This window comes from Cupressus sempervirens, chromosome 2 (assembly GCF_028749045.1).
Source record: "Cupressus sempervirens isolate cs-2001-9-10 chromosome 2, ASM2874904v1, whole genome shotgun sequence".
In the NCBI taxonomy this organism is placed as follows: domain Eukaryota; kingdom Viridiplantae; phylum Streptophyta; class Pinopsida; order Cupressales; family Cupressaceae; genus Cupressus; species Cupressus sempervirens.
Window position 1 is genome coordinate 697,467,918 of NC_143119.1, and position 288,358 is coordinate 697,756,275.

Below are 288,358 nucleotides of genomic sequence, written 5' to 3' on the forward strand. Positions count from 1 at the left end.
CTGCCCACACTGGAAAGTTGATAGTCATCCATCAAAATATTTGTTGCAAGTATGACAGTATCCGACAATAGTGTTGTGGATGTGACAACTATCCATCAAAATTATCTATCACAAGTGTGATGGATATATGATAGAAAAGATGTTGGTCCAACAACATTCTGTTAATCTAGGCCATTGCAATTGTGATGGTCTGCTAAAATATTTTTTTTAAATGTTCTTCTTTTCTAGAAATACATTTTACTATGTTGATCAGACGTGTACGCTTTTTAGTGGAGGTCATGAAATTTCCTTTTTGGCTCCTATCACAGAGATTTTTTTTGAAATTCTTCTATGTTTTGTGATTGATAGCACTTTTGCTCAAGTGTTTCATAGATAGTGTTGCATTTCCATTTCCTTTTTATATTATTATAGATATGAAGCCCAACATCGTGACTATTTTTCCATGTAGGAATATGTGGATTCAACATAGATTTTGTGTGCACCATTAGTTTATTGAGGACTTGATATGAAAATAGGCATACCACTACCAAATGTTTCCAAGTGGCCTTTTGGCAGTGGTCCACATGTTTTCATGTCCACTCTAAACTAATACTACACACAAAATGTATGTTGAATCCACAACTTCCTGCATGGATAAATAATCATGATGTTGGGATTCTTATCTATAGTAATATAAAAAGGAAATGGAAATGCAACACTATCTATGAAATGCTTGAGCAAAATTAGTATCAATCATATAACTTAGAAGAATGTCAAACACACTCTCTATGAGAGGGGCCAAAGAGGAAAGTGCATGACCTATGCTAAATAGCATATGTGTGTGATCAACATAGTAAAATGTATTTCTATCAAAGAAGTACAATTTTTTTTAACACGTTCTTCAGATGTTTTCCTTGTGGTATCATTTAATGTTTTTAATATCTCATGTCTTGACAAATGATGAGATATTGTATTGTATTTACTTATCTACACATCTCCCAAGGGATTTACCACACCTTTTTATTGCTTAACATTACTTTTATAAGGTCCTTTCAACATGGTGTAGGTTCATTCATGTAGCACAAATTTCCTCCTTTTGAAGCACACTCCATTTGGTCTCCTATAGGTCTACCTATTATTGCAAACATCCTCAATTGCACAAGGTCTAATTTAACTATTTTCTTATCTATTTGTCTTTTATTATCTTTTCATAATAGTTGATTTCAATAGAAAATATTTAATATATAGCATTATATAAGTATCCCCTAAAATCAATGAGCAATGAATGTGATTTTGTGGGGTGTTTGCCAAGAATCACTTGCCACTAAATAATGTATATTAACATATTGCAAGTACAATCTTAAAATAATGCTTAATAACTCACAACATTATGTAGCAGATTGTGTCATTCAAGAACCCATTGTGATGGTTCTAGTTGCTTCTATCATGGTTTGAGTTCCTATTATTATTGATGGCATTGCTAGATCTCATTTCCTTGGTTCTTGTGAGGTCATGATGTAATCTACATGTTGGGGTTTCAATGGGGGATGTGTCTTCCTTGCTCATCTCTCGCTTGGAGGTTCCTCTTTCTCGTATAGTTTTGGTCACAATTTATGTTGGTGTGGTTGTCCCTATGGTTGCTAAGATTTGAAATCTACAAGCATGTATATTCTAAATTAGTATGTTGTGATAAGGCTCATTGAATAGAACATCACAAAAATTAATCAGAATGTAGTACTCTTATTTTAGTACTTAGCCAATGGAGAAAGTGGTATTCTAAGGGCTGAAAATGTCTAAACTATCATATGGAAAGGGTATAAGTACAATTTTGTGCATCTCTTCTTCAAGCTTATAAATATATGTTGTATTGAAGTTAAATATTTGCTAGATATATTTATTATTGATTTTTTAATTATTAGTTGTAACTAACTAATATAGACATGCATGTGGTTAAGAATGTTACTTAGAACTCCACAAAAATTGTTAGAAAGGGAATGATTGCTAATGCTCTAATCCTAAATTTCTTAGATACTATTGTTATCTAAATTCTACACACTTTACCACCTTTTTTTTCTATTTTCCATACCATTCTACTTAGTTGCTAACTAAAAGTATTTGAGTGGACAACAAGATAGATTTCATACTATACACAACTTGGTCTAAGTTCCATTATTTTATTTTCTATATGAAGTCATGACACGAGAAGAATCTTGGAAAACTTGACCAATATATTTCAAAACTACAACAACATTGGGTCTACAAAAGATGGTTCTATAGTAGTAGAAACTGTATATGAGCAATGTTAGTATGCTAATAGAAACCAAATTTAAATAAAGCTTCTACAAACTAAACAAAATTCATAAACTTCAAGATAGACTAAGATGAGCTCTCAATTGAGAATATGAGCCATTAATGGGCTCTCTCAATGAGAAGCTCTCTTTTTGAGTGGCTTTGTCTAAATAGATAGGAGGTATGCTCAAGCTTATGCTTCAAAAATGGCTTCAAATGGAGTTGGAATTTGGGTGTGAGTGTATGGTTTTGATGTAAAATGGCTTCTTAAAATGGCATTATGACTTTACTTCATGGATTGTGTTATTTTGCAAAGGGGAAGGACCCAATTTATAGGCAAGAGGCTTGAGGGATTGAGGGCTAAGATGCAAGGATGGGAAAAAGCTCATGGAGGGCTTAGATTGCATGAGAGGAGAGCACATGGATTGTGCTTCCTTACATCTAATCAGGGAGTGACACATGTCACAAGGTGAGAGTGATGGGGACACAACCCAAGAACAGAATGGACACAACAGAAAAGGGAAATTATATTAACTGAGAAAATAAGCTGGTACAAATAGTATAGAGAAAATAAACTTCAGAACATGCCCTAAGGGCTTACAATAGCATAAATCTGGAGAATATTTCTCCTTTTAGCACCTCCTCTCAAAATCCACTCCGAACTGCCTCTTGATGGGGACACAACCCAAGAACAGAATGGACACAACAGAAAAGGGAAATTATATTAACTAAGAAAATAAGCTAGTACAAATAGTACAAAAAAAATAAACTTCAGAACATGCCCTAAGGGCTTACAATAGCATAAATCTAGAAAATATTTCTCCTATTAGCACCTCCTCTCAAACTCCACTCCGAACTACCTTTTACAATGCTAGAAATCTCCTTAAATAGACCCCGGAGGGTTAAGGACTAGGAGTACATTCTAGAAAGTGCTAGTAGGCATCCACCAACCAAATAGAAGGTTCTGAAAGCTGCGTTAGAAGTTGGTGCAAATCTAGAAGAATCTAGAAACGGTAATCGAACTTCCGGGAGGCATAACTTTTGAACCGTAGCTCCGATTGATGAACTGTTTTCATTTTCTGAAAGCTCTTGAAGTGCTCTATAGCCCTATGGACAAGTTGTGCTTGTCCCCCATTTTTTGACCCTTTTCGAGGTCATTTAATGCCCCTAACCTGACTTTGAAGCATTCTTAGGGGGTCTCCAAAACTCAAAAAACTGCAATAACTTTCAAATCGTGGGGCCTTTTGACCTGATTCTTTTTCTGGAATGCTCTAAATCACAATTATATTCATCTGGCCAATTCACACCTTCTGGGTTACCAAAATGATGGCCAAATTGCATGCTCCTATTTTTTCAAGATTTTCAAACACACTGATAGTGGAACTGTGAGAGTTGGAACCTTTATTTGACCCAAATGGGTATCCAAAAATGTAAAGACATGAAACAGAAACTAAGTCTAAGTGTAGACACTTAAAAAACCCTTTAGAAAATAAAGTATTTTTATTTTCTAAAAAATTCCTGATGACATCATCATTTATTAATTAATTAATTATTTAATTTATTTATTTATTTTTATGCCATTAAATCCCTTTATCTTAATTAAAAATATTTAATTAAGGAATCCCTCCCAAAAATGTTTAAATCTTATTTAAACATTATTTCCTTATTTATTAATTATTTAATTAATAAATTGACCAAAAAACCAAAATAAATAAAAAATTTATTTTTTGCCCAAAACTTGGCCAATTTCCTTAAGACCACTAACCTCTTCCAAAATCTTCTAATCCTTCTTTAATTTTAATTAAAGGCTAATCCCATCATTTCCTACCCCTAATCCCAACTCAAAATATTTAATTAAGATTAAATATTAATCCTCATGTTTATTAAAAAAGTTTTAATAAATATCTCCTCAACCCAAACCCTTGAAATAAATAAAACTTTATTTATTTCTTAAAAATCTAATTTATCCTCATCCTAAGAAGTTCTAGACTCTTCTAGAAACTCTTCATCCTCATCTTAGGAAATTCTAGACTATTCTAGAAAGTCTTTATCCTCATCCAAAGTCTAGACTCTTCTAGAAGATGTCTTTAAACCTAATCCTAATCCCCTCCTAACCTTGTCACATTCCCTAAAAATGGGTTAAGACTTACTAACCCAAGCCAAAGTTAACAAATATCTCCTCCTTCACCCACCCTCATTAATTGCAATCCACTTGCCATCCACTTGCCTAGTCCTAAGCCATCTCTAATCCATCCTCTAATCATTTGCACAAGCCTAAGCAAGCTTAAAACCTTCCTAATCAAGTCCAAGTCAAAATTTCTCTCATCACCCTCAAAATATCTCAACCATAAAACTTTATGAAGTCCACTAGGCCATAAATGACTCTTCCAAGCCCTTTTATTGCTCTTACAAGTCATTATGAGGGTCTTTATGAAGATTTTATCCCTTGAGCCTCCTTTGTTGACTCATCATTCCCCTTTTCTCCATCCTCTCACCATGTGACATGTGTCAGTCCTTGATTGGTTGTAAGGAAGCACAATCCATGTGCTCTCCTCTCATGCAATCTAAACCCTCCATGAGCTTTTTCCCATCCTTGCATCTTAGCCCTCAATCCCTCAAGCCTCTTGCCTATAAATTGGATCCTTCCCCTTTGCAAAATAACACAATCCATGAAGTAAATTTATAATGCTATTTTGAGAGCCAAATCCATACTAAAGCCATCTATCCATACCAAAAATCCACACTCATCCATTGAAGCCTTTGGAAGCATATTGAGCATACATCCTATCCATTTAGATAAAGCTACTCAACAAGAGAGCTTCTTATTGAGAGAGTCCATTAATGGCTCATATTCTCAATTGAGAGCTCATCTTAGTCTATCTTGAAGTTTATGAATTTTGTTTAGTTTGTAGAAGCTTTATTTAAATTTGGTTTCTATTAGCATACTAACATTGCTCATATACACTAAGTACATTTTTTTTGGGTGACACAGGATTGCCCTTATACCTCTGGTTGCCCCTACATCAGACACCAAGGGTAGATTAAAAAGTGACCCTGTCACTTTATGGATGGTAGAGGAAATCCCAAATGGAAAATCTTAGCTGCTGAAATCCAAGTTGAGTCCTCCATCCGTCGTCCTTTCCATTTGACCAAATACTCTTCATACTGCCTATTTCTGGTACTCCTACCCACATGATGATCTAGAATGTCTTCTATCTCCTCCTTCTTAGAAGCAGGAATTGGACATGGCTCTAAAACCAGCTCCTCATCTGCACCATCATCATGATACTCTGTTAAATCTGTAATGTTGAAAATGAGAGAAATGTGAATACCATCTGGCAGCTCCACCTCATATGCATTTCCTGAGCCATGTTTCTTCAAAACTTTGCAGGGGCCAAATTTTTTCATTTTCAGCTTGTTGTAAGTACCAACTGGAAATTTTTCTTTTCATAAGTGCACCATGACTAGATCCCCTACTTGGAATTCCTTATGTCTTCTCCTTTGATCAGCCCTAGCTTTATACTCTTGATTCATCTTGATAATGTGTGCTTGAACCTCCTCATGTAGACACTTGATGTGTTCAGCAAATTCCTCAGCTTCAGCACTTGTCCTCTCCCCTTGCTCTATCTTCCTCAATTCTGGTGTAGTCCTTGGGTTGTTCCCATATACAATTTGAAATGGTGATTTTCCAGTACTCCTATTTACAGAGTTATTATAAGCAAACTCTGCCTATGGTAGAATCAAATCCCATCCCTTGGGCTTATCTCCAACTAAACATCTCAGCAAATTGCCCAAACTTCTATTTACCACTTATGTTTGGCCATTAGTCTGTGGGTGATGCGTGGAACTGAATTTCAAGTCTGTTCTCAACTTATTCCACAATGTCCTCCAGAAATACCCCACAAATTTAGTATCTCTGTTAGAAACTATACTCCTTGGAAGACCATGTAGTCTTACCACCTCTTTGAAAAACAAGTCTGCAATATGGACAACATCATGAGTTTTGTGGCATGGAATGAAATGTGCCATTTTGGAGAACTATTAACCACCACAAATACTGAGTCATTACCCCTTTGTGTCCTTGGAAATCCAAGAAAAAAATCCATACTTATGTCTTCCCATGGCCTTGATGGAACAGGCAATGGCTGATATAGGCTAGTATTTTGACTAAACCCCTTGGCAAGTTGACAAACCTGACAACTCTGTACAAACTTCTTCACATCCTGTGTAATTTGAGGCCAAAAATAATGTTCTCTAAGAATGGAAATGGTCTTATCCCGACCAAAATGTCCTACCATCCCTCCACTATGTTTCTCCTTAATCAGATTTTCCCTCATGGAACTCCTTGGAATGCATAATTGACTACCTTTGAACAACATGCCATCCTGAATCAAATAGTCTAACCACTTGGTTCTATCTACAGCAACAGGTTCTTTACAAGCTTTCCATGCTTCAGCAAAATCAGGATCCTCGAGGTACAAATTCTTGAGTTCATCAAACCCAACTACTTCAACCTGCATTGTTGTAAGCAACAACCGTCTCCTACTTAGTGCATCTGCAACCCTGTTAGATTTTCCACTTCTATGCTTCAACACAAATGTATAACTCTGCAAGAATTCTACCCACTTCATATGCCTCTGATTCAATTTACCTTGGCTATTTAGGTACTATAATGCCTGATGATCAGTATACAAAACAAATTCCTTTGGCAATAAATAATGCCTCCATTTCTTTAAGGCCTGAACTATTGCATAGAACTCTTGATCATAAACAGAATACTTCTTCTTTGCATCATTCAATTTTTCAATAAAATATGCAATAGGCTTACATTCTTGGCTTAATACAGCCCCAATAGCGCTACCACTAGCATCACAATCCACCTGGAATACTTTTCTAAAATCTAGAAGTGCCAACACAGGCTGTTCAGTCACCTTCTTCTTCAGCAATTCAAAACTTCTCATAGCTACTGTAGTCCATTTGAACTCTTTTCTATCCCCTCTTATTGTATCAGTTAGGGGTGCACATATGCCACTGAAATTCTTAATAAACTTCCTGTAAAACCTAACCAGACCATGAAATGATCTTACCTCAGTAGCAGACCTTGGAGTAGGCCATTCCAAGATGGTTTTTACCTTCTCTGGATCCATTTTGAGACCTTCAAGTTATATAACAAATCCCAAATAGACTAACTCCCTTTTTGCAAAGACACACTTCTTTAGATTAATTAACAGTTTCTCTTCCCTTATCCTTTCAAGGACACTACGAATATGCAGTAAATGTTCTTCCAAAGTCTTGCTAAAAATTAAAATATCATCCAAATAGACAATAACAAATTTTCCCAAGAACTTCTTAAGTACCTCATTCATGAGCCGCATGAAGGTGCTTGGGGCGTTCGTCAATCCAAAGGGAATGACTAACCACTCATAAAGACCCTCCTTGGTCTTGAAGGCTATTTTCCACTCATCTCCTTCTCAAATCTGTATCTGATGATAGCCACTCTTCAGATCTATCTTTGTGAAGTACTGAGCTCCACTCAAGCAGTCCATAAGATCATGCATCCTTGGTAAAGGAAACTGATACTTGATGGTTATCCTATTTATAGCTCGAGAATCTATACACATCCTCCACTCTCCATCCTTCTTTGGTGCAAGTACTGCAGGTACTGCACATGGACTCAGGCTCTCTCGAATCAAGCCCTTCCTCAACAACTCCTGAACCTATCTATTTAGCTCCTCTTTTTTAGTAGGAGTCATCCTGTGAGCAGCCTTGTTAGGCAAACTAGCTCCTGGAATCAGATCTATCTGATGACTGATTTGCCTTACTGGTGGCAATCCATCTGGAACATTATCAGAGATAATATCTCCAAATTCTCCTAGTAAATCTGAAACTTCAAATGGTATTTCACTACTACCTTCTTTATCTTTCCTAGGAATCAAAGCATAGCACATATGCTGATGTTTCATGCCATCTAAAAACTTCCTTCCATCAACAAGACAAATCCTAGCACTGCTACATACCTTTTCACCTTCCTTTTTCATGGGCTTCAATTTGTGGCAAACTCCATCCTTTGTCAGAGAGTATGTGTTTGCATGTCCATCATGTATTGCATGTCTATCAAACTGCCATGGTCTACCCAACAATAGATGGCAAACATCCATCAAAATAACATCACAGAGAACTTCATCATGGTAACTCCCAATTTTGAATTTTACTAAACACTGTTCACTTACCAAGACCTTATGATCATCTTTTACCCAAGAAATCCCATAGGTTTGGGGATGTTTCTCCCTCTTGAGCTTTAGCTTAGAGACCATCTCTTCTGATACCAGGTTATCAGTGCTACCACCATCAATGATCACGTCACAATATTCATCCTCACACTTGCATCTGGTACGAAACATACTCCTTCGTTGTCCTGGTTCATTCTCACCACTTAGTAGGACTCTTTCATTTACCAAGGTCTCTCCTCTTTCTACATCCTCTGAATGTGATGATTCTGCATCCTCATCCACATGAGCAACCCTAGCTTGGCCCTCAGCTCTCCTATCTGTCCTTCCTTGTCATTGAGGGCATTCAAAGGCACGATGACCTTCTTCATTGCAATGGAAATAGGTACCATGAAAGCCTCCTCTTCCTTGTCCATGTCCTCTACCTCTTCCTCTTTGATTTCCAAAGTCTTGATCATGGGAGCGGTTGAAACCCTCATTCCTCTGGTTTCTGCTAGTACCCACATCTTCATTTTTCTTTTGGGTTTCATTGCAGCCTCCAGATGATCTACCGCTTCCCCTTCCTCCTTAACCGTGCCCTCTTTGTATCCTTCAAACCTTTTATTCAGCTTCTCTTCAACTCGTAGGGCAAACTAGTATGCCTCTTCAACACTGGTCATTCTTACCAGACTTAATTCCTCCTGGATGCTAGGTCGCAACCCACTGATATAATGAGCAACCTTCTCCTTATTTTCTTCTGCATGCCCCGCTCTAATCAAGAGTCGGTAAAACTCCTCTGTATATTCTTGGACTGATCTTCCTGCTTGCTTTAACCCATGCATCTTCTTAAACAGATCAAGCTCGTAGTCCACAGGAATGAACTGCTTCTTCAATTTGTCCACCATGTGATCCCATCTTGTGATCTTCTCCTTTCCTCTTCTAAGTCTTTCCAGTTGAACCTCTTGCCACCAGATTTTGGCATGGCCTTTCAGTTTGGCCTTTGCAAACTTAACCCTATCTGGGTCCCTTATATCCTCATACTCAAAGTATTCTTCCAGTTCATTGATCCAATCGATCAACTCATCTGGTTTCAGATTTCCTGAAAATATACCCACTTCAATTGTAGGTCTTTTCCCAAACTTAGTAATGGCCCTAAAAAGCCTTTCCTCTACAGGATTCAGAACTTCCCCATCAACTTCCTCTTCATTATCATCCTCGTTGTTGTCACCTGTGGCAACATTTGCTCCTCTACGAAGCTCCTCTTGCAATGCTTGTACCTGCCTCTGGAGGGCTCTAACCTCCTCAGGATTAATAGCTCTGGCCCTTCTGCCACACTCTCTTCGTGGAGGCATCTTCTAACTCGAACCCACAACCACACAGTCCTGGTACAAACTGCCTCATAGTCGGCGCTCTATCTACACACTCAAGAAAATCAGCTCTGATACCACTTGATGGGGACACAACCCAAGAACAGAATGGACACAATAGAAAAGGGAAATTATATTAACTGAGAAAATAAACTTCAGAACATGCCCTAAGGGCTTACAATAGCATAAATCTGGAGAATATTTCTCCTTTTAGCACCTCCTCTCAAACTCCACTCCGAAATGCCTCTTGATGGGGACACAACCCAAGAACAGAATGGACACAACAGAAAAGAGAAATTATATTAACTAAGAAAATAAGCTGGTACAAATAGTACAGAGAAAATAAACTTCAGAACATGCCCTAAGGGCTTACAATAGCATAAATCTGGAGAATATTTCTCCTTTTAGCACCTCCTCTCAAACTCCACTCCAAACTGCCTTTTACAATGCCAGAAATCTCCTTAAATAGACCTCGAAGGGTTAAGGACTAGGAGTACATTCTAGAAAGTGCTAGTAGGCATCCACTGACCAAATAGAAGGTTCCGGAAGCTGCGTTAGAAGTCGGTGCAAATCTAGAAGAATCCAGAAATGGTAACTGAACTTCCGGGAGGCATAACTTTTGAACCGTATCTCCGATTGACGAACCGTTTACATTTTCGAAAAGCTCTCAAATCTCTCTATAGCCCTATGGAAAAGCTTCACTCATCCCCCATTTTTTGACCCTTTTCAAGGTCATTTAATGCCCCTAACCTGACTTTGAAGCATTCTTAGGGGGTCTCCAAAACTCAAAAAACTGCAATAACTTTCAAACCGTGGGGCCTTTTGACCTGATTCTTTTTCTGGAATACTCTAAATCAGAATTATATTCATCTGGCCAATTCACACCTTTTGGGTTACCAAAATGATGGCCAAATTGCATGCTCCTATTTTTTCAGGATTTTCAAACACACTGATAGTGGAACTGTGAGAGTTGGAATCTTTATTTGACGCAAATGGGTATCCAAAAATGTAAAGACATGAAACAGAAACTAAGTCTAAGTACATTTTTTTTGGGTGACACAAGATTGCCCTTATACCTCTGGTTGCCCCTGCATCAGAGAGGATGGAGGAAAGAGGAAGGATGAGTCAAAAAAAGAGGCTCAAGGGATAAAATCTTCATAAAGACCCTCATAATGGCTTGTAAGAGCAATAAAAGGGCTTGGAAGAGTCATTTATGGCCTAGTGGGCTTCATAAAGTTTTATGGTTGAGATATTTTGAGGGAGATGAGAGAAATTTTGACTTGGGCTTGATTAGGAGGGTTTTAAGCTTGCTTAGGATTGTGCAAATGTTTAGAGGATGGATTAGGATGGTTTAGGATTAGCTTAGGGATAGGCAAGTGGATGGCATTTAATGAGGGTGGGTGAAGGAGGAGATATTTGTTAACTTTGGCTTGGGTTAGTAAGTTTTAACCAATATTGAGGGAATGTGACAAGGTTAGGAGGGGATTAGGATTAGGTTTAAAGACATCTTCTAGAAGAGTCTAGACTTTGGATGAGGATAAAGACTTTCTAGAATAGTCTAGAACTTCCTAGGATGAGGATGAAGACTTTCTAGAAGAGTCTAGAACTTCTTAGGATGAGGATAAATTAGATTTTTAAGAAATAAATAAAGTTTTATTTATTTCAAGGGTTTGGGTTGAGGAGATATTTATTAAAAAAAATTTAATAAACATGAGGATTAATATTTAAATCTTAATTAAATATTTTGAGTTGGGATTAGGGGTAGGAAATGATGGGATTAGCCTTTAATCAAAATTAAAGAAGGATTAGAAGATTTTGGAAGAGGTTAGTGGTCTTAAGAAAATTGGCCAAGTTTTGGGCAAAAATAATTTATTTTTTTATTTTGGATTTTTTGGTCAATTTATTAATTAAATAATTAATAAATAAGGAAATAATGTTTAAATAAGATTTAAACATTTTTGGGAGGGATTCCTTAATTAAATATTTTTAATTAAGATAAAGGGATTTAATGGCATAAAAATAAATTAATTAATTAATAAATGATGATGTCATCAGACATTTTTCAAAAAATAAAAATACTTTGTTTTCTAAAGGTTTTAGGTGTCTACATTTTTCCCTTCTTTGATGTGATGCCGCAAGTGGCATGGCATCAAAGATAAGAAAAAAAGATGCCCAAGGCTAGAGCAGAAGAGGAGAGAATGGACTACAAGATGCCCCCTCAAGAAGGCAGCAAGGAGAGAAAGCGAGGCTCGACGACTTCTTGAAAAGTACAAGAATCCAAGATGAGAAAGAAGACTCAGTTTGGCTTAAGAGAAGAGGTTTAGTTAGCTCAAACTCTCACTAGGGAGAATGATAAAGGGAGAATCAGAGGCACAAGAGGAAGCAAGCTTAAGATCTTAGGGATTGCAGAGGATGAAGGAGCAGAGTGCTATAAAAGGAATCTAGGATGGGGAGATGGATGAGGGGATTAAAAAGCTAATGCAACAGGATTTCAAAGAGTCAGATTGGTGGAAGATGGGTTTCAGAGAACCCAAGGACTAGGATTGTGGATCTCGAAAGATGAGGCTTGGTGGATTGATTTGGATTGGTGGATCCCTAAGACTAGGATTGTGGATCCCTAAAGCTAAAGGTGAGGAGTGATTCAAAGAGATACTGATGCATAAGCTTCGTTGATTGGGTGATGGAGGAGAAGCTAGGATATAAGATGGCATGACTAGATAGTTTGGAAGAATGCATGGATTTTGTGGGATGCTTGGGGGAATGTTTCTAAGACTTTCAATATACCCATTATAGTGAACAAGATTTTCATCATCATTGGAATAGGAGGTGGCGGGAGTAAGGACAATATGACCAAACACATCATGATAGGTTTGGGATTTCATGTTTTGATGATGAGTCGGATGGGGATGGGGTCTTGCATATGGATGAACATGGAAGCTCATGGTTGGATTTTGGATTAAGCGCAGATTTTGGATTGACTGATGAAGGATTTCCTAGGGAGAGTCAAAGCTGTATGATAGACCTAAGGAGGATTGGATGGAGATTTTTGGCTTTCCTGTGGATGGAAGACTTCAAGGACATGCTATCAAAAAGTGAGATTTTTGCTTTCCTATGCGCTGGATTGGTGGAGATTGTGTCAACTTAAGGATAGACTAATGATCCTATGGGCATGACACGAGATTGACCACTTGTGGATCCTAACCTTTAGCTCAAGGTGATGAGGGATAACAAGTGACAAAGCTAGATTACCCTAGACAAAGCTCTATCAAAGGGATAACCTTGGTGAGGTTGGTGGATTGGTCGGATTGATTAGATAGCAAATTCTAGCAGAATGACAACAACTCTCTAAAGGCTTGGGTGTGATTTTGGATTGGGTTGCTAGCTGGCTGGGGGGGATGATTTGGAGAGGCTTTGGATTTGGGATTGTTCTAAAGAAAGGAACTAGATATATTTGGTTACGGTGGGGGAGCTTGGATGATTTTTTGATGAGGCAGTGACTATGCTAAGTATGCCTTGAGCTGGGAGATTTCTGTTTTTTTAGAATTTTGACCAAAGGTAGCAAACATTCATTCAAAAGCTATGAACAAACAAGCAGACAAAATTTTGGAGCAAGCACGTCAAACACACCAACATCCTAGGAAGCTTTCTACAAGGATGAAATTTGTTATAGCTAGGGAGTTCTTGATATACGCAAGGTACATGAGGCCCAAATCTGTAGATGAAACCAAAAAGATGTCACACAGCCAAGAGGAGAGGTAACCCACTTCTCCTCTTTCACTTCTCAAGGGTATAAAGTTCCTTGAGGCTTAGCCCGAGTGACAAAATCTTGATCCCAAGGGAGCTGTCTTTCGATTCACCTCCCAATCTTTATACTCCGTCAGAACGCTGGAGTTGAGGTCGTCCTAAGGGGTGATGGAATCCCCAAGAAGGCCTCCTAAAAAGAAACAAAGTTTTGGATCCTAATCTTATGCACCCAAGATGGCCTCGAAAGATGACAAGGGGAGAGAAGACTTGGATGACCTTGGACTAAAAAATACGCTTGTTCTTTTTACCAACTGACTCTTATGTGTGCTGATCTAGACTTTGCAAGCACTCATGTTTAAGAGACAATGCTCAATTCCAACTTTGAAATGTGTCAACAAAACAAAATCGAGTGAAGAATGAATATAAGAAGAAGAGTTAGGGTCAACAACAAAGTAAACCCGCGTGCTCAGAGGCCCTCCACATCAAGTATCGATTAATTTTCTTTAAGGCATTCAAGAGTTGGTGTGATTGTTTTTTTAAGCCCAAAACAAAGATGTGTGAGATTCGATTTCAAGTGCGCACCCGGAGGCTCTCCACATCAATAGTTGTTCAATTTTAGTGCCCAAACTTGAAGTGTGATCGATTTAGTCTAGAGTTTTGGTCATTTAAGAATTTTGATAAAGTTAAAGCAAACGTTCAAAGACCAAGTGAGTGAGTTAGATTGTGGAACATTTAACACCTTTTTCAAGTAGACCCATCCCCATAGATGGCGGTAAGATTGCAACCAATGGTTGAATTGATGGGTGATTAAAAAAGAGGTGAGTCCAAGGAACTACTCAAATTGATTTTTGCAAAAAATTTTTTAACTTAACGAAGTTTCTTAAATGTCCAAAAATCAAACTTTGCCTAAATTGCATGTGGAAAAGAGATTTGTTTTGTTCAATTTTAAAAGCTCCAAATGAAGTGTTTGATATTGCAATGGTTAATTGATCCTTGGCATTCAAGATTGGATTTGTTGTTTTAATCATGAATTCAAGGAAAATTTGATTTTAATCCATGGCATTCAAGAGTGTGTTTAGCAACATGCATTCAAAGACAAGTGATTAAACATTCAAGTTTTTTTTTTTCTTTGAGCATTCAAGATTGAGATTTTGTGTGTTGTTTTAAGAACTTTGAAGTGCTTTGTTTTAACCTTAGATCATTCAAGATTGTTTTTGGACTCAAAACTGAAAATGACTCTTTGGACTTTGCTTTTCATTCAAAATTTTGTGTTCTAGTTTGCATGTTTTAAGCCCAAAAACGATATTCCTAGATTGTTTTGATGCATGAAAAACCTAAGAAACATTCAAGATTTTGCAACAAGACATTTTTTTGGAACAAATAACAAAGATTTTAGGACAATTTTGGAAACCATTTAGGACTCTTAGTTTTCATGAGATTTTTAAAAGAACTTTAAAATATTTGCAAATGAGGTTCATTTTATCCTTGATTGATGCTTTGAGTTTGATATAAATTTTAGTGTGCACTTAGTGTTGATTTTGAACCTTTTGAAATAGAAACTTGAAGTTCTTTTTAAATTCCCAAAAATGAAGTGTTCCTAACTTTGCATGAATGCATCTAAAACCTTGATGTTGCAAGGATGCAAATGATTGGATTGGTTTAGTTTCACTTGTTAAAAGATTTTTTCTTTTATGCAAATTTTTAATTTTTTAATGGATTTAAGTATGATTTGGGGGTTCATTTTAAGCACTAAAAAGAAGTGTGTATAATTTTTATTTCTTAAAAAAAAATGGCCAAGATCTCCCACAAGAAGAAGAAGAAGAAGTAGATGGAATAAGAAGAATATAGACAAAAAGAGGAAGAAGAATTTCAAGTTCGTTGTCCACCTATAAGCTTGAAAAATCTGCAAACACTATGAGATAGACTATGAGTTCCTTTGTCTTCTTCATGCTCATGTGGACTTACAAAACCAATTTATACAATCCTACCAATCAAAAAAACAAGAAAAATTAGCCAAAATTAGCAAATGACATACAAAACTTGACTAAAAAAGCTAATGAAGATGACCCATGCGGGGTCTCACTGGGCATGCCAAAATGTATATGAGCAATGTTAGTATGCTAATAGAAACCAAATTTAAATAAAGCTTCTACAAACTAAACAAAATTCATAAACTTCAAGATAGACTAAGATGAGCTCTCAATTGAGAATATGAGCCATTAATGGGCTCTCTCAATGAGAAGCTCTCTTGTTGAGTGGCTCTGTCTAAATAGATAGGATGTATGCTCAAGCTTATGCTTCAAAAATGGCTTCAAATGGAGTTGGAATTTGGGTGTGAGTGTATGGTTTTGATGTAAAATGACTTCTTAAAATGTCATTATGACTTTACTTCATGGATTGTGTTATTTTTCAAAGGGGAAGGACCCAATTTATAGGCAAGAGGCTTGAGGGATTGAGGGCTAAGATGCAAGGATGGAAAAAAGCTCATGGAGGGCTCAGATTGCATGAGAGGAGAGCACATGGATTGTGCTTCCTTACAGCCAATCAGGGAGTGACACATGTTACAGGGTGAGAGGATGGAGGAAAGGGAAAGGATGAGTCAACAAAGGAGGCTCAAGGGATAAAATCTTCATAAAGACCCTCATAATGGCTTGTAAGAGCAATAAAAGGGCTTGGAAGAGTCATTTATGGCCTAGTGGGCTTCATAAAGTTTTATGGTTGAAATATTTTGAGGGAGATGAGAGCAATTTTTACTTGGGCTTGATTAGGAGGGTTTTAAGCTTGCTTAGGATTGTGCAAATGATTAGAGGATGGATTAGGATGGTTTAGGATTAGCTTAGGGATAGGAAAGTGGATGGCATTTAATGAGGGTGGGTGAAGGAGGAGATATTTGTTAACTTTGGCTTGGGTTAGTAAGTTTTAACCAATATTGAGGGAATGTGACAAGGTTAGGAGGGGATTAGGATTAGGTTTAAAGACATCTTCTAGAAGAGTCTAGACTTTGGATGAGGATAAAGACTTTCTAGAATAGTCTAGAACTTCCTAGGATGAGGATGAAGACTTTCTAGAAGAGTCTAGAACTTCTTAGGATGAGGATAAATTAGATTTTTAAGAAATAAATAAAGTTTTATTTATTTCAAGGGTTTGGGTTGAGGAGATATTTATTAAAACTTTTTTAATAAACATGAGGATTAATATTTAATCTTAATTAAATATTTTGAGTTGGGATTAGGGGTAGGAAATGATGGGATTGGCCTTTAATCAAAATTAAAGAAGGATTAGAAGATTTTGGAAGAGGTTAGTGGTCTTAAGGAAATTGGCCAAGTTTTGGGCAAAAAATAAATTTTTTATTTATTTTGGATTTTTTGGTCAATTTATTAATTAAATAATTAATAAATAAGGAAATAATGTTTAAATAAGATTTAAACATTTTTGGGAGGGATTCCTTAATTAAATATTTTTAATTAAGATAAAGGGATTTAATGGCATAAAAATAAATTAATTAATTAATAAATGATGATGTCATCAGGAATTTTTCAGAAAATAAAAATACTTTATTTTGTAAAAGTTTTAGGTGTCTACAGAAACAAATGCAATGCTCCAAAGTTTTCAAATCTGCATATGCCATGCTATCTAAGAATAGAGCTTCAACCACATTTATTTTTAGACAAGTCCCATAAATTTAGTTTGGGAGGGAATCAAAATATTACTAATTATTCTAAATATATAAGTACACCAAAATATGCTATGACAATAAGAAGTTCAATTCCATTAAGAAATTTTTAAGATTCAACAATCAAGAAGAAAACTCTAGGTCCCACGAGGCATTTGTAGTTTTGAAGGTTTAGTTGTATGCTCAATTTTTAGAGGCACAAATACTGCTCCGAATTTTCTATTAATGTCAAGTTTATCCTCCATTTGGGTCATTTATTGTTTTTTTTTTTCACATTTTTCATTTCTTATACATTGTGATCAAATTACATGCATTTTGGTTATGGTGAGTTAATGGGCAGCTTTCTCCAATTGCTATATATAGCTAGCAAAATGTGAATTCCACAGATAGAGTGTCCTCATCCAAGGCTATATGGTCATCATAGTTTTAGCTTAATTAGCAATCATGCCTCTCACAAATGTGATTGACCTATCTCTAGCATACATTTTTAGGAAAATATGACTTTAAAAGTCCTTTGTTTCAAATTCTCTTCATTTTTTTGCTACTACATCATTATAATATTGTTACATAGATTGTAGTAGGGAAATATATTAATAATAGTGAATATTATTTAATTTTATATTTTTGAAGTACAAAATGTTGCTACTCTATTGAATACAGGAAATGATAATCAACTGTTTGAAATATTTCTTCCTTCTCTTATTCTTTGAAGGATAATCACTTATTGAGTTTGTGCACAATTTTTCTAGATAAGACTAGATAAGTATTCTCCAGAGATTCTTAAAACAATGTTCTACTCATATAGACTGTATTTCATCCTTGTAATTATCATTTTTTTCTAGTTATATAATATAAACACCAATTATAGCTTTTTATTGATTTTAAAAAAAATGCATTCTTTCATGAAGGTGTCAAGATATAAAAGAGATTGTGATTTTGACAAGAGCATGGGTTGTGAATAAGGAAGCACATAAGGTTAATGTGGATCTATTAGCAAAGATAAAGTGTAGATTTATGAAGGATTCCATGGACAAATTTATGAGTATATAGAGGACTGTGCAAATTTACAAAGCATTTAGAGAAGAATATTGTGAGAAGTTTCTTTGGAAGTTTTATGAGACTTGAAATAAGTTTGGTGGAAAATTTGTTGTCATAATAATAAGAATTTGAGGAAGAGGGATTGTGAAGAACAAATTATCCATCATTTATAGGAGAAGCAAAATTTCAGAAAAATTCTTGGTACCTCTTTAGGATTGTATCTAAACAAGTTGAACTTTGCATTATATTGACCAACTCTACATATTAGTGGATATTTAATACTAATTTCATATGTGTCATCTAATAGCATGTATATTCAAGAAAGGAAAAGAACTATTAAATTTATCACCATTTTTAAAATTGCACGAGACACTCTTCAATTGCAACTAAAAAGACTTGTTCTAGTTGTTTATTTTATCACTAAGATTGGAAGCCTTGCAAGTAAATGCATGCTCTTGCACAAATGCCTTGCTAGATCATACATGGCACCAACCATTGCTATAGAATTTGTGATTTTGACTGTAGTGCAAGGATAGCAAAAATTTCAATGATATTAATCTACATTTGAGAGTGACCTACAAATTGACCAACAAAAAAGCATGGAATATCATAAAATATTAAAATGAAAAGGTGAACTTGGCATTTGGAAATAGTAACTAAAATATTCGTGTATAGATTATAATTTAACCAAAGTATTCTGAAAGTAAAATGAAAAATTCAAATTAGTAGATATCATATATAAACCTAGCTAGAGACGTGGCTAATGAAGTTTTATTTTTTCATATTGTAATTTGCAACAAGGATTATAAATTATGGAATTATAAATGTTATCTGCTTTCTCCATTGAGCATTTTATGTCATATGCACTTTATGATCCTCTGATTCCTCCCTATAATATTATTCAACATATCACCACACTCAAAATAAATAATGAGAATAGTTCATGAGTCAATATATACTCTAGAATGATCTAATATCATTTGTTTTCACTATTCAAATTCTTCTTCATGTCTCCCAATTTACAAAAAAAGATATCAAATGCAATCAAACATGATTGTAGATAAATAGAAACAATAGAATACCTTAGAGAGAAATAATTTGAGTCAATCCCATAGATATTAATTCTTTCGAATAATTTATACGCTGCAACTAAATTTCATAAATAAATGAGTTTGACTATGGCGTCCTTTTGCATTACCTAAAACCAAGAGATTCACACAATTAGTTGTCATGCAATCATAGGTTAATGTTGAGGTTCACTTGGTTCCAAGAATAGTTTAATATTCTCTACTAATCAAGACCAACCATGTGAAGGTGGAAGCTCATTTGGCCCCAGCCCCCCAATATTAGTGTTCCATATTAACATCTAAAATTCATTCATTCTATTATAAAATGTAACGTTCATGAATTATCACATGATAACATTCATTAACACATTAGTTTTATTAGAACATTCACATGAACATTCAATAGAACATAAATAAAACATCTATACATAAACATCATTCATTATCAAATAAGTTACATAAGTTCATATAAATCATTTCTTTTTTCTTTCTCTCTTTTTTATCCTTCCCTATATTGTTGCAGAGGCATATCCATGTTGTCATTGATATTTCTTCTCGCTCATGGATGTGCACTCACTATCCTTTTCAAAGGTTAGTCCTTTGCAATAACAAATAAAAGTGTTAAATTTTTAAAAATGAGACTTCAAAGATTTTAAAGAACATTGTAGTGCTCTTTACCTTGTCCAACCACATCATTTTACCTGTTGGCTTGGACCTCATCACGCTCATCATATGCATCCCCTACAACTGTAATACAAGATGTTTTCTTAATCCCAACACATATTATAATTAAATAAGTATTACTACACCAAATTTAATTTAAAATGTTTACTTGTATATACAATGATATTGTTCTTCATCCATCTCATCATCTAGATCACCATCATTGTTGTCATCATCATCATCATCATAATCATCATTATCATCATCATCTTCATCATCATCATCATCATCATCACCATTGTGATCAGTAGAAGCATTATTATCATGATTAGTAGCAAAATCATTTTCTTCAGGAGCATCATTGACTAACTCTTGATCATGATCCACTTCTTCCTCTTCCTCAATATCTTCTTCCTCCATCACAATATAATTTATCATCCTTCCCCTTGGATCATGTACAGAAAAAAATGACCAAGCTAATTTATGTGGAACCTCTGAGTAAAATGCCTACTCACATTGGCTTGGAAGATCATAGGGCTCGTCCCCAACTAGCTCAAAAATTTGTATTAATCATTGGAAATCCATTCTCATGCTCAATAAGAGTTCTATCAGGATGATTTTGATTGATTCATAGTCTATAACATTTGATGATGAAGAGAAATAATTTAAAGGAATTAAATTCACAGTCAAGTATATCAACAAAAATTCTATAGTATTGATTTTGAGATATTTGAGGATGTAAGTCATTTCTAGATGAAATATTGGTCATCTAAAAGACTGCATTTATCCTAGAATCACAAGTTCTCTTCATGTCATAAATAGTTGATGCAAAATTTATAACCATTGCAGAACATAGTCTTGTGGTGTTTCATCTACAATAATTTCAAACATGTATAAATTTCTCCTCATGAGTTCAAAAACATACGGTTGATTAACAAACTTATAAGTACCTGGAGATCACTTAAACCATATGCTAAATCTATTTCCTTTTATGTAACATTACAATCTCCATTAAAATGATATTTTTTAACCAATGAAATCATGTATTCCCATTTTAATCCATGACCAGAATGTTGGCATTTTTCAGCCCATACCATCATCCAATCTTGATTGTTTGCAATAAACAAATGTATTGCATCCCACTCTTTAGTAGCTATACAAAAGTAAATAGATGACTTAGAATAGATTTATTTTGAAGATTAAGAATTAATTAACTAAAATAACATCTCATAATTTGTTACCTTTCACTTTCCCAAATCTACCTTTCACCACCAAGTACTCCTCTTCAATTTTTTTAATGGATTTGAGATCCCAAATTCTATCTATGTGGGTCTTTGTTGGAAGAATAGGAAGATATTGAGAAACATACACCATCATTTGGTATTCCATATTTCCCTCAATCGTATAACCCTTGGGATGTGCTCTTTGTAGAACCAAACCCTTCAAAAATTCAATCTCCTCAACTTGGTGTATGAGGTAGTGTTCTTGTGCATTGAAAAAAGTTCAAGGTAAACACTTTTACATTTCACACATTAGTAGAAAAATTCTTTTCTTCCAATATTTTATATCTTCTTTATGGAGTTCTTTAGATGATAACCACCTACAAGGGATTCAAGACACAAAAATATATAAATATGAGACTTTACAATATATTACTTATTTGATATATTTGACAAATATCACTACTTACCTCATGTATTTTCCAAGATCATATATCACATAGTTGATATTATTGTCGAAGTTGTTTGGGAGTGATAGGGGTAGAACATACTACAACAATTGTCAACTGATCATTTAATTCTTTTCTAATGTAATACAATGAAAATTTAATGTAGTTTTACAAATATATTGTAAATACAAAAGATCATGACTTACCTTGATGAAGGTATGCCAATCTTGCATTTTCAGCTTTGTTCCAAATTCATTTTTCTTTGATATGAGATTGCTTAAAATTGCATCAAATACTATAGGAAATCTCATTTTGCATATGGCTTCTTTTATGGCATTACTTTTTTGCTCCATTAATAACCAAGGAGGGACACTTGCATTAAACTGGTCTCCATTTCTATTTGATTCAATGATAATTTTCATTGAATGATTAGAATCACAAATGTCACTAAAAATTTTGGCAATTTTTTCTTCGTCACACCTTCCATCCAATATTTTCCATAGTGTTTGTGTTGCATTCTTTCCAATATGCATGGTATCAAACAAACACACAATTTTTAGCTACTTGTAGTAGGGCAGCCTACTAAATTCTCTGAGATAACATTTTAGTCCCTTTGGAAGTTGGTCAATAATGATGGCTTAATGACCTAAAATTCTATTATATTCCAACTACCATAGATGAGATTTCATTCTTCATGGCTTTGATGTAGTCTCTCCTTTCCCATTGAAAATATATTTTTCGGCACTTTGAAACTTATGTTTTTTGTAGAGGAAGTGCCCATAGTCATCAAACACCTTCTTTCCTAAACTTTTGGAATGAAAATATTTCATCTTTAGACCACACATTGGACATGAAAATTTTCCCTTCATTTGAAAACCTACAAGATAATGATACAATTGGATTAGATATGTTTTTTTTTGGAACTAGTATTATTGCGTACAACTAGATTTCAACATAACATACCACAAAAATGTGTCAACCTTGAGGCATCATGAATTGTCCACACAAGCATTGCATGGAATTGAATTTTTTTTTTTCCAATTGGTCTAGAGATATCATACATATTTAAACCATTCCATAATACCAAAAAATAATTGATAAGAGGAGCAATATATACATTCATATCTTTCACTTGGTACTTACCTAGTTGAATAAACAACATCAGGTAATTATTGTGCTCAATTCACTCTAAGACTTATAATTACATGTAGGTAACAATAAAATAATTAAATACCTAGAACAATCATTGACAACATAATTTTCTCCCTCTTTATTGACATCCATGGAGGAAGGTTATTGTTGATAACAAAAAAAGGCTAGACCGAGTAAACAAATCTCATCTCTGCATATAGATTGACACCATCAGTTGCCAGAGAAAGCCTAAAATTTCAAGGTTGTTGTTTAAATTATGCCCACTTTTCCTCCATGTCCTTAAATACTAAACCATCTATAGGCATTCAAATAATGTCATCTTGACTTCTATTGTGTAAATGGTAATCCATAAATTGTGCCAAGCTACTACACCTGAATAATTGGTTAAGATGCATAATAATGGGGATGTAACAAAGAAACTTGTGAGGCACCTTTTCTATCACTTGATCATCTTGATATTCATTCATATGGCATTTGGTGATTTAGTTTCATTTTTGTGTTCTTTATGATAAATTACATGATCTTGAGGACAAACATCTATTGATTAATACTCCATTCCAATATGTTTCATAGTTGCACATAATTCTCAGTATGAGCAAGGGAGAACATTTGGTGGTGGTAACAAATAGACACCTATAAATCTACATAAAAAAATATTAGTCATTAGTATAAACAATCTTAATGGTACATATTTCACCTTTTATAGACTATAATGATGTATATCAAAAACCTTAGCCTACGTGACATTGTTATGTTGGATAAACCATTCATAACCTTCAAATTCACCAACAAAAATAAAATAGAGAGAAGAGTTGATTGGGATTCTTCGTAAAAGGTCATGTTTGCCTTCTCAAGTAGAGGTATATCATGTATGGCCTCAATTTCATCCTCATCATCACCAACATCATCATCATCAGTAGCAACAGCAACAACAACAACACTAGTACCAAATGTGTCATGGATCAATGCATTCATACCATCATCTTCAAATGTGTTTTCTGGTCCATGATTGTCATCTTCCATGGGATCATGATTTTCTCCTTCAATACTCACACCTTTATGTTCCTCCATGTTCCTCCATATTCACACCTCCATATTCCTTCGAGATATGTTGGTCCCTATCACATTCTGTGGTTTATAATTATTAATTGTGAAAATAATATAACAAAGAACTTGCCAATTGATGATAATCAATCCCCCCTTAGTGTGACCATTCTCCCAAAAATGTCTCTTAGTTGTTTTGATTTTGATTCTTCTTGTCTTTTAGTCTTTGCAATGCTTGTAAGGGCAATAACATTTGTCATTGCATGCTCTTTGAATGTTAGACAACAATCTACTGACTATCTCCCTATTTTGATCAAGCTCCCTTGTATTATCTAACATGATCCTTGTTAATAGGAATAACTTATTCATGTACCCTTATTGAGTGGATTGTAGTTAATCCTCATATCTGCACATATGGTTTTGAAAGAAATATTTGGTGTAATTAATGTGTATATCTATAAAAATATTGGACATGTACTTAATATTTAGATCTACACATATGGTTCTGAAAGAAAAAATTGGTGTAATTAATGTGTATATCTACAAAAAATATTGGACATGTTGTAGTTAATATTTATATCTGCACATATGATATTGAAAGAAACATTTGGTATAATTAATGTGTATATATGAAAAACTATTGGCATGTATTTAATTTGTATATCTACACATATGGTTTTGAAAGAAGGAATTGGCATAATTAATCTATATATTTAAAAATATATTGGACGTGTTGTACTTAATGTTTATATCTGCATATGTGGTTTTAAAAGAAAAAATTGTGTAATTAATGTGTATATTTAAAAATATATTGGACACATTGTACTTAATATTTATATCTTCGCATATGATTTTGAAGGAAATATTTTTTGTAATTAATGTGTATGTTTGCAAAAATATTGGACATGCTTTACTTAATGTTCAGATCTGCACATATGGTTTTGAAAGAAACATTTGGTGCTAAAAAAGTACAAAAAGTTTCACAAAATTAATGTTTTACAAGAAAATGCACTTGAAGAACTGTTAAGTCAGAAGCAAGAACATGGTGTTGAAATAGTACCAAAAGTGCTTGAATGAGAGGTCCACAAGTGAGGGTGTTCACCAATATTGAAAACTTGAATGTTGAAATAAAATCTATTGAGCATCAAACACCTATGCCAAAGTTACAACAAAAATGTGAAGTTAAAATCTATCAAGGATCAAACACATATGCTCCTTCTCCTCTTTCCCCTTCCTCTTCATTCCTCTGGATTGTGACTCCTCATCACTCCCTCCATTCTTCTTCTTGTTCTGGCCTTCTTGTTTTCTTGAACATTTAGGGAGTTGTTTACATGATTCCTCATTAGTTCATATTTCATTTGAATTCTTTTTTCCTTCAACTTAGTCATCTATTGGTTTATCCATGTGCAATTGCATGGTGTTAAACATGAGTCATTATTGTGTCAAAACTTCATCTTTGCTAGACCAAACTATAGGAATTACATTCTTTCTTGCTTTATCATGATCACCTTGGAAATAGCATCTGCATTTGCTTAAATTGGCATATCCTAATATCTTAAATGTTAGTTTCTCAAATTTGTTCATTTGAACTATTTTTCTAGTTTTTGTGTTCATTATTTATTTTCTTTTTCCTTTAAAAGTTTGAGGATGGGATCTTTAAAGAAAAAAAACTTCTCACAAGATTCTTACCCTCCAATTTATTGCATTTAATATATTAAGATTTTTTATGATCACCTTGGAATTTGTCATGTATTGCATTTACATTATTATTGCCATTTCTTATAAGTGTTTTTCAAGGTTGGCAACCATTTCAACATCCTTTGCATGGCTTAGAGGTAATGTCATTGTCGTAGAGGCTTCTACAAGGGTGTTGGAGTTCTTTTAAGTAAGGAACATGTCAGTTATATTTAAACCTAATACCAGGAAGCATAAGAGAAGGACAATCCTAAGGATTAGCTAAATCCTATATTTAGCAGGGTAAAATCATAGGTCTACGCCAACTTCAACAAAGTCATTAGAACTCCCTTCACTTTAGGCTCTGCAGAGCCAAGGTGGGAAAACCTTATGGATTGATATGACAAACTTTATGATATTATCCTCTTCAAGACTTCCCCTATAGTATAAAATGGTCAATGTTCTTCTATAATTTGCTTATAAATTTCCTGATCACATTAGCTAACTATAACCAAAAGGTAGATGAAAATAAGTAACAACCAACTGTTTTAGTTCTTTATATATATATATATATATATATTGCAACTATATAAACCATCAACTTGCTACTAAGATTAATTGATTAGTGCCTTATCCACTGTTATATAGAGTCAAAACCATCAATCTATAAACTTATTCAATTGACTTGCAATTAAATTTGTCAATAGTGGACTCTGAATCTCATTCTTATCATATCCTCCTTATATACCCAAAACCCTACCACTTAATGAAAGAAATTACTTAATTCTTTGAACCAAAAGAAATCAATAAAAGATAAACAACTTATCTGAATTGTATTAAACTAAAAGAACATTGTTCATTTCAATCTCAAGATAATAGATATGTAAAGAAGGAGGAAAAATTTAGATACACATATATATAAAATTTCCTTTTATATTATTTTCTTTGGAAATGAACACAATACTGATATAGACTCACAATATAACTCAAAACTTGGTAGTTTGATCATTCATATTCATTGCATTCTGAAGTATACAAGACTACAAACATTCATACAATCACAAAAATGGGATGGACTATAAAAATTACATAAGACTAAAAATTAAACAGACTTCCAACCTCAACTCCACATCTTGGAAATCCTTATAAAGGATTGCAACAAGCTACAAATGGAAGGAGGACACATTTCATCACCTTAGTGGAGAAGGAAAAGGCAAGACATAAACAAAAAGATATTCAAAAATAGTCTTCTGCACTTGATCCAAAATCAAGAAGGTAGTTTGAAAATTAGTAGGTGGCACCTTATTGCAACAACTTTTACATTAATCCATTTTGTCTTCTTTTGCCATCTGCTTCCTCAAATGTTTCAAAATTTGACATGAATATTTATGAGAGTTTTATCCTTCTAATGAAGTGCTCAGTGTATGTGATCTTATCTTTTAATCTCTTATTTCCTTTAACCTTAATTATTTCTTAGCTAATTCCTAATGGTAAGGCCTTTATTTCTCCCATTGCTTCTCAAACATAAATCTCTTTCTTGGTGGGTCACTCTGTGGTTTTGACCTCTTCTAGGTCCTTCATGGGTTTTTCCCGCTTGGAATATATTATGGCTTTAGAGTCCACTATGAATTTGTTCAAGTCTATTTGTACTCTAAACAAGGAGTCAATCAAATTATGGAAAGAAGCATCACTAATGTCTTAAAAAATTGCCACTTTGGCCTCTTGAGTCAATATTGCACTTAATGCATCAGACCATTCATGCCAATCTCTCAATATGTTGTTGTTATCCAAATTTGGTGGTATGCAAGGCTCGATTCCCTAAGATAAAACTTTCACCTTTCATTGAATAATTTACAATTTCCTAGTGAAGATACCAATTAAATCTTTAACTACTTCTAGGTTCTCCTTCATTGTGGTTATCTTATTAGGAAAATCTAGATTTTTAGCCATCATCATAATAAGACTCTCTAAAAATTGAGTATATGGCCCCCACAAATTGAATGTAGGTGATAGCCATGAAAGTGCCTCATTGCAAAATTTCTTAGCACCTTGTAAAGAAACATAGATTGTATGGACCTGTTGTGATATACTCTTTAGAGTTTCAACCCTATGGCCAACCATAGACTTAAGGATAGATATCCTTATATCATCTCCTTGCTGATTTGGTGAAGCATTAATGCCCATTCTATTGGGCTCTGTTGTATCCTTTGCCTCTAGCTCATCTATTTGTGTTGGGGTTTTAGTTGTGTGCTTAGATGGCTACTCTTGATTGTCATGTTCTTTGCTCTATTCTATAGTAACCACTTTCTCTGCATTTTCAAGTTGATCTCTAAGAGATGCAACCTCATCCTCTAGCACTTGGAATTGGCATCAAGCTCTTTAATCTTCCACTTGTAGATATAGCTTTTGTTTATCTCATCTTCATAGAGCTTTCTTACATCAATGTAGTCATGTATTGATTTTGATAACCTTGTCTCTATCTCCTCTATCTTGTCCTAATTCATGAATGAGAAATGTCTCAAGGCCTTTGAGATCTCTATATTTGAAGTTCCTTACATGTACACACAACCATGTTACCTTATTGTGTTCTTAGCACATCCATCAGCTTAGGTTACCAATTGTAGCTTTTGTTCATTTGATTCTCTTGGTTTCATCTTGAGCATCAACTCACTCTATTTTATTTTATACAAAAAAAAATTGAACTTTGCTGATTTGATGAATTCATCATCTTTTATAAACTATTGGGCTTGGACGATCCTATCATCTAGCCTTGTTGAAGCTAGTTCTAGGTCAATGAGTATCCTCTTAGTTGCATTGATCCTATCTTGTGGATAGCTTTTCCTTAAGTTAGCAAAGTACTAACTCTTTCCTGGTAGAATTTGCAGTTTCCTCTATTTAACCTCTATAGGGCTATGGACAACTTTTTGTCTCTTGTTTCCCTTGGTGACCCATGATTCCTTAGCATGCACATCTTCCTCTTTTTCATCATTCAGAGCCACATCAGGTTAAGGGCTATTAGTACATACCCTCTCTTCTTCTCCTATGAGTTCCTCTAGCATTTGGTCCATAATTTCAACATGGTCAATGACCATATTCCTAATCCTATGAGGATAGGGGATATCCATAAAATCCTATGAAATAGGGATCTACTCTCTTCATTTCCCTCTCTACCCTTAACACATCATGAAGCTTGTCCAACTTATTTGTTGCCTCTCCCTCTGTAACAGTATTAGTAATAACATCCTCATGGGGTAGCTCCTTGGCGTTAGGCAACCCATAGTTCCTTATTTCCTTAAGAATGTTCTTCATCCAATTATTAGGATCATATATCCTATAGGGACTAGTTAATAGGTTGAAGTGGTGGAGGAAAGAATAAATTTGATCTAAGGCCTCTTTTCCAATTGAAAAGTCCCCCACCCTAAAATATCTATGTAAAAATGTGCCCCTATGAACCTTAGGGCCTAATTATTCCCTATTAATCATAAACAATTTCCACATAAATTCAATGATGGCTAGTTTGGGAGGGATGAATTTTGACAATATGTGGGGTAGCTGGGGACAACCATATACTCTTATCAAAGAAAATGTTGGAAATAGGAAAATATCTCCCCAATTATGGTCTAATCTCTTGCTCTCTAGGAGAAGGGCTGGTCTCTAAAGACTCTTTAGGATTTTAGGTGCCCTAAAGTAACCTACGTCTAGCATTTTCATAATAAAAACACTAAAATTATTGAAGAAAGATTTTGAATTAGAAAATGGTATGAACTATCCCATACCCATGCCCACAGATGAACTACCAACTCTCTATTTGCATTAGTAGTATGATCAATGAAATCAAGGCTTATGTACCCCACATTCTTGTATAAGATTAGGTGCATCAGCAATGAGTAGTGATGGAACTTGAAATTTTTAATTTCTTCACTTTGAGCCAGTGCAATGTTTTCCTTCATCACCTCTAGGATATATTCACCATAATCATATTCTCCTCTGTGGTATGAGTCTTAGAAATCTCTAGCTATGATAAACTCTACTCCATACACCATATACTATTTTTACAAACTAATTCTAAAATTTATCCAAGGGCATCATTTTATCCACTTCTTAGGGTAATCACCCACACTCTTTAAGTCCATGGGAATATGTTGTAGCATAGACTTCCCTGTATAATCTTTTTTATTTCTCTCAAATTTCCTTTGTAGATCCTCCAAGTCTACAAGTTGGCCCATGGCACCATCCAATCCAGAGGCTTCAATGAATGAAGCACAATCCAATGTACAAAGAATGGTTCCATCTCTCCTATGGAATGATTTGGTGGCCAAATTGTACAACTTGAATAGGTATTTTACCAAATCATCATCAACAAAAACCTCTAGAAAAAATAATTTTTCCAAGTACTTCTTCCATGGATTACACACTAGGATCTTCTTCTCCCTATTATGGTAAAAATACTTGAAAAGCTTAGAAGCTATGACCCCAGGGTATGTAGCATCTCTGCATAGAGCATATGAATCCATGAAAGCATGGTCATCTACAACATTATCATTTGAGGATCCTAGGAAAATTTGAATCCATTCTTCAACTAACCAATTAGGTTTCTTCTATCTTTTTTTCCTCCCTTAGAAGTGGAGGTCTCTATGACTTCCATGTCTGCCGCATGAATCTCTTCAACCTCCTTGTTAGATATTCTGAAAATAGCTTTAAAGCACCAAGAAAAATTATATCTGGGCACTAAAAGTAATAATTTGCACATAACTGAGACTCTCCAACTACTTAGATATTCTTCTCTTTGTGTGCAATAAACTATAACTAATCAACAAAATGTCTTTATAACTCAATATACATCATCATTTTCCCTTTGCATTGATTTTTAGCATGCTCGAGCATTAAAAATCATCTTATTATATCACCTTAGGGGAGTGTCATCATTACTATCCAATGTTATACTTTTTGTATATTGTTTGAATCTCATTAGTTGAGAGCCCTTTTTCATTTCTAGCTCAAAAAATGGAAAACATATTTTCATGTCAACTTAGGGTTTACAATCTTACGATCGACCCAAGAGTCAAACCCTTCATAATATCTTAGGCGATGAATTTTTTTCTATGATCTTGTGATCTCATGAAATCAAAACCCTTATTTCACTATCACAAACCTTGAAAAAGGTCTCTACAATCTTATGATACACAAGTTACTGCGGCATCAGAGCCTTCCTTTAAATTCCTTACGATCTTACGATAGGAAGCTTACACCCACTATCATAGCATCTTATCTCATTTTTCTTTGGCTTATGATCCTATGATCATGGTTTTAGCTGACCGTTTCCTAACTTTGAAAATCATCTTTCTCACCCCTATGATGTTATGAGAAACAACTACTATTCTTTATTATAGCATCACTAGCATCTATTTCCACTTTTACAATCTCCCAATACATTGCTTGTTTGTTTAGCATCGTAACAAATTTTCATTGCCTTTATGATTGTCCTCCATGTAGCATCATGAGCATCAAATTCTTCTTCCTTGATCTTATGACTAGGCCCTTAGTGTAACATTGGAAGACCTTACACAGACCATTATGATGCCTCAATCACACCCTTATCATAGGATTTACACCTTTAACTTCTTCCTTTCATTTTCACACTTCTACAATCCTATGACAAACCACTTATCTTATGGTCATGATCCTTCCTTTCTACATCTACAATCCCATGACTTCCTATATGTCATAACATCGCACACCATGATTTCAAATCTTCCATTAGATCTTACAATGACATGACACAAAGGGAATTTGTAAGATTGGGAACCTTTTCTTTTTCATTTATGATACTACAACCATATCATATCTTAAGATCAAGGAACTTAAAGAACCACTCTACGATCCTTCACTAACCCTTATGTCATAACACTAGGAGAAAGAATAAATGAGCTCATAACTAGATGCCAAAACTATGATCATAAGATCGGGGTTCCATGATTTGAGAGATATATAATCTCTCGCTTGAAAATACTTAGGATAAGGGCAAAAAGGTTGCAGTCTAAACAAAAAAAAATTAAATGGAAATATAAACACAACCTTAGGGTACCAAATAATCCCCTAGTGCAAGATTTTCACTATTTGAATTGAGGTAAAATGATTTGGCTAGGGTTCCTTTGAAAATTGAAAATAAATGAGACACAAAACCCTAACAGTGCAAAACAATTTCAAATCATTTTCACAATGAAAATCAAAATTTTAGTATAGTGAAAATGAGGCTATTAGTGGCTCTATTTGGGGATGATGGATACTTGTATCCATGAAAGATTTTAGATTCTCTAGGTAAAGTAGACCACATACATGATAGCTTGACACAATATTCTTGAGACTATACAAAAATATACACATACATACAGAGGCTATTTCCATATGTATAGGCAATTATACAAATGTACAAAGATATACAAAACTAACTACTATTCATGGAAAATAAATACCATTAACAAAAATATCTCTTCAAGAATTGTCCATGAATTGGTAATTCAAGAAAGTTTCCTGATAATTCCTTGATAAAGTATGAATCCTCACCCTATGTAGAGTCAACTAGATAAGGGCCAAGCCATATAGGATCAAATTTTTAATGCTTGCCTTTATCCTCAATCTTTGCATTCCACATTAGGACAAGGTCATCTAGTTGAAACTTTCTAGCAACTTCCTTCTTATCATACAAATTTTTTGTCTCCAACTACAATTTTACATTTCTAACAGAGGTTTCTTTCTTGACTTCAGTCAATCCAACCAATTCATCCATCCTTTCTTGTGTATAATCAATAGTTTCCTCATCATACATTGTGATGTAGTTATACAAACCTATTAGGTTGTCCTAAGTCATTCTAGCTTGGATTCCATATATTAGATCAAAAGGTGCAACACCAATTGCCTTTTTTATTGTCACCCTATTAGCCTAGACTACCAACTATAACTTAGAGTCCCATGCCTTGTTATTATCATCCAGAGTGCTCTTTATAATTTTTAACAAGCTCTTTTTTTTGGAATTATCCTTTCCATTCCCTTGTGGATGATAAGGTGATGAAGTTGATCTGGTAATGCCATATTTGTCACAAAATTTGATAAATTCATTAGACCCAAAGCACATAGCATTATTAGTTACTATTCTCTTAGGACATCCAAACCTTGTAATGATATTATTTAGAAGGAAACCATTTACCACATTACTAGTAGCTTTTCTTGTAGGGATAGTTTCCACCCATTTGGTGAAGTAATCAGTTGCAACCGATATTCGTGAGTAGCCACTATTGGACTTGGGTGATATTTCTCCTATGAAATCCATTCCCCATTGTTGAAAGGGTTCCTAGACCTCCACTAATTTCAAAGGTGTGTTTCAAAAGAATTTTAATTTTCTAGAAAATCTCTGGTAGGAGTCACAATTTCTAACCAAGATTTGGGAATCCTTAAATAGGATAGACCACCAAGAAGTAGTCTTTTCCATTTAATGCCCACCACATACCCCTAAGTGCATCTCATTCAATACTCTTTTTGTTTCTTCATGATCAATGCATTTCAAAAGTATGCGTTCAAAATTTCTCCACCATAGATTTCCCTTAACAATAATGTATCTAATTGAATGTAACTTAACTATCCTTTTTTCATTGTCATTCAAATGGGGTGGAGCTTGCATATGCTATAGATAATAAATCATAACTTTATACTAGTCACATTGATCCATATTACATGTATCAAAACTAAGGTCCTCATTTATAGTATTTATTTGATTGGCATCTAAATTTGATTGAGCCATAAGATTTTCCAATCCTTGACCTCTTACTAACTTAGTGATCTAGATATCTATATGGAATTCTTGGATCCTGTTGATCCATTTGCACCTTCTACCAAACACCTCTTGTTGAGATAAAATGTCCTTAATTGCTACACTAGGTACAAAAACAATAACAATAGCACCCAATAGGTAACACCTAAAAGCTTTGATAGCTTTAACAAGTGCATATAATTGTTTCTCATTTATTTCATACTTAATTTATGTTGGCTAAAGAGATTTTTCTAAATAATGCAATAGGTTTCTCATTTCCATCTTCTTTCTTTTGTAATAGGACTATAACTATAGTATAGAAAGATGCAAAGGAAAAAATATGCATGGGCTTTCCATACTTTGCGGTTCTAAGGACTAGTGTATTCTTGATAGTAGTTTTAATTTCTTGGAAAGTAATAGCAAGTTCACCTTCCCAAATTATGGTTTCTCCCTTCTTGAGCATTTTTGAGATTGGTCTGCTAATTTTAGAAAAATTTGTCACGAATTGTTGAGATAATGGGTGTTGCACACATTGCATAGTATTATTATGTGTTATTATTTTATTGTATTATGTAATGTTGTACCTAGATGGACGTGCAACATGTAAAGATTCCCATGGAATATTTTTGATGAGTTTTATTGTAACATTGTGAAAATATTTCATGTAATTATTTAATATTGGGGAAAAGAATTAAATGCTCAATATTAAATGTGGGGTCAGTGAGTTAGGTATCACATGGTTTTAGCACATGGTTTATGTAATACCACTTAGTGGTTTTGTGGAACTTGCTACTATATAAGCAACCACAAGGGTACTTGTTGGAGAGTAAAAGAGTGAGAAAGACAAGAGTCGAGCAGGACAAGGCTTGACAGGTTAGCCAAGGGAGCATTTGTGAAGGTTGAAAGCATGGCATGGGATGTGTGGATTCATGCTTATTCACATAGTTTGCTCGGTTGTGGCTATGGCCATGAAGGCTTCCATAGTTGTATTGCAATGGTATTTTTTGCTAAATAATACATGGTGATGGATGCTTTTAGAGGCTGGGTTTTTCCCCTCAATGAGGGTTTCCCAGGGTATATCTTGTGTCACAATTTTGTGGGTATGTTGTCTATTCTCTTGTGTGTGGATTTTAATTCTATATTTATTTAAAATCTATTATGGGTTATGTGGAAATAGTTAAATTTTTTATTGCCAAGTTTTCTTACAAGTGGTATCAGAGCTATGGTTTTATTATTTGTAACCCTAGATTGAATCTATGGGAATGCATGAGAGGATAAAAGAAAGGGCAAGATATATGAGTTTTATTGTAGATCTGAGCATTTTGGATTTGTTGTTATGATGAGATGTTAAAAGATTTGGGCATGTGAAATTGTTGGAAAAAAGGGTTTTTTAGATCTTTTATTTAAATGAGGTTTTTGGAGGGGAGCTTGCAGAAATGACCTCCTGGGTAAAAACTGACTTCACCATTGGATCCAGGTTGACGTTTCCATAAATTTTGATATATAATATGCCCTAGTTTGGCCATGTTCAAAGAAAATGAAAGAGTATTTCAGTTTCAGCCCGTGATGGCCGTCAAATTTAATCTCGTCGAAATTTTCATCACAAAAAAAATAAAAAATAAAAAATCGCAGTGAAAATGGTAAAAAGACTATCTTAATAAAATAGCCATAACTTTCTCTGAAAATATCAAATTTCAGAGTTCTTATAGGCATTGGAAAGCTAATTCAGAGCACTATAACATGGTGTAGGTTTAGTGCTATGATTTTGACATTTTGTCAGGTTTTAAGATCCCTAAAGTTAGATGTTATTAATTTTAAGCATGAATTAGGGCATAACTTGGGCATACAGAGTCAGATTTTGGACTTCGAATAGTCAATAGAAAATTCTTGGAGAGCTCTACACACTAGTTCAAATTTGGTGTAGGTTTGGCATGGTTTATTTTTTGATATATTGATTTGAATATTTTATGGTATATTTTGACTATGGTAACATTGTGAGTTTATGGCATTGGAGATTTAAGATTTGATGTCATTGTATTCTCAGTTCATATATTAGATTGGTCTCATGATGATATGGTTATCACTATTTGGTTTGGATATGTATGATGAGTTGTTGGGTCTACAAGTTGTGTAGTGTTGTAAGCGGTATATACTTATAGGTTGCATTTATAGCTTGGTTATGGGTTGTCTTTGCCCATTGATCTTTCATTATTGATGCATATTTAGATTGGTGTCTTGGATTTGGGTTGTCTATGCCCTAAGTCACATGATTTATAATTTTTCTTCATGTAGAAGGGATGAGATGTTGTTACTAGGTATAGTGATGGTGGACGATTTTGGTTGACTATTTTATGCTGACAGGTTAGACATATTGAGAGCCAGATGATTAGTTCATGGATGTGATCATGGTGCCATGGATTTTTTTTGGCATAACATGATTGGTTATATAGGTACATCCTTGATGTTCATTAACTTGAATTTCTGATTTGGTTATGGTGGTATATCTTCTTGGTTGAGGATCATGGTTATTTGGTTTCTTTTGAAGAGCTCATGATGTGCACTTTGATTCCTTTGATGGTTTAATGCCTTGGTTTATTCTCATGGTTAGAGGATGTTTTCTTCATCATTATGTCATGGATAGCTTGGATACATGGTTTAGTGAGAGCTTGTGACAGTGATGAGGTGACAGTGCAGGATTAGTTCCTAGTTTGGTTTGGATCTTCATGAAGGATATGGACTTTATGATGCCATAGGTGACTTGGTACCATATTTGAGTGGGATTTTTTTGGCATTGATATATTTATTAAGTGTTTGCAGATGTTGGAGGTTTGTCTTAGATCCTATTGCTGTAGAAGCATCTTTGACATTTGCATGGTGCACTTGTTATCTTTATGGTGTGTGAAGATGGATAGATCTTGAGGACTCATGGAGTTCTTGGTTATCTTCATGGTATGTGGAGATGGTTCTTCATGGTGTGTGGAGATGGTTTTTCTTCATGGTGTGTGGAGATGGTTACATTTTGAGGACTCACAGGATTCTTGGTAAAGGTATGGTTTATGCTTTTATTTGGCATGTTATCCTTGGTGTGAGGATGGTTTCATTATTATGTCATAATATACTCTTGATACATGTTTAGAGTTGTGAGATGTTATAGTATTTTCATGTGGTGCATGTTATCTCTTTGGTTGAGATGGTTAGATCATATTGTCATGTTTATGTTCTTGAGGCCATGGTTGGAACTTTGACATTGATCTTAGTTTAGTTTCTTGGTATTGAGTACACTAATCATAAGCTGAATACTTCATGATATTGCTATGTTGCATTTGGAGTTGGCATGGATTGATTGGTTACAGATGCTCATGGGTACTTAGAGATGGTGGTGATGTTAATTTCTCTTGGATTAGAGAAGTATTTGTTGGGACGGTTGATGGTTTCAATAGGAAGTCCGAGGGGCAGTCACCTGATATGGACTTGAGAGGAGATTGTTCTTAGATGAGTCTTGGTTGGGGACCTGAGTATCTTGATGATCATTCTCATTCCCCACTCTTGGTCTACTCGGTGGTTTGCTACTTGAGAGGTATAACCCATTATTTCTCTCAGTTGCATTATATTTATGCTTTTCTTTCATGGATATGGATCTTGAGCTATGGTACATGAGTTAGTTCTAGAGGGTTCATTTGAGAGATGGTTTAGCATTGGTTATCTCCATTTACATATGTTGTTATGCTAGTTGGGTTTGGGAGATGGTTTTATATTAGGTATATTCCTTGGATTAGGAATGGTTTATGAGTTTGATCTTCTTGTGAGAGGCTTACATCCATGATTAGTTATATGGTATGGTTTGGGTTTTGTTGAGGCTTCTTGTTGGGGTTTTATAGAGGAGATCATACTTGCGCAGTTCACATCTAGAGGTGTGTGTAGAAGGACATGATACAGGTTATGATTTTCTTGGTTTCTCTGGTCTTGGTTATCTTCCTAGATGTTCAGTTTTCCTTACATTGGATTTGAGATTGGTTAGAGATTATGATCACTATTTTTTGCTCATGTATGTAATGTGAGAGATGACATGGCTTTTCCTTTATCTCTTTCCTCTGTTGGTTGTAGAAAATTTGGGAGACTATTGGAGACTTGTTACAAGAGTTGTTCTTGTAGGATATCAGTTTATGTATTGTGAATGTCCTTGATAGTACATGGCTTCACTTCTTTGAGATGTGTTGAGTGGATTGGTTATAGATTTGACATTATCTTTTGGAGTGGGAGCTTCTTGGTATATATGTGGTAGGTATTGCTCTTGAGGCTTGTGATTGCAAGTTACAGATTAGATATGTTGATGATGTGAGATTCACTTGGCATACCTTTGGAGGTATGGATAGTTGGATGGGTTTGGCACTTGCTATGGGTGCTATTTCAGCTATGGATATTTTGACAACTACAGATACATGTGATTACCTTTGGATAAGGTTATTTGTGCTTGGAATTTTAGTTGGTACAAAATTTTATAATCTTCTAATGAGACAGGTTGGGTGGTTTCCTCTTTGAATGGCTTCTATGTATGTCTAGTGGCAGTGGCATAATAGGAGGTGAGATCATTCATGTTTGAAATGCTGGATACTTTGATTTTGTTGCGAGTACTAGGATGGAGCACTTGGTGTATTTTGATCCATGATGGTGGATGTGCTGGGAGGGATTGTTCTCTTGTTCATTTATGTGGATATGGATTGACCCTATGCAATGTATACAACAAGTGGGAGATTGTTGAGATAATGGGTGTTGCACACATTGCATAATATTATTATATTTTATTATTTTATTTTATTATTTAATGTTGTACCTAGATGGATGTGCAACATGTAAAGATTTCCATGGAATATTCTTGATGAGTTGTATTGTAATATTGTGAAATATTTCATGTAATTATTTAATATTGGAGAAAAGAATTAAATGCTCAATATTAAATGTGGGGTCAGTGGTTTAGGTAGCACATGGTTTTAGCACATGGTTTATGTAATACCACTTAGTGGTTTTGTGGGACTTGCTACTATATAAGCAACCACAAGGGTAGTTGTTAGAGAGTAAAAGAGTGAGAAAGGCAAGAGTCGAGAGGGACAAGGCTTGACAGGTTAGCCAAGGGAGCATTTGTGAAGGTTGAAAGCATGGCATGGGATGTGTGGATTCATGCTTGTTCACATAGTTTGCTAGGTTGTGGCTATGGCCATGAAGGCTTCCATGGTTGTATTGCAATGGTATTTTTTGCTAAATAATACATGGTGATGGATGCTTTTTGAGGCTAGGTTTTTTCTCTCAATGAGGGTTTCCCAGGGTATATCTTGTGTCACAATTTTGTGGGTATGTTGTCTATTCTCTTGTATGTGGATTTTAATTCTGTATTTATTTCAGATCTATTATGAGTTATGTGGAAATGGTTATATTCTTTATTGCCAAGTTTCCTTACACAAATCTCCTTAAAAATTTTACTTGTACAAAGAAGGACTATATACCTTTAACATTTTTGGGCCTTGGGATTTTTTAAATTGCTACTACTCTCTCAAGGTCAATCTTAACCCCTTGTTTTGATACTACATGATTTAGTAGTTTTCCCTCTGTCATCACAAAGGTACATTTCTTTGGGTTTAAAGAGACTCCATATTCTAAAGCTTTGATAAAAATATTTTCTATATGTTTGCAATGATCTTAAGCCTTCTCTAAATATGCAGTTAAGTCATCCTGATATACAACCATAAACTTATCAATATACTCATCAAAAGATACATCCATGGCCCTATAAAATGATGCCCCTACATTGATTAGACCAAAATGCATTCTTACATACACATATGTCCCCCATGGTGTAGTGAAGGTTGTTTTAAATTGTTCTTTTTCATCCATGAGGACCTAATTATATCCTAAGAAACCATCCATCATAGACACTAGCTCTAAACCAATAACTTGTTGCAACATTGCCTCCATATTAGGCAATCTATAATTATCCTTCAAGGAAGCAATATTCAAGTTTCTAAAATCAACACAAAGCCTAATATCACTGTTCTTTTTTCTAACATGTACCAAGTTAAACATCCATGAAGAATGCCTAATTTTCTTTATTATCCCCCCATCCCTAAGCTTCATAAGTTTCTCTTGCATCTTAGGTGCTAAAGTGGGATTCATAGGTCTCTACTTTTGTCTAAAAGTTTTAACATTTTCCTTGAGGGGTATTACATGCTGGAACATATCTTTCCTATAAGCTTTAATTTTATCATATGGCCATGTCTAAATCTTCTTAACAGATTTATCAAAGATTTCCTAATTGTGGAAGACAAGGTCTTGCCAATGTATACCTTTTTGGGAGGTTCAACTATGCCCAAATTTATTTCTTCAAGCTCATGTGGCTTGTTATCTTTGACATCTGTATGCACTCTATCCTAATTATCAAAAGTACTCTCAAGTACTACTAAACCCTTAGGGACCTTGTTGGTTTTTAGTTGCAAGATTTCTTGACCAAAGATGGTCTATTATCCATCTACCGTTCCCACAAAAGTACTACAATCCAATTCTTGACCATGATATTTATCCTCATTAAGCATAAAATTTAAGATATCTTTATCATCTTCAAAAACTTGCCAATTCTCTACACTCTCAGGAATAGAAGGCCAATTCTGCACTTCAATTCTAGATATACCAACAAATTAGATATCATTTGGCTTGATTATCACATTAGCTAGATAATTAGTCATCTTATTATTACTCCTATACATCCAAGAAATGCCAAAAGCATCAAATGATTCTATTTGATCCCAAACAACATTCCTATACTATTTCAATCTTTTGTTCTTGGAGGCATATGTTTCCTTAATTTGAGATACCACTAATTCATAATCCCTTATAACGTGCAACTTCTTTATTCCATGACTAGCTATAACCTTTAATCCTAGCAGCAATGCTTCATATTCTACAACATTATTGGCATATGTGAAGTTCAAGGTAAATGAGTATCTAAAAGTTTTTTTCTTTGGGATATAAATACTATTCGAACTCTTGAGCCTTCCCTGGAACTTGCCCATCAAAATACATGGTCCATATCTTCTATGAGTCCAAACATTTAGTCACCTCTTATGTAATCATGGGGGGTGGTTTTTCAATTTCTTGGATGATAAGTTCAGCCCTAAAATCTTTGACCTCAATGTCTAGAAAATAAGTAGCATCCTTATCAATACTATCTTCAAAGATATGAGTAACCCTTGATTCCCTATCAACCTTGATAGCCTTTTCCTCTATATGGAAAGTAGCATATGATAAGTCACATTGCAAGATACCTCCCATCGCAAAACTCCACTTCCTAGAGAGAAATATTCCATAATGGGGAGGAATGTCAACTACAAGGATAGTCATAAACAACTCTACATTAGGGTGAGCAATAAGTTTGAAAGGTAAGGCATTGATAGTACCTATGATAAGTACTTCTGTAGCATCCATTGCTATACATCTACCTTGTTTGGTGTCAACCTCCAAACCAAGGGCCTCCATAACCTTAAAAGGAATAATATTGTTAGATGCACCAAAGTCAATCATACAATTCCTTAGAGTTCTACCATTTATAACTAGACTAGGTAAAAAAGGATCAATATCTTGTAGATAGTCTATAGATGAATTGTCCAAATATGTTTATGGTATTTGGGATACTATTCCTTTTTCCTCCTTTTATTTTACTATAATTGATGTATCAAATGATAAGAATGTTGGTTCTTGTGTGATAACATTATTATTTCCTATCCCCTCCAACCAAGGCAAAGCCTTTTTTTTATTTTCCTATATCCTAAACATTCTTGATAAAGGGACCTTGACAGTAATTGTTGATAACATTAAAATCATGTCAGTAGGTTCATAATTGTTAGGCTAAATAGAAATACATGTGGTTGCAAGCATTTGAAAAACATGAACCTCCTTTGGCCTGTAGATATCAAAATTTGATCTCTTTTCTTGTACACTTGCCTTGGCAGTTTCAACTCCTTGAAACTGCACCTTTTTCTTTGGTGCCCACTTCTTTCTTTTGTTATACTTGAGCTTAGAAATCTTAGGAGTATCCTTCTTGTTTTCATTGCTAATCTTTTTAGTAGTGTCTTTGATAAAGATACTAGTTGGCTTAGTTAGAATAATATTAATAGTCCTATTTCTCAAATTATAGATACTTTGGATTTTAACCACCATTTCTACAATAATTTTATGAATCTCTTCATTGGAAGGTCTTCTCAAATTTATATGATCTACATGTGTCAATGTGTTGCAAATTTTGCTTTCATCCTGGTCTTCATTGTCTACAAAACACCTATTGATGATGCATCTGATATAAATTCCTCTAATCTACAACATCAATCTTAGATTCCTCTATGTAAGACTCCTCATTATTTTCATAAAGATTGATCATATTGCATGTAACATCCTAATGATTTTCTTCTTCCTCATCCTCCCCATTTTGTGCCTACTGATTTGCTACAAATGATTGAGCAACATCACAATAGTTAGGGGAGCGAGGGGAATGACATACAATACACCATGGAATATCACCAAACATGTTCACAGTGTTCCTCTATAGAGGATCTAGCATTCCCTTTTCTTTGTTTCCTTGAATGGAATTGGAGATTGGTTTACCATCCTTATATTGGGTGGTATAAGGATAGTTTTGCATCCTAGGATGCCTATTTAAATTCTTGTTCAAAGGGGCCTTCTCAATAGTATTTGGATTGTTTGCTTGGTAAGTTTGTGGATTCATTTTCTTTAAAAAAATTAAAACTTTCCCCATTGTATCTTCCTTGGGATTATTACCTACAGTAGGCTTTTCACCTTCTTTCTTGTTTCTAGGATTGAACAACTTAGGGTTATCCCTTCTTCCCACCTTACTAGAGGTCTTCCTATTATTTTCTAAGTTTACTACTATCTTATAAGCTTCCCTCAATATTTTACGATCCTTACCCCTAAGACTATAGGTCATTTTACAATCAAAAGCAGTGAAATAGGTTGTGAGATGCACATCCTCATTTAGCCTCATTACTTGGAAAAGTTTATAAATTCCCTTCTGAAATCTAACATTAAATTCAAAAGTGGACTTATTTGCACCCTTCTTTATGTTATTGAACTCATTCAATAAAAAGATGGCATTGGTGTTATCACCATATTTCTCTTTGAAGAGCTTTTCTAAGTCACTCTAAGAGGCTACACTGCCATATGGTAATCTTTGAAATTAGTCTCTAGACTCCTTTTTCAATGAACAAACAAAAAGCTTCATCACCACATCCTCATGTTTAAGCTCATAATCATTGAGCATGTCAATGAACTTCTTGAGGTGTTCCTTACTAGTAATGGCAATATTTTTAGAGAATTTTATGACCGTGTCTCTAAGGTCATTAGAGATGGGATGTGGGAGACCAAGGATACCTAAGAAGGATATCTATTTGTATTTTTCCATATAAATTGATTTCCTTTGGAAACCTACAATATTTGAGGTACTTGCTCCAGTAGCTTGGCTTTGAATAGGTGTTTGAGTTTGTTGGATTTGTTGAATAATAGGGATTTGGCTAGTAGTACTAGAGGCTAAGGTAGGGGATGACTGTGAAGAGCCTTGGCCTATTATTAGAGGTCTAATAGTAGGGATATAAGGGGTAACTTGTGAGGATTGGCATGGCTAGAAAACTAGGGTAAAGTTAGAATTAATAGATTGGATCTTTCTCCTAATCTCACCTGCTTGAGGTTTATTCTCTACTTTCTCAAGTTCTTTTCCTTTTTGGCCTTCTCCAAGTCTAGATCAAGCTTTGACATGATAAGGCTAATGGGCTTATTAAGAAGAACTAGGGGCTCATTGATTTGTACTCCCCTAATATTTTGTTTTCCTTTGTCAAGGTCTTTCACAGTTAGATCTACAATTTTAGGTTCAATGGGTTTATAAGGTTGAACTTGTGAAATAAAAAGCCCCTCCTTCTCTTTAAGAAGGTGCTCCTACTCTTGGACTTCAGATTTTAAGCATTCCATATCTCCAAAAATATCAGAATGTAGCTTAGAATATTTCTCCTTTGATCTCTTATTTTTCTCTTGTAGGGAAGTCATTCTCCTAAACAAATTATCTCTCTTAATGAGAGTATTCAAAGTGATTTATTCTTTCTCCTTTTCCAAATGAATGTGTTTGAATTCCTCTTCAGCAACCCTCCTTCTAAGAAGGACTAGTTTTGGAAATAAGTCCTCATGGTCTACAATAGTGGCTTCAAAATCCATTAGATCATCTAGTTCTATAAGGTTAGCCACATATGGTCCTTGTCTAGGACTAAACATTGCACCCATACTTTCCCTAAATACCCAATTGTGGTTCTTTTCATTCACAAAATTTTACCTACAAGGCACATCCCCTATAGGAGACACCTTTTTATCCTAATAAGCTCTCTCCTCTTGAAAAGGGGTGGTGAAAGCCTCTCCGAGTAGCATATCATCTTCTAATTTAGAATTTTTGTAGGATGATTCCCTTTCTACCACAAGGTGTAATGAGATTGGACAAACATACTTCCCCTAGGGATCCATGTAGGATTAGACTCATCTTTATTTTTCTTTTGGTTTTTTCTACCCTAGGAGGTAATTAGGTGTATGATGGTATTTTTGGGTGGTCCTTTGTAAAAGAACATGTATTTTTCTTCCTATCAGCCATTGGTTAGGATTTATTGAAATATTTATAGCACTAGGCTACAAAACCATAGACTTTATTTGCCACCGTATAGAGGAAAAGTACTTAAATAATGACTTTTGAGATAAAAGTAACACTGGAAAGCTTTCAACAACAAAAGGTGACACAAAGGGTCAAACCTGAGAAACCTTCAACACTACACACTGGGCAAAAGAAAACTTATTATGTAGACAAGGTGTTGGTATATATGACAATATTCTTTACACAACTCCCCAATAGAGTTACCATTTTGTTGGAGGTCTTTTTGGTAAGGAACATATCAGGTAGATTTAAACCTAATACCAGGAAGCATAATATAGGGAAAAGCCTAAGAATTAGCTAAATCCTATATTTAGCAAGGTTAAATCTTAGTTCTGGGCCAACTTCAATAGAGTCATTAGAAATCCCTTCACTTTAGGCTCTATCGGCCCAAGGTAGGCAAACCTTAGGGATTGATGTGACAAAATTTATGATATTCTTCTCTTCAAGACTATTCCCTATATAAAAACATGGCCAATGTTCTTCTATAATTTTCTTATAAACTTCATGATAAACCATCAACTTACAATTGAGATTAATTGATCTGTGCATTATCCGTTGTTATATAGAGTCAAAAACAACAATCTTTAGACCCATTTGATTGACTTGAAATTAAATTTACAATAATGGACTCTGAATCTCATTCATATCATATCCTCCTTATATACCCAAAACCCTACCACTTACTGAAGGTAATTAGTTAATTCTTTGAACCAAAAGTAATCAATAGGAGATATATAACTTATCTAAATTGTATTAGACTGAAAGAACATTTCTCATTTCAATCTCAAGATAATAGATATGTAAGGGAGTAGACCAAATTAAGATATAGAGGTATACATAATATCTTTTTGTATTATTTTCTTTGAAAATGAACACAATACTAATATAGACTCACAATATAACTCAAAACTTGGTAGTTTGATCATTCATATTCATTGTATTCTCAAGTATACAAGACTAAAAACATTCATACAATCACAAAAATGGGATAGACTATAAAAATAACATAAAACTGTAAATTATATAGACTTTCAATCTCAACTCCACATCTTGGAAATCCTTATAAAGGATTGCAAAAAGCTATAGATGGGAGTAGGATACATGTCATCACCTTAGTTGAAAAGAAAAAGGTAAGACATAAACAAAAAGATATTCAAAAACATTCATCTACACTTGATGCAAAATCAGGAAGGTAGTTGAAAAGTCAGGAGGTGGCACTTTACTGCAGCAACTTTTACTTTAATCCATTTTGTCTTCTTCTATCATCCACTTCCTCAAATGTTTCAAAATTTGATATAAATATTTATGAGATTTTTATCCTTCTGATGAAGTGCTCAGTGTATCTAATCTTATCTTTTAATCTCTTATTGGCTTTAACCTTAATTATTTCTCAGCTGCTTCATGCTGGTAAAGCCTTTATTTATCCCACTGCTTCGTAAACATAATTCTCTGACTTGGTGGGCCACTCTATGGTTTTGACCTCTTTTAGGTCCTTCATGGATTTTTCCCACCTGGCATCCATTATGGCTTTATACTCCACTGTGAATTTTTTCAAGTTTATTTCTTCTCTAAATGGGAAGTCAATCAAATTATGGAAAGGGGCATCATTGATGTCCTCAAAAATTGCCACTGTGGCCTCTTCAGTCAATATTACACTAAATGAATCAGACCATTCATGCCAATCTCTCAATATGTTTCTATTATTCAAAATTGGTGGTATGTAGGGCTCAATTCCCTGAGATAAAAATTTCATCTTTCCTTGAATAATTTACAATTTCCTACTAAAGATAACAATTAAATCTTTAACTACTTCCAGGCTCTCCTTCACTATGATTATCTTATCTGGAAAATCTACATTTATAGCCATCATCATAATAACCCTCTCTAAAAAATAAGTATATGCTTCCTACAAATTGAATGTAGGTGATGCAAAATTTCTTAGCACCTTGTAAAGAAATATAGAATGCATGGGCTTGTTGTGATATATTCTTTAGAGTTTTAACCCTATTGGCTATTGTGATATACTTTTTCTCTCTTGTTTCCTTTGAAGACCCATGATGCCTAAACATGCTTATCCTCCTCTTCTTCATCCTTTGGAGTCACATTAGGTTCAAGGCTATCAGGACATACTCTCTCTTCTTCTCCTATAGGTCCCTCTAGCATTTGAGCCATAATTTCAGCATGGTTTGTGACCATCTTCTTAATCCTATAAGGATAGGGGATATCCATATAAAATCCCATGAAATTGGGATCTACTCTCTTCATTTCCCTCTCTACGCTTAACACATCATCAAGCTTGGCCAACTTATCTACTACCTCCCACTCTGCAACAATATTAGGAATAACATCCTCATGGGGTAGCTCCTTGGTGTTAGGTAGTACATAGTTCCTTATTTCTTTAAGGGTGTTCTTCACCCAATTATCAGGATCACACATCTTGTAGGGACTAATTGATAGGTTGAAGTGGTGGAGGAAAGAATGAATTTGATTTAGGGCCTCTTTTCCAATTGATAAAATCTCCCACCTTGAAACATATACATAAAAAGTGCCCCTATGAACCTTAGGGCCTGAGTCCTCCCTATTAACCATAAATAATTGCTACATAAATTCAATGATGGCCAGTCTGGGAGGGATGGGTTTTGAAAATATGTGGGGTGGCTTGGGACAACCATATACTCTCATCACAAAAAAGGCTAGAAACGTGAAGATATCTCCCCAATTATGGTCTAATCTCTTACTCTTTAGGAGCAATGCTAGTCTCAAAAGACTCTTCAGGATTTTAGGTGTCCTAAAGTAACTTAGGTCTAGCATTTTCATAATAATAGAACTGAAATTATTGAAGAAATAAATAGAATTAGAAAAATGGTATGAACTATCCAATACTCATGTCCATAGCTAAATTGGTAGCTCTATATTTGCATTAGTGGTATGATCAATAAAATCATGGCTTATGTACCTCGCATTCTTGTATAAGATCAAGTGCATTAGTAGTGAATAGTGATGGAACTTTAAATATTTCATTTCTCCACTCTGAGCTAGTGCAATATTTTCCTTCATCACCTCTAGGATATATTTGAGATAATCATATTCCCCTCCATGGTATGAGTCTTGCACATCTCTAGTCATGATAAACTCTACTCCATACACCATATTTGTTCCATCTTTTCCAAACACCTTGTGGACACCATATACTATTTTTACAAAGTAATTCTGAAATTTTTCCAAGGGCATCATTTTATCCACTTTCTTAGGGTAATCACCCACACTCTTTAAGTCCATGGGAATATGTTTTAGCATAGACTTCCCTGTATAAGATTTTGTATTTCTCTCAAATTTCCTTTGCAAATCCTCCAAGTCTGTAGGTTGTCCCATGGCACCATCTAATCCATAGGCTTCAATAAATGAAGCATGATCTAGTGTACAAAGAATGATTCCATATCTCCCATGGAATGATTTGGTGGCTGAATTATATGACTTGATACTTCTTCCATCCTTCTTTAATTTTCACTTTTATTCATCATATTCCCTTTTTCATACTTACATTTAGCAATCCAAATCATAACTTATTGGAGTTGGCTACAATACTAATTTCATCACAATTTACAAAGTCGGCCCCATTATTGTAACTCAAGTTCTGAAGACAAACTCATGATGTTCTTGATATAGGGTAAACACTATCAAGGCTTAGAAATATTTGGCACATGGTTGAACTTGAAGCTTGGTCCATACTAATCACCTCCAAGTAGCTTGAACTTGGTCAACACTATCTAACTCGATGAACTCTAAGAAACACGATAGCAACAGGATCACTAGGTGGACAATGCATGACTCGATCAACACTAGATCCACTTTGTTAACCTTGCAAGCATGATAGACACTACTCAACTTGGTTAACACTATAGAGCTCGATTCACACTATGATCTTCTTTACTTCCATTGACTAGTTCGGTAGCCTCTACTACACTTTGTTTGCACTAAACTTTTTCTTTGAAGCTTAGTAAAAACTATGTAGCTCAAAAAAAACTACAAACTAACTCAAGTTCTCTGTAGACACTATATTCTGACTACTTAGCTTGAGAACAACTGAATCACTTGGTTAACACTGCAAACTAAATGATAAGCTTGGTAGAAATGTAACCAATTGACTAAGTGTTGAGTCAATGATAAAAAAATTGACCTTAATGTTAGCAATCTCCCCCTTTGGCATTAGTGACAAAAACACTTATCAAAACAAAATTCTTATCATTCAAAATTATAAGACAAAAATTTCTTTACCATCATTCTATGTCTTCAACTCAGTTTTGACTTCCATCTATTGTGTCTTAGTAACATACTCTCTTTTTTCTGATTTTTCAAAATTGCTTTTGTAAAGGGATTTTCTGCTTATCCATACTATACTATACTACTCCCCCATACATATATCTCTCCTATATACATACAAATGGAGTATAGTATACTTCTCCTCCTTTAGATATTTCTTCTCCTATATTCTTATTTATATAATATACACTTTTCCCCCTTTTTGACATAAATACCAAAGGTTTATAATATCTATATGTTAATACCAACATGTGACAAGAATTTAGAATGTACTTTTAGAATGAGTACCATTGTCTTGTCCCAATTTTCCTATAGTACATTGCTTGCATGTAATGCAATCAAAACTTCTGCTAATAGTTTCATCATGTGATCTGCTATGGAGAAGTTGTTATCATAGATGAGTATCTTTGCATATGCAATGTGTTTCTTCAATGCATCCATGTTTGGAAGAATCAAGCCTTGGATTTTTGCAAGTGTGGCCCTAATCTTGGCTTCTTCCTTTACTAATTTTTCCTGTAGATTTTTTAGGTATCTGATCTTTGAATAATGTGCAAAACTATGGCTTGGGTCAAGTTACAGCTGTTGTGCACTTGTATTCATGTCTTCATCGATCTTGGACAATTTATCCTTAATCTCATCTGTAAAGATAGATATGTCACTTAACTTGAAAAATAGAAACATTATTAACAGAGGTTTCCAGTGTACCAAGAATTGTAGCTAACTCTACTTGATCTATTGCAATTCATTGTGCAACTTGTTCTAACACTCTATTCTCAAATTTCCTTTCTGGTCTTTGAAGTAGCTTCTCCTATCCATTCAAGTCGTCATTGAATTTGTGGACAATTTTTAATAATTGATCAAGGCTAGGTTGAGTACCATCAACATCAATACTCAAAGCATCAAAAAATATGCTCTTTATGTCTTCAAAAGTTTGATTGTCTTTCTTCTTCTCTTCTTCAAGATTTTGTTACTTAGCTCTCTTCTTCAGTAGTTGACTCATGGTATTTTTTTTATCACAGATGAGGGTAGAGATATTTTAGTCTAGAATAACTATATCCTCATCCATATCAATAGCTTTAGATTCTTTACCCTTTTCCTTTAAAATGGTGGAAACAATTTTCTTTCTCCTGTTTAGGACTTTAGTACTTGATTGAGACTCTTTCTCAACTGGTATTATACTAGATATGGATGCACGTGGAATAGAAACAATTGTGGAAATTTATGGACTAGCAAATTTTTTTGAAACAACACTAACAAAAGAAATACCTCATTGCTACTCAATCAATCTTGATGATGGAGGACCATGCTTCTTAGTAGATGAAGTGTTGGGCACTTCTATCAATGTAACATTTGGTTGAATAGATTTAGACCTTGGTTGGGTGTTTTTTGTAGTAGTGGTATCCACAACCTACTCAACAAAAGCTATCTCTAACCTAGATTGTACTAGGGTTGTGCTCAGAGAGTGAGGAAATGAGGCCATGACTGCTACTACAATTTTCTCTACATCAATTTCCTCAATACCTTGTATCTCTAGAAGACTTCCTCTAGTATCTTCACATTCTCCCTCCTCATCATCTAGGTTGATATCATCTAGTTCATCATTTTTTATTTCTATATCCTCTTCCTTATCATCATCACCTTTCTCATCAACATGAACAAAAAGGTCACTAGGTTTATGCAACTTGTAAATGTTTTTCCCTATTGTTGTAGTTTCCTTCACTAAATATTCAATGTCTTTAAGTAGTATCATACAAGTGTTCAACTTGAGCATGAATTTATTTTCATTCTTCTTTAAGGATTATTTTACTTCCTTGCTACTAAGATTAGGTATGAGTTGCTTCAAGGTTTACTCAAAGATGTCCTTGGTAGTTTTCTTTGCATGCTCCTATCTAGGCTTTATTAGTTCATTACGAATTTTTTGTGCAAGCTCGTCAGGTGAGTACTTCCATTTACCTAGCTTGGTCATAACAACATCCCCAATTTGTCTTTTCTCATCCTCATTTCTTGTCTGATATTTGATAAATTTGAAATTTTCCATGCCAACTCCTTCCATCTTCTTCAATATTTCCAGAAGTGTAGGTGCAGATCTCTTTAAGATTATTTTCTTAGCTTCATCTTCACCTAACATCAATTTCTTCCTTGGCTTGGCTTCCCTTCTAGTGAATATAGCAGGGGATGACTTGGCAAGTCTGGTTATGATAAACTTCCCTTTCTTCCTTAGAGGTTCCTCTTCCTCATGTTTGGCTTCTTCTTCTTCATTCTTTGCATTATCATCTTCTATATCATCACCTTTTCCCTTGTTAAGAATTAGAGGAGAGCTTTCTTGCCTATTGTCTTTTAGTAGCTTCTATACTCTTTTCCTTCCTTTATTCACTACTTGAGGTAGCTTAATCTCAAAATCTATTCTTGTCTTAGCTTCATCATATGTTCTAAATTATGTGGCTTTGGGATCCACATGCTCATTTAGTAGAGCCTCTATGATATCCTTGGTGTCATCAATGCTAACCTCATAGTCTAGAGGCTTAACCCATGCCACTCTAGGTTTGACTACTTGAATCTATACCTTTTTATAGTCCACCATGAAACAAATATCATCCTTGTAATAATTTGCAAGTTTCTTATGGATCCTATATCTATTATTCATCTTCTCCTTAAATGTTTCAAAATAGTTATCCATGATGCTATCAAAATTTTTACCCATCTCTGCTATATACTCATTAATCTGATATCAAATAGGAACATCTTTCCTCCATACTATTGTACCTTTTGAAGGGAAGAATTTTTAAATAAAAAAGAATAAACATGTTAAAATAGATCCAAATTTACATGGATTATTCTTTGATCCTTTAATTCTCTCCATGTTTTTGTTGAATTGGTTCAACAATAACTCAACAAGGTCGAAGGATAGGTTATTCTTCACAACCTTGTATGAAATATCAACAACTTCACATGACACATTGTTTAATCTATTAGAACTATAAATCTTGTGTGCAATAATATGAATTCCAAACTTCAGCTCCATGTCTATTACACCACTAATTTTCATTCCTCTTCCTTCCCACTTAGCAAGAATTCACTTTTTCAATTTGACCCAACCTAGGGTTTTGGTTGTCTTTGCTTTATTTATCATTGGGGGCCTAGTGATTCAATGAATCATTTTCTTTATTATTTGAATGGGTTATTCCAACCATAACTATCCATTGTTTATATGGCTTAGAATACATCTCATCCTCTTGACCTAGAAGTCTCTTGGCATATGAGAGATATGTGTCAAGCCCTTGGTTTCCAAATGTTGATGTTTAGGTTTCAATGCACCATTCACACACAATTCTTTGAATACTTCATTCAGCTCTAAGGTTCTAATTTCTTAGATAGAATGATGATAAAAGGAATAAATGTCATGCATGAGTAATACCTTAGGCAGAATTTGTGACTATGCACCAACTGGGTCAAGTGCCTCTTTCAATCGCTAGACTCAATTTGAAATTTCGTGCCTTGCAGTCGACTCCACAAATCAAAATTTTAGAACCTTTCTTTTCTTTTTTGCTTGAAGATGCCACGCTCAATAGGGTTTCTAAAAAATCAAGAATCCTTTAATAAAAAATACTCTAATCACTCAAGGGCTCTAAAATGTCTCTTTACAAACAGCTCTAGAAATTCATAGTGAAACAATGCCTTCAATTTCTTCCTTTAAAAAAATTTCCTCCTTTTAATCTCCATTAATGTTTTGTACTTCATACTTGCTCAGTGATAGGTTGTCTTCCACTCAGTTTAGTTTTTAATGCTCAGTAGGGTCACCAATACTTGGTAGGAACTACCAATTTGAGTTTGGAAAAATATGTAACCCAACGTTGCTTAGTAATGTCTCCTTCTTTCTATTATGCTCATTGATCCCTGTTCATCTTAAATGATGATGTGGATCTTTCTTCTTGTTGGATGGAATTGATGTTAGATTTCTTCTTTCAAATCACAACTCCAATGATCTCCATAAGGAACTAAGTTGAAGTGATTGAACTACCCAATTCATTGACTTGGGTGTCATTCACTTCATGATCTTGGTTTTCATTCTATGGATATTTTTGTACCCATTTTTGGCTCATTTTCTTTCTTATATTGTTAGCTTTGGCTTTCTTTTCATCTTCAATTCTACTTATCTTCATATAGTTCTTGGTAAGTTGTCCTAGTTCTATACAAATAAAACACCTTTTTGTAGTATCTCTTTTCCTCATATCAAGTTTCACACAATTTTCTCCAATGTGCCCAAATTCACCAGAGTAGTGACATCTACACCATGTATTGTAATCTCATCCAAATATTGCTTTCACAATTTTTCCTTTTGGGTTCCACTACTTGGTTTTTCACTCTGAAGATTTGTGTCCTTGTTTCTTGAAATTGTGACATTTATCTTCAAACTTAGGTTACATTCATTTTCTCTATGACCATGCTTATTGGAAATGTAAGACTTTCCATTGAATTTTGCTTTACCATTACTCCAACATTTGTTTCATGTATGACCTATCTTACTACAATGATCGCAAGTAGGTCTTTGAGTCTTCTGAGCTCCTTACTAAGATGATTCATCTTCTTCTATATCCTATTCTAGTTTTTCCTATGTCTATATTAACTTTGTTAATTCAATTGATTCATGTTTTATTGAGATTTCATCATTCTTTCATAGGTTTTCTTTTCAATGTTGAGATCATTCTATAGTCTTTCATTCTCTGATCTTAGTTCTTCATTTTCATTGGTGATCTGATCAATGAAGTATACTTGCTAAAGGGATAGTTGTTGGATCTCATTGTTCTTTTCTTCTATCTCTGCTTTGGCTTTGTTCTTTTCTTCCATGACTTCACATAATCTGACTGATTGAATTTTTTGTTCTCTTTTAGCTTTCTAACTTCTTCTTGAAGATTGGAATTCTTTTCTAATAGGTCTTTGATTGCTTCATCAGCTTCATCTAAATTTCTTTCAAGATAAATATCTTCACTTCTTTCTTTAGTGTAGAGATTGTCATTCATTTTTACTACAAGATCTTTCCTTCTTTTCAATGATTGGGAGAGTTTCTCCTTTTCTTTCTTTAGTTGCTCAATAGCCAATTCAAGATCCAACTTTTCATTTTCAATAGCCTTATCTAGCCTATGTACCTCCATTTCCTTTGATCTTTTCTCAAGTTGTTAAACTTCTGATATGAGAACCAAATGGGATGTAAAACCAATTGTTGGAAATATAAGTTAGGGAAGGTTAATGAGAGGGGAGGGGTGAATCAAGAACCAATAAAAATTTATCTTACTTCACCAATTAATCCTTTATATAATATTATGATCTAATTGTATGCATGAAAAGAATGAAACCAAATAAACATTCATAAAAATTTGACACAAGATATGGTGACCCATAAACCTTCCAATTACAAAGTAAAACTAGGGTGGGGATGGTACTACCCACAAGCTTTAGTACTGTAGTATAAATTTAACCTATGAAGGCTTATAATTGATCACTTCTAGTGTTAGGAGCAATAAGGACTGTGAGGTCCACCTTATTAAAGGATTTACAAACATACAATGAAGTATGCAATTGGTTAGGAGATTTAACAAAGACTATTAACTCTACCCTATCAAATGATTTGACTGATGCACCTGTTAGGATGAACAAGTGGTTGATCTTTAATCTACAACTATGATTTTCTAGTTGAGATTCCTTGTATTATAATGATCACCTGACTATAATAGATAAATCTCTATTGTCCCTTATCCTTTTTGTAGCCTTCTTTAATTCCCACTTCTACTAATCATATTGTCTTTTTCATACTTGGATATGATATAATGCATTACATAAATACCAATTCAAATCATAACTTACTGGAGTCAACTATAATAAGAATTTCATCATAATTTGCAAAGTCGGCCCAATTGTTGTAACTGAAAAACTCTGTGATGTTCTTGATACACAAAAAATATTGTTAAAGCTCGACAATATTTGGCACTCGGTTGAAATTGAAGCTCTATCCATACTAATTACTTCCAAGTAGCTTGAACTTGGTCGACACTGTGTGACTTGGTGAACTTTGAGAACCTTGGTAGCAAGTGGAACACTAGGTTGACACTGCATGACTTGGTCAACACTATATCCACTTTGTTAACCCTACAAGCTCAATAGACAATGTTGGACTTGGTTAACACTAAAGAGCTTGGTTAACACTGTGATCTTCTTCACTTCCACTAACTAGCTCGATAGCCTCTACTATGCTCATATTACATTGAACTTTGTATTTGAAGCTTGGTAAACACTATGTAGCTCAAAAAACACTACAAACTAACTCAACTACTTGGTAGACACTCTATTTTAACTACTTGTCTTGGGAATAACTAAATCACTTGGTTAACTCTACAAACTAAATCATAAGCTTGGTAGCAACTGTAGAGATAGGTAGAAATGTAACCAATTGACTAAGTGTTGAGCCACTGATAGACAAATTGACCTTAATGTCAATAGTTACATCCTTGGCTTCCATTGTTGGGCCAGCATATGGAGCCTTTATATAACCATTCATTATAAGTTGGGGAGTACACTTCATGCCTAACATGCAAGTGATGCATCTGCATATGCAATTTTATAACCTTGAAAAACTGTATTTGATCCTGTTAGCTGGGAATAGCTGATTTTTTTGATTATTTTCAATTGAAAATTTATTTCTACATCTTCAAGTAACCTAAATCCTTGCTTCTCATAGATGTATTATTTCTCTATTGTTATATATTCTATAATAAAATTTCAATTTATTTCTTCATGTTTTTATGATGCATAGAAAAACCCATATCATCTTATAAGGATAACACTAAGGAAATTGGTCACAAATATATGAATAAAGAACTCAAAAAGGTGTTCAATTAAATAAATAATTTGTGTATCTTATGCTATTTAATGAAATACTAAACCAGCTAATCATCATATACTTATAACTATCAAAGTGTACACAGAGTAAGATCTTGGTACATAAAATTTTAACAAAAGATAGAGGGAACAAAATTCAAATAGGGAGTCATATTGTATCTAACTATAACTATGAATTAAACCTAATATCAAATACAACCATGTTTACAATGTAATATCATTCTATGTATTTTGTTAGTCCACACCAAAATCAATAACCTTGTTTTTACTATACAAAGTTTCTTTTAGTCAATAACCTTTTTCTTTTCTTAATTTTTGAAGTAATCCCCTTGAATTGAGTATACCACATTTTCTATCCAAGTAGTATCAAAACAAGCTCAAACAAATCCTTGAATTATTTTCCATAGACCCAGTGGATATTCATGCACACCCAATTCAAAAGTTTCTACCATTAGATCTATTTGTTTTAGATAATCATATAAGAATTTGGGTTATGGTTCTCAACCCATGAGCACTCTAGGCCTTATCTTATCTCGGATGTCATCCAAGTACATTTTATTTCTCCTTTGATTAAATTGGCAAAAAGACTTAATCCCCACATGCCTTTCAAGAATCAATTACATTCAACGTTGATATCATTGCAATTCTTTTTATTAATAGTGGAATTTATTTTTTATGATTACAAAGGAAACTATTGGAGTGAATGTGTTTCTTGATTGACATAAATAGGCTAGAGATTAAAAACTCATCCATACCCTAGAATGGTCAAGGAAATCAAAGGCTTTAGAAAACAAAAAATGGAGTATATCTTAGAAGTAGAAGATCACCTAGAATTTAGTGGAGCTAAGAAAAGAGTCTAGGGTTGATAAAATTGAACTAATATTGCATAGCTTAGCTTTCAACTCTATGTTTTTTTCTATTCAAAAAAATAGGAAGAGTTTGTACAATAAAAAATCATTCTATGTATTCTACATATTTCATAATATCTACTATGATATGTTTTTGTAAAATTTCTTCCGAACTCTGCCCATTTTTCATGGTCTACATTTTTTTGTGCAGATCTTGAGCTAAGTCACTTTACATGGGTTGAGTGAGTTTTATTGTTTTATCATTTGGATTTTGGAACATATATGCAGCTGGATCATTTTTCTATTGTGTAGATAATATGTAATAAGAACCTTAAAAAAGATCTCTCTAAATATATAAAGAGATGCATGTTTAGAAGGAAATATAAAGACATACATGTTTAGAAGGAAAGGAAAAGAACATTTACATATGTACCTCTTCTTTCCCTAGAAGAAAATCATAGAGAAAGGACATGTAGATCACAAGAGCATGACGTGAAAATGAAATTGTAGAGAAAAGGCACAAAATGATAATGAAATCAAAGAGAAAAGGCATGGCACGGTATTGAAATCATAGAGGTAGGGCACATAAATGAAATGCAGAGATCACAAGGGAACAACAACTAAATGCACTGATCACAAGGGCCACAACAAAGTTCACAATACTACACCTCTTTTGCATGCAACTCACTCCAACTCTCACGCGTAGCTCTCCACAATCAAATCAAATGGACAATTATTGTTGTGTTTTCTTTGTCTTTTTAATTCTTATGAGGACATCACAATTATAATGCCAACATCAGTATTGTGATGATGTCAGGGAAAATTGCAAAAGAAAAAAAAAATCACCATAAATTAAACTGTCATTGCAATTTGACCCCAAATGTTGTAGTGGTTCAAAGGAGTTGTTCTAGGAGTCTGTGGAAATTTTAAGTGTGGGAAAAGGGTGTCTTAGAGACCCTTGACAAGGTACAAGTTTTCCTTGAAGGATTGAGTGTTGGAATCATTCACACTTTTGTTGAAGACCTCTGCATCAAGTGGTATCAAAGCCACTCAGATCTAATAGAAGGAAAAAATGGCAGAGGAGGATGTTCCCCTGAGGATCACTAAAATAGAGTTGGAAAAATTTGTCAAAGAGAAGATGGCTAAGAGTAGAGCCATGTGAGAATAAAATAGGACTATGAGAAGAAAGATTGAGAAATTGAAAGGGCAAGTACACAAGGGAGACCAAGGAGTGTTTGAAGGAGAAGAAGAGGAGGAAGATGACTTGTTCCATGTGCCTAAAGATTAGAGAATGATTATGGAAGCCCTGCAGAGGGTAGGAAAGAAGGACAAGGGAGACTTAACCATGTTTTATGGGAAAATGGAGCTAGAAACATGCATGGAATGGCTAGAAGCCCTTGAAAACTATTTTGAGTATGAGGAGATCCCTACAAGTTAGAAGGTGAATACAACTAAATCTAAAATGAAGGGACCAACTTTGAGTTAGTTGAAATTCCTTCAAAATAAAAGGATAGAAGAGGAAAATAAAACCATACCCACATGGAAGAGGATGATGGTAGAGATGATGAAGCAATTTTTTCCTGGTGACTATGAGGTAACGACCCACAAGAAATTGCAAAACCTTAAACAGAGGGACATGGATGTAAGTACCTATACCCAATATTTTCATACATTAACTCTTAGGACTAAGGTATATAAAAATGAGAAGAAAAAACTTGCTAGGTATATAAATGGCCTCAAGTACAGCATACAAGATGAACTGACTTTAGCATGAGTAGAATCAATACACAAATGTTATCAACTTGCTCTTAAGATTGAAGACAAAATCAAGAGGAAGAATGGTCAGAATAAAGGGAGAGGGACTAATTTCAAAGGTAGAGGAAGGTTCCAAGGAAGGGGGTTAACATTAAGACATAAAGGAGAGTCAAGCCATTAAGAAAATGAAAAAGAGACAAGTTCTAGAGAAAACTTTAGAGGAGGGAGAGGATACAATAGGGGGAGATCAAAGGGAAGAGACAATCGTGTGTTTATTGGAAGATGTTTTTCCTAAAACCAAGTAGGTCATCAATCCTTCAAATGTCCAAGCAAGAATGGAGCAAGCCCAAGCTACCAAAGAAATGATAGAAGAGTACAACTTTCCTAAGAGAAGGACTATTAAAGTGTGATCTCTTACCATTCAAGAATTTCCAAACCTACTAAATCAGAGCAAGGAGAATGCATCATATTCAATAGAACACTCTTGAAGATGTCACTGTTGAAGGAACCTCCCCAAAGAAAAACATTATTCAACACACACTTCAAGGTAAATGGTAAGCTTTGTAAGGTTATTATTGATTCTAGTTCAATACAGAACTTAGAATCAATAGAGATGATTAATAAGCTTGGTTTGAAGAAATTTCCACAACCAAACCCTTACAAGGTGTCTTGGCTAAATAAGGACCAACAAACCACAGTAAATGAACAATTTTGGGTAAAATTATAGATAGGGGAATAAAATGACAAGATCTTGTGTCAAGTAAGCAACATGGATACATGCCATCTCCTTTTAGGGAGGTCATGGTAGTATGATGTTGATGCCCAACTTGAAGGGAAAAGGAATGTGTATACTCTAAGGGTGAGGTAAGTTATAATATGACACCCTTGCCTTAGAGTGAAGGGGGAAGAGCCTTGAGTAATAGTGTGACCCTAGTTGGGGAGAAAGAAATCTTGAAATCCCTAAAGGAGGAGAATGTCCCATGTTTTGTCATAATTGTGAAGTAAAAAACAATAGAAAATCCAGTTAGGAGAGTAGGTCCAAAAGAAGTTGGAGACCTACTAGACCAATACAAAGGAATAATTGTTGATGAAAGCATAGATACCTTACCACCTATGAGGGAGATTAGTCATTGTATTAACCTTATCCCTAGTTCCATATTTCCTAATAAGGCTTCCTATAAATAGACACCAGAGAAAAATGCATAAGTGGCAAGGCAAATACAAGGTCTCTTAGAGAAGGGTTTCATAAGGAAAAGTATCAGCCATTGTGTTGTTCTAGTAGTACTTTCTTTGAAAAAGGAAGGTACATGGATACTATGCATTGACTCTAGAGAAATCAATCAGATAACTATCATATATAGGTCCCCAATGCCTAGAATGGAAGATCTTATGGATTGTTTAGGGAGTGCAAATTATTTTTCCAAAATTGGCTTAAATACTAGCTACCACCAAATAGGATCAAAGAAGGGGATGAATGGAAAACTGCCTTCAAAACTAATGAAGGATTGTTTGATTGGGTTGTGATGCCATTTTTCCTATCTAATGCTCCAAGCACCTTTATGAAGTTAATGAATGAGGTCCTCAAAGCTTTTGGAAATAATTTTATTATTGTTTACTTGGATGGTATCTTAATTTTTAGTAAAGATAAAGAAGAACATCTAATGCATCTTGATATGGTATTGAAGAGGTTAGATGAGGAATAGTTGAAGATTAATCTAGACAAGTGTGTGTTCTTGTAGGAGGAGCTTGTATTTCTTGGTTTTATCATCTCAAAGGGAAACCTATAGATGGATCCCTCAAAAGTAGAAGCCATACTGAATTGGCCTACTCCAAAATCAGCTAGTGAGGTAAAAATCTTCTATGGCCTTACTAGTTTCTATAGAAAATTTGTTTAAAACTTCAATGGAATAAGTGCACCTATGATTGATACTATTAATGGAGAAATAAAATGTCAATTTAAATGGACTAAGGATGTAGACCAATCATTTGAATAATTGAAAATGAGTGTAGCACAACAACCTATACTAGTCTTACCTGATTTAAATAAGGTCTTCACTATAGAGTCTAATGCTAGCAAAAGGGAAATTGGTGGTGTCTTCAGTTAGGAGAGCAATCTTGTGGCCTTTTTTAGTGATAAAATTATTGAAGAAAAGGAAAAATACTCCACCTATGATCTAGATATGCATGCAATGGTTCAATCCCTTAGGAAATGGAGACGTTAAATTTACTACCTAAGGAATTTATTATTTACACTGATAATCAAGCATTGAGTTTTCTGAATAGGTAGGAGAAGTTGAAGCATAGGCACATCAAATGATGGAGTACTTGCAGCTATAAACCTTCTCAATAAAACACAAGAAAGGGGTGGCTAAAAAAGTTTCTGATGCTTTAAGTAGTAGGAACCTAGCCATTAGAGAAGTGCAGTTGGAAAGTGTTGGTATCCCTTCTCTAAAAGACATGTACCTCCATGATGAAGATTTTAAGGAAGCCTACCAAGTTAGTGTGGAATTGGGGGATAGGTATCACACTAATTTTGTAGACTAAATCATCCAAGAAGGTCTCCTATTAAAACATATTCAATTGTGTATACCTTAGTGCTCTATGAGGGAAAATATAATTAGGGAAAAACATTATGGGAGTCTAGCTGGCCACTTTGTCCTTGACAAAACCTTGGAGTTAGTAAGGAGATTCTACTTTTGGCCTAGAATTTAGACTAACATTAGAAAGTCTATAGAGATTTTCTTGATATGTCAGAGGGCTAAAGAAACAAGTTCAAATTGAGTGTTATATACACCATTACCTATACCTACAAAACCTTGGGATTCAGTTAGCATGGACTTTGTCTTAGGTCTTCCTAGGAGAAAATTTGGATATGATAGTATATATGTTGTTGTAGATAGATTCTCCAAGATGGTACACTTTCTGCCTTGTAAGAAAGCACATGATGCTTCCAGCATTGTAGGCCTATTCTTCAAAGGGATAGTAAGACTTCATGGGCTACCTCTAATGATTTTTTTAGATAGGGACCCTAAGTTTGTAGGGAATTTTTGGCATACCCTATGGAAGAGATTAGGAACTAACCTTACTATGCCATTTTCCTATCACCCACAATCTGATGGGAAAACTGAGGTCACAAACAAATCCCTAGGTAACCTTCTTAGTGTTTGACAAAAAAATGTGGTGTTGTATAGGATACTATCTTACCTCAAGTTAAATTCTCCTATAGTGATTTTGTAAATAGAAGTGCATGCCTCAGTCCTTTCCAAATCATCTATGGTTCTCATCTAAGGGGTGGCTTTGAACTAAAATCTGCAGAAAACATTGATCAGAGGAGTGCGTTGGCAATGATTTTTCTAAAGTGATGAAAGATATTCACCAATAGGTTAGATAGAGATTGTAGAAAAGTTCTCAAAAATACAATTAGCCAATAGATATGAAGAGGAGAGAAATACATTTTAAGGTTGGGGACATGGTCATGGTCCACCTTAAGAAAGAAAGACTACCTAAAGGAAAGTATACCAAACTACATATGGAAAAGATTGGGTCATTCCAAATTCTCAAAAAATGTGGTCCTAATGAGTATAAGATTGATTTACATCATGATATAGGCCTTTCACTAATATTTCATGTATCTATTATTTATGCATATAAGACTTCTAGTCTTGTTGACATTGATGATATGGGTTCTAATGATGTGCTTCAAGATATACGAAGATAAAATTCTCCAAGTATTGAATTTATCTTAGAAAAGAGGATCAACAAGAAGACTAGAAAGCATACATATTATGAATATTTGATCAAATGGTCAGATAAACTATTGGAGCAAGCAACTTGGGAGTCTTTGAAATATATTGAGAAGACTTGTGTCAAAATTTTAGACATTCCCACTCGACAGACTTGAGTGTTTGTTTTTTGGCCAAGGGAATATGGTGCAGGGCACCAAGGTGATACAAAGTAGATCAAGGCATAAGGTGATCTTATAGAAGACATGTGGTGATATTTTATTTATGTGTAATAAGAAATGATCCTATGTTTGGTCAAGGAACTTCAGGTGTGTTTATAAGCCTAAGTTCACTTAGTCCAAATGGATCATAAAATTGCATATATTTTAAGTAAGAAGGAGCATTTTATATGGTTTTTATGTCATTATGCCTTAATAAGGTTTTTAGAAAGACAAATGATCAAGAAAAAAGGTCTTGAGCAAAAAGTTGTAAAAGTTGTTGATTAGCAATTTTTGTTGTTGACAACTTTTTGTCAAAAAATGCAACTTTTCACCCAAGGGTCCCAACCTTTCAAATTTTAGTTGTAACCATTGGGGATAATATATTTAGGCATATACACCTTGGAAACACTTAGAGGTGTGAATTACTATACAGACAAACCTTTTTAAGGAGAAATAAACATATTTTTTGAGCATTTATTGTATGTATAGAATTATATATATATATATATATATATAGATTGGGTGGTTGGTTTTGATGTCATGATTGGGTAGAGTTCTGCATCTCAATTCCATATAATTTTATTTTATTCATTTTTGTTAATTTTGAAGGGAGATATCACTATTTTTTTGAGACTGGTTCAACATACCCTAAAATTGAGGGTTTCAATGTATTTTGGATCCTAACTTGTAACTCCATGGTTGGAATTTAGTGGCCTCTTAGATTTTACAAGGTTAGTAAATGTACTAATAGATTCCTAAGTTGTAGAAATTTATCAAAATATCTAAATGTCCTATGATCGAGCCCTAGGTTGGATATCCCTATTTATTTAACTAGTTTGGCGAGGGTTTGTAGGGTAAACAAAGAGATGGAAGCCTATAACTTGGGGAATGATTGATTCATGGTGAGATAAGTAAGAGAAGACCTTCTAAGTCAATTCTTGTGCCTAGGAACCCATTCTTTCTACTTTCCAGGTGTTCCAAGCCTCTTTTGGCCAATTAGGTCTGAGAAGCCTGTGTGTGTTTAGGGGTGTTGGAGTAGGTTACAGAGTTGAAAATTGGAGGATGGATAGTAGTCCCAAAAGGGTATTTGACATTGTAATTTATTTTACAAGTTCTTTGAGAAAGTCCCAATTTTTTCCCTATGCATTTGATAGTTGTGATAGTTGGGGAATCAAAATATAGTGGAAACTTGGTCCTTGTGTATCCCTTGAAGTGTTCCAAGCATTGGTTGGATTGAGGGAGTGGTTTAGTGACCATTTCCAAGTTTGTTCCCTAAGATACAAGATTGGCTTTAGAGTCATTTTGTGAAGTTGTGGAGAAGTTCAAAGGAGTTGTTCTAGGAGTCTGTGAAAAGTTGAAGTGTGGGAAAATGGTGTCTTCGAGACCCTTGAGAAGGTACAAGGTTTCCTTGAAGGATTGATTGTTGGACTCATTCGCACTTTTGTTGAAGACCTTTTCACCAAAGTTTGCTAATGGTGAAGTGTGCATCACTAAAATCACCAACAATATCTTACACATGTTCTTAGCTTTCTAACAATATAATTTTTTCTATTTTTAGACAACATTAACATGTTAAGCTTTAATTACTTTTACCAATGCCTTGACATTCCTCATAGACATTTGTCTACCATTTTTTAATAACTTTTGATATTCTTAAAATAATTCAAAATAAACTTTATATTATTGTTCTAGACTTGATTCTATACACTTCTTCTTTTTTTAAATCCATTTTCAATTGTTTTGGTCTAAATTATGCTCAACACACGAATAGGTACCAAAATTGCATAATGTAGTAAGTTCAATAATTCATAAAAAATAAAATAATCACTAGAAAATTACAAAAAAAAATATACAACATCTGGATATGACTCTTAACTATCATCCTACCAAAGGGATGTCCAAAATATTGATAATAACTATGTCTTTTGTACTGCACATGAAAAAAGCTATGTTATATTTTATAAAAAAATTAAGAATTATTTTCTGTTTGTGCAGAGTTTGACCTACCTAATCTTATCCATTTAAAAAAAAACTCTAGTAGTTTAAAAAGTAGATTCAGAGTGCTACAATTTATATGTTTTACACATCTTGTCATTTTGAGTGGATGACCCTCAAACGTCTCATCCAATTTCAGGTTTACCCACTTTTCGTGCACCATCTTGGTAAATTACATAGGTTGAGTCATGTACATAAGCAAGTATGTATTGAGCTCTATTGAGGCAAAGTAATTTTTGGTCATAGGGTATTTTATATACGAGCTGAGCAAGTCATGAGCAACCAAGGAAATTCCAAGTATACTAGTACCGAGTTATATAGTACATGCTGAGAACAATACATTCCAACCATCAAAAGGGTAATATAGGCTGAGAAAAAGTAATGTCAAGCATCAAAAAATGGTAAAGACTGAGCAATGTAGAGTCTACGTAAATGTCAAGAATGAAATAGAGTTTAAGTCAAAATGATTATCAAGCTGACATGGAAGGAATATTTAAGTTTCGAAGAGGTTGTTATATAAAATTTAATATTGGAAGAGGTTGTTACAAAACATTTACATGACATGGATCATAGATCCCTATGTTATGTGTTCAACAATCATGATGAAGAGGAAAAGCATGGAATGATTTAGAAAATACTTTACACATCACTTTAAATAGTGATGATCTTAATCTAGATCATGTGCCACTAGAGAATAATACAAAAGGAATATATGTGCGAACATGGAGCAATATACAATGAAGGATTGAGAACAAATCAAAAGTAAGTGAAGATTTATGACCTATTCATAGTAGTGTAGTGAAAGGGAAAGACAAGGAATCTTAGATCAAATGAAGAGGATTAATTAGCAAGGAGGAGACTCGAAATCAACTTGCATAGAAAATTGAGAGTCGGGTGCTAAATCAGTTTTAATAGACTTGAAGCATGGTAAATCTCTTAACATAGTGATCTTAATAGATCTTTGTGAACCTCCTAATAGATTCCTTACTTTGTCATAAGTGTTAAATCCTCTAACAAGGTGAGATCTAGTAGTCTTGCAAGAATTTAATAGGGCAGACTCCCCATAGGGTAGATCATATCTTATGATCAAATGTTGTAACCTTAATTGGTTAACTTTATTATTACAATTATGAAGATATGTAGGTGTCATCCCCACCCTAGCTTTACCTTCACCTAGGAGAGTTTTTGGGTAATCAATATTGTGTTATGTGTTTTATTTGCATGCATGTGTTTGATCAAATTTATATGTTTATCTCAGATTGGTTTTGACAATTGAGTGTCAACACACTTAAGACATTCACTAAGTTCATATTGAACTAGTAATGTATGCTAAGTATGATATGTAAATGCAAACTATGTCGAGTTGCAAAGAGTGTCGAATCACTCATGTGCCAAATCACTAAAGTGCCAAGTAGACAATACATGCTGAGTGATTCAAGTGCCAAGAAAATAGTAGATGTTGAGTAGTTCAAGTGCCAACTCAGAGACAAAATTATAGTATGTGTTGAGCATCAGTAACTTCAAGTGCTGAGCTACAAAGATTTGACATATTTGTTTGTGATTGCTCAAACAACTATGTAAACCATTTTTTAGCTGACCTAAGGATAGAATATGATCTTTTGAAGATAAGGACAAATTTGTAAGCAGATTCCCTATGTAATTACATGTAGCCAATCAAAAAAAGGGAAGGATTAAGTGACAAAAAGGATGAATCTCAGTTGTAGATTCATACCTAACCCTAAGACTTCTAGTCTTCTTAAGGATGACAAAACCCTAAACTTTATAACAAGCATGTGATGAATTGAAGGAGAAAAAGTGAAGTTTGTATGCAAAAAGCAGAGCATTCATGGATGCTTAGAAGTTATTGAGAGTGAATTGGAGAATTGGTTTGAGAAGAATAAAGGATAGAGGATATAGAATTGACATAGTAGACCAAACAGGATCAAGAAGGAAACAGTAAGGATTTGATCTTTAATCAGGCTACTAGAGCTAATCACAATATCTATGCCAAAACATCCTAACAAGTGATTTTAGTTAAATCTCCTAAGTGGAGTATTCCTAACAGACTGTTCTAAATCCTCTATCAGGGTGACATTCCAAGTGGATGTTTTGAAAGTCCTTTAGCTAGGCACATTTCTAATAGGGTGTTGAAATCATCTAACAAGGTGGGACTTAACAGTCATTGTAAGCCTTTAACAGGGCTGGCCTTTCACAAGGAAAATCATGTATCATGGTCAACACTTTTTAACCTTAATTATTGACACTTTATTTTTGTAGTAGTGAAGAATTGTGGATGTCATCCCCACCCCAATTTTACCTTCTCCTTTGGAGGGTTTCTAGGTAATCATATCAAGTGTAAAGTGTTTGTGTGTGTGTGTGTGTGTGTGTGTGTGTACATGTTTGATGCATTTACTTTACATGTTATTTATAGTTTAGATATTATATGAATCCAATGAAATGGTCAAAGTTTTAGTCGCTAAAGTGTGAACTTCTGATTCAACCCCCCCCCCCCCCCCCCCCCCCCCCCTGCCCCCCTCTCAAAAGTGTATGTTCCCATTTTTAATTCTATCAGTTGGTATCAAAGCCAAGTTCGAAGAAGAAGAAGCTTTGTAGTTTAGAGAAAAAATCTTGAAATGGAAGTCTACAAGTTGGGAAAGACCATTGAGAAATAGGAAATTGAGATACACCTCATACTGCATCAACTAAATGAAGCCAGAGATGCTTTGAAGAGTTCCTTGAAGAGAAGGAAAGACATTTCTATAGCATAAAATGACACACAATACAAAGAGATTGACACCACAAAGCTATTTGTAGTTGGTAACTCTAGTGAATTGATGTAGCAATTGTAGATCTAATGGAAAAGAATAAAGCACAAGCTGAAGAGATCAGAAATCTCAAGTTGGAGCAAGAATCACAAGGTATACTATTGTGTGAGGTAACTAAATAAAAGAAGAAAGCTATAGAAGACAAGGCCATGATTGAAGAAGACAAAATAATTTTGGAAAATAGAATGAAAGAAAAGTCAATAAAGCTATCCAAGATCTCAAACATGCAATTGGATACATTAAGCCAAATGATGAATGCTCATCATGAATTGAATGTCAATGACATTGAGATAACCATTTTGAAGCTACAGAATGAACAACTACAGAATGAATTGAAAAGAGAAAAGGAATTTGTTGAAAGTTTCAACAAGCCAAATAAAGCCATAAAGTACTTTGAGCAACTACTAAATCCCCTAAATCTAGTAGAGATACATCAGGATTGGGCTACACAAGCACTGAAGAAGGAGAATCCTCTAAAGCTACTGAGGAAAGGAACAATAAAGGTAAGAATTCAAAACCTACTTGCCATAATTGTGGAAAGAAAGGGCATACAACTAATGTGTTCAGGAGCAAGAATGAAAATCAAAATGCCAAGCCTAAGAACATGACTTATTGTCACAAGTGCAACAAATAAGATCATCAAGAACATGAATGCAGAACCAAAAATAGGCATGTACCAAAATTTGAAGGACACTACTACAATTTTCAAAAATATGGACATAGAGCCTTTTAATGCAGATCAAAATCCAAATGGTCATCAAGCAAGCCAACAAAGGTAAGAAGCTATGAAAACTCCTATAACTAGGATTACAATACAAGATATAGCTATCACTATTGTCAAGAATATGGACATGTACCTAAAAACTACATTAGGACTCACTTCAGTGGTAACTACAAGAGATGGTTGAGTCAAACCACATGTTTCAACTGTCACAAGACTAGTCACATCAACAAGCATTGTCCAACTAGGTCCAAGGAACCAAGTTGTGAATTTGATAAAGGTAAAGGCAAGGCAGATGTTGAACACATCAAGAATGTGATGAACAAGAGATGGAAGAAGAAAGTTTCTGGTAGTAAATCAAATGGAGAAGTGATTACTTCACCCAATGGGTCAAGTGGTCACACTTCATCAAACTAAGCAAACAAGAGGTATGTGGGATTGATACTCAAAGTGTGTTGCATTATACATCAATTCCAAAAGAAATTAGCACTGAAATGATTACATTAGCATGAATTAAGATACAAGAAGTTGTTGAAAATTCAAGATCAAAACTTCAAATTTTCATGTTATTATTGAGCATGAAAAGTCCTCAATAGATACTAAGTAAATATTAGTTAATGCCAAGCTACTTGTCAAAGATAGTTAGAGTTGAGTTTTTAGTAGCTACCAAGTGAAGGAAGTCTCCATAGATGTTGAATGAAACAGTAATTGTGTTGATGTCGAGTTTTACAATTGTACATGTACCAAGCATTAAATGCAAAGTTTTGAAGGGTATAAGGTCAATTTTCACCTATTTTTCATCATTACAAATTCAAAGCAAGAACGAGTGGAGCAAAGAGGTGATTCACAAACTAGTTCGAAGCATTTGCAAGGATTCTAGTGATGATCAAGCACTAGTTAATTGAATTTTAAAGGTATTCTTCATAAGTCGAGTTACACAGTTTAAATTTGGTAAACCTCGATTTGACAAAATGGCCTCTAGTTCAAAGAATACAAAGGAGAAAGAAGCTTTTGAGGTTCAATTAGTTAGCAATGAGGTCAAACAACCAAATTTCAAGGCCATCCTAGATATTGCCTATAAAAATGACCCATCAAGTGCATTATCCATGATTCTACCTAAAGTCATAATGGTACAAGATGTGAGAAAATGCTACAACTACAAAGTAGGAGGCATAGGTAACATGGAAATAAGAAAAGCATATGATAAATTGTGCAAAAATGGAGTCTTGAAGGAAGAATTTAAGATTGTGGAGAGAAAGGGTTTGACCATTGCCCTAGATTTTCTCACAAATTTCAAAACTAAATGGATAAAAATAGTTTTGAATAGAATTCGTGATGGATGTTTGTGGTTAGAGGGTGGACCTATCAAGATTTCAAAAAGAATTGTTCAAAGGTTGATAGGTTTTCCAACCCTAGATTGGCCAAAGACCCTACATAGTGACTCCAAAGAGCTAATTGAGAAAAATATAGGTGTTAAATGGAATGAGCATGGAATGACCATAGATACCATTATAGATCCTTTACTTGACTTTGAAAAAAGGGTTATTTGCCACAAATTTTATCAGTCAAGCAAGTTAAATAGTGTACCCTACATAGTAGTTGATGTTGGTTACAAAATTGTCAAGAAATTTCATACCTATGATCTTACAAAACTTCAATTACGGTAGATAAATGAGAATCTAGGTGCCATCAGGAAGACAAAATATGCACAATGTAAATTTGGATCAATACTTGTGTGCATATTCTTCTATGTGAAAAATGAATTCCCATCTTTTGGCAAAGTTGGATGGAAGACCAACAAATCAGTGGTTGTCCAAATTAATGAATATATTGAGCAAATGGGAGAGAACTTTGAGTTTGTTATGACAAGCTACTTTGAAGATTTCAAAAAGTCCATGAAGTAGAGATTGAGGACACCTGTTTCACTAGTCAAACAACACTATAATGACATGTGTGTGTGTGTGTGTGTGTGTGTGTGTGTGTGTGTGTGTGTGCGCGTGCGTACAGCAGCACCCAAGGTTAGATGGTTGAGACCCCTAGGCTATGAGATCAATGTTGATGAAGCCTTAGCTGCCATTACTACACTCCTAGTAGAGGAGATTGAAAAAATAGCCAGGATATTTGGCAACTATGATGTAATGAAGTCTAAAGTTGAAATGGAATTGAAGATAGCTTCTACATTGAAGAAGAAAGACAAATTAGTAAAGAAATTGAAGGCAAAATTTGGTGAGGAAGTAGGTGATGAGGAAGAAGAAGATGATGAAGAAAATGAAGAAGAAGAAGAGGTACAAGCTTAAGGACCTCTAGCTTTGACCCAAGGCATGGGTGAAGACCAATAAAAAGAATGTGTTGAGGAAGAGGAAATCAAAGAGACACAAATGCCATCAACACTAAAGAAGAGAAAGGCCAAGGCTTAGCCTATGGCTAAACCAAAAGAAAAGAAGATTATGAAGCCCAACCCAAAAAAGCCAACAACACCAACAACCAGGGCAAGTGCAAAGGCTACTACTCAAAAGGCCTAAGAGCAACCAAAAGAAAAACAAAGGCTACTAAATAGAAGGGCCTAATGGAAAAGAAATAGAGGAGAAAATACATTGCAAAACTAGAAACAAATGATGAAAAGACAAAGTCTGAAGATACAAATCAATTTAGAGTGGTAAGTCATACACCTAAATCTAATCTTGAAAAGATATGTGATAATATTAAGGATAATGCAGATATGATAGGCCTAAAGAATATTGATTTTTGAAAACTTGGTAGAATAGAGAAAAATCTAATTGAAGAGTCAATTTATGCAATGATGTATAAGTTCAAGAATACTCCACTTGAACTAGACAATACAATGCCAAAGGAGTTGTATTCAATTATTGAAAATAAGTGGCATTACTACTTAAACCTAGAGAAACAAATAAGGGAATCAACACTAGCATAGGTAATGCTAGATTTGACAAAAGGTCAAATTGTCAAGGCAAATAAGAAGTATGGTAGTAGATCTACACCCAAATATAGGGTATTCAACATACTCCAAAATAATATTTAGGATGTTGTGAAGAAATCCACTCAAATGTGGAAGTTAATATATGGGTTGACAACTATTAAAGTAGGAGAAGAGGATCCCTTTGAGGGAAGAAAAAATGAAGATGAAGGAAGACAAGGAAGATGAAACAACAAAAGGAAAAGATGACACTACTATAGAGGAGACACAAAAGAAGACAAATGAGACAACTACAATTGAAGAGTGGCAAGAAGAACAAAGTGTGCAAGACACACAAATGTCGAGCATGAGCCCTCCACATGACACAAGTATACCTGCAGAAATTGTAACTATTAAGGATATTCCTAACAATGAGTGGCATTACTGCTTAAACCTGGAGAAACAAATAAGGGAATCAACACTAGCATAGGTAATGCTAGATTTGACAAAAGGTCAAATATTCAAGGCAAATAAGAAGTATGGTAGTAGATCTACACCCAAATATAGGGTATTCAACATACTCCAGAATAATATTTAGGGTGTTGTGAAGAAATCCACTCAAATGTGGAAGTTAATATATGGGTTGACAACTGTTAAAGTAGGAGAAGAGGATCCCTTTGAGGGAAGAAACAATGGAGATGAAGATGAAGACAAGGAAGATGAAACAACAAAAGGAAAAGATGACACTACTATAGAGGAGACACAAAAGAAGACAAATGAGACAACTTCAACTGAAGAGCGGCAAGAAGAACAAAGTGTGCAAGACACACAAATGTTGAGCATGAGCCCTCCACATGACACAAGTATACCTGTAGAAATTCTAACTATTAAGGATTATCCTGAAAATTTAGCTCAAAACATCAACCCCTTAACTACAGAAGATATAAAGAAGATCCTTGACCAATCCACATTGCAAGCTAGATTGTGTGAGAATCCAGTATTGGTCAGTGTTGATGAACTTCAAAAGGTAGTGGTTGACATTACAAGGGATAAGGTAAACATACAAGAACCATCTTCTACTATCCCTTCAGCTACCAATACTCAACCTTTAGTACAAACATCAGAAGACACATCTGCAAAGGATGACACTATTGTTAGAGACTAACAAACACAGGTTGCAACAAAACAAAAAGAAGAAGAAACAACCAATGTTCAACTTGATGCATAGACACAAGGTACAAGTCAGATAATAGTAATTGATCAAGGTAGATCTAAAGAAAAGGACATACCAAAGGAAAAGGAGTAAGAAGCCATACAAGCATTGGTAAATCTACCAACATTTGGCTCTCCTACAAAAGAGTTGAGCACTGAAGCTGTACCACTACAAATTTCAGCACCAAGCTCTAGTTCATCCAAGGTTGCAAAGGTAATTAACTATGGAGATGTAACTCTAGATGAAGAAATAGTGACACCTAAATATGATTATGCAACCATTACTTTGGAACAAATAGGCTTAATGCAACAAGCCTTGGAAAAGAAGAAAAATCAAGAAATACTCAGAAAAGAGTATAAAAAACATTAGAATAGTTATCAGATATTGTAGAACAAGTGAATAATGAAGACCAAGATATGAATGTAAAACTTATGGAATGGTCAAAAACCAAATTTCAAGGGAAAGTCAATGAGAAAATATCTGGTGATATAGCACTGACACAAGTACAATTGGCTACAAAAATTGAGAAAGTGAGGAGTTACTTGAGAACATATTTTTATTGTACACAAAACTGTGTGATTCCACAATATTCACACAAGAAACAAGCCATAAAATTCTGAGTCTAGAGAGAAATTCAAAAGTATCAGGTATACAATTACCTTAGAACCCAGCTCAAAGTGAGAAGCATTTCCATTCATTGCTTCAATCACAAAATCAACTAGCTATGCTAATAGTAGAAGAGGCTAATATAAGAGCCATGTTGATTAACATTCAAGCCTCCCTAACCCCTCATATGAAGATACTCCACAAGGAACTAGGATATGCAGAGACATTATTGAAGAAATATCCTAATCTTTCTACATCTGACGAACTAGTTCACCTTGCAACAAAGATAGCCATCCAAATAAAGTCATTAGATGTTGCATGTGACAATTGGGATGCTACTCTGAAAATCATAATAGAAGTCCATAAAATCTTTTTGGATAAATACACAATCAGTGCATAGACCCTTTGGCATAAGTGTCAAAAGGGGGGATATGAATAAGCAAGGGGGAGATGAGATAAATGAGCAAAAAGAGGGAGATACATAAGCAAGGGGACAATAAAGGTAAACCACAAAGAGAAAACACAAAGGGGGAAAATTGAAAAGCAAAAATAGAGAATATTAGCTAGAGTGTCAGCATGATTTTTGGATACAATATAGGCACATTAATTCAGAGGGAGTTATAAATTTTGAGGTATATAGTTTATATTGCAGAATTTTGAAATTTTTGAAATTTTTTACATAAGCAAAGTCGTGAATATATTATACTCGAGAAGGTTAGGTTGATTATGTAAAGTTAAGTATTTTTGACACTCATGTCAAAGGGAGAGATTTTTGATCTCATATTTGTTTTGATAATTGAGTGTCAACACACTTAAGACATTCGCTAAGTTCATACTGAACTAGTAATGTGTGCCGAGTATGATATGTACATATAGACTATGATGAGTTGTAATGAGTTTTGAATCACTCATGTGTTGAATCACTCAAGTGTTGAGTAGACAATACATGTCAAGTGATTCAAGTGTCGAGCAAACAGTAGATGCCAAGCAGTCCAAGTGTTGAGTTAGAGACAAAATTATAGTATGTGTCGAGCATCAGTAACTTCAAGTGCCAAGTAACATAGATTTGACATATTTGTTTTTTATTGCACAAACAACTATGTAAACTATTTTTCAGCCAACCTAAGGATAGAATATGATCTTTTGAAGATCAAGATGAATTTGTATGCAGATTCCCTATGCCATTACATGTAGCCAATCAGAAAAAGGGAAGGATTAAGTGGCAAAAAGGATGAACCTTAGCCGTAGATTCATACCTAACCCTAAGTCCTCTAGTTTTCTTAGGAAGGATGAAACCATAAACTTCATAAAAATTGTGTGAGGAATTGAAGGAGAAAAAGTGAAGTTTGTATGTGAAAAGTAGAGCATTCTTGGAGGCTTAGAAGTTGTAAAGAGCGAATTGCAGAATTACTTTGAGAAGAACAAAGGATAGAGGATATAGCATTGACATATCACATTAGAGAGGATCAAGAAGGACACAGTAAGGATTTGATCTTTAATTAGGATACCAAAGCTAATCATAAGATCTATGTTGAAACATGTTAACAAGTGATTTTAGTTAAATCTCCTAAGTGGAGTAGTCCTAATAGACTGTTGTAAATCCTTTAATAGGGTGACATTCCAAGTGGATGTTTTAAAAGTCCTTTAGCTAGGCACACTTCTAATAGGGTGTTGAAATCCTCTAACAAGGTGGGACTTAATAGTCATTGTAAGCCTTTAACAAGGCCTTTTTGTAACCTTAATTGGTGGCATTTTATCGCTGCAATAGTGAAGAATTTTGGGTGTCATCCCCACCCCAATTTTACCTTCTCCTTTGGAGGGTTTTTGGGTAATCATATTAGGTGTAAAGTGTGTGTGTGTGTGTGTGTGTGTGTTTGTTTTTACATGTTTTATGTATTTACTTTACATTTTATTTATAGTTTAGATATTGTATGCATCTAATGACACGGTGAAAGTTTTAGTTGTTAAAGTGTGAACTTCTGATTGACCGCCTCTCAGAAGTGTATGTTCCCATTTGTAATTCCATCATTATATGTTAAAGAAAGTTTACATTAGAAGTTTTACATGCATAAGTTATTGATGGATGTGGTGAAAAGTTTATAGTGTAAAAGATTCTAATTCACCCCCCCCCCCCCCCCCCTCCACTATCAGTATCTTGTTTATCATGTTTACACCTCCATAAATCAACACAGTCTATTGATTTGAACATAGTTCAACTGAGTGATGAAGAGAAGAAAGAAAAAGAAACTACACCTTCACCGAGTGCAAGTAAGGAAGAAACAAAAGAAGAGGAGAAATAAAATCCTTCATCCAACCTATTAATAGCCAAAAAATAGGCTATAACTACTCTTTGGGCAAGCCTAACTAAGCAACCTATCAAGGATGAGGACACAGTTGAAAAAGAAGATAGAGAAGACAAGATTAAACTGAGCAATGAAGAAAATTGTGACAAAGAAAAAGGAAAAGAAATCATAACTTCATCAATTGTCAAGATCAAACGAAAATAAAATAATATTGATGATATTGACCTAGATGAAGAGATTGTGTTTCTAAATTGGGACCAATCTAATCTTTCTACTGAACAAATGGATATAATGTGTGAACTTTAGAAGAAAAGAGCCAAGCAACAGAAGCTGAGAGTAGAAAGGGATAGAAGCAAAGTCCGTGAGGATATTAAATATATATTTCTGGATGCATTTTCTATAGAGGTAAATGTAAAAATCTCCATCATTGAATAATTAGTCGAAATTGTATATAAGTTCAATGCAGATATAGGTGGTCAAGACAAACTTCTTGTAAAGGTAGAAATGAAGTTTGAAAGTAAAGTTCTAGACATAAAAAATTGCCATTGGCCAAGTATAGTTATCCACTCTTATTGCTACATTGGAGAATGTTGTAAATAATGTTCTATCATTATTTATAAAATTTAGTGAGAAAATAAATTTTACTAAGGAAATCAAGGATAAACTAGCTAAGATTGATATAGACTTCAAGGCTAATGCTAGTTAGTCGGCACTTAGCCTGAGTTCCAACTCAACTCATTTTGAAAAAGTTAGATTTTTGATAGATCTACAAGAAGAACTATTATGGGAAGAGGCAAAAATAAGGAAAAACCTCACAAACATCCATAATATAACGCTTCCCCATATGGATATTATGCAAAAGAGAATTGAACATGAAAAGATACTAGTCAAAGATACAAACCTTTTAGTGGCAACGCATATCATGGAGTTATCACCTAAGCTTTAGATAGAACTGCACATCTTAAAGGTATTACAAGTTAATTGGGATAAGACTATGTCTTTAGTTTTGAAGGTACATAATGGTTTCCTCTCTCATTTTGACATTACCTTGTAAGTTTTGGCATTTGTAACAAAAATAAGGGGGAAATGTATATAGAGGAGGAAACATGCTTATACTGTATAGAAAGGAGGAAATATGTATAAAATAAGAATTGTATAGAAGATATGTAAAAAGAAGATAGACAAAAATAATTTTAAAAAATAAAAAAATGGACAGTTGTAATGGAGTTGAAGAGTTTTCAGTTCAAATCTAGCTACATAATAGAGCACATGCAAAAGGGGAGTTTGACTAAAAGATTTAGATTGAAGATTTTGTGCATCATAAGTGTTTTTGTCACTAATACCAAAGAGGGAGATTTTTGACTCTATGGAAAAACATATTGTCAATTAGTTCCAAAATGCTTAGTCATCATGGGAAATAGGTTAGTACTACAACCAGGCTTTCCCTCAGGCAGCAAGCATCAGTATAGCTTGAGCTACCATATAGTGTTAACCAAATTAACAATGTCAATTGAGCTCTAGTGTAAACCAAGTCAGCCAAGCATTCCAATTTTAGAATGAGAACCAAGTAGGAAGAGTAATGTGAATCAAGCCAACCAAGTTTGTTGAGTGATTAATGTGAATTGAGCATCCAAAGTCAATCGAGTGCCAAAGTTAGACGAGTTAAAAATATTGTGTGAGCATCAACATATCACCTGAGTAAGCTATGTTGGAAATATAAGAGTAACTAAGAGGGGAGGGGTGAATTAGTTACCACTAAAATAAATCCCAGGTTCCTTAGATGTCAATATAAATCAAAACAATACTCTTAGTAAATTGTATTTTGTTGTAACTTAGTAAACACACATGCACTTGGTTTACACTAGAAAATGTTGTAACTCAATAAACACTTAAATAACTTGGTAACTACTTAACATGAAAATATTTAAGATATTATCTATGATGAATCTTAACTTAGTTGTATACAAATAAAATAAATAGCATGAACACAAGTGACATCAAGATTTAACGTGTAAACCCAATTTGGGAAAAACCACCAATTGCAACTAATTATTGATTTTTACTCTTCTAAAGTGAGCCCTATTAGGAGCCAACCCTATTAAAAGTTGCATAACACAATGTAAGGTGTGACCTTGTTTGATGATTTAATCACCTTGTTAGGAGTGACCTTGTTAGAGGTCTTTAAACAATTCGATTATAGATGCCACCTTGTTAGAGGATTTACAAATATATGTTAAGCCAACTTAGTTAAGAGATTTAGATCACTACTAGCTTGGTTAGAGATTAACAATGAGATGATTTGATTTTTAATGCAACTAAATTTTTTATTACAGATCTCAATTCTAGATTGTATACTTGATCCTTCCTGAACAAATGTATCTTTGTAGCTCAACAAGGATATTATGCTTATCCTTCTAATTCACTTCCTCTAAGCATCATCAAATCTTCTAAATTTATTTCTCTACTTCTTCTAATCCTCAACTTGAACTAAATTTTTTATCTTACATATTGTCAAGTTTGCTTGAATACAAATTAGAATACTTAATATTCAACTTCTCGATTGGCTAGAACCAATAAACAAATCAATTGAACTTAATATGCCAAAGCAAGAAAATCCTTCGTTAGCCGACCATTCTCAGTAGACACTAACTCTAAAAAAAAAATTGGGTTAACCAAGTGAACTCAATTAACACTGCATATTCACAAAGTTCCTTTGGTAACCAAGTGAGCTCGATTAATACTGGTTCCATCCAACATTTTCTTTATTAACTGAGTGAGCTTGGTTAACACTCAACTTCTACAAAGCTTCCTTTGATGACCAAGTCAACTTAGTAGACATTATCTTTTGAACTAGGAAAGCTCTGGAATGCGTGACAAAAATAGGAAATTGTCTTCATCGCCCAAGTGAGCTCAGCATACACTGACTAACAATGATATGTCATTTTGTGTAACATCAGAGACAATACAAAATTAATCAATTATTTTCAACAATATCTCTCTTTGGAATTGATGGCAACACAACATGTCATAATACAATAAAAAATTTAGAGCAAGCATAAAATAAAGTAAGGAACATATCCTTAGATTCATTTTGATTCTCATCCATGACAACTCAACTCCCTCTATCAGTGTGAACTCCCTCTGCCTTTAGTTTCACCCTCTGTCATCAAAACTCTGCCTACAACATCTTCTTTTGATAGAAAACCCTCCCTCTTTGATATCAAACCAAGTTCTTCCTCTTTGACATCACCAAACAAAATTTCTTTTGATATGACAACCAAACTCTCCCTCTTTGACATCTCATGGAAAAGACAATATTTAGTGAATATCAATGTACCTCATGTACTGATTCATTTACAATGTACCTTTGTCAATAGTGCATCAATTGTCTGATCTTCAATATGCTCTAGTTGATGCAACACTAAACCACATTTAGTGAGCTTCAGATATGGTTCATTACCCCTAACTTACCTCTTAGATGCAAAAATGCATCCTTAGGAAATGGTTTAGTGAATATATCTGTAATTTTCTCTTTTTTATTCACATATTCCAATCTTACCTCTTTATCTTCTACCAATTCTCTCAAAAAATGATATTTTATAGCAATGTGCTTTGTTTTGGTATGCATCGCAGGATTCTTTGATATATTATGACTCTTTGATATATTAATTACACTAGTGTTGTCACAGAAGATAACCATTGGATCCTTGATCTCTATCTTCATACCTGCCAATAATTGCTTGAACCAAACAATATTAGAACAATTAACTATTGTTGCCACATATTTTGCCTCTGTTGTGGATTGAGAAATACAATTATGCTTCTTCCTTGTCAAAGACACTAGTCTTTTACCAAAACAAAATGATCCACCACTTGTGCTTTTTCTATCATCAACAATTCCTAATCAATCAGCATCTATGAATGCTTTCAAATCCAAGTTTCCTTCTTTTTTGTACCATAGTCCATATTCTTTAGTACCTTTCAAATATCTCATGATTCTCTTGATTTCCATCATGTGATTTTCTTTAAGATTTGCTGAGAATATTGCCACCATACCAACTACTAATGCAATATTAGGCCTTGTGTGTACTATGTATTACAATTTTCTAATCATTGATCTATATGTGGTTCAATCTACCTCTTTTGAATCATCATTTTTGGAAAGTTTATGTCCAATAGACATAGGTGTTCCAATAGTTTTTGATTCTTCCATCCCAAACTTCTTTAGTATCTCCTTGATATATTTGGATTGAGTAATATAGATACCATCTTTCTTTTGTTGGATTTGCAATCCAACAATTTTTTATCTCTCCAAACATGGACATCTCAAATTCTTTACTCATCTCTACTAAAAATGTCTTGCATAAGTCATCATTTTCTGTAAATAAACTGTCATCCACAAATATTTCTAACAAAACAATCTTCTTTTATGGTCCTTCTTTGATATACAGATTGTTGTTATCATTTGTTCTTTGAAAACCAATCTTTATCAAGTAGTTATGAAGTCTTTCATACCAAGCTCTAGGAGCTTGCTTGAGACCATACAAAGCTTTGTGTAATTTATAGACCATATCTCTCTTGCTAGGATCTACAAAATCTTTAGGTTGTTCAATGTAGACTTCCTCATCAAGAATTCTATTCAAGAATGTAGATTTTACATCCATTTGATAAACTTTAAATCCTCTATATGTTGCATATGCTAGTAAAGTCCTAACACCTTCTAATCTTGCAAAAGGAGAAATTTTTTCACCGTAATCAATACCTTCTTCTTGACAATAACCTTTACAAACTAACCTTTCTTTGTTTCTTGAAATTTCTCCATCTTCTTGTTTATGTTTCTGGTAAGATTGTGTATAAATTTTTCAGCATCAACGTTTCGAATCATATTCCATGATCCATCACCAGGATGAGAGAGCTAACAAAACAAAATAAGAAAACTTGCAGACCCAAACTGAATAAAAAGAGAAAGAGAGGGGACCAAGGAGGACAGCATGCAAGTCAAGGAGACAAAAAAATTGAAAAGAAAGTTACTGAGGAGGTCAAAAAAGAGAAGAAAAGACACGATAGAAAAACACTCAAACTACCTAAAAGAACTAAAAATAAATGAATGCACAAAAGGCTAATACTAACTAAATAAGATAAAAAGAAAACATCTAAATAAGAATGCAAAGAAAACTAAGAAAAAATAAACACAAACATCATAGAAATGAATAAACAGAAAAGGCAAGATAATGAGAAATCGATGCAAAAGGATCCAAGGATGGGAAAAGGGCCCAAGGGAGAGGTAGTGGTTTCTAATTAAAGAATAAAAAATGCGAAGATTGGGGGAGAGGTCAAGGGACAAAAATTTAAAAATGAAGGAGAATCTAAAACAAAAAGAGCACGAATAACAAAAAAGTTGACAATAATAACAAAAATAAGAAAAATGAAAAAAGAAAGTACTAAGAAATTTTTTAAAAAACCAAAAACAAGAGAGAGATTTACTAAAATAAATAAAATTAAAACTAATATAAAAGCAAAAATGCCAAAAATTTGAGTGTGTGTGTGTGTGTGTGTGTGTGTGTGTGTGTATATACCTACTAAAACCTATCAATAAAAATAAAATTATAATACTACAAAAATGAAAAAATAAGAAAGTTATGAAAAAATAGAATTAATAACACTAAAAGCGAAGAATAAAAGGAGGTCAAAAAAAAAGAAAAAAGGAGAGAACAAAGAAATAAATAAATGAATAAATGAAAAAAGCAAAGATTAACTAAATTAAAAAGGAAAAAGATAAATAAGAGTAAATGTAAATAAAAGTGAGACCACCTATAAAATTAAAGGTAAAAAACTAAAACTTAATAAATGAAAAATAAGTATACACACACACACACACACACACCTACTAAAACAAAACAAATAAAACAAAACAAAATAAAAAAATAAAGAGAATAAAAATAAAAGAATAAATATTGAAAAGAAAAATAATAAAAGTGGAAATAAAGACAATAAAAAGAATTAGGGAAAACACAAGCAAAAAAGAATAAAAGAAAATAAGGCAAAGATAAACAAAAGAAGAAAAAAAGGAAAAAGAAATATATACTCTTACAAGCAAACCTATATAAATATAGGTAAAAATACAAAAAATGAATAGTCGAACTAAAGAAAGTTTTTAAAAGAATATAATAATAAATAAACAAGGTTAGTAAAACTAACAATGAAAGTGAAATAATAATAATAATAATAAAATCAAGGGAAAGCAAAAAACATAACAATTGAAAGGAAGAAGGATTGAAGAGATTGACTAAATTGAAAAAATAATTTGATGATATATATGCAAGTATGTATTTGTAAGTATGTGTGTGAATGTATACATACACACATGCATACGTATAAATACATACAGGCATATATATATATATATATATATATATATATATATATATATATATATATATATATATATATATATATATATATATATATATATATATATATATATATATATATATATATATATATATATATATATATATATATATATATATATATATATATATATATAAAAGAATTGAGGTTTTTTCTTTTTTATATATATGGTTGTATGTATTTATATGTATGCATGTGTGTATGTATACATTCACACACATACCTACAAATACATACTTGCATATATATATCATCAAATTATTTTTTCAATTTAGTCACTCTCTTCAGTCCTTCTTCCTTTCGATTGTTATGTTTTTTGCTTTCCCTTTATTGTATTATTATTATTATTTCACTTTCATTGTTAGTTTTACTAACCTTGTTTATTTATTATTATATTCTTTTTCAAACTTTTATTAGGTTCTTGCAATTAGTTTATTTATATTCTTATAGATTTAGTTGTAGATTTAGGTTCGCATTTTCACTTTAACCTTTTTTAGTCTCATTTTTCCACTTATATATACTTGTGTGTGTGTGTGTGTGTGCGCGCGCGCATGTGCGTGTGTGTGTGTGTGTGCGTGTGTGTTTAAGTTTATATAAGTTTTATCATTTCCCATGTATTTATATAGATATTCGTGTAAGTTCGACTATTCTTTTTTTGTTCTTTTACCTATATTTATATAGGTTTGCTTGTAAGAGTATATATTTATTTCTTTCTTCTTTTTTTCTTCTTATGTTTATCTTTGCCTTATTTTCTTTTATTCTTTTTTGTTTGTGTTTTCCCTAATTCTTTTTATTGTCTTTATTTCCACTTTTATTATTTTTATTTTCAATCTTTATTCTTTTATTTTTATTATTTTTTATTCTCTTTATTTTTTGTATTTGGTTTTGTTTTAGTAGGTGTGTGTGTGTGTGTGTGTGTGTGTGTGTGTGTGTCTGTGTGTGTCTGTGTGTGTCTGTGTGTGTATACTTATTTTGTTTTACTTTTTTACCTTTATTTTTATAGGTGGTCTCACTTTTATTTATCTTTTTCCTTTTTAATTTAGTTAATCTTTTCTTTTTTCATTTATTCATTTATTTATTTCTTTGTTCTCTCCTTATTTAATTTTAGTACCTCCTTTTCTTCTTCGCTTTTAGTGTTATTAATTCTATTTTTTCATGACTTTCTTATTTTTTCATTTTTGTAGTACTATAATTTTATTTTTATTGATAGGTTTTACTCGGTACACACACACACACACACACACACACACAAAGTTTTTTGGCATTTTTGCTTTTATATTAGTTTTAGTTTTATTTAATTTAGTAAATCTCTCTCTTGTTTTTGGTTTTTTTTTAAATTTCTTTGTACTATTTTTTTTCATTTTTCTTGTTCTTGTTATTATTGTCAACTTTTTTGTTATTTGTGCTCTTTTTGTTTTAGATTCTCCTTCAATTTTTAATTTTTGTCCCTTGACCTCTCCCCCCAACATTCGCATTTTTTATTCTCTAATTAGAAACCACTCCCTCTCCCTTGGCCCCTTTCCCATCCTCGGATCCTTTTGCATCGGTTTCTCATTATCTTTCCTTTTATGTTTACTCATTTCTATGATGTTTTTGTTCTTTTTTTTTTCTTTTTTTTCTTTGCATTCTTATTTAGATGTTTTCTTTTTATCTTATTTAGTAGTATTAGCCTTTTGTGCATTCACTTATTTTTAGTTCTTTTAGGTGGTTTGAGTGTTTTTCTATCTTGTCTTTTCTTCTCTTTTTTGACCTCCTCAGTAACTTTCTTTTCAATTTTTTTGCCTCCTTGACTTGCATGTTGTCCTCCTTGGCCCCCTCTCTTTCTCTTTTTATTTAGTCTAGGTCTACAACTTTTCTTATTTTTTTTTCTTAGCTCTCTCATCCTGATGATGGATCATGGAGTATGATCCAAAATGTTGATGCTGAAAAAATTTATACATGATCTTACCAAAAACATAAACAAAAATAGCATGGATTGTGGAAATCTATTACAATTAATTCTCCATCTTCATTTAGCTTATTTCTAAATACCCACTTTGTACCAATTACATTTTTATCCTTGGGTCTAGCAACAAAAGTCCAAGTGTTATTCTTCTCCATTCATTCCATTTCTTCATTCATAGCTTCAATCCAACTTTCATTATCCAAAGCATCTTTAACATTTTTACGTTCAAATTCAGCAAGAAAACATGTAACTTTCAATTTTTTTCTTGTCATTGTTCCATCTGACTTGTCTCCAATGATCTAATTAGGTACATGGTGCAATCTAACATATCTTGCTAACACAAGTACTTTGGATTTAGAATGTGCTCCATTAACCTCCTCATGATCTTCCATGTCAAGCTTGGGTCCCACTATCTATGACTCGGGTCCATCTAACTCGGTTTGCTCAGGCGCTAGCTCAGTAGTGTCTGACTATGACTCAGGTCCTTTAGATTGTGACTCGGGTTGCACTGGATGTAACACGGTAGCTTTTGGCAATTTTGGGGACTTGAAAGGTGAAACCCCCTAACTTCCAAATAGATTTGACATAGTATTAGGTTCATAATGAACAAGCTTTCTGTAATCCTTAGGTTATTCGTTGCTTTCCTCTTCACTCTTTTTTACAAATTCATCAATTCTCACAAGTGCACTTCCTATGATCTTAGTAGTTAGATTTAAACACTTGTATGTTTTACTTCAGTAGGAGTATCCTTGGAATATGCCTTCATCACCTTTGACATCAAATTTACCTTTCCTAGATTCTTTCAAGATATAACATTTGCTACCAAATACTCTCAAGTAACTTACATTGGGTTTGTAGCCATACCATATTCTATAAGGAGTTTGATTTGAGTCTTTCTTCAACTGTACTCTATTCAAGGTATGCAGTGCAATATTGATTGTTTCTTTCTAGTATGTAATTGCAACACTCTTTTCTATCATCAAGGTTCTTGCACAATCCATGATAGATTTGTTTTTTCTTGCAGCTATACCATTCTTTCAAGGTGTGCCAAGGGTTGATACTTGTCTCTTAATTCCTTTTTCAATTTAGAATTCATTAAACTCATTGAAAATGAATTCACCACCTCTGTCTAATCTAAGACATTTCAACTTCTTTCCAATTTCTTTGTCTACTCTTGCCAAATACCACTTAAACTTTTGAAAAACTTTAGATTTTTCTTTTAGATACATTACAGTCATCATTCTAGAATAATCATCAACAAATAGAATAAAATACTTATCTCCACTGTAGCTCTCTATTCCAATAGGTCCACATAAGTCTTTATGTACTAGCTCCAAGACTTCTTCTGAATGATAGTCTTTTCTTCTGAAACTTGTCTTAACCATTTTAGCAATTTGACAATTTTTTATTAAACCCATATCTGGTTTCCTTAAACTAGGAATACCTCTTACACTTTTTTTTTTCTTATCTTGACAAGATTATCAAAGTTCACATAACACAACCTTTTATGCCATAACCAACTTTCTTCTAATTAAGCAATAAAATATGAACTTTCACTAAGATCTAGGTAGAATAGGTTACCTTTTGTTTGTTTGCCAAACCCAACCAGATTTCCTTTACCATCTAGCAGTTTGGCCTTCCCATTCATGAATTCTACCTTGAATCCAATGTTATTCAACTGTGCCACACTTAGTAGATTATGCTTTAGTCCCTCAACCCAGTAAGCATTATTACATCTAAGTTTATTGGTTAGTGAAATACAACCTTTTCTCTTTATGCAACAAGGTTCATTGTTTCCAAATATCATACTACCACCATCATAATGTTCCATATGTTCAAATTTTGTTTTATCACTAGTCATATGATGTGAGAAGCCACTATCAATAATCCATGTATCATTTTTGCTAACATGAGAGACAAGTTCCATCTTACCTCCTTCATCATTAGATTCATCTTTTACAACAATGTAAACCAATTCATCATCTTCACTATTATCTGAATCTTTAGCAATAAAACAAGATTTCTTACCTTTATCATTGTAGTCCTTGAAGTTCTTAAAATACTTATTGCCATTGAACTTACTGTGCTTCTTTTCATCTTTGTCTTCTATATTTGGGCATCTTGCAACAATGTGTCAAACTTCTTCATGAGAGAAACAGGTTAGAGGAATTTTACCTTTATACTTTACTTTGTCTTTGGCATACTTTCTTGCAAGCAATGTTTTAATGGCTTCAAGATCACTGTCAAAACTATTTTCCTCTTCACTTTCAGATTGATTTCCTTTAGACCTTTTAGATTTCTTCTTGAGTATTACCTTAGCTTCAAATGTAGACTCAAGATTGCTAGAACTAGGAGTATAATTATCCTAGTTGTCTAGTTCAAATGCTATCAATCTTCTAACTAGAGCATCTAAAGTTATAGAGTGATTTGGATTACATCTCATTTCTTGAATAGAAGACACTCTGATTGCATAGATAGGAAGAAGGGTTATGAGAACCTTTCTTACCATTGTTACATCATCCATTGTTCCACCAAAGGCTTTGATAGCATTGACATCGGCTTTCATTCTATGAATATATTTTGCAATTTTCGTCCTCTCATTTTCATCAGATCAAACTATCCTCTAAGACATTTAGCTTTGGCTCTCCTTACATTGTCATCTCCTCCATAGATATCCTTCAATTTGATCCACATTTCATGAGAAGTTTCACAATTTTTTACTTCATCAAATTCAGCATAGGTGAGAGATGAAGCAATATCAATCATCATGATATTATGACCTTTCTTCTTTGCAATTTCTTCAACAATCATAGTTCTAGTAGGAGCCTTGTATTTGTTGTCTAGATTCTTTAGTCATGTATCTCCAATGGTTGTCAATTATAGCCTCATGAGTTCTTGCCATGCCTTGAAGTTATCTTTTTTCAACTTTGAAAACTCCCTTTTGTAAGACATCCTGATCTTTAGCTTAGGTCCTTGAAACCTTTTTTGTAAGCACCAAAAGCTCTGATACCAATTGTTGGAAATGTAAGAGGAGTAACTAAGAGGGGAGGGGTGAATTAATTACCAATAAAATAAATCCTAAATCCCTTAGATATCAATATAAATCAAAATAATACTTTGAGTAAATTGTATTCTGTTGTAACTCAGTAAACACGCGTGCACTCAATTTACACTGGAAAATGTTGTAACTCGGTAAACATTGAAATAACTTGGTAACTGCTTAACATGAAAATCTTTAAGATATTTTTGTGATGAATCATACTTAACTTAGTTGCATACACATAATATAAATAGCATGAACACAAGTGACACCAAAATTTAACGTGGAAACCCAGTTTGAGAAATACCACCAATTTTAACTAGTTACTAATTTTCACTCTTCTAAAGTGAGCCCTATTAGGAGCCAACCCTGTTAAAGGTTAGAAAACACACTATTATGTGTGACCTTGTTAGAGGATTTACTCACCCTATTAGGAGTGTCCTTGTTAGAGGTCTTTAGAAAATTCAATTAGAAATGCCACATTGTTAGAGGGTTTACAAATAGTTGTTAAGCCAACTCGGTTAAGAGATTTAGATCACTACTACAATGGTTAGAGAGTAACAATGAGATGACCTAATTTATGATGCAATTGAATTGCTGATTACAAATCTCAATTCTAGCTTGTATACTTGATCCTTCTAGATCGAATATATCTTTGCAACTCAGCAAGGATATTTCGTTTATCCTTCTAATTTTCTTCCTCTAAGCATCATCAAATCTTCTAATCACTTTCTCTACTTATAATCCTCAACTTGACCTTATATTTATATCTTACATATTTTCAAGTTGGCTTGAATGCAAATAAGAATACTTAACATTCAACTTCTCCCTCGGCTAGAACCAACAACTAAGTCAATTGAACTTAATATGCTTAAACAAGAAAGTCCTTTATTAGCCGACCATGCTCGGTAGACACTAAATCAGAAACAATTTTTCTATGTTAACCAACTAAACTTAGTTAACACTGCATTTTCACAAAGTTCCTTTGGTAACCAAGTGAACTCGGTTAACACTAGTTCCATCAAAAAATTTCTTCATTAATTGAGTGAGCTCAATTAACACTCAACTTTTGCAAACCTTCCTTTGACAACTGAGTGAACTTGGTAGAAACTGTCTTCTGAACTAAGCAAACTCTAGAATGCTCAGCAGACATAGGAAACTATCTTCATCGCCCAAGTGAGCTCAAGATACACTGACTAAAAATTATATGACATTTTGTGTAACATCAAAGACAATACACAATTAATCAATTATTTCCAACAAGCTATTGGACACGAGTATCAACACTGAGCCGACTTGGTAATTGTTTTTGAAACTATTGAATTGCTATTGTAACTGACCTAATGCAAAGTTACTATTTGGATTAGTATATATGGAAGATATTTTTTTTCATCTAAATCATCATGAAAAACACATTCATTATCATAAGAAAATATGGATAATAGAAGAGAAGATTGGTTATGAGGCTACCGAATAGTACAAAGGCAAAGTAGAGACTCATCTATCATAGTTAGGTGATCATTATATTATTCAAAGGATCTTCATTAGAAAACAAAGTTGCAAAGCAAAGATCAACCTGTTGATTCACTCTAATGGGTGTATCAGTCTCAAATCCTCTAACCAAGAGGACCTAACGGCCCTTGCATAATCTCTTAACCAAGTGCATACTTCATTTTATTGTATAAATTATTTCACAATGTGGACCCAACCGTCCTACTTACTCTTAACAGAGTAGATTACCAGAAGTGATCAATTGTAACCCCTAACAGGCCAACTTTATTACTGCAGTAGTGAAGCATTGTGGGTATCATTCCCACCCAGTTTTACCTTCTCCTTGGAGGGTTTTTTGGTTACCAAATATTGTGTCAAAGTGCTATGGTATTGTTTCTTTTATTACTTTATTTTCCATGCATGCAAATAGATTAGATAATTGAATAAAGTGGAATTAAGAGAAATGAGTTTTTAGTAGTTCCTGATTCACCTCACCCTCTCAACCACCCGGTCATCATTACATTCCAATAGAGTGTTACTCTCCAAAAGTTCAAATATTTGAAAAGGATAAAGCTTCACTAGGTCAAAGGTCATAGTAATTATGCATTGACCATAAAAATACCCAGAGTCAAATTCACTAAAGATTTTATAGATATAACAGATTGAAGGAACACCTTTAGATAAAATATAATAGAAGGAACCAAATGCAATTTTTCTTAGAGTAGTTACCGATAATAGGTGAATAGGATCATATGCACAAATTGGTTAGAACAAAGATAAAATGAGGCACATCAAAAGATGGTGCTGACACTTAGTACATCTCGTTCTCTAAATCCTATCCATCCTTATTTAGTCTAATCTATCAATACATTATTAGATTTCAATATCATAATTCTTTATAGACATATCTCACACACTCTCTTACTTTCATATACGTATTCTTGATATTGATATCTACCATGTTATATCCAAGATCAAACCCATAACAAGCAAGAGAGATCCTATATAGTATACAACTAGCCCCAAAATTTAAATTAATAAGACTTTCCCTTTCCTCTTGGTAAAAAAAATTGGATTGATAGAGATATATGTGAATATCTATTACCTTAGTATTTCAATACATTCAATTGAACATTAATTTGTAGCCTAGTTGATTCGACTATCTTGTGCAATATAGAACTGTCTTAGCAACATGTAGATTTGGAGAGTTAAAATGATCATTTTTTTCATCTACTAGGCCATTACATGCTTGTTGGTCTATCAACAAGTGTCCAAGGCTACAAACTCATTCTTTCAAGGGTTTTGACTATAGAAAACACAACTCTTGCAACTCAACAACTTCCCCAGATTATTGTTCAATACCATTTATCTTAAACATCAATACACAAGAATGACATGACAAAGTTGGATTACAAAAGTACATAGTCAACTAATTCAAATCGATACACAACAAATAAAATGTTCATAAGGTCATATTGTCGCCCTTATGACCAAAACAATGATGACGCATGAAAATAATCTACAAAATTTAAAGAAAAACTAATTTTAAATAATGTCTTACCTCAAAGACGCATACCAAACTGAATTTTCAACTAACGATTCATAAGCTACAATTGAAATAACAAACATTTATTGACTATCAAAAATCAATCAAATGCTTCATTTTCACTACTTCAAAATTTCAGAATTCGCTTACATAATATATCTAATTAAATTAATTGAGATTAAATGATTTTCAACTAAAACAATAGTCACTAAATCTAAAAGGAAAAAAAAACTTTAAAAAAATCACTAACTTCTCATATCTACAAATAAAAAACAAAGTATCTTTTTTCCTTTTATCCTCATCTCCTTCATCGTGATATACTATCGAACATAACGATACAAAAATCTTATACACAATCAAATCTAAAAATAACATCACTTAAAAATTGCTTTATCAATAAAATTATATATATAATTTCTAGGAGGTCAATTCATTGAGAACTTTGTTCTCTGTCTCAACGTCCAAAGACTACAAGATGACATGAAGGGGAACCTAGTTTTCTTCGTGACATTGCTAATCTTGACATCCCCGAGTAACTTGGGCCTTCACTTTTGTTCTCTGTGAATAATTCAAAGAGTTTGTCGAAGATATCCAGAGATTACACGTGGGCATTCCTTTGCAAAATAAGAGAACAAGGAGCTTTTACATACAAGCGACAAATCAAAGTATGTTTCTCAGAGATTTTACATAGCCATCACCGTAGAGATTGGACTTAGTGCAGGGACAGTTATTCGGAAAAACAATAATCTATCACAAGATCTCGTGCAGGGACAGTTATTCGGAAAAACAATAATCTATCACAAGATCTCGCCTATATTTGGCAGCAAAGAAGGAGAAAAACATCAACAGCAATAATAATAATGGGTAAGAAGAAGCGCTTGGAATTGAAGCTTCCAATCTCAATTCCTCTGAGACATGACATAAGCATGCCAATGCCTCTGCCTCTGCCTCTTCCTCTTCCTCCACAGCCAAATCAAGGGCTCTCTGATTTAGAAAAAGTGGGAGTTTTGGGACATGGCAGTGAAGGCATCGTGTATAAAGTTTTTCACATGAGATCTTCCTCTTATTATGCTCTCAAAGTTGTCCCTCCCTCCTCCACAAGACAAATTATGAGGGAGGTGGAGATAGTCAAAAAGATCGACTCCCCCTTCATTGTGAAATGTGAGGGTGTTTTTGAGCATGGTGGAAACATAAACTTTGTGTTGGAATACATGGATGGAGGCTCTCTGGCCAGTTTGTTGAAGCACAAGAGAAGAATGACAGAGTCTTTTATTGCTAAGGTTGCTAGACAAGTGTTGGAGGGCTTGAAATACCTTCACAGTGAGAGGATTGTTCACAGGGACATCAAGCCTTCAAACTTGCTGATTGATAGAAGTTCAGGAGTAGTCAAAATTGCTGATTTTGGAGTGAGTGGGATTGTGTCACAGAGAATGGATGTCAGCTGTAATTCTTATGTGGGTACTTGTGCTTATATGAGCCCGGAGAGATTCGACCCTGACACCTATCAAGGATGTTGTAATGGGTATGCAGGGGATATCTGGAGTTTGCGATTGACATTGTTGGAATGTTATTTGGGACATTTTCCCTTTCTTGCACCTGCACAACAGCCGGATTGGGTCACTCTCATGTGTGCCATTTGTTTTGGGGATCCGCCATTAGCACCGCCCACTGCATCTAAAGAATTCCAGAGTTTTATCAAATGCTGTCTTAAGAAAAACCCAAGCACTAGATGGACGGCTTCTGAGCTTCTCCATCATCCTTTTCTCAACCCAATTCTTGTATAGATTTTCCCACCTTTACACATGGTGATTCATTGCTCTTGTAATTATAGGAGGTTAATGTAAAAGTCATCGTCCCCATCTTTTCCTCACAATGAGTTTAGTTATTGTTGTCAAAGGTTGAAGAAACATTGAAAATGATGGGACTGAAATAAATTCACTTCTAAAAGCAAAGCTTTCTAATTAACACAAATCTATATAACTCTTACAAACAAGTTATCTCTATTTTTAATAGTTTGGAAAGTGATTATAAATAATGTTTTTACAATGCATTGATGTTTTGTTTTGTTTATCAAAGTAAGGGGAGAAGGGTCGAGCAACCTCTTATTAATCAGACTTAAACCATTGGGAGAAGGGTCATTTCAGCTTTGTGGTTACCTCTAGATGACCAAAACACAAAACTACAAAGCTGAAATGACCTAAATACACTAACTAATAAATCATAGTTAAGATCAAGGTGTTGGTCCAACCAATTGTTGGGTTGAGTAGGGATGACCCTTTCTCTCTCTTGACATACAATTGTCCAAGAAGAAACATCATTCTTCAAATAAACAAGGAGAGTTGTGCTGGTAGATCTGTCATAAGAAACAAACAAGTTTGAAAAGCAAGTTGTTATATCCAAAAGGAGGACCTAATAGTCTAGAGAGAGGGAGCCGAGAACCATGGATGAGATAAGGTCAATGCTCTGAAGAGCACTAGAAAACCGTGCATGAAAATAATCTTGTACTTAACTCTCTCTTTTGGAACTCTGTGTTCCTTATAGGCCAAATGTCTACCATCTGAAAGATGAAAGCTAAACAAAAGCCAAGAACCTTGCAAATGAAACAAGTAATGGTTCTTTGAATTCACAATACCCATGCTTAACAATTTGTATAGTCTGATAAGCTAAAACCAAAAGGTTCTAACATCAATAGTAATAGAACTAGCACAAAAAAATAGATATGCACATGGTTGAAAAGTATTAGAAAAGCTAGTAAGGAGTTAAAAATACCCCTCATAGGGATGCTCCATGCTGTATCATTTTTTTCCTAATGTCGAGAGATTCATGATATGATCAATTGGTAAATTTAACAAAATTAGGTGAGTTTTAATTCAATATGACATTCAGGTCTCCTTGTTAGTATGATTTCAAATAATTAAGATAGGTAATTGACTGTGTGTGTGTGTGTGTGTGTGTGTGTGTGTGTGTGTGTGTGTGTGTGTGTGTGTGTGTGTGTGTGTGTGTGTGTGTGTGTGTGTGTCTATACTTTTACTTATAAGTTGTAGCTTGTTGACCTAAAAAATTCTTTGCACGCTTTGTTCTTGTCTCCAGAGTAGGAGAAGCTCGATGCTTATGAATTCCTTCTCCATAATTAGTATGATCAAGGATAGGTAATGTGAAACAACATTTTAGTATGTCTTCAATTACTAAAAAGATAAGTTGCATGATGTGGAAGTTTGTAAATTATTCCCCTATTTATGATTTAATTTATAATGAGAATATAAAATAAAATTAATGCTTGTTGTAAATGTCCTTTGGACCTGGCCAAGTGTCCAGCTCATGGGTTACTTTAGAATTCACAAATTTACTAGAATAATTATTTTTCATTATGGAGCTAATTTAAAAAAATGGTAAGAAATAAAGCTTTTTTTAAGTTTGCCTATACGAGCTAGGGACCTCTCTCAAACCTATCACTCACTTTAGAATTCACAAAGTTATCACTCTCTTTAGAATTCACAAGAAGCACGCCCCCAATTGAGGTTTGAACTTAAGTACCTTGAGGAGATATGTTAGCCTCACCAGGCTCAACATTAAAACCAAGAACTAAGAACACTAAAGCCCTCATATATCCTTATCATATTTATTGTGTCAGTTTATTTGCAACTTAAAAAAGTACTCACTATTTCTAAATGGAAAATACATATATTGTATTCCTATGCACTCGTTTTAAATGTGATTCATATCCTAAATCATCGAGAAATTGAGGACCATGTTATAAGGTTTGATATACCCACGTCTCCAATTTGCTATTGACTAGCACTTGCACCCGAAGGAGCAAGGGGTACGCCAATAGTGACTAAAGGTGTAAGTCTATATAAAATGATTGCTCACATTTGTTTATTTGTTAGACATCTAATATAATATAAATGGAAACTTAAAGATTTAAACAATAAATTAATTATTCTTAATTTCAAATAGTTAAATTTAATTTTTTTTAAATTCATATATATGTATTATAAAATGAAACGAATTAAATTGGTATGTATTTTGTTCACAAAATAATCTATTTTTCGAGGAAAATAGTAGAATCTTTTAGACACATTTTTGGTTGCAAGTTTAATTCATTATATGTATTACATGGTAATGAGTAGTTTTTTTTTGGAATAAGAAAAAATCGATTTCTAAAAAAAAATGATTTCCATCACCATAAGGGACATCTTCTCATAATGCCTGTAACACAACAACTTTATTCATTGGGGAAAAAGGATATTCAAATGCATGAACATAGCTAATAAAAAGTTGATAAAGTATCACACATAGACTCATATATATTAAGGGAGCACTAGTGAGAGTTATTGCAATCAAGATTCTTCTTTTCTCCTAATAATTGTAATGGATTATTTTTCATTCTTGTTCATATCGATGAAAGGAGAATGTTGGTTATATTTGAGTGTTGTGTAGTGATTTAACTCTTGATATAGTTGTAAAAGTCAAATCCTGTCATTTTGCATTACCAATTTATCAATTGTTATTATTTGAAGCATCAATCCTATGACCACAAAAAGTCTCTTAAAAGATTTTCTAGCACATTGAACTAATAACTGGCAAACATCCAAGTAGAGAACTAATACATTTCGTGAGATGCCAAAACTTTTTACACAATTTGAACCCTTCCAACACAATTTGAACCCTTACAACAAGATATAACCATTGGATTTTCCATTTTTTTAATGTTTGTCTTCAATCTTAGAAAAGATTGACAACCATATATCCTTAATAGAAGGTTGGACTAAGAAAGGAATGCCCAAATATCTAACAATGTGAAGTTGCAAGAAAAGTTAATTTAAGAACAAACTATGTACGTGGTCCAAGCTTTTATTATTCAACTATTTTTATTTTGTGCTTCTACTGCCCTGCCTCTATGGCTTTCATTTTGTTGCTTCGATGCAATTGCAGTGAGTATTTCAAGAGCAATAGCTCCAGTAGCTCTTCATTCAACTCACTATTTCAAGCCTTTCTTTGACACTGAGTGTAAGAGAAAGGTGGAATATGAAATGTCCCTTTTCTGATTTTACATGATATTTCAAGCCTCAAATCAGATCTTTAAAATCAAACAGCTAATATCCCAAAGATCCACCAAATTCCTCAAGAAACCCCAAATCGGGTATGTTGAAAATAGTGCTAAAAGCTTCACAACTTCACAAATTATTAATGAATCTGAAAATGGAAATTTTTACAGAACTTTCAGCAGCATAACAGCCTACAAATTGATATTTCCAGATCCGTATAGCCTTTACACAACAGCTCGAAAATGTAGGACCAAAACTATGCTCATCGGGCTCCCGAAATAGCACAAAATATGCTCGGAAACACCACAAGAACACTAATAATCTATCTCAGAAGTTTAATCACGTCCCAATATATATATTCAGCTCTATTTTAACAGCTTAAAGTATAAAATACAGCAGCAACCAAAACTGATATGAAATACTCAACCGGAAACACCAAACTCTTACAAAAATACACCCGGAAACTCACAAATCTGCACTGTTCAGCACAAAGGCAAACTCTGTATGAGCATGCACATGGAATGGCTTCAAACTCCCGTCCTTAGCCTTCCTGGAAACCTGCAAACTCCCGTTCTTGGGTCTCCCTGGAAACCTGCAAACTCCCGTTCTTGGGTCTCCTTCTCCACAGGTTTGGCAGCCTCTGAAGAATAACAAAGAATGAGTGAAAATCAAGTCTGGAATCCCCCCAAAATGCCTCCAAACCTCTTTAAAAAGGGCATAACTGTAACTCACGTCCAAGAGAGGTTAATGAAACATATTTTAATAATAATTATCATTTATTAGTCCAACGGTTTCCAAAGATTAACTCCCTTTTTCCGAAACTTCACTTTCTTGGGCCTGCCTGTCTTAGCAAAGATTATTATTTTTTAATTATTTGAAAAGGGGACATGACAAGTCCTCCCCTCCCAAACATTGCTTGTCCTCAAGCAATGGCTGAACAATAAACCAATCAATCCTCCTGGATCCCAAATGTAGTCATGAACTATACTACTACCAATTAACACAGACTCCTGCAAGATCCTCTGCAATATGACCAAGAGGAATCCATAATCAAACTGGCAATTATAGCTCAACCAAACTCCAAAATCACCATTACCACAGTCAAAAACCCATGAGACACAAACTCTTAGAATATCAAAACCCAAGTAAAGTGGACTACCAACATAGTAAATACCATCAATGCATTCCACTGGCCTATATGGAATGTACAATCCAACTCTGCAACAATGGTGAATGCTCTCAAATGAAACTATACCAAGTATGGAGAATCCACACACTATACAACTCCTGCAGTCAACACAACTCTGTAGATCATTGGCCACTGTCTCATAACCATAACTCCCATGCACCCCTGATGGTGAAAAGCCATCACAAGATAAACAACAAGAAATGGAACCCAAACCAAATTTTCCTGCCATCAACTCCTCAGCATAAGGATCAATTGTTAACTGATGTACATACCTTGCAATATAATGTTGATTAAAAAAACCAACCTCAGTCAACAACTCACCATGAACAAGTGATACAACCCACTGTGACTGATCACTAGCTAAGTCAGGAGATGTCATAGCCAAAGGAGTAGAATCAATAACAACACTTGCTGAAGCATCACTCCAAAACTCCTGCTCTAAGTCATGTATTATCAAGCTATCAACTACAAAACCTGTCGCCATGTCGTGCCCATCACAACTCTCATCTCGAGGCATCAAACTATTCCATAATTGATGATAAACACTAGGAACCAAAGTACATCTCTGTATCATAATCTCATCAACATGGTCATCAAAGGTAAATTGATGAGCGTACCTCACAGTGTAATGCCGATAGAATGCGCCAATCTCAGTCAGTGGCTCAGACTGTAATCCAGATGAAACTAACTGCAATTGATCATCAACCATGTTGGAACTGACTACTACCTCCAAAGATATCACCAAGGGAGTAGTATTACTATCAGGAACCATGCCAACTGTCGACTCACCAACATCACACATGACCTTTGATACATCTCTAGTCTCTGTGCCTTCAGTACTAGAGGCCACCACCCTGTCAGGCATACAATAATCTGCTACAATACCCAACTCAACTAAACCTGACTCTAGTGGGAATGAACCTGATATGCCAATGTTAGTATCAAGGATGGATGCATCCCCATCTCCATTGTCTCTGACAATCTCAGTCATGGACATCCTCGAATCACCAAACACCATAGCTTGTGACTGTATAGAATCAGATAAAGACTGTAGTCGCTCTAACTCCATGGTCACCTTAGCCAAATGAAACTGTGACTCCTTGAAAGCCAACTGTGTACTCTCAAGAATCTCAAAAGTCACCTCAAGCTGCTCAGTAAGCTCACTCACCTCATCTTCCTTGGCCAACAATGCATCATATGTTGTACTACCCCACTCCATAAGATAATCTCTATCAGCTACCAACTGCATATAATTCTGTCTCAAAATCTGAATAGCCTCCCATAAAGAGTGGATCTCTGTCAAGGAAAGATAACTTCCTTCCTGCTCATCACTAGTAGGAGAACCCCATCCATAAACTGCTAATAATTGACGAGCAGCATCAAAATGTTGGCAAGTGATAGCAATGTCTCGGTCACTAACTCTCAACTGATTAGACACATGATGGCATTGGCTTGACTGTCTCCTACAAACCTCCTTTGATGCACTGTCTAAAGGAGTATCCTCAAAGTTACTAGTCTCTAGAGTATTACCATCCATGTCCTGTGAATCAACTCTAAAGCTCATATCAACATACAGAGTATCAAAATTTGTAGCACTGCTGTCCAACTCCTCTGTACCCAAAGAAACTAAGTCTTCAAAATTGCCCACTACATCCTCCTGGATGTCATCGATGCCAATATGATCCTGGGACTCATCTGTACACACTGCCAAATATGAAAGATCATCAACACATTCTAGCAAGTATGGTCGACTGGATATATGAACAAAGCCCAACACCGGTGTATAAAAACTAATACCAACATCAGACAAGATACTGGCACAAGAAAAGACAACACCGTGTAATCCGCTAATCAAATCCATGATAGCACCCAAACAAACACTGCGACCAAAAAGTGTTAAAGATCTCCAGTCAACTGAATCCCAAACACCAATATAACAATCTCGTGTCCATATCCGTAAACTAGAATCAACTGGTAACTCAAGCAAACTCCTCACCTGAGTAATATGACCAATACCAACTAACTCCACATACCTGTCATGATAAGGTAATGAAGTCACAATACTATCTTCACTCACCTTCAGCTGGCGGGATAAATCATGTGAAGTACTACCTGCCTCAACCTCATGTGATGAAGCATCTAACTGCGCCTGGTACTCTTTCTCAGCAAATTCATGAATGCTCAATGTCTGCTCATCTCTACTAGGTATCTCACCATCCTGCACAACAACATCCTCATAATCATCATCTGAACCCACTACACTGTAGTCACTGCCTGTTGTAACTATACCATCCTGAATACCTGTGGCATCACCCTTTGACAACCTGTAAACAATTGTCTCAATTTGAGTATCAAGTTGACTGTTACTATCAATCTGTGTAATATCCTTTCCCACCACCTCCTGTGGCAAAGTAGAATCTGAGACCACTACCTGGCTATCAGCTAGTTTCTCAAACTCCTCATGCAAGTTCTTGGGAATTGTGTCATCTGTCCTGTGAGAAAATCTGCCAAATAGAAATCCAGTCAACTTATCCACCTTAGCTGGGTCAGATAACATGTCATTTATACGGTGGTGCTCAACCAACTGTTTAGACATGTCATGGCTTATTTTCATAAGTTTATCTCGAATGTCTAAATAACCATCCTTTCTACTATTTTGACTCTGGCTATCAATTGTCCAAGATCGTTCCCTCTGAGACTCTGTACTATACCTGTCCATTCTGGATAAAGTAGAGTGTAACCCCAATAGGATATAACTTCTTCAAGCACCAAGAACTAACATGCAAATGATTAGAAGTAGCATGCAACCATAGATTTGGACATGCAACTGATTAGAAGCAACATGCAACCACCAAATTATGACATGCAAGATCTGGGTAGTTGTCAAAACTGACATGCAAACTTCTACAACCGCCAAATTCACCAAGAACTAATAGGCAAATGATTAGAAGTAGCATGAAACCATAGATTTGGACATGCAACTGATTAGAAGCAACATGCAACCACCAAATTATGACATGCAAGATCTGGGTAGTTGTCAAAACTGACATGGAAGATCTGGGTACTTGTCAAAACTGAAATGCAAACTTCTACAACCACCAAATTCACCAAGAACTAACATGAAAATGATTAGAAGTAGCATGCAACCATAAATTTTTACATGCAGCTGATTAGAAGCAACATGCAATCATAAATTATGACATGCAAGATTTGGGTAGTTCTCAAAACTGAAATGCAATATCTGGGTAGTTGTCAAAACTGACCTGCAACTTCTACAAACCCTCAGGCTGGCAAGATCATGGCTCTGATACCACTGAAATGTCCCTTTTCTGATTTTACATGATATTTCAAGCCTCAAATCAGATCTTTAAAATCAAACAGCTAATATCCCAAAGATCCACCAAATTCCTCAAGAAACCCCAAATCGGGTATGTTGAAAATAGTGCTAAAAGCTTCACAACTTCACAAATTATTAATGAATCTGAAAATGGAAATTTTTACAGAACTTTCAGCAGCATAACAGCCTACAAATTGATATTTCCAGATCCGTATAGCCTTTACACAACAGCTCGAAAATGTAGGACCAAAACTATGCTCATCGGGCTCCCGAAATAGCACAAAATATGCTCGAAAACACCACAAGAACACTAATAATCTATCTCAGAAGTTTAATCACGTCCCAATATATATATTCAGCTCTATTTTAACAGCTTAAAGTATAAAATACAGCAGCAACCAAAACTGATATGAAATACTCAACCGGAAACACCAAACTCTTACAAAAATACACCCGGAAACTCACAAATCTGCACTGTTTAGCACAAAGGCAAACTCTGTATGAGCATGCACATGGAATGGCTTCAAAATCCCGTCCTTAGCCTTCCTGGAAACCTGCAAACTCCCGTTCTTGGGTCTCCCTGGAAACCTGCAAACTCCCGTTCTTGGGTCTCCTTCTCCACAGGTTTGGCAGCCTCTGAAGAATAACAAAGAATGAGTGAAAATCAAGTCTGGAATCCCCCCAAAATGCCTCCAAACCTCTTTAAAAAGGGCATAACTGTAACTCACGTCCAAGAGAGGTTAATGAAACATATTTTAATAATAATTATCATTTATTAGTCCAACGGTTTCCAAAGATTAACTCCCTTTTTCCGAAACTTCACTTTCTTGGGCCTGCCTGTCTTAGCAAAGATTATTATTTTTTAATTATTTGAAAAGGGGACATGACAGAATAGAAGAGTGCGTTGGAGGTGCCTCTCTTAAGAATCGCAGCTAGGGAGGCCAGGCACTTCCCTGTGGCAATGGAATCAAGTGTTTCAATTTATGTTGGCTTCAGCTTTATTTTTCCATTTCAATTCATGATTAATAAACAAACATTGTACAATGTTTTGCAAGTGAAAGCTCTAGATTGTACAAATAATGAATGAGTACCCAATTAATCCTTGCAATAATCTTTACTCCCATGTCTGGTTCCTTTACATGTTTGTTAATCATATGGGTTGCGCCCAATTTTGATTGTTGCCTTCGCTACCTGCTACCAATTCCATCGCAAATGGGAGAGATGAGTTGTTACATGAAATCTTGGGTTGACTCCTAGAGTATATATTTTGGCAATATAAATCAGTCAATATTGTATTTTTAAATAATTGTACCAATATATTGAAAATAATTTATTTTATATAAATTGAATAATGTGTTTTAATATCTAACAATATAAGAAAAGATTTATAAGTTTTATACAAATCTATTAATGTGCAGTTGTTTTAGACATTAGCAGAATTGATTAAGAGTCCAAGAGTGAGAGAATCTCAACCTCCGCGTGAACATTGTTGGAAAGTGGTGCATCATGAAAATACTTGTACCTTGAAATAATTCCCACTTGCCTTGCCCGAGGCAAATTGCCTGCACTTCTTATCAAAGGCTCGAGGCACTCAAAAACCCTTTCATCTCTCACAGATTTTCTCCTCAGAACCTCTTTCTTCTACGTAGAAATCTTCGGCAAGGAGATTTTTGGCCTCCGCTTGAATTCCTCCCATTTTTAACTTAGGCAAATCACACAAAACCAAAATTTGCTATCCATATCTAGTCTGCAATGGGCATTGCCATTGGCTTCTTCTGACTATCAGAACTCGGAAAACATTAAATTTATTCCAGTTTAGATCACTAGAACTTGAGAAATGAATATCTTCCTATCTTTAGAAAAAGTGCGAAGAAATTGCATATTCATCAGTGGGGACCTGAGGCTTGTATGGGCCAAGGAAAAATTCCAAAGTGCTGCTTCAATCAAAAGAGAAGTAATGAAACAATGAAAGTGCCGCCAACAAAAGTCATATTCAGTGAAATTGTTACTTTTGGCGGGAAAAAATTATAAGTTATCCAATAATCTTAATTCTAATCATTACATTTTGATCAAGCTCTTTAAAGCTCATACTCAAATTTCAAAAAAAATCTTATTATTTAATTGAATTATGAAGTGAGTGAAAATCAACTGAAATGTTTGATATTAAAATCTATTATCAAATTTTTTAATAAATTTAAATTTAAATATATTTATGTATATCTATTTTATATAATAATTTTAGTAAATATCTATATAGATATATTTCTAATATTACTTTATTTTTAATTTATTAATATACAATATTTAAAAAGTACTATCATATAATTTAACAAATTTAAACTCAAATTTAATTATATAATAAAGGGTGTCTATCTCTTAATGCCTTTTACAATTGGTTAGTCAGCCCCCTATAACACTATTGGACTTACCAAATATAAATATATAATTAAAAAATATGTAGATAAAAGATCAAATTAAAGTTCTATAATGAAAGTATATTGACTCTGAAAATAAATATAGAATTCTTAAAGTTTGACAATAGGTCCATGTACCAAACTCTGTACATGGACTCCAATCTCTCTTGAATGAATATGCACCTCATATTATCCAGTTATTTGGAATTTAGTGCTTTTTCCTAAGAAATCACTTCACACTGTCAGCAGATATTTTGGGCAGCAATACTGATCTTTCTGTAAAATTAATTTCAAATTTACTTGGCAGGGGACCTCCTTACATTGCTCCAAAGTTACTTCATTGCTTTTATAGATGAATTCGTCCTGTAAATTATATGGCTGGCCCATGGATTCGAACACGCCACGTCCTTCCTCTTTATTTGGGAAAACGAATTGCTGCAAACCGTGATTTTGTTGTTCGAGCTCAGCAACACAGAGCTTTAATTCCTTCAGATAGCTCGTGGTGTTTGCCAGTATTGAATGCTTATCTTTCTGTAAACAGGACATTTAAAAGTCAGAGGCAGCAACAGAATCGCAACATGGAAACAGAGCTTTTGGGGAAAATTTGTAAATGTTAATGAATAAACTCTAAAATTCAATGACAAATTTGTTCGGATTGAATTTCAATTACTACGTATCCTCTGCTTGAAAAAATTCCATTCATTTGAGATATTTTCACATTCTTTTTATTCAATATTGTAAAAGTATTTTAACAGAGTCTAATTTTCAAGGATAATTTATTTGGATTTGTTTTAGAACTAACTCGTTCGGCTGCTTAAATTTACTCCATTTCTTTTAAAGACTTCTCAACAGTTCTTTTAATTAAAAAATGCTCTATATTGTGTGTTAAATCCCTACTTCTTAGTTTACAAAAGCCGAAACAAAAGAACAATCTAATGACTGCAAATTTTTGTAGATCGCTTATTTGCAGGGAAAAAAAAATCGTGATAACACCGTTTTAATGTAATACCTTTGAAATTTAAGGCAAGGAAGAACAAAGATTTAAGAAGTGCTGTCTCAATTTGATACTTCTGTTCCGCTCGGCTATCATGTGATCAAATGTCGCTTTGTTCTGAAACCCCGATTTTTCTTGCTGTTGTTGATGAGGATGAGCAGGAGCAGTTTGCATTGACATTCGCGACCTCGAATTCCTCTTCTCTTCAATTTCTCTGAGAAAACCTAAACATCTCTTGAGCAAAATCTGGCCCGAAAATGATGTTCCAATCGAATCACATATCTAGTTTGTAATAAAAGATATCCCAGTTACTGAAATATACACAATCAATGCAAACCATTAACAAAAACAACTAGTTGTTTTACGCGACGGACAGGTTTAGATGAAAGTCTCACCTATAATAGCCGATCGGCTAATTACATGAATATTTGAGCAAAATCATGTCATAACCCACATTTTTTTATTTGAACATATAGATTATTGGAATTTTGGCCATGAAGGTCTACTTTTCCACGACCTGTGTTCAACAGGTAAGTCGGTCCCTGCATTATTGTATTCGGCTTTTCATTTGAACTGAATTTATGGGCCCAAAATGCTTATTTTCCATTCAGTGATCACTGGTTCGATTCCCATCAAGTGCTTAGTTTAGCGGCATATTGTTGCATGAATTGTAGGCATGGGATGTAACAAAGGGTAGAGGGGTTAGGATGGCGATTGAAGTGAGATTTTAGCATATTAGATCATTGTGGATTACGAGTCATAGTGAGATTGCGATCAAATGCATTAGAATCCTTATGGAACGTGTTGAGAGAGGATATGAAATGTCCTGTGTGGGTTTGATGCAAATAGCAATAAGTTCTAGAAGCACTTCAGAGTCACCTTTTGAAATTCTGTTAAATTAATACTTCTAATCTTGAATTCTATTCTCATTACATGGCAAGCCTAATATTGAATAAGTTAAATGTCATCACTCCATTCATGTCGGACCTATTGGAAGTTATTCAAAGTTCTGTTCAATTGAATAATATTTCATCTTATGCCTCCAACCAAAACTAATAGAATGCCTATGCTACGGATATTGCAGTAATATTGTTGTTGTTTTTTAAATTCACAATAGAGATTCTTCAACATTGTGTCATCTTTATTATTTAAGTGGAAGATACAAAATTTTAAAGCTACTAGGAGAATAAAAGCTTGCGTGGTCTTTGAGTGGAGAGAAGATTCTATTGTATGTCTTTGCTACATGCACGACAATAATATTGTTGTATTCTTATTCATGTTTGAGATCCTTCAACATTGTGCTATCTTCATCTAAGTAGAGGGTAAAGAATTTAAAGCTACAGTGGAAATCAAAATTGGTGTGGTCTTTGAGTGGTGAGAATATTATTTTGAGTAGAACCTTTAGAGCCACTGTAGATCAGTCCATATCTTTGGTCACAAATCTATGCAGTGAATGCAGATTCTGCATACCAAACTTTCATCTTAGTGTTGATTACCTTACATTCTGAAATTTAAACTCTAAAATTAGAAAACCATCAACCAATGCAAGGAGTGCAGCTAAAATTTGGAGAACTAATCAGATGGACACAACTTGGAAATCATGAATTTGGTTTAATATTTAGATAAAGTGATTCTTACTAGGGGCAACTGATGTTTCTATCTTATTTAGCCAAAAGAACCCATTACCAAATAGGATTAACTTCTTTTTCAACTAATTGTTGAACAATATACCATATCAATAGTGAACCCTAACAAACTAGCCTTATAACTGTAAATTGAGATTGTTTGGTTTATTCTTTTCTAACTAGAGGCATTGATGCATAGCATAGTGGATATGAATTTTTCTTTGTCTATTGAAATTTTACTTTCATGGTTCAAAAAGTAATGATGTCTCCTTGTTATTTATAGTTCAAGAATATCATGAGAGCCTTGAGAATTATTGTTAAATTCTATCCCAAAAAATGTTGTTCAATTTAAACATTCTCACATAATATGAATGTTGCATTATGATAATTCCTTTTATGAAATGAATATTTTATTGGAATAACTTATGAAAATGTCTATGTGTAGATAGTGCATATTGCGTAATTGTAAATTGTGCATTTGATTTTTCATTGCATGAGTACATTGTATTACCTTAGTGGGATGGCGGTATATTTTTATTAAGTCGTACACAATGTGTTATACAATTCCATTACTTCTCTTGGTTCTACTTGGTTAGTCTTTCTCGTTGTTGAGATGGGTATCTTTCATGTCGGGAAAGATTCTTGGGAAGCTTAACAGCTTCATGGTAGGGCGGTAAAGTACTCCTACAATATTCTCGCCTTTGTTTTCTTAGACAAGTTCTCGAGCTTCTATCAAAACGATCAACATAATCGATACATCTCAGTATTCTAGTAATGAAATTATGGTTTCTTTTAGCTTTGAGCATATATGTATATGTATCATTTTTGTTAAAGTTAATGATAGTTAATCAACTAATGTTGACTAGTTAATCTTCAAATGACTTTGACTCTCATTTAATTTTTCTATATTTTATGGAGATTACTGATTTGGCATTGGCTTTGCAAGGGTAGTCTTTACATATGGTATCAGAGCTCTTGGTTCCACACTTGGGACTTGAGTTCACTATGCTAGACACACAATTGTAAGTGAACTCGTTTACTTTATGTTGTATGAGTTGATTGCATGAGTTACATGTTGTGTCTCTTAGTTATGATTACTTTTAACATAGAAGGATATGATGCTCCTTATGCATGTCATGATTTTGAGTTAAAATTGCATTCCTTTAAAGACTGTCAAAATGAAGAGTTTATGGAATGATTGGTAAATTGCATACCTCATATGTTTATGATTATATTTAATTTAAATTATGTGATGGTATAATATGTGTATTTTTGTATTAAAAGAAAAGAAAAATACCTTTAATTGTGTAAATAGCATGTGGTGCAAGAATTATGTTTACGCCCAATTTATGCGGTTCATTGAGTAACCTAGTATGATGAATAGAAAGAACATGGATTTCATTTTTTTTAAAGTATTGTATTTTCCATTGTGCATTTAGAAATATGATTATCATAATAAATTGCATGTGATGCATGTGAAGTTTGTTTATGTTCTTAGCAGTCCTTGGATGCAAGGTGTCGTTAAACATCTACTCCCTCTTGGTGACTAGTGAGGGTCACTGTGCTTTATGTGAATTGGGTTTTCATTTTATTATGTTCAGTTTTATGAACTTGGATGTGATGAAGGACTAGCTTGAAATTTTATGTTCTTTGTGACCACCGAGCCACCAATTTCTTATGTAATCTATTACTGTGACTCTTGTTCACTTTTATTTTTGGTTTTGCACCTCCTTTTTGGATTTTGACTTGAGAATTGTGAATCTTGTTTTCAATATTTCTTGGATCTTGAGGTGGCTAGGGTGTGAGTGTATTTTTTATGATGCTAGTCCTGTGATTTGAAGGTGATGTCATCTATCATGTTTAGTGTGGAACATTGATAGGATGTTGAAAGGAGTAGATTGTGAAGAACATGTCATTTTCCTTTTTAATTTTTTATATAAATTATGCTTTATTTTGGAAATATTACCTTCCGGTGTGGGTGCTAAATGTGGACAATAAGGAGGGGTAGAAGTGATGATTTCATTTTCTACTCTACCTACTAGTGTAATCCCAGCACTACAAAATACTTTGGCCAAAGCTATGTTTCACTTGTTTCATCTCCTTGCCACATCCATGATTATGGCTATATGGGCATATGTGAGCTTAGACATATGTGTGAGGTAGTATGTTTCATGGCTGCACTATATACCTCTTGTCTTTGGTACTGTATGGGCATTCCATAATTGGAAATTCTACGTGTTAAGTAGGATTCCAAGAAAGTACCTTTTGTATTACTAGGGCATTTTCAGGTTGGGTAATCCTATGAGTTAGGTAGGATCCCAAGGAAATTCTTATTGATAATATTTGGTCATTACAGGTTTGGGTATTCTACAACTTAGGTAGGATCCCAAGGAAGTGTAAGGCTTCATGGTTGGACAGGAAAGCACCTCAACCCTATTTTATGTGATGATTGAATGGTGTGAAGGCCATACATCACAACTTGCATTTATATGATTGGCTAAGCACACTATGGTGATGAGATGGGCTTGAGGGCCTAAGGTCACCGAATTGATAAAAATTGGATTTACTAATCCCTACAGGTGATTGGTGAGCATACCTAGATGATTTACTTAAAGGTGTAGATCACATGGTATATGGCATTGCACTTGTATGATGTGCTTATTGTTCCATGTCTAATGTGCAGGTCGACATTTTCTATGATGCCATTGAGTTATGATGCTTTAAATTATACTTCATGTATTTATTGAATCATGCATTTTGATGGATGGATGATGTGTAGATCAACATCTTTGGATAATGTCATATGTTACATTCTTAAATGCATAGTTAAATATTCTAACCTTTGATTATGCTGAATGAAATAGTTGCTGACTATTCAAACTAAGGTTTTGTTTGATTATTTTCATGTTTCTTGCAATTGATAATGTAGAAATTGTTTAGTAGGATATGGTTCTTACATATGATGAAATAAAGTTTGACATGTAGGTCAACTTCTTCAGTATATTCATGTATGGAATATTCACGTGATGATATATTGTGCTTAACAATTTGGTCAATAATTTGTTTATGAAATGTAATTATTATTGCACCTATCATTTCAATATGTAAGTTGGAAACTAGAATGAAGTTTCATAATTAATTGGAAGATATTTTATCTACTTGTTGATTCAACTATATGTAGTCAACTTTTGACTAACTAGACTTGATTTTTTTGGCCTATGTGGCAAGTGTATGGAAATGCAGTCTTCCTATGAGAATGCAAAAGGGTATGTATAGATCCTTCTTTGATTTATTTTTAGAAATATATTGCAATGGTGTTATGTATATGTGATGATCCACCATATATGTGACTTCAACTTAATAGAAATTTGTTGACTCATTTTATTTATTCAACTTGTTCAATGAACAATGATCAACGATTTGGTCATCTTGAGTTATCTATTTCAGAATCCTAGTTGATATATTATTCAACATAGACTTGGTCATTATGTATTCAACTTAGACCTTTGGTCAATATGTCTGGTTGGGATTTGGTTTTATTACCTATCTATGCAAAACTTTTGGTCAATGTTGCTTGATACATTTGACTGTGGGGTAAGTGCACCAAGTTGTGGTGCCAAAAAGATGACACCTCTATAGTGTGTATGCATTAAAGCACGTGAGCACTTTTCAAAAAAAAACAATTTTACAAAGCGCGTACATGCTATTTAAAAGGCTTTAAATAGTGCATGCACGCTATAGCGCATACACACTATAGGGTGCACGCGCTATTTAAAGCTTTACATTCTACCAAGCCTAATGTTTGTCTTTACTGTGGGGATCCAACCCAAAGCTTTGGAGTTTATAAACTGGTCTGAGACGTGTTTTTCTGCAAACATACAAAAAATGATTGATTTTTCTTATGTGCTCTCCTTCTAGTTTCCTTGTGGTTGAACATCGATAAAATTAGGTTACATGAAATTGTAGGTCTCTGTGTTAGCTACACAACCATATAATTTATTTTTTATTTGAACTATTTCAAGCCTTTCATCTATAATTTCTTTTGAATGTATGTCCATTTTTTGTCAAAAACCAACATGTACTAATTGGACTGTAGATTTTAGCTCATTCATCAAATTTTGCAACAACTTAATTTTTTAGAAACTAGACTCCATTCTACACACTTTGAAAAAAAGAAGTTTTGATTTTAGATTAGTTTTCAATCATTTCTAGGGGGAGCACATAGATATTTCACGTTTTTGGGATATGTCTAATTAAAAAATTCATTAAAATAAATACACATTATAAAATTACCCAAAAAATTTGGGATAAACTACATAGTGTTAGGTAACTTTTGACTGGAGCGATTAAAGATTTTCAAAAAAAAAAGTTAAAATTTTTGGGGGGCCACACTTTGTACTATGTTATCTTTTTCTGGAATAAATAGTACCACTTTTTGTGGCCCCCTTTTTTGAGGACCTAAAACTAAACCATTTTGAAAAAAAATTAGTAGTTTAGAAACTAGATTCAGAGGACTATGACTTTTATTTTTGTCATATCTTAAAATTTTGACCGTAACTATCTTCAAATTCTTGTTGAAGTCTAGAAATTGCTGATTTCAGGAAAAAGGTGTCCACTTATACCCCCCTTTTGGCATCACAACTTGGTGCACTTACCCTGTGTGACCTTCATATCATCCATTTACTTATCTTATTGATTATATTTATATCATTAATTCTGAGCTATATGATGCATTATGATGTAATTACATTGTATGTCAACTTTTGCAAGAATTTGTATGCATAATGATGATCAAATATTGATGAGTACATTGATGAATTTTGTTGGCATTAAGTTATTATTTCCATTAGTGACAACACTTATCTATATCAGTATAGCTATCGAGCTCATCACTCAGTCTACAATGTATACCGAGCATTCAGTGGTTACCTTGTACATTCATCACTTAAGCAGTTTACACCGAGCCTTGCAGTTCACACCGAGCATTCTAGTGTTAACTAAGTTGAGTATAACTACCGAGTGAATGTGCAATCTAGCAGTGTCTAACAAGTTTACAGTGTTCACCTAGCTTCGCAGTGTTTACCGAGTGATTAAAGCACAGTGCCTATCGAGTGATGAAAGCACAATGCCTACCAAGTGATGGGAGCACAGTGTCTATCGAGTGATACAAGTGCAGTGTTTACCAAGAAATGAAAGTATAATGTTTACTGAGTGAAAGCAAGGTAAATGGATTCATTTTTTACCGAGTGATACTATATCTAACAAGTCTCTAATGGTTACTGAGTTCAGAACTACGTCAGGTGATTAGTATGGACCGAGCCTTCACTTCTACCGAGTGCATGATGATGCCGAGTAATGCAGTGGATGCCAAGTATCAGAAGGTCACCGAGTCAGTTCAGTGAACCTGAGTTATTTACTATTGGGCCGACTCAGTAATATTTTGTTCACTTGTGTTTTGGCCGACCTTGCAATTATAGTTATTGAGATGGTATATATGTAACGTATTATATCATTTACAATATGAGGGTGTATCCAAAAAAAGGGATATGTAATGTTTAGAGAAGTGTAAATGCGAATCAGTAGAAGAGAAGAATATTCAGCAAGGTCTACAAGGAGCAGTAATAATTCATCAGTCACAAGAGGTGATATATACTTCAAGGATCCAATCAGAAAATCAAGTTTGTCAGTAGATCCACTATTTCATCCTAACAGGTGAATCAATTTTGTAAATCCTTTAACAGGGTAAACTTAACAGTCTTTGTATAAATCTCCTAACAGAGTGCATACTTCAGTATATGTTTGTAAATCCTCTAACAAGGTGGACCTAGTAGTCCTTTGTGCTCCTAATAGGGCAGATCACCAGAAGGGGTCAATGTAAGCCTTAACAGGCCAACTTTATACTGTAGTAACAAAGTTTTGTGGGTATCATCCCCACCCCAGTTTTACTTTCTATTTGGAAGGTTTCTGGGTCACCAAATCATTGTGTACATGTGTTATGGATGTTTGATTTCTCATATATGCAGTAGATTAGATGAATGAATGGTGAATAGTTAAATTGTTGAATTGTTCACAGTTTTAAAGTTATTGATTCACCCCTCCCCTCTCAGTAACCTATCATATCTTGAATATTTTCAGCAATTGGTATCAGAGCATTTTGGTTCTCAGGACAAAGCTTGACAACTTGAGCAAAGATCAAGGACAATGGAGATATTCAGACTTGACAAATCCATTGAAAATGAAAAGCTAGATTTAGAAATGGCCATGACTCGGCTCAAAGAAGCAAAGGAGCATCTTTCTCAATCCTTGAAGAGAAGGAAGGAACTTGCAAGACAAATGAATGATCATCAGTATATTGAAGAAAAGATTGAAGACATTTTACCATCAAGCAATTTAGATGAAGCTAATGAGGCTATTAAGGAACTCCTAGCAAAGAATGGTTCTCTGCAGGAATAAGTAAGAAAGTTCAAAAGAGAACAAGAAATTCAATCAATCAGGCTATGTGAAATCTTGGAAAAGAGACACAAGGCAAATGAAGACTTAGAGGAAAGAAATAATCAATCCCTTCAGCATGAAGATCTTGTAAATCAACTATCTAATGCAAATGAAGATATTATGAATCTAAGATCTGAAAATGAAAGCCTAAGGAATGATCTGATCACTGAAAAACAAATCAATGAAAGCTTAAAAAATGCCTTGAGATCTGAAAGACAAATCAATGGAAGTTTGGAAAATGACTTGATCACTGAAAAGCAAATCAATGAGAGAATGATGAAATCTCAAGCAGACATGACTCAATTAAATCAACAAAGTGAGTAGAATCTTCATAGAAAAAAAGGCAAAGATGGAGTTGGTTACAAGGAAGAACGTGAAACCTCCAAACAAGGTGCTCAAAGGAATCAAAGACCTACTTGCAATCACTGTGGTAAGCTAGGTCACACATCAAAAAAGTGTTGGAGCAATGGAAAAGGCAAATTCAATGGTAAATGCTACAATTGTAGTCAGCATGGTCATAAAGCTAATGAATGCAAGGAAAAACCAAAATTTGAAAGCAATTATCACAAGTGCAAGAAGCATGGTCAAAAGGCATTCCAATGCAGATCCAAATCATTCAACCCAGCTGAACAACTTGTTAAAGCAATCTTTGGATGGGATTACAATACCTAATGCAGATGTCATTATTGTGGAGAATATGGACACATTAGCAAAGACTTCTCAAGGCATCACTTGAGGAAAAGAGACACAATAGTAAGATGTTATACATGCACTGAACTCGATCATATAGCTAAAAATTACATGAATATAGGAAGAGTTGAAGATGAAAAGAAAGCTAAAGCTGAAAACATTCGAAAGCAAATGAGGCATTAGTGGATTCCAAAATCTACCGAGAAAGATAGTTCAAGTGATGGCAATGTCACTCAAGAAGTGGATGACTCCATCATTTCCAATTAGATTCATAAAGGATCTGGAACTGTATCATCAAGCTATATCTAGAACAGTTCCAAATGCAAGAAAGAAAAATGATCAAATCAGTATTCTAGATACACATTTTTCTCCTAGTTGCATCTACCGAGGAAAGTGGGTTGAAAACCTTAGCGAACTAGGTCAAGAGTAACTAAAAGTTTTTGTTCGACCACCGAGTTGCAAGCTTCTACTAAGAAAATGAATGGCATCTTGTCAAACACTATGTTATCTTAGCTACCTTTGTACCAAACATTTATGGAAAAAATTTGTCAAAAAGGGTAGAATTTGATTTCATTCTTCATCGTGATTTCAGAGCTAAGAAATTTCCAGTGATTCTAAAGAAAATTCCAAGCGACTCCAAGCAATTTCAAGTGATTTTTTTTTAAAAGGCAAAAAATCTGTTCAAAATTTGCTTACACTTACTGAGCAGCAATGGCATCCGGGAGTAGCAGCGGCACCAAGGCAAAAAGAGGTTCAGAAATGCTAGTCAAAGGTGTGGAGTGGAAGGTGCTAAATTTCAAGCTAGCTCCAGCAATCACAAAATCACTCGACCCGAATGGAGCTCAATCGCAAATTCCAACTAAGGTACTTCTTATCAATGATATTCGTACTCATTTTAGATGTTCTATTCAAGAAATTGGAAACCTAGAAATGGACAATGCCCTAGGAGATATGAGTGTAGATGGCTCTCTGAAACCCAAATACAAGCATCTTGAAACCAAAGGCTTGACTCATATCTCACATATGCGAAGAAATTTCCAAACCAAGTGGATTAGGTATATTTTGAGTTGGGTACATAATGGGCAACTATGGTTAGAGCAGCCAGTGTTAATCACAAAGAAGATGATTCACAAAAGCATGGGTCTCCCTATGCCAAACAAAGTGAAGGTTACCAAAACCCTAGGATGGGATGAGTTGCAAAAGGTAACCCTAGTCGAGTGGGATGGTAGAGGTTTGAAGGTTAACACTATATTAGATGTCGAACTAAGATTTGGTATTCATGTCATTGCCCACAAAATCTATAGCTCTAGTCGACTGAACAGTGTACCTTGTGAGGCTGTGGATTTGGTCTTCAAAATTGTAAAGAAGAACCTTGAATTTGACCTATCTGAATTACTGTTGAAACAATTAAACAAGAATATGGAGAGTATAAGGACTTCAAAGAATAATCCTTGCAAATTTGGCTCTCTATTGATCTGTTTATTTTTCTATATTCAAAAATTCTTTCCATCAAAAGGAACAGTTGTATGGAGAAAAGACATTCCAATTTTGTATCAGATAAATGAGTTTGTAGCAGAAATGGGTGAAAATTTTGATAGCATCATGGATAATTATTTTGAATATTTCAAGGAAAGGATGAACAATAGGTTCTGGATTCCACCAAAATTGGTTGAAGATTATAGAGATGATGTATGCTTTATGGTTGACTGTGATAAGGTATACATTCAGGTAGTCAAACCCTGAGTTGCATGGGTGAAACCTCTTCCTTATAAGGTAAATATTGATGAAGCCAGGGACATTATAGAAGCACTGGTGAATGAGCCAGTAGACCCTAAGCAACCAATTTTTGGAACATATGATGAGGCAAAGGCCAAAATTGAACTTGAAATCAAGCTACCCCAGGCCATAAGCAAAGGCAAGAGGAAGATAGCCAAATTGAAAACTACAATAGGTCCTCTTATGCTTACCGAGGGAAAAGGTGAGGATGAAGAAGGTGATGAAGAAGAAGAAGAAGGAGAAGAAGAAAAAGAAGAACATGAATCTGAAGAGGAATAGCCAAAGAAGAAAGCAGTAGTACATCTAAGACCATTTTTCAACCATTATTGGTCAAAATTTCAACCCACTCTTCGACCAAAATTCGACCAAAGTCAACCAACCCATTGGTCAGAAATTTTTCGCTCAAAATTTTGACCAACCTTCTGGTTGGTCAAAATTTTGACCAATACTTTGGTTGAAAAACTTCCATAGCCATTGTGCAAGTTTGTCAAGAATTGGTCAAAATTTTGACCAAACAAGGAAGAAATTTTCGACCAATAAAGGTAGAAATTTCGACCAAAGAAGGTAGAAAATCTTGCCCAAGAAAGGTAGAAATTTTGACCAATGAAGGTCAAAAATTTTGACCATTGAAGGTGGAAATTTTGACCAATGAAGGTTAAAAATTTTGACCATTGAAGGTATAAATTTCGACCAATGAAGGTCAAAAATTTTGACCATTGAAGGTAGAAATTTCAACCAATGAAGGTCAAAAATTTTGACCATTGAATGTAGAAATTTCTACCAATGCTTGGGTGTAAAAAAAATTTTAGGCATTCTATAAAACAGTTCACATGCCTTGTGTATGATATGAGATTTTGCATGCATCCTGCACTCTCTCATCCGGCTGATGATGGATTACGGAGAGTGATCTAAAACGATGACGCTAAAAAACACACAATCAAATCCAAAATGAAATTGCATTACAAATGGATTGTGGAAATATGATATTGTTGATTTTGCATGCATGTCTACCAGGACAATCACAACTTGAACATATATGTTATATATGTTCAAGTTGTGATTGTCCTGGTAGACATGCATGCAAAATCAACAATATCATATTTCCACAATCCATTTGTAATGCAAGTTCATTTTGGATTTGATTGTGTGTTTTTTAGCGTCATCGTTTCAGATCACTCTCTATAATCCATCAATCCATCATCAGCCGGATGAGAGAGTGCAGGATGCATGTAAAATCTCATATCATACGCAAGGCATGTGAACTATTTTATAGAATGCTTGAAAAATATCGACAGTAACTAATATGCTTCTTCATTAATATGCCCGATACAATAAGAAAACTTGACAACTATGCATGTAGCAAGTTATATGCTAAAAGGAAATCATTTAGGAGATACAAAATTTGAACAACCATATGTTAGGATTCTACAATTTGTATCACTTGCCTGAGTCTGACAGTTGAGAATAAGTTCATCATCCTCCCTACACTATGTTCCAATTGCCTACACATCCACAAAAGTTCCAGCGTCTTGAATTTGTAGAATATGAATTGTTTGGTAGCGAATGGACATGATTGACAATAAATCATCATATAAAAACACTCCCATGTGAAGCATGAATAGCAAAGGAAATGAATATGGGTGATAGGGAAGAGAATTCAATAATAGAGGCTCTTAACTTTAGTCACTCTCTAGGTCAGCTCGCCAAGTCACTCCCACCCAATCACCTCAGTGAGTTGACTCTTTCAGTCAGCTCACCAAGTCTATTGTTTAAGTACGCAAGCCAGGTCGGCTCCCCAAGCCAGCCCACCAAGTCATGTCACCAAGTTGACTGTTCGAGTACGCTCACAAAGTTGACTCTTTAAGTTCGCTCATCAAGTCACGCCACCAAAGTGCCTCATCAAGGTCAGTCTTTAAGTCCGCTCACCAAGTCATCTCGCCAAGTCGCTGCACCAAGTCGAGTCACCATCTCGCCTCACCAAGTGGGCTCGCTAAGTTGGCTCGCCAACTTGCCCCACCAAGTCAACTGTTCAAGTATACTTGCCAAGTTGACTCTTTGAGTTCGATCATCAAGTCACCCCACCAAAGTGCCTCATCAAGGTTAGTCTTTAGGTCCACTCATCGAGCTTGCTCACCAAGTTAGCTTGCCATGTCACGTCTCTAAGTGGCCGCGCTAAGTCAGCTTGCCAACTTGCCCCACCAAGTTGCCACTTTAAGCCCACTCACCATGTTAGATCGTCAGGTCGGCTCCCCAAGTCAGCTCGCCAAGTTGACAATTGAAGTACGCTTACCAAGTCAACTCTCTAAGTTTGCTCACCAAGTCTGCCCCCTAGGCCAACTCTCTAGGTCAAGTCACCAAGTCACCCCCACTTGCCCCACCAACTCACCACTTTAAGTCGACTCGCCATGTCAGCTCACCAGGCTGACTCCCCTAGTTAGCTTACCAAGCCAACAATTCAAGTACGCTCACCAAGTCAACTCTTTATGTTTGCTCACCAAGTTTTCCCCCTAGGTCAACTCACCAAGTCACCCCCACCCAATCACCTCAATGAGTTGACTCTTTAAGTCAACTCACCAAGTCGGCTCACCCAGTGGTTTTACCACCTTGCCTCAACAAGTTGGCTCGTTATGTGTGCTTACCTAGTTTCCCCATTGAGTTGCTTCTCTAAGCCCTCTCAACATGTCAGCTCACTTGGTTGGCTCACCAAGTCGACTATTCAATTTGACTTTTAGCCATAAAATGTGCCAAATCTTTCAGTAAATCATGTTCTGGATGTGAAGCTTCTTGTTTCTCTTATCCATTCTGCACAAGCTCTTCCTCGTGTACTTTCTTTTCAAAAAGCTCTGAAAGCAGTTCTATCACCATTCTTTCTTCCTATGTAGGTTTTTTATCATTATCTTGCAAACTTTCTTAACAACCTACAAGACAAACAACAATTTAGGATACCCATTTGGACTTTGCAAAGGGTTTTGGTGGTTTGGACCTTTGATACTGCTTGTACAACACATTTCCCAAAAATAAGGGTTTTGTGGCTTTACAAAGATCTTTGATGTATCCTGCAATGCTTTTGACCACTAATGTCAATAAGTCATAATATAAGTAACAATTATGAAGCTATCTATTACTGATACTAGCTCAAATAAAAACCAATGCACCAGAGAAGACCTATGAAGTATACTTAAGAGTGCCCTCAGCTATTTTTAATACATTTGAGGACACAAAGGAACATAAAAGAAGCATAAAATAGATATCTTCGCTGCTACTCATAATAAACATAAGACATACTCAACCATGGCTACATGATATAATCACAATGTTACACCCATTAATAAATAGTTAAAATGCTTGCTATAACAATAATCAATATAGTCTTAATAAAAAATAATAATTAATGTTAGATAATTATATGAGAGCTTCTAAAAGCAGAATGATTTTTCACCACCCACATCGCCCAATTGCAGACAATACATCGTTTGTTCTATCTTTATAAAATAATCCTTTAGCAAAAGGAAATTCAATGTAATAATGTGATCAAATGTATATTGAATGGAAATATCTCCAGACTAAAGGCAGGCTTACGGGTTACAACAAAAAGAACCTAATGCCCACACTTATTCTCAATATGGTAGAATGAGTTGCAATCAACTTTGTTGCTCTGATAATAAAACTTCCTAGAACAGACTAAATTACTCAGAAGTTTCACAGACATCAGATTCGGTAGCTTTATAACTATTATTTACAAGGAAAAGCTTATAATGCTCCAACAACAAAATTTACAATATCTTCCTATTGATTGGTATCCATGTACATTTAAATGAAGCACAAAAAATGAAATTGGTATATATAAGAACTTCTGAAGCTGAAATGTATACATTGAGCAACAATATAATTCTAACAGCCAATTCCAATGGCACACCTCCAACATCACTTGAGGAAAGGCAACAAACAATTAAGTACACATACATCACAGACTTAGGAATTAAATTGCAATACAATAGTTCCATAGAAGAACAACCATGCACTGAGTCGTGTCAACAAACCTAGAAATTCCTTGTGGCAGTAGAAACGCAACAAATACAACATTCGATTGATTTGAGAATCCATTTGCTGAAGGGTTCACTGGCTAGCCTCGACTCTAATTTGTCTGATATTGTGGTACACGTTGTGACCTTTTCTACTGCTGATTCTTGGGCTTGTCACTTGAAGGTGAAATTCCTAGCAGTCTTTGAGAAGCACTAGGTGAAGGCTGAGCCTTTTTTGCTTGATGATAATAATTGTTTTGCCTGTGCTGAGGATATTTGTTTGGGTAGGAACCATTTGTCACTATTGCCCACTGCTGAAGTTTCTGGAAAACTTCTTCTACAGGAGGAGGTGGACGAGGCATCTTTTGGTGCCTATATCAACAATCAGCTCCATTCGAATAGATACCATGTTTATACCTATTAAACAGTAAAATTAAACATTCATTTAGTACTATTACCATTTAAGTTCCAAATATATGATAGAAAAATCTTAATCACTAGCATGAATGTAAGAAATATTCTTGATCAATGATTGGAATCATAGCACAATCAAAGACCAAAATGGTAATTCAATATATTGTACACAATTATTTCTTAATCAGTCCTTTCTGGTAATTATCTCTGAGAAAATAGGATAAGCCATATTCTTCAACAAGAGACTAGCAGAAAACTGATATAAAATTTAACGAAATACTCAAAATAAATTATCAGCACATTTAATGATCTACTGCTAAAAGCTATGAATGCTAATTAGAAAACGTGCTACCACACAGCCAGTTTATTGAGTACAGAACAAAAGTTTAGATTAGAAGCTAAGATTGTTTGAACAGAGCTATATCAATTTAGGTCCATAGTTTACAAACACATAAAGTTCTTGCTGGAGGTGTGATTTTTCCTCCCAAAGACTCATGGATCAAATTAGTGGAAGAAATTCATAGTTTTCTCAGTGGGAATCAACAAATTTTGCCAACTTATCTCATGGTAAATAGCACCACAAATCTGCAAAAAAAACAATTTTTTGGTTCTTTTCATATTTACCAGATGTAAACGGAACAGATTGAATTCATTGATGACTGCTTGGAGATGTAGTTTGAAAACTTAATCAATGGTTGGTGTACATTTGTATTTAAACTTCCTCTCATTTACATTGTTTTGATACCAGACCCTAAAAATTGAAAATGGTGCTGTTAAACCGCTAAAAAAATCTTTTTTTTCCAACCATCTTATATTGTTGAGCATTTTTTTAACTTTATTGTGCAAGCTTTTCTCAAATGTTCAATATTCAAATGAATGAAAAATGTGCTTGTGTGCTTCTGGGGAAAAAGGTAATGTCTACATTCTACAGCATAGCAATCCAAGATGGTGCAGAAAGGACTCTCTACGGAAACCTACCATACCAAGTGCAATCCAGGGCATAGTAACCTATAGTTAAATCAAGATTCTTATGAGAGAAGGTATCATTGATTCAAATATAACCTTGACCAAATTATTGGTGAGATCTAATGTATCCAAGTGTATGGTTATAGATGCTAAAAAATTACCAAATTTATCTACAAAAATAATTGGATCCTTATTTAATATTAGAAAACACATCTTGCAAATAGTGTGTGCAATAAAATGTGATGGAATCATAGATGAGAGGAAACTCCATCTACTGTACCTACAATTTCTAATGATTTCATTTACAAATAAAATAGTTGCCTCCTTAATCATTTAATTACAAACCCTAATTTGGTTTACACTTCAATCTTCATATCAATACCAGTATCCTTATGTCTCCTAGTAATTATGGAAAATATTTACTACAAACTTTCTCTTTAGAAAACATCTTAGGGATAAAGGAATTGTGTATGGGCCTCCATTTTTTTCTCTTTCATCTCCAAAAGAAACCATTTCACAATCTTCCTTCCTATGCATTTAGCAGGCTTATTTTGCTATTCATTTCTAGCTGGATTCACTGTCAACCCGCCTAGGGCTTGTTGGTAAAATTCACAAACTGAATTTTTTTAGCTTCAACCTTTTACATTGTAAATTACAACGAGTCTACTTCTTTTCCCCAAGGTTTCATCAATTTTCAGCCCTCGAAAACAAAGATAGACTATATTTTGTAAAAACTGCCAAGTTATGAAGGAAAACTAGTAGCATTCAATGACTTTGAAGAAAATACATATGAGGCTCAATAAAATGAAATAAAAACCTATGCAAAACAAATCTAACACATATTACTAACCCCTATTTACAAAGAAATTTCAGAACTAATGACTGTTCACATGATTGAAGGTTACAAATAGCATGAAATCTGTCAAAAACTCAGCTTTGGCATTCAATCTTGTGCAATAACTTGCTTCCAACCTGTACAACTACCTTTTGAAAAGGCTTATATATGTTTTAGTGATCATTCCAAATTTTAGAAGGGAAAAGATAACTTTTATATGAAAGCCCACCAAGTTGCACAAAGTTGCAACATTGCAATTTTTCAATTTTTGCAAAGTTGACATCTTCATGACAATTTTTGGCTTCCTTGCCACAAATGGATGTAAAATGCATGTTTAAGACTTCTCCAATCATATTCTAACTATCTTTATGTTGTTTTCCATGTTTTGGCTTTTTCACCACCTTTGACCGCCTAGGAAGATCTTTGAGGTTTTGACAAGGAAAATGCTTCCAAGATGCAACATAAACCAAAATAGGAAATCAATACAAAATCATACTCTTATTTGTTCCATCTTTATTGTAGAATATATACCACGACTACATCTACTACTTCTAGTACTAAAACATATACATCATATCTTTCCATGTTTCTCCACCTATAGTCTCAACCTTTTAATCATATTTTTGAAATACTTCATAGCATCACTGGCCATTGAAACTTGAAGATTTAATAATAGAAAATCTCTTTGGTCTCATATATTCACATCTCTGACATATTTGAGTATTATTTCTATATTCCATTATTCCTTTAAGTTTCTTTGCTGACTGAAGATATTATATCATATTATTCCTACCATGGAAACAAGGGAGATGAATGAAATTTTCTATTTTTATTGGTCATCCTTATGTGTTTTCCTCTATTTCTACTATTACTTTATAAACACTTCCAATATATTCTTCTTATCTTTTAATACTTAAGGAACCACACATATACCTATGGAGCATTGAATCCTGTAATATTAGTTTTGTCAACTTTTCAAGGAATCTAGTCAAAGGTAGGCAATCTAAGAAATAATATTTTTGTCAGAATATCTATTGCAATTCTTCTACTAGTGCAAGTAAAGTGAGTTTTATGCTCTCACCTGTAATAATTGTCTGGTTGTGACTAATGCTCTTATTGGAATATACAATATTATCAAGCATTATCTAATAATGTTAAAGGGACTCAATCCTTATTATATTGTATATTTCTTCCAAAAAAAATAAGGTGGTTGTGGTTGGGTGCTCTTTGGAGGTAGTGTCTTGTGTATAATAGGTGTTGAGGTAATGTTTTCTAATTTGGGCCACTTTCATAAGAGATACATTTAAAATGATTTCACTTCTTTGGTATACCCTTCTGTGATTATTACTTACACTGGACAAGCAACTTACTTGATCAAGAATCCTAGATATATGAAAAATACATTTTGTGCTACAATCTCAAGTGTAGTGTACTGGCCCAGGTTCATTATTGCAAAATTATCAGTAATTATATCCAGCCAACCATTGATCCCAGCAAGTTTCTCAATCATCAAAAAATCAATGGCTCTTGGTTGTTTCCCTCTAGTGTTAAAATGGTACATAAATAAAAGAAACATGAGGGCCAAATTTCTCTCTAGAAGATAGTTATGTCCTCATGGTTATTTGTCTTGCTATTGTGGTCAGAATTCAAGGGCAGTCCAAAATCAGAAATGCCTATGGATTCACTGTCACTAGAGTCATGTTAATTACAACATGTCTAGTGATCTTGGTGACGCTAGTAGTTTAGAACTTTCATGTTCTATACATTTTTCCTTTCTTTATTGTATTTGGTTTTAGAGGGAATCTATCTATCAGCAATGTCGAACAAAGTGTCAAAGGATGGTTGGGTACCATTTGCAATCTCAAGCAATCTTCTGAAGATATTGCACTCTTGGAAGTAGGAAGGTAGATCAAGTAATAGCGTACAACATAGAGAAAATTAAGTATAGAGGATCTTCATACTCTTGTAGCCAATGTAGGTTGCGCACTCCAAGAGTGTATTTCTTGTGTACTGATCTGATTTACAGATTGTTGTTAATTCTGAGGCATTACACAAATGATGTGGGTTCTCTTCATGAAATTATTACTATCTTGACTACAAGAATTATTCCAGTAACAATAGAATTTCTAGAGGAGAGCTTTTTTGTGGAAAAACTTGAGCCTAGGGGTGTATATAGATGCCTAGCACATTATAGTTACAATGATGTGGCTCCAAGCATGGAAGGGGAGAAGTTAAACTGAGCACAATGAGACTTATGGTCAAGTTTAATATATTTTCTAGTCTGTTACTATTGCTAGTTCACCCAAGTAGGTCAATAATGTAGGTGTATTGAAGTTGCACACTTGTTAGGATGACTCAATTCTTGCTGATCTGGACCATGACCACTAGTAGGTAATTTGGAGTATCTTGATGCCCTCCCTGCAAGATCTGAGAGTGAGTGTTCTGCTGGATGGCTCTTGTAATGCTACAGACCTGCCATCTCCTTAATTTTTCTGTAAAGAAGGTTTGATGATGATAGGGCACAGGTGATGTGGTTGGAATCTGTTATGATCACCCAGGTAATATATTGGCTGCTATAAGTTCTCAGAGTATGATGTGATTTCTGCCAATTTAATTAAGCTTTCCACCTGACTGTTGATGGAAACTCTCACACACTGGGTCTAATAAAATATAGTCAAATCTTTGATCCCCCTGATTTACATGGAATTAGTGTAGATGGAGATTCTAGGATAAGTAATTTGACCATTAAGATTCTACTAGTAGGATAGACATTAGCCCTTCAAGATGCTAATTCTAAATTGCAATTTGAAATAGGTGAGTTCTATAGTGCTGATTTACTAGCCCCCTACAAACAAAGAGTTATCAAGATACTTACCAGTTGCCATGAAGCTAGTTAAGTTTGAGTCCAAAGATGTGAACATCTCTTTCTCTTCCCTTAGATTAGAGTTGAAGAGGAAATTTTTTAATTTCCTTTAACTGATATGTTGTCTTGAAGCTAGGTAATCTTTTTTGAGGGCTGCCTTTATTACCTTTGCTTCTCCTTTACTTGCAAACCTACATAATATTGCATTGTTAGTGAATTGCTCAAGTGGGTTTGCATTGACATTGACTAATAAATTGCAACCCTAATTGAAATTGTATTGTCAGTGAATTGCTAATGTGTGTGACTGCATTATGTCATGAAGCAATGAAGTTTTATGTCATAGGCTTTGCAAACAAAAAGAGGTACAACATACAGCTAACTTATGAAAAAATATAAAATTATGATAGATAAATCAAAAAATTCTAGTTTCTGATTACGATGAAACAAACAAGATAGGTTTCAAGAACTCCTCTGGGAGCATGTGCTTTGGGTTATACAACTAGAATTAAATCAGGCCAAAAGAAAAATTGAAAAAATTAAATTAGACATTATGAACTCTTCCACATTATTCTCTACTCTGATTGCAAATAAAAAGGAAAAAAACTTCAATTATTTTAGAAGCTCAATCTAACCTTTCAAAAAAAGATATATGGACCAAAAACAATAAGAAAATTGCTAAGAACCAAATTTAATTCAGGACATGTAGACCAAAACCACTAACTAATACTAATCAACAAGAAGCAAGGTGAACACAGATGTTAAATCAACCATCCATATAAGTTGATCAACAAAGCACCTTTCTTACGAACCCCACTCCAACTAATTTCTCAATTGAAATCTAGAAATCAGATGTTAAATCAACCATCCATATAAGTTGATCAGCAAAACATTCAAGATCTTGCTCATATCAGGCATTCCACCTAGCATTCCACCAGAGAAGCCACCAAGCATTCCACCTAGGAAGCCCCCAGGCATTCCACCTGATTTCCTACCTATTGAAGATTGTTCTTGTTTCTTGGCTTGTTCATAGGAAGCCTTAAAATGAATTAGGGCCATTATTAGCATTATGAAAGTTACAAAAAAGGATAATAGTGCAGACTTTATATTACCTGAGCTTCAACTTGCCTACGTTACCTCCCACATTCTTTCTTTCTATCATCCCTTTCCTTGCATAGTCACTCATATTTCCTATGATGGTCTTCAATTTTATGTGCATTTGGTTCAACCTGTGTGTACATATCAAATGATCATCACCCACCATCTCTAAATGTTTGTTACTATGAGTATAGTTTGTTCATTACCTTAACTAAAACAATTGCAAATGCCTTGTTACCTTCTTTAAAACAATTGCAATTTCCTCATCATAATCAAGACTTGATGCTAGATGCATATCCTTGGCAACTTCTTCCCAATTACCAAGCATTGCTCTTGTCATTCCTCATGCTTTTATGGCCTTTGGCAGAGTCTGGGTTAATCTATACTTGATAATTTCAAACAATAGTCATTTATTTTTTTTTAAAGTAATTAAAACTAGACTAGTACAAAAAGAAATCGAACCATATATTAAGAATATGGAGTATGTAACCTGGACATACCAAAATAGAAAATGTATCATATTGTAATAAACAGAACTCTACTATTATAAACATTGGATTAGATTGTTTGAAGTAATAAAAGCACATTCCCCTAGACTTTAATATGGTTTGGAGGCAAAACCAAGGAATGGTGAAGTGCAATAATGCCTTAAAAAAGTGATAGGATGAAAAACAAATCTCATAAGCCTTATTAAAAAGTTGTACAAACATTAATAGTAGCATTAGCATCCTGAATGGTTGCATTGAGCTTCCTCATCTTAACATATACACCAGCTACAAAATCATTATGTTGTCTCATATCAGTAACTCGTTCTCGTACGATCTCTCATGTAGCCTAAGAATTATGCCAATATAGTAGACTAAATAATTGTTAAATTAGTAGCTATGCCTTCACCTCGGTTAGCATAGAGGATTGCAGATGTGGGATTGCACATAATGGCTTCTGTAAGATAGTTTATAGCCTCTTCCAAATCACCTGAGAAATTCTGAGATTAGAACAAATGCAAAAGGAAATCTATGTGATACTCTTCTAGAAATAATATATGAAAGCCACTCTAGGGATTCTATTAGCAAAGAGTTTATACCGTTTGACATTGCCTCCATTGTTTTGCCCTTGGCTACTTGGGCAGAATCTCATTGCTCTTTAGTTACTTCGACAGAGGGATCTCCCATCTATCAGTAACTACATATGTTAATTAAGGAGTTGATGTTAACAACATCAATCATGTAGAAGCTCCAAAAGAAATACTAACTCGGACTCAAAATGTACTATGACATACATATTTTAGTTTTCAATAAAAAATACTATAAATCCAAGCCTTAATTTTTGTGGGGGGTCATTGCCTGGTTCAACAACTCCTTCATTATCAAGTTCAATGTCTAATTCAACAATCTCAACAATCTCATTACCAATATTATAATGTAAGCCCTACAACATTGATAAACATAGGTTATTTTATTAGATTTTGAAAAAGCATAGGATAGGGTGGAGTGCACTTTCTTGATGATGGTTTAGAGGCATTTGGCTTTCCTAAGCAAAGTTGCAGGATGGTTAGTATCTTACTTAAAGGTGCTTCTGCTCAAGTGGATGCTAATGAGGTCTTATCAGAGGCTTTTCCCTTGGAAAGATCTATTAGATAGGCTGAGCCCTAGCTCCTACTCTTTTTGTTATTGTAGTTGATGATGTACATCATCTCCTTAGGGATGATGTGAGATCTCCTAGAATGAAAAGTATTATGCTACCAAAATATGAAGACCTCCTAAATATCTAGTTTACCAATAATACAACCTTGCTTGTGCAGCTAGATGAAGAGAATGTTGATAACTTAATTAATAAATTGGACCTCCTTTATCTTGCCTCTGGTGCTAGAATATCTAATACATAATCTAATATGTTAGGTTGACGAGAAGGTCCCCTCAAGCTAGTGCAAAAAGTGTGATTTTTAATGGGCAAGCCTCATAAATAGATGAGATGCTTTGAAATTTCTTTTGTAGTTAACCAAAACTAAAATAATATGTGGCTATGGGTTAAGAATAATGTGGAGAAAAAAATTGGAAGGCTGGAACAGGTGGTGTCTCTCTCTTATTCAAGTTCATCAAAAGATTTTATCATCCTTCTGTCTATGACAGTGAACCTTGTAAAGTGCTGATGAGAAACAACATTGCTCTTGTTGTTTCCAAGGGTGCAAAACACTATAAACTTAAAAAGACCTGTCTTTTAGTGATCTCCTTACCTATAGGTAGGTCGTTACCCTATTGGGTCCAAGGCCTTCAAACAATGTTGCTTTACAGGTAATTGACAACGGAAATCATGTTAAGTTCCTGAAGTTTCTTGGAGATGAGATTGTAAGGGTCACACAAGCAGGAGATGAGATATGGCCATGCATGATCATAAAACAAAAAAATGAATCCCACCTTCCATAATCAAACAATGGAATTCTAGAACCAATCCAATGAAAAGGAAAAGGAAATAGAGGAAAAATCTAAGAAGGATATAAGAAGAAACATGGAAACAAGATCTTCTTCAACAGAAAAAGGTATTCTGATATGAGAAGTTGTCAATTGTTTCCCATCCTCATGGACATTGGAGTTGGGAAGATAACAATGAAAGTAGTAACTAAGCTTTGATGTATAGTTTCAAACAGTTCGTGATATTTTATTTTGTTGATTTTCTATTACAGAAAGTCAGAGATGTTATTTATGTATTGATCATGATGTAATATGTACTAACATATTTTGGATTTTTTTGTGAGATATATCAGCTAATCTTGTCTCTTAAGTTGATGAGCTTGATATCATTGTGGACTTCATCTATATCTAGTACAAAAAAAATTAAAAATTAACATTGTTACTCAGATTTCTTCTTACAACTTAGCAAAAATATTGTCTTTAAATAGCATACAAAACTTGTGAGTAAAAGATTCTCAGACATCGAGATATGAGTGGATTGCTTCAAAACCAAATTCATCATTCTCAACACATATATTACATATGTCATTCACATGCAATAGAACCAAATTCAATCCCGACCTTAATATCAATTCTATAATTCAATCCCATAGAGGCTTTTGGACCTTAATATCAATTCCATAATTCAATCCCATAATATCAAATGATGTTAAGAATGATTTAAAATAAAATGTTTAAAGTTGCTTTTGGACCTTGCTAATATCCTTACCCCTTTTCATATAATTTAAAATTCAATTTAGGTGGTTGTGTACACTTTGTATTCCACACTTTTTCCACTAATCATGTATGTGCTAGATTATTCCTCACTGTTATTTAATTCTGTTCCATCAGTTTTGCAGTCTGTGCTACCGTTTTGACCCATATATATTGTAAACTTTTTAGTAAGCTAATACTAACCATTTTTAGTAAACTAATACAAATATAATGTAAAAGAGATATAAGGAACATTATTAGGTTGAATATCTCTGCATCATATGTCTAGCTACAGAATAGAAGGGGACTTGGGGCCATATACAATATGTTTACCAAGACAATTCATATGAGTTTGGTATAGAAAACAAGACAAAAAATAAATTAGCCAATACAACTAAGTTCCTCTCTTCAATCTGAAGTAAGAGGATCCATTTCCTAACAAAAAAAAATAGTAGAGACATGAAAACCCTTTTCTTCCTTGGACGTCAACCTTAACATCTCTTTTGTGGAGGAAACAAAATTTACCAAGAACTTTCTCTTGCTATTGTTGTTCTGTTGCTTTTCTCTGCTTATTTTCTATTGATTCCTATTTATTTATAAGAATCACAAGTTAGAGAAAGCCTTCTAAGATTTAACACTTCAAATAGTTCTTTAGTCCAGTTATCGGAAACTAAGACAACAGGAATATCAGGCTGTACTCCTAGATTCCTCTCTTCAATCGAAAAGAAGAGGGTCCAATCCCACAAAAAAACTAGTAGACACATGGCAACCCCTTTTCTTCCTTGGACTTGAACCATATGGTCTCTCTTGTGGATAAAACATCATTTTAAGTTCCCATAAATTTCTGGCTCTTGGCATTCTGTTGCTTTTAACATTATCAAATTTGGCATTCTGTTGCTTTGCTTTGCTAATATCTATTGCTTGTTATTTATTTTAAAAAGTTACAAGTTAGAGAATGCCTTCTAGATTTAACACTTCAAATAATTTCTAAAGTCCAGTTAACTTTTTTTCTTCATCCATGGATATAACTTATGACTACATCTAATTAAACTTCCATAAATAACAACGTAAGTCAATTAACCAAAGTAACACCCAAATATATCAAACCAAATTAAAGTTAAACGAGCATGTCCTTGATGGATGCACTTAAATTTACATTATCATCATTCATTGCCTGATGTTGTTACAACATTTACCAATGGAATAATAAGACTAGTTTCTTTATCCTTTCATTATAGATGGAGGGAAAAATAGAATAGTTATAAAATGGTTTAGTTTAAATAGAACATTCTAAGTATAGCATATGCTATGTTTTAAATAGTTAGATGAGATAGATGTTATTAGAGAAGTCCTCATGCTATATGCTATGTTTTATTGGAGTAGAGAATTGGCATTTGGAAATATAGTGTGCTGCAAGGAATTGGCCTTGTTGTATTCCAACTATTTAACAAATATCAACTTGGAGAAATATGCAGAACAATAACAGGGGAAACATAGTGAGCCAAGTGTTTGACATAATGAAGAATCAAGATATATGCACAAAGATGGGAATCTCTGGGGCAAGTCAAGAAAGTTGATATTGATCTTTGATTCAAGTGAATGCGAGATTGATTTTGGTCTGAACTTTAAATTGGTTCATCAAAGAATGCATGGATGTGGAAGTCCTATAATATTGATATTGAGTCCAAGATGGTATAAGGATTCAAGAAGTTATTTTGAATTTAGAGTGAATTTTTGTATCAAACTAGATGACGTATAGATTTATGAAAGTTTTAGGTTATGAACTAAAGATCTCAGGTTGGGTTGAATACAGATTTTAATCTCCCTAAAACGTTTAGAGATATTCAAGGATGTGTTTGAATGTACTTAACCACCATGTAATGAAAGTGGATATGCAAATTTGGAAAATTTGTAAGTTGTTTGAAATTGCTCCTCAGCATACAAAGAATTTTATGTAGTTTCTCTGCATCATAAACTAACAGGAATCTTCAAACTATAAAGAGAATGTGGTTTAGCAGTAAATATTTGTAGTGCAGGGTTTGTGGGTGCAGTGCAATACAACAAAAATGCAATTGCTTTCCATAAAAATAAGGGTCTAAGGGTCCCTTGGGATATAAATGCACAGTTAGGGCGTGTATATTTTGGATTCAGGTGGTGTGTGAGTTTTTCATATATAGACTGCAAATGTATCACAAGTAGCAGAGTGTTGAACAGTACACAAATTCCAAGGAAATGAACACAATTATATATAGATGTGCACATTCTTTGTAATGTCTCCTTTAGGGATGTACTTGATATTGATTAGCGTTCTAGTAAATAATTGCAATTCAATTTAGAGAGAATTGTAATCAATTAATACCGAACATTAAAATCAAGGATGTAGATCATATACAGATAATTCCTATTGAAAAATATAATATCCTAAATGCACTGAATCCAATTCTTTGCATATTTCCAATAGCTAGCCATATTAAGAATTTAATGGGAATGACCTATAGGATGCCTAGAGACTGTTCCTCACAATTAAGCCCAAAAGCACAGAAAAACCAACCAAGTCAATTGACCCCTTCGTCCATAAGCTAACCATCTAGATGCTGGCTATTTAATTGAATGAAGCCTAGATACTGGTTCTTCACAACTAAACCCAAGTCGTGAGCACCAACTGACCAACCATGTTATTTTGCCTCATGGAACACGAACTAAGTAGGTTGGGCTAGGCTACTCAATTGGAGAAAATTGGCATTATTGCACCTCCCTACCACATTTCCTCTCTAATCCAGATATTATTGCTTGTAGGAAACTAATATTTCTTGAAAGATTGGCAATTTAATTTAATAGATAAATTGAGGATTCATAAGAGATTTCCTCAGGAGAGGAAAAAGAGCCACATCACTTAGGTATCTCATCTTAAGTAACCCCTACCCCTTCATCAGATTGTGGTTCCTTAGAATTGCTATTGTTTATGATTCATTTACAGAAAATGATCACTAATCCTGTGAAAAGGTGTATGTATGTATGCACTATTACAATCATTATTATACTTTGAGATGATATTTCATAATCCTATGTAGATGAGACTATAGATTTAGGATTGTAGCCACAACAATCACAAAACTTGTTATCTTATCAACCTAGCCATTAGAACCTTTGAAAAACTATGCTAGTTGTGCATTTGGCTAAAGGTTCTATCATTATTTATTAGAAAAGGAACATATATTTATACAATATGGTGTTAATGCTTGAGACCAATTGAATAGGAACAAAAACAGAGCTACATATGATCCATGTTCTCATTGGCTCAAATTCAAAAAATCAAATGATAAAGATAAGTATCAATTCAATCTGGAATAAGTTGGTCCTTCCATTCTACAATACAGACAATGCACTTTTAGTACCTATTATATCTGTCAGAATTAAAAGACACTTTTGCATCTTGGAGGCAAAGGCCTGGGCAACATCATCATGCAAGCCTTTGCCAATAGGCACAAACTTGAAGAACATGCAATGAATAAGGCCTTTGGAATGGCTCAAATATATTTATATCTTACATAAATGATGGAAGAATCAAGAACTTAAGATATCTGGTATACCTGCCAGAATTAAAATACACCTCTACATCATAATGGCAAAGGCCTGGGCAACATTATCATACAAACTTTTATCAATAGGTCTAAACTTGAAGAGCGTGTAAATCAGGATGCTTTTGGAATGGTTCTTAATTTATCTAGATGTGATCTTAATTATGTTAGTGTAACAGACAAGAACCAAGCATGCATACTAAAAAATTGTGCATAGATAACCTTTTAAGTAGGTTTCAAGCATGAATAAAGAGAACCGTGGCATAAAATTGTTGTCTTAATGCATTTTTATAGGTTATCCGGTCCGTAAATCCTTCTATGAGAGAATAGTCTATATGCATTGGTATATGGTTGCAATGTCTTTGAGGGGCTCTCCAATTAAGTGATTTGAAATCATGATGCATTCTTATAGCAATTATCTTTTTCCCAAAAGATGAATCCTTATGTGACATGTGATAAAGCCTCAAACCTACATTGTATGAGGGATATGCTTCAAAACATAATCAAGTAGCATCTAAAATGCTAGTTTTCCCATTTAGGTATGACAAGTAGATATAGGTCTTTTGGCAAAGGTAGACTACTTATTGCAGCATATGTTCCTAAGATCCTATCAAGTTGGTTACAACTTGTGAGCACTCTAATTTAGTTTCCATACTTAAATGTATCCATGTCAATCATTATTGATCAGATGATCAAATATAAGCCTGAGATTTGACTAGCTGCACCAATTGAGATTTAAGTTTGTAAATTGTTCGCTTCAAAAATCTAATCTATAAAAATACACACACAGATCTTTCAAAAACTTGTCAAATCGGTTGAAGCGTCTAAAATTTGCAAGGCTTGAATATAAATTATAATTACCTCATCTTCACCAAAAGAATGTTTGTGCTGATTAGCAAGGCTATCTGAAATATTTGTAGGAATTGCATTCTTTGTAGATACTAAGATCAGCTTGGTCAGCCTCTGGATTCTACTCATAAGTGTTGCCTTAGCTTGCTCCTCTTCTTCTAACCTTGACTACATTTTGACTTGGCTAGCTTCAAGTTGTTCACAGTGTACAACTCTCAGACTCATTAACAATAGAGTATAACTACCTAAAAGGCTAAATATATATAGGTGCAATGAGATAATTCACTGTCTTCCAAATTTCTTCACTATATGAGTCATGAATAAGAACTTCAAAATAGATTAATTGTAAAAAAAGGGGGGGAAACACAATTTTACTCCCTTAGTTTTTTTCAAACTTCTCTCACATATTTTACTCATTAGTTTGTTGTTTAGCCAATACTCACCAAATGGACACTTAGTTTTTTTTTCAAACTTCTCTCACATATTTTACTCATTAGTTTGTTGTTTAGCCAATACTCCCTTGGGTTTTTTTCGAACTTCTCTTACCAAAGGGACACTAGTTTTTTTTTGAACTTCTCTCACATATTTTGCCAATACTCCCTTCACACATCTCTCAAGTCCCTTTAACATGAATTTTAAAGTTGCTTTCCACCATCATATGGCCGATCTATGTGACTATAGCATCCTTGGCTGACATGATAGTGTAAAGTTTCACTAACTATGGTCTCATCTTTTCTTGTGTCCTACCGATCAAGAAAAGGAAAGAAATGGATACAAGCATAAGCTTATTCTATGGCCAAGGCCTCCAATATGGCTAGGGAAACCTCCTCATTGTGACCCTTATCTCCTATTCAACTAGCTCCAGTAACAACAATCCAACTAATTCTCTTTTGTCTACACTTCACCAAATAGTTGGTCTGATTATGTTCTACCTATCTTTTACTTAAATAGCTATATATCATATTTTTAAGTAATTTAATATAAAAAATACACTACTACACTATTTTATCGCAAGAGGGAAATTTATACCATGGTCCATCAAGAAATCCACGTTATTGACTATTGCTGAAACAAATTTGGTGACAACATCGCTAAAATAAGTCTTCAATTTGTACTAATAAAATAACTGAGATTCAATAAGGATAGGTCTTTATGTGGCTAAGAAGTTATTTGTAACTGGTATCCCTAAATATTTGCTTTTTCTACTCTTTAAAAAGTATTCATCTCAGATTTGTATTAATGGAAGGCAAATGTTAAAGTTAAAAGAAAATATTGTAGAGCCTATGTACCATAACCTCAATCATACGATGAATATGTGTTTCATTTAGGGTTTAATTGATGAATCCCAATACTTCCCCTCATAAGTATTGAATTTCTTGCTACTGTTATTTTTTTTCCAGCAGGCTTTGCTGGTTTGCTATTGCTACTTCTAGCAGTTATACTGCCATGCTGCTTGATTGTATTAGTGTTTTATAATTGTATATAGATCATTTCATCTAATTAGAAAACTAAATTATATTTCTTAGCTTTTGAATGTGTTAGACTATTGCAATTTAGGTGGCATTTCCGATGCATTGATTAAAGTCATTACCAAATGTCATCAACCATCACTAATTATCTCCGCTGAATATCAAGAAAAGTTACAATTGCTTCTGCAGCTTATGATGAAAAAATTTCAACAAATAAATAATAAAGACAACACTTACTACCAGATTTGGGTTGGTTTAGCTTACTACTATGTCTCTGAATCTCAGTTGAGCTTACAACTTTGCATTCAAAAACAACTATTCATTCACAAACAAATTTTTAGCTTGCTTACATTTGACTTCTAAATGGTATGGAGAATTACAGCATTTGTAATTGTAATAACTAATTATACAAGTACAATTTCTAATTAGTACCAAAGCTGGTCAGCAATGGCAAACATAATATGACACAATGTTTAGCCATAATTATGTTGCGTTCATTGAAATGAGGATTCGATTCCCAATGTCCTTGTATGATGTCAATGAGTGAATATTGTTCTAAAATGAACTGGTACAAGAATATTTCAAGAGCAAACTAGCTGATGCCATATTTGGACATAAAAAGAACTTAATTGAAATGGGTATTTGCCACACAATCAAAATGTCAAGGAAGAGAAAACATACATAAAATGGGCTCTTGCCCTACATTATCATTATTTTATTTACAAACACAACACAGTCTACATAGTGATAATACACACTGATAATACATACATATTTAGAGAAGTACAATCCTGAACTCAAAACAAAACTGTGGCTCACCAAATGTGTACAATCTGCAGTCCACAATACAAAAATAGGAGAGCAACTCAGTTCAGTAGGACAGCAATTAGCTAGTGGTCTGACAACTGGTTGAATTTATTCATCTTCTGAGTGCAGCTAGTAATTTTCCATCTGTACCTAAATAATTTTTTTATAAAAAGTATCAGTTTTTCTAACCAGAAAATTGCAAATTCTATGAAATAAGGAGTGTTTACAGAATAAACGAGAATGAGGCAATGATAGTAAAAGACCATTAAATAGGATTGTAAACTTTAGGACCATGGATTTTATATTCATATCTTAAATTGTAATTAATATGAACAATAAACATATCCTATCATTATGAGACAAAATAATACAACTACAATTTTACTGATCCTAGTCTTAATGAATGAATTAAAAAGCTAAAAATTAAGCAGTTTCCATGCTATTTCTTCCTAGAGAAAGTATCCATTAAGCAGTTATTCAAATGAAATTTGATAAATACAAATAATTCAAACATACCAAATCTGAAGTTGTATCCAGACATAAGTTGTTTATTAACCATTATGATCCCCGCGGAGCTACTTACCTTCATTGCCTAAACCCCGACATTTGATAAGGATGCTTTTTTCTCTGAAGCCATACTAAAAACCAAAGAAACAAGATTGAATCCTTGTTCTTCTACTCCCAACTTAGATCTACACTCTCCTAACGTTGAATAATAGTACAAGAAAACACCTGCATATGATAAGTCTTTATTGATGTTGCTTCTCATGATCATTTGACTTGAAAGTGAAGATTAACCTGAAAAAGTCGATGCATATGGAGTTGCAGGAGGAGCCGGCGTGACTTAGGCGTGAAACACTCCTTCACATCTTCATCTTTCTATTCATCTTGTTCCAAAATAAAAGGATCATGTGATCTTGTGATTGTATTTGACATTAAACAATAGCCCTACCCTCTACAAAAAACAAAAACCCAAATGAACCTGCGCGTGAAAGACGAACTGAGAAATGTTTTTGTTTTTTTTTTTTTTTTTTCTCAAAATTTCAACCCCCGCCCCCATGTTCGTCAAAATTTTGACCAACACAGGGCTTACATGTAAAAAATATAAATTTTTGCCTTACCATTCTAACCAACCTAAACTTATTTAGTTGATGGTCAAAAATTGAAGTTATATGTAGTAGTGAAGGTAAGGTAATTATTACCAAACCTAAGAAAAAGCCTACTGTAGTATTCTCTAGAAGAACCAAAAAAGGCAAACAGGAACCTATTCTGGTCAGCCCTCCACCCACATTCAAAGAAAGACTTAAACAATTGGAAGAGGGAGCTAGCATCACAAATTTTAAGGCATTGAAATTTGAAACATGAACTGATGCTAAGAAAATATAGATTGAGGAACTGGTACTCAATAAAATGGGTAAATGGAAATACTCCCCGAACTAGCTTGCCTCTTAAATCTTAGAAGAACTATTGGAGAGATTACAACCAAGATGGGAGTTAGCCACCCAAACGGCTAAAGACATATATGAGCAATCTCTGAGAAATATTCTACCGAGTCTCACTGGAGTAGAAATAAAGGCTACAATGAAGAAACATGAAGGTAAAATGATGATTAGATTTCACACATGTTTGATTTTAATTAAAGACATTGAGCATGTTGTAAATGATGCAACAAACATGTGGAAGAACATCTATCATATGCAAAATCCCAATGAAGATCCAGTTGAGATCAAGGATGATGATAGCAGTGACGATGGTGATTTTGATAGCACTCCACCCATCATAGTTACTTCAGGAGAGCTGCATGCACTTATGGAAGAAAAAGAGGAAGAAGACAAGGAAGAAGAAGCAAATGAGGAAGAAGAAGATCCAGTCAAAATTGCAGCAGAAGTGATTGCGTCCCTTCCTTACTCTCCACCAAAGACTATTACATCCACTATGGAGACAAATTCTGCAAGTGAGATTGTGAGCACAATTGCTCAATTTTCATCGGCCTCCTCCCAGCTCCAGGTATCTAAAACAGATGTGCCAAGCACTTCATCTACCGAGCTGATTGTGACATCTTCAGCTACCAAGCCAGCCTCCTCAGCTCCTTCATCAACAATAAGTGTACCAGTAAGTTCCACAATTTTGTTTTCATCAATTCCAACAAGTTCTATAGTTTTGTCAGCATTATCTGCATCTACTTTAAATCCAATTAGTTCAGATACTACTATACCGAGTGTATCATCATTTTTGGGAAGTATTCCAATTTTTTATCGAGTTAATACTTTTATTGGCATTCAATCCTCAAGTCCTATCCCAGATTTTAATGCTAGCCCTTCCATCTCCACTATTTTGTATGTTCCTAAGGTCAAACTAGTCGTCACAAAAGCCAAACGAAAGCATCCATTAAGACTTCTAATCACTGGAAATGAAATTGCAGAAGATATTGACTTAGACACAGAGATAGTAATTCCAAAGATTGACTATGAAAATGCTACCATTGAAGAGATGAGGTTAGCTAGTCAACTAATAGAGATGAAAGCTACACAGAAGCAGTTAAGGTCTGAAAGGGATAAGGAATACAGAATAATTAAGAATGCCAAAAATATAATTAGAGATGATATAGGTGTTGAAGTAGATTCTACTCAACACATTTTGATTCAATTAGAAGAGGCTATACAAAAATTCAATGAGGATTCTTCCGGACAAGAAAAACTTATTGAGAAAGCTGAAAAGAAATTTGATAATAAGGTGCTAGGGCATATTGCTCAAAAGATAGCAATAAAGAAAGTTGAATTGTCAACATTTTTGAGAAATTTTGAAATTTATTTTAATAATGCAGCATCACATTTTGCTAAACTTTGTGATGTTTCTGGCTTTACCAAAGAAATAAATTATAAGTTAAATAAGATTGACATTGATATGAAATCAAGTGCCTCCAAGCTAAAGGTGGACTCCTCCTCCACAACCTCCCATCACACCAAGATCAGATATTTGGCAGATGTTCAGGCAGAATTATTGAGAGAGGAAGCTAGGATCTAGTCACAACTCATAGATATCCAGAACATGATCCTTCCTATCATGGACACAATGCAAAAACATCTTGTACATTGCAAAACATTGGTCCAAGATCATAACTTCTCATTGGTTGATCACTTGATCCAATTATCAGCAGAAGTTCAAATTGCTCTCTCCACCTGTCAAATTTTGCAGTAAACTTGGGATAGTACTTTTGCAACCATTCTTAAGGTACATCAAGAATTTCTATCTCACTTTGGTGTAACCATATAAATCATACATATGCAGTCCTTTGGCATTATTGTCAAAAAGGGGGAGAGATTTAGAGATTCAAAGATTCAGCATAATAAATAAGGAGAGGTATCACTATAAGTGATAGGGGGAGTTAGCACACAATAAAGTTTTCATGTGTACATAAGTATATTTGTATATGCAGCAGTTCTACAAAGATCAATTTTGAAAAACCTAAATTCATTCAGTCAGGCTGTGTACATATGTTTTGGCTTATAAGTGTTTTTTTCACTAATGCCAAAGTGGGATATTGTTGGCATTAAGTTATTATTGTCATTAGTGACAACACTTATCTGTATCAGTATAGCTACCGAGCTCATCACTCAGTCTACAATGTATATCGAGAATTTAGTGGTTACCTTGTACATTCATCACTTAAGCAATTTACACAGAGCATTCTAGTGTTAACTGAGCTGAGTATAGCTACCGAGTGAATGTGCAATCCAGCAGTGTCTACCGAGTTTACAGTGTTCACCTAGCTTCATAGTGTTTATCGAGTGATTAAAGCACAGTGCCTACCGAGTGATGAAAGCACAGTGCCTATCGAGTGATGGAAGCACAGTGTCTACTGAGTGATGCAAGTGCAATGTTTACTGAGTAATGAAAGTATAATGTTTACCGAGTGAAAGAAAGGTAAATGAAGGATTCAATTTTTACCGAGTGATACTACATCTACCGAGTCTCCAATGGTTGCCAAGTTTAGAACTACGTCAAGTGATTAGTATGGATTGAGCTTTCACTTCTACCGAGTGCATGATGATGCCGAGTAATGCAGTGGACGTCGAGTATTAGAAGGTCACCAAATCAATTCAGTGAACTCGAGTTATTTACAATTGGGCTGACTCAGTAATATTTTGTTCACTTGTGTTTTGGTTGACCTTGCAATTATAGTTATTGGGATGGTATATATTTAACATATTATATCATTTACAATATGAGGATGTATAAAAAAAAGGGACATGTAATGTTTAGAGAAGTGTAAATGCGAATCAGCAAAAGAGTAGAATATTCAGCAAAGTCTACAAGGAGCAGTAATGATTGATTAGTCACAAGAGGTGATATATACTTCAAGGATCCAATCAGAAAATCAAGTTTGTAAGTAGATCCATTGTTTCATCCTAATAGGTGAATCAATTTTGTAAATCCTTTAACAAGGTAGACTTAACAGTCTTTGTATAAATCTCCTAACAGAGTGCATACTTCAGTGTATGTTTGTAAATCCTCTAACAAGGTGGACCTAGCAATCCTTTGTGCTCCTAATAGGGTAGATCACTAGAAGTGGTCAATGTAAGCCTTAACAGGCCAACTTTATACTGCAGTAACAAAGTTTTGTGGGTATCATCCCCACCCCAGTTTTACTTTCTATTTGGAAGGTTTCTAGGTCACCAAATCACTGTGTACATGTGTTATGGATGTTTGATTTCTCATATATGCAGTAGATTAGATGAATGAATGGTGAATAGTTAAATTGCTGAATTTTTCAAAGTTTTGAAGTTACTGATTCACCCCTCCCCTCTCAGTAACCTATTATATCTTGAATATTTCCAACATAATTTAAATGTGGATATCTTTAAGTATTTCATGATAATTTAAATGATGATGAATTAGATGTAATGTGATTGCATCATTTGATTGTGTTTCATGGATAATGACCTATTGATGTGGACACTTACTCCCTTAGCTTAGACCACATATAGATGGTATGTATGGTTGATTATTTTTCTACTCATGATCAAGGATTGATTAAAGATGAGTTAAAGGAAAATATTGACTCTTAAAAATTATAACCAAAACATTATCTTCTTTAGCTATTGACATTGTGGATGAGCTAAAGGTATTGTGAGTGTATGTGTATAAGTATGGCAGGATGTGGATATGTACTACCTACTAGCAGGGTCAAATCCATGGGATGCCAAGGTATGATAACTATGCATAGGTATGTGTGTGCTATCATGTGATTTAAGGTAATACATTACTAAATATTGAGAGCCATTCAGATAAGAAAGTATTTGATTTGGTATTTAATTGAAAATTTTATTTGATTTATGATATATGATGGACTAACATTTGGTGTTGTTCCTTTAAATGAACAAAGGAAACAACACATCATCAGAAAAGGGGAATATTGTCAAAGAGAGGTAGTCTAACCTTGTAAAACTATAGGATGGTAATGGAATTCACACACTTACACGTAGAAAATGTTCTTCAAATGATTGCTTATGCATGTTCTTATATAAAATGTGTGGTATTTTCTATTTACTTGTTACTTTAACTATGTGTTAATATTGTCTACAAAGAGATAGTTCCATGAGAGTTAATGTGTTAATGAAATGTAGGTTTCATTTAAGGAACTGAATTTTTGACTTTATTGAGTAAATGAAAGTCAATTTTGTTGATAGAATTGAATGTATATGTGTGCATTGTTATGAATAATAGAAGTTAGATTATTGATCATTACAATATGTAATTATTGAAATTATATGGATATGATTGTGATTTCTTACATATTCAAATTGGGACAATGCATTTTCTAAGTAGGTAAGAATGTCATAACCCACATCTTTTTATCTAAATATATAGTTTATTGTCTTGCCACGTGTATTATAGTGCTTTTAAATAAAATCATTCTTTTAATGAAAATGGACAAACAATAATAATAACTAATTCAAGAACTGTTGGGATGAGAAAAAATGGGATCCGTTACACATTTTGGGGAGTGTTGATGGGGATGATAATTGTGGTGGGGGGATTTGAGAAAGAGAATAGCCTCTATCCTCCTCTGAAGGCATCTTTCTCTTTCCCTTTGGTTAGCATATTCTCTGCTCTTTGGATAATCTCACACTTGGAGCTCTCCTTTCTTTTCTTTCACTTCATCCTTTCTTCAATTTTTTTTGGCAATTTTGACATAATCGAGGAAGTTGTCAAGGGGGATGAGGGTAGTGCTAAATAAACAACCACAAATTTGGGAAGGGAATTGGAAGGACATTGGTGGTTGGACCGAGGAAAGGGTTGGGGAAAGGTAAGATCAATAGAAGATTTGACAATAACAAATCTTTTCCAGGGAGTCGGTAGGGATTCAAACTACAAAATTATTAGTAGTCTACAAACATGTGAGGGAGATTCTATTTAAGAAAATTGAATGTAGAACAAATGCAAATTTCAAGCTAAGGAGAAATAAAATCCAACATTGGTAGCTTCTTTCATCACATTAACATTTCTATGCCAAAATAAAATGGATTCACATCCAAAGAATGTTGCAATTTTGGCCATGGAGGTCTACTTTTCCATGACCTATGTTCAATAGATAAGTTTGTTCTTGCATTATTGTATAATTCGACTTCACATTTGAACTGAATTTATGGGCCCAAAATGCTTATTTTCCATTCAGTGATCACTAATTTGATTCCCATCAAGTCCTTAGTTTGGTGGCATATTGTTGCATGAATTATAGGCATGGGATGTAACAAAGGGTACAAAGGTTAGGATGGTGATTAAAGTGCAATTTTGGCATATTAGATCATTGTGGAATATGATTCATAGTGAGATTGCGATCAAATGCATTAGAATCCTTATGGAACATATTGAGAGAGGATATGAAATGTCCTATGTGGGTTTGATGCAAATAGCAGTAAGTTTTAGAAGAACTTAAGAGTCACGTTTTGAAATCCTATTAAATTAATACTTCTAATCCTGAATTCTATTCTCATTACATGGAAAACCTAATATTGAATAAGTTGAATGCCTTCACTCCATTCATGTTGGACCTATTGGAAGTTATTCAAAGTTCTATTCAATTGAAAAAAAAATTTATGCCTCTGACCAAAACTAATAGAATGCCTATGCTACGGGTATTGCAGTAATATTGTTGTTATTTTCTAAATTCACAATAGAGATTCTTCAACATTGTGTCATCTTTATTATTTAAGAGGAAGATACAAAAAAATTTAAGCTACTATGAGAATAAAAGCTAGCATGGTCTTTGAGTGGAGAGAAGATTCTAGTGTATGTCTTTATTGTTAGAGTAATAAGATATTTCCTTGTTAATTAAATCTTTTTCATTTAATTATTAAGTCACTTATTATCTCTAGTTTACTTAAGCTAAACTTTAGGCATATAATAATTAATTATTTTATTCATTATTATCATGCAACATAGGTTTTACCCTATTAGGGTTTTGATTTCTTTTTATAAGGATTAATCTCTTTGTAATTTATTCATTCACTTTTGATAATAGCAATCTTTCATTTTGTTCATCAAGAATGCCTCATCTATGGATCTAGAAATTCCAGCCTCCATAGCCTTTTGCTTCTCGCTTTCTCTATGACAGGTGTTTAGATGCAAGTGACTCTTGGGAGCTATGGGGCTGATCTTTCATCAACTTCAATATGGTATCAGAGCTCTTGATATTCATGCCTCTATTCTATTTATGAGAAGCTTGTTTTGGCTTTCAAATCTATGCTCTTTGTTCAAAGAGTTTCATTTTTCAAAAAAGAATTGTATTGAATCTAGAGAAGTCACCATTTTTCGATGCACTTTGAGCCTAAATGGACATCACCATTGAGCTCAGTGTGCCCAAAAATTGATATTTTGATATAAAAAATTTCCAATTTGGACATAGCTATAATTTGAGGCTAAAAAATATTGCTCTTAGATTTGGCACATTTCCCAAGGTAGCAATTCTCTAACTTTTTGTGCACATTTCCGAAGGTGGTGAGTTTCTAATTTTTTCTTTGCAAATCAATATTTTTTGTTCAGAAAATAAGAATTTTTGCATGTTTCCTGAGGTGGTGATTTTGTGATTTTTGCACACAAACCAAGATTTTTAGGCATGAAAATCAATATAATTTTGGTACGAAACTGGTACACTTCTTGAGGCAATTTCTAGTATTGTTGGCTACACTTTTTGAGACATTTTGGTACGGATCCAAATGTAGTAAAAAAAAAATTTAACTTTTTCAGCACTTTTTTGACCTACATGTGGTTTTTTGGCCATAACTTGCTCATGTAGACTCCATTTTTTTATCTAAAAGAAGCACCAAAAATATGATTCTAAGCTCGTCATGATGGTAGGGTTTATTTGAATTTTTAATGTTGTTTGGTGGCCTATTTTGGCTATCAAAGTTAGAAGTTCTATTTTGCACTTTGAGAGACATATTTTGAGACATTCTATTTTCTAGATTCTGCTCCAAGCACATCCCATTCAGTTTTTTGCTTTTCTGCATTCTAATGGATATCTTGTTTGTTTCAGGTCTGGGGATTGAATTTTTTTGTGTCAAATGATTTTTCATGGGTTGTACTATCTATTTTATCATCCTTATGTCTCCTTTGATCTTTGTTGACATTCTTTTCTAGTATTTTTGCAAACGCACTGAGATAAAGTGCCACTCTATTGCATTTTAGGATCTTGCACATCTTTGTGTTGTGTTGTACATGCACTACATTATAAAGTGCCATGGGGGAGATTTTTTTTTTGCCTTTTGTGTCATATTCCTTTTTCAAGTGTCCCTTCCACAACATTAGCACCATGATGTGCCGATGACATGTGTTAGTATAGGTGTTTGTACTTCTTTTACACTCCCGATATTCCTTCTTTCTTTCTTTTTTCTGTAGAAGATATTGCATTTAGTTTCAGTGTTCATGTCTTACCTCTCAACATTATAGAGGGGTTATGTTGGTTCTATTTCTTTCTTAGTTTGATGGAGTGAGCTATGTATTCAATATTTGATCATATGTACTAGGTGATTGCAGTGGCTTGATACCTATGCATCTCGATGAGATGGATCATTTACCATATAGACATTCTTTCATTCCTATTTTTGGAGGACATGAAGATACCTTCCATCTTTGATTGATCAACTCTTTAGACTTAGTCTTCTCTACCTAGTCATATTCTATATAGTGGAGGTTCTTCAAATTAGCATTTGGTAGTGTTTGCAGCTTCATGGGTATGTCCAGGATCATGGTCAACCAAAGTATGGCCTTAAGTGGCAGTGAAAAACTAACAAATCAAGGTTATGTCTACTTGACACATAATTTTAGAGTGGTTCTAGATTTTATATCAAAAAGTTATAAGAAAATAATCTTTAGGAAATTGAATGTAGTTTCTAAACTACTAGGCCTTATCTGGAGAAAAGAATATTTGATTGGTCAAAAGTTTGGATTTTAATACAGTACTACAAAAATTTTAGGAAAAAAATAAAAAATAAAAAATAGGTGTATGCCTGACCACCTTAATCAAAATCAAGTGTTAATATTATTAAATATAATTATAGATATAAAAAGTAGACTCGTGCTCGGATGTGACGCATATTTTTGGGTATTTTTATTCCAAATAAATAATTAAATATGAATTTTCTACTAAAACATTTTCGAAATAAAAAAACTCCCATGTCGGACCACCTCAACTAATTGAAAATTTTACCAAATTATTATTATTTTTTAATTATACTAGGTGAAGCATAGAATGTGACACAACTTTTGGATTTAAAAATTATTATACCATTTGAAAGTTGTAGCTATTTTTCAATCAGTATGTCAATCAGCACTTTACAATCATCTTCATTGAAATATAACTAATAAATGCTTATCAAACTCAGAATTTCATAGCAATTATATCGATGGAATCTTGAGAGTGTTATAAATAAACCCTTTTTTATTTAATTCAATTTCAATGAAAATAACATTGCCAAATGGCTACTCGAAGTTTGACTGTTAGTGAAACCCTTCTGAAACACATTTTTTGGGTTGACCAAATAGGTTTGGTAAATACCAAGCCTATTTGGATACTTGAATTCAAATTGGGTATCTAATTACAGATTGAATAGCTGATATGAAATTGAGTATTTGATTACTCTAAATTTTTCAATTAAAAGGGAAACCACCCACATTGAAAATTTTGGAGGGAAATTTTAGAGGGAACCTTTAGAGGGAAACTTTAGAGGGAAATTTATTTTCAAGAAGTGTGGGCATTATTATTATTACATATGATTATGATTATTATTATTAACTATTATTATTATATTTAGTAATATGTATGATTATTATGATTAATATTATTAAATATAATATAGTTATAAATATAATTATTATTATACCTAAATATAATATAGTAATTTTATATCATTGGCCCATAAGGTAATCCATCCTCATTATCTGGTTGATAATAAATTGATTTTGGCTATGCAAAAGTACGACTTATGGAATGGAGCAGCACTAGTTGGTGGTTTGTTCTCACATTATCAACTTCTGCATAAACATGAGTTTTTTGATATTTTTGAAGCAATTAAGAAAGTTGTAGACACTGGCAGCTTTAATTATTTGAAATATGTTTTGCCCTCTGCACCAGATTTAATGGATGTTCAATTGGCCGAGCGTATTAAGTTAGTAGGTCAGGCTTTGTTTGATTTATAGATGGATTCTACTAATTCTGTTTCTAAGGGTATGAATGTAGCTTTAGTGCTGCCGATTGAACAGAATTTTTGGGAATTAATTGATTAGGTTTACTTGGATTTGGACTGGAATCAAACCTCCTCAGAGTTTTGTACTGGTTTGGGCCCTCTTCCTGGTGAGCCAGGGTCATTTGAAGGTGGTTTTGGATCTGATTGGATAGATTTGTAAGATTTGTGTTTTTTGCTTGGTCATTGTCATGAAGATAGTGCTTGGAGACTGCCAAAATGCCATGACACTTTCTATTTTGCGATGGGTGGTAGTTGAAATACCTCTTGTATATATTTGTTTAAACTATCTATACTTTTGTATATATTAGGGATGATGTTGGGTTTTCTTTTCTGATTCTTTCCCAGTTGACCTCGTTGAATCAAAATTAATAAAATAATAAAATAATATAGTGGCTTGCCACTTTTGCCTAAAAATATATATATAGTAATATATATGATAAATATTATTATTAGTAAAAATATATAGTAATATTATATGATTATTATTATATATAATAATATATATGGTTATTATTATTATTAAATATATAATCTAGTAAAATATATGATTATTATTGTTATATAATCTAATAATATATTATTATTATATTAAAATATAAAGTATTATATTATTATTATTAAACATAATATTATCATCAAATGCATAGAGAGGGGACATAGGTTAACCTATGACCCCTCTCGATGCAATTCATGACAACATATGTCCCAAGGGCCCCTAGTGACCTCTTTTGATGCATTCCCAATGGGTCCCTAGAGGACATAGGGCCCCTAGGGAAATATGTTGTCATGAAATGCGTTGAGAGGGGTCATAGATTAACCTATGACCCCTCTCAACACATTAGAACCAACCAAATGGGTACCTAAGGGTGTTAGGGCTACTAGGGACATATGTTATCATTAAATGCATTGAGAGGGGTCATAGGTTAACCTATGACCCCTCTTGATGCATTCAAACCAACCAAATACGTCACTAGGGGCCCTACGGCCCCTAGGGACATATGTTTTCATGAAATATGTCGATAGGGGTCATAGCTTAACGTATAACCACTTTCGATGCATTAGAACCAACCAAATGGTTCCCTAGGGGTCTTAGGGCCCCTAAGGACATATACTATCATGAAATGGGTCAAGATCTATGACCCCTCTTGACACATTAGAACCAACCAAATGTGTAAATATGTTGTCATGAAATGTATCGAGAGCGATAATAGATTAACCCATGACCCCTCTCGACACATTAGAACCAACCAAATGCATCCCTAGGGGTCCTAGGGCCCCTAGAGACATATGTTGTCATGAAGTGTGCTGATAGGGGTCATAGGTTAACCTATGACCCCTCTCGACACATTAGAACCAACCAAATGCATCCCTAGGGGCCCAATGGCCCCTAGGGACATACAGTGTCATGAAATGCATTGAGAATGGTCATAGGTTAACCTATGACCCCTCTCCATGCATTTGAACCAACCAAAATGGATCCCTAGGGGTCCTGAGGTCCCTAGGGACATACATTGTCATGAAATGCGTCGAGAGGGATCATAGGTTAACCTATGACCCCTCTCGATGTATTGGAACCAACCAAATGCATCCCTAGGGGCCCTACAATCCCTAGGGACATTCATTGTTATGAAATACGTTGAGAGTGGTCAGGTGAACTTATGACCCCTCTTGATGCATTAGAAACAACGAAATGTGTCCCTAGGGGTCCTAGGGCCCCTAGAGACATATGTTGTCATGAAATGTGTCATGAGGGAACCTATGACCCCTCTCGAAACATTGGAACCAACCAAATGCATCCCTAGGGGCCCTAGGGCCCTTAGGGACATTCATTGTCATGAAATGCATTGAGAGGGGTCATAGGTTAAACTATGACCCCTCTTAATGCATTGGAACCAACCAAATGGGTCCCTAGGGGTCCTAGGGCCCCAAGGGACATATGTTGTCATGAAATACATTGAGAGGTGTGATAGGTTAATCTATGACCACTCTCAACGCATTAAAACTAACCAAATGCATCCCTAGGGGTCCTAGGGCCCCTAGGGACATATGTTGTCATGAAATGCATCAAGAGGGATTATACATTAACCTATGACCTCTCTTAACACCTTAGAACCAACCAAATGCATCCCTAGGGGTTCTAGAGCCCCTATGATCACATGTTGTCATGAAATGCATTGAGAGGGGTCATAGATTAACCTATGACTCCTCTTAATGCATTAGAACCAACCAAATATGTCCCTAGGGGCCCTAGGGACATAGGTTGTATTGAAATGCACTGATAGGGGTCATAGGTTGACCTATAACCACTCTCGACACATTGGAACCAACCAAATGCATCCCTAAGGGCCCTAGGACCCCTAGGGACATACGTTGTCATGAAATGGATCAAGAGGGGTCATAGGTTAACCTATGAACACTCTCAACCCATTTGAACCAACAAAATGGGTTGCTACGGGCCCTAGGGTTCCTAGGGACATATGTTGTCATAAAATGTGTCAAGAGGGGTCATAGGTTAACCTATGACCCATCTCGATGCATAAGAACCAACCAAATGCATCCCTAGGCGCTGTAGGGCCCCTAGGGACATTCGTTTTCATGAAATACATTGAGTGGGGTCATAGGTTAACCTATGACCCCTCTAAATGTATTAGAACCAACCAAATGCATCCCTAGGTGTCCTAAGGCCCCTAGGGACATATGATGTCATGAAATGCATCAAAAAGGAACCTATGACCCCTCTCGAAATATTGAAACCAACCAAATGCATCCCTAGGGGCCCTAGGGTTCCTAGGGACATTTGATGTCATGAAATGCATTGAGAGGGATCATAGGTTAACCTATGACCCCTCTCAATGCATTGGAACCAACCAAATGGGTCCCTAGGGGTCCTAGGGCCCCTAGGGAAATATTTTGTCATGAAATGCATTGAGAGGGGTCATAGATTAACCTATGACCCCTCTCAATGCATTAGAACCAACCAAATGCATCCCTAGGGGTCATAGAGCCCCTAGGGACATATGTTGTCATGAAATGCATTGAGAGGGGTCATAGGTTAACCTATGACCCCTCTCGATGCATTAGAACCAACCAAATGTGTCCATTGGGGTCCTAGGGCCCCTAGGGACATATGTTGTCATGAAATACATCGATAGGAGTCATAGATTAACCTGTGACCCCTCTCGGAGCATTGGAACCAATTAAATACATCCCTTGTGGTCCCAAGGCTCCTAGAGACATACATTGTTGTGAAATGCATTGAGAGGGGTCATAGTTTAACCTATGACCCCTCTTGATGCATTTAAACCAACCAAATGGGTCCCTAGGGGCTCTAGGGCCCCAAGAGACATATGTTGTCATGAAATGTGTCGAGAGATATCATAGGTTAACCAATGACCCCTCTTAATGCATTAGAACCAACCACATACATCCCTAGGGGCCCTAGGGCCCCTACAGACATACATTATCATGAAATGCATCAAGAGGGGTCATAGGTTAACCTATGACCCCTCTCAACACATTTGAACCAACAAAATGTGTCTCTAGGGGTTCTTAGGCCACTAGCAACATATGTTGGCATGAAATGCATCAAAAGGGAACCTATAACCCCTCTCAATATATTGGAACCAACCAAATATATCCCTAGGGACCCTGGGGCTCCTAGGGACATTCATTGTTATGAAATGTGTCAAGAGGGGTCATAGGTTAACTTATGACCCATTTTGACACATTAGAACCAACCAAATGTGTCCCTAGGGCCCCTAGGGCCCCTAAGGACATGTGTTGTCATGAAATGCATTGACAAGGGTCATAGCTTAACCTATGACCCCTCTCAATACATTGGAACCAACCAAATGTGTCCCTAGGGGTCCTAGGGCCCCTAGGGACATATCTTGTTATGAAATGCATCAAGAGGGGTTATAGGTTAACCTATGATCCCTCTCAATGCATTAGAACCAACCAAATGCATCCCTAGGGGTCCTAGGGGCCTTAGGGACATATGTTATCATGAAATGCATCGAGAGGGGTCATAGGTTAACCTATGACCCCTCTCGACGCATTGCAACCAACCAAATGCATCCCTAGGGGTCCTAGGGCCCCTAGGAACATTCGTTGTTATGAAATGCATCAAGTGGGGTCATAGGTTATCCTATGACCCCTCTCGACACATTCAAGCCAAAAAAATGTGTCGCTAGGGGCCCTAGGACCCCTAGGGACATGTTGTCATGAAATGTGTTAATCTATGACCCCTCTCAACACATTGGAACCAACCAAATGGGTCCCTAGGGATCCTAGGGCCCCTAGGGACATATGTTGTCATGAAATGCACCTAGAGGGGTCATAGGTTAACCTATCACCCCTCTCAACATATTTGAACCAACCAATTACGTCACTAGGGCCCCTAGGGGCCCTAGGGACATATGTTGTCATGAAATGCATCAATAGGGGTCATAGATTAACCTATGACCCCTCTTGATGCATTTCAACCAACCAAATGGGTCCCTAGGGGTCCTAGGGCCCCTAGGGACATATGTTGTCATGAAATGCATCGAGAGGGGTCACAGGTTAACCTATGACCCCTCTCAATGCATTAGATCCAACCAAATGTGTGTGTAGGGGTCATAGGGCCCCTAGGGACATACATTGTCATGAAATGCATCAAGAGTCATTATAGGTTAACCTATGACCCCTCCCGACGCATTTGAACTAACCAAAGGTGTCCCTAGGTGTCCTAGGGCCCCTAGGGACATATGTTGTCATGAAATGCATCAAGAGGGGTCATAGGTTAAACTATGACCCCTCTCAACACATTCAAACCAACCAATGCATCATTAGGGGCCCTACATATGTTGTCATGAAACGCATCAATAAGGTTCATAGATTAATCTATGACCCCTCTCGATGCATTGTAACTAACCAAATGCATCCTTAAAGGCCCTAGAGACCTTAGGTATGTTTGTTGTCATGAAATGTGATGATAGGGGTCATAGGTTAACCTATGACCCCTTTCAACACATTGGAACCAACCAAATACTTCCCTAGGGGCCTTAGGGCCCCTAGGGACATATTTTGTCATGAAATGTGTTGATAGGGGTCATAGCTTAACCGATGACCCCTCTTGATGCATTGGAACCAACCAAATGGGTCCCTAAGTGTCCTAGGACCCCTAGGAAAATATGTTGTCATGAAATGCATTGAGAAGTGTCATAGGTTATCCTATGACCACTCTCGACACATTAGAACCAACCAAATGCATCTCTAGGAGTCCTAGGGCCCCTAGGGACATATGTTGTCATGAAATGCATCAAGAGGGGTCATAGGTTTAACTATGACCCCTCTTGATGCATTGGAACCAACCAAGTGCATCCCATTCGTGGTCATGAAATGTGTTGAGAGGGGTCATAGGTGTCATGAAATGCGTCGATAGGGGTCATAGGTTAACCTATGACCCCTCTCGATGCATTGGAACCAACCAAGTGCATCCCATTCGTGGTCATGAAATATTTCAAGAGGGGTCATAGATTAACCTATGACCCCTCTCAATGCATTCAACCCAACCAAATGCATCTGTAGGGGCCCTAGGCCCCCTAGGGACATATGTTTTCATGAAATGTGTCAAGAGGGGTCATAGGTTAACCTATGACCCCTCTTGATGCATTAGAACCAACCAAATGCATCCCTAGGGGTCCTAGGGCCCTTAGGGACATATGTTGTCATGAAATGTGTTAATTCATGACCCCTCTCAATGCATTGGAACCAACCAAATGCATCCCTAGGGGTCCTAGGGCCCCTAGGGACATTCATTGTCATGAAATGCATTGAGAGGGGTCATAGGTTAACCTATTACTTCTCTCGATGCATTCAAGCCAACCAAATGATGTCATGAAATGTGTCAATAGGTGTCATAGATTAACCTATGACCCCTCTCGACACATTGGAACCAACCAAATGGGTCCCTAGGGGTCCTAGGGCCCCTAGGGACATATGTTGTCATGAAATGTTTTGAGAATCTATGGCCTCTCTTGATGCATTAGAACCAACCGAAAGGGTCCCTAGGTGTCCTAGGGCCCCAACATACATATATTTTCATAAAATGCATCAAGAGGGGTCATAAGTTCCTCTTGACATATTTGAACCAACCAAATGTGTCCCTAGGGGCCCATGAAATGCATTGATAGGGGTCATAGATTAATCTATGACCCCTCTTGATGCATTAGAACCAACCAAATTGGTCCCTAGGGGTCCTAGGGACCCTAGGGACATATGTTGTCATGAAATGTGTCGAGAGGGGTCATAGGTTAACCTATGACCCCTCTCGACACATTAGATCCAACCAAATGTGTCCCTATGGGTCCTAGGGCCCCTAAGGACATACATTGTCATGAAATGCGTTAAGAGGGGTCATAAGTTAACCTATGACCCCTCTTGACACATTCAAACCAACCAAATGTGTCCCTAGGTGTCCTAGCGCCCCTAGGGACATGTTGTCATGATATACGTCAAGAGGAGTCATAGGTTAACTTATGACCCTTCTCAACACATTTTAACCAACCAAATGCATCCCTAGAGGCCCTACATATGTTGTCATGAAATGCGTCAATAAGATTCATAGATTAACCTATGACACCTCTCAATGCATTGGAACCAACCAAATGCATCCCTAAGGGCCCTGGACCCTAGGGACATTCGTTGTCATGAAATGTGTCAAGAGGGGTCATAGGTTAACCTATGACCTATGACCCATTTTGACGCATTGGAACCAACCAAATGTGTCTGTAGGGGCCTTAGGGCCCCTAAGGACATATATTGTCATGAAATGTATTGATAGGGGTCATAGCTTAACCTGTGACCACTCTCGATGCATTAGAATCAACCAAATGGGTCTGAAGGAGTCCTAGGGCCCCTAGGGACATATGTTGTCATGAAATGCATCAAGAGGGGTCATAAGTTAACCTATGACCCCTCTCAATGCATTTGAACCAACCAAATGCATCCCTAGGGGTCCTTGGGCCCCTAGGGACATATGTTGTCATGAAATGTGTCGAAGGGGGTCATAGATTAAACTATGACCCCTCTCGATTTATTGGAACCAACCAAGTGCATCTCATTTGTGGTCATGAAATGTGTCGAGAGGGGTCATAGGTTTTATGAAATGCGTCAAGAGGGGTCATAAGTTAACCTATGACCTCTCTCAATGCATTGGAACCAACCAAGTGCATCCCATTCGTGGTCATGAAATGTGTCAAGAGGGGTCATAAATTAACCTATGATCCTTCTCATTGCATTTGACCCACCCAAATGCGTCCCTAGGGGCCCTAGGGCCCCGAGGGACATATGTTGTCATGAAATGCGTCAAGAACAGTCATAGGTTAACCTATGACCCCTCTCAATGCATTGGAACCAACCAAATGGGTCTCTAGGGGTCCTAGGCCCCTAAGGACATATATTATCATGAAATGCAAAATGGGTCCCTAGGGGTCCCAAGGCCACTAGGGACATATGTTGTCATGAAATGCATCGAGAGGATTCATAGGTTAACCTATGACCCCTCTCAATGCATTAGAAGTGACCAAATGCATCCCTAGGAGTCCTAGAGCCCCTAGGGACATATGTTGTCATGATATGCGTTGAGAGGGGTCATAGGTTAACCTATGAGCCCTCTCGACGCATTTGAACCAACCAAATGTGTCCCTAGGGGCCCTAGGGACATATGTTGTCATGAAATGCTTTGATAGGGGTCATAGATTAACCTATGACCCCTCTTGACACATTGGAACCAACCAAATGGGTCCCTAGGGCTCCTAGGGCTCCTAGGGACATATGTTGTCATGAAATGCATCGAACCAACCAAATGTGTCCCTAGGGGCCCCTAGGGACATATGTTGTCATGAAATGCGTCGAGAGAGTTCATAGGTTAACCTATGACCCCTGTCAATAGATTAGAACCAACCAAATGGATCATAGGTCATAATAATAATAATAATATATGTTGTCTATACTATATTTAATAATTATAGTAAAAATCATAATAATATGATATAATAATAATATATATATTAATATATTATATAAAATTTCTATCAAAAAAACCCAAATTTTAACAAATTCATTTAAAACTAACAAATTTATAATAAAATTGATTGGAAACATTTTATAAAAATAAAAAATCACTAACCTATATCGTGTATCTATTCGCAGATCAGAAATCGTAGCTCAAAACATAAAACGCAGTGTGAACAAACTGCCCTCGATTTTTTCTTCTTTAAAAAAAATCATAGTACAAGTATTAGGTATTTGATTTCATGTCAAATATCTAATAATATTGGTTATCTGATATGAAATTGGATACCCGATAAGGCTTGGGCCTACTTTTTAGCTTTGGTATCAAGATGGGTGGAAAAAAATTAGAGTAGATTTTGAAATGCTTTTAGATGTTTTCAAACTCTATTTTTTTCACATCACCACTTTTTGGCACACCATGATCCTGCACATACACTCATGCTTCAGTGGTGTTCTTCAGGATCATCCTTTTTTTCCTATCTTCTAGAACATTATTTCCATCTCTTTTTGGAGTAGGATTTTTCCTATTTAGTTTTCTCTATTTCTCCTCTTTACAGATATTTGGTTGTGCTTGGGTACCTCATCAGACCTTGTTGTCAAGACCCAATTTGCTTTCAGCAACTTAGTTTCTAGGATTTTAGCTACTCCCTAAATTTATCTTTAAGAGGGGGGGGGGGGGGGGGGGGGGGGGGGGGGGGGGTATTAGAGTAATAAAATATTTCCTTATTAATTAAATCATTTTTATTTAATTATTAAGTCACTTATTATCTCTAGTTTACTTAAGCTAAACTTTAAGCATATAATAATTAATTATTTTATTAATTATTATCATGCAACCTAGGTTTTACCTTGTTAGGGTTTTGATTTCATTTTATAAGGATTGATCTCTTTGTAATTTATTCATTCACTTTTGATAATAGTAATATTTAGATTTTTTCTCATCAAGAATATCTCATTTATGGATCTGGGAATCTCAGCCTCCATAGCTTTTTTCTTTTCTCTTTCTCTGTGATAGGTGTTTGCATGGGGTGATTCTTGGGAGCTATGGGGTTGATCTTTCATCAACTTCAACATTTGCTACATGCACGATAATAGTATTATTGTATTCCTATTCATGCTCGAGATCCTTCAACATTCTATTATCTTCATCGTTTAAGTTGAGAGTAAAGAATCTAAAGCTACAATGGAAATCAAAACTGGCGTGGTCTTTGAGTGGTGAGAATACCATTTTGAGTAGAACCTTTGGAGGCATTGTAGATCAATCCATATCTTTGGTCACAAACCTATGTAGGCAATGCAGATTCTGCATACCAAACTTTCATCTTAGTGTTGATTGCTTACGTTCTAAAATTTAAACCCTAAAATTAGGAAACCATCAACCAATGCAAAGAGTGCAACTAAATTTTGGAGAACTAATTAGATGGACACAACTTGGAAATCATGAATTTGGTTTAATATTCAGGAAAAGTGAATCTTACGAGGGGCAACTAATGTTTCTATTTTATTTAAGGGTATGTGCAGGATCATGGTGTGCCAAAAAGTGGCGATGTGAAAAAAAGAGAGTTTGAAGATGCCTAAAAGCGCTTCAAAATCTGCTCTGACTATTTTTTACCTATCCAGGAACCAAACCTAGAAGGTTAAGCCGAGCCTTATTGAATATCCAATATGATATCGGATATCCGATTTGACATTGGATATTCGATAATATCGGATATCCGATTTTAAATCAAATATCCGACTAATAATTATAATCATATAATAGTACATGATATATTATTTACTTAATGATATTATTATTATTTAATATAATATTATTATAAATAATAATAAGATATAATAATAATAATATTATTATTATTATTAAATAATAATATTATTATTATTATTAAATAATAATATTATTATTATTATTAAATATTATTATTATTATTATTATTATATTAAATAATATTATTATTATTAGTATATTAAATAATATATCATATTAAATAATAATAATAATATTAAATAATATATCATACTATTATATTATAATAATATTAAATAATATATCATACTATTATATTATAATATTATTATTATTATTATACTATAATATAATAATATTATTATTATTATATTATAATCATATAATATTATACTATAATAATAATATTATAATGTATTATATTATAATAACATATTATATTATAATAATATAATATAATATTTCATATATTATAATATATAGTAATGTAATATAATATATATATAAGATATAATATAATAATAAAAAGTAATATCTTATAGTATAATATATAATAAAAAAGTATAATATATTATAAATTATAATAATATAATATAATAATATTATTATTATATAATACAATATTTTATATTATAATATATAGTAAATTAATATAATAAATATAAAATATAATATAAAAATATATAAAATGTAATATATATTATATATTATATGTTATATTATATATATTGTACTCATTTTATGTTATTGTGCCATATCGGATATCCAATGTTATATTGGATATACGATACCTATACATTGGATTAAACAAAATCGCAGACCCGCGGGCCCTCATTTTACGCGAATTTGGGGCCAATATTGCCATAGCGGATCGAATATCAGATACGAGATCGGATATCAGATATCAGGTATGTTTCCCCCCGCCCACACCCCCCCCCCCCCCCCCCCCCCCCTCTGACTCATTTTTTACCTAAATTTAATAGATTTTAACATGATTTTGTTTGTTTTAGTTGAATCTATAGTTTTTTTGACAAAAATGGTTAAAATTTAGATTTTTTTAATATATATTACGTTTTGCAATTCAATAGGAATGGCTAATCAAAATGATGACACTGAGGCAGGGAATAATATTCCTCGTAACCCACCACCAAACGATCCAGTATCCCCACAAGACACTCCACCAAATGATCTTCTACCTCCTCAAAACCCTCCTCGAATCGAGGATTTGATAATGAAAATCTTACTGAGTTGAGAGGTTTGCATAGAACATACAATAATGTACCTGCACTGGCTCCTATGTTATCCACGTTAAACACCATAGTGGATAACATTGAAACCCTTACAAACCAATAAAATGCCGCTCTTCATTGGCATGATGAAATGCACCAGATGTTTGATGATGGTTTGGATTATGATGAGATCGCGGCCCTCAACATAACCAAAGACGATTTGGCTAGCCTTTTTGCTAACCCAAAAATGGGTATACCAGTTGACCCAAAAAAAAAAAACTATCGATTAAATGGTGCACAAATGATGCCATACGTGAAAATTTTTGGGACCGTTGGTGGATGGTCTTTGATATCCCTCCACATGGCAGTTTAGACATACCATTTTATTTTCTTAGAAAATTATATGCAGATTTGTATTGAAACTTAAAGTGAACTATTGGAGCATGAAGCCCAACATGGGCTTAGGACTAGGAGCTCCTCAGGATAGACCCTCTTCCCAACGAATAAACTTGGCACTTTCGCCCCCCCCCCCCCCCCCCCTGATATCTCCCCCCCTCCTCGAGTGCAACATCCAAATATTATGGCAAAGGCTAGCTCTCAGACCATCAGAGCCATTCATAGGCTGAGTAGCCTAATGATATCTCAGGCTAGGTCAGTCCTGCCTCCTCGTGTTGATGATGTTGGTGCCAGTTCATCATCGGCTAGCTCATCACACATTTGTGTGCCTCACACTTGCATTACATGCAAGAATATTTTCCTGGATCCCATAGGTGATCTTCCCGAATATCATTTTGTATTAGACAAGAATACACCAGACGCAAGTGCAGAGGCATGGACTCCTTCGGTGTCAGTACGTGTATACATTTTTTTTGTTATGACATATGTGATTTAAAGTTAATTTTTATAATAGAGTAATTTTAATTTTTAAGCCATACTGACTTTTACATGTATGTGATCTTAATTCATGTTTAGTTGATGACTGAGGAGGAGCTCAGACAGATAGATGATGCTACACTCTCGGCCATTTCATTTGGCCTTGAGACATCTATGGTACATTATGTTGTGTTTGCATTTTTTTTTTCTATTTGATATTGTAGCATATATGGTTGCTAATCTTTCTTTTATGTTGCAGATACCACCTGCCTCGGGGGGACAAAGTGCGGGGGGTGAGCCAGCATGCATTGACAAAGGAAAGGTAATTAGATGTTTTCTAATTGATTAAATATTGATGCATTCTTGTAAAATGTTTGTGGTAATCTCATTTAATTACATTCTTTATTGTATATAGGGTGTGGCTACTGGCGATGAGCCTGTACAGATTCGGCATCCTAGATCATCAGGGATTTTCATTCACACAGATAGCCCCATTGTATGTATAAGTATCATTTATTTTTTATTTTTTTATTGATGCAGAGGAAAGTATGATTGTTGTTCTATACAATTTCTGTGATTTTTTCCGTACCAATAATGATTCATGTCTTGCATATGTTCATTACAACTTAAATAGGCTTATATGCACATGTCCAACCAACCAAGTTGGTTACAAAGGTTTATTTAATCAAACAAATACCAAATTACTACTTTCCCTCCAAAACTAATATGACCGTTTGAATTTGAAATTCAAATTTCAAACTATAGTTTTTATGCATTCCCCAACTTTCTAAACTATTCCATTGACTCAAAATTGGTCATATGGATTTATTAAATGCAACTAAGTATGAAACTATCCTAAGACTACCCCATATGGATCTTTTAGCCATTTTACATCATGTTGCCCTTAGGTCCTTTCTAGGACTTTTATGACTTTTGTCTTTCAAAGTACATTGTTTATTACATAATTCTATTATTGGTTTTAATATATCCCAATTAACAATCAATGATGTCTTTGATCCTCTATCTTCATCTGGTACCAAGGCTCTCTTAGATGATTTAATAGGTGCCCCTGCACCAAACACCCCACCTTCAAAGCAACTCTTGTCCCAAGAGTTAAGGGGTACTATCTTCTTTCCTCCCATCCTTCTAGAGGGATGTTTGCAACTTTGTACCTGCAATGTATTACCCTGCACACCTGCATAAAAATCATTAGAAACAAAAAGCATTGGATCCTTGTTACCAGTCATGGTAACCTTACTGCCTTCTGATTGTGAACAGTCATGTTTTATCCTTGACAAAGGCTGAATAACTTGTTGTCTGAGGTCATGCTAACCCTGTCTCTTATCCTCCATGGATACATTCACTTATTTTTTCACTCTCATCACCAAAGGACACCATACTATTCCTATCATCACTCCTTTTGCTATCACTATCTGCTTGTAAGCAGAATTCTGAGTTTTGTCTTGAACAATCTCATCCTTCATAACCAAAAGAGATGGCTTCAGTGGCAGATCTGTCATATCATGTTTACTCTCCCTCTGCTCCTGCAAGTCCACAAACTTTTTCTTGCCAAAACAAATAACTCTTTCCTCATCATGACCAGTCAAAGAATTTAGCTTAAATTTCACACCATCTTTGTGTACTATATAAACATTTGATGAACCAAAATGAATAGTGTTCCTTGAGGGTTGCCAAGGCCTTCCAAGGATTACATGGCAGCATTTCATTAGAATGTGATCACATATAGCTTGGTCTTTTATATTCTCATATAGAGAAATCCACTATTGCTTGCTCCCTTACAACAATATTTTGTGCATCACTGACCCAAAATGCCCTATATGGTCTATCAATAGGATACTTCTTCAATCCTAGTTTATTTACCATTTCATAAGACACTAAATCATCAAAGGAACTAGAGTCTATTATCATCTTACAAATCCTACCATGGCTCATGCAATTTGTCCTAAAAATGGATGGTCTGGTCTCCTTTTGCTACTGCATTTGTGGTCCTCTTCTCACCATCAAAGATTCTCCTTCAAGTTCAGGGTCTGCATTATCGTACTTCTTTTCTTCCTCTTCTCCTTGGGTCAAGGTGACTCTCCTCTCCTCCTTCCTAAAATCCACACCTTTCTCAAGGCACTTATAGGATTGATTGCCTACTCCTCCACATGTGAAGCATTTACCTGTGAAAACACTATTACCTCTTCCACTTCCAAATCTTCCTCCCCTGAAACTTCCTCTTGTCTCAAATGTAATCTCTTTTCCTTTATCTTTGTCTTGATTGTTTGAAGTGTCAAACTGACTTCTTACACCTCTTCCTCTCATTGTTCCACCTCCTCTCTTATTTGCTTGCCTCTCATTCTTTCTTTTCAACTTCTCCTCTGCTCAGATTGCCAACTAAAAACATTCTCCAAGTGTCCTTGGTACATTCAATCCTATTTCATCTTGAATATTGTACTTGAGGCCATTAATGTATCTAGCCACCTTCTCATCTTCATCTTCCAGTCCTCCCCTAATACTCAGGGTATGGAATTTGTCAGTATAGGACATGACATCCATATCCCTCTGTTTCAAATTGTTCCTTCTTATCTTTACATTTGGATTGCTAAATCAAATGGCAAGAATTGATTTCTCACCATGGTCTTCATTCTCTCCTAATTTGAAATCTTATTCAATCCCCTTTCGATGCAGAGTCTGCAGCAACTACCTTCCACAAGCCAATAAATGGATGTCACAATCCAACTTAGGATTCTAGGACTTCTCACAAGTCCTCTTACCCACTCCAGGTATACTCAACCTCCAAGCCAAACAAGGCAATCCCACTTCAAAAGCCTCACCAACTGTCACCAGAAATGGAGAAAATCATGGACATACTATTCCAACCCAAACTCGTCAATTTGTTTGGTTCCACCAAACTCCCAACACACCTTTGCACTTCTAGGCCTACAAACCTTGTAGCCTTCCAATTAGCTTCTTTTCACTTTTCTCCCAGTATCCCTTAATAGCATAGGGACTTCTCCATAGGTCCAAACACCCTTCTTGTCACCTACTAAGAATCCAAAAGCTTTTGGGATGATCTTGCTCCAGCACCCTGCAAACTGCTTCTTGGTACCTAGGCCTAGTTGATCAAGTTAAGCTAGGGCTTCAAGGAAGAATGGGCAAGGTGGGTTCCCAAGACCTAAAACACTTAAGGCAATCTCCAACACAGTAAATGCATCCAACTCCAACACTCAAACTGATCAGAAGTGCTTGCAACCATGACTGTCACCAATTACCTTGCAAAAATTGGTCAAGCACATGGGCTTGCTTGACCTAGGGCCGACTTGGAAAAATAGTTGCCCTTCTCTCCAGGCCTCCAACCTCTGGCATTATGTTGCCTAGTCTCCTAACTTGCATATCCCTCAGTTTTAGAGGGTGCCACAGGTGGGAATGCAAGTTAGGGATGCATTTATGGAAGGGTCTAGGAAACAAGGCTTTTCAGACCACCTTCTACTAAAATGCAGATAACTTATGACCCCCTTTGACACATATGAACGATTCAAATATATCCCTAGGGGTCCTAGGACCCCTAGGGACATATGTCATCATTTAATGGGTCAAAGGGTGTCATAGGTCACCCTATGACCCCCTTTGACCCATATGAACGATTCAAATATGTCCCTAGGGGTTATAGGACCCCTAGAGACATATGTCGCCATTTAATGGGTCAAAGGGGGTCATAAGTCACCCTATGACCCCCTTTGACCCATATGAATGATTCGAATATGTCCCTAGGGGTTCTAGGACCCCTAGAGACATATGTCATCATTTAATGGGTCAAAGAGGGTCATAAGTCACCCTATGACCCCCTTTGACCCATATGAATGATTTGAATATGTCCCTAGGGGTTCTAGGACCCCTAGAGACATATGTCATCATTTAATGGGCCAAAGGGGTCATAGGTCACCCTATGACCCCCTTTGACCCATATGACCCATTCGAATATGTTCCTAGGGGTCTGAGGACCCCTAGCAACATATGTCACCGTTTAATGGGTCAAAGAGGGTCATAAGTCACCTTATGACCCCCTTTGACCCATATTACCCATTGAATATGTCCCTAGGGGTTCTAGGACCCCTAGAGACATATGTTGTCATTTAATGGGTCAAAGAGAGTCATAGGTCACCCTATGACCCCCTTTGACCCATATTACCCATTCAAATATGTCCCTAGGGGTCCTAGAACCCCTAGAGACATATGTCGTTGTTTAATGGGTCAAAGGGAGTCATAGGTCACCCTATGACTCCCTTTGACCCATATGAACGATTCAAATATGTCACCCTATGACCCCCTTTGACTCATATGAATAATTCAAATATGTCCTTAGGGGTTCTAGGACCCCTAGAGACATATGTTGTCATTTAATGGGTCAAAGGGGGTCACAGGTCACCCTATGTCCCCCTTTGACCCATATCACCCATTCAAATATGTCCCTAGGGGTCCGAGGAACCCTAGCGACATATGTCATCGTTTAATGGATCAAAGAGGGTCACAGGTCACCCTATGACCCTCTTTGACCCATATGATCCATTCGAATATGTTCCTAGGGGTCCGAGGACCCCTAGCGACATATGTTATCATTTAATGGGTAAAAAGGGTGTCAGAAGGCACCCTATGACTCCCTTTGACCCATATGAACGATTCGAATATGTCCCTAGGGGTTATAGGACCCGTAGAGACATATGTCATCATTTAATGGGTCAAAGGGGGTCATAGGTCACCCTATGACCCCCTTTGACCCATATGAAAAATTTGAATATGTCCCTAGGGGTTTTAGGACCCTTAGAGACATATGTCGTCGTTTAATGGGTCAAAGGGTGTCATAGGTCACCCTATGACCCCCTTTGACCCATATGACCCATTCGAATATGTTCCTAGGGGTCCGAGGATCCCTAGCGACATATGTTGTTGTTTAATAGGTCAAAGAGGGTCATAGGTCACCCTATGACCCCCTTTGATCCATATTACCCATTTGAATATGTCTCTAGAGGTTCTAGGACCCCTAGAGACATATGTTGTCATTTAATAGGTCAAAGAGAGTCATAGGTCACCCTATGACCCCCTTTGACCCATATTACCCATTCGACTATGTCCCTAGGGGTCCTAGAACCCCTAGGGACATATGTCATCATTTAATTGGTCAAAGGGGGTCATAGGTCACCCTATGACCCCCTTTGACTCATATGAACGATTCAAATATGTCCCTATGGGTCCTAGGACCCTTAGGGACATATGTCATCGTTTAATGGGTCAAAGGGTGTCATAAAGCACCCTATGACCCCCTTTGACCCATATGACCGATTCGAATATGTCCCTAGGGGTCCTAGGACCCCTAGGGACATATGTCATCATTTAATGGGTCAAAGGGGGTCATAGGTCACCCTATGACCCCCTTTAACCCATATGGCCCATTCAAATATGTCCCTAGGACCCTTAGGGACATATGTCATCATTTAATGGGTCAAAGGGGGTCATAGGGCACCCTATGACCCCCTTTGACCCATATGAACAATTCGAATATGTAGTTAGGGGTCCGAGGAACCCTAAGGACATATGTCGTTGTTTAATGGGTCAAAGGGTGTCATAAGTCACCCTATGACCCCCTTTGACCCATATGAACAATTTGAATATGTCCCTAAGGGTTATAGGACCCATAGAGACATATATCATCGTTTAATGGGTCAAAGGGGGTCATAGGTCACCCTATGACCTCCTTTGACCCATATGAATGATTCGAATATGTCCCTAGGGGTCTTAGGACTTCTATGAACATATGTCATCGTTTAATGGGTCAAAGGGGGTCATAGGTCACCCTATGACCCCCTTTGACCCATATGAACAATTCGAATATGTCCCTAGGGGTTCTAGGATCCCTAGAGACATATGTCATCGTTTAATGGGTCAAAAGGGGTCATAGGTCACCCTATGACCCTTTTTGACCCATATGACCCATTCGAATATGTTCTTAGGGGTCTGAAGATCTCTGGCGACATATGTCATCATTTAATGGGTCAAACGGGGTCATAGGTCACCCTATGACCCCCTTTGACCCATATGAATGATTCGAATATATCCCTAGGGGTCCTAGTACCCCTAGGGACATATGTCATCATTTAATGGGTTAAAGGGGGTCATAGGTCACCTTATGACCCCCTTTGACCCATATGAACAATTCGAATATGTCCCTAGGGGTTATAGGACCCCTAGAGACATATGTCATCGTTTAATGAGTCAAATGGGGTCATAGGTCACCCTATGAGCCCTTTTGACCCATATGACCCATTCGAATATGTTCCTAGGGGTCTGAAGACCTCTAGCGACATATGTCGTCATTTAATGGGTCAAAGGGGGTCATAGATCACCCTATGACCCCCTTTGACCCATATGAACGATTCGAATATATCCCTAGGGGTCCTAGGACCCCTAGGGACATATGTCATTGTTTAATGGGTCAAAGGGTGTCATAGGTCACCCTATGACCCTCTTTGACCCATATGAACGATTCAAATATGTCCCTAGGGGTTATAAGACCCCTAGAGATATATGTCATCGTTTAATGGGTCAAAGGGGGTCATAAGTCACCCTATGACCCCCTTTGACACATATGAATAATTCGAATATGTCCCTAAAGGTTCTAGGACCCCTAGAGACATATGTCATCGTTTAATGGGTCAAAGGGGATCATAGGTCACCCTATGACCCCCTTTGACCCATATGACCCATTCGAATATGTTCTTAGGGGTCCGAGGACCCCTAGCAACATATGTCATCATTTAATGGGTCAAAGAGGGTCATAGGTCACCCTATGACCCCCTTTGACCCATATTACCCATTCAAAATGTCTCTAGGGGTTTTGGGACCCTTAGAGACATATGTTGTCATTTAATGGGTCAAAGAGAGTCATATTTCACCCTATGACCCCCTTTGATCCATATTACCTATTTGAATAGGTCCCTAAGTTTCTTAGAACCCCTAGGGACATATGTCATCATTTAATGGGTCAAAGGGAGTCATAGGTCACCCTATGACCCCCTTTGACCCCATATGAACGATTCGAATATGTCCCTAGGGGTCCCAAGACCCCTAAGGACATATGTCATCGTTTAATGGGTCAAAGGGGGTCATAGGCCACCCTATGACCCCCTTTGACCCATATGAACAATTCAAATATGTCCCTAGAGGTTCTAGGACCCCTAGAGACATATGTCATTGTTTAATGGGTCAAAGGGACCCCTTTGACCCATATGACCCATTCGAATATGTTCTTAGGGGTCCGAGGACCCCTAGCGACATATGTTATCGTTTAATGGGTTAAAGAGAGTCATAGCTCACCCTATGAACCCCTTTGACCCACATTACCCATTCGAATATGTCTCTAGGGGCTCTAGGACCCCTAGAGACATATGTTGTCATTTAATGGGTCAAAAAGAGTCATAGGTCACCCTATGACCCCCTTTGACCCATATTACCCATTCGAATATGTCCCTAAGGGTCCTAGAACCCCTAGGGACATATGTCATCGCTTAATGGGTCAAAGTAGGTCATAGGTCACCCTATGACCCCCTTTGACCCATATGAACGATTCAAATATGTCCTTATGGGTCCTAGGACCCCTAGGGACATATGTCGTCGTTTAATGGGTCAAAGGGTGTCATAAGACACCCTATGACCCCCTTTGACCCATATGAACGATTCGAATATGTCCTTAGGGTTCTTAGGACCCCTAGGGACATATGTCATCGTTTAATGGGTCAAAGGAGATCATAGGGTGACCTATGACCCCCTTTGACCCATATGGCCCATTCGAATATGTCCCTAGGACCCTTAGGGACATATGTTGTCGTTTAATGGGTCAAAGGGGGTCATAGGGCACCCTATTACCCCCTTTGACACATATGAACGACTTGAATATGTCCTTAGGGGACCCAGGACCCCTAAGGACATATGTCGTTATTTAATGGATCAAACGGCATCATAGGTTACCCTATGACCCCCTTTGACCCATATGAACGATTCCAATATTTCCCTAGGAACATATTTGAATGGTTCATATGGGTCAAAGGGGTATGTCGTTATTAAATGGGTCAAAGGGGGTCATAGGTCACCCTATGACCCCCTTTGACCCATATGAACGATTCGAATATGTCCCTAGGGGTCCTAGGATCCCTATTGACATATGTCATCGTTTAATGAGTCAAAGGGTGTATAGGTCATCCTATGACCCCCTTTGACCCATATGAATGATTCGAATATGTCCTTAAGGGTTATAGGACCCCTAGAGACATATGTCATCGTTTAATGGGTCAAAGGGGGTCATAGGTCACCCTATGACCCCCTTTGACCCATATGAACAATTCGAATATGTCCCTAGAGGTGCTACGACCCTTAGAGACATATGTCATCATTTAATGGGTCAAAGGGGGTCATAGGTCACCTATGACCCCCCTGACCCATATGAACGATTCGAATATGTCCCTAGGGGTCCTAGGACCCCTAGCGACATATTTGAATCATTCATATGGGTCAAAGCCCCCTTTGACCCATATGACCCATTCGAATATGTTCCTAGGGGTCCGAGGACCCCTACCAACATATGTTGTTATTTAATGGGTCAAAGAGGGTCATAGGTCACCCTATGACCCCCTTTGACCCATATTACCCATTCGAATATGTCCCTAGGGGTTCTAGGACCATTAGAGACATATGTTGTCATTTAATTGGTCAAAGCAAGTCATAGGTCACCCTATGACCCCCTTTGACCCATATTACCCATTCAAATATGTCCCTAGGGGTCCTAGAACCCCTAGGGACATATGTCGTCATTTAATGGGTCAAAGGGACCATTGACCCCCTTTGACCCATATTACCCATTCGAATATGTCCCTAGGGGTCCTAGGACCCCTAGAGACATATGTCATCATTTAATGGGTCAAAGGGAGTCATAGGTCACCCTATGACCCCCTTTGACCCATATGAACGATTCAAATATGTCCTTCGGGGTCTTAGGACCCATAGGGACATATATCATCATTTAATCGATCAAAAAGGGTCATAGGTCACCTTATGACCCCTTTTGACCCATATTAACCATTGTAATATGTCCCTAGGGCTCTTAGGACCCCTAAGAACATATGTCATCATTTAATGCGTCAAAAGGAGTCAATGGTTGACCTATGATCCCCTTTGACTCATATATATTAATAATATACATATCTATTAATAACATACATACATACATACATACACACACACATATATATATATATTACATTATTATATTTAATAAAAATATTACGTTATTATATATAGATTAATAACATATATATGTATTACTTTATTATATTTAATGAAAATATTATTTTATTATATATATGTGTGTGTGTGTGTGTGTGTGTGTGTGTGTGTGTGTATGTATATATATATATATGTATATATATATATATATATATATTAATAACATACATATTAATATAATAATATATATAATACACATTATATATTTATATTTAATATATTACATTATTATATATATAATATATTATTATACATATTAATATAATATTATATAATACATATTATAGCTAATGAAAATATTACGTTATTATATATATATATATATTAATAACATAAATATTAATATAATAATATATAATACGTATTATATATATATATAAATTATGTTATTATATTTAGTAAAAGTAATAATAATATAAATTATATTTATAGATTGTAATAAGATTAACATAATATATTAGTATATATTGTTAGATTATATCTTATATCTTTACATTACATTATTTTATATATATATATATATATATATATATATATATATATATATATATATATATATATACATAGTAATATAAGTGAAATAATTTAGAAATAATAAGTTGTGACATTTAAACCCAATTTTTCCTCCAAAATGAGTTGAGATTTTAAATTTGCCAACTTCAACATATCGGATATCTGATTAGGCTTGGTAAATACCAAGCCTACCCGATCAACCCAAAAGACGTGTTTGAAGAGGGTTTTAGTGATACTCAGAATTTAGGTAGTTGTCTGACAATGTTAATTTGATCGAAATTGAATAAAACGAAAAGGGTTTTTTAATATCGATCTCTAGATTCCATAAATATAGTTTCTGTCAAATTCTGAGTTCGATAAGTATTTATTAGTTAATTATCAATGAAGATAATTGTAAAGTGTTGATTGACATACTGATTGAAAAATAGCTATAACTTTCAAATGGTATAACATTTTTTAAATCTAAAAGTTGTGTCACATTCTATACTACGGCTAGTATAAGAAAAAAAAAATTAATTAATTTGCTAAAATTTTCTATTAGTTAAGGTGGTCAGACACGGGACTTTTTTTTTCGAAAAAGTTTTGGTAGAAAATTCATAGTTAATTATTTATTTGAAATAAAAATACCAAAAAATATGTGTCACATCCAGGCATGAATCTACTTTTCATATCTATAATTATATTTAAAAAATATTATGATTTGATTTTGATTAAGATGGTCAGACATACACCTACTTTTTATTTTCGCCTTGAAATTTTCTTAATACTGCATTAAAATTCAAACTTTTGACCAATTAATTATTTTTTTCTCCTAATAAGGCCTGGTAGTTTAGAAACTACATTCAATTTATTACAGATTATTTTCTTACAACTTTATGATATAAAGTCCATAACCACTTCAAAATTATGTGTCAAGTTCACATAAACCTGATTTGCTGATTTTTCACTGCCATTTAAGGCCATAGTTTGGTACACCATGATCTTGCACATACCCTTAACCAAAAGAACCCATTACCAAGCAGGATTAACTTATTTTTCAACTAATTGTCAAACAATATACCATATCAACAGTGAACCCTAACAAACTAGCCCTATAACTGTAAATCGAGATTGTTTGGTTTATTCTTTTCTAACTGTTGGCATTGATGCAGAGAACAGTTGTTATAATTTTTTATTTGTCTATTGAAGTTTTACTTTCATGGTTCAAAAAGGAATGATGTCACCTTGTTATTTATAGTTCAAGAATATCATGAAAGCCTTGAGAATTATTGTTAAATTCTACCCTAGAAAATGTTGTTCAATTTAAACATTCTCAGATACTATGAATGTTGCATTATGACAATTCCTCTTATGAAATGAATATTTTATTGGAATAACTTATGAAAATGCCTATGTGTAGATAGTTCATATTGAGTAATTGTGAATAGTGTATTTGATTTTTTGTTGCATGAGTACATTGTATCACCTTAATGGGATGGATGGTATATTTTTATTAAGTCGTAGACAATGTGTTACACAATTCCATTACTTCTCTCGGTTCTACCTGGTTAGTCTTTCTCATTGTCAAGATGGATATCTTTCATGTCAAGAAAGATTCTAGGGAAGCTTAACAACTTCATGGAAGGGTGGTGAAGCACTCTACAATATTCTCGCCCTTATGTTCTTAGAGAGGCTCTAGAGCTTATGTCAAAACAATCAACATAATTGGTACATCTCAGTATTCTAGTAATGAAATTATGATTTCTTTTAGATTTGAGCATATATGTATACGTATCATTTTTATTAAAGTTATTTATAGTTAATCAACTAATGTTGACTAGTCAATCTTCAAATGACTTTGACTCTCGTTGAATTTTTTTGCATTTTATGGAGATTGCTAATGTGACATTGGTTTTGCAGGGATGGTCTTTACAAATTATCTCCTTTAACATTCTATATACGAGAATCAACCATGGACTACAGTAGCTCCTTGCCTCTCAATATTTAGTAAAAAAGAGAGGTGAGAATGTAGAATAATGGACCTATAGCAAGCTCATCGAAGGATAATAACATTGGAACCCTAGCAATAGGGTACTCTGAAGTATTTCTATTTTCATGAAAAGATGCATGGGTGATCTTAGATATTTTTGATGATGTGAATTACAAGGCAAGAGAACCTTAAAACATATCTATAAAAAGAAGTGTAACATTTACATGTCACTAAAAAGAAAAGCCAAAACAGGTTGGTAGGTGAACCTACACAATACAAACAACACTTTGGCCATCGCAGGCCTACATTGACAAACACATCCCCTCCAGTCAAAAATTAATATTCTAACTGAAGATGACAAGTGGGTGAGGAGTTTTTGGAGAATGGACGACCAAGATACTCACCATCATCTTGCATAGATATGGAGCATCGATAATCATCAATGGGAAAGATTTGTACAACTTGTTGACAAAGGGTGCACCTTCAAAGTATTGAAAAAGGTACACATCAAGGATAATTAACCAAAAAATATTTATGCAAAATATCATATGTTATTAGTGGTAGTCTGGTTGTCTTATACAAACATAAAAGATAAAGCATACATGTTAAAGTACCCTTGATCATGTTGATTTACATAATCTTAATAAAAAAGAGATAATACAAGATAATATAATATTCTTATAATCTTTTAGGTCATCAAACTCAGCATAGGTTAGGGTTGAAGTGATCTTCAACATTGACTAATGGAGTAATGTTTAATATTTTGCATTGCTTTTTGTACAATACATTGAAATCCTATACAAAAAGTTATTTTCTAGTGTGAGAAATTTGATTACTTGTGTCATCATATGCACTTTCTCATGCAAGAATAGCATATTCTCACGTGAAGAAAATATTCTCTTGCACAACACAAAGCATATATTCGCATGGCCCTATGCAAAGCCTCATGCAAGACATGATAGCAGAATAGTCAAATTTCTACATTTTTCACATTCTGACATTACTGTTTCTATTCAGACCTCTATTTTTGAAGCATTTATTTCATGATTTATGATTTTTGGAACAACATAACAATGGTTTTTAGGACAATTTTCAAAGACACCTTGAAACAAACACACACAACTTGCTAATGGTTTGATTGTAAGATGCTTGTCAAAGAATCACTTTTCAAAGATATTTAAAATCTACTCAAATATTATATCTTTTTACATGCTTTCAATCCACATAAATTTAAATAGGCCTTGTGAACTTCTTAGGGCTCTAGAAAAAGGAGTAGGGGATTATGATCTTTTCTACTTGGAAGTGATGTCCAAGAGTAAATCAAAAACTTAGATGCCTTTGGAATACAGTACCCATAGGAGACAAGGAAGGTAGTGGTTCTCCCAAGTGAATCTTTTAGTGAAGGGATTATGCTCTTTTCCCTTTGGGAAAATGAAAAACCCAAAATTAGATAAGTTGGGATTGATAAGATAGCTTGGTGATGAATGTGTTTTGTTTGTTTGGGTGAGGTCAAAATTTAGAGCAATATGCTCTTTTCCCTTTTGGGAAAATAAAAAACTTGAACCCTTGAATCCAAACAAGGTCTGAATCAACCTTTAGCAAGGTTGCCAGAGTGATCCAACCTCTAGGAATGACCTAAGAGAGCACACACCTTTCTCTGGTGATTCCAACTTATTATAATAAAAATCTTTGTAGAGAAAAAGAATCTAAAGCCATGTTGATTTCTTCCTTGTGATTCTTGATATCGCATATCATGAGGAGGCTTTTTCTATTGCATTGAGGGGCACTGCTCTCGGTCTTGTTAGAAAAGTGTGTATACTTTTAGATGTTAGTGTGGTTGAGAGCCCTTAACCTCACTTGTGAGGACATTGGGGATTGATGTGAATGGAAGTCTATTAAAAACTTGTAGTTAGTTGCTACCTAATTCACCTCCGAAAGGGGGCATAATCTTTGTGCAAGGAGGGGGAAGAATCTCTCTTGTAGATCCTCACCATAGGGATGTACCTAGATGTTGGAAGGTGATATATGACACTGGCCCCTACCTCAAGGGTAACCTTTGAACATATATGGTATTGAGTCCTTAGAATACACCAAAAAAATGGGCACCCTCTAGTAGGGTGACATATCTGTGTGAGGTGAATGCATGCACATAAGATGTGAGACAAAGGGTTTTCTACCCCTACCATTTTCAATTAGAGGGATAAAGTGTATCCTTTTTGAGTCAAGAAATTGTCCAAAATGTCCAAAACAAAAGGGCAAGACTCCCACATCCCTCTAAGTTTCTTTGTCCTTGGATGGATTTTTTAAAACAATTGTTGGTGTTCCCCTGTTTGTTTCTACAAACGAGTCTAAAAAACCAACTGTTGTACTTGCAAATCAGTCCAAACTATGTCAATTTGAAAAAAATGTCCAAAGTCTATCTAAAAACTAGAAACATTATTTAAGATTTGTCTGAAACCTATCAGAACTAATCAAAATCTCTTCAAAATTTGGTTGAAACTAGGAAGTATGTCCTTTACTCGCCTAGTTCATTGTGAAGTTTTGTTAGTTTGTAGTGATTCATCAGGAAAGTACTGTACATCATAATAAAAAATGGGGTCATGGCCGATGTTGTGGCTGACATATGGCTAACATTTTTTAAGCTTAAAGTGGTAAAAATACTTGTATAAAAGGGCTTAGGGTTAGGGATTGTTTCATTGTTATGATGTGAAAATTGGTTTTTGCAATGGTATTGAGTTGTAAGGGATTACGGACTGTAATCAGGTTGTAATCACTAGATCATAATAATATTGGACTTGTTGTTTGGTGGATGTAGCTCAAGGATTGGGTGAACCACGTAAAATCTTGGTGTCTTGTGTTCTTTTCTATGTGATCTATTTTTTTTTTATTGGCTATATTTGCATGTAATTGTTATTTATGTCTGTGGTTTAATCCTAACAAGTTTTGTGCAAGCCAGGACCATAGGGTCTTGTAGTCTACGTTTACTTGCGTCACTCTTTGTACTTCTTCGCATGAGAAGCTATATTATCTTGTGCAAGATTATGCAAGAATAGTGTCAAAATTTGTCCAAAATTGGGTTAAACTAGTCATTTTGTCACTTCCTCACATGGTTTTCTACAAAAATTTGTGCAAGACAGGAATTTGGGATTTTTTTTCCTTGTGTCAGTCTATGTACTTCCTTGAATAGGTCTATCTAGATTCTTGCACAAGCTTTTGTCTTAAAACTATCAAAAATTGATCAAATTTGTTTGTCAAGTTCATTTACTTGCATGATCTTTGTCATTTACTCACCCTGGAGTCACTTCTATGCATGAGTTTGTCAAAAATTATAAAAAATGGGGAGCTATTCTTAGCTTCCTCATCAAGACTCTGTCCAAATCAAGTCTTTGTTTAGGTACATCAATACACTTCTATGTTTACAACAGTCTAAAACTCAAACAACTTTCTTGGTTAGACACTTGTGATCCATGTACAAACTAGTCTCATCACTTTGTTGTGTCGTTTGTTCTATTGTGTTGTCACACCTTGTGTTGCGGTAGTCAATCTCTTAGTTGTTCTAGCCTCTTCTCTAACTACTTGTACTCTGGTATACATCATTCTTACTATCACTTACCTACTTTGAGATGAAGTTCTAAGTGTGGTCTAGTTATATGTCTTTTTTTATGACAATTACAACTAGGAGTGGAAGTATGTTTTACTCTTATCGACCTAGATGAGGTAGAGGTAGAGGTAGGAATCGTGGTAGAGGTCATTCCTAGTTTTATACATAGTCTAAGTTTAGTGAAGGATCCTCACAGTACCATTCACTTGTTGCATCCAAGGAAGGATCCTTTTGATCTATGTCACCTATTGGTCCACCAAATGTCAGTTGAGTTTTTTTAATAAACTTACAACGAGTTAGGAATCCAATGTTTTAAGAACATCCAGACGATGATAGATTGTCTCCTGAACCTAATTTTGATAACATAAACATGACACCTTCATCTTTAAACAAAAAGATTAAACCTCTATACAAGACACCTATACGTTCTAGACAAACTAAAAGCTTGCATACTAATAGGATGGAAAACCAAGACTAAGAAACCGGTGAAAATAATAGGAGAGAAAACATAGATAAATTTCAAAGAAGTAAAAAGTTCAAGAGTCATCACAAATACACAAATGAAAATAGAGATGCTAGAGAAATTCCCCTAGAAGACATATAAAAATGTCTCAAAGACAAAAACTTCCAAAAGATGATGAAAATATTACTCAATGATGAGAAAGAGAAATATTGCCTCAAACTAGCTCAAGAAGGAGCTAAGATACCTCAAGACTACAACATTGAAACTATTGTGATCCAAGAAGAGGAATTTGAAACCTCTAAACTGTAAAAACAACTCCAAGTCATGCAAGAGCAATTGGCACAAATGATGAAAGAAAAAGACAAACCTACTAAACAATACACACTAGATGCTATTTGTCCATTTCCTTTTGACAAAAATATGTACATGCCTCCTTTTCCTAGAGGAATTAAGCTACCTAAATATGAAAAGTACATGGGTACGTATGATCCCGAAGATCACTTGAGGGAGTTTGGTGCCTTGTCTATGGAGTTAATACATGATCAAACATGCCTCATGTGCTTGTTCCCACTTAGTCTAGGTGGTCGAGCTATGGAGTGGTTCTCACAATTACCTATTGGAATTAAAAATTGATGAGACTACCAACATGTTCATACAACAATACTCACACAATATCCAACATTCAGTTAACATAAGAGATCTTTATAACCTTAAACAGAGAGTTGGAGAACCTTTCTTAACATCCCTCCAAAGATGGAGACAACTATACACTAATTACTCATGTAAGATACCTGAAACTAAGAAACTTGACATATCCATGGATAACCTCTTGCCTAATTTTGGATACAAGCCATAGCTTCAAGGTCCACATACCTCCGAAGAAATTATCACATAGGGTATCCGCATAGAGGAGTTTGTGATTAAGAAATGTGACTTAACGCTTCAAAAAGACACCAAATAAGGGTCCAACACTAACAAAGACAAGCCAAAGTAAATTAACAAGAACTGAGATGTAGTACATGATGGAGTGGTGGATAATAGTATTCCTACACCTCCCAAGGCAAGTTTCAATCTCACAGATAAAATGCATGCATCGAAAGCCACTCAAAAGGCTACTGCAGACAATAGAAAATCTAAAAATAATGCTAAGAACGCATCTTGGGTTTCTAGACCCAAGCGTGAATACACACCTCTTGGTGAACCTCTTGAAGTAGTCTACAAGACTTTTCTTCAGAATCATATTCTCACTCTTATGGATAATTCTTGTTTATATGATCCACAATCAAAACCTACATGGTGGGATGAAAATGCATACTATGAATACCATCAAAACAAAGGTCAAAAAACCAAAAACTACATTAATCTAAGACATAAGATCCAAGACCTTATTGATAATGCTGACATAGTTATGGGAGGACATAACAAAAACTGAGATCATAAAACTTGTAAAGAAACTATTCCTCTATATGAAAAGGGAGAAAGTTCTAAACTAAAAAACAACAACAAGGTAAACTACACATATACCAATGATGACAATGTAATCAACATGGTTGAACCTTTAAACTCAAAATACTATGATGTTATCACAATCAAGAGAAAAGTGATAATGCAAAACCCAAAACCCATAACTTCTACTGCAAACTATAGCATACTCAAACAATTGCAATGTACTAATGCTCAGATAAACATTTTTGAACTGCTTAAAATCTTGCTTGCTCATAGGCAGATTCTTGACAAAGCTCTCACTAAGGCAAGCATACCTCAAGATCTTGATCTCAATTGGTTTCAATTCATGGTAGGTCACTTGACTTCACCTCATTACTTGTCCTTATCTGAAGAGGAAAATAATTATTTGAGTCATCCTCACAATCAACCGTTGCATATCAAAGTCATGATCCATCAGAAACATGTTCATTGTGTGCTTATAGACAATGGTGTTGGTCTTAATATTTGTTAAACTAGTTTTCTTACACAACTAGGTTACAATGAAGAGCCTATTGACCCTTTTAGAAATATCACCATCAAAACATATGATGAAGTAGAACAAAAATCCAAAGGTCTTGTTGTGCTACCTCTCTAAGTAGGACCTATAGAACACGATGTCACCTATTAGGTTCTTAATATTCCCCTAGCATACAACATACCATTAAGAAGGCCTTGGATTCATGAAATGCAAGCATAACCTTTGACATAACATCAATGCATGAAGTTTGTATTTCAAGTATTAGAGGTCACTATACCTGCCTGTATCAGCTACACATGTAAGGTGCTCAAATTTGGTGACAGTTTTGTTCCTAACAATAGAGCATCTACTGACAATCATGTCAACAAGCTCAAAGAAATAGAGAAGACTCTTATGCTAAAAGAAACTAGAATGGGAGAATATCAATTTGAATTGTTTTTGTCATTGACATCTCTTCCTTAATCTCCCTATCATTATGGGAGACCATCTAAAATGAAGAGATCGTCCATTCTATCACCTAAGACTATCTTAAATGGTTCATTTGTACAAGCCACCATATCTTTAGAAGACAAAGATGAAAATAGAGCTATTATTTCTTGGTTATACGAAGAAGAGTTCCCAATTGATCTCACAGTTCATACTCATGAAATAACTCCTAAAATATACGGACAAGGTCTTAAACTAATAAAATGTCTTAGCTAAAAAGGTAATGATCCTATAGGATGCAACAATAAAGGACAAATATATCCAATCAAAGCAACATCTAGATGGGCTCGTGACACAATGTAGGCCTAGGCTTCAAGAAAGTTTCCTTTCATCTGGGGATCAACAAATTTGTACTAGAGTCTGACAATTCATTTGAACATGAGTATCAAACTGAGTCTGACAATCAAACAAAGAGTTATGATGATGAGGATACACTTCACCTTTGTGAGCATCACCTAGATCTAATGAGTGTTGAGTGTTCCATTTATTTTCATGAGAGATGGATTCATGTTGAATCACTACTCATGAAGCATGGGTCAATGAGTTTGACTCAAAATCACACTATTAAATCCTGATAGCAATATCACAATTTGACTTGTGGAAATTATCTCCTACTTATCAAATAATGACCTATTTTAGTCAGTAGCATTTCCAAATATCTAGATTTTGTTTGGGAATAATATTTATAATATGCCCTGCCTATTGCTTTTTGTTTGTGTATATAAATGTTTTGATTTATTGTTTCATAAACATATGTCTTGCATTTTATTTTATTATATATATATAAATCTATTTTAGCTATTGCCTTTTATCCAATGGACCAATATAATTTCAAGAAAATTGCATTTTTTAATTTAGAAAATACATTCTAATAAATATAGGTGTTGCTGATATAAGTAGATCTTAGAATATCTTATAGTTAAATAATGAGGCCAAATAATGTAATGTCTAATTATTCTTATAGTTTTGACAAGGGCATGACCTAATAACTCAATCAACATTAATTACATCTAAGTAATACATCTATCACACCTCTTGACCATATAAATGCTATTGAACTACGATCAATTCACCTTTTCCAACTGCTTTTTATTAGTACCACTCTTTTGAAGATTATCATTTTTTATCATGTTGTCTTATACAAACTTAACAAATAACTCACACATGTTATATCTTCTTAAGACATGAGCCACACATGTTCCAATACTCTTGACCATGTTGTTTTGTACAATCTTAATTAAGCCAATAAGCTTTTTATTGTGGCACACAATGGCCTGAAAATGGTCATATGCTGGAAAAGTGTTGGATGTTAGATATCCTAGAAAATTATCATATTTCAAAAAGTATAAATATTAGATATGAGAAAAACAACTCCTTTTTAAACTATTTTCTTGATCATAAATAAATGGTTACACACAAAAATGATTTATTAAGAGGATCTCACATCATTATGGGTGGAAGCCATAAATAGAAATAGTTTTTTAATAGTTAATTTTAGACTGAACAGGTTTTTGGAAAAGGGAGGGGAAGAGATATTATTTTTTTAATGAATAGTCCTTTCCAATTAATAAAATTTAATAAGATTAGAATTCACAAAAAAGGGCCGGGGGATACAAGATCACCCCGTGAATGAGTTCAATCGGCCGAAGCCGGAGTAAACAACATGGCCGCAGCCAACAACTATAAACTATTCATCAAAAAAACATTTAAAACAACCTCATGCTGCCAAGGCAGTACTAGCAGAAGGAGGAGGATCATCTTTATCAAGAAATCCCCATGCATCAGTGGGATTGTGAGGCGGACTAGGAACAGTCCAACCATCAGCAGCATCTGCAAGATCTGGGGTAGTTGCGGTCTCTGCATCCTTCTTGTCTGGCCGCAGAGGAGAAATAGCCAAGGCCAGCTGGGGAATCTTGCCAGAGTGCGCCTGTCTAGGAGGAGGAGCCAGAGACCAGCCAGAAGCCTGCCTAGGGGGGGGAGCCAGGGACTAGCCAGAACCACCACGTGGTGGGGAAGCAGAGCGGCGCCTCCAACTGCCATGACCACCGCTGGGTGAAGAGATATTATTATTACTTTCAGTTCTGGAAACTTTGGAAGGAAACACTCAATGGGCACGGGGAAGGAAGGATGACGATACTCCAGGTTCCTCATTTCTTTGTTAGTTCTGTAATTTAAATAGTACTTAAAAAAATGTTTAATATAATGTTCTATCTTTAGGATGATAGAAGAAAAAAATTGTTTAGGATGATTATCTTTTTGGATGATAGCAAAGACATCTGTAGTCGTCTATAAATTGAGTAAGTCAATTGGAAAAAAAAAACCTAGATTTTGCTCTCAACATTTTGTGCAAGTAGGTTTCCATATGAACATGCAAGGACATATTTTCGTGATTCAATTTTTAGGTTGATTACAGATTGAACTCAATAGAAAAGACCAAAAGATCTAGGTGTTTGGGTAGGTAAATTTCACCTCCTCGCTTTTAATTTCTTGCATTTTGTTTATGATTTGAATATTATGTCATTCTGTGATGTTTCTTGTCATAAGATCACATTACCATTCACTCTCCTTTCCATTCCAAAGAGAACTCAAAGCCTCCCTAATTTGAATTATTTACGTACACCAACGTGTATTTTGTTATGTTTTCATAGTAGTCCTATGTTTATTAAGTTTTGATCATTCGGAAGGCATTACTATCATTTACATAATTTTGTGTCCCCCAAAAGATTTGAAAGGCTCCATTTTGTGGTTCTTCTAAAATTAGTGTTGTTTGCACCTTCTTGTTTGTTTTGTTTAGTGGATGATGTGATATGGAAACTGGGTTTTATTTAAGTAGATCTAAAAACAAGGGCTTCTGAGGGCACAAGTACAAATTCAGGATATTATAGGCCACAAAACATTCTTATCACTGGAGCTACAGGATTCATTGCATCCCATGTAGCAAACAGATTGATTAGAAAGTACCCTCAATACAAGATTGTTGTGTTAGATAAATCGGACTACTACTCAAATCTTAAGAATCTCTTGCTGTCAAAGTCATCTTCCAACTTCAAATTTGTAAGGGGTGATATTGTAAGCATAGATTTGGTGAATTATCTTCTAATTACAAAGGGCATCGACACTATGATGCATTTTGTAGCACAAACCCATGTTGACAATTCCTTTGGGAACATCCTCGAGTTCACAATTCCTTTGGAAACTCATGTTCTATTAGAGGCCCACAAATTAGGAGGTTCATTCATGTCAGTATAGATGAAGAATATTGAGAGACAGAGCAGGATGCCATAGTGGGAAACCATGAGGCTTCTCAACTTCTTCTCACAAATGCATTTATTCTTTTAGCCTTGGGAAGCCTCTTCACATACATGGAGATGGATCTAATGTTTGAAGCTATCTCTACTATGAAGAGAATACACAGGGGTGGTGTGGGGCACGTTTATAATGTGGGGACAAAGAAGGAGACACAAGTAGATTTAACACTAAATTTTGACCTAACATTTTGACCAACAAATTTAAATGGCTTGGTTGGTCGGCATTATAAAGGAAACTTTTGTTTTTTTTAATACAAGCCCACATTGGTCACAATTGCGACCAATTCTTTTTCTTTTGTCTTGGTCACAAATGTGACCAACGCGGGCAACATAAAGACAAAAAAAAAAAAAGTAGCATTTCATTGGAGCATTTCAGTTGAGTGTGGCAAGTCAGCTGAGTGCATTTCACTTCGTTCCATACCAATCGAGCATCATTCCATGGATAATTGAGGATTTCGAGTGCATTCTTCATCCTTGGAGCATTTGGAAACCCATCTACTGCAGCCCTAAACTAGAACTGTCGGCCGTCATTCAAGCATACACACACGAACTTGCCTGGCTTCACATCGTAATTGGTGAATAGGTGAATGAGTGAGTTATGTTGATAACTTCTTGTTTAAACAATGATTGATTAGTTATTGATTGGGGGAAGGCGTAGTTTGAAGAAGCCCTAATTATGAAGCCCTAGTTATGATGGTTACCTTATGCCTTAAGGAAACCCTCCCATTTGTGGATGATTCTATATACAGTGTCGAATTCTGGTGCATTAACTTTCTCAAATTTATTTCCTTCGTCCTTAATATAAATTTGGGATTGGTGTCCTTCATTTCAATTTGTTGTGCCGAGAGTTTTTTGTCCAAATCTAGTCTGCCAAACAGCGTTCATGTCTTAACTCTTATGCGCCAATAAAAGTTTTAAAACTCTAAATTAACATGAATGCCAACATTTCAAACCTGTGGCATCTACGTAGTGGACTTAATCAACTATAATCTACTAGAGGGATGAAATAACATTTTTTTTACACATTGAATAATGTAAGTGACTCTGCCACTGTCCATAGTTTGTTTTCCATTTTGCTCCAATGCCGTTCATTTGTCCCAGTTGTGAGTGTATAAAACTTTCCTACCAACAGTTTAGTTCACAAGATGATTAAGCATTAACAAGAGCCATTTCAATTAATAAAGTAGATGAAAATATAAGTGAATCAGTAGAGCATACAAAAACTTGATCCCCTTGTCATGTACACCATATTATAGTAAAAAAGTAATGGTATAAAGGAAGTATAATTAATGTGTTACCAGTTCTCACAGGATCAAATATGGTTGCATTAAAATCTAAATGTGGGCTTGACAAACAAAGGAGGTTATCTGTGCAGTGCTCAGAGGAATGGCAAACCATCCACTAGTTTAAATAGCATAAAAGATTCTTTAGAAAGGGAGGTACAGACAATTTGTGGACAAATATATTCATTTACTATTTTTTGGTTTTAATTTCAATTTAGAAGTTAGTTTTAGTAGTTTGAAACTCTACAACTAATACTTGTAGTCATTGAATATTTGGTTGCTATACATATATATACATAATACATATACATTAACAAAGAGTTTATTGAAATTTTTATTACTCCTGTTTAGTTGCTTTCATGTGAAAATTTCAATTCAATTCTAACCTAATGCAAAAGTGTTCTATAACGTATATGATGATTACCTTATCTTATGAACATTTGAAATTTCTTATAATTTTCCCTATTTTCTTAATTACAATCTTCTACATCCTAAAAACTCAAAAAAGTCCCGCATCCTTCATTGTCCATGTCCCTCAAATTTGGTGGAAAATAATTTATGAACCCTAACTATTCTTTATATAATGAATTCTAAGGAAAAAGAATAGTCTTAAATGCAAGGGATAAAATTAATTAAACAACTATTTGCATGATGTTTTGGAAAAAAACTATTGCAGAGGAAATTATGAGTACATACCATTCCCAATAGCCATAGTTCTAAGGGCATGTCGTGTGTAGTTGGGCACCTTGGCAACAAACTCAAATGTGTAGTAGTTCTTTCCCTCAGTTGTGTGTTGCATCATAGCATTATAATGTCAGTTGTGCACTGCATCATAGTATTATAATGTTAAAAATAGTATGGTAGTATCATGATGTCAAAGATTAAATAATGAGTTTCTGGGTGGCATATAATTTAGGGTCTATTTATTTCAGTTTTTCCAAAGGCACCATTCCTTACAATAAAAATTCTCCATTATTTTTTGTAAGAAATGAACTTTGATAACAGGTATATTATATGAATACGATTGAACAATCACTTGATGAATGAATTTATAAGACAGAATATGAGAGAATGAGTTGAGAATCAAACTGCATGGTAGAAACAAAATATAGCACAAACCCCAAGTTGCAGTAAGCATAAAAAGCAAGAATTTGAAATCTAAGACTAAAAAAAACCCCACATGCTATAAGCATAACTTTTCATTGACATTTATGGAAGATGTTAAAATCCATCTCATAATACTTGAGAGAATAAAACAATTATAAAAATATAAGAACAATGATACAAAGAAAATTCTTTTCATAACTAGAAAATCCTTGCAATAATATAAATTTATTTTCAATCTCATTGTCTTTAAGAAGAGGGAGAGGAGTATGTTACTAATTTAAAAAGCCTTTGACGATCTCTCCATGGATTTGACCAAAATTCTAAATTTCCATTAGTCAAACTTCACCAACATCAAGGCCATCTCACAATTAACTTACACATATTGTCCTTTCCACTTTCTATGATAGGATTTTTCTCATTTCAAAAAAGAAGTGTACAAGAATGAAAAACTAATGAATATCATAATATAGCTGCTACAAATATACAAGATGTCCAAATAGAGAAGCCATCAGAAAGTGATCAAAATTAGACCATTAGAAGTATGTTCAATACCAATTTTAACATGTCTTATTTTCAAAAAGTGGGTGTCAAAAATCTATTTCATTAAATCCTTTTTAAACTTCATATGGAGTACCTTTTTCTTTTTATATGGAGTACCTTTCACTTTTCATATCATATTTTAAAATATTGAGAGTACTTGGTGGCATTTGGCCTTGGCTCAATATCATCATCACAAGGTTTGCTGTTGTATTAATCTCAAATATATTCTAGAATATCCATAGCTACTTTGTCTTCTAAAATGGTTTCCAGTTGTGAAGAAGATATTGATGAATCTTTTGTCACTTTGTTCATGCACTTCAAATTAGTGCAATCATAAACAAGATTTCTCAATCTTCTAGACAACCTTAGTCCCTTATTAGACTGAATACGCTCAAACTAGCTTCAATTCCTTTCACAAGCCCATGAACTTGCTCCTTGGCTCAATAATCTAAAAGCAAGCACTGTATCTCACAAGCGTCTGCTCCTAAAGAGCTTCATCCATGTCAATAAACATCAACATCAATATGCAAGACATCCTTGTGACTTGTATATTCAGATTCAATTCCCAATTTTACTTGCAATTTTAGGATGTGGTTAAGGTCATGTAGTGGCTTCATAAAGCTCACTTGTGACTTAGTGATGTAGGACCATCATAGTGGCTCAACAATCTTCTGTCACCCAAAAAGACTTTGCTTTCATTTTTTGCTTCATTTAGTTAGTTTACATGATGGGCTGGTTCTGATATTTTGTTTGAAGTATACAATGTGAGTTATACTATGTGGTTCCAGTTGTGTGTTTAGGAGTCTAAGTAATCTACTATATTGTTATGAAGGTTATTGTCATGCCTCTGATTTGGCATTAAACCTGATAGAGGAATTGTCTTAGGACACTATGATTTCAAAAAAATTTCTCCTAATGTCAATAGTGAACTGATTTTCTCTCCTAATGTCAATAGTGAATTGACAACAATTCATGATTACCATAACTGATCACAGGGAAATAGGATTGTTGCACATATATATCATATAACTGTGGGGCCCATTTTCTGTTGCACCAAAAGCCATGACTGTCAGTGAACATGGAACACCACATAATTAACCACCTGTGGGCAGGGGAGCGCATCGCATCACCCAACAATCTCCCCCTCGACGCGCATACCAGGTGCTTATGTGGGTCGGGAAGGCACCGGGGAGATTTGAACCCATGACCAAGCCAAAACCAAGCTCTGATACCAATTGTGGGGCCCATTTTCTATTGCACCAAAAGCCATGACTGTCAGTGAACATGGAACACCACATAATTAACCACCTATGGGCAAGGGAGCGCGTCGCATCACCCAACAATAACAATCACCTATCATACATCAATATGAGCAAAATCAAGTCTAGAAAATTCCCTATCATACATGATTAAAAACTTCTGCTACAAAATCTTACTGAGAATAGCGAAAATAGTAAGAGAAGAGACACCCTATAATGGCAGGCACTTGTCATTAACAACATTGATGAAATAGTTTAAAGGAGGAGAATTAAATATTGTGCCACCCTTGAAAATAATTGTAAGCTTTGGTAATTAGAGTTTGACAATACCTGAGACATTGAATCATAGATCAAATTAGCTCTGTACAAGTCTTATTCTTAGATACAACAGTCATTCTGAATGCTACAAGGATTATCTGGTATGTAGGCTCTACAATATAGGTCAAGGTGGTGCCAAAATCAATGATAGTTCTCCCATTTCCCTAAACATCAATACTCCAAACCTTGGGATGGATGGGAAGAAGAACCCCATCAAAAAAAACTTTCTTTATCCCAATGTAGTAAAAGGTCTCTATAAATATGTTCCTTAGAAAAGGAGAGTAGCTCATTGATTTCTTCAATGACTAGCTCAATGGTGTCTGCCCCAATATAAATTAATTTGTGTGGGGGAAGAAATAGTGTAGTCCATCAAGTAGTAAGAAGTTTTATTCCAACAAGTTTACCAAGTTGTGAGGTGAATAAAATAGGCCCCTTCCCCAACCCCATTCCATAACGTATTCCAACAAATGCTTAATCTATAAAACTAGGTCCTCAGATTTTAATCCCACAACTAAATGCCACATTGGGGATTCTGGTACTCTCCCCTAAGCTTGTATTGAGTGTTTCAGTCTCCATAGAGAAGATCCCAGTTCTATCAAGGAGATTTGCATAGATATGGTAAAACATGCATGAACTATGGATCCTTGTGCAATTACATGAAGAATTTGAGAGAGGAGAAACTAGTTGATAGACTAGTGCATAGTAATGTACTGGCCTAAAACTTGACGAATGCCCTACAAAGAAGGTTGATCTAGGATTTATATGGAATTTCCCTTTACAAGTAGATCACTAATGGGTAAGTATATTTATTAAATTAATAGGAGTTATACTGGCTTTTGTATATATTCTATATTAAATCTCAGGCTTATATTTATTTGTACACAATCGATGGTGCATTTTATCAAATCAACTTGGTTGATTACCTTTTAACTTGAAGGAGTCTATGCAGTAGGAAATGGGCCATTCACAAAGTTTTAATTGAGGTTTGTGGAACTTTTCTAGAAGAGCTTCCTCTATGCTAGGTAGTTAGTATTATGCAATTAATATGGAATTTTTTTTTGCCTTTGTAGTGCTTCTCCTCTACTAAACTCTGTGTTAAATTCAAGGAGTGCATGATGCTTGGTGTATATTGTAGGCCAAATGGTGATTCCTTGTTTCAAAGTATAATTTATTCAAAAGCTTGTTCTACCCAATTTATAGAAGAATTGTCTTTGCACTATTTAGTAAGTATAATTTGTAGTTGATATGTGTAAGAAATAATAATGTTGAGCAAGGAACGAGAAACAATCCAAGTAAGTTAAGTGTGAAACAATGTTACCATAAGATAAGCAACTCCAAGAGCATACACCAAGATGGTTCAACAAAGGAGACAAGGATTTATAAGGGGAAAGCAAAGAAAACCCCTTGTGAGTATTATGAATGAAGGTAAATGCCTAGAGAAGAGAGAGAGAGAGTGTTGGAGCAAAAGTAGCTCAATACAATAACATCAAGTGCTAAGAGTGTAGAAGAAAGAAGGAGGAGCATCTCTTATATAGAGATGAGAGAGGAGTTGCATTTGTAACTCCCATTTCTATGAATGCCACATTCATAATAGGTGTGTGCAAAGTATCACAATCCTCTTAAGGAGGATAAACTAAATAAAGAAATAAACAAGAGTTGTCCTTACATGTGGAATAAAGGACAAACAATGACATGTCCTCCACATGTGTACAAGAGGACAAACTACATTTAGGGACCCTTGGAATATCCCAATTAATATATCCAAGGAAAGATTAACCTTTCTAACATCCCCCCTTAATCTTTACTTGGGGAGTTTACATCAACGGGTTTTAAACCTAAATTTTTACAATGGAACTGAAATCTCTCTTTAGAAAGTGGTTTGGTTAAAATATCAGCGACTTGATCTTCTCCTTTAAAATAAAGAAGAATAATTTGCTTGTCTTCAACTTTTTCTCAAATGAAGTGATGTTGAAGTGAAATATGTTTAGTTCGTGCATGATAAACTGGATTCTTTGCCAAGGCAATAGCACTTTGATTGTCACAATGTATAGGTGTAGGTGATTGTTGAGGTAGACCCAAATTGTCAAGAAGTCTTCTAATCCACAAAGCTTCCTTAGCTGCATTGGTACAACCTTTGTATTCAGCTTCAGTTGAGCAGAGGGAAATAGAGTGTTCATTTTTTCTTTTCCAAGAAATTGGACCTGAACCAACAAAGAAAAAATAACCACAAGTGGATTTCCCATCATTGGGATCTCCACCTAGATCGGAATTAGTATAGCCATGTAAAATAAATTTAGAATTTGCATCATAAAATAATCCCATATTAATAGTTCCTTTAATGTACCTTAAGATGCGTTTAGCAACTTTAAAATGAGTTTGTTGAGGTTTAGACATAAATCGAGAAACTAAACCAACACTATAAGCAATATCAGGTCTAGTAAGAGTTAAATAATTTAAACTTCCTACCAATTGCCTATACAAAGTTTCATCAACAAAAGGAGTATTCATATCAGTCATTAATTTAGTACCTAATTCACATGGAATTGAAACATGGTTAGAGTCATTCATCTTAAATTTTTCTAAAAGATCATAAGCATACTTGCTTTGAGAAAGAAAGATACCTTTAGGAGTTTGGAAAATTTGCATACCTAAGAAGTAATGTAAGATACCTAAATCAGTCATCTGAAATTGCTGTTTAAGTTGAAATTTGATATCAGAAATCAAAGCGTCTGAACTAGAAGTGAGTATTAGATCATCTACATAAACAATAGCAATGATAATATCATCGTTAGTATGTTTAATATACAAATTAGGATCATTCTTACTTCTAGCAAAACCTTGAGAAATAAAGAAAGAATTAATTTAGAATACCATTCTCTAGGTGATTGTTTAAGACCATAAATAGATTTGTTCAATTTGCAAACCAGATTTTCACTACCTTTCTTAACAAATCCAGGAGGTTGAGCCATATAGATTTCTTCATGTAACTCACCATTTAAGAAGGCACTTTTAACATCCATTTGATGAATGGGCCAATTCATTTTAGATGCTAAAGCAAGAACTAATTTGATAGTAGGCATTTTAGCAACAGGAGCAAAAGTTTCATTATAGTCTAATCCTTCAATTTGTGAAAAACCTCTAGCAACTAGTCTAGCCTTGAATTTACTAATTTCATTATTAGTATTCAATTTTGTTTTGTATAACCATTTACATGAAACTATATTCTTTCCATGAGGTAACTTGACTAAGTCCCAAGTTTGATTAGCAATTAAAGAATCATATTCCTCTTGCATGGCTTTCTGCCAATGAGGTTGAGAGTTAGCTTGATCAAAAGACTTAGGATCGTTAGAATTCATAATAGTAGTCATCAAAGCATAATTACAATAATTAATCCTTCTATGTTTAATTCCACCAAATCTAGAAATGTAATCATCACCTTCATTGATTAAGTTTTGAGCCCATTTAGGTTTACATTTAGTTGTAATGGAATTTTCACTAGAGGAAGAATCATTAGTAATAAAAGTATCATTATTATCTACTTGAGTATCATGGGTTGTAGGAGCAGAAATAATAGGTGGTACTTGATTTGAAGGGTTAAGAGAAAGAGTAGGGTTAAGAGAAGGAGGTTGGTCCTCCACGAGCACAATTTTAGTGCTACTGAATTCTGCATCATGTGTAGTAGAGCAATCATGAACTCCATTTTCTGCAATACAAACATCTCTAGCAACTTGAACTTTGTTAGTAGTGGAATCATAAACACGATAACCCTTAGTGTTTTCATCATACCCAACAAACATATAAGGAGATGACTTAGCATCTAATTTATGCCTTTTCTATTTAGGAGTACGAACATAAGCAATAGAACCAAATATCTGTAAATGATGTAAATTAGGTTTCCTACTAGACCAAGCCTCTTCTGGAGTGATAGCCTTGAGAGCTTTGGTAGGAGTCCGATTAAGAATATATGTTGCACAAAACATGGCTTCAGCCCAAAATTTATAATGCAGATTCTTAGCATGCAACATGCTTCTAGCCATTTCAACAATGGTCTGATGCTTTCTTTCCGCCACACCATTTTGTTGTGGTGTATAAGGAATAGTAAGCTCGTGTTTAATTCCACATGATTTCAAATAAGAATGAAAAGCATTATTCACATATTCCTTCCCATTATCAGTTCTAAGAATTTTAAGTTTAAAACCAGATTGCCTTTCAACATATAATTGAAATTCAATAAATATATCAAGAACTTGATCCTTGCTATGCAAAAAATAGATCCAAGTTCGTCTAGAAAAATCATCAACAAAGGTAAGTGCATACCGAGAACCTTGGATGGAGTTATTCTCCATGGGGCCCAAAAGGTCACTATGGACAAGATGCAACTTATGAGTTGCTCGCCATGATTTTCCACTTGGAAAGGGCTCCCTATGCATCTTACCACTCATACAACCTGTACAGGCAATCTTGGAAGGAATAATGTGAGGCAAGACATCAACCATATTATACTTTTGCATGAAAGTAATATAATCGAAATTTAAATGGCCAAGTCTTTCATGCCATATATTGAAATCAATAGAAGTATGTAAAGAATATCGTGAACTAGCAAATTCATGGAATTTAAACAAATTGTCATTATCCATTTTAGCATGAGCAATCACTTTTAGAGTTTGAGGATCTATGATATAACATGTATCTTTGTAGAATTCAACTTTATAATCCTGACATAACTGTGAAACAGAAAGAAGATTATTTTTTAAGTCAGGTACATATAATACATTATGCAATTTACCATTAGGAATAGTAACATCACCTAATCCTTCAACTTTACAAGTCTGATTATTAGCTAACTGAATAGGAATGTTAGCAATATCAGGTTGTAAAGAATCAAAAATTTCTTTATGAGAAGTGACATGTTGTGATGCACCACTGTCAACAATCCATTCTAAAGGTCTACAAAGATTAAAGCTACAAGTAAAAGCATGACGAAAATTAAAACCAGTAGAGTTACCTTTTTATGATTTGAGTTTTGATTATTGTTACTATTATTCATAGGTTTTTTATCATTTTGCTTTTTAAAACAGTTATTGACAATATGACCATCTTTGCCACAATAAGAACAATGAGGTTTGGAATTGGAATGATTCCTTTGATTATTAGTATTACGAGTATTATTAGGATGATTGGTATTATTATTATATTTGGCATGAAATTTATTGTTGGAATTATTTGAATTAGTATTATATTGTTTGTGATTATTATTATTATTATTATTGGAACGAAAATTATTATTTGAATTTCTAGACACAAATGCATGTTCAGTTGATTTAAGGGTACCAAACTGAATTAGCTTAGCTTCTTCCTGTCTTAATAAAGTTTGAAAAATAACATAAGTTAACTAAGAAGTTAAAGTAGGAATAGCAAGCTGTGCATGAATATTAGTTATAAACTGTTGAAACTGTCTAGGAAGACATTTTTTAAGAATAAGATGAATTAAACGAATGTCCTCTAATTGAACACCTAAGGCCATCATTTGGCTTTTAAGAGAATCAAATTTTAAGAGAAATTCATCCATACTTTTAAAATCTGCATACCTGAGATCTTCAAGTTGATCCTGCAACTGTATTTTGCGGTATTCATCTCCACTGTCATACTTGGTTTTCAAGATGGACCATGCATCATGAGCTTTAGAACAGTGAGCAATTAACACATATAAATATGGAATAATGGAAATACCAATTAACCCTAAAGCTTCTTCATTTTTAGCTTTCCAAGTATCTTTCTCGTCTTGGGTAGCTGTTGAACCGGGTTCAAGAGAAGGGTCAGTGGCTATTTCGAAGAGGTGTTTAAAATGAAAAATAAATGAGATATGAGTTTTCTAAGAATGATAATTAGAATAATTAAGTTTTATTTCTGGAATTAAGGTTGACATGATTAGAAGAAAAAAAATTCCTTAATTTGAAAATCAATTGAGAAAAAAAAAAAATTTGTTAATTGAGAAAAAAATTTGTTTATATATATATATATATATATATATATATATAATTAAGAATATATATATTTTTAATTATGGATTTGAAAGAACACAAAAAATTTTTTTATAAAATTAAAATTTTTATTTGTTTAAAAAAATGAATAAAAAAAAATGTGATATATAAAAAACGTTATAAAATTTTTGTTTTAATAAATAAAACAAGATTTAAAAAAAGTGAAAAGGCGGGCAAAGAAGGCAGAATTTTTAAAATGAAGGATAATAGGGGAGCAGAGCGTAGGCGGCAGCTGCCGCATGGCCAAAGGGTGGAGGAATTTAGTTTTTTTTAAAACGGATGAAAGCAGATTGGGATGAAGCCGCTGGCGTGGCTGCGCAGGTGGCGGTTGCCGCGTGGCCTAGACGCAGGCCGCGCCGTAGGGTTTACCCGGGGTGAGAAGGGGGCGGCGGAAGCAGTGGTGCTGCGGTAGAAAGAAAAACTCAGACAGTGAAACTGCGGATGTCGTGCGCGGTAGAGAACGCAGGTTTATTGCAGGCGGCGGAGCTGCGCGGCAGTGCTGTGTGCACGCGGCAACGCGTGGGTGTCGCGCGGCGGTGCTAATGGCTCGCGGCGGTGCGCGGGTGGCACGACCGCCCAAACAAATTTAAATGCGAGATTTTTTTTTTTTTAAATGCAATGTTAATAGATTTATAAGGATTAAATCCTATGAAAACATCTATGTTGTATGTTAGAAATTTTCAAGAGCATACAACAAATAGATATAGAACAATATATTAGAAGTTTTTAAAGAGTAGGAAAAAAAAAAAAAATTAAAAGGAGTAAGAAAATTAGAGACTTATTGAAAACTTTACTCATGCAATACTTCTTGTTTTGGCGGCATGCCTTCCAAAACAAGAAAAAAATTGAAATTTAACAAGAAAACCCTTTGGCGGCAAGCCTTCCAAAGAGGGTTAGTAAAAAAATATGAAACCTGCATACACAAGATATGTTAAAAATGAGCTAAAATCACAACACAAACTTCTTCTCTCAATAACGTCTCCAAATAAGGTGTGCTCCAATGAATGGCAACCTTCAACACAAAACTTAAAACAAGGATTAGATAGCCAAGCTCTGATACCATGTAAGAAATAATAATGTTGAGCAAGGAACGAGAAACAATCCAAGTAAGTTAAGTGTGAAACAATGTTACCATAAGATAAGCAACTCCAAGAGCATACACCAAGATGGTTCAACAAAGGAGACAAGGATTTATAAGGGGAAAGCAAAGAAAACCCCTTGTGAGTATTATGAATGAAGGCAAATGCCTAGAGAAGAGAGAGAGAGAGAGTGTTGGAGAAAAAGTAGCTCAATACAATAACATCAAGTGCTAAGAGTGTAGAAGAAAGAAGGAGGAGCATCTCTTATATAGAGATGAGAGAGGAGTTGCATTTGTAACTCCCATTTCTATGAATGCCACATTCATAATAGGTGTGTGCAAAGTATCACAATCCTCTTAAGGAGGATAAACTAAATAAAGAAATAAACAAGAGTTGTCCTTACATGTGGAATAAAGGACAAACAATGACATGTCCTCCACATGTGTACAAGAGGACAAACTACATTTAGGGACCCTTGGAATATCCCAATTAATATATCCAAGGAAAGATTAACCTTTCTAACAATATGAGATTTATACTTTATAAGTTTATTGTCTTTCTTATATTGCTGCCTATAATGAATTCTTCTTAAGTATTTTATTATCATCATAGATGCATTTTTCACATGAAGTCAACTAGCTTATATCGTAATAAATTGAACTCCATTTTTATAGGAATTTGATCATTCAAATGACCTCCATCAACTTCTCTGAAGTGTATACATTTGCACTATCTTCATAAGGTTTAAAATAGAAAAAGATAGAAATGGGAGCTCAAAGACCTCCAAAGCCTCTAGCAGCTATGAGGAAAGTATTGAAAGCTTCACTAAAAGATTGAAGCACATATTGAATTTGAATGCTTTTATTATTATATTTGAGAATCTGCAAATTAGAGTTCACATAAAGCAACAAAATTAAAACTTAAGAAATTAACAATCTCATATATATCTAGAAGTTACAATCTTTATAAATAATGTAAATAAATGAAGTAAATCAGTTAACTCTCTTCTCTTGTCGAATAGACTGATGCTTCCCTTTTTACAAAAATAATTTGACAACTATGAATTAGGGCCAAAAATATGTATGGAATGTTGTCGGAAGTTTATAGTTGTCAACTTGTCGTAATGGTAAGTAGATACTAATTAACCTTTACTAGGACCTCACAAGGCTCACTAATAAGCCTTCTTAGGGCTTACTCCAAGACCCCACACTAGGATAATTCTTTACTTAATCCTCCTATTCTTTCCAAGGATATCTCTACCAATTTCCTACTTCAATATTCCACTTTAACAAGATGCAAGACTCAAAGCATCAAGATTCATTCAACTCAGCAAGCACTTCACTAGTGTTGTAGTAGGATGGAGGGATCCCATACAAGTCTATTTGATTAGGTTCAAAGTGTTCTTTCTCACAAAATTCCATGGTTTCTTACCGATCTCTCCAAACCCTTATTTTAGGGCTAGTAGCCTTTTGCCCTAATTAGGCCTCCAAATTTTCCATTTTGAAAATATTTCAAAAAAAACTCAATAATATACCAATTAAGTTATGGTTTTAGAGAGCTTGAATATTTTCAAGGTTTTAGTTCTTCAACCCCTTCGTGCAACTCAGTCCTATAAAATAGCCTACTTACAAGGGTTTTGAGACTTTACTTGTTCACGAGCCTTACAAAGATTCAAAAGGAACACAAAAAGATTCAAATCCTTCTTAGTTCATGGAAACTATAGCTTTAGATATTTATATACATACTCCAATCCTTGATTGGCACAAACCAATCAAACTACTCCTCTATCCAAACCCTATAACCATCAAGTCACCTTGCAAGGGATGCCTAAATCCACCTAGGGATTAATTCCAAAAATAGAAGATCATTTCATATTGAGCTCAAGTTATTTATAGTTCCCTAATAAATTCCTAAAGGTTTTTGTGTTCCAACAATTAGAAATCAAATTAGAGTAATTTCTATGATAACTACTAATGCAGAGGAAGGGTGGTTGGTATTAAATACACAATAATAGTTGCAAACTTAAGAGACTTAGATACTTGTGCCTATCGACAACTTCAAATTCTTCAAGGAATTAACTTGTTTAAGTCTATCACAATATTCTTAGATGCTGACTTGGTTTCTTAAACACCCAATTAACTAGCACGGGGATCTTTAAGACTCTAAGACAATACCATACTTCTATAAATTTGGCTGAAATGCACAATACCCTACCTGTCAGTCCTACTGCATGCTTGGAATGGGGACAACTTTGGTTTTCCTCAAAATGTTTGACAATCTAAAGATACTTCCTAATACCCTTTTTAAAGAGTTTTATAACATAACAAAGGATTGTATATGGTTACCATAGACCAATAGGATTATACATAACTGTACCCCCCATCTTTGCATGACAATTCATCAATTTAATAAGGGACATCACACCTGCTATCCTTATCTCTCCAAACTCACACTAGAGTTGTGAGATGACTACAAATGATCAAATTTCATAAATGATTGACCTCTCGAGCCCTGCAACACCACATCCCTAAATCTTGACTCAAACGCAATTTGACTAGAGTTCCCTTGAACTCTTACCTCCACACACTGGGAACTAGAACATTTATGTTGAAAAAAATACCAGATTTGAAGAATGATAGTTATTTTGTTGCTTTTTGGGATCATATTGATAATATAACATATTTTTGACTTTATGGTACTCATTTTTGTGTCAATGCTCTATAGATAAAGGTGAAGCATCTTGTAAGCAAAAACCTTGCCATTGCAAAGAAGCTGCCAGCAAAAGATTCTAGCATGAGGATTCTTCTTCTGAGGAGGTTAGTCATTTTGTTGTGGATAATTATCTGTAGAACATAATCATCTTTTAGTGGAATCACAAGCTTATGAAATTTTGATGTTCAATAGTGAACAAATGGTTAATTGAAAATGCCTTATTTCAAATTGAAAATCAAACAAAAAAATTGGTGCTCTCTAAATGATGAAGACATTCATTGTACTTTTCTAGCATAACATTAATAGATATTTGTTTTTTATCTTTAAATATTGCTATACTATCGTGACATTTTTCATTTTATAAATTTTTTTTGTACTTTTTGAAAGAGAGATAAGAAATTTGTGTTTAATATTATTCAAAGTGCATTACAGGAAACACATTAAAAACCAAGTGCTTTTGAAAAGCATAACTCAATTGTAGTGAAGAATGGGTCAATTGCAACTTTAAAAAATGGTAAAGAAGAATCAAGTGAGGACGAGTCTTCTGATGAGGTACTCCATGGTTAAGCCAAGTCTTTAGTACATAATAAAGCAAATAAATTTCATAAATTGTTTTTTTGATAGTTGATTTGTTTAAATATTGTCCATCAAAAATTACTTAGTACATCTCATCTTTTTTATGCACAGGAGCTTGCAGTTTTGAAGAATCTAATAGTGAAGAAGTTGAAGAAGATATTGTACCAAAGGTATATTTGGTGTTCTTTTTTAATTGAAAATGTGACTAGAAATTTTTTATATTATCATATTTCACGTGTAGAAAGGTCAAATTGTAAATAGAGGTGAAGTCGTATGGATTTAAGTTTCTTCATTATTTATAATGCTCTCAATTCCTCCTTTGTAGCTGTAAAAATACTTCTTTATTTTCACCTTTCCAAATACCCTTTACCAAGTTCTTGAAGATTCCAAAATATCTTGGGTTGACCCCACTCCAACATGTAGGCAAGTTTCTCGGCCAGACCATCCTTTGCATTTACCTATAAAGAAATGGGCACCCCTGAGCTAAACAATCTAGATTGCCAAGGGCATGGCATTGTAGTGCTTGAACTCCCTTCTAGTTCACCCTGGAGGTTTATTAGTTTGGCAAGGCAATGAAATATGTCCTAACTCCTTCTTGGTTCACAGACCTAACTCCTTTCCTTTTTCTCCAAGTTTTGGCTTTACTACTATGGCAAAGCAAGGGGGTGTTTTTCACCTTGAGGGTCTTCAAAAACTCCTTCTCTCCAACCATCATCACACTAGATGCATGTTGGATCTCCTTCCTATCTTCTGGTAGTGGTGTCATGGTGTTTTCCTTCCCATTTTTGGAGACGATGTAAACATTGCTCCTTCCATCATTCTTAGAATTGACATCAATTTGCTAGGGCCTACCTAACAATAGGTGACAAGCATCCATTTTTGCAACATCATAGACAATCTTGTCTTTGTACTCCCCTATTTGAAATTGCAACATCATAGACAATGTAGGCAACATGGTCACATTGAAAGGGGAAATGAATATCGTCCATTGGTATGTATTTTAATAATTTATAAATTACATAAGACATGATTTAATGATGACACCATGGTCATGGCTAATATAAGGTCATCATTTTCATATATGTCAACATCCCTGAGTTTCATGTTATGGACCATGACAATTCAAAGAGTGAAGATTTCCAAATGAGGGAACAAGGAGGTGTGAATATTGAGGTAAAAGATAATGATACCATAGAAGAAGACCATGATGATCAAGATGATGATGTTGACACAGAGCTTGATGTACCTATACTTGAGAAGGCACACAAGTCCCTATATGAAGGCTCTAAAACAACTCTTCTTGCTACTATATTATTGTTAGTGAACTTGAAGGTTATGAATGGTTTATCCAACGTAGCAATGACACATATGTTAAGGTATGCCATCTTCTTTCATTATTTTACTCTTACTTCCCTTACAATTAACATTGGGTTCATGTAGCAATTAATATTCCTGAAATTAACAAATTATATTTTTGGTCATAGGTTGATAGGTGAGTGCTTGTTACCACCATCAAACATTCTACCTCGCTCATACTGAGAATTATCTGCCATCATAAAAGATATTGGAGTGGAGTATCAAAAAATACATGCATGTATGAATAATCATATTTTATATCATAAACAACATGAATTTGCAACACAATGCCCTATTTGTCATACTAGTAGATATCAATCAGATCGATTAACAAAAAAGGTGCTTCACAAGCTTCTTCGGCATATTCCCATTATTCCACATCTAATAGCTTGGCACAATTTATGGATTACCATGCATGCAATAGAAGTCAAGATGACATTATGCGAATGCCTTTAGATGGTTTGGAATTTAAGAAAATAGAGGAAAAATGGCCACACTTTAAAGAAGAACCTCGTAATCTCAAGCTTTCATTGGCAGTAGACAGTGTCAATCCTTTCGGAGAGATGAGATCTACTTACTCGGTGTGACCTATTTTTGTTATCAACAATAACATACCTCCTTGGTTGTCCATAAAGAGAGAGCACATAATGTTGACGCTGATTGTTCCATGTATTTTTTTGATTTAATGGTCATCTAAATTAATTTATTATTACTAATCCATCAAAATGGTCATAATAATTATGTAATGTTTTTGTTCATTCAACTAGGTAAGTACCAAGTTAAAGATATTAATGTATATATGGAACCCCTTATCAACGAGTTAATGATTTTATGGAATGGGGTTACTACGTATGACATCTATAGACCAATAGGACAAAGACAATTTCAATTTCATGCAATGCTTGTATGGACAATACATGATGCCCCTGGGCTAACACATTTTTGTGGTATGTTCTCTTCTTAACACCTCTTTTGTGGTATGTTATAGTGACAACACAAAGTTAACACATTTAATTCAATTATACACGATCTTGTAGGTCTTTAGACAAAGGGAAAATTTGCATGTGCAGTTTGTGGTCCAAAGACAAAATCTCATCATTCAAAAAGTTTAAGAAAGCAGGTGTTCGATGAGAATAGACACTTTCTATAGTTGAAAGGGAGCTTGGTTGCAATTTTGATGACAGCTAGTCATTTTTGGCATCGAACGTTTGGCTTTACAGTCGAAAAAGTTAGGGGGTGTATGTCAAAATTTTGACCAACAATGGACGTAAATGAGGAAATAAGAATTCAGGTTGGACTGAGGAAATCGACGAAAGCCGCATCGGTAAGTCGACCTTTTTTGAGTTGAAATTTTGACGCATAATTACTGTGACGAAAAACCAACTAAAAAAGATCGACGAGAGGTTTAGTCATCTATTCAACCAACTCTAGTCACAATTTCGACCTTTTCTCGTCAAAATTTAGGGCTAAATTTACTAGTGAGAGGGGAGTTGTCAATGTGGATAAGGATGTATGCAAGTTGTTTTTCCTTGATCATGAGAAGCTCATTAAGTTTGTTGAGAATAGACCTTTCAACGATCAGAGATGCTTCCTGGACGATCGAAAAGTCAAGGATTTGGGTTGGTATGAGCGCACAACATGGGAAGATGGACTTAAGAAAACTGTGGAATGATACATAAATCATCTAGATTGGTGGGGTGACATTTATGGTGCTTTTCTACTGCACCCTCGATTGCTCACAATGGCTAGAGTAGAGAGACTAGAAGAAAATGGTTCAGCTAATTCAGTTAGGGCCAATGTGATTTAAAACAAGACTAGATGCTTGTTTCCTCAAGGAGTTTCTCTCAGAAACCAGCCCTAAAATTTTTGATATATGGTTGCAATGGATGGATTGGAGGTCTTTTTGGACAAATATGTGAGAAGAAGGGTATTCAGTTTGAGTATGCAAGTGGCAGATTGGAAAACTGATCTCAGCTACAAATGGATATTTAGAAAAGAAAGCCCACTCAGGTTTGGCTAGCAAGCCTAATGTTGATTGGTGTGAATCTCACAAACAAGAGACTATTCGAACCAATGTAGTGGGAATTTTAAATTTGGCAGACGTGTGTAGAGAGCAGGGGCTCTTGCTCATAAAATTTGCTACTAGCTATATATTTGAAAATGATACTAATCATCCAATCAAAAGTGGTATTGGATTCAGAGAAGACAAGCCAAACTTCATTGGCTCTTTCTATTCTAAGACGAAGCCATGGTAAGATGTCTTGCCACTGTGACTAAATTTGTTGTGAATAAAAGAGGACGTTTTATTTTTTACTTCATAGTACTATAAAATTTAAATGTAAGTTATTCTGCATTTGTGAACGTAGATAGTTCTTTTATTAATAAATTTAATAAAACATGGTTATTCAATGTATTATAGTATATAATTTTCTAAATAACGTGTCTGAGATTTAGTAGAATTGTTGATAATTTTTTAAAAAGTTATAATGTAACATTTAAGGTATAGTATATGTTCATATCAACGTATACATTATACCTTTAAGTGCAAGTGCTAGTAAATAATGAACAAGAGACGCAATGCGTCATGTTCCTGCCTAATGCATAATGGTTGTAGAGGTGTAGATGAGTGAGAATCTAAATTAACATTATGAATGCATTAATTTTTTCCTAGAAATGCACTTGTGATCTGATAGGATTGCTCATATTTTGTTGTTAAATTCTCGTCCTAGAAATGCGCTTGTGATCTAATAGGATGGCTCATATTTTGTTGTTAAGTTCTCATGCTATATTATTATATCCTTGGGCATTTAAGCTCAAGAATAAGAGGCCAAAGTCTCCAATATGGCATTAAGTACTTAATATCATACTACGATCAATACATATGCTTTAGACAAATTTGCACCTTCTACATTGACAACTTAAATTATTTGCAATGAGGAAAGATATTCATACCAATATTTGAATTATAGAACTTGAAGGAGTGATGAAGCATTTGGAGTATCACATTATATGTTTAAGCATACCATGCATGCTACTAGGCAACCATAAGTAGTTGGAATAACTCCCCCAACTATGTATTAGTCTCATCTTGATTATCAAATGGAACTCACACTATTTTTAATCATTAGCACTACACAAAAACTAGGATAGAGATATAAATAGAGATAAATAGCAGTATAGAACAATAACAATATAAACATATATGTAGAGGAAAAAAGGATAGATAATATAGGGGAAGAGGAAGAGAGATAAAATAGTAAGATAGAGTGATACTAACATAAGTTGCATGTGTGTGTGTGTGTGTGTGTGTGTGTGAGAGAGAGAGAGAGAGAATTAAATATAATTATTTTTCTTAATAAAACGAATTGTCAAAATAAAATCATGGTTATAATAAATAATTAAAATATATTATATATTAATTAATGAAACTAAGAATTTAATTTTTATATTAAAATCACATTTATATAAGAAAAAATGAAATGTATTGAAATATTAAAATATTTTATAAGTAAAACTAATTGTTTAATTTTACACAATTAGAGAAGGTTTACTGTTTAATGTTTTGTATTTTCAAACTTTTCATAAAATTAAGTAATTTTAATTATGAAACAAGAGACGCAATGCGTCATAGTTCCTGCCTAACGCATAATGGTTGTAGAGGTGTAGATGAGCGAGAATCTAAATTAACATTATGAATGCATTAATTTTTGCGTAGAAATGCACTTGTTATTTGATAAGATTGCTCATATTTTATAGTCAAAATAAAATCATGGTTATAGTAAAAAATTAAAATATATTATATTTTAATTAATGAAACTAAGAATTTAATTTTTATATTAAAACTCACATTTCTATAAGAAAAATGAAATGTATTGAAATATAAAAATATTTTATAAGTAAAACTAATTGTTTAATTTTACACAATTAGAGAAGGTTTACTATTTAATATTTTGTATTTCCAAATTTTTCATAAAATTAAGTAATTTTTAATTATGAAATAATATCTATATAATTTAATATGTACATTTGTAAATAATAAATAGATGTAATACATATAAATTTGATGTTGATGAATAAATATGATGTAATAAATAATAAATAAAATATAACTATTTAATTTTAATACATAGTTTATAAAAACCTAATAATAATTAATGTTGATAGGCATTGAGTGGGATGGTGTGAGTGTGTTAATGTTAACTTTTATTCTTCTACGATAAATTTGACAACCATCTACATGTCAAAAGTTTAAATCTAATTATAAATAGAATATATTTTTAAAAATAATTTAATGAATAGAATATAAGATATCTATTTAAAATAATATTTGTAGATATAAATCATCCAATTTTTAAGAAATTAAAATAAAAAGCTTAAATTAGTAAAAAACTAAATAAATGGAGATAAAAGAAATATAAATAATTTTAGATGTAGTAAATTAAATTATAATTATTTTGTAGTGGATATCTATCGGCATTTCTTTAGATAGATTTATTTAATATACTAGTTTATATATCTTTTAAAATTGAATTATTTCTATTTTGTGGTTATTTCTTTAATATGTTTTTTGATATAAATATAATTATTAATTTAATATTAAAATATATATTTAAGTTTTAAATGTATTTAAACTAAATGATAAATTGTTTAAATAAAAATATTAATAATAATAAATAATATAATTTAAAAATTATAACACTTATCAATTATACATATTACAAACACTATTATAAAATATAATTAAAAAATAATATTTTTAAATTTATTTTTATAAAAGTAAAATAATAATAATTTAACTACTTTTATTTAAAAAGCAAAGTTTTAAAAAAATTAAAAATTCAAATACAAAGATATAACATATTGAAATTATATGAGAGAGAGAGAGAGAGAGAGAGAGAGAGAGATAATTTGAACTTATGTATTATATGAAGTTTTAGGAACTAGTTATATCAAATAGTCAAAAATAAACATCAATGTAAAACTAATAATAAATATATTTAAAATAAGAAATTAAAAATATTTAATAGACTGTAATAATTAATATTGATTAGACATGTTGTGTGAGGTGGAAGATAAAATGATTGAAAAAATAAAATCTTATCAACTTGTCACAAATGTGGAAAAGATAAAGTTATAATTAATACATTCATTAATGCAAGATGAAGTTGTTAGAAAATATTTGTATTTTTGGTTGAAGAAAATTAATTTTCTCACTCGCCAAAAATAGTATGGACCAATAAAATGGATGAAAAATCTGATTTATAAAATAATGAAAAATTAGAAAAAGATATAAACATTTGAAATCTCATATAATCTTTTAAATTCTTGAATTTGATTCGTTAGTGTTAATGTCATATTTAGATTTACATGAATGCATAAGTATTCCTGCCTTGGCAGGAACTAATAATATATATCATTCATAACCAGGTAGTCTAATACAAACTTAATAAATAAGATGTGCATGTTGAAATACTCTTTGATCATTTTGTCTTATACAATCTTAATACAAGTAAATAACTCACAAACATAATAACTTTTTTAATGAATAACTCACACATGGTTATTATAATCTCAATAAATAGATAAGATATTGTAATAATTCTGATAAAGTATCTTTCAAAAACTTACCAAAAAAAATGCATATTGTATTATCTTTATTGATTGTGTTGTCTTATACAAGCTTAATAAAGAAACTCAACACATGTTGTAATACTCCTTAAGCCCACTCACACGTGTTAATAAGTTATACACACCAGTGCTATCTTTCATCACTTTGTCCTCTACAATCTCTCCTATATAACTTATACGTTAAACTACCATTCTTATTCAAATTGTCTTTATATAAAAAGATAATGACAGGAACTAAGTATATTATTATTATTATTGTTATTATTAACAAAGTCACATGTGACTAAAATTACAAAACAATTCTTTAATAATTTTCATGTCACGTCGCCTTTTTACAAACTTATTAGATAACTCATAATTGGGCCCCGTCATTTCTTCAAAACCCATGCAATGAATCCGTACAATCTACCAAAATAAATATGGGTTAAATCATGCAACTGTTTGACATGGGGAGGATGAACCTAGTCGCCATGACCAACACGTTAGACGAGATTCCTTGAGAAGGGGAAGTCGTCACCCCCGGACCATGGAGTTCCCACTCTCACTCATTCTCCATTGTATCGTTTCCTCTTGCAACGTCATCTTCATCATGTCACATCCTTCCACACAAGTTGCATTCCTCCACATATGACAAACATCTGCTACTTCCTCGGCGCTTCCTTTGCCGCCGCCTCTTTCCATTTGCCTTCGCTGCCTCCCCTCAAATCTTTATAACACCAATCTCTCTCTCGCCAGCACCTAATTCCATCAAGTTTTTCTCCATCTCTGATCCCTATAGGACAAGATTCATCATTAGAGACTGTAGATGCTCAAAAATGGTTCGCATCTACGACTTCTTCATACTAATTTGTCCCATTTTCTCATTCTACTAACCTCGATCTTTTGGCCAGATTGACCATATTTTGTCATTTGTATCCCCTTTCGTATCAATTTCATATCAACTCAGAATCATATCAAATCAACTCGAAATCATATCAAATAAACTCAGAATCACCCCAAATCAACTCAGAATCACTCGAAATCAATCCTAATCAACCCAAAACATATCAAACATCTCAAATCAATCATCATTTATCCGCTCTTAGGCATTGTTGTGGCTTTCAGTGCCTTGGAAATCTATCAACTTATCAATCTTATCAATCTGACCTTAGTACTGTCATGGCTCTCAGTGCTAGGTCAAAATATCATTCATGTCATTCAATCTTTGATGTTGTTGAGGCTTTCAATGTTGGATCATGGCATCATCAACCATTTTAATAATATTGAAAATGTTTGTCAATGTTATTATGATCGAACCTTATCAATCAATTTCAATCCTGTAGCATTTACAATGTCGGTTAAATGTTACATATCAATTTATTCATGTCATGTGTCCTTGGCATGTTATCGATTTCGATCTATCAATTAATTTGACCATGGTTTTGGTCTACCTTTTCATCATCTTATTCGATATCCATCATCGTCACATTTTCATCAAAGGATACGATCGCATTCATTTAATCAATTTGGCCAATCATCTGCTAATTTTCTCTATAGGATTAAATAACCCATAATTTAATCCTATTCTTTCTAATTATTCTTCCCAATTATCATCCTCTATTAATTAATTTTATTAATTAATTGATTCATTATCTGCAAACCATGAAAATTCTTAATTTCCTAAGTTCCATTTTTCATCATTAAATCCATTTTCTACTAATTCTTATTTTGTGGAATAAGAGGATTTTTAATTCAAATATTCCATAAAATATTGCGTCATCATGACACTTGCATGTGACACCTCGTGGATCCTCCTTTGACACTTGGCTGAGATTTGTCATAATCAAATATTATTACCTCTTACGCATGTCCCTATTTGGCTTATTCGTCATAGATTCTTGGCTTTAAGTGGGTTGAGGAATCTTATGACGCGTCATAGATTCTCTTCCAAATTTGACTTGCATGTGTCATAGAATCTTACAAGTGGCATATTCTGTCATATGCGTCATAGAAATCTCTTGCCACATCACATCTCTGGGTGACAAATCCAATGCCCTCACTTTGAGTGTTGATTATAAAATGAACACTCTCTCTCTCATTTTGGGTCATTGGATCCGAATGCCTAAGTTTTGAAAGTCCAAATCTTTGAATCTTTGAGTCTCTACTTCTTTGCATGTTGCATTCTCTCTCTCTCACATAAAATCACACTTCAAGTATTCTCATGGCATTATCCACATCATAGGCTTTGGCTTCAACCTTGTGTGCACTATAGGCGAATTGGAGCCACAATCATTTGGAGAAGAAAGAAGAACATGGGAGCTACAAACGAAAAAAGAGGTTTCTATTGCTTTCTTAATTAGTTTGGCTTTTATGGTAGACTAGTAGGTTCTAACGTATGATTATTGAGTTTTATAATTTTCTCATAGTATGTTATGCATTTTAACCCGTTTTTCTGGTCCTACAGAGACTGCAATGCCTTCAAAGAACAGGCTTGGATTGAAGCTTATAATCCCCGCCCAACACCAAAAACACCCTCTTCCCCTTCCCCTGCCTCTCCCTCTGCCGAAGCCGCCACAGGCACTTTCAGCGCCACAGAGCGTAGAGAAGCTCTCTGATTTGGAAAGATTGGGAAAGCTCGGAGATGGCAGTGGAGGCATTGTTTACAAGGTCTTTCACCCAAAATCCTCCACTAATTATGCCCTCAAAGTCATCCGCATGAACGCCCACGATTCTTCCCTCACTCCCCACATGATAACCAGAGAGACGGACATCCTCACGAAGATCGACTCTCCCTATGTTGTGAAATGCGAGGCCGTGTTCCACGAGGGGGAAAACATGAATTTTGTGCTGGAATACATGGACGGTGGATCCCTTGCAGAGCTGTTGAAGCAGAGGACTCGGATCAGCGAGTCCTGCCTCGCGAAGGTCGCAAGACAAGTCTTGGAGGGATTGAAGTATCTCCAAAGCCACAGGATTGTTCACAGAGACATCAAGCCCGCCAATCTCTTGCTCAGCAAGAATTACCAGCGAATCAAAATTGCGGATTTTGGTGTGAGTAGGATCGTATCACACGCCGTAGATTCCTGCTGCAATTCCTATGTGGGAACGTGTGCTTACATGAGGCCAGAGAGATTCGATCCGCAGAGCTATGGGGGGAAATACAATGGGTATGCAGGGGATATCTGGAGTTTGGGATTGACATTGCTGGAATGTTATGTGGGTCATTTCCCCTTTGTAGCGGCCGGAGAACAAGCGGATTGGGCAGCACTGATGTGTGCCATTTGTTTTGGAGATCCGCCCTCTGCGCCTGCGAGTGCATCTGCAGAGTTCCAGAGTGTCATCAGCTGTTGTCTTGACAAGGACGCGGGAAAGAGGTGGACTGCCTCGCAGCTCTTGAAGCATCCATTCGTCAGCAGAAGTACTTCGCAGTTACAGCAGCACTGCAATGTGAAAGTGCCCTTCCAGTCCTTCAACATCTCACAGAATGTGTGAATTATGTATATAGATTTCAGAGGAAATAGATTGATTAAGCTTTAAACCATCATTGGATTCGTTTCCTTAAAAAGGGTAAAGCTCCAAAAGGATCAAATCGGGAAGCTGCAACAGAAATCTTGTCTGGTTCAGCTGTTGAGATGGAAAGAGGCCGAACAGTGCAAGCGATCCGCCGGAAATGCACGACATTGCGGAGGGGTAGGGTTTCCGACCATCACGGAAATCGAGGTCCGGGAACTTAGGAGTCAAGAGTCACGACCGCCAGTCAAGTCAATATCGTGCAATTCATTGTTATGTTTTAAATGTGAAAAAAATATTGTGCTGTACAATGTTATTTTTCTGTGAAAAATATTTTTTTAAATGTAAGTGCATTCAGGGGCAGGTAATTCTTTTGGACGAAGCTATCCTTCTTACAAATTGTACCATTGACTAAATTTCAAAAAAATGAAAAACATTTTTGGAAATTTTCAAGCAATGATATGTATTTTTTGTGATTGAAAACTTTTGAAAAAAATCCGCTCTAGTTTCATGAATCTAAAAAAATCATGTTTGACTTTTTTTTTATCCTTGGTGCATTTTGTATGAAGATTAGCCAGCACCAATTGCTTTAACTTCAATCCAAAATTTGTGACTGAAAAAAAGTTGAAAATACTTTCACACTTTTCAAAAATAACACCTTCAATGCAACATAGATTATAGAAATAACAAATATTCATGTACACATATTTTCAGTATATATTGGAGAAATAATTTCAAAAATAAATATTGATGTTAAAAAGAAAAAAATTGCACTTAGATTTAGAAGTAGCATGTAGAACCCAACATAGATTGATTACCTCAAAAATAAATATTGTTGTAAATATTTTCACGCTTGAGTTTGGGAACAACACATAAAATTCAACAATAATTGAAGAAACAACTTCAAATATATTTTCACTTGAGTAAAATAACGATACATTAATTTCAGCATAGATTGTATAAATGAATTAAAAACAATAGATAAATTCAACTTAGACTCGAAATTTATTGTTTATGTTTAATATAAAGTTTGAATTTCATGTCCTTTTTCCTGTCACTGGACATATTTTTTATTCTATTTTTAAATCAGATCCATTTTCAAAGAAGAAACCCTACACCAAATCATTTACCATCCTAAAAGTGGCAATTGCCTTGTTGTGGAAGAAGGGCAAGTAAAGCTCAAGTCTTGTGAAAACCCTACCTTATTTACGATCAAGACTTTTGAAGTAGCCCTAGGATTTTCAGAAGATGAATTGTGCATTATAGCAGAAGCAAGTTGTTGTGCTTAACACAGAGTGCCTACATCCAAATTCTGAATGAGAGATCATTTTGAGTTCCAAGCTAACCTTAACCCTCTTCGTCTAATGCACCAGTGTGCTACTATCACTCTTGCATTAAAACGACATTACAAAAACCAAAGATACCCATAAATTATGTTCTCCAATAAATTATGTTCTCCATTGACAGAGGTTTGAAGTCTCCAAAAGATTGCAATAGGAACTAGGAAGCTTTTAGATAAAAGAGTTTTGGTAGTTTTTATATTCAAAAAAAAATAAAACCCTTACTAAATTAGAAATAACCAAATGAAAAAAAAATAGAATTAGTGTTACTTTAAAATATTTTTAAAAAATAAATAAATTTTAGAACTTGACTAATTTCTTTGTGGAACAATTAATTAGAATTAGGCAACTTAAAATATTAGCTTCCTCTCTACATATAATTCATTTAACATTAATTACATTTAAATAGTACATCCCTGAGACCTCTTCACTCTTCACAATATAAATTATATTGAACTAGGATAAACTCACTCTTTTCAAGAACTTTTTATTATTACCACCCTTTCAAGAAATATGTGATTTGCAATTTTGATGTGTTGTAATGACTTTTGATTAAATAAATGAATGAGTTGTAACATCCACAAAAATAATAATAATAATAATAAATGATATATCTTGAAGAATGTGATTAGATAAAGCATCATTATTGAACATGTTGTCTTATACAAATTTAATAGATAATTTGCACATGTTGGAATCCTCCTAATAGATAATTCACACATGCTATAGTACTCTTAGATCATGTTGTTAGTTACATCTTAATAAATCACACATATTATATTATCATTCTTACACACTTTGTCTTATAGAAGCTTAAAAGATAACTCACACATGTTGAAGTGTTATCGATAATTTTGTCTCAAGGACAATTCTAATAGAAATAGATAACTCAACACATTATAATATTATTAATAAATAACTCACGTGTTATAATACTCTTAATAGATAGCTCACACAATTTATAATAGTTTTGATTATGTTGTACTTTGCAGTCTTAATATTATCTCACATATTATCCTACTTTTTTGGATCATGTGATTTTATATAAGGTTAATAAAAATACGCAGGAAAGAGGTGGACTGCCTGGCAACTTTTGAAACATCCATTGGTCAACAGAAGTACTTCACAATATCAGTAGTTGTGCAATGTGAAAGTGTCATTCAATATTGTGCAATTCATTGTTAGTTTTTTTTAATGTGGATTTCTTTTAATGAGATATTATAATGCACATATTTGTGATGGTGTACTAAAAAAATATTATGGTACAATTTTCATTACCCAAACGAACGTTAGTGTCACATTACAAAAGAGAAAATAATCGAAAATAAATGTTAAGCAGAAGAAGGCATCTTACCTGCATCATTAAAGGTGGATCTTATCTTTGTGTTAAGTGGAATGAATCCAAAGTGAAATTGAAATGGTTGTAAGACTCAAAATTTTGGGTATTGAAAATTGATAATTATTCATGAGAATTGACAATACAAATTTGGGTGATACTATATTCACTCAAACCTGAAACATAAAGTTCGCTATCATTTGCAAGGTAGCAATGATATATACTATAAGTGGGAGAAGGGAGTTGTATCAAAGAACAAGAGGAACAACAGTTCCAATTCATATTATTTTGAGAATCTATTTCCAAGGATACCATATTGAGCAAATACATGTGTTTGGAGAGTGAAGCAAATAGTGACTCATATTCATGTTCATTTAGTGTGGATTGAATTAAATACACTATTCGTAATGTATCCCACCATGGTAGACATTTTCACTAACCAAGGAGAACACTATAGATAGATTATACCAATAAATGATACAAGCTATAGTAAATCACCGTTGACATCAAAGTAGAATAATATATCAACCATCACTCTCGATAGCGGCAATATATAGAATGAATGGGTTACATCGATTCAAAATAATAATGATAATAATGGAATGTGAGACTATCAATCAATACTATTTGTAGATAGACAGTGATCCCTATTCATCGAGAAATTGTAGTACACAAACAAGAATATACATACATAACCAAGAATTATGAGATAGAGATTAGTAAGAGGAAACAAAACTATTTTCTTATAAATCATATAAAAGAAAACCACAATTGGCATTGAAAGGAATTAAGAAAAAAATTTGCAAACAAATATAATTTGAATTCCAATAAGAATTTACATAGACATGAATTTATGGAGTAAGAGGGAAAACTATGCTAAGTGTCATTCTATGGGAAGATAACATTAGAGAAACTTTATGTGAGAAACTTACATTCCGAAAAAATATATCATTAAATATTTACTGTCAATTCAAATGAACAAATTTAGAAAGGTTAGCAAATTTTATATAGGCAACCTTATCCTTATGGAATTGCATACATATAGAAGGTATAAATATACAAAGAGGAAAGAAATGAAATATACGTTGATGAAAAATATCTAGTGGTGAAATAAAGTTATACAATACTATATTTGAACTATATCAACATAAAAAAATTTAAAAGTTAAAATGATTATATGGATGTCTAATAGGGGATATTACAATGGTATTCAAAATAGTTGTGCTTAAATTCATAATGGATAGGGAGTGTGCATCGGGTGAGGAGTAAATCGGTCGTGTTGGGGCAATACCAATATGGATAAATATATGAGGGAGCTCCAAGCTAAGTATTTCCAAACTTGAGCAACAATAAATCTACCATCCACAATAGATTTAAACATGTGCCTAGTGGGTAGGGAGTGTGCATAGGGGGAGGAGTAAGTTGGTTGCATTGGGGCAAGAGAATCCCAATATGGATAAAGATCTGAGAGCCCCAAGTTGATTGTGTCCAAACTTGAGTAATAGTAAATCTACCATCCACTACGAAATTAGACACCTTGTTGTAGTATTAGCTAAAGGAAAATTGCTAAAAGACACATCTCCAAGAACTTTTTTCCAAACAAGAGAAAGGAGTGCAAACTTTATGATCAAGTGAGTAAAAAATTCCTTAACCCTTGCTTATTTCAAACATTGAAAAGTAATCCAACAAAAATTTTATTATGTATACTCTTCGTCTACATCTTGTCTCCATGCATCAATGTGTTTACTTTGTGTCTTCTTTGTGTCTTCATGTAATTGTGTCTACCTCATGTTTGCATTGTGTCTTCGTGTGTCTACTTTGTGTCTCCAATCATACTCTTGCATAGGCCATGATAAACTAACATGTGTTTTTTGCAAGTGTTTGACACATGTAGGAAAGAGAAAGAATTTGCGCTATAAATTGCTTGAGGACAAGCAAATTTGAGAGGGAAGGACTGTGATATCCCTACTAGAATAATATTTGTATAAATATATAATTAATTAATTACATAATAATATGATACATTAATAATAATGTAATATTATAATAATTTTAATAATATAGAATTTATATAATAACCCAAATATATAATTGAAGAATTTACATATTTATATATCGATGAATGAATATAATAAATAAATAGATTATCAAAAGAAATATAAATTTTAACAAAATAAGTAAGTAAAGTTATAATATATTATTCAATAAAATATATTACTTGTGGAAAATATAAATTATAAAATAAGATAATAATATAATTAAATTAATATTATTAGCAATATCAAATATTAATAAAATAACATTCCCAAAAGACATGACTTTTGGAAAGAAAAGATATAAAAAAGAATTCAAGGAGGTATGGAAAAGATTGAATATCAAAACAAAAGAGTTTAAGAACAAAGATAATTTAAACCTTAAATTTGAAACATAGAATGAGGGATCATCACAGAGTTTGTCTGAGTTGTGTCCTTGGAAAATATTCTAGGGTTCATTTTTCTAATGGTATGGGCATGCATGATTTGCCTACCCTTGAGTTCATGCATATTGATCTCATGCCATTTACCATTCCTTCATTTTCAATGTACAAGTGTTTGCTCATGTTTATTGATGACTTTTTGTAGGCATGCATAGGTGCACTTTTTGAATTACAATGATAAAGCTCTTCAACATTTCATGATCTTTTTTACATGGTTATTTTAGGGGGAATTTTAATATTTGATTATAAATCATAGATATTGTTAAGAGTAAGCTATGAAATAAATGTCAAACTTAAAGAAATCGACTAAATATTTTTTGTTTGAAATCTATTGTAAATATAGTATGATATATAGTTTTGATTAAATTTTCTCTATGCATGAGAATTACAATAAGTCAAGAAAAAAATTGAGCCTCGAAATTGATTATCTATTAGAGAGAATTATCTCCACAATTGCATATCTTATCCAAATTTGTGAATATAAGTTTCTACTAATGAACCTAATGTATACTAAACTTTTGATGCTTTATTTTTAGTCTACTAACATATGTCTGATTTGTTTTATCGAACTTGTGGCACCAGGTCCATTAGATCCTTTACCATGATCCGTCTTGAGCTTGTTCTATACACATATTCAAATATGTGTATTCCTCTCGATTTTCAATTCTAATTTGGAATGTTACCTATTTTAGACTCGTAATCGTTTGTTGGATATCTTGAGTCTTCTTAACATATTGGGAGAAGTGGTCCACTAGTCTTTCTCAAAGGCAACAATGAAAGGCAAATACACAAGAAAGAAACTAATTATATTGCCTTACTACCTTATTCAAATACATTACATAAGCCCCTATTTATAGAGGTCTAGGAATACTTTATAAATCCCAATACATATAATAAAATATATTAAAATTATATGCCACAGTTGGTAAACTAGCAACATTAGGTGGCTACAACATATGACTTTGGACGGATGGATCAATGTCTATGAGCAAAAATTAAATACCGCCAACAATCCCCCTTAATTTTTACCATCGACAATACCCAATTTTTCTTGTAGAAATTCAAAGTTACTTTTTGGTAATTCCTTAGTGAAAATATCTGCCAATTGATCTTCAGATTTGCAGAACTCAAGGAAGATTTCTCCATTGTTGATCGATTTCCTGATGAAGTGGTACCTTGTATCAATATGTTTTCTCCTTTTATGAAAAACATGATTCTTGGATAATGCAATTGTTGATTTTTTATCACAAAGGATTGGTATTAGTTCTTCTTAATTATGTTGTAGATCTAAGAGAACTCAACACATCTATATTGCTTGACATGTTGTGGAAGTGGCAGCTACATATTCTACTTCAGTCAATGTGATCGTCATTATAGGATGCTTCTTTGATGCCCGTGACATAGCTCCTAATCCAAGGTGAAAGATATATCTGGAAGTCCTCTTCCCATCATCAATGCTACCTATAAAATCACTGTCAATATAACTAATCAAACCAAAATTGTTAGTTTTGGAATATAGGATTACATATCCCATTGTTCTTGCAACATATCTCAATATCCTTTTCCCATCCTGCCAATGAGAATTTTTTGGTGTCTTCATGTACCTTGAGATCAAACTAACACCATACCTTATATTTAGCCTCATAGTTGTCATATACATTAAACTTCCAACAAGTCTTTTAAACATAGTTGGATCAATATTTGAGCCCTTCTCTTCCTAGCTAAAATTTGTTCTTGTTGTAACTAGAATTTATGTTGGATTCCAATTCATCATTTTAAATCTCTTCAAAACATCCTTTATATACTTGAATTGACAAATGAAGATACCTTTGTGACATTGAATAACTTCAATACCTAAGAAATATCTCATCAACCCCAAATATGTCATTTCAAATTCTTTCATAATTTTTGTCTTGAACATATCTATTGATAGATTTCTAGTGAATATCAAGTCATCAACATACAAACACACAATCAAAATCTAACATTTCTTATTATTCATTACGTACAACGTGGACTCATTATTACTTCTATTAAATTGATTACTTATCATGTATGAATCAATCCTCTTATACCAAGCCCTTTGAGCTTGTTTCAAACCACAAAGTGCCTTGTTTAATTTATATACCTTGTTTTCTTTCCCACAAGCCTCATAACCAGGTGGTGTTTAACATACACCTCTTCATCAAGAAAACCATTCAAAAAAGCTGATTGTACATCCATTTGATACACTTTCCAATCATTTTGTGCAGCTATTGCTGAAATAGTTCGAATTTTATCAAGTCTAGCAATTGGACAAAATGTTTCATTATAATCAACCCCACATTGTCATAAAAAAATTTAGCAACTAGCCTTTCCTTATGCTTAACAATTTCACCTTTCGCATTAAATTTAGTTTTATAGACCCATTTGACTACTATACATTCTTTTCCTTTAGGTAAATCCATTAATTCCCATGTTTTATTTCTTTCAATAGATTCAATTTCTTGATTCATTTCCTTGATCCATTTATCTTCTTTAATTGCTTCATCAAAATATAATGGATCACAAGAAAATAAAGCAAAATTTGAGAATATGTCTACATTCTCTTCTTCTTGATCATATATCTCTTTTAAGCTTGTTGTTTTCTTACCTTTTTACCTTGGTTTTGAGAATGTAGCATTTGATTCATCACTTACATTTCAACCTGGAGTTGACGCTCCTTGCACAAAGTTCCTCTGTGGAGTATTGGGTGGTGTTTGAGTCCCTTGTTCATTCAATTCATCATCACTTTGCAATATTGGTGCTCCTCTTGTGACTTGTTTGTTTCATTTCCATCCGATGAATCTTCTTCTTCAAATTTTACATCCCTTCTTATGATCAATTTCTTTGAAATAAGGTTATGCAATCTATAAGCTTTTGATTACTCACTGTAACCAATAAAGATACATTTTTCACTTTTGTCAACCTATTTACTTCTCAATTCAGATGGCACTAATGAATAAGAAACACATTTAAAAACTCTAAAATGGGACACATTATGTTTCTTACTATTCCATGCTTCTTGTGTAATTGTGTTCTTAACACTCTTTGTAGGACTCTTGTTTAAGATGCATACAACACATGCTACTGCTTCTATCCAAAATTCGTTGGATGGATTTTTGGCCTTCAACATACTCCTTGCCATTTCCATTATGGTTTTGTTCTTTTTCTCTGCTACACCATTTTGTTGTGGTGTGTACTTTGTGGTAAATTTCTTTTTAATTCCATAACATTTGCAAAAGTCTAAAAACTCGTTAGAATTGAATTCACCACCTCTATCAGATCACACTACCTTGATGTATAGGCCACTTTGTTTCTTAACCAAAATTTTAAACTCAAATTTTTCAAAAGATTCACTCTTTTGTTTGAGAAAGTATATCCAATTCTTCCTGCTAAAATCATCCATAAATATGAAGAAATATATACTTCCTCCTAATGATGGAGTTTAGATAGGCCTACATATATCAGCGTGAACTAGCTCTAATGGTGCTCTTGCTCTATATGAACCTCCTTCTAGAAACCTTCTCTATGTTGTTTTCCCAAAATAAAACTTTCACATGAACTTGGTGGTTTCACTATTCGAGGCATTTGTTTCACCATGTTTTTCTTTTGTAACAAGCTCAAAGCATCAAAATAAAAATGACCATAACTCAATGCCATAGCCATGATTGGGCTAAGAATATTGTCTTGAAACTAACTTCTTCTCCTCCAAATGTAATGAATCTGGAGGGGGGACATTTGATTTTTTGTTATTTTGACCAGGTTGCAATTAACCTGCCACTAGGATTTCTATGCAAGATTGTGCAGACATCATTGTTAAAAGAAACTTTGTAACCTTTTTTTACTAGTTGACTAACACTCATGAGATTGTGTTTTAATCCAGGCACAAAGTATACATCAAGAATATATCTTTTTCCTCCATTTTTGGTCAAGATATTGATAACACCTTTTCCCATTACAGAGACTTTACCAGTGTCATTTCCTATCTTTACTTCAAATTTTACAGAATCATCCAAGCTAGCAAACAAATCTTTGTTTCCATTCATATGGTTACTATAGATCCACTATCTAAGAACCATGTACACTAGAACTTTTTTGAGCAACATTGCAAGTTATGAATAAACTTCTTGAATTGTTATTAGATACGTCTGAGTAATTAGCACCAATCTTTTCAATTTCCTCTTATTTCTTTCTACATTCATTTGCATAATGACCAAATCTCTTATAATAATGACATTGAATTTGAGATTTATCAAACCTTGATGATGGGTGTTGGAATGGGCTTCTGCCACGTCCTCTGTTCCAACTATGAATAAATTGCTTTGTTCTTTCTTCTTGATTTGTACTTACATGTCCATCTATGATTCTACCTCTTCCTCTTCCTCTTCCAAAAGATACATGTGATCTAAAAGCATTCTGCAAATAAGAACTATCATTTATGTTCATTCTAGATTCATGAGATAAAAGCGACCCCATTAACTCATCAATGGAGAGTATTGTCAAATCCTTAGATTATTTAATGGCAAAAACAATAGCATCAAATTTTCTAGGTAAACTACAAAGTATCTTTTCAACTACTTCCAAATGCCATATTAATACTCATAGTTACATCTGTAGTTTGCAATTTTAAACTTTTATTTTCAAAGAAAAAACACCAAGAAAGTCTAAGCCAATAACATATAGCTTAAACAAACAATAATGCAATACTTATTTTCCCTTTTTAACATTTTTTTTCTTTTTTGCTCATTAGACTTCATTCCATGAAATCAGCTCATACCTTCTCTCAAACATTAAACTAGCATATTTTCTTCTCTAGATCTTTGCAACCACTAATCTTCAACTTTAGAAGCTTATGATCTACAATAATGACAACATTAGAAGCTCCATTCACTGCTACAATAGTTATACATATAAGTAAATATTTCTTTTCTTCCTAGGCCCAACTCTTCATGCTCTAATACCAATTTGAAGGCAATAATGAAAGACAAATACACAAGAAAGAAACTAATTATATTTCCTTACTACCTTATTCAAATACATTACATAAGCCTCTATTTATAGAGGTCTATGAATACTTTATAAATCCCAATACATATAATAAAATATATATTAAAATTAAATACCACAATTGGGAAAGCAACAACATTAGGTGGCTACATAGATGACAGATTGTCAGCTAAGGCTGTTGATGGTTCAATGTTTGTGAGCAAAAATTAAATGCCACCAACATTTCTTCACATATTGACAGTCTTGTCAATACAAGCATTTGTATTGCATACTATTTTCAAAATCTTATCACACACACCACAATACAATATTCTGATCACATATCCTATCAAGTGGGCATCTCCAATAATTGAGTGGTACATCTCCCCATCATTTTGAACATGCGATCTCAATACTAGTGAATATAAGAAGGATAGAAAGTGACCTCTATAACATATTATATGAATGTTGGAAAAAAATACATATTATTATATAGTCCAAGTGACCTTACAACACCATCAATTTGATTTCCATTCAAGATCAACATACATATCACACACATTTAGATTCTCATGAGAATGATATATAGTGAATAGTTTGTTCGACGATAACTTGGTTGTTTCCTATCTTTGGATCAAAGACAAAATTCATACACTTGTGTGATTATGTAGTAAAATGTTCAAATTTAGAGGACATCCTAAATGGTATTTGATCAATTATTTATTTGGTCCTTCATCTGCAATATCTACTCCTTCGTCTTCAAAAACTAGCTTGGCATTGATGATATCAAACTCAAATTCTCCAAATCAAGTAAAATCTTTTAGAATTGAGATTATTTATGTTTTCTCCTAGGATTGAAACATGCTTTTCTACCATGTTAGATTTTTTGTGATGTGGAACCTAATCAGACTTAGAGGTTTGTTCGGCGTAGTTTCCCCCCAAATTATTTCTATGGGGTTTGAGGGAAGCACTCCGAAGATAAGTTAAAGGGGCAATGCCCCATGTGCACTCCCTGTCGCAATATAGTGTGGGTTCGAGGGGCAATGCCCTTGTGGGGGTTTTTGAGGGCAACACTCCCGGAGCAAAAAATGACTCACTATTGTAAAAGGTGTCTACTACTATTTTTCTATTAGATGACTTATTCTAGCCCTAATTTGGTAAGTGGATAAAGCTTGTATAAAATGGCTTAGAGTTAGGGATTTAATAATGTATGATAAGATTGTAGCTTCTTACGGAGGTATTGAGTTGTAAGGGATTGCCAAATGTAATCACTGGATAATGATAATATTAGACTTGTTATTGGTGGACATAGCCTAGGGATTGGGTGAACCACATTAAATCTTTGTGTCTTGTATTCTCATATGTGCACTTTATTATTTTTTGATATTGGTCATATTTGCATGTAACTATTATTTCTATCTATACTTGATCTTAACAAGATTTCTCAAGATTTTAAAAATGCCTTAACCATCCATCTTGTTAGGTTTAGCACACTCTTTTAGTACATTTATCATTATGTATTTGCATTTAGGATGCATTATTTACTTGATTCCTTCATTTTAGGTGAAATCGGGGTTAGGATCTCAAAGATTCTCCTTAATTTCCTTCCTTTATGGCTCTATTTTTTGTGTAAGACTTAGGAATAGGTCCTCCTAGCCTTTATCATATTCATTATAGGATTTTGTGCCTATTCTTGGCATTCAGTCCTATTTTGATATCATTTCTAGGTTTTTGGGTATCCTCAAGACTTTTTGCTTTCTACTCTAGTTGGGTTTTGACCCCTAGGTTGACCTTGACCTAGGGTAAGGTTGACTAGATTAACCCCAACCTAGGTCAAGGATGCCTAGGCAGGGTCAAGGTCATCCCTAAACTAAGCTAGGGTCAAGGTCAACCTTGACCCTCTTTGGGATTCAATCCCCTTTTTCAGATTTTGGTATTAGAGGGTCCTAAAATCAATTTTGGGCTTTCAGATTCAAATGCAAAAGGGGTTTATTTTGAGATTCATTTAATTATTTTCTCTCCTTAGTTTTTTATTGTGATTGGACCATAAATCAAGGTGAAATTTGAATTATGGGTCCTCACATTATTCTAGGAGCCTCACCTTGAAGCCACTATACAAATATTCTCATTTGCATCTATCTACAACTAGAGAAGAGAACTAGAAGGATGACTAGAATCAAGAGACAATGCTATGAAGATGCAAGATTGCAAGAGAATGATATAGAAGATCAAACTATTGAGGATATCAAGCATTTTTATACCATTGTGAACATCTATTTGGAACAAGAGAGATCCAATCTTCCTTGATATGCCATTATTGATATTCAAGCATTCAAAGATACAATCATGGGGTAGCAATTATGGATTATGATTTTGGTAGGAGTACTTTAGCCTTGGGGGCTTGGTATGCTTTCTTATCTTATTCAAGTTTATGCATTTCTTTCTCATACATATTCATGCTAGGGATTCAATCTAGCATACTAGATCTTGGCATTACACATTCAATACACACACACATTCTATTATATCTGGGTATTCATGGAGGTGGAAATCACCAAAATGGTGTTTTGAATAAGGCAAAACCTTATATAGCCACCCCAAAACCCTATTTTCAGATTTATATGTAGGTGTTTTTTCGAAGATTGGAGTACAGATTTGGATACCCTTTTCGAAAAACTTCCAAGATCCATGAATGGAATTTTCATTAGAGTAGTAAAGGTCAAGGTCAACTTTTTGGGGGCATAATTGTGCCCTAGGGTAAGATTGTGACCCGCCAACTAGGTCAAGGTCGACTTGCCTTCATAAGGATAAAAGTTTTCTAGGTTTTCTCTGTCTCAACATTTTTAGAGCAAAACATGTTGTAGATTTTCCAGAAATTGCACACAGGCATCACAAAATAGGTATTTCCAGGTTGGTGCTATTTCGAGGTATATATATCTTATCTTGTTTAATTTCAAGAATTTCCATTAATTATTCCATATCAACTCTAAAACAACATATGAATAGTGGTGAATGTCTTACGCATTGTTAGACATCCATTTTTACCCTATTCATATTTATATTCTTAACATAAGTTAATTATTGCATATATATAATATTTGCCATAAATTATTTAAATATTTCATATCTATAATTTAATTTATCTGACAAAATTATAACATTAACAATGATGACAAAAATTTCAAATCTTATGAGATTTGATAGTTACAGTAATTAACATATTATTTTGTGGACCTTAAAAATGATTAAAACACTAAATTTGGTTAGTGTCCTAAAGAAGTGGAGTTTATAGGGCATTCATCCTAGGTGGGGGGTTAGGTATTTGAAGTTATAAGATTGATTATAGTATGGGTCTATTATTGATTGATGTCAACATTGTCATCTTCAAGAAATGGTTTTACATATGTTGAATATTGCTTGTATTTTTACGACCATCTTTATTACATATGATAATATCTTTAAAGATTCACATGAGTCATAAAATGGATAGTATGTAGCCAAAGGTTGGAGGCAACGAATTGAGAGGTGATCATTACATGAGAAACAACCATTTGTGTCTGTGTAAAGCTAGGGCTTGGTAAGTTTATCCTTGAAGAGAAGAGGGGGATTAACTTATTTGTGTCCCTAAAGAGAAGAGGGGGATTGGCATCCTGATTTTCCCTTCAAGGAGTGAGGGGGTTATGCTTTGGTTTGTGATATGTCAAGCACTAGAGGAGGCATTAAAACACTTAGAAAAGATGTGGACTTTCTACGAAAAGGCATCTCATGACAAGACATATCGATGGTGATTGTTTTGACAACACCAGAGGAGGTGTTAGATACACCCGGAGGAGATGTGAACTTTTAGAGGAAAGGCATCTCATGTGTAGCATTGGAGGAGACATTAGACACACTCAGAGGAGATGTGGAATTTCAGAGGAAATGTGTGTCATTGTGCAGGAGAGGTGGGAACACTCATGTTATGAAGATAACTTTAGGTTTTGCAATCAGGAGATCCACTGATGTAGTGAGTTCAATGTTTCTTGAACAAGAATGGAGGATTGATGAAGGTGGTTCATCAAAGTCTAAAGAGGGTTGCATTAATAACCCTTACGAATTCCACTCTTGTTTGATTAATGTAACAAAGGTGAAACGTTAGAGTATTTACATTAATAGATTAGATTAAGGGTAAATAAACTAAATGTTAGTTGGGAAGTTATTCCCATAGGTTGGTTGACAATTTTGACACAGTGTGATGACTTCTAATGAAATAAATGAGTGACTTTTAACATGGCAAACTAAAAATAAGAAGTGACATATCTTGAAGAATGTGAGCATTATTACTACCTTTAGCAAAAATATGTGATTTGAGAGTTTTGAAATATAGTAATGACCTTTAATTAAACAAATGAAAACTAAAAATAATGGCATGTCCTGAAGAATGTGATTGAAAATAAATTACTGTTCTAGCTTGATGTGTCCTATACAAATTTAATAGATGACTCAAACATTTAATAATCTTCTTAATAGATAACTGACACATGTTATAGTACTCATGACCACGTTGTCTTGTATAATCTTAATAAATCATACATAATATGTTACCATTTGTTTTGTCTCACAGAAACTTAAAAGATAACTCACATATGTTGTACTCTTGATCATATTGTCTTGTACAATCCAATAAATCACATAGAGGAGACTATCAATCTTGATCATATTGTATTATACACAATTCATAGATAACTTGCCTGTATGATAGTACTCTTAATAAATAATTGACACATGTTTGATAATCCCAATAGATAACTTACACACTATTGTATTTATAGTAATCTTGATGATATTGTCTTCTATAATCTTAACAAATTATAAGTAATTATCACTTTGTCGTATACAAGCTTAATAAAAGAAAGTGACATATGTTCTAATACTCTTACAAGATAACTCACACATGCTATAATAGCAAACTTAATAACTCACACTAGTATTTTAAATGACTTTGTCCTATACGATAAACCGGTAACTAAATATACAGTATTATTAATATAATCAACAAACTCACATGTGATGTATTCGATAACTGATGAATGGAGCCAAACGTCTTTTCCTCTAGAGTGCAATGACTCGGCACAATCTGCCAAATTCGAAAACAAGGTGAAATGAGGCAACTTTTGCGAGTCGCCATGACGAGAATATATCTTCCTTGGGATTCCCAATTTCCAAACAGCCAAAAATAGCGTTGGATGAGACCTCTTGACAACGGGAACTCCCTACGTGGATCCCACCTCACTCTCCACCCACTGCCCCTACAACGTCATCTCTTCATCACGTCACATCCTTCCACACAAGTGGCGATGTCTATGTCAACATCAAAATGACAATTTTAAAATAAATTTAAATTTAAGGCACAGTTTTAAAATGATTTTTAATTTAATTTTTAAAATCAGTAAATTGCCCATTTGATGCCGGCATAGACATTGGCCACACAAGTTGCATTCCTCCACATGCGACAAACATATGCTACTTCCTCGGCACTTCCTTTGACGCCGCCTCTTTCCTTGCTGTTGCCGCTTTGCTGTGGTGGAAAATTTCAAAAATTGGGCAAATAGCATTAACTACTAAATCACAAATTTTGGTGGATTTACAAGTAGTGTTTAATTCAAAAATATTATCATATTATGAGCAAATGGTTTAGAGATGACTGATATTCCATGTTTACCATTGATGTAAATGTTGAGAGATTTTTTTTTTTATAAAAGAAAGCCTAAAAACATCTACTAAACTCTACATTGTAGTCCATCAAAATAATAGAGCTAAATATCCAAGGGTAATGGAATTACTTTATTAAGGAATTATTAGTGTTCATTGTATATATTATTATATTGATGCTATATATCCAAAAGATAAAGTGAGCATTAGCACTAGTAAACACTAGAGTGACATGCTTGGGAAAACAAATATAGCAAAGGACAATATAAACAATATGTAATTTATTTTTGTCCAACTAATCACACTTGACCTTAGAAGGGTCAAGGAACACATTCTCTACATAAATTATTGCAAAGATGTTTACTTCATAAGGAATAAAAATGTGCAAAACTAAAGTTCCATACTAAGTCCACATATTAGATGTCATGATAAATACATCTAGTCCAAACATAAAAGTAAATATTAGAAGACTATTTGTCATTTTAACATCACATCAAAATAGTTCATTACATCCTAATATATCCACTTCTTAGATAAATAACCATCCCCATATTTCCAAAGATTTTAGTTTATCAAGTTACTTTAATCGTTAACTTAAATTAACTATTTAAATCAAATTAATATTTTCCTTAAAAGATATCTAAGATATCTTGTGCAAACAAAGTTAATAGGAATTTTCTATCAATTTACCAATTCACTTTTATCATCAACTTTAAACTTACTATCTAAATGAAATTAATAATTTCTTTAAAAAGATATCTTGTGCAAAAAGAAGTTAAATGAATTTTGTTATTTCAATGATGCAGAGTAAAACATATCAACATAGAAAGATAAGTATTAAATTTATAATTTCATATTGATAACAATATTCCTACTAAATTCACAGTAGCATTTGTATATAAAAATATACACATACCTTGTTGAAGAATAGCCATTATGAAACCACCACGCATAGTTATTCTCCTATCTCTGTGCTCTTGTCTTCACAAATTTGTTGTAGCCCTTGCTTGTAAAATTTTGCGTTATATTTTAAATCTGCATAACTCTTACTTGTAAAATATTAAATTTGTGTCCTACGTTTGCTGCTTTGCTAAAGAAATATGCTCTTACATTATGGACCAATCTCTCATATTTATTTCACACTTGTGCTTAATAATAATCCTTCATTCCACAACATAAATTGTGGACAAAAATCAGAAAGTCATCTCTCCTCCATTTTTTTACAGACAAACCAAGCTCAAGTGTACCGTGTATAGTGTATATGTTTTAAATTCTCATTGCAAAGCTTGATTTCTAATTTACTTTTATCTTAATTAATTCTTTCTTAAATTTGCACATAATTTGATTCATATCAGAAAATGTAAACATTCTGAGTTTGTAGAATTCAAAGAAAGATTTAGGGTGTATATATCTTCTATTGAGAAACTTTATCCAACTAAACATGCAAGTGCTAATTGACTTGTACAAAAGAGATAAACATCGGCCACGATATCTAAGCTGATACGTGTGAAAGAGAAACATTTGGATAAAATACCACATCCAACATCATGGATGCGATCTAGGCCAACAAAAAAGGCTAGTTGCAAGTACTAAGTGACTCCAACAAAAGAGAGAAACTTGAGTGTTGCATCTAAGTAGATGACATTCTTAAAAAGTTGAAAGTTGAAGTTTTACAACTGGTAAATGAAGCACATCTAACATAGTGCATAACATTTATGATTTTGTACTATTATGCATCGAGGGCAATTTACCTAACGTCAACTATAGGCAAAACCATGTTTGAAAATATTTTGGTGACAAGTTGAAACTATTTATCAACAGTATTCTAGCATGAGTCAAAATTCGGTTGCAAGCAACCTCAATGGAGAAGCGTATTGGCTAATAAATATTGATGTACACATATTTTCATGCTTGAATTAAGAAAGAACATATAAAATGCAACATAGATTGAAGAAATAACTCCAAAAATAAATATTGATGTAAAAATATTTTCACACTTAGATTCAGAAGTAGCATGTAGAATTCAACATAGATTAAAAACTTCAAAAACAAATATTATTGTAAATATTTCCACACTTGAATTCAGAAACAACACATAAAATTCAACAATAATTGAAGAAACAACTTCAAATATATTTTCACTTGAATTAAATAACAACACATTAATTTCAACATAGATTGTACAAATGAAATAAAAACAACACATAAATTTAACGCAGATAGGAAATTTATTGTTTATGTTTAGTTTAAAGTTTGAATTTCATGCCCTTTTTCCCATCACTAGACACACACACACACACACACACACACACACACACATTGTATGTATATATATGTATGTACATATAGATGTATATATGTATATATATGTATGTATATATATGCATATATATGCATATATATGTATATATATAGATGTATATATATGTATGTATGTATGTGTGTGTGTATATATCTATAGACATACATATATATACATATATATATATATATACATCTATATATGCATATATATATATATACATCTATATATACATACATACATACACACATACATACATACATATATATAGATATATATACATACATACACGCACGCACACACACACACACACACACACATGTATGTATATGTATGTATGTATATATAAATGTGTGTGTGTGTGTGTGTGTGTGTGTGTGTGTGTGTGTGTGTGAATGAAATAGATCAATTTTCACCAAAAAAATTTTGACACTAGATCATTTACCATCTTGCAAGTGGCGACTGTCTTATTGTGGAAGAAGGAAAAGTAAAGCTTGAATCTTGCGAAAACCCTACCTTATTTATAATCAAGATTTTTGAAGTAGCCCTGAGACTTTTAGAAGAAGAATTGTGCATTATAATGGAAGGAGATAGACCAAGTTGTTGCGCTTTCCATAGAGTACACACATCCAAATTCTGCACAAGAGACTATTTTGATTAAGTTTTAACATTTAGAATAAGGGTTAGTAGCAGGGTTTAAAGTTCTAGAAGCTTAATATTATCTAGTTTTTGGTTAATTGTGTGTATAATTATTATTAGTGTTAGGGCAATCTAAATAAAATAATCTCATTTACTTTCTTGCCCCATTTACAATCTTACCCTGATGTAATATTTGTATAATGCATTTATAGTTCAAAGTTCAATAATGTCTTGAATGCATGCACAAAATAAAAGTAAGATAATTAAATTAAAAATGTATGACTCTAAGTTGGTATGAAGTTCATTTATAGAAATTTTCTCCTCTATTATTCTACAATTTAGATATAAGCATTTATTACAATGGTCTCAAATGAATAATGTGATAAATTTAAAAATCCTCACAACAAAATATTAAATTATTAAATGATTTGAAAAATAAACTTTTATTGGGGAGTACATCATTTTTGAACTGCTTGAAAAAGCATGGCAGTGAAAGTAAGTAGTTTATAGTAGAAAAGTGTAAAAATTAAAAATAAGTAATAGTAAAAGTAAGTTGTTTACATAGTAGAAAAGTTGTGTAAAAATTAAGAAGTAATTTGGGATAAAAAGTTTTTGTGTGTTAAAAAAATTTAAAAACCTAAAAAGGTATGAAAATTTGTTATAACTTTACAACATGACAATAATAAATTTTATACGTAAAACTAAAAATACAATCAAATTTTTATATATAGTTTTCATGTCAATTTAGTCTCCCAATTAAAATATTTGATAAAAAGGGGTAAAAATCTTTTCCCATAGAAAAAAGTTGATGTAATTTTTACTAAGCTTACATCCATTTATAAAATGTAACTAAAACAAATAACCTTATTTAATTTCATAATCCATGTTTGTATCACCAACCAAACCCCTATACTCTACAATTATATGTGACTTCAAAAGTCCATGACTATGGAAACACCCCCAAATACTTCTTCTCAAGCAAATTGGCAATCAATCAATCAATCAATCAATCAATCTTTGTTCAAAAAAAAAACTCAACTATCACACTCCATAACAACAAATAGTTTATCTATGTTGTGTCTTTGTCAAGAAGAGATAAAATAAATGTGTCAGAATTGACGTGTATGTTGAAATTGACAATTTGAAAAAAATCTCTCATTCTCTCATTTAAAAGTCACTTAAGAAAGTGCCTATAAAAGATAGATCAGTGAATGAAAAGTTTTTTATATTCACTTACACCTCTATTTGTCTTTTAATCGTTGATTATTCTTTTATATCTACACAAAAAGTAATGCTATTTCACCTCTAATCCAACTACTAGCCTACTCAAATCTCATCTATTGCATAAAAGTTTTAAAAAATAGATTAAAAGATGAAGTAGCATTGTTATAAGAGGCTCACATTTTACCATTGTGTTGAAGGCTTTTGTGTAAAAAACTAAATATTTTTAATTATATATTAAAAAAAAATTCAATTTTTAAATTTATTTTTTTTCCATGTAGGGTTCAGACCTGCGAGGCAACCCAGCGAGGCACGAAGCTTGCGAGCTACCAACCAGTTTAGAGACTCGATACGGGCCCACCCATGCCTAAAACCTCTTCGGCTTAGAGCCAAGGATTGACGGGCATCCACGCCATCAAAACCACTCAGGACATGATCCCAGCCTCATCCCTTATGATGTCAGAGCTTTGCACTCAACAAGACTTGATCCCTGGTGGGCTCTTTGTGAGCCATTCAACTTCATTAGTAGACCAAGGGCCCATTGACACAATTCAAAATTCAAAATGATCAAAATAATTAAATAGCAAGAACTACTCAACCATCTAATATGTTGGTTGTTTTTAAAATTTCCGCCTTGAATGAAATTGACACTCCTAAATTATTAACACCAAATTCTTAAGTTTGATACACAATATAATTAATTTTGTTTGGGATGAAAAAATAATTTGTGCTTTGCCTTTTATATAGACAACTACCAAATCTCAATAATATGAAACTACAACACTAATCCTTGAAAGTTTGATCCTCATAAATCCACATCAAGATGAAAATCTAGTTGTTCTCCATCTCTCTGTAGGCAAGTCACCTCTCTCTCAACATTGCATACACCTTACCATTCCGCGGACCACAAAACTTCTCGGTGCTTTCAATAGAATTCAAGATTTTATCCTTCAAAACCTCAACACTATTCTTTAACATTCCAACTCATCTAAATCAAATTCAAAGATTTCATCGAAATAAATATCACAGATAAAGCTCATACCCAACGCTTCAGTAATAGTGCTTCAACTGCAACTACAATATGCTTGCAAAAAAGAAAGTTTCAAGTAATGAAATGCACAATTTCTTTGTTAATTTCTTATTTTATTTTATGAACATAGGCCACTCCCCCTTCCAATATGGTCGCTGGCATGCATCTGTATTTTTTAAATTTGAAACGTATGAAGTGGAGAATATAACCTACGCAACCACATTCTGATCATCTTGGGATTCCTATAATAATTATCATTAGCAGAACTAATAATGTTTTGCTGTAATGAGAATGTGGAGAAGGTAACAAGCATGCAAAATTATTGGAATCAATGTAGTTGTTGCTGCCAGGTGCCCAGTGCCAGGTGTTATCATTGTGTGATTTTTTAAACTATTGTTAGTTGCCTTTGTTTGTTTCTCTATATTGCGTAAGAGGCATGGCTTGAACCAATAAAATATCAATATTTTTGTTTAGTAATAACAATGAAAATGTTTGGAAGCCTATTTTTGAATTGCTTGCAGATACCAATTAATTTTTATATAAAATAAGCCTATTTCTAATTGCATGCATATGTCAGGTGTCATTTATATTTCTAAATTAATGTATTATTGCTAATTTTTTAACTACTCTAAATCTTTAGCTTTTTTAATGACAGGCATCAAATTTCTTGAAAATGTCAAAATGTTTACAATAAAAAGCCTCTCAATTTAGTAATAGAAACTACATAAATCTTTACATGTATCATTGTAACAATTTCTTATCATTTTGTTCCATCTCATCAAATTTGTAGACTACTCTCATTTCATTTGCTAAATCCTTCCAATGGAACATACACATACATATGCAATGCATACTCATGTCATATTTGCACACACTTATAACTAGCAGTCGCAAAGTTTTGTACATGCAACAAGTGCACTGATAGGAGATGATATTTAAGAGAAAAATGTAGAATGAACATTAAATAATGTAAATATAATTTTAAAAAAAAATGAAAATACAAAAAAAAAGTTGAAGATTAAAACATAGATATAAAATTTACAATATTTAAGAAATTTGAATATTGCTTAAGAGATGTTTTCAATAATTTCAAGATTTTACAATTAAATTCAATTTATCAAATATGAAAAGAATAATTATTTTTTAAAAACCCCATCAAAAAATTTATTATGAAAAAATAATGAGAGAAATATAAAAAATAATATGAAAAAAGAATGATGTCTCTAACAAATATTCTATTGACTACATAAACTATAGAAACTGAAAAAATAATATTTAAATGAAAAACTAAACTAATATGTAAAAAAAAATTTAAAAACTAAAACTTAAATCATTTAAAAAAATCAAAGGTTAAATAAATAGAGATCAAAACATAAGCTAATGTGGAGATCAAAGTAATTATTTTTTAAATAAATAAGAAAAATGAAGTTAAAAGTGGATATTTAAAATATAATCTTATGTGAAAAAATTATATTATTAATCATTTTCAATTTAAATAACATAATATTCACAAAAAAACTTAAATAGATTAATAAATATTATTAATTTAAATTCAATTTATCAAAAGAAAAAAAATCATTTAAAAAACCCATCAAAAAATCTGTTATGAAAATTAATAAGAGAAATACAAAAATAATAATATGTCTAACAAATATTCTATATATATATATATATATATATATATATATATATATATATATAAAGAAAAAATAATAATATAAAATTAAATTTAAATAATTTAAAAACTAAAATCCAAATCAATTTTAAAAATTAAAAGTTAAATGAATAAAGATCACAACATGAGCTAATGTGGAGATCACAACTAATAAATATAAAAAGAAAAACAATAGGTAAAAGTGGAGATAACAACTAATAAATATTAAAACAAGAGTTAAAAGTGGAGTGAGATAAAAAAATGGCCGCTAAATAATTAAAGGGAAGGTTTTACAATTTTATGACCAAACTGACAACTTTTTCAGTCAACTGACGACTTTTCCATCAAAAATTTAATTTTCAAGAATAAAGTTCCCACAAATAGCCTATTGACTAAATTAAAATTTAACACTATCTAAATCAATCTACAATATTGTTCATGTTAAATATTATTAGCATAATATACTTAGTGTTTATGTATTTATGAGCATCTACATTTTATTTATACATCAATCTTAAACTAAATTTGCATTTCCTTCACATTTCATTCTCAAAGATTACTAAATGTATGAATATTAGCATCTTTCTTTGTATGGTATCAAATTTTTAAATAATTGTCATGCTTGAATCAATGATATAAACAACAATAATATATTTATCAATTCTAAAACTAAACTCTTATATTCTTTTAATTTCTTTAAAAATGTTAAGTATAAATATGATCCTATATTAATATATTACTTTATAAAAATATTTAAGTACTATATTTTAATTTTAAGTCTATAATTCATTACAATATATTAATTTATAAAAATATAATATTATTAAACATCTCCCAAAATACTCTCAAAATTATTTTAATTAATAAACATTTTTCATGACCACCCTTACTATTTGACCCTCTTCCAAAGCTGTCATTTTGGCATAGCTATATAGATGTTGTAAAGGTTGTTAAAATTTAGCTTTACAATTTCTAGTTGTATTTGTTTGAAAATTTCTAAGGCTTTTTTCAATAGCATGTTTTCTTTTGTATATCTTCTAATCAGTATTTTCTTTCAAGAAACACAATTAGTTCAAACAACAAATATTAAGTCTCAACTAGAGCAATTATTTTGCTTTCATTCCACTTTGTTAAACAATTGCATTAGAGATTAAGACATATCATGCGATCCATTTGAGACATATGATTTGACATTTCTACAATTATATTTCACAAATTATAAACATGCTAGTAATGATTTGTGAAAATAATAACAATTTTGGTTTACTTGATTTTTGTCTTAGGTTGCATTATTAAACCATGTTTTAATGTACAATTCGTACTTCTACCTCCTATAACTTCTAGTAATTGTTTTTTGAAATTTTAATAATTATGGAAGGTCAAGCTATTCAAATTGGGTGACTTAATGGGCAATGGAGTTGTACTAAATTATTACAAGAAAATAACAATTTAAATGACAACAAATGAGTGATACAAAATAAACATATATATATATGAATGATGGTTCTTTTCAAATGCTTTGACATTAGGAAAAATATTATTACACATGATATCAATGAATTAGAGTGCTATGATATAAGTCATTTCCCTATAACAATCACACCACCAACTATGTTGAAAGAACATTTATAAGAATGAAGGCTTACCAATGTATACATAAAACACTCTAAATGTGAACCACCAACCAAGAATACATGTTGATATATACAATGACTATAAAAAGCCTTTATACACCTTAGAGACTAGCTCTTGTGAAAAATCAACTATTGCAGTCACTGATTATTAATCTCCTATCATAAATGATTATTAAATTGCTAAAAATAAATTTTCAGCAAATATCGAAAAATAACACAACTGTAACTTCACTTATAAAATACGGAAAGAAATGCACAACACAATGAACACAATATTTTTGGACAAATTGTCCCTAGAAAAACCCCTAAGGGAAAACCGTTCTATAGATGAAGAATTATATTAAACTTCAGCAAATCAAGAGATACAAAATTCCTTGCCTCTTACTGGCAGAATTCCGACAACCTCCTAATTTCTCCTGCTGATATTCCCCACTGCTATTCTCATGCTAACATTGCACCCTTGCTAACACTGCAATACAATTTGCTATCACTGCAAAATGCTTCTCCAAAACTTTTTCTCGAAATGACCCAATGACCCCTTTTTATACTACTCCTGTTGGTAGACCAACGACCGAGATTAAATCAAACCAACGGCTGAGATTAAGACAACTCGACAGCCAATAATAGAATTGGTTGCAAGGTGTCCAAAAGGGAATCACTAAAATTAGTAAATAATTATCCTTGCAACAACCATTTACTAATTCTCGGCAAGTGGACAAAAATCCATCCAAACTACCCATAACTAATGCTGCTATACATAGATAAGGACGAACAGCTGTCCAAGCTACCCATAAATACTACTGCTATTTCCGGGTCAGAAATAACAGCTATCCAACTAACAATAATTAACAGCTCTAATGAAACATGTATTAATAAAAAATAAATTGAATCTATAGAGAATTATAAATAACAAAGAATTGTGTAACAAAGAAAAAATCATGCAAATATGTCTCCAAGATAGATAATCGCATATGACTAGAGAAGACATGTTGAGATTGCATTATTGGGGTTATGCAAGCTTTGAGTGTCATTTTCTTTAATTCCTATATGCAAGATTCTATTTTATATCTATAAAGATAAATATAGAAATGTGCAATTTAATTCTTCATAATTGCACTCATATTATACTAATCAATAAAGTTAGAGAGGTTCTATGCGCACAAAGCCAAAATGGAAGATTACAAGTTTTAAAATGTCCATTGACTATATATTAATTGAAGCATTACACATTTTTCACTTCCCTTCTCCTTCAATTTATTCCTGTACAACTAAAAATAATAATGGGCATAATCTGCTCATGGTTGGTAGTTGTAGAGGTCATTGTTGAAATATTAATTATAGTTTGGGCACTTTTAACCATATTTATTTAAAATGACATACAAGTGTGCAATAAATCATCAATATATTTTGGATATTAGAATTACTATTTTGAAAACCAAGATAACAAAATTAGAATTACTATGTTGAGATTCATAGCAAACAAATTAGTCAAAATTTTGAGATCATCTAGGGCATAAGTGAAAATGACATACAAATTTGCTATGATCATTATTGTATTTTGGATTTTAAAATTACTATATTGAAAATCAAGACAACCAAACTAGAAAATATATAAAAATAACAACCTTTGTCATAGACTATAATAATGAATTAAGTCTATGATTTTATTGGTTAAAAGTAATTAGTTTCCACATCTAATAGATGCACTTGCCATAGGTAGGAACTAATAATTCACTCAACATTAATTAAATCTAAGTGGTAGATCTATTACACCTCTTGACCATATAAATGTCATTGAACTAGGATAAATTCACTTATTCCAACTACTTTTCATTATTACCACACTTTTGAAAATTATCATTCTTGATCATGTTGTCTTATATAAACTTAATAGAGAACTCACACATGTTATCTCTTCTCAATAGATAACTCGTGCGGTTACAATACTCTTGACTATGTTGTCTTGTACAATCTTAATAAATAATATATAACATATAATCACTTGTAATCAAGTTGCCTTATACAAGCTTAAAAAATAAGACATAAATGTTGAAGTACTCTTGATCATGTTTTGTTATACAATCTTTAAAAAATAGATAACACACAAACATTACAATATTCTTAATAAATAACTCGCACTTATTATTATAGTCTTAATAAATAGCTGACATATTTTAATCATTTTAATCAAGTGTATTTTACAATCTTAACAAATCACACATATTACATTATCATTGTTGATTACATTGTCTTATACAAGCTTAATAAGAAAACCCGCACACGTTGTAATACTCGTGAAACAACTCACAAACTCACACACGTTATAATAGCAAGCTTAACAACTCCAAAAGGATCAAATCGGGAAGCTGCAACAGAAATCTTGTCTGGTTCAGCAGTTGAGGTTAAAAAGAGGCTGAACAGTGTAAGTGATCCGGCGGAAGCCATCCTGCACATGCACGACATTGCGGAGGGTTAGAGTTTCCGCTCATGGCAAAAATTGAGGTCCGGGAACTTTGTAGTGAAGAGTCACGACCGCCGGTCAAGTCAATATTGTGCAATTGAGTGTTATATTTTAGATGTGAAAAAATAAATTGTGCAATGCATTGTTATTTTTTAAAATGTGAAAAATATATATTTTTTAATGTGAAGTCTATTGTAGCTATCCTCCCACAAAAATGTAAAGTTGATCAATTTTCAAAAGATAAAAAACATCATGGATTTTTTTTTGAAAATTTCATCATTTGATCTTGATGATCTGCATAGTTTGTAGTCGAAAACAATAAAAAAAAAATGGAAAAACATCACTACGTTTTTGAGAATTTGGAAAAAAAATAGTTTTCACTTTATTTTCTTTTTGGTACTTTTTGGTTGGAGATTAGCCCGTGCCACCTTTCCAAGGTACCTAATTGCATTAACTACAATTTAAATTTTGAAATTTGTGTGATGTTTTCAAATTCATTTGTGTAAATTTCTTTTTTTTTTTTAAATCACACTTGAATTCAAAAATAACACCTTCAATTCAACACAAATTGTAGCACCTAAAGGAGGTGCAAGGGGTGCACTGATAGACGTTTGGTTAGAAAGCATAATTGAATCTTTACATTATAAAAATAAGTGTATGAAAGTGAAAAATAATAATAAGATAAATAAACAAGCAATAAAGCATAATTTGATTGGAAAAAATGGTGATTACGAGAGATGAGCTTGACGAGTTTGCATCAGATTCTCATCAAGCACTTGGAGGTCTGGCAACATGATAGTAGGATGTTTCACAAGTGGTAGACTTTTTTAGAGGCTAAGGTTGATGACCCATCTGCTAAGCCTCATTGGGGTAGTTTCCCTTTCGATGCGGAAGATCTGGCATTTCTGAAAATTTCCAGTCATATTCTGCAATGGGTCCTTCGGCAAGGCAAATGGAGAGATAGTGTGAAGCTGAAGAAGGTTCATGATCCACATGCTCGAAGTAATCCTCCGAGGGTTCATAAGTTTGCATTTCTTCCTAGGGCTTCTGCATTTAGAGTTATTCTTGGCCCTCATCGCTCTATAGGTGCTCATTGTGGTAAGATTTTCGTTGGCATTCTTGGCCCTTATCCTTTCTGTCATTATAAGCCTCGTAAATTCCCTACTTGACTTGCTAATCTTGGTTTCAAATGGAAGAAACCCTTTGTTCATCAACCTCCCTTTGATATTTGTCAAGATTTCCAGCCCTTGTCACCTATTTCCATGGCTGATGGTAGTCCTATTCCTCTCTTTGTGTCTTCTCCCAATCGAAACTCATGTTGAAACCTTCTTTTCTTTCGTCTCCTAGTAAAATACCCTGTCGTAGTCTCGTCGAGCTCTCTTCAAACCAAGATTAGGGTGTTCTAAACCTAATTTTCCTCTGATGACCTTCCAAAACCAAGAGCAGCAAGTTCTGCATCACGAAAATCTACATCATCGGTCGTCAAAACCTAGGGTTGTATTTCCATATGATATGATTAGTTCTAAAGTGGATTAGTTGCGTTCGTTGGTGCTTATTGGTATGTTATAATCTTATGTAGAGTTTGATTCACTGCTTTCATGAGCAAGTTGTGTTTGGGATGGCTTATAGAGCTATTTCTTTATGAAAAGGATTCTCTAGCTTTTGTTGTGAAATTTGATTATCAGAAACATAAATTGGATCATTGTTGGTGGATGTAGCCTGGGGATTGGGTGAACCACATTAAATCTTTGTGTCTTATGTTCTCATATGTGCTTTATTATTTTATGATATTGGTTATATTTGCATGTAACTTTTATTTCTGCATGTAGTTGATCCTAACAACATTTCTCAAGTTTTTAAAAATGCTTTAGCTTGTAATAGCACTTGTAGAATTTTTGTGTATTTCAAGTTACTATTCTAATAAATATATATGTGAAATAAAGAGGCACGTCTCCTGTAGAGACATGTTTCTTGTTAATATATTAACTTGCATTAATTATTGTTATATCACAAATAATACTCATTCTCTTTCTCTCTCTCAACATAAGTTAATTATCAAGTGTATATATAATATTAGCCATAAATCATTTAAATATCTCATATCTATAATTTGATTTATCTGATAGAATTAAAACATTAACAATGATAACACAAATTTCAAATCTTAGGAGATTTGATAGTTACAATAATTAACATATTATTTTGTGGACCTTAAAAATTGTTAAAACACTAAATTTGGTTAGGGTCCTAAAGAAGTGGAGTTTATAGGGCAAATGTCCTAGGTGGGGAGTTAGGTATTTTGAAGTTATAAGAATGATTATGGTATGGGCCTATTATAATTGATGTCAACATTGTCATCTTCAAGAAATGGTTATACATATGTTGAATAATGCTTGTATTTCTATGATTGTCTTTATTATACATGAAAACATCTTTAAAGATTCACATGGGTCATCAAATGGATAGTTTGTAGCCAGAGGTTGGAGGCAACAAATTTAGAGATGATATTTGCATGAGAAGAAACCATTTGTGTCCTTGTAAAGTTGGGGCTTGGTAAATTTATCTCTGTAGAGAAGAAGGGGCTTAACTTATGTGTGTCCCTAAAAAGAAGTGGAGTCTTGGCATCCTAACTTTTCCTTCAAGGAGTGAGTGGGGTATGATTTGGTTGGTGATATGTCAAGCACTGGAGGAGGCTTTAGAAACACTAAGAAAAGATGTGGACTTTTAGAGGAAAGGCATCTCATGACAAGACATACCGATGGTGATTATTTCAACAACACCGGAGGAGGCATTATACACACTCAAAGGAGATGATGACTTTTGGAGGAAGGCATCTCATGTGTAGCACTAGAGGAGACATTAGACACACTCAGAGGAGATGTGGAATTTCAGAGGAAACATGTCTTATTGTGCAAGGGAGGTAGGAGCACTCATGTTATGAAGATAACTTTAGGTTTTGTGATTAGGAGATCCATTGATGTAGTCAGTTCAATGTTTCTTAAGCAAGAAAGGAGGATTGGTGAAGGCGCTTCATCAAAGTCACAAGAGAGTTGGATTAAGAACCCTTGCTTATTCCACTCTTGTTCGATTAATGTAATAAAGGGGGAATGTTAGAATATTTACATTAATCGATTAGATTAAGGGTAAATAAATTAAATGTTAGTTGGGAAGTTATTCTCATGGGTTGGTTAACAATTTTGACATATTGTAGTGACTTTTAATAAAATAAACAAGTGACTTTTAACATTGCAAACTAAAAATAAGAAGTGACAGACATATCTTGAAGATGTGAGCATTATTACTACCTTTAGCAAAATATGTGATTTGAGAGTTTTGACATATGGTAATGACACTTAATTAAATAAATGAATGTCTTTTAACATCAATAAACTAAAAATAATAACATATCTTGAAGAATGTGACTGAAAATAAGTCACCGTTCTTGCTCAATGTGTCCTATACAAATTTAATAGACAACTTGACATGGTATAATCTTCTTAATAGATAACTCACACATCTTATAGTACTCTTGATCATGTTGTATTGTACAATCTTAATGAATCATGTGTTACCATTTCTTTTGTCTCATATAAACTTACAAGATAACTCACACATGTTATTGTACTCGAGATAACTCACACATGTTATTGTACTCTTGATCATGTTCTCTTGTACAATCTAAAAAATCACATACATGAGACTATCAATCTTGATCATATTATCTTATTCACAATTCATAGATAACTTGCACGCATTATATTGCCCTTATTAAATAATTGACACATGTTTCATAATCTTAATAGATAACTATGATGTTGTCTTCTATCATCTTTACAAATTATACGTACTTATCACCTTGTCTTATACAGAAGCTCAATAAAAGAAAGTACCATGTGTCCTAATAAATATACAGTATTACTATTATAATCAACAAAGTCACAATTATTAATACCATTCTTAATAATTTCCTTGTCAGTTGCTTTTTTACAAACGTATTAGACAACTAACGAACGGGGCCAAAGGTCTTATCCTCCAAAGCGATGCAATGAATCGGCACAATCTGCCAAATGAGGCAACTTTTGCGAGTCGCCATTACTCCTTCACTGGAGAGGACAAAGCTCACATTCTAAATGTTCTCTATTTAAATCCAAAATACCCAAGAAAAAGAGCTTGCCAAAATAGTGTTGTCTATAAATAACTAGAAAAAAATTGCAGTGACTGAGGAGAATATTATTCATATCAATGATGAATATATTATATTTTATGTTGGAGATTTGGAAGGAGAAATCATGGGTTTGATTTACACAGAAATAGGGTGTGCTTCGTTATGCGATGGTAGTGGGGAAGCTCCAATTTCTTTAATGGAAGGCATGGCCGAATATTTGAGGTTAATTGCAGGTTTATACCCATCTCAGACATCTAACAATGATAATATTGTTGATTATTCAGATCGACAACAAATGGCAAAGTATTTACAATATTGTGAAAGTCTCATAAGTGGATTTGTAGCAGACTCTAATGCTAGATTGGAAGCAAAGTGGAACATAGATTTGCTTGCGGAGTTCTTATTAATAATGGAGGAAAATTGGGGTGAGTTTTTAGTGTCTTCTTATTCTTCTTTTGCCTTCGTTAAAGTCCAAAAAGATGTAAACATTGGTTCTCCATTGATATTATTATTGGCATGAAGTATTCTCTGTATTGTTGAAGCTAATCATTGAACTCATGAGCTTAGTATATTGATTTAATGATATAGATATTATCTTGTACTATATCTCTTGTTATGAATTGCATTGTTCGTAGTCTCTTTGGCTTCGGTATAACATGTTTCTTCTTGTGGGGTAGAGGGATGTTAATGGAAAACAAACACTTTTTACTAATTCTTTTTTTATAATTGTCGAGTGAGTGCATTTATGTAGGATAAAAATGAAATATTGGATTCAAAATGAAATAAAATAAGTGTTTGCGAAAGAGTATTACTTATGTTTATTGGATACATTTTACAACTGCAGTAGTGAAGATTTATGGGTGTCATCCCCACCTCAGTTTTCTCTTCTCATTGGAGTTTTTCTGGGTAACCAAAAATCTTAGAGAAAAGAGGGGTAAAAATTTATTAAGACAGAAAGGAATACAACAAGGAGAGCTCAACAAGGAGCTCGATCCTGAGCAACAAGATCATCATGTTCTTGCACCATCTCAAAGGACAATTGCCTCCTATCCCTAATATTCCAACCTGGATCATGACTAGAAGCCCATTTGGCTAAACAATCAGCAGCTCTGTTCCATTCACGAGGAATATGCAGGAACCTAATGAACTGAAAAGAGGTAGAGAAGAGAATAACCTACTTAACAACAATGGCCAGCTGCCAACTAACATCCTCAAGCTCCTGCGAAGAAAGCATGTTCACCACTACTTGGGAATCAGACTCACAAATAATCTTACTCCATCCCCGCAAGCAACACTGTTCCACAACATATAAAATAGCCTGAGCTTCCATGAGATTGTTAGTGTAATCACCCTTATGAACTGAGAAGAAAAATTTAACATCCCCAGAACTACAACGAGCCACTCCCCCAATACCAGCAGGGCCAGGATTCCCACGGGAAGAACCATCAGTGTTAATTTTCAGAACTCCACAGGGAGGAGGAGTTCAATGCCCATCCCGGTTAACTCGACCCTTCCTCTGATGGTGAAGCTGCCTGGACACAAAAGGAAACTTTTGAGTTGCAGCCCCATCCTGAAGATGAAAATTGAGGCGATTACAGATAGCAAGATCAACCGGATCCATACCCCCATCAAGCTCACACTTCACATGAATAGTTTCTTGAAGAGAATGTGATATCTTCCACCAAAGATGCAAAACACCAAGCCGAATATCTTGGAATATGTGACGATTCCTCTCCAACCAGATATGCCAAAGCATGAAAGATGGGCCAGCAATCCAAGTAGCATGGAGAGAAGAAGACTTGGAGGGAGCACTGCCCAAGTGGGCCTAGAACTTAGGCAAAGAGGAAGCATGCCTACAAGAGCAACCCCAAGCGCTCCACCAAAGGTGCCATATCTGAGTAGAATAGGAGCAATGGAAAAATAGATGGGAGACAAACTCCTCTCCATTACCACATAGAACACAATAAGAGGGGGCCTAAAATCCCCATTTACAAAGATTATCCCAGGTAAGACAACGGTTGTGAGCCACTAGCCACACAAAAAAATTACACTTGGACCAAGAAACTTTATTCCAAACTTGCTTCCACTAAGGGACCTCAGCATCCCCAAATAATTGTTTAGTTATCTCCTGATACCCAGCAGAGACATGATATTTACCAGACAAGGTACCGCCCCAAGCCAAAACATCTGGACCAAGCAAAGAGGAACACTCTCTAGAGGCCAAAATTTGAGAAAGCTCCTGACGATCCCTGTCTGTACCTCCAGGAGGCCAATCAGAAGAATGCTTCCATCTATAACCAACAACAGGTCCCAATTGATAAGGAGTCTTGTAATGAGCCACTTTATCCCATCCAGCGGCAAGAAAAGAGTCACAAAGGGACTGAAGATGAGGGTACACAGATAAAATGGAATGGAATCCATCCCAAGCATTAGACCAAAAAAAGCCTAAGAACCTCCTTTACATATCTAGAATAGACCACTCTTCACCAACATCGCACTTGTCTTCAAAGTATGCCAAACCATTGAGCCACGACCTTCAAGAGGAAGTGCAGAAACATAGCAAGGATCAACACCATGAAAATATTTGTGAGTGATAATACGAGCCCAAAGTTGATGTTGTCCAGAGCACCATCGCCAATAAAGTTTAGCAGCCAAAGCTTGACTACTCAAGAGAGCAGGTCGAAGACCAAGACCACCCTCCTTTTTAGGCCTACAAACAGTTGCCCAATTAACCAAGCTCCATTTAGTCCTACGCAAATTACCACTCCAAAGGAATTGTCGGGAAAGAGCATCAAACTCCTTGAGAAAGTAAATAGGAGCAGCTTGAACCATGCTTCTATAAGTAGGAAGAGCTTGGATAATAGCTTGAAGAAGAGTAACTTGGGCAATAGTAGAAAGCCATCTATGAGTCCAATGATTTACCTTATCCTGAAGCTTGGAAATCAAATTTTGCCAAAAGAGATGTGGCTGCCTAGAAACAATAATAGGAATGCCAAGATAAGTCAAAGGAAGTGACCCAATCTGAAACCGTAGGATACCAACAATCCTATGCTGAATAGAATCAGGAGTTTTAAAAAAGTAAATGGAAGATTTGTGCTCATTAACATTTTGGCCTAAAGCTACCAAATAAACGTCCAAAGCATGTCGAAAGGCTTCAGCTTCCTTGATCCTAGCAAGACCTGCAAGAGCAGAATCATCAACAAATTGAAGATGGGAAAGAGAAGGTAAGCCATTACCCCACCGCCAGCCTTGAATAGAATTCTGGGACACCTGATACTTAATGAATCTGCCCAAGCCTTCAGCCATGATGATGAATAGATATGAGGAGAGAGGGTCACCCTGGCGGAGGCCTCTAGAAGCACCAAATAGTTGAGAAGGTTGACCATTAATAAGAACAGAAAAAGAGGCAGAGGTAACACAACTCATAGTCCAACTCACCCAGTCAGAGCTAAATCCAAAAGAAAGAAGAATACTCCTTAGGAAACTCCATTTAACTCTATCGTAGGCCTTAGCCATATCGAGCTTAACAAATATTGCTCTCTCCCTTGAAGTAGCCATAGAGTGAATAGCCTCAGTAGCAATAACCACCCCATCCAAAATTTGTCTACCAGCAAGAAAACCACCTTGTTCTTCTAAGATAATAATGGGAAGCCACCTTTTCAGTCTCTCAGCAATCAACTTAGTAATAAATTTGTAAACCACATTACATAAGGCAATTGGTCTAAAAAACTCCAATTGATTAGCACCCTCTCTCTTAGGAATAAGAGTCAAGAATGTAGAGTTCAAAGCTCGAAGTATCTGCTTGCTAGCATAGGATTCCTTAACCACCTCCAACAAATCATGATTAATGATGTCCCAAAATTCTTGAAAGAATCCAACTAGAAAGCCATCAGGACCAGGAGCCTTCCCCTTAGGCATGCCAAAGACCACCTCCTCTAGCTCTTCAAAAGAGATTGGACGCATGAGATAATCATTCATTTCCTAAGTGATAAGGGAAGGAATAGAGAAAAAAATAATATTTTCTTCATTATCAGTAGGAGGAGAGTCCTCAGAGAAGAGGGTAGAGAAGTACCAAGTAGCCTCTTGGAACAGAGCTGGCAAGGAATTCAGTTGGATACCTTGAGAATTAACCAAAGAAGAGATAGTGCTTTGATTCCGGCGAGATTGCACTATTTTATGGAAAAAGGCAGTGTTTCGATCACCTTCCTGGAGCCAATCAACTCTAGCCTTTTGATTCCAAAAAATTTCCTCTCAAAGTTCCCATTCTTCTAGAGCTCTAGAAGCAAGGGATTCAGCCTTTCCAAGATCCTCTGAGAAACCTCGATCTCTAATCTCCCTTGTGATGACATCAAGATCTTCTTGAGCAAGCCTCTTCATAAAGTGAAGGTTCCCAAAGCATTGCCTATTCCATATCCTAAGCTGCCTTTTAACATATTGAAGTCTTTTAGAAAATGAGAATATTGCAGTACCATATGCAGGAGCACCATCTTTCCACCAACAGAAAACAAAATCACGAAGAGAGGAGTCACGAAGCCACATCAACTGGAAATTAAAAGGAGGATGCTTCAGAACACAAGCCCCTATAGAAGAAAATTTGATTGGCCAATGATCTGAACCCCTCCAATCAAGGATTTTTGAAGAGGCAGTAAGGGTGCCACTAACCTAGAAGCAAGAAACAAGAAATCTATCCAGACAGTCTGAGATAGCAGCAACACTAGTCTTGTGATTGTAACCAAAAATCTTGTGTCATACATTTGTTGAATGTTATTTGCTTTCATATTATGGATGAATGTGTTTAGCTAGCTATTTCCATTTACATGCACAATTATGAGATGGATGTGTGATGAATGAATTATGGTTAAATTTTTGAAGGACTAATTCACCCCCTTCTCTCAAAGTTTACTTTCCCTGTTGTATTTCCAACAATAATAAGTAGAATTTTTTGTATTTGAAATGAAAAGAATGCTATAACACTAACATAATAAAAATTTAAAGAAATGAATAAAAAAATATTTTAGAAACAACAAGAATAAAAAAGAAAAGCTTGAGTCACTATAATTAACACTTAAAGTTCAAGAGTAGACAAAATTAATAAAGTGAATAGTGGTCCAAGTTGAAACACAATTCAAAGTATTATACTAACAAAGTCATATAAATCTTGAAGTTTACTTTCCCTATTGTATTTCCAACAATAATAAGTAGAATTTTTTGTATTTGAAATGAAAAGAATGCTATAACACTAACATAATAAAAATTTAAAGAAATGAATAAAAAAATATTTTAGAAACAATAAGAATAAAAAAGAAAAGCTTGAGTCACTATAATTAACACTTAAACTTCAAGAGTAGACAGAATTAATAAAGTGAATAGTGGTCCAAGTTGAAACACAATTCAAAGTATTATACTAACAAAGTCATATGAATCTTCAAAGTATTATACTAACAAAGTCATATGAATCTTGAAGTCGACACACAATTTAAGGTGTTAAAGTAACAAAAGAAATAGTGGTCAAATTGGAAATAAAATTTGATGTATTATGTACGAATTATGAAGAGATTAAAAATATATAATATGAGTAATCTAATGTTTCACTCATTAGGCATATTCTAAAAATATCAAAATGATTTTTAATAAAACAATATCTTGATGCCTAAATTTAATCCATTCTTATGTAATAAGAGGAAAAACTAATAAAAATTTAATAAATTATATCATATATTAGTCAAACATAAATTTATTTATGAATTTTGAGTTGATTATTAGCAATGCATATTTCAAAATTCATGAATATAATTCAAAAGTCAATTTTTTTCTCCATGCACATTTTATCAGTAATAACTAATAATTAACAAAAGACTCACTGATACAAAATATAAACAAGAGACACAATGTGTCAATATTCCTACCTAAAGTATCTAGTTAGAAATAGGGATTGAGTGTGAAAAGGAAATATGGAGAAAGAGATGCTTTAATATATATAAAGGGAAAGAGAAGGAGATGGATTGGAAAAGAAACATGCACATGAAATAGATGGATTGGAAAAGAGAATAGGTACAATATTATTCTAAAGTTAAATATGAATAAAATTAAAATTTAATTTAAAAATTTTAAATTGTCATATAGTTAACCTTTTTGTAAATAAATTTATATTTAAATTGTTGAAATTAAAGTTTAAATTTTATATTTATGAATAGTAAAATCAAACTTCAGAATAATTTATATATTTTATGATTTTTTCTTAAATGTTAATATTGATATTTTGTATTGTAGATTTCTCCAAAGTTTTGTTTGAATTGAAGTAATCTGATAATGGGTTGAATTATAGATGATTTTATGGTCCTCTAGGGGATGCATGTTTTTGATTTTTTATATAGGAAGAAAAGGCAAGATAATTGTATTTAGTTACATGTAAAGCTTTCTTTGGTTCAATTCATGCTTGTTTAATTTGTTCTATTGTGTAAAATTAAAATCAAGTGTAGTCATTTCTTCTATATCCCATCAACCTGTAATTGCACTTAATTTTTGAGGTGGCATTTTGTCCTCCTAAAATTAATTCTACAATTTTTTTCATTCAAACAAAAATAAATTCAAGCATAGTAACATTTATAGTCTTATATTCTTTATATTGATCTTGTGATAATTTTGGCATCAATATTTCGAATTATAGTATGTAATCTTATTTTTATATAAACAAAAATAATTGTTGACTGTCATCCTATTTGCTAGCTAAGTCATTGACCGATCTATACAAATGAATGAGAGTTTTGTAGCTGCAAGGTTATATATGCAAATATCTTGTTCCTTACTCTTGACTATGGATGAATGAATTCGACAGGAAAATACAGCTATCTGGAAGAACTATTGAACATCATTACATGGACCTCAACTTGGCATATATGATAGAACAGTAAAAAGATAATTACAATTTCATTTTTCTCTCTCTATCATTCTATATTGTATTTGATTTCATAGATCTTACGAGATGATGTAATCTATTTCTTGATGTATATTATTTCAGCCTTTCATACCCTGTGATTTGTACAGTGGATGATTGTGCATTTTGTTTATTGCCAAGTGACATCATATATAATTGTATATTATTTAAAAGGATTCATACTGGTATATTATTATTTGATGTGGATTTATTATATACTAGATTTATTATTAATTAAATTTAAATGTGATTCAATGTCACAGAACCCTTAGAGATGTAATTTGTTTATGTTGGTTGTTATATATGTGAGTTAATGCTTCTGCTATATAGTACTAAGCTAGGGGTAGGCATTACATTTGGAGAGTGAACCTAGTTGCCATGACCAACATGTTATATGAGAATCCCTGAGAAGGGGAAGTCATGGCCATGGGATTATGTGTTAAGATTAATTATTATTATTGCTATTAAGCTAGAGTAGACTCAAACCCAAGACCTCCCAAATAAGAGGCTCACAATTTACCATTGTGTTGTAGGCTCTTGCTTTTATATTTAAAAATTTTTAGTAGATATTATGTTATTTAAATTGAAAGTTACTAATTTGGTCGCATAAGATTATATTTTAAATCTCCACTTTTAACAATTGTTTTTCTTTTCTTATTATTTATTAAAAAAAAACCTTGTGATCTTTACATTAGTTCATATTGTGATCTCTATTTATTTAACTTTTTATTTTTAAAATTAATTTAGGGTTTAGTTTTTAAATTAATTTAATTTATTTTTTTAATATTGTTTTTTAGTTTCTTTGATTTATTTAGTCAATAGAATAGAATATTTGTTAGAGATGTCATTATTTTTTCTTATTATTTTTCGTACATTTCTCTTATTAATTTTTCATAATAGATTTTTTATGGGTTTTTTTAAAATGATTATTTTTCATATATAATAAATTGAATTTAAATAAATAATGTTAATTAATCTATTTAAAATATATTAGTAAATATTATGTTATTTAGATTGAAAATTATTAATAATCCAATTTGTTCATATAAGATCATATTTAAAAATAATTAATTTATTATCGAGCACCTATCGGTTTATCATTGCAAGCACAAAAGTGTGCAACTTCTAGTATAATATGTATTGACATCATTAAATATTAAGATTGAAAATTTATAATAATAATAATAATAATAACTCATTAGCTAATAAGCTATAATATTCTTAAAGTAAAAAATTTATTTTTGAAAATTTAATTAATTTTAATCAATGTTATATTTATCGCATATTTTTTAAATTGATTATAAGTTAGAATTTTAACCTAATATTATCAGTGAGTCCCAACTGAGAATACATAAATACCTATATATCAATTTTTGTAAATATGAACAAAGTTAAGAACATGAAAATGAAAAAGAAAAATATCAAGTAAATGATAAGCATAGAATTATATGTCAAATAATTTATAATTTATAATTTACAATTTATAAAATGTAATCTATAGAATAAATAAATTTTAAATAATTATTCATTTGTAAGTTTAACTATAGTTTAATATGTATTTATAATAATGTTTCATACACATGAAATATGATATAGTTTAAAATATAATTTTTTAAATATAAAATATATTCATATTTGAAAAACTTATTATATTTCAAATGGAACTATATTTTTAATATTTTAAATAAGCGGGTTCGTTCCCAAAGCATCCAACCTAATCTACTTGCGTAGATCTCTGACCCTGCAGAATCTCCATAGCCAATTCTCCATTCATTTTAATAGATAATTAGCTTTAATAGGTCAAAATATTGCTTATGTCAAGACCTAAATGCAAATGATCAAAACTTTCCTTCTACAGCCATTAGGACAAGTGAAGTGACCAAACTAAACTAGCACATGACAATAAATTTGATCTTATCTTGTACTTCTTTTTCTTATTTTGTTTATGAAAAAATTGAAATAACCTATGGCAAAAATACTTCTAACCAATGAGATAAAATAAACTATGGCTTGAAATTTAATTTAAAAAATATGACTAATAGAGCCATAAAATTTGAAATTATATGTGTCATGTCAATTAATAATAGGGGGTCTAATGAAAACATTAGTTCCTTTCCTAATAATCTTTAATTTATAATTACTAGTGATATAGATAAAGTGTAAAAGTATATAGAGAATGAGGTGTATTGGTTATTAGTTGATAGGCTAAGTAATGTGGTAACATCTCGATAGAAAATGCGATGTCCCACCAGAGAAAAGTTAGGGGTAATCCCACAATAATGGGTTCCACTTTTTGACCAATTTTGACACTGAAATCAATATTTTTGCAACAAACATCATGTTCAAGTGACTATATCTCCAAAATTATAAATAATTTGAAGATGACATAAACTGGTGATTTTGAGTACTTTGTTTCTACTTTGTAACTATATTTTTTAATCTAAAAAAAAATTATTTATGTCAATTTTTTTTATCTCCTCCGAAAAGTGGTACATAATAAAACTCAATATTTTAAAAAGTGACAGTCTGTTTGACACACATAACTTTTTTTCTAGAAATGATAATGAAGTAATTTTTTTGATGTTAGATTTGTAACATAAATATCCAGAGGATGCATTTGGTTTGATTTATTTTGGTTGAATATTGTATAGTTTATGAAGTTTTGAAGTGACATGAACCGTAATTCAGACATACATTTCGTTTGACACAAATAATTTGAAGTCAATTTATCATAAACCATTTTTTTTTTTAATAGAAAGGTATCTCAATAAGTCAGTTCCTCCATATTTTTCAAAAAAAAATTGACCTAATTTACTAATTTTCCCGAGGTGTCAAAGTCAGTTGATGTTCAATCGGTAATGAACCTATAATGAGTTAAACTCATATTTGAAAGTCTTAATGATTAAATTATGTATTAAAATTATAGTCATTGGAAAGCTTGCTCCGAGCATCACATTTTGACATTTTTTTATTTTACAGTAGGAGATCATTCTCCTGCAATTATGGAAGTCAAATGCGCAAAAAAAAAGAAAAAGAAAAAAAGGTTAAAATTTTTGTGATTTTGCATGTTCGTGCGAACCTGGCATTCGCGCGAACATGTTTACCATGTTCACATGAATGTATGTTTGCACGAACATGCCTATCATGTTTGCGTGAACATATATATCACATATGTTTGCACGAACATGATAAAAAAAGAGTTTGCGCAAACATATGGTAAACTCAATTTCCTATTTTGCAATTTTTTTCACTTTTGTTTGTCACACTAAAGTGGAACCCATTATTGTGGGTTCACCTTTAGTCATATTTCTTATTTGCTACTAAACTTTATTGTTAGTTTGATTTGACAAGGCAATTTAAATGTTGTCTTCTCCACCAAATGCCATCCTTTGCCACTTTTTTTTTATAAACATCAACTTTTTTTTCTCCGATGGTCCTATTATGTCAGATTTCATCACAAAAATTTCAAAAGTTCTACAGGGTATGTGCACGATCATGGTCAACCAAACTATGGCCTTAAGTGGTAGTGAAAAACTAGCAAATCAGGGTTATGTTAACTTGACACAATTTTAAAGTAGTTCTGGGCTTTATATCAAAAAGGTGTAAAAAAAGAATATGTAGGAAATTTAATGTAATTTCTAAACTACTAGGCCTTATCTGGAGGAAAAATTATTTGATTTGTCAAAATTTTGGATTTTAATGCAGTACTACAAAAAATTTAAGGTGAAAATAAAAAGTAGGTGTATGTCTGACCACCTTAATCAAAATCAAATGATAATATTTTTTAATATAATTATAGATATGAAAAATAGACTCATGCCCAGATGTGATGCATATTTTTGGGTATTTTTATTCCAAATAAATAATTAAATATGAATTTTCTGCTATAACTTTTCTAGAATGAAAAAATTTCATATTTGACCACCTTAACTAATTGAAAACTTAACAAAAAAAAAATCTTATACTAGGCGAAGCATAGAATGTGATGCAACTTTTGGATTTCAAAAATATTATACCATTTGAAAGTCATAGCTATTTTTCAATCAATATGTCAATCAGCAGTTTACAAACATCTTCATTAAAAATTAACTAATAAATACTTATTGAACTGAGGAAGCACTCAGTGATGACCGAGTGAGGAAGCACTCGGTGATAATCGAGCTCAGGAGGTTATCGAAGAAGTTAGTTTCTACCAAGTGACACTATATCTACCGAGTCACCAATGGTTACCGAGTTCCAGGCAACGTTGTATGACTAGTATGAACCGAACCCCTACCTCTACCAAGTGCATGCCGATGTCGAGTAACGTAGTGGATGCGGCGTATTAGAAGGTCATCAAGTCTGTCTGAAGAACCCAAGTTTATTTTACCATTTGGTCGACTCAGTTATATTTTGTTTACTTGTGTTTGGCTGACCTTGCATGAATAATTATTGGAATGGTATATATATGTGTAATGTATTATAGACATTCAAGTGAAATAGATATTCAAAAAGACATACAAGATATCTGGAATAATGATAGTGCGAATTCATCAGCAGAAAAGAATACTCAACAAGGTCTACCAGGAGCAGAAATGATTTCATCAATCATAGAAGGTGATCTACAGTAAAGAACTCAGTCAAATTGTAAGTTGATCTGTTGTTTCATCCTAACAGGTGAATCATTTTTGTAAATCCTTTAACAGGGTAGACTTAACCGTCTTTATTCAAATCTCCTAATCGAGTGCATACTTATAAAGTATGTTTGTAAATCCTCTAACAAGGTGGATCTAGCAATCCTTTGTGCTCCTAACAGGGCAGATCACCAGAAGTGATCATTGTAAGTCTTAACCGGCCAACTTCATACTGTAGTAACAAAGCTTTGTGGGTATCATCCCCACCCCAGTTTTACTTTCTATTTTGGAAGGTTTCTGGGTCACCAAAGCTCTGTGCATATATGGTTTAAATGTTTAATAGTTTTTATGAAGCAAGATAGATAAGTAAATGTTTTGTATGGTTGACTTAAAAAGTTTTATTGTTACTGATTCACCCCTCCCCTTTCAGTAACCTATTATATCTTGAATATTTCCAAAAATTGGTATCAAAGATTTTTGGTTCTCAGGACAAAGTTTGACAGCTTGAGCAAAGATCTAAGTGATGGAGATATTTAGATTGGAGAAAGTTATTGAAAATGAAAAGCTAGATCTAGAAATGGCCATGGTTCAACTCAAAGAAGCAAAGGAGCATCTTTCTCAATCCCTAAAAAGAAGAAAGGAACTTGCAAGACAAATGAATGACCATCACTATGTTGAAGAAAAGATTGAAGATTTGTTACCATCAAGTAGTTCAGAAGAAGCTGACAAGGCAATCAAATAACTTCTAGAAAAGAATGGATCTCTGCAAGAAGAGGTAAGAAAGCTCAAAAGAGAACAAGAAGTCCAATCCATCAGGTCATGTGAAGTTTTGGAACAGAGTAACAAAGCAAATGAAGACTTAGAGGTAAGGAATAACCTATCCCTTCAACATGAAGATCTTATAGGACAACTATCTAATGCAAATGAAGAAATTATGATTCTAAGATCTGAGAATGAAAGTTTGAGAAATGATTTAATCACTGAAAGACAAATCAATGTAAGTTTGCATAGTGATCTGAGAACTGAGAGACAAATCAATGAAAGCTTGAAAAATGATCTAATCTCTGAAAGGAAAGTCAATGAAAGAATGATGAAATCCCAAGTAGATATGGATCAATTGAATTTGCAAAATGAGAAGAATCTTCATAGACAAAAAGGTAAAGCTAGTGTTGGATACAATGAAGAAGGTGAATCTTCAAAAAAAAGTACCCAAAAGAATAAAAAACCCACTTGTAATTACTGTGGCAAGTTAGGTCATACATCAAACAAATGCTGGAGCAATGGAAAAGCAAAATTCAATGGTAAATGCTTCAATTGCAATCAGCATGGTCACAAAGCAAATGAGTGCAAAGAAAAACCAAAATTTGAAGGCAACTGTCACAAATGCAATAAACATGGTCACAAGGCATTCCAATGCAGATCCAAGTCATTCAATCTAGCTGAACAACTTGTCAAAGCCATATTTGGATGGGACTACAACACCTGGTGCAGATGTCACTATTGTGGAGAATATGGACATACTGGCATAAATTGTGCAAGACATCACCTAAGGAAGAAGGACACTACTGTAAGGTGCTATATATGTACAGAACTTGGTCATATAGCTAGAAATTGTATGAATATAGAAAGAATTGAACATGAAAAGAAAATCAAAGCAGACAACATCTGGAAGCAAATGAAGCAACAATGGATTCCTAAATCTACTGAACAAGATAAGTCAAGCAATGGCAATGTCACTCAAGAAATGAGTGACTCCATCATTTCCAATTAATATTCATAAAAGAAAGTTTGGAACTGCATCCTCCAAGAATCATCCTAAGCAGTTCCAAAGGAAGAAAAATGATCTGATCAGTATGCAGGTACACTTTGATCCCAAATTGGTTTAAGACTCATCGGAGTTCGGTCAGGTGCAACAAAGTTTCACTCACTGAGTTGTATCTACCGAGCGAGGTCGGTTCATGACCTTACCGAGTTAGGTCGGTACATCAATATTTTGTTTTGATTGCCAAGTTTATAGTATCTACCGAGCAAGTGGATGAAAACCTGTCATTTCATCTACCATCATACCAAGCATTTATGATGAATGTTTCATCAAAAAGGGCAAAATTTGATCTCATTCTTCACTACGAACTTTGAGCTAAGTTATCTTCTGCGATTCCAGAGCAAGCTTAAAGCAATTTCGAGCGAATTTTTTTAATAGAGTGAAGAATCTATTCAGAATTTCTCTTCACTTACCAAGCAGCAATGGCATTGGGAAGCAATAGCTCCAAGGCAAAGAGAGGCTCAGAAATGCTGGATAAAGGTGTGGAATGGAAGGCGCCGAACTTCAAATTGGCACCAGCAATTGCAGAATCACTTGACCCTAACAATGCTTAGTCTCTAATTCCTCCAAAGGTACTCCTTATAAATGATATTTGCTCTCATTTAAAATGTTCCATTCAAGAGCTTGGAAACCTAGAAATTGATAATGCCCTAGGTGAAATGAGCGTAGATGGGAATTTGAAACCCGAGCATAAACACCTTGAAACAAAAGGGTTAACCCACATTTCACATTTGCCAAGAAATTTTCAAATTAAATGGGTTAGGTATGTACTTAGCCGAGTTCACAATGGGCAATTGTGGTTAGAGAAACCAATGCTTATCACAAAGAAAATGATTAACAAAATTACTGGCCTTCCCATATTGAGCAAAGCTAAGACTACCAAAACCCTAGGTCGGGAAGAATTGCAAAGGCTAACCCAGGCAGAATGGGATGGTAGAGGACTTAAGCTCAGTACAGTAGCTGACGCTAAGTTAAGATTTGGTATTCACATCATTGCTCATAAAATTTACAGTTCTAGTCGTCCAAACAGTGTACCTTGCGAAGTAGTAGATTTAGCATATAAGATAGTAAAGAAGAATGTTGAGTTTGATCTGTCTGAATTGCTTTTGTCTCAATTTAATAAAAACATGGAAAGCATAAGGACTTCAAAGAAAAATTCCTGCAAATTCGATTCACTTTTGATCTGTTTATTTTTCTATGTTCAAAAGTCTTTTCCATCAAAAGGATCAGTAGTATGGAGAAAAGACATTCCCATTCTCTATCAAATAAATGAGTTTATTGCAGAGTTAGGAGAAAATTTTGACAGTGTTTTGGATAATTACTTTGAAGATTTTAAGGAAAGAATGAACAATAGATTTCGGATTCCACCAAAACTGGTTGAGGAATATAAAGAAGATGTATGCTTTATGGTAGATTGTGACAAAGTATACATACAGGCAGTCAGGCCCCGGGTTGCATGGGTGAAACCTCTTCCTTATGAGGTTAATATTGATGAAACCAAAGACATCATAGAAGCACTGGTGAATGAACCAGTAGACCCAAAGCAACCAGTCTTTGGAACTTATGATGAAGCTAAAGCCAGAATTGAGCTTTCAATCAAAATCCCTCAGGTCATTAGCAAAGGAAAGAGGAAGATTGCAAAGCTAAAAATAGAACTTGGTCCTTTGATGATTACTGAAGGGAACGGAGAAGATGATGAAGAAGAAGAGGAAACTGAGTCAGAAAAAGAAGAGGAGCCTCAACAGAAGAAAGGTAAGGTGATTATCACCAAACCTAAAAAGCAAACTATTGCAGTCTTCTCCAGGAGAACAAGACAGGGGAAGAAGGAACCTGTATTTGTCAAGCCTCCACTCACATTTGAGGCAAGGTTGAAGCAATTAGAAGAAGGTACTAGCTTCACAATCTTCAAAGCATTGAAGTTTGAGACAAGAACAGAATAGGAGAAAATGCAGAATGAAGAATTGGTATTGAATAAAATGGGAAGATGGAAATACTCTCCTAAAGAAATTGCCTCTCAGATCCCTACAGAGCTATTGGAGAGGTTGCAACCAAGATGGGAAATTGCAACCAAAACTGTCAAAGATATCTTTGAGAAAACCCTGAAAAATCTCCTACCGAGTCTCACTGATGCAGAAGTAAAGAAATCATTGAAAGATCATGAAGGTAATATGATGATTAGATTCCACACTTGCTTGATGCAACAAACATGTGGAAACATATCTATCATCTACATAAACCCAGTGAGGATATTGTTGAAATCAAGGACAATGACAACAGTGATGATGATATTGAAGATATTCCAGGGGATCTACATTCAATGATGATAAATGTTGAGGAAGAATTCAAGGAAGATGAAATGGAGGAAGAAGACAAGGAAGATGAAATTGAGGAAGAAGAAGCTGATCAAGCTAAGGAGGAAGATGATCCTGTAAAAATTGTAGCCAAAGTCATTGCATCTCTTCCTCACTCTCCACCTAAAACAGCTACATCAACTGTGGAGATAGAGTCTACTAGTGAGATTGTCAAATAAATTGAGCATGTTGTCAATGATGCAACAAACATGTGGAAACATATCTATCATCTACATAAACCCAGTGAGGATATTGTTGAAATCAAGGACAATGATAGCAGTGATGCTGATATTGAAGATATTCCAAGGGATCTACATTCAATGATGATAAATGTTGAGGAAGAATTCAAGGAAGATGAAATGGAGGAAGAAGACAAGGAAGATGAAATTGAGGAAGAAGAAGCTGATCAAGCTAAGGAGGAAGATAATCCTGTAAAAATTGCAGCCAAAGTCATTGCATCTCTTCCTCACTCTCCACCTAAAGTAGCTACATCAACTGTGGAGATAGAGTCTACTAGTGAGATTGTGTACACAACAGCTTCATCAATTGCTCAATCTTCACCTGTCTCCTCTTAGCTCTAGGCACCATCTATGCAAGTGTCTACCACTTCATTAACCGAGATGCAGCCATCTTCATTGACTGAGGCATCATTAGCTACAGCAGTAAGTTCATCAGGCACATCAACTTCTACTACAACATGTACAGTAAGTGTACCCATTAGTACTTCAATTTTGACAACTTCGTCTGCTCCAATTTTTGCATCTGTTAGTTCTCCCATACCAACCTGTACATCAATCTTGGGAAGAACATCAATTTTTGATACTGTTAGCACTTCTCTTAGTTTTCCTCTAGCTAGTCCTATTTTAGTTTTGTCAACCAGTCTAGCTTCATCAACTATTGTTTCAGATTCAAAGGGAAAAAGTGAAGTCACTGTAGGAAAAACAAAAAGATACATGATTTCTAGCAAGGAAGTAGATGAGGAAATAGACTTGGATAAGGACATTATCATTCCTAAGATAGATCTGGATAATGCATCAGTTGATGAAATGAGAATGGTCAGTCAGCTATTAGATCAGAAGGCAAGACAAAAATGACTAAGGCATGAGAGAGACCAGGAATATAGTATTATTGAAAGTGCTAAGAATATTCTAACAAAGGCTATAGGTGTTGAAGTAGATTCTACTCAACACATTTTGATTCAGTTAGAAGAGGTTGTATATAAATTCAATGAGGATACCTTCGGCCAAGAAAAATTGATTGAAAAAGTAGAGAAGAAATTTGACAATAAGGTGCTTGAGCACATTGCTCAACATATTGCATTAAAACAGGTAGAATTGTCTACAATTTTGAGTAATTTTGAACATTCTTTTAATAATGTAACTTAACTTTTTGGGAAACTTTGTGATATTACCGAGTATACTAAGGAAATCAAAGAAAAGTTGAATAAAATTGATGAGGATATGAAGGTCAGTGCACAAATGTTGCAGCTTGACCACAGTTCAAGTTCATCCTATCATCTCAGAATAAGATTTTTGTCAGAGAAACAGGCAGAATTGTTGAGAGAGGAAGCAAGGATCAGGTGTACCCTGATTGACATCCAAAATATGATCCTTTCTGTCATGGACACAATGCAGAAGCATATTGCCCATTCCAAAACATTGATTCATGACAAAAACTTCTCAATTGCAGATCATATGATTGAACTCTCTGTAGAAGTTCAAATAGCACTCTCCACCAGCAAACTTTTGCAAGAAAATTGGGATAAGACATTGGCTCTTATTCTCAAGGTACATTCTGAGTTTATCTCTCATTTTGGACTCTCTGTGTAAATACATATTGTTTAATTTGGCATTATTGTCAAAAAGGGGGAGATAGCACACTCCAAGAGATAAATCATTATGTAATGACTTGTAAATACTGTGCATATTGTATGGGGGAGATACATGTAAGAAAGATATGTGTAATAAGACTTGCAAAGAGAAATTTTGAAAATTCAAAACTGTATGTCTATTTTTGCACATAATTGTTTTTGTCACTAATGCCAAAGGGGGAGATCGTTGGCATAAATTTATTTGCCATTAGTGACAACACTCATCTTACAGTTCACACCGAGTAATACAGTTCTAACTGAGTAATACAGTTCACACCGAGTAATACAGTGCAGACTGAATGATGGAAACACAGTTCAAACCGAGCACTAGAAACACAGTTCAAACCGAGCATTGGAAACACAGTTCAAACCGAGCACTGGAGACACAGTTCAAACCAAGCATCAAAGACACAGTTTTAACCGAGTGAAGTAGCACTTAGTGTCAACCGAGTAAAGTTGCACTTAGTGTCAACCAAGTAAAGTTACACTTAGTGTCAACCGAGTAAAGTTGCACTTAGTATCAACCGAGTAAAGTTGCACTTAGTATTAACCGAGTGAGGAAGCACTCAGTGATGACCGAGTGAGGAAGCACTTGGCGATAACCGAGCTTAGGAGGTTATTGAAGAAGTTAGTTTCTACCGAGTGACACTATATCTACTGAGTCACCAATGGTTACCCAGTTCCAAGCAACGTTGTATGACTAGTATGAACTGAGCCCCTATCTCTACCAAGTGCATGACGATGCCGAGTAACGTAGTGGATGTCGCGTATCAGAAGGTCATCAAGTCTATCTGAAGAACCCAAGTTTATTTTACCATTTGGCCAACTCAATTATATTTTGTTTACTTGTGTTTGGCTGACCTTGCATGAATAATTATTGGAATGGTATATATATGTGTAATGTATTATAGACATTCAAGTGATATAGATATTAAAAAAGACATACAAGATATCTGGAATAATGATAGTGCGAATTCATCAACAGAAAAGAATACTCAGCAAGGTCTACCAAGAGCAGAAATGTTTTCATCAATCATAGAAGGTGATCTACAATAAAGAACTCAGTCAAATTGTAAGTTGATCTATTGGTTCATCCTAACAGGTGAATCATTTTTGTAAATCCTTTAACTGGGTAGACTTAACCATCTTTATTCAAATCTCCTAACAAAGTGCATACTTATAAAGTATGTTTGTAAATCCTCTAACAAGGTGGATCTAGCAATCCTCTGTGCTCTTAACAGGGCAGATCACTAGAAGTGATCATTGTAAGCCTTAACCGTCCAAATTCATACTGTAGTAACGAAGCTTTGTGGGTATCATCCCCACCCCAGTTTTACTTTCTATTTTTGAAGGTTTCTGGGTCACCAAATCTCTGTGCATATATGGTTTAAATGTTTAATAGTTTTTATGTAGCAAGATAGAATAAGTAACTATTGTGTATACTTGACTTAAAAAGTTTTATTGTTACTGATTCACCTCTCCCCTCTCAGTAACCTATTATATCTTGAATATTTCCAACACCAATATGGGACTTGTACACAATTGTGCTTGAAGAGTTGGTTGGTCAAGGATCTTAGTGAGATCCTCTACAGTTAATGGATTGATGTTTTGACTTGAGGTGTCAACAAAATCCTTAATCTTTATGATCTCTATAGGTGTGATGGTGGAGTGAGGAGGACTAGGAGGTGGAAGTTGTGTGTCTTGCACACTTTGCTACTCATCAGTACCCCTATCTTCATCTTTTCCTTCCTCCTCTTCAACCTTTTTCTCTACTTTTATCTTCTCTTCTCTCTTCTGGTTTAGCGATGGCTTCTTCTTTGTATTCCTCTTCAAGGACATCTTTAGTTTTCTTATACAAACTCTTCCATGATCTTGTTGTCCTTTGTACAACTTCTTCAATTTTATTTTGCAAAATGGAGAATTCCCTATACTTTGGTGTAAACCTTTTATTATGCCTTTTGACTACTTTAATTATTTGTTCCTTTATCAAATTAGGTAGTATACTTGCTAGGGTTGATTCCCTCATTTCCTTCTCCATTTTCAAACAAAAATGCCATCTGTCCTCTACAATTTTAGACAATTTCTTTGGCAATTGTCCATCTAGTTCAAGAAGTGTATACTTGAACTGTGCCATCGTTACATAGATTGATTCTTCTATTCTATTTTGTTCCTCTTTAGTGAACTTATTGAAATCAATCTTTTTTATGTCACTTAAGTCTCCATTCCTAATATTTTCACATAATGTATCAACTGAAGACTTAGGAGGATGACTTACCTTTTTAGACTGATCTTCTTCATCAGTATCAGGTTGAGCCACATATCTTTTCCTTTTCCTTGGCTCTTCCTATGCCTTCTTGGTTTGCTTCTTCCTTTTAGCTTCCTCTTTGGCTTTTTGTGTGGTGGCCCTTGTTGTAGCTTTGGTTGTTGGCTTCTTTGGTGTAGGCTGAGAAGCAGGAGGTGTCGTTGCCTTCCTTTTGATGGCCTTTCCTTTGATGGGTGCTTCATTGGTTTCTTCTTCCTCGGCATCCTCATCTTTGTCTTCATCTTGGCCTTGTGTCAATTCAAGTGGCCCATTTTCTGGCTCATCTTCATCTTTCTCATCATCACCTTCTTCTTTATCTTCACTAATTTCTTCTGCTTCTCCTACTGCACTTGTTTCTTCAACACCAAATTTCTTCTGCTTCTCCTACTGCACTTGTTTCTTCAACGCCAAATTTCTTCCTTATTTTCTTCACGAGATTTTCCTTCTTTTTCACTGTTGTGGTTGTCTTGAGTTCTGTAACAACTCTTGATTTGACAGTGTCATAAGTTCCAAATGCCTTGGCAGATTTGTCCATTTCCTCTACAAGTAATGTTGTAATAGTTGCAGAAGCTTGATCAACATCAAGCTCATATCCCAATGGTCTAAGCCATCTTACTCTTGGAAGGACCGTTTGGATGTAAGTATAATCAATGTCAACAAGAAAGCATATGTCATTCTCATGTTTTTCTACCAGTGAAACTGGTATCCTCATTCTCCTTTTCATTGCATTTTTGAAATCATCAAAATATATAGTCATTTGATCATCAAAATTGTCTCCCATTTGTGCAATAAAATCATTTATTTGATCAACAATTGTTTTATTTTGATTCCAATTGAATTTGCCAAATGAAGGGAATTCCTTCATCACATAGAAGAACATACAAACTAACATTGACCCAAATTTGCATTGCACTCCCTTGGACTTTCTAATTGCTCCAAGATTTTCATTAATTTGCTGCAACGTGAGCTCTGCAAGGTCGTATGTATGATCCTTCTTTATCAGTTTGTATGCAACATCAATAGCTATACAAGGCACACTATTCAATCTACTAGATTGATAAAATTTGTGTGTTATGATCCTCACAGAAAAATCTAATAGGGGGTCTTTTACTGTGTCAATTGTCATTCCCTTGTTATTCCATTTTGCACCTATGTTCTTCTCTATTGTTTCCTTCTTTTCACTTCTCAATGTCTTGGGCCGATCTAGGGTTCGAAATCTTGTAACCCTATGAACCATCTTCTTGGTAATTTTAACTAGTCCTTGCTCTAACTAGAATGATCCATCATGAATTCTGCTAAGTATTATGCATATCCACTCAGTTTTGAATACGATTGAAAAAACTAGGGCTTTGGTTAAACCCTTCTTCTCTATAATTGAAAATTCATCCTTCAATATACCATTATCACAGAGTTTATCATAGGCATTGAATATTTCTAGGTCTCCTATGGCTCCTATTTTGCAGTTATAACATTTACACACATCTTGGACCATAACAACTTTTTCGGGGATCATAGACAATGCACCTGCGGGATCATTTTTGTATGCTACTTCTAGGATTGGCCTGAATTCAGGTTGCTTAACCTCATTGTTGACAAGTTGAATCTCGTGGCTTTCCTTCCTTTGGGTCGACTTTGAACCAGATGCCATTTTAAACCAAACTAGGGTTTGACATTTAAAGTAAACTTCACAAATTGTACGACTCGACACCTGAAGGAAATACCTGGTTAAATGCTTAAATTGCTTGGATAGATGTTGAATCACTGCAAATCACTTGTTGAATTCTTAAAAATCACTTAGTCATGCTCCTGGTAATCATTCTTCGTTTGAATGGCTTAAAATTAATCAATTTTCACCTTTAAACGGCTCAAAAACCTTACATTTAATGCATTCTTGTACCTCCACTTGTCACTCGGCTTCCAAAGGTTTTCAACTTGGCATCCATTCCATTTTATTTGGCAGCTACTCTCACTCGGCATCTACTAACTTTGTTGATAACTTGGCAACCACTGCAGTTTTACTCAGCTCCCACTAGACTTCTTGACTTGGCTTCCAAAGCAGTTTTACTCAGCAACCAAAGATTGCGCGACATCATCTTTCAAATTTTGTCTTGGCATCTTAACTCATGCAAATTTATACTTTGCAGTGCTTCTTCTCTCTTTAGGGCTAATGTATGATACTTCCTTAGATGTATCAACCCCATAGGCTCATTTTGTGATTAGTTGGATGAGATATGATCACTTGACCTCTTGGGTGAAGTGACCCTTCCATTGGATGTACTTGATCCTTTTTTTTTCACCATGTCTTCTTCATTTTTATTCTGATGTGTTCCTCATCAACCTTTTCTTTGCCTTTATTTACTTTAGTCTTGGGTGCCTTGGCCTTTGTTGGACAATTCATGTTGACATGTCTAGTTTTCAAGCAACTGAAGCAAGTAGTTTGGTTCAACCATCTTTTATAGTTACCCTTGAAGTGTGTTATAATGCAATTCTGGGGTATGTGGCCATACTCTTGACAATAATGACAACTTTGTCTTGTATTGTAGTCCCAATTGTAATGATGTACATAGTTGTCCCTCCTTACATGCTGATTTGGTGTCCACATAGGCTTTGATCTGCATTCAAAGCCTCTATGACCAAACTTGTTGCAATTATGGTAGTGTCCATCAAATCTTTGTGTCCTTGTGACTTTAGACCTGCAGTCTTGTGTCATGTGTCCTTGCATGTTGCACTTGTGATAGTAACCCTTGCTTTTAAGTATACTTTTCTGATTGATCCTTCTATTCCTAAAAACATTAGCAGTATGCCCCTTTTTATTACATTAATGACAAATGGGTTTAGAATCCTTACCTTTGTCACTTCTTTGCTCAGCACTCTTCGATGATTCACCAACTTCAGTGCTGGTGTATCCAAGTCCTGATGTATCATGGGATGTGTTGTCACTTAGGTTTGCACCCTTGTCCAAGGCCTATGCGCAAGGACAACCTAGTGAAACATGGAAACAACCTCCAAGCTGTGGGACTTGAACTGCGAGGTTGAGTCTCCGGAGAAGGCTGGCTTCCTCTTACTATCAAGGCACACCTAACTACTCTCAGAAGGAAAAGGGGAAGAAGGAGATGCAGAAAAAAACTTTACCCTACCTAAACTATGGAGGTGATGCACCAAAATAGAGTATTCAGACTTCTTTTCTGCCCATATATGCACTACAAAACCAAGATAACATTCAAAAGATGTACACACCCAGACTTATGTCAATCAATAGCCACATACAAATCAGGAAACCAACTGAATAACACAAGGAAAGGGATTCACTTATATATTATCCAATAGGCCAAAAATAGACACAGTATGCAAGCCACATATCTCAACAATACACCAATGAGAGGCAAGATGGATGCACATACGCATTGATGGCTGAAGGAGATGATACAGAATGTTATACAGCTCAGAGACAAAGGGAATTTTACACTGCAGACCTGCGAGCAGTAGCAGAGAAATCAGAAAGGGGAGTCCTCTACAAAAACAATAAAATTTGCCTTTATAGCTCAGGCATAACTGAGATCTTTTGCTGCTGAAGTGACCCTGCAGCTACCTGCCATTAAGTCCCGCGGAGGACAATCATGGAAATCTGAGAAAAATCCGATCTTGTTGCAATAGGTGTCCTGAGAGGACTGAGAACAGTGCCATTAATGTTCTGACTGGTAGATGGATTGACTGAGATAGTGGAGTGTCTCCCTATGTTTCGCATTCATTTCTAGTAGATCGAGATTGATCATGAAGATCAGATCACAAGACGAAATCAATCACCTTTGCCCCTTAGGTTCATGAATCATCAGGGGGTTAGAGAGTCAACCTAGTTCCACAAGCCAACTGGGCCACGCGGGCCAATCGCTTCCTTTTATTTTGCCACCTCCTCAAGGTCCCACATGCTGACCATTCCTTACGTTGGACTAATTGCACCACCTTTGAGTTGTTATCTTTAACTGCGGCGATCACACTAACCGTCAGCCGATCGTCAATCCTAACTAGGCCAGTGAGACATGTGTCCTCAGGGTGCTATGTTGCCAACGTATACATCATGCAACTTCTTCATAGCGCGATGGCGCCTATTGTCGATCTGCCCTGATCTGACGATCGTGAAGACTCGTCATGCTTCACGCTGTCCTTACCCTGGGCCCATCATATGTGGCACCACCTCGGCAACTGCACTACGCCCAAATGACACCTGGCAATATCTAACCGACGTACCCTAGCAAGACCTGGCCCCGCTGACACATGGCGAAAGGGCACCATGTCACTATGGTAAGGATCGTGCAACTTCACCATGGTGACATGGCGCCTTTCATCGATTTGACTCAATTTGACGGAAAGCAAGATATACTGCCACCTGCCCCTCAGTGTATCAGTCAATGGGAACTGGCCACATGCCAACCATCTGTATTTTTTGTGCCTCCAAACTTGGACCCACCAGACACGTGTCCTCCAAGCACCATGTCTTTAACATAAAACTCATGCGGCTTATCCATAGTGCGATGGCGCTTTCCGTTGATCTCTGCAGATCTGATGGTGGAGATCTTAACCCTTTCATGCACTGGCGACGCTGACTGTATTCTAACCTGGCATACGTGGTTGCTCCCCATTGGCCTAACGAAGCACCAGCTTGGTCTAACAAAGCACCAACCTGGAGGGTTCGTACCGCCTTGACCCTACTAAGGGACACGTGTCAACTAGGCGCTATGTCGCTAACGGAAAACTCGTGAGTTTTTCGTTGGCACCATGGCGCCTTGTCGCATTTTGAAGCTTTCTGGCCCATGAAACTAACCGCCCACCGCGAACTTTCCTGGTGACGCAACCTGCCCACCGTCAGACCTTTCTTTCGGGTGCTATGAAACTTTTTTGACCTACCAAACTCATTGCCTGGTCCGTTGGACCCACTGGACACATGGCAAAAGGGCACCATGTCGCAAACATAAATTTCATGTAGCTTCTGATGGCGAGATAGTGCCAGCCATAGATCTGACGGCAGTGAACCTGCAGGCCATAGAACTTTTACAAGGCTTGATCGCTTAGATTTTTTCGATGTCTCTTAGGCATTTAAAATAATATTAATTCTGGGACTAGCCGTTGGATGGGCTAGACATTTAAAATTTGAATCCTTGGCAGGTGAATGAATGACAACATTTTTGGTGACTCACAGGGGGCACGAGCCTACTCGATGCATGACCAGTGCCTGTAACAATCCATTGGGCCACAGGGTTGAAAAAGTGTGAATCTAAGAATTGCAAAACCCTAACCCTTCTGCAAGGAGATCAAAACATTGAAAACCCTAGCTCTGCGACTACAACTGAAAACAAAAACAAAACTTCCTCTGCAACCTGAGACACCTCAAAATCGGCTACCTCACAGGGAGACGGCTATGCCTGCACACTTCTTGAAAAGCAGGAAACAACAAAAAAGAAACTAAACTACCTATATAGAGGAACTCGACCCTCATTTTTAGAAATAGGGTTTCAGATAAATTCCATTGACTAGAATGGGCAAAACTTCACCATTGGGTCTGCTCAGCTGAAATGCATTAGCCTGCTTGCAACTGGCAATCAAATAGGGGCCACTCCATAGTGGGTCAAACTTGGAATGTCTTCCTGGTTTTGCTCTGTCAGAATCCCACTTTAGAACTAAATCTCCTTCTCTGAAGGTCTTAACCCTAGTTTTCTTATCAAAACTCCTCTTCATCTGCTGCTAATTTGTCTCTAGGGTTTGCATAGCCTTATTTCTCTTTTCTTCTAGTTCAATCAACTCTGCCATTCTTACTGACATGGCATTGTCTTCAATCAATTCCAGCTGATGAGCCAATTCCAAGGATGGGAATTCCAATGAAATTAGGAGTCTGGCCTCCCTACCATATACCAGCACAAAAGGTGAATTCCCAATAGATCTCTTGGGTGTTATCCTATCAGCCCATAGAGCAGTCCTTAATTTCTTATGCCAGACCCTCTGATTGTCTTCTATTGTCCTCTTCATGATTCTGATCAGATTCTTGTTGGAAGACTCAGCCAAACCATTACCTTGGGGATAGTAATTTGATGATGTGCTCAGGTAGATATTGTGATTCATTGCCCATGCACAAATCTGGGTTCCAACAAAAGACCTAGCATTGTCTGAGATGATAGTAGAAGGAGCACCAAACCTAGATACAATTCCATCAAGGAATTCAACAACTGATGGTTCTGTGGCATCCTTCAAGGCAATTTGCCTTTGTCCATCTAGTGAAATAATCAGTGGCAGCCAAAATCCATTTATGACCTGTACTAGATGGAGGATTAATGGGGCCTATAAAATCCAACCCCCACCGGGTAAAGGGCTGATCCACCTAAATAGGATGAAGGGGAAGAGCTGCAAGCCTCTGTTTGCCTAAGAAGAAAGCACATTTCTCACATTTCCTCACATATCTATAACAATCATGGAACAGAGATGACCAATAATAACCAGCTCTCATAATCTTCACGGTGGTTGTTCTTGCAGAGAAATGGCCACCATCAGGGCCATCATGAAGTTCCTTAATCATCCTCTCAGCTTGATCCTCCTCAATGCATCTCAACAGGGTCCCATTAAAATCCTTCCTGAATAGGATACCATCAATTACAACATAGGGAATGGACTGCAGTCTATATTGTCTTCTTTTAGCTCTGTCCAATCCTTGAGGGTATCCATCCCCTGATAAGAAGCTCTTCATATCATTTATCCAGCTCCTTGGACCATTAACATTTCCTTCCTCCTCCTGCTCTGTTATTACCATAGCAACCTCTTCATCTGAATCCTAGCCTGATAACATTTCTTTGCATAATCCTCTCCCTCTTACCAGCTTGGTAATCTGAATATCAACATCATATTCCATTACCCTAGTGATCCACCCAGCTCTCTTTTCGCTGATATCCTTGCTTAACAAGAAGTCTTTTACACTGGCATGGGGCACCAAAAAATGGATCCTATTGTGGGATAAGAGGTGCTTGAATTTCTTCAAGGCTCAGATGACCGTAAGGGCCTACTTCTCTACAAAGCTGTATTTATCCTCATATTCCTTGAGCCCTTCACCAAAGAAGGCTATGGGCTGCTCCTCATCCTTACCATTTGTTTGAGTCAAGACAACAGAGATACTTGACTCACCACCTAGAGTGTAGAGGATGAAATCTTTCTCAAATTTTGGGTTCATGAGAGTAGGGGCTGAGGTTATGGCTGCCTTGATCTCTTCAAAACTCTCCTTCCCTTCCTTGGTCCATGAGAAGACCATACCTTTCTTAAGCATAGCTGTAAGAGGTTTCACCATGGTAGCAAGGTTAGGAATAAACCTTCTTACAAAATTTATCCTACCAAGGAAACTTTGTAGCCCCTTCTTGTGTTTAGGAAAAGGAAGGGCAAGTATTGCCTTTGTTCTTTCTGGATCAATGGTTAGCCCATCCTTAGATACAATGTGTCCCAATAATTTTCATTGGCTTGTAGCAAAAACACACTTGGCTGGGTTAAGGGAGACCCCAAACTCTCTACATCTTAGAAATACCTACCTTAGATGATTAAAAGGATCTTCCACATTTTTTGAATATACAGTTACATCATCAAGGTATACCAAGACAAACTTGTCAATAAATTTTTTGAAGGCCATCTCCATTGCCTTCTGAAATTTGGCACCTGCATTTGTTAGTCCAAATGGCATCTTGCAATAAGCATAGGTGCCCCACTTAGTAGTAAATACAGTCTTATATCTGTCAGATTCTTTAACCAGCACTTGATTATAACTAGAGAATCCATCAAGAAAAGAGAATCTCCTTGAACCACTGACCTTGGACAAAATCTGCTCCATGGAAGGGAGAGGATGGTGATCTTTAAGAGAAGCCTGATTAAGATCTCTAAAGTCCACACACAGTCTAATTTCTCCATTCTTCTTCCTTACAGGGACAAGGTTAGCTACCCATGATGAGTGTTTGATAGTAAATATTATATTAGCCTCTACCAACTTGGATAGCTCTTTTCTCATTAGGGGCTCAATCTTAGGATTCACTGGCCTCTGTTTTTGCCTTACTAGTTTGGCCTTATCAATTAAATCTATGGTATGCTGAAACAAACTAGGGTCAAACCCTTTTAAATCATCATATGTCCAAGAAAATACATCATTAAATTCTTGACATAGATGGATGAAGTTTTCTTGCTTAGTTTCAGAACATACCTTCCCCTTATTCAGAAATTTTCCATCAGCAATTGTAACTGGGGCATAATCATCCTTTTTTGCAGCTAGATTCATTCCTTTGCCCTTTGTTTGATCATCAGGATTAAAGACACTCTCCAAGGTAATGAGACCCTTGGGCAACTTGTTAGAAATAAGATGAATGATTTGATCACCATATTGATCTTGCAGTCTTGATTGGTTTCTATCTGAGAATTTTGCCTCATTTTGCAAGAAACTTACAATTTGCTCATCAAAATCAAACACCTGCCAATGAGTGTTGTTGTCAGGGATGGCAAGCCTCACTACCACCTTTATTTGTGGCTTCTTCCTCTCCTCAAGATTCCCTGGTACATCATAAGCTGCTCCCACTGCTGCAAGTCTATCAGCATGTCTATTTTCTTTCCTAGGAATGCTCTGAATATTAAATGCATTGAAGCCCTCAAGCAAATCCCAGACTCTGTGTTTGTAAGACTTGAGCAAGCCATTTTTGGTGATATTCTGGTTTCTCACTTGGTTAACTACCAACTCACTATCCCCATATACTTTCAAGGCTTGAATTCCTCTTTTTTGGCAAGTAAGAGGCCTTGAATCAAAGATTCATACTCGGCCACATTATTGGTGCAACTAAATTGGAGTCTAAAGGAGAAGTAGTATCTTATTTGTGTAGGAGAGATCAGCATAACACCAACCCCTGATCCATTTATATTTCTTGAGCCATCAAAGTACATACTCCATGTTCCATTTATATCATCATTAGTCCCAACAAGATCAGGAACTTGAGCATCTTTCTCTATTATGCAATATGTACTAAGGCCTGTCTCAAGAGTCTCTGACATAGGCTCATACTGATATGCATTTTCCCACTCATCCAAGAAGAAATCAGGAATCTCCGCTATAGAAGTAGCAGGCTCATTTACTATGTCATTTTCATCCATCTCTAGAATAGGGCAATTCATATTGATGAAGTTGGGGGTGTAGGATTCAGTGTGATGAAGGGCTTGAGGTTCTGCTCTAATTGAAGCATTGGCTCCATATCTGGTCTTAAATGACATATATGACCAATCAACAGATATGAATCCACCAATTTGAGCAGTGAAGTCTCTTGAAAGACAAATAGCAAAATAGGGCTTGACTTCAGCAACAGATATGTCTTGAATCACAGTGCAACCAAGGCATGCATGTAGGGCCATTTCCACATTCCTAAGGATACCTATAGTTTTGACAGTACTACCATCTAATTGTAACACATCCCTAACAATGGGCTCATATTTCATTCCTAAAGCATCAGCAACACACCTAGGCATTACTGAGCTACTAGCCCTTGAATCTATCATGCAATTGTGGACTAATTTGCCCCCTATAATCAGAGAAACATAGAATGGAGGAGGTCTAACCTTTTTATTTGTCTCCACATCTCCTACTGGTTGTACTAGACTTGTGGCACTCTCCATGGTAGATGGCTGATCCTTGGGTTCAATCCTCTCTAACTCTTGCTGCAACATCCTCTTTTGTATTGGTATGGTAGCAACAACATCCCACATAGAAATATTCACATTGGTCTTCTTCATTTGCTCTACCACATTGAATGGTGTATTAGGAACTTTGGTAGAAACTTTGGGAGCTGCACTTGTAAGAGGTTGAGATGGGGCAACATAAGGATCACTTGCATCTTTCTTTCTAGAATCTTGCTTTTGCTGTTGTGAAGTACTTGTTTGTTCATTTTCTGCATGTGCATGAGGTGCAACACTTGAAGTTGAGGCCTGCTTAGGAGAAGGAGGGGCAGCATGTTCCATAGCTCTCCTCTTACTTCTTGTGTTATGAGCAACGGAATCCTGGTTTACATTACAATGCTCCCCAATCTGATGATTCATGAAAGAGCAATCATCACGTCCTTGAATATATGAGGCCTCCTTGGAATGATCTTCCTTGTATGGTTGCTTTGCTGCAGGTTCTTTTTCAGTCAGGGCCAAATAAGATTCTGCCTTCTGGCACATGCAATAGGCATAAGAATAGTTGCAAGAAGGACAGAAATCTTGATCTTGGGCCAAGTTATTTTGAGGGACTATAGCTCTGTTCTGATTTGAGCTTGAAGCAGAAGCATGACTATTTTGCCTACCCTGATCAAAAGAGCTATTCCACTAACTAGGAGGCCTACCACCATTTGGAGCTTGATATTGCAATTGGGGAGGCTTGCCACCTTGAGCTTGCTACCTTTCCAAGGCCACCACCTTGTTACTCATTTTTTGTTTTATAGAAAAACTATCCTCTAATTTCTTCCCCTGGTCCTTCAACTCCCTCCCCTGCTCTTGCAATTTTTTATCTAGGGTCTTCTCTCTTTTATCTGTATTCAGCACTAGACCTTGGAGCATCTCTTTGAGTTCATCTATCCCATTTGAGGATGTGGAAGCTTGGGGAACTGGAGTAAGGGCTTGTGATGTAGAAGTTTTAGGAAGAGGGGCTATTGCTTGTTGGTGGTTGGGAACATTAGGAAAGAAAGGCATAGGGGGCCTTGGATCCAACTCTCCTCCTTGTATCAAGATGTTCTCAGCTTTTATGGCTATCTCATAAGCATTAGGCAAGGTATCTCCTCCCATAGTTTGGATTGTAGTGGCAATATCACTGTTAAAAGCTCTAAGGTAATGCAAGAAGGCATTACCAGAGGTAGGTTTCACTGTAGTGGGTATTCTATCCCATGTCTTTTGAAATCTATAGTTAAAATCAGTCATACACTCATGGGGGGCTCTTTTTATAGTAGTCAGCTGCTCTAAAAGTGACAGATGGTCACTCCTATCCTCAAAATGTTTGCATAATCCTGCCCCTATTCCATCCCAATCAGTTATAGAACCATGAGCTAAGCCTCTATACCATTGTAATGCTTTTCCTTTTAAAGATGAGGCTAGAAGTCTGACAGCAACATCATCCTCTGTAATACCATGAATATTACAGACATTTGCTACCTCTTGGATATGCTCTAAAGGGGAGATGGAAGTTTCACCAGTAAAATTGGGTATACTTTTTAGTGCAGATACTAGTATATCATGTCTTTGGGCCAACAATAGAGGACTTCCACCATTAAAGGTGGCAAAAGCATGAATTCTTGGCTGTACCATGTAAACAAGTGTTCTATTGATGAGTGTTGATGGCAATCTAGGTTGAGTTTGAGCAGTAGGAGGAGTAGAGACAGACCTTACAGGTATATTAATTGTCATTACACCCCTAACCGGTGATAATGAAGTTCTAGTCCTCCTTCTTCTAGGATTTGAAAGAGAAAGCTCGTGATATTGAAATTTACCTCTAGAAGATGCCCTTGTTTCAGCTCTGGGCATGAATCACTACAACTTTGGCCTGGAACCAGATTTGTTGATGTTCAGAGTCACCAAGTACTTTGAAGGGTCAACCTCTTAAAGGCTTGAATACTAAAGCCAACACTACCTCTTCAGCATTAATCTCTGAAACTCTTTCTTCTTGACACCAATAGACTTTAAATTTTTGTTTGAAAAAGTGTCCCATCGGGCGTGCCAAACACTGTTGTCACTTAGGTTTGCACCCTTGTCCAAGGCCTATGCACAAGGACAACCTAGTCAAACATGGAAACAACCTCCAAGCTGTGGGACTTGAACTGCGAGGTTGAGTCTTCGAAGAAGGCCGACTTCCTCTTACTATCAGGGCACACCTAACTACTCTCAGAAGGAAAAGGGGAAGAAGGAGATCTAGAAAACAACTCTACCCTACCTAAACTACGGAGGTGATGCACCAAAATAGAGTATTCAGACTTCTTTTCTGCCCATATATGCACTACAAAACCAAGATAACATTCAAAAGAAATACACACCCAGACTTATGTCAATCAATAGCCACATACAGATCAGGAAACCAACTGAATAACACAAGGAAAAGGATTCACTTATATATTATCCAATAGGCCAAAAATAGACACAGTATGCAAGCCACAAATCTCAACAATACACCAATTAGAGGCAAGATGGATGCACATACGCATTGATGACTGAAGGAGATGATACAGAATGTTATACAGCTCAGAGACAAAGGGAATTTTACACTGCAGACTTGTGAGCAGTAGTAGAGAGATAAAAAAGGGAGTCCTCTACAAAAATAATAAAATTTTCCTTTATAGCTCAGGCATAACTGAGATCTTTAGCTGCTGAAGTGACCCTGCAACTACCTGCTATTAAGTCCCGTGAAGGATAATCATGGAAATCTGAGGAAAATCTGATCTTGTTGCAACAGGTATCTTGAGAGGACTGAGAACAGTGCCATCGATGTTCTGACTGGGTAGATGGATCGACTGAGATGATGGAGTGTCTCCCTATGTTTCGCATTCATTTTTGGTAGATCGGGATTGATCATGAAGATCAAATCGCAAGATAAAATCGATCACCTTCACCCCTTAGGTTCATGAATCATCAGGGGGTTAGAGAGTCAACCTAGTTCCACAAGCCAACTGTGCCACATAGGCCAATCGCTTCCTTTTATTTTGCCACCTCCTCAAGGTCCCACACGCTGACCATTCCTTACGTTGGACTAACTACGCCACCTTCGAATTGTTATCTTTAACTGCGGCGATCACACTAACCGTCATCCGACCGTCAATCCTGAACGGGCCAGTGAGACATATGTCCTCAGGGCACTATGTCGCCAACGTATACATCGTGCAGCTTCTTCATAGCGCGATGGTGCTTGTCGTCGATCTGTCCTGATCTAATGATCGTGAAGACTCGTCATGCTCTGCACTGTCCTTATCCCTGGCCCATCATATCTGGTGCCACCTCAGCAACCGCACTACGCCCAAACGACACCTGGCAATATCTGACTGGCATACCCTAGCGAGACCTGGCCCCACTGACACGTGGCGAAAGGGAGCCATGTCACTATGGTAAGGATCATGCAACTTCACCATGGCGACATGGTGCCTTCCATCGATCTGACTTAATCTGACAACAAGCAAGATATATTGCCACCTGCCCCTCAGTGTATCAGTCAATGGGAACTGGCCACGTGCCAACCATCTGTATTTTTTGCGCCTCCAAACTTGGACCCACCGGACATGTGTCCTCCAAGCGCCATGTCGTTAACATAAAACTCGTGTGGCTTATCCATAGTGCGATGGCGCCTGTTGTCGATCTCTGCAGATCCGACGGTGGAGATCTTAACCCTTTCATGCATTGGCGACACTGACCGTATTCTAACCTGGCATACGTGGTTGCTCCCCATTGGCCTAATGAAGCACCACCTTGGTCTGACAAAGCACCAACCTGAAGGGTTCATACTGCCTTGACCTTACTGAGGGACATGTGTCAACCAGGAGCTATGTTGCTAACGAAAAACTAGTGAGTTTTTCGTTGGCACCATGGCACCTTGCCGCATTTTGAAGCTTTTCGGCCTATGAAACTGACTGCCCGCCACGAACTTTCCCAGTGACGCAACTTGCCCGCCCTCAGACCTTTCTGTCGGGCACTATGAAACTTTTTTGACCCGGAAAACTCGTTGCCTGGTCTGTTGGACCCACCGGACACATGGCGAAAGGGCGCCATGTTGCAAACGTAAATCTTGCGTAGCTTCTAATAGTGAGATAGCGCCAGCCATAGATCTGACTTAGATCTGACGGTAGAGAACCTACGGGCCGTAGAACTTTTACAAGGCTTGATCGCTTAGATTTTTTTGATGTCTCTTAGGCATTTAAAATAATATTAATTCTGAGACTAGCTGTTGGATGGGCTGGACATTTAAAATTTGAATCCTTGGCGGGTGAACGAATGACAACAGGCTGATCTTGGGGATTTCAGCAATTGTTCGAAGTACTTGATAGCTTCACTTGACTTGTTGAGATTCTCTAATGTTTATTTTTCTCTCTTCAATTCATTTTATAGTTGTTCATTCTGCATCCTTACAGTAGAGATCTCAATATCTTTCATATTGAGTTCATGATGAAGATTCATCAGTTAGGCAAGTGTATCCATCTGCATGTTTGAGATCCTTTTTAATTCAGTACATTTTTCTTCAAGTCTGTTTGCAAGATTTCTTTTGTCATCTTCCATCAAGACTCTATCCTCAACTACTGTTTTCTTTTGCTCAATGATTTCACATAGCATCATGGCCTATGATTCATACTCCATCTTAAGAGTTCTTATCTCTTCTACTTGAACTCCATTTTTCTCCATCAGTTTTGCTATTGCTGCATCAAATTCTTTGGAATCTCCTTTGGCAAATACTTGTGTGGTGTCAATCTCCTTGTAATGAATATCATTTTGTGCTATAGCTATTTCCTTCCTTCTTTTTAAGGATTTTCTTAGTTCCTCTCTAGCTTCCTCTACCTTGTGTAGAGCGAGATTCACATCTATCACCTGGTTCTCAATGATCTTCCCAAGTTTGAAGACTTCCATCTTCAGATGTTTTCCTCCAAGTTGTTAGGCTTCTTCTTGAGAGAACTTGGCTCTGATACCAGTTGTTGGAATGAATTAATGGGAAGAGTGCTTCTGAGAGGTGCGGGGGTTGGGGGGGGGGGGGGGTTGAATCAGAACTACTAGCCTTTTTACTTGTTTTAAATCCTTAATAACATATAACTGAAATTAACATGCATGCATAAAAACATTAAACAATCATGAGAAGCAAACATGCATCACCACATAACACTTGAGATTTTGATGACCCAGAAACCCTCCAAGAATAAGAAGGTAAAACTGGGGTGGGGATGATACCCAAAATTACTACAACAATTGATTTCAACCACTTCTGATGGTTTTCCCTGTTAAAGGCTACAACACACTATTAAATGTGACGCTATTAAAGGATTTCTACACCCTGTTAGGAGTGTGCCTTGTTAGAGGACTTAAGAACATTCAACTTAGAATGCCACCCTATTAAAGGATCTACATAAGGCTGTTAAACCCACCTAACTCAATAGCATTTCCAAATTCCTAATACAGAGAGAGTATTAGAATAATACACCCGATCTAATGCAATCTCTGATGCTGATCTCATGCTCTTGATATGCTCTTCTATCTCCATCTTTGTTCGATCTGATCTGTTGATTCTGTTCCTTGTTCTGTTCCAATCAACTAGATGTGTAAATGTTTTCCTTTCTACTAAATCATTAACACCAATGTTCTGCAATGACCTTAATAATAGGCTCTGCTTTTCCTTCTTCTTTCAACTATGCTTTTCTCCTCATTATGTTCAATGGCATCAAGACTCCCTTATAAAGATTAGTGGTTCGTTATGCATCCTTGATTCAAATGTTCTTGCTCAAACCCTTGAAATTCACCCATTGGCTGCATGCAGTCTCCAATTTTTTGATTGGCTGCATGAGGATTGTATAGGTGGTTGGGAGGATTTGATCTTATCCTTTTATCCTATCATGAATCATGCATAACCGTTTCACATCATGGTTTGTATTGGCACAAACTCTTATGCTAATACTGTGTTGCTCGGCACATGAAGTAATACTAATGCTCGGCACCATTTATTCGGGATTGCTCAGCATCCACTATGTTTCCTGTGTTACTTGGCACCTGAAGCTTTCCTGTATTGCTCGGCTCCTATTGGATCCTGAGTTACTCAGCTCCTATAGAATTACTATGTCACTCGACACCTATAGAATTTATGTGTTACTCGGCACCTATTAGAATTCTGCTTTGCTTGGCACATACTGTCTTCTGCTTTGCTCGACACATACTGTCTTCTGATCTACTCAGCACTATCTGTAACTCGACATGTGTTAGAGTTCTGGCTCAGGTTCCATTGTATACTCGGCATGTATAGTGAAGATGGTTAAGTGTGTTGACACTCATTTGTCAATCTTACTTATTTGATCAACATTAATATCCTAAAACTAAATTATTATGCTCTTTACATTTAATTTCTAATTTTTTTAGTTATAAATATGATCTCTAAATTCATATATTACTTTATAAAAATATTTAGGTACTATACTTTAATTTTGGATCTATAATTTATTACAATATATTAATTTATAAAAATATAATATTTTTAAAGATCTCCTCAAATACTCTCAAAGTTATTTTAATTAATAAACATTTTTCATGACCTTTCTTACCATTTGACCTTCTTCCAAAGCTCCCATTTTGGCATAGTTAGATAGATGTTGCAAAGGTTGTCAAAATTTAGCTTCACAATTGCTAGTTGCATTTGTTTGAATTTTTTAAAAGATTTTTCAATAGTCATTTTTTCCCCTTTTGTATATCTTCTCATCAAAGTTTACTTATAAGAAACATTATTTAGTCCAAACAAGAGATTTTAAAGCTTGATTAGAGCAACTATTTTGCTTATTTAATCCATTTGAGCCAAATGATTTGGCATTTCTAAATTTGTATTTCACAAATTACATACATGCTACTAATTATTTGTGAAAATAATAACAAATTTGGTTTACTTGATTTTTATCTCTAGGTTGCTTTATTAAACCATGGAAATGTACAATTCTTACTTCTTCCTCCTATAACTTCTAGTAATTAAAATCTTGATAAGTATGGAAGGTCAAGGTATTGAAAATGGGTGACTTAATGGGAAATAGAGTTGTACCACATTGTTACAAGAAAATAACAATTTAAGTGACAACAAATGAGTAATACATAATAAACATTATTACTTGATGGTCCTTCAAATGCATTGACATTAGAAAAATAATAATTATACTTGATTTGATATCAATGAATTAGTTTGGTACAATATCAATCATTTCTCTATATTAATCACACCACCAACTATGTTCAAAGAATGTTTACAAGAATGAAGGCCTACCAAAAACATATACATAGAACACTCTAAATGTTGATCACCAACCAAGAAAACATGTTGATTTATACATTGACTATAAAAAAATACATCTCTACACCTTAGGGACTAGCTCTAATGACAAATGCATTAAAAAAAAAACCCTCGAGTGATTTACACCTTAAGGACTAGCTCTAATGACAAATGTATTAAAAAAAAAAACCCTTAAGTGATTTACAATTTGACTCTATAGAGAATTATAAACAACAAAGAATTATTTAACAAAGATAAAATCATGCAAATAGATCTTCAACATGGATAATCAAGTATGATAAAGAAAACATGTCGAGATTGCATTATAGGGGTTACGTACGCTTTTGATGTCGTGATTTTCTTTAATTCCTACATGCAAGTTTTTTTTTTTTTTTAATCTATAAAAATATTTGACTCATAATTGCAATCATAATTATATTAAGTAATAAAGTTAGAGAGATGTTACATGTATAAAGCCAAAATGGAAGGTTGCAAGATTTAAAATGTCAATTGAGTGCATTAATTGAAGCATGTCGTGTTTCACTTCTTTTTTCCTTCAATTTGTTCCTATAAAATTAAAAAGTTCATACTAGGCATAATTTAATCATGGTTTGTAGTTGTACAGGTCATTGTTGTAATTGAAGCATGACATGTTTTTCTCTACTTCTTCTTCACTTTGCTCCTATAAAATTAAAAATAATATTGGGCATAATCTAATCATGGTTAGTAGTTGTAGAGGTCATTGTTGAAACATTAATTTTAGTCTAGGCACTTTTGACCATTACTTAAAATGACATACGGATTCACAATAAAACATCATTGTATATTGGGTATTAGAATTACTATTTTGAAAATCAAGGCAACCAAATTAGTCAAAATTACATTTGGGATCAAGTAGGGCATAAGTGAAAGAAATTTTGAAAATTGTGTATGTTATGATTTGTTAGAAGTCGAGGATAACACATATCTTATGCCTTTGATAAAGGTGTCAAACATTGAGGGTGACAAAAATCTCATACCCTTAAGACATGTATGATAGGGGTGTCCAAAAGTACAATATAAGAAAAGTCATGCCTTTGATCAAGGTGTCAAATGTTTAGGGTGACAAAAATCTCATACCCTTAAAAGATGTATGATAGGGGTGCCCAAACGTACAATCTAAGAAAATTCATGCCTTTGATCAAGGTGTCAAATATTGAGGGTGAAAAAAATCTCATACTCTTAAGACATGTGTATGGTAGGGGTGTCCAAATGTACAATCTAAGAAAAGTTATAAGCTTCAAATATGTTGGAGATTGAGAATTGATAATTTAGGTACCTTTGTGAAAGGAGTGTAAAAGTCTAATCTTGAAAAGAAATATTAAGTATAATGTGAAGTTTGGAAGGTCAAGAAAGACATGAAAGGAATTACAAGTTCAATAATCTAAAATAAAGGCTTACACATTTTTTATAATATAGTGATCAAGATGTCAACAAACACATAGAAAAGGTCGACTAGATAAAGAAAGCCCATATTCTAACTTTAATAAAGTAATTAGTGGAATAATGAGTCATCTAAATAGGGGATGGTTTAAGTTCTTAGTACAAAAAACTTAGAGAAATTTAAAATAGAAAAGGAATAAGATGTTGGGGTTGCTATGGAAGTGTTTTACTAGGAAGGGGAAGCCCAACAACCTAGTGTAAAATAAAGACTTGGGTATTTTAGTGCGATTTTCTAGGGAATGGAGCTTGGGGAATAACATCTAGTAATGGGGAAACACAAGTCTAAAATTCCAGTTCTTCATTTCTTTGCTAAGGAAAATGCTTAATTTATTAGCTAAGGAATCCAAGGTTTGGATGTGGAGTTCTAGATTAATAGAACGTGACATCATAGAAGGAAATAGTTTGAAACTGTCAAGGAAAAAATGAACAAGGATTAAAAAAGGCTTTGTGTTGATTCTTTACTAATTCATGCAAATTTTGACAACATAGAAGCATACCGGGGACAACATTTAAGAAAAAACAAAGATGAAAACCCATATAAAGATTTCTTAGATTATTGATACACTAAGGGCAATAAAAAGCATAAGAGCCCAATTAAGACTAAATGAAGAATTTGACATTTAAATATTGGATCCCAATGTTGGGAAAACAATGTATCAACCTTGCAATAGTTAGAGGTTATTGCTAATATGTGAACAATAGGTATTCTGAGGCTTTCCCCCAACTATTAGGGGTTTAGGGGCATTGACCTCAATTTGGGGATTTTGGAGAGGTTCCTCTTTTGGTGGCCTTGATCCCATGACAAACTTGGGATCCAAGGGGCAATTAGGAAATATATTATATGTCAATAGTCATCCATTTAGGGGTTTAGGGGCATCGACCTCAATTTGGGGATTTTGGAGGGGTTCCTCTCTTAGTGGCCTCGATCCCATGACAAACTTGGGATCCAAGGGACAATTAGGAAATATATTATGTCAATAGTCATCCATTTAGGCAATTAGTAAATACATTATATGTCAATAGTCATCCATTTAGGCAATTAGCAAATAAATTAAATTTCAATAGTCATCCACTTACACCCCAAGCAATGAGAATTTTTGAATGACTATTCATGCACACATATTGACAAACTTTTAGAGCTATCATACAACCCTTTCAAATGATCACTTTTTAACTTTTATGTATATAACGAATTCCCAAAGAGACCAACTGGATTTCCACAATAAGTAAGCAACAACCATAATCTTTTTGTACTAGATTTTTTACATCAACGTTTCAAATCGCACTCTATAGATCCATCATCACTTCTTAGGGTCAGTGCAAGAAGTTGGGTCTCACTTTTGGCCAAAAAGTGGAAGTGTTTTTCCTATTTTTGAATTTTTTCGTCAATTGATGTCAAAATTTGAGGTATTTAGAGATTGAATATTAAAAAACTCCATAAATAAAACTTTTAGTGTTCAGAATCTAGTTTTTGAATATGTAATTTATTTGTGCACCCATATGATAGATTTTTTTTTGGTATGGAACTTTAAAAACTACTTTTTCAAAATGCCTGTTTCAGGACCATACCATGCTTGTGTACGAACACCATAATTTGACACAAATAAATCAATTTTTGCAAATCCTTTTAAAGGGAGTTACCAAATACACCTAAGATTGATGACAATATTTTTTCTTAATTTTTTATTGAATAATTTTTTTATTATTAATTATTAATTGGCTATAAAGGTAAATTTTAAAACCTCTCGTGTACGGACCACATAATTTGATCAAAATCTCACTTTTTTCAATTTTTAAAAAAAAAAATCAAAAGAATTGTATGTAGATTGATGACATATAAATTAATTTAAGAAAAATTATAAAATAAAAAAAGTTATTAAAGTTTTAGTGAATGTCATTTTTTAACATTTAGGAGATAGTTTTGATTAATAAATAATGGAAAAATAGAAAATAAACTAATAACACTATAAAATTTACATTTTTGAAATTAGAAGAGCAAGACCTATAATGGGTTTTTTGTCTCGTCAAAAAATTCAATAGGAATGACTATAAAAAAATTACGACAATACCAAAAATTGTCGATTAAATGCCTTAGAAAAAAAAAAGGAGTACAAAGGCATGGCTTGGTGGGACCAAGCCTATGCCATGCCTTTCCCCAAGGCAAAATCCCATGCAAAAGTTGGGAGCCATGCCAAATTCTTGCTCATGTCTCATGAATTGGGCACCCGATTTGTAATTCACAAATCGGGTGCCCGATTTTTTTAAACCGTTATACCGACTTTTTAAAAATTGGGCACCCGATATTTTAAAAATTGAGTACCCAATTTATAAATGGGTACCCGATTTTTAAAAAATCGGGTGCCCGATTTTTAAGAAATCGGGTGCCCGACTTTGATGTACCCGTTGGGTCCCAAAAGGTGCCCCACCGACCCAATTTCAATGATTGAAATGATTGAACAACAGTTTCAACCTGCAACACCGAATTTCATCACGTTTATTCTATTTTCTTATCCTCTTATACAATTTGTAGGCTACTGATTCAAATTCAAAACTGGTGCAAACATGGGATCAAAACAACAAAGAAAGAAGAAAGCAAGAGATTTGACAGATGAGGAGATTGCAGCAAATAAAGAGAATGAAGCACAACGTCAATGAGAGAGAAGACAAAGAATTAGAGACTTGAACAACGTTTCAAAGGAGAAAGACATTGAAGATACCACAATGGATGAAGAAGTCAAAGAAGATAATCCAATATAAGAAAATTTAGGTACACATTCTAATTATGCGTTCAATACAGGTGTGTCTCCAAACCCTCAAATTTTCTCTCATGATGAAATTGATGATTTTTTAGAAGTAGGTTACGATTTAAACGATTTAGATTTTCTTCATGAGAAGCAATTGTCAAACGATCATGCACAAAACACTCCAATTGAAATGCTTGCCCCAAAAGAAATGCCAAGAAAATTTGAAAATGATATTCAAATCCCAAATAACAGTGAAAATAGTAAAGTGTCTAAAAATAAAAATTGCATGAATGTAGACATAGAAACACCAACTACTGAACAAACATGTCAGGATGATAGTAAAGTGTTTGAACATAATTTTCATATTCCTAATGATGTGTTAGATAATCTTGAGGGATTGGTTTCATGGAGACAAATTAGGACACATGCTAATAGATTGTATAGGCATTTTTTTAATAATAAGAAATTTGGGTTTCAATGTCAGCTAATGTTGCAACTAATTAAAATGTCTAAAATGCGAAAAGTAATGAGAAGGTTGGGAATGTATGCAAAACCCAAGAATAAAAATGAGTCTTTAAAACAAGTTGTATCCACTGTTGCTAGTGCCTTTGATGTTATCAAAAAGAGAAGTCGGTCTAAAGATAAGAATGTAGCACGACGAGCAATAACAACAGCTTTAGCTAACAAATCAACATCTGACAAAAGATTGATTACCAACATAAGTGGATATCTTAATGTGAATCATAAGACTTTAGAAAGAGCTGTAAAGAGAAGGGTTAACTTTGAATGTGATCTAGCAAATATTTTATGGACTTCTAGTGGTAGACTCCCGAGATGTGATATGAAACTTACTAGTGAAATCAAAAGTTTGATTGAAAATTTTTGGCATGATAATACAAGAGTATCACCTAATTCAAGAGATGTTCTTAAATTGAGAATTGGGTCAAAAATACGTGATCCACACCCTAAACACCTTTTGGACATGACTCAAACTGAATTGTTTAAAAAATTTGTAGATGGTAAGGTATTAAATATTACCATTAGTCAAAGATCTTTTGAAAAGTGTAAACCATGGTATGTAAGGATTAAAAAGGAAAGAATCACATGTTGTTGTTAAACTCATATTCAATTTCATTACCATTATGATGTATTTCAATCTATATGTGGTACCATGCATAGTAAAGAAATGTTGCAAGAATGTGGTATAAAAATACCACCTCAAACTATAAAAGATTTCATATCAGGTTTTTTTTGTAAGCCACCTAATGATCAATACTTTCTTTTCAATGCATGTCTTTCTAGTACATGTGATATGTGCGGCAATCTTTCTTTGTTAGATGAATGTTTGCATGAAAATGCTTTGACTGCTTTTGGACAACAATTAGTTGAGGTAAAAAGATTCAAAACTATTGAATATCCATTGAAGGATGGTAAGTTTGGAAGAAGGTGTGATCTAGTTACAGATAAAGTTAGTTGTCATGCATTTATGGATGAGTTTAAGAGTGTGATCATACCAAAATATGTTAAACACTCTCAATATTCTAGATGTCTTTATGGACAATTTCGCATATGTAAGAATACATTTCCAATTGGTACTATACTTTCAGTTGTTGACTTTGCAGAGACCTACACGCTTGCACCACAAGAAGAGGTACAACCACAATATTACAATTCAGTGCAAGTAACAATTTATGTTCATATAGTTTATAGGCATGCACTTGATAGTACAGAGGAGAATCAAAAAATATTGAGAGAGTACCATTTTTATTTAAGTGATAATAAACTCCATTCATCTGAGTTTGTCCAATATTGTTTCAAGGTCTTTTATGATAATTTAAAAGAGAGACAAATTCAAATGACACAACATTGGATATGGTCTGATAATTGTACAGGACAATTCAAGAATGCTAGAATGTTCTATTGGTTGAGTAGGACACATAAGAAAACTAGCATCCAACATGTGTGGAGTTTTTTTGAGGCTGGACATGGTAAAGGAGAACATGATGGTGTTGGTGCATGTGTGAAGAGAGCCCTTAGTAAAGAGCAATTAAAATTTGAGGAAAGAGCTAAATTCAAAAATGCACATGAGATTGTCGAATGGTGTAACAAATATTTATACACGAGATCAAGTCAAAACTCTACAATCAAATGTTTCTTCTACCTAGTTGAAGAAAATAATATCCGTTCAAGATATGATTGTGATACAATTAGTGGTTCAGCTAAATGACATTCATTTAGGAGTTCAGATTCTAACACTTGGACTATATGGATTAGGGAGCTTGCTTTTTTTTGTCAATTTTGTCTTGCAGGTGAATGGGAAGAATGTGAGAATACAAAATGGGTTGAAGATTGGCAACAAAGATCATTAGCACCTACTGACATGCATTTTGAAGATGATATAGTAAATGAAGGCTAGAATGTTACTTTTGCATCAGAAGACTATGATCGTATTTCAGACCTCATAGAACCTGGTATGCACAATTTAATTAGATTTTTTTGTGATCTCATGCTTCAATTTATATAATTTTCATATGTACATGAGTGATTAAACTGTTTCTATAATTTATTTTATCTTGTAGGACATGCTTATGTTGTTATTGCACCTAGTGATAATGATGAACAGACTGAGTATTGGCTAGCTAGATGTGTGGAACCTAAGAAAAAAATGGCATGTCATCAAGTAGACGATGATGGTTTTGAGTATCCAATCGGGTCTGTTGTTGTAGCTGGCACCTGGCTACGTAGATACCTAACAAGAAGAAATGGTTTGCCAGCATTTGAAGACTACCAAACCGAAAAGACGATTTTACACTATTCTCATTTGGTTGTGGCAACAAATATCAAATTAGAAAGATACAAAGGGAGACCCGCCAATAAGGTATTATGGACAATTTCAATGGACGAGCACGAGACAATCATAGATACATTGCAAAAGAGAGAGGATGCAGATGGTACAGTGAGATGACTACATTTAAATCAAACACATGTAAGTTTTTTCATTATTGTATTATTTTTATATATATATGTACTTATATAATTTAATTACATGTTTGTTTGTGTTGTCAATACCAATTTAGAGAACTTATATACCTCTTATTCAGGTCTCAATTACAATTTATGCAAATTTAAATGTTAAAGTGGATCGAACATCAACATCTTGTGCAATTTCACATGGTAAGTACATACAAATTACACACACACACACACACACACACATATATATATATATATATATATATATATATATATATATATATTTACATAGTTCAGATACCTTGAATATTAATTTATGTGTTTATTAACATGTGTATTTTTGTTTTACATTTTTATTTTACAGGACCTCATTTGAAGAGATGCGTTCAACCAATTTTATGTTTCAAATGAGTTTAGTGAACTATAAATATATCATTGACATTGTCTTACATATATTGTGAAATATGTTGTACAAACTAATTAAAAAATGAGAGTTTACTTCTATTTGAAAGTTAAAAGTATGTGCACTTGATAAATTATTATAAATTAATCGTCAATTTAAGTAATGACCTCCTATTTTGTTCTATTACTTTTACATTCAAGCATGTTTAAATTAATGTTTGTTTGAAGTTTCAAATTACTATTGATTGTAATATTAAAAACAAGTCACTTGCACATGATAATTTAAACATCATTGCTCATTGTATTCATTGTATTGATTATATCTTTCATTACCAAACAACACATTAAGATCACTTATGATGTACATTGTTAGGTATGTTATCCGTACATGTGTGCCTTAAGGGGACATGGGAGTCCTAATAAGTCATTATGTCTGTTATACGTTATGATAGGTATTCATATGTTTACTACCACATAATAGGTCTTATTAGGTGATAATGAGTCTTACATTACCAAACAACACATTAAGATCACTTATGATACATTGTTAGGTACGTTATCAATACATTTTTTAATCGAGTAGGTCAATTATATTTGTATGAATTATCTCAATGCATAAATTTTATGTGATATTTATCCAATAATGCTATATAGATAGTTAAAATTATTGTTCATCTTGCATATATACTTACAAAATGTGTCATATGTTCATGAATAAAATATGTTAGAATAAAGAAAATGGTTTGAATATACTTAAAACATGGTGAAACATAGTAATATATGTACTACATACACAAGCATGATAAGAAATCGTAAAAAAATAGTACATGGTAACCTAACATACATCATAACATGATCTATGAAGTGAAAAGATACATGGTCTAGCATAAAGTTTTAACTATCCTAACACAAAGTGTACATACATCATAAATAATATATATATACATCATAAAAACACAATCTATAGGTGCCAACAAGACCTAATCTATCTGATCAAATGTCTTCTTTGCTCCACGTGAAGAGGACTTAGATGGATCATCATGTGTAATATGAGTCATCTCGTCATGTCAGACACCCTGTGAGGTAGATGTATCACCCTATGTAACAGGAGGTAGGTCTCATCATGTACTTGCTTAATTGAAATGGGTCTCAAAATCTAGCTTGCAAATAAATTAAATATTCACTACATAATAAAAATAAATTATACCACATGAGATGGGTGTCCCTCAGTAACAGGAGGAGGCGCACTATCAAAACTACCAAATGCAGCAGTGGTGAGGTCCTGTAATTTACAATACATACATTTTTTAAATTTGATTTTAGAGCATAATGAACTATACATTATGTACATAAATCACAATACTGACCTCAAATGACAATGTAGGTACCTCCACCTGGCTATGTCCTATGCTCTCAACAACACTCTTGGTGACGTAGTCCTAAAATTATGGATACATAAACGTTTAGTCAAAATTAAATATACATGAATATAATTACAAAGTACATAATTTGTACACTACATTTTTTATACACTATAAATTAAACATGTATATATAATGTATATATCATACTTGAGTGGTAGCCAATGTCACAGATGTGTCTACAGGTATGCTAGCATGATAATCATAAGATGGAGTCGAAAATAGACTATACCGAGGCCTGTATGGATAAGTATGATATCCATGCTCCTGTTTGTAAAATCAAAACACATAAAATATATACATATGAGTCAAAATTGTTCAGATTATAAGTTAATAATAATGTACATACATAAAAAGAATACAAATTATTTTTCTTCAGTCAAAAGCTCATACCGCATGTATTTGAGGTTGTGCCTCAGTGGTAACTAGAGTAGGACTTGTACTAACATCAGTATGTGTAGATGCAAACAATACCTACAAAATCAAATAAAAAGAACATATGAGAACATGTTATTAAATTTGAATTTGAATGTACATTTTTACAGTGTAATTCAAAGTGCATACCGTATAAGGGACGCCAACATCTATAGGTCTCGAAAAAAGACTATACTGCCTCCTAGGAGGAACAATGTCATCCATCCTCTGTTATTTGAAAAGTACAAATTAATATAGTTAATACAATTACACATATATGTAGAAAGCAAATAATTATGTGCACTTTATATTTATATTGAAATTAAAATTTTACCTGTTGCTCTTGACTCTCTCCAGGCTCTCCCTGCTACATGAGGTCAACAAATGATGACATGTCTATCTCGTCACTACCATCACCACGGGCAGCGTATACATCATCATCAAAATCTGCACCCTCAGCATAATGGCCATCATGTGTTGCACCAGGATCGCTCTGGGGGCCTATGCATATGCCTCCACAGCTAGTACAAACATGTCCAAGTGGAGGAGCATGTACCGCCTGCATCCACTGCTGTACTAAATTGCCCGAAAGGGCACTCAAATGGGTAAAAGCAGATGAAATTGCATGATGATGGTGAGGAGCAGGCACAACAAGCACAGGAAGAGGTACAAGGGGCTCAGCTCGCCTGCGGTTTCTCATTCTGTCACTCAGCTTTGCCCCAGGCCTATCCTAAGGCATCTCTCTACCAACCCCCTGAAATGCTTTCATATAAAAATAGTTGGGTTTCAAACCCAACTCAAACTTAGCCCATAAATTCCTAAGGAAGTACATGGGCACCTCATGATTAGCATGTGGTGGATGGTCAAATACCATCCACCACGGCTCCCAAAAATGTGCTGCTATGCGCGGATGTGTACACCACCTAATGGAAATGTGAGGCTTCTTCTCACTAATTGGTTCACCCATCTTAGGGTTTACAAAATAATGTTGAAAATTTCCTTTACCTATATGTAGGTTATAAACCTCTCTGTATGATAAGCTATCAAAGTAGAAGGCACACATGCTTTCCCTCCATGATCTAAATGAATCGATGTCTAAATCAAAATGATGAATGGAGTCAACCATGCCTTGCATGTTATCTGCAAAACGTAGTAGGTGAGGGGGGGGTGCCTCTCACATCAGATAGCCTCTATATCACTCATGAGGTCATTGAGGTTACGCCTCATGGTCTCGCGAAGCTCATCCGCAGTGGGTGGTGGAGGTGTGGGTGGGGGTGGAGGTGGAGGTGGAGATGGAGGTGGCGGAGGTGGGGGTATGGGAGGGGGAGGGTGTGGCAGTGGGTCCATCAAATATAATCTGCATATATATTTAAACAACATAAAACATAAAACACATCAAAAATACATCACAACATAATACATGTATGACAAAATTACTATTTAATAAAATTTAAATCTAAAATTTATCAACTAGATCTATAGAAATGCGCATATCTTTATTAAAATCATATCAATTAAATAAATAAAGTTAAACACTTAAGTCAAATTAAACATTAAATACTAAATTTTTAAGTATGAACTCATTATGGATTATACATGTTCATGTCTCAGGATGAAACAAAGTTAAGATTATGACAAGGTTATGGTTTACAATTTTTTTATGTTAATCGTTTTCATGATGGCTAAGCTTAAGATTATTATAATGATTGCGATCCTTTAATGTTAGGGAACTTACCTAGGATTATGGTTTTAGTTACAATTATATTTACCTGTATCGGATATTTATTATGGTCCTAAGACGAGAGTTAAGGTTACAATTATCTAATGAAAGCTTAGAGATAGAATTATGAATTGATTAAAAAATATTTATGATTGTAGTTTGAATCCTAACTATTATCCGCTTTTTAACATAAGTAGTTTTCTATCAACAATGACACATCCAACATGAAAAACCATTAAATACCAAGGACAAAGGCAAAGACAATTATGCTATATAGAAAGGATAGAACAAACTTCACAATTCTTCAAAGAATCTAAAATCTATCACATGACATTATTGTTGTAAAGTAGGTCATATGAAATTCTACAAAAAGCAGTTGGCTGATCAAAAATTGTTCTTGGAAAGGTGTCAAAAATGCTCTTGTCATAGAGCATTCAAAGGAGTCAACCTTCTATGCACTCATATGACCATATTACAAACATAATAGAATAGGGAGAAGAACAAAGAGAAAAACCTTGTGTGACACAAGTACAAATCTCAACACTTAAAATAGGCATCCCCATTAACTAAGTCACTTAGGGATGAGGGGAATTTTGGGGCTTTTGGGAATGAGGGGACAATTCTACTATATAGAAAGGATACGAAAAACTTCATGATTCTTCAAAGAATCAAAATCTAAAACTTAACTCATGCATTATTGTTGTAAACCTGGTCATATGAAGTTCTACAAAAAGTAGTTGGCTAATAAAAAAATTCTCTAGAAAGGTGTTGAAAATACTCATGTCATGGAGCACATGCTAACAATTTCTCCATTGTTGATCAGATGATAGAATTATCAGCAAAAGTTTAGATTACATTGCACACAAACAAGATGTTACAAGAAAACTAGGACAAGACAATGGCACTAATTCTAAAGGCATGTTCTGACTTCTTGTCACATTTTGGAATAACCATGTAAAATTCACCTTTGGCATTTACATTAGAAAGGAGGAAAAGATGTAAAGGTGAAAATATAAGAAGTTGCATATAATGTGTAAAGTATATTGAGTATATATGTATGGGGAAGCACCATCATATTATGTACATATACATGTATTGAGATAAACATCTCTTACAAAAGCAATTTCAGAAGATTTCAAAAATAGAGTATGGCACCAAGTTGAAAACCTTCTTGCAAACTATAAGTGTAGATCATGTCAGGTAATGAACTAATTTACATGTGAACCCTATCCCTTACCATATAATAATCCTAATTCTAATCATAATCCATAATTCATTACCTTATGAAGCTTTGGCTATCCATTTTATTGCCAAAGTAATCCCTTGGCTATCCACAAAATGGTCCTAATAGATTTATATAGAAGACCAAATTGATTTAAATAAAATGAGCAGGAAGAAGACAAACTTACACCCAATATTCAAGGAGAGAATCTTTTAACATACTTGAATTCTACCAACCAAAGTGAGATAATTAGAGTTCTAGTTGTTGAGTTTTCCAAAGATTTTCTTGTTGATATAAAGACACATTTCATTTATATGTTAGGGTTTACTACAGATGGAATCCATAGGTACCTAACCACTTAATTATGAAATCTCCATCCAATACCATATTTACTACACAAGGTAGGGGACTCAATATTTAGCCCCAATAAGATAGATGTAGAGACATAAATCTTACTACTCGATACAAAGAAAAGAGGTCCAATTTGATCATTAAATGACTCGTGTTGCACTCTTCTAGCTTAAAAAGAATACAAATATATTATCAAAAAAATATGTACATTAGATACTTATTAATTATTTGGAGAGTAGATCCTCTAACTTTTAGAGACAACTGGTTATCTCTAAGGAGATAATGTAATGAGTTAATGTTCAACAATAAAAAATAAAGAGGATGCAAGAGGACAACCTTTCATAATTGATCTAGAGAGTCCTAAAAATTATGATCTAACCCCATTAATTTCTTTACTAAAACCTTGACACCAATCATAAGAGAGGACACCATTTGACATTTAATATTGGATGGAGGGCTTGCAACATCATCATAGTGAAACTACATTCCACCCTTTTGTAGACATTTTCATTATCAATTACTTGAGCATGCCTACACTCTATCCTAGAAATGTTTCTCAATCCAAAGTCTTCCAATAGGTTATCAAGTTCTCCAATATGCATAAATATCCTTAACAAAACACTTTTGTGTAGGGTTAATGATCTTGGGTAGGATATCTTCTAGTCTAGAGGCTAAGACCTTGGCAATAATTATTTTGTATGATACGCATTTAGGAGTGTCCTGTCTCTATTTTTTAATGAGATTCTTATCTCCCCTTAGGGATCAATTGATTACTTGACCTAGGGATTTTATGAGCCCTCTGTTGATCACTTGATCAATTTTATGAGCCCTCCATTGATTACTTGACATAGGGATTTCTCATTACTAATTTTTTGGATGGAGGAGTTGATTTATGATAGAAATGGGTTTATCACTTGGAATAATGCATCTTCATTCTAGGAATTATGGTTCTCATTTTATCCCTATCTTCTAAATAATTTTGAACTATCATTGTCTTCTAACCAAAAAAATTGATAGTAAAATTAGGAAAAAGATCTTACTATATATAGATCACTAGGGGGTGGGTATTTCTTTTTATAGAATAAGGAAATATTTTGTTATGTGGCCTTCCATTCTGCAAAGGTAATAAACATTTAGGTTACTCATCCAAGGGTCTAGTCCGGGCTCCTACTCGCACTGATGTGGACACCTCAACCTCTTGATGGTCAGGGAGGGTTAATTAGATACCTGATTCGTTCAAGTCTCTTCTAATTTTTTTATGATGTATCATTTTGAGACCTTGATATCAATGTTTAATTAGTTTTAGGATTAGGGTTCAATTTGGTTTGTACTGTTTGATTAGGTTTACATGCTTAGGTTTCAATTAGGACAAGAGTTAATAAATTGAATTAAGTTTTAAAGTGCTAAATTTGGTTTTAGATATAGAATTATAGTTAGAGCTTTTAGATTAAAAACCAACATTAATTCAAAAAAGTTAGGTTTGAATTTTTTTTTAAAGTGTTCAATATATTATTGAGTTCTAGTTTAGGGTGATTTGGTTTAGTCTTAAGGTCAATGTTTAACTTGGTTTAATCTTCTAGGGTAATGGTTCAATTTGGTTAATGGTTGGGGAAAGGATTTTTAAGGTTAAATTCAAGGTTTCTACTCTTAAGTTGGGATATATAATTAGGTTTATGATCATGGTTTAATTCAATTTGGTTTATAAGTATAATATTAATTAGTTAAGGGCTAGGGTTACCTTTCAATCTTAGGGTTTGACATTTATAAAATTAGTACTCAAGGTAAGATAGGAAAGTTATTTAATTATTTATATATTACCTGGTGTAGGTTTTAGCAAATTAAGATTACTTAGGTTAAGATGATAGTAAGGGTTATGATTAGAGTTAAATTCAATACAAATTGACATTATAGAACTAATCCTAAATGACGCCCAGCCAAGGGATCCAAAGAACTAATCAAAAGTTTTACTAAGCAAGCAATAACATACATACAATAATTTACATTTATAAAAAACATAAGAGATTGCATTCCTTAATGAGCACATTTTCATTTCATTTTAAATAATTATAAACTACTAAAAGTAAAATAAATAACACATCCACATGAAAGTTCATATTAACTACTTCAGTTCAATCCATTTAAATAATTTATATACATTTGTTCTAAATGCCACTTGGCAAATTAATTTGGAATGCACAATCATCCACTGTACATGTCACAGGGTATGAAAGGCTGAAAGAATATACATTTATAAAATAGTTTACATCATCCATTTTCGATCCATGAAACAAAGTACAATACAATTTAAGTAAAATCATTTTAAATACTATAAGTTTTTTGTTTGGATCCCTTGGCCAGCTGTTATGTGATTAAGTATTTTATATATGTTTAGGGTTTTATTTATATGGTTAGGTCGAGATTATAGTTTAAACAATGAATTTAGGTCGAGGTTATAGTTAAAACAAGGTCGAGATTATATGGTTTTAGGTCGAGGTTATAGTTAAAACAAGGTCGAGGTTATATGGTTTTAGGTCGAGATTATATTTATTTGTAAAATTACATGTTTAAACAATAAATTTACATCTAATCTAATCATTCAACATTGTAATAAATACATAAATTAAATACATTTCAAAACATCTAAAATAATAATTTTTTAAATAAACATTTACGAAACTATATTTTAATTAACAAATACAAAAATTTAAACATTTAAGTTCATTAACAATGTAAATTTACAATTTTACGTACATATTAAAAGTGAAAAAACAATAAATTAACATACATATTAAATTGAAAATTGAAAAGAAAAAAGTAAAATAGTATAAAACATATTAAAATACCCGTGTATCGAAAACTAGCAGCAAGGGGGTAGTCGATAGGGCTGAAAAACGGGCTCCCATATGCGTCTCTAAGTGGGCTCCCATTTTTGAGGTCATGAAAATGACCTCAAAAATGCCAAAAAAGCGCTATATAAAACTTTTACAAATCGGGTACCCAATTTGTAAAAAATCGGGTACCCGATTTTTAAGCAATCAGATACCCGATTTTTTAAAACTCGGGTACCTGATTCTTAAAAAGGTGGGCACCCAATCGTTAAGTGGCTCGGGCACCCGATCCGTTTTAAATATTGGGTGCCCGATTTTAAAAAATTGGCTCGGGTGCCTGAAGCATAATTTTAGAAACGGGTACCCGATTTTTAAAAAATCGGGTACCCGTTTCTGAGAAGTACAATTCTGCGGATCTGACTTCCGCGGAATTGCGACCTAACTTCTTGCGGTCACCCCTTATGCTCTCCATCATCTATCACAATGATAAATCACAAAGTGTGATTCAAAACATCGATGAAAAAATAACTATACAATCGAATTCAAAAACATTCTTAAAAAATTTCCAAAATATATTATTGAATTGCTATAAAAAGTTAAATGCATACAATGACAACAATAAAAAATTTAATGCATACAATGACAACTAATTTTTTATTATTATAATATAATATACTATTCAAAATCTATAGATAGGTAACTATAACATCCCGATTTCCCTAGTGGATGTCAAAGGCATTGACTAAATAGCTGACTATATGCATCGGCTGGCCAGCCCCATTACATATTATGTCCGTTAAATATTTGGAACAAAATGTACTTGGACTCTAACAGTCCCTCTCTTTGTATCGAAATGCCCAATGAGAGTCTAATCTTGAAATCCACACAATATAATTCATTTTATTTTAAACAATGAAAGGATTTATTATTATTATTTTATTTTATAACAATTAAGAGAAAATTTTAAAATGCATCAATACAAATTCATATAATTTATGGAAATTTAATAATTTTAAAAAAAGTAAAATTAGTAAGTATTTTATGGAAATATATTTATGCAATGAATTATAAATTTTTAAAATTTGTTATTATTATTTATTTATTTATTGAATTAATATTAATTGGTAAAAGTGTAAAATAATACTTAAATTTAAAGTTTTTAATATGTCAATCGAATTTTTAAATTGAAAAATAGATAGATATTTATTTTTTAAATATTTATTATAAACAATTTAAATAAAATGTAAATAGTACACAAAAAAATTGATAAATAAGAATTTATGAAATTTATTTATTAACAACATAATTCTATCAAATTTTTAAGTTTTAGTTATCGTTCAATCATTATTAAAATTGTTAATTTTACTCCTTTTTACTTCTTAGAAATTATTATAGTCATTTATCAACACAAATATAAATAAAATAATTGTAATTACATCAAATGTCTAATTATAAATTATTATTTACAATTTTTTAATAAATTTTGATTTAAATACTAATATTTCATACATGATATAAACATTAAAAACTTTATAAAGAAAAAAATATTAAATAAAAAATAAAATATAAATATAAATATTTCATTAAATTATCTATAACATAAATATAAATAAAATATTTGAACAATATAACTTAATCAAATTTCTAAGTAAAAAAAATTATTTAATTATGATAATTACTTTCTACTCTTACTTTTTAATATTTTACAGTAAATCTTCATTCATTATAATTATAATATTTGAAACATTAAATGTATAAAAAATTAATAATTATATTTATTCATGTTTGAATTAATAAAGTTTATATATAATTTTGATTTTTTAAACTAATATTAAAGATAAAAATAATATTAAAAATAAATTTAAGCAGGATATCTATTTTTAGTTTTAAAATTCATTAGACAGATAATATAAACTCTTAATTATTATTTTTAAAAGTTTAAACTTAAATATTATTTTACATTTTAATTCTTAAATGTTACTTCAATTGAAACAATAAAAGAAATAAAATAATAATAAAGGTTTAAAACATTATAATTTAAGAATATAGATTAATTTTTAAAAGAATTAAAATAATAATAAAGATTTAAGACATTATGATTTATTACATAGTAAAAATATATATTTAAAAACAAAATTTGATTTATATTTTATTAGTCATAGTCTTAGTCTTTATGTTACTTTTTGAAAAAGTCTACTGATTTCAATAAATTAAATGGAAGTACTATATTAATAGTGTTTAGAATTGAAACCTATCTTACAATCCGTAGATGGTGGCTTCAATGCATTGTGTGCATCCAGAGACATTGTCAAGATAAATACATTTTGTTGCAAATATTTGACGGATGGAATAGTAACGGCACTGACCAGTGCATATATTCAGCTATTTAGCCACGCCAATGTCTATGCTGACATCTAAAGAACATTTTACCGATTTTAAAAATTGAATTATAAATCATTTTAAAACTGTTTTATTAATTTAAATTTAATTAAAAATTTGCCGTTTTGATGCCGACTTTAGCCAGTGCCAACGTCAAAGGGAGACCTGAGTCATCCAAAACTTTCCGGAGGCATCCTCTCTATTTGTCGTGGAGTGCGCGGCAAGGAACTTCCGTGTCCTTCATAAACAAGAATAGAGCCGTTAGTAAAGACTGCTTGGACTGGCGGCTAATGAAAAGTTGTCTGACCGTCATTTTAGTCACATGCCACACCTTAACTCATCCATAACAGCGACCTCTTTCTCCTCCTTGTTTCCCTCAATGCGCACTAACCGAGCTG

General features: G+C 34.3%; 2 protein-coding genes and 5 pseudogenes across 2 annotated transcripts; 5 read left to right on the forward strand and 2 right to left on the reverse strand.

The window, feature by feature from the left end:
* Window positions 1–89,734: 89,734 nt before the first annotated feature.
* LOC149575288 (mitogen-activated protein kinase kinase 9 pseudogene) lies at window positions 89,735–90,658 on the forward strand (annotated as a pseudogene).
* A 10,438-nt stretch (window positions 90,659–101,096) lies between these two features.
* On the reverse strand, window positions 101,097–175,632 carry LOC149575289 (uncharacterized; annotated as a pseudogene).
* A 109-nt stretch (window positions 175,633–175,741) lies between these two features.
* On the forward strand, window positions 175,742–195,315 carry LOC149575290 (trifunctional UDP-glucose 4,6-dehydratase/UDP-4-keto-6-deoxy-D-glucose 3,5-epimerase/UDP-4-keto-L-rhamnose-reductase RHM1-like; annotated as a pseudogene).
* LOC149575291 (aspartyl protease family protein 2-like) lies at window positions 181,076–187,578 on the reverse strand (annotated as a pseudogene).
* Window positions 195,316–200,786: 5,471 nt separating the features above from the next.
* On the forward strand, window positions 200,787–202,634 carry LOC149575292 (mitogen-activated protein kinase kinase 9-like). Its single transcript, XM_089815078.1, has 2 exons — window positions 200,787–201,004; window positions 201,132–202,634. Exons 1-2 carry the CDS (start codon window positions 200,980–200,982, stop codon window positions 202,157–202,159), a joined length of 1,053 nt encoding a protein of 350 aa, XP_089671204.1. The 5' UTR covers window positions 200,787–200,979; the 3' UTR covers window positions 202,160–202,634.
* Window positions 202,635–232,963: 30,329 nt separating this feature from the next.
* LOC149575293 (uncharacterized) lies at window positions 232,964–240,281 on the forward strand. Its single transcript, XM_089812207.1, has 2 exons — window positions 232,964–233,558; window positions 239,969–240,281. The coding sequence occupies exons 1-2, from the start codon at window positions 233,258–233,260 to the stop codon at window positions 240,031–240,033; spliced, it is 366 nt and encodes a 121-aa protein (XP_089668333.1). The 5' UTR covers window positions 232,964–233,257; the 3' UTR covers window positions 240,034–240,281.
* A 47,668-nt stretch (window positions 240,282–287,949) lies between these two features.
* Window positions 287,950–288,358, forward strand: part of LOC149575294 (mitogen-activated protein kinase kinase 9 pseudogene) — a 1,838-nt pseudogene continuing 1,429 nt past the window's right edge.

Bases quoted from the DNA above. Each gene is read 5' to 3' on its own strand.
- LOC149575292 (XM_089815078.1), top strand. From the start codon at position 200,980: ATGGGAGCTACAAACGAAAAAAGAG. The intron at 201,005-201,131 runs GTTTCTATTGCT...CTGGTCCTACAG, and splicing joins AGCTACAAACGAAAAAAGAG to AGACTGCAATGCCTTCAAAG.
- LOC149575293 (XM_089812207.1), top strand. From the start codon at position 233,258: ATGGGTTTGATTTACACAGAAATAGGGTGTGCTTCGTTATGCGATGGT. The intron at 233,559-239,968 runs GTGAGTTTTTAG...TGAATTCGACAG, and splicing joins AATAATGGAGGAAAATTGGG to GAAAATACAGCTATCTGGAA.